The sequence below is a fragment of the Dryobates pubescens genome, chromosome 30, assembly GCF_014839835.1.
Source record: "Dryobates pubescens isolate bDryPub1 chromosome 30, bDryPub1.pri, whole genome shotgun sequence".
Lineage (NCBI taxonomy): Eukaryota > Metazoa > Chordata > Aves > Piciformes > Picidae > Dryobates > Dryobates pubescens.
Window position 1 is genome coordinate 2859921 of NC_071641.1, and position 249270 is coordinate 3109190.

The following is a 249270-nucleotide window of genomic DNA, read 5'->3' on the forward strand; positions in this document are numbered from 1 at the left end:
GTTATTATTATGATATCACTGCTTCTTTTGACTGTCTTTAGTAGACTAGGCTTTCATAAAGTCCATGTGAAACCTGCAGGTATGTCTTAATGGCAGTACTGGATTTTCAAAAGCACGTGCTGCATTCCTTTAAATCAAGAGTAAATTTCTGCTGTGTTGTATAGTGCTTTCATCAGCTTAAGGGCACTCTCTGTGACAGACAGCCCAGTAAGAAGTTACTATGAAATATCTGACACCAGCTTTTCTTGCTGTCAGAGCCCTTTGGATGTAAGCCCCTTGGTCAGTCATGGAGAGACAGTGGGACATTAGTTTGCTGACAGTCCAAACACTGAGCAGTCATTTCTACCATTAGTGTACCAGTTCCACACAATCTTCCTGCAGAATCTTCATTAGACCATCTCTTTTTTGTTTTCCCCCCCAATGTGATCTACAGAATATATCAGCTCTCTCTGGATCTGTCTCAGCCCTCTGGTCTGTCCCTTGCAGACATGGCAAAGCAGTCTGTATTTGCCCAGAAGCCAGCACTTTTAGTACAGTCACAACCTGTCACCTGCATATCACTGCCTGTATTTTGAATCGTACTGCAAACTCCTCCTGTTGGTTTAAAAATTAGGCCATGAGATGGATGAGCTGTAAACCAGAAAATTCCTTCTCCTGTAGACACTGGTGGCACTTTGTAACAGCCCAGAATAAGCACAGAGTGCTGTTATATTCTTCTGAAACAATGACAACAAAGGCAAGAGGACATTCAAATGAGCTTTTGTTGCCAGAGACACTGCCACGTGAGGAAGTAGCACAGCTACTCTTGTGGGCAAAGATCCCCAAATCTATCCAGACCCTTTCAGATGATAGATGCTTATCTGAAACACAGGAGAGCAGGTTCTGGTTGCACATGTTAGGGAACACTCCATGGTGGCAGCGATTGCTGACAGAGATTGATAGCTCCTGAAGGAAGCATAATAGTGGCACACTCTGACCTGTGCTTCTTAGGTCTCTCTGTGACTTCATCATCTTGTTCTGATCTGAATGTTCTTCTGTTCTGAATGTTTCTTGACTGGTGTGGCCACAGTGCACAGTTGGATCATTGATAAATTTGCATTTTCCCTAAAAAATTCAGATCAAGTTCTAATGGTTGGATGAGTTAGGAAGAATCACCAGTGCTACAGTACCATTTTACATACTTAGAGCAGAAACTCTCACTGCTTTGATCTCCCCACAGGCACACAAACAGCGGTTGTGAGCAAACTGACTGGAGTTGCTCTCAAAGCAGCTTGGTTTAGTCCAGTTGAACTTAATTAAAATGAGTCATGTCACAAAACAGCTGTCAAAACACATTGCCAGCAAGGTTTTCTTTGTGGAATTGATGCCTCTTTCCTGTCAGTTGCGCTGCTGATATTCATCTTGGTGCAGGTATTTTTCCTTTCTTGGACTGCCTGAGGCTCAGTCTGGTTCCATGTCTATGGCTCTCTGCTGCCTCTGGGTCTTCTGGTCCCACCTCTATCCTCTCTGCTTCCAGCCCAATGAAATGTCAGCAGCTTTCAGTTTTATATTTTTTATTTAAAATGGCATTCCTGCTCAGAACACAATTTTGAGATGTTTCCATCTGTCTTTCATAACTAGCTTCTTTTATAGGTGTCTAACTAATCAGGATGCCCTGTAATACATGTCCCAAAGCTTACTGCTATCTTGCAGCTGTGAACACTATTTCCAGCACTAACCTCTAAAGCCAAAATAAACCTTTGTACATGCATAATTCTGTGCTTAAGGTAGCCTGAATTGGAGAATTTGTTATTCCAAACTAATTAAATAAATAAATGCTATATGCCAGGCACGTGACACTTGTCTATATGTACACTGGGCTGAACTGCAACTATGGCAACCCTGTGTGCACCAGAGAAGTACTGATCTGACCCAGTAACTCCAGGATAGGACACTAATTAAGCCTTACTTCTTCTCAGAGCTCTTTCAAAAAAAAAGAAAGCAAGCCCCCAAAATCCCACAACCCACCAACAAACAAAAACCAAACCAAAACAAAAACACCCAACCAAAAACCACCACCACCAAAAACCCCATGGTAGATCCATGTTGTAAAAAATCTACTGCTTCAGATCTTCAGGTGCTTTTTCTATTTTATGTTCTAAGGCTCTAAAACCCTCCAGTAATGTGCTTTAGATGTCTTCTTCCAGCCATAACCACAGGCTGAACAGTCAGGCTGAACAGTATGATCCCCAAAAGACAGTACAGACTCTTTATATAACTTTGTCTAATAATTGTCTACTGAATAACATTCAACCCATCTTATTTCTCAATTACTGATTCAATACATGCTATTAACAGGACTGTATTCATTTCATCCTAATATCTACAAAACCAAGAATTTCCCACTCATGATAAATCCTACAGGCTTACAATTACAGTTTGGTAATCCTACTGTGGTGTAAGAGCCAACCAGCCATGTACAAAGTTCCATTTTAAGACTCACTCCTTCTGCTTGTAGAAGTACTTTGGGCTTTGACAGACAAGATATGGAGGGAATTAGTCCTCATATAATTTATTCTAGGACACTATGCCTTCTCCTAGAGAAGCTGATGTTCCCTTCTGCCAGCTAGCAAAGACAAAAGGGCATAAATCTGGAGGTCATGATATCTTGAAGAGTTTGAGTGTTTTAGTGCTCAGCAGTCAAAAGCCTCGATTCACTGACTTCTGCAAAGGTAGAAAGAGGACCAACAGTGTTTGCATGGACTCTATGCTGTTATTTGCAAACTAGTGAATGTGAAATTCTCTGATGTTGCTCTATCAAGATGACAGCTCTGGCACATTTGCTGTGTATGCTCTCACTTCGGTGTTCTCTGCAAGTTTTGTCCTTGCACCACCTGCTGCTACAGCGGTCAGTCAGTCTGCCACGGAAAAGGCTCAGACCTTCTGTTCCTCAACGCTGCACCCATAGCTCGCTCTCTGCACAGATTATTCAACGATTTTGCAATTCTAGTATCTAAAACTCTCAAAGTAGAAAAGTTTTGCTTAATTTTTGGATCAGACTGAATAGTCGCTTTGGAGTGTTTAATTTGGCATGTCATGCACAAAGAGCGGTTTCTCAGCTCAGCAAGACTCCATGCACATTTTATAGCAGTTGCAGTTCAGCAGGAGTCCACATGCATCTACAGTTATTTCACCAGACACATCAGACTCTATTTTCATGATTCAGACCTTGTAGCCTACAGATCTACAGATACTGTAATGTCCAAGCCACAGCAGCATGTGGTACAGTATCAACATGCAGATCCTGTCAGCACTGTATGGCTCACATCTACTGTTACAGATATATAAAGAATACATTGAAGCTCTATTCCAGGTATATAATTAGACATCACTCCACCCATAAAATGTCAAACTTGTCCCCAAAAGTGCCCGAGCTGTCCTCAGAAGAAGGGCTGCCTTCACCATATGACTTTTCCATACAAGCTAATGCTCATGAGCTATTCTGACAGTGACAGTTTACAAAAGGAGGGACAAACAAAAGAAAACTGCCTCCAGGGCATCAGGAAATCTTTCTGAAGGACTGCATCCCACAGGAGATGCTTTTCTAGCAAAGGCACTAACTTGAAAAGTTTTGTTTTGAGAGAACTGGGAGAAGGTCAAAAAGCCAGCTAGTGACATCATCAGCTGTGGAAAGGCATATATATCAATCCTCCATAATAAATGCATTTTAGCAGTCTTTTGAAACTGGAACTGTAGTGTTCATTTTTAATCAACAATTAAGCAGCACTTTTGGTAAGCTGAACTGGTTAGAATTATGGATTAGTTTCTGTAGCTGTCTCTACATTTTCCAAGTGATGTAGTAGGTTTAATTACTCAGGTCTTAAGCAGTAGCTCAGATTCACAAAATTAAATTCCATATAGCAGCAGGATTTCTCTGCATACTGCTTAATCTATTTAGAAATTATTCCACATAAGTTTATATTGCAGTTAAGTTTCTTTACCTTTTAAAATTACTTCTTCCCACCAATTTCTTTCTGTGTGATCAGTTACAAGTTCAGAAGTTCTGACTTTTTGAGGATTTGTAGTTACAGGCCATCCTTAAGGACTTCTGCATTGTTGCCCTGTGTTTATTAAGCCAAACGACTCAAAGAAGCCAGGAATATTTTACTATTAAACCATATGTGCCTGCTGAGTTTGCCTTTGGAGTTACAAAACTTGTTCCAAGCTGATGGGTTTCCCAGTGACTGTAACCTTCGAGTTCTGATTAAAACATAAAGACACAGCAATAATCTGTAATTTGGAGAGGCTGAAGTCTCAACCAGCTGAAGAGAGTAACACGGTGCCACTCCAGCACCTCTTGGATGAATCAGCAAAAGCCACCTAAGCATCTATAGGGGCTGTTTCATGAGCGTGGAGAAGGCAGTGGGTGCCCATAGGTGCTGTCAGAGCAGTGGATTCCCTGTCCAATGAGGTGGAATGCTCCGCAGGCACATGGTTTACGCTGCTCAAAATAACTTGGGACCTGCAAACTGACAAATGCTCCGGTGGTGACAGGTTGTCCAGCTTCTCACAGCCATCCTCGTAATATCGAAGGTTAACTTCCTTCACTGTATGGACTCCTAGCTGCTTCTCTTCCTGAGGACTCCAAGAATTCCCTCACTTCCTTAACTTTAATCTCACACTTCTGGACAAGTGTCTTCGCTACTGACTGCCACGGTTGGGCAGCAACATCTGGAGGAATTCAAAAAGGTAATCCCTCAACTTTACATCAGTCTACATTTTGATTTTGCAGCACAGGTGCAGAAGGGTTTGGTGAGCATGGATATTTGCATGCTAAGTACTGCTGGTAAAATGCAGGGAATGAGTAATTTTTAAACAGACTGACTTAAATTATGCTGAGGCATATGTATAGCAGTGGAAGAGAAAGGATGTTCTGCAGCATTCTATAGGGCTTGAATAGTGTTGGTGAGGTTCTTAAAAGCCCTGGGAGCCTGTCTGACTTCTCCAAAGAGTCAACGGAAGATTGCAGTGACTGGAAAAGTTTCTTGCTTCCTCTGCATTCTTCTTTCTGCTTATTTTCTCTCCACATTCTGAAATACTGACAATTCTGGTATTCAGCCTCAAAGCAAGATGCCATCATTTAGATTTCTTTCTTAAGCAAATTCAAAATGAATTTAACGTGACCCCATAGTTAAATGCTTTCTATTTATTTATTTATTTATTCTGTCATGTAAAATGACCCCACTGGCTATATTTAGTGCTGGGAGATCTGCTCTCTGGATTAATGTACACAACAGCTGCAGAAACAGTACTGCTGGAAGGGCATAGCTCTCACCCTTGAGCTCCCACTATCTCCCTTGCTCTCTTTCTCTCAGGAAAGTATTTGACTGTCAGTAGCAAATGTTTGGCCCAATATATTGCAACATTAAGCAGTAATCAGAAGCCCATCTTAAATTTTATGAAATAATATGTCAGCAATTGACAAGAAAACAGCAGCTCTAGACTTTACATCAGCAGAATGTTATACAAATTATGCTAAAGACAGGTGACTTTATCGGGGGTTTTGTTTTGGTCCTAAGGTTTACATTGCTGAAGGTGCTCTAGAATTTAAGGGTGGAAACAAAATCAACAAATGTTAATAGAACAATTTCATAAACCTCACTCTTCTCCCTCACCTACACCTCATGAGCTCAGGATATTTCATTCTTTTTGTCTTCCTCTTTTTCTTTCAGAAGCAGATTACAAAACTAAAGAGCATTAGGAAGTGTGTTATTTCCTGTGGCCGAGCAGAATGGTATTTACCTATCAGAAATTATTTATAGCTATTCAGTAGTTAGTTAGGTTTTGTATTTGACAGACTACCACATACAAAGGAGAACTGTGTGCTCTTCGCTGGTTTGCTATTCCTGTGCATTCTTTAGAGATTTTACAGCAGGTCTTACTGTGGGACTGAAAGAATGTTTCTTATCAACAGCTGCAAAGAATTAGTGGTCTAGGTATATTTGCAAGGAAATACAACACTGAGATTATTTGTTTAAAATTGACACAATACCATAGCAGCAACTGGACAATGCTTTGTAAAATTCTAATCTACCTGTTTTCATATACAGTGATACTCTTCACGGACAGACCAATTCATTCAACCTAAAATCAACCTCATTTAAACATTGCAGTTTCGAAATAGGATTCAAATATAAAGGCTTTTATGTCACAATATTCTTAGGGAGGACTGACAAAAAGAAACAAATACATTGAAAGCGGGGGGGAAAGAAAGGCACAACTGAAAACCCTTGAGGAATAAATGGAAGCCAGATTTCTTTTGTATCTAATTTAAGTCTTGAGTTCCCTTTTTCACTACTAACCAGTATTTGTATGACAACTGAATCTCATTTAAAAAACAAACAAACAAAACAAAACAAAAACCACCACACCAAAACAAAACAACCAGCCCAGAATGTCGAAATTACAAGCCAAAATGATGTGCAAATGACATGTACTTTGCATACCTCTGCTTTTCAGGCTTTTTCTTTCTCCAGTTTGTGCTTGTTCTGTCTGGCTGCACAAGCAGTTGAGTGTCCAGCCTTCTGACACGTGTGTGATTCCCTTAACACTGGTGCCACTTACACTCACAGGCAGAATAGAGACTTTTGCTCAGTGTTTGAAGTTGTGCAAATTCTCATTACAGTAATTTGTCTAGACTGAGTCCATGCAATACTTGGCGACACTGAAGCTAAGATATAGCTTCAGTCCCACCCCATAACTTCACAGTAGTCCTCAACCACATGTGTTTGTGGCATTGTGCGCTGCTCACATGTACTGTTAGCAGGAACAATAGAAATTACCTACTTTAAATCATTTGGAGCATAGTCCATTGTAGTGGGTTTGCAGTTTCAGCCAGGGAGGGCTTGCAGAGTGGTGTACCCACACTTGGACCAGGATAAATGGATTATTGTTGCCTGTTAGTTACATTTTCCATTAAGGACATTTGTATGTATATTTGGCAGCAAATTGTGGACCTCTGATGTATCTTTTAGGCCTTTCCTATAAACTCTTTTTCATATGGCCAGTCCTTGAATGAAACTGACTGATAGATATTGTTTGAATCAATAAAAACTTACATCACAAGCACTTGAAGTACTATGCTTAGAACTTGTCATAACATCTAAACCCTGGCCTTCACAGAAGGGTAGAGAAGCACCCCAGGCAGGCCTCAGAGACAGCCATCACCCATTTTCCTTTTTGATCTCCTAATTTAAAAAATCAGAATACATTTATTTCAGTTTCAATTTGACATTATGTAGAGCGTCTTCAAGATATCTTTTACCTTGCACTTCAAAGAAACTCACTGAGAAAACAAAGAGAACTTGAGACATGGGTAAGAATGGGTCTCAGTTCTCATTTTGAGAACTACTGAGGAATTATATTAATTACAAAGAAAAAAAAAAGACAGACATTTATATGAAAGCAAAGAGCAGCAAGATGTGCAGATGTTTACAAGCACCACCATTTTTCCCATTTCCCACTATTTACAGAAGTAAGTAACAGCAACAAACAGCCTCTTTTATACTTACAGTCAAGGGAGAGTTTTAAGGTCTGGATTTTATGAAACAGAGCTGGAAGAAAATGAACATATACCTGGAACATAAATATAAATCCAAATAAAAATATTATACTGAAAAATATACTTAAAGAAGTAAGATGTTACCTAAACATGAACATAATCTTCAGCCAACTTATTCTTAGAGGGACTTTATTTCTCTTAGAAGTTGTTATATTAATGGGCTCGGAGGCTCTGTGTAGTGCCTCATTTAATTATATTACTTAGAAATGGGAATTTTATTGTCTGACTTTCTTGAGTCACTACAAGGAAAGGAATTTGAGGCTACTAATGTTTTTAAGGCAGGAAGGTAAACTACTATCTGGTACACAGCTTTCTAAATACAGTTATTAAAAATATCTCACAATGACACCCCCAAACACACCGAACTGCTAACCTTAGTCCTTTGCTCCAGCCTAACTCCTCCTATGTCTGGAGTCTCAAGGTCTGCCTTGCAGCAGCTACAGCTTGTCAACAGGCAGTAACAGAAGCTGTGACAATTGCAACTGCTAAGTGAGAATTCCTGCAAGCACCTAAGAATGTGATTGTGCTCATTAAAGGTCTGCAACACAGACTACTGGTGTTATCTCTTAGCTTGTTTGTCATCGCTGTAATTATACAGTTGAAAACCATACAGCTGTTAGTGTTCAACAGAGTATGGCTAAATGCAATCAAGTTAACAGCAAAAGGATATAGGTTCTAATACCTGCTCAACCTTCCAGTTTCCAAACAGAGGTACTGGGCAGAGCACTGCCACAAAGGTGCCACTATGCAGAGGCAGAAGTAGCACTTTTCTGGTTGTTCTGACACTGGGCCTTCATAAACAAGCAGTCCCAATAAAATCAATGGTAACTTGAAAAGCTAGACAGGAACAACTTGCACTGAATTAAGTGACTCAATTTTAACTACAACTGAAGGCCAAAAATGGTTAAATGCTTTTTGCATTGAATCCTCTGTTTGCATATAACCTTTTAATTATGGTACAGAGAATGAGTGTTTGAAAAAAACATCTTTAGGGCATCAAGCACCCAGAGCTGTCTCTCAACACATAAAACAGGGGATCTGCACTCAGATATACCTGGGATTCCCTTCAGCTTTGCTAAGATGTCTCTAGTGCTGTTTTCTTAGAAAAGGTCAGATTCTTTCATTGATGATTCAGCAATGGGTCTAACAAAACTCAAAACAAGAGGCAATGAAAGGTTTCATGGTCACACTGTTCAAACTTCCTGCTGTGTGATTTTCTTGCCTTCCATTTTAGGATTTCCACATCTAGCCACTGCCAAAACAAACTATAAAAACATACTGTACCTTTGTGAATGTTTTATCCCACAGATCACTTGGCTAATAAGAGAACATTGCCTTAAATGTAGGCTCTTGGAAACTCAGAAAGCTTGTTTAATTAGTTGGCTAGTGGAAACTGAATTAGCAAACTGAAGAAGTTCATGCAGTCAGTTTTGTTCATGACATCCTCTGATGTCTCTCAAGATAACAGGTGCCAAAGGTCACTGCTATTAGCATTCCAGGAAATCAAAAAATGTCCTCAGTGCACTCCTTTGGTGCTGTAGTTAATGAACCAGTCAAGAGTGCAGAACTGCTAACTGCTGGAGTCAGTTATCCCATTCCCCATCCTAAGTAACACCAGTTTAGAGCTACTATTTGTAACTAGCATTGCAATTCCTCCCCTTGATACTGGTTCATTATGAGAGAGATACTTCCAGTTTGCAAAAATATTGTCATTTTCATTAACACCACAGATTGCTCTCTCTCTACTGTGTTTTCACTAGAGTTTGTCCTTCTTACTGCTTACTCAGAGTTATCTGTGGAGTTATCTACACTTATCTGCTCAACAGAGATATCTGCAATTACTGTATACATTGGCTAGTTCTGTGATATGGCAGCAGTGTGCCTTGTACTGCCACCATGGGATAGCTGCTGCACAGCCATGAAGACAATTCTCTTCCATAGTCTCAATCAGGAAAACATAAAGAGAATGTGCAAGGCATATTATGGCAAATTCCATATCTCAGTCTGAACAATCCAGAAAGTCAGGCAAAAAGAAATTCTGAATTAAAGGCTAGATCTTAATTTTGAAGCTAGGAATCCACTTTTGGCTGTATAAAGGATAAATCATTATTAATTTCCATTAATCAACCCTGTAATAGCACAATTGTTCCTCTGATGATACATCTTTGCTCACTAGAAGGTGGTTTAATAGATATTTTAGAAAATACACCTATATTGCTTTCTAGGCCAGATACCCTGTCAGGCTGTATGCTTAGTGTCATTTGAACAAAAGCTGTTCTCATTTGATTCTGAAATCTGCATGGCTCAGCCTACCCAGTGCTTCATTTGTTCATCAGTGCTTGGTAGGCCTTGGAGAGGTTATCTTTGGGGGGGGAGGAGGGGAGAGAAAGAAAACAAAAAGCCAAAAAAAAACAAACAAAAGAAACTAAACAGCTCTCAAGGCATAAGCAAAATATAATTGCTGGCTGTAACTGAACTGCCTGGTAGCCTCACAACAACATTTGCTGAACCACAACATTAGAAATAGCACATCCTTCAAAATATCTTCAAACTTCAGTAGCCAAGCACTGCCTCAAAGTGCCACATTTGACAAGTACCCAACTTCTTCCTCACTAAAATTAGAATAAAAAGTTATTTTCTACACAAGTTGAAAATAGAGAAGACTTGGATATAATATTTGGACCCTGGGTGAGCTCTAAAGAAAAGTGATGACTCTCTAAGGATAAAGAATTTTGCATCAAACTCATTCTCATTGATATCCTGCTTCCCAGCACCAGAAAGGGCACTCTGCTCCCTTCTACCTCTTATGCTTTGATGGTCAGAAGGAAGCAGTTTCAGCTCCTTTGCTGGGGAACTGTTGGTTTTCTCTCATTCACAACAGCCAAGTACCCTGGGAGGAGCAGAGAAAGGATTTTCAATGATTTGTCCATTTGCTTCTTATAAGTTCACTCAGGACTGTGACAGACAAGTGGATTTTGCTGTTCCATATACAGCTGTGCTGTCTAGCCTGGTCATCCAAATGAAAGATACTTTATACAGCTGCATTACAGGTAGCCAAAATTAATTATGACTACAAGAAAGTGGTGTTTTTTTTTCTGACTAATTTCTTCTATCATTTTATATTTTCACCAGGTTTTGTTACTTTGCTGTAGTTTGCATGTAGCTCCCCTTCTTTTACTGTCACACTTTGCAAACTACAATTATAAAGCTGTTTAGCCAATCTACACACATCTTCCTGGACAGCATCTCCTCATATTGCAGTAATAGTTCTTAGGAGAATTAGCAGAAGTAATTTCTACCATTGGAACAATTTTTTTTTTTCATGTTTCAATGTTTTGTACAAAAGATGAATAGAAGATGTGTAAGACCCTGGGAAAAAAAAAAGTCTCAAATAACCATGCTGAACAAACAATTGCTTTCCTACAGCAGAAAAGCTGCATTGTGGTTAATAACCTCTGTTGAAACAGACAGAGCATTTAAATGAGGAAATCAAGCAATATCAGTACACAGGATGAAAATGAAACCCTGAAGAGTCACAGTCAGATGACTTTCACATACCCTCTCAACAAAATTATTGCAGTTCTTTAACTTCATTTGACTTGGGCAGGGTTTGATCACCCAGTATTATTTCCCTACTTGAATTTCCTCCTTAGAGCAGCCAGCATTCTCTAACAACATATTTTTTCAGCTCTCATGATCTTTACAGACAAAGAGAGGAGATGTGCCCTTCCAAAACCTTTCAGAGAGTGCTACCAAGAAATATAGCAAGACATGTAAAACACACACTTCTCAACCCATTTAAAATACAGCCTTCTGTTGTGGCATCTAAAGCCCCACATAGATACATACAGGAGGACGTTATCAGTTAGCGCCAGCCACATGAGGGGATGGTAGTGTGGAGTGCATCCCCCCCCCCCCGAGATATTTTGAGACATGGTGCCTTCTCTGACATCCCACTAAAGGCACACACTGCTCTCTTTTTGCAGGCTAAGCCAGCTGCTTGGAGCAGAAAAAAGAGCTGGCTCTGGCTCTGCTTCTGCCCTTCTGTTTTGAAGCCGATACAAGGCAGCACGTGGGGAGGTCTGGAGCAGACTTGCCTTATGTTACAACTACATTCTGGGTCTGCAGTTTGTCTCTGTGTGAGGTTTGTCTTCCAGGTTCTAAGCAACTTGTGTTAGAATGTATTCAGACTCTTCAGAGTTGGAGCTGTAGCTTTAGCTGTGACCTTTACAGCACATAGTATGCTATCAGCACATAAACAAGATAATATAACCCCTTAAGCACGTTTAAGAAGTAAAAATCTGAGCAAGCAGAAGCAGTAAACTCAGAGCAAGAGCTTTAAGTCTCATGGAGGCCTCTTTGTTCTCTTAAGAGGTTAAATTACATACTCTGTCCAGTCATGAAACAGCTTACAACATTATCTCATGCAGGCTTCCCAAGTCAATGTTCTCTTACGTGCCACAGCTTCACTGAAAGCTGTGCCAGATAATTGAATGCCAAGTGTTCAATTAGCATTGCAGGCCCTGGCTCAGTTGCAGAGACTAGATTGGGTGCTCACAAGCATGTAATTTACATGGTAGTTTGATTGTCAATTTTTTTGGTTGGGTGCCTTTGTTGTCTTACTGATTTTGCTTGCTTAATATTACAAAAATAAAACAAAAATGCCAAATATTTACATAGGAAAAAGAATTTCAAAATAAACTGTGCAAAAAAGCAGAGGGATTAAGGTCTCCAAAAGCAGATCAGATCAGCAGATCAGATAGTTTTATGTTCATTCACTGAAGAAGAATAGAAACAGTTTCAATTTCCTTTTTGTAAATAAGGAAGAAGGGCTGTCACTCACATTCCAGGAAGAAATACTAAAGCAGTACAAGTCATTACCACCTTACTTGCTTTCTACGAGCCCTTTTCCAAGGACAGCTGTCCCACTAGCAGAGCAGAAAGCCTTTCACAGCAGATACTTTTTTTGCTTCTCCTCTCTTTCTCTGGAAACTTAAGCTGTTGCATACAGCCATGAATGGAAATGGGTCAGACAAGGACATGTATATTCCCTTCTTTTGATGCCATGACAGGAACAGAACCTTCTGCTGTGCTACAATATGGAATATTATTAATACTATTCATATTATTAGTAATGTTATTCTTAATAATTTGTAATTCTATATATAAATATATAATAATATATAATATTTTAAGCCATCACAGCAAGGCTTGCTTGGTCATAAATGAAGTAGGAGATACTGTGCCTTCCACATTCTGAGACAGATCCAGTAACTAGTCATGCACCAGTTTCAGTATCTGTGAGGTATCAGCTCTCTGAAAGCTTATGAAGAGCTTTTGTCTTGCCTTCATATTTAAGCCACTTCAGGATGAGTGTGTTAATAGGATCTCTGCTTCCCTCTACATTCATAATGGCTCTTGGGTAAATAGAAGGGAAAATCTTGCGCAGAAGTTCTTAGGCATCCAAAGGGATACTTCAGCTTTGCTCATGAGGCAGGCAGATGAAGTACAGGCTTTCTGATACTGTCTTCTCATCTGTAGTATGTTTTCTCAGAAGTGGGATGACCTAAGATAATGATTTTAAAAGGCCTGTAGTACAAATGATGTTTGGATCAAATAATGACATAATTCTCTACTTCCTGTAAATACCTTAAATAGCTTACTAGAAATAATGCCTAACTATAAAAAGTATAGAACACTTAGCACCATTATTGCTTCTTATAATGCAATAGCTTTACACATTTAAAATTAAAATGTCATTACAGAATATTTTTGTTCTTCTGTCCCCTCCTGCTTTCTGCTCACATCCTTCAAATCCTTTTGAGGGTTCTTTCACTTGTACTTCAGAGTCTTTCAGGCCAAATTTACTTAATTTAAAGGCACAGCTATTCTCTTGCATCTTTCAGTCCTTGAAAGACACAGTTATCTGATGAAGTTCTTTCGTAGCTAAGATATTCAGTTAATAGCTCTGTAGCTGAAGTTTTGCCTGGAGCAATGTCTAAAGTAGCATGCTTGCAGTTGCTTTAGCTAGGTAGGGTTACCAATGATAGAAAGTGATAAAATATGACTTTTAATGGGTAAAGGCAATAGCATGGGCACTTGTGTACAGAAGCAGGCCTTTAAAGCAATGCCTTACTCATTATTTAATATTCAGCACACAGATGCACTTGGAAAATATTGTGTTCTGTGTTTCAGAAGCCTGTGATTGTGCAGTCAAAAAAATGGTATTGATAAGGTGTGATCCTGTTTGTCCTCTTTGTTGGCAGCATGCAAGACGACAGTTTAGAAACTTCAACTTCAATATCTCAACTTCTGAGAGAAAGTTATTTAGCTGAAACTAAACACCAAGGGAAGAGCGAAAGAAGCCGATCAGAACCAGCTTCTCATAACTTCCATTATGGCAATGCTTCTGGTGATTCAGATGAGGTAGTTGCCCAAGATGACCTTCCAGATCTCTCTGCCTTTTTGAGCCAAGAAGAGCTAGATGAAAGTGTGAACCTGGCAAGACAAGCTATTGATCAGAATCCACTGGAAACTAAACAAGATGACCTTCACTTACATTCACAGCATCCAACAGATGAACTGAAAACCAAAGGAAAATACAAACAAATGGCCCAGTCCACATCTTTCAAAACATCAGACAATGGCCTGCACTCAAACTTTTGTCAGGACCATGTCAAAAATACAAAGAGCTCCAAAGGGAGCTCTCAAGACCTAAAGAAACACCTCCCTTCTGAATCAGAATCAAAGAAGGAATTCCTAAATAAGGCGGCAGATTTTATTGAGGAGCTGTCCTCACTTTTCAAAGCTCACAACTCTGAAAGAATAAGACCCCGAACATGCAAAAACTACAGGAGCAGAATGGATTCCAAGAATAAGCTGGCTCAAAGAGTTAGCTCTAGCCTATCTGGCACATCAGAAACCAGAGAACGGCTCTCCATTCCAGTACCTCAAGGCTTGGAAAATGCAGCAGAGAAAACATTTGAACAAACAGATGATCAACAGGCAGCAAATTTGGAATCGATCAATCAATTAACAAGAGCAGAGCTAAAATCAGAGTCAGAATCTGCTTCTGTAAGTTCTGATGAACCTCTTGGACAACCACCACGCTTTACTCAAAAACTGAAGAGCAGGGAAGTTCCTGAAGGAACCAAAGTGCAATTGGACTGCATTGTGGTAGGAATCCCAGCACCTGAAGTCAGGTAAACATATTCTTCACTTGTCATTTTGTATTTCTGTAACAGTTACTGTATGCCTTACACCTTTCAGATGTCTTCACCTATATGTTTCATTAATCTATAGTTGAAGTCTCTTGATCTTTATCATTAAAACTGATATAGAAAAAAAACTTCTTTCTTTAAATCACAGAAAAGGTTACTTACATTTTAAGACAACATGTTTTGGGACACATTACTTTCTTCACACTTTAAAGAACTGGTTTCAAATGCTGTACTTCCATAACTAAAAGAAAGTGCTAAATCCTTAGTGAGAAATGGTAGTTACCTTTATGGAAATCAAGCCGGATTGTGTAAATCAGCAATGGCTGTGATACCTCATGCTTGAAGGTATTTGAAGTGAGTAAGCACAGAGTTCTATAAACCAAAAATGTCCATACATAAACAGAGAGGAAAAGAGTCCACTGAAGTTATTACAGAGACAACCAGGAGCATCTCAGTTCTCATTCAGATTCTGTCAACGATTTTGCTATGACCTTAGAAGAAACACTTCTGCTTTATCAGGTATAATGCACCCTGATTAACTGATACTAATGTTGTGTGACTAGCCTGCTAATCTCAGTGCTTCAGCTTTCACCTATATTGAGGAGGATTCTGAAAGTTAAATGAGTAACATTTGCAAAGATCACTGGAGATGAAAGGAAATGAGAAAAGCTACACTCCATTCATCAATGACATCAGTGGAATGAGAAACAGTTTATCGTAACTTCTAAATTTGTCTTGAAAATTCTTAGATCTCATCAGCATTTCTGAATCTAAATTTGCTCATATAGAGCTTGTTAGTCAAATTTACCTCTCACTTACAGGGGTGGAATTATATTTCCTTTGCTGGGACTGTACCAGTCCAAAAGAACAGAAAACTCTTATCTGTCTTTTACACATACTACACATATTTGCCTCCTAGCTTGTGCAGTATCATAAATAGATACCCTTAGTCTAGACAGCTGCCTATCCTTTTATAGGCATTTTAGAAATCTGTTGCTTTTCTAAATACTGAAAAGAGCTATTTGCATCTTCAGCATCCAATTAGAGGACTCTGAGCTTCACAGATGGTTCCCTTTTTCAAATTGTCAGCTCATTGTTTCCTTAGATATGTTGCCAGTGCTGAGTACAGCACTCCCACCGCTTCTGCTGCAGCCAACACCTTTTATCATCGCTCCTGCTGAACCAATAGGCACAGTTACATAAAAGCCATCTCAACGTCCAAAGATTTTTGTGGTAAAGAATCTTTGTCTTCCACAAACTTGGATTTCTGGCACACCTTTCAAAAGGAAGAAGCTTTTATGACTCACTATTCCATACATGGGATCACAGATCTACAAATGAATTCTCTTGTTATGGACAGCCTTGTGCCAAAGACAAGAAGCTAATTTACTCTGTTTATAGGATCCCTGAACGGTGACTGCCAGACCCTTCACTAGTGTCTTGGGGCACAACCTACACTAGTAATGTGTAGGTTGTCAGTCCCTTGACTCATGGTGCCACGCAGCCTCTTGTGCATGATGGGAATGTGACCTTCCAAAGGACTACATGATTTGCTTGTAAAAGAGGCACCTGTTCTAAACCTGAGGGAAACACCTTGTTTAGGAAGAACATGCTTTCTACTGAGCTTCATGTCTAAAAAGTCAGTGCTTTTGAGGCATGCCATTGGTGGAGCTGATGTCATTATGAATGTTGTATTATATTCAGCACTTAAATTCATGGAGAAGCATGATTAAAAGAGAAGACACTGCTAGAAATTTGGGGGGGGTTGACAGAAAACAGCCAGGAAATATCTTCATCATCTGTTAGATATTAGCAACACTCTCTGAAGATTGCTTTTCTTTTAAAGACATTGAGATGTTTCTCCAGGCACTTGCCTTGATAGATCTTTTTTTGTATTAAAAATGCCAGGAGGATCCCAGCACATGAGAATTATGGGATTTTTCTCTCATCATTCATAGTTTATAATACAAAGAAAATAACTGAAACAATCTTCTCTTCTCTGTATAGACCTGTACACAAATTCAATCTGGCTTTCTTTGCAATCAGGAAAGATGACCAGAGAATTGCTTCTTTACAGACACAGTCCAGTGCACAACATTTTAGGTATTTCTCAAGAAGGGCACACCTCCATCCTTGCAACACACATGCCCATGCTGTTGACACATACATAAACTTGACAAAGTGCTCAGCCATCCAAGTGTAGACTTTTAAGAACTATCTGATCTAGAAGCTGACACTATGAAGTCACTGAAGTATTGGAAAGGCAGATTGGAGAACTTGGGAACAATGACTCATGTTGTGGAGTATCATTGGATGGCCAAGATGCCTATGTACCCAGTTCAGGGAATGCTTGGTTCCACAGAACTGGATGATGTATATCTTTGTAACTCAGGTCTGTTTTTCAACATTTTGTTCATCTAAAATAGTAAAATAAGCTACTTATGTGAACAACAGTTGATACAGGAGCTGATTTTATACACTTTTATAGAAGAAGTATTCATCAGACTTTCCCAGTGATAATACACTGCTGCCAAGCAATGTACTATTCCAAACACAAATGCACACTTGGTTTACTGACTCGTGCTGCTGCCCAGATCAGTGTCTGGCAGGAGCCTACACAAGTCCAGGGCTCACAGGCTGATGCCCAAAGGCCAAGGGAAGTAGGGACAGGGCATAAGAAGTCTTATGCAGAATACCAGTCTGAAGTTCAAAGAAAAAAATCAGGCTCTGTTTCAGTTTCACTATTTAACAAGCAACAGATAACTCACAAGGGAGTGAGTTTGAACTCTCTTTCCCTTTGTATTTGTGTATGTCTGTATGTATGTGCTGTATTAAGGAGAAAGCTGGGAATGTTAGTGATTCAAGTGCTTCCAGTGATTGTGGCTTTTGTATTCACTGCTATCATAACAGAGCCAGAAAACAGAATGTACTTCATAATAGATGTTCCACTAACCATGGGGACAGGAGGTTGCAGGATTTTTCACTACAAATAATGCTTGCCTTTGATCTGTTGTGCAAAGCTTCCAAAACAGTAAAGGAAGTATCTTGATGGCCACAGTTGTGGAATTGTGTCCAGAACTGGCATTTGTCTTGCTTTGAGGGTAGCAGATTCTCAAGGTTTGTGGTGAATTAGTTCAGGAATTGTGGCACTGAGCAAGGAGAGAAGAATTCTAATAGATAAGCAAGAAAGATACAAAAATCAGTAGTCCTAGGAAAGGACTGACTGGCAAGGTGGCAACCGATAAAAGAAAGCTTAATGTTGACTTGCTTTAAGGCATGATTTCTTCTTCCTTCAACTCAGCTGAGAAAACAGGCATCCTTTGGATACACATGTGCTAATGCATGCTTGCCTGTATCTTCTGCCTTGAAATGTACTTCCTATCCACAGAAAGGAATCCCAAATTTGTTACACTGCCTATAATATATACACTAACAATGTAGACATGGTACTGTGGGAATCCAGAGCATTGTGAAATTTCAAGACTCAACAAGCACTGTAATGTAGTTTCCCAGTCAACACTAGGTACAATCTGGTGTTTAAAATTATGTGATGGGGATTCTAAAACAGAAATTTTAAGACAGGTTTACAAAGAAGCTGATCACAGGAATAGAAAGGACTGATGGACAGATACCCTCTTTGAAAGCAAGACAGTACAAACCAAAACTGATGGTGTAAAAAATGGTGTAAATTACATTCATGATGGATCAGGGACATCAGGCAGTGATAAAGCAGTGTAACTGACAGGCTGGATGGGTCTGGCATAAACAAGGGTTCACTGAAAGACAGAAAATTGGATGGTGGAGCAAGAGAAGGACCTGGGAAGTGATATGAAGTATCAGTGCATGGAAAGCTAAGCCCTGCTTGTCTGAATACAGGTAGACCTGGCCAGCTGCTTTTTTTAGGAGAACTGAGCCTTAATGCAAGAAACTCACATGTTAGAGGAAGCTTGCTAAGCCTACCAAGCTAGAAAGAAGTTTCAATGAAATGTTACCCATCTTTTCAGTATCACCAGCTGAAAGCAGTGTCAGAGGAGGCAAAGACTGATACAATAGTATAGGGGGCTCTACCTAGCTCAAACATTAGCTCAAAATTGAAGAGCACCACTGCAATTATTCATTGATTGCTGTACTCTGAATATACTGCAGTTAGACAGAAGCATTTAAGTGAAGTGTGTAGCATATTTCCAAAGTGTTAAAGGTTTCAATGACCTCCTTCTCATGATTCCTTCTCCAGCTCTGTTTCTGTATGAGTAAGGCTAGGTGTGACATTCATTCTTCTCCCTGAGATGAGCACTCCTTATTCCAGGTTCAGAGGTGCCTACATTTTTCCAAACCAGCACATCACTCCTAGGTTAATTTTACTTATGAATCACATTGCATGGTTTGTCATACACAGCTACCCTGGAAGAGTCATGAGGATTTGATGTTCTAAAAACAGGCTGTATGTCATAAGGTTTCCATGAACACATTCTTTAACACAGGCATACAGAGCTTAAGAAGTGCATTTTAGTGCTGCTTGGTTTGAAATTAATTACAATGTTTTGGAGACTCTGAAGCCATATCAAACTGATTAAGGATTTTATCTTTCTGGCTGCCAAATGAGAACATTTATCTGTTTCAGCGTTCAAAGTCTAGAAGTCAAATCAGTGGTTTAAGACCTAGGATGAATTTGGCAGTGGGTGAAACTGCTTGTGCTTAATGTGAACCTGCCTTGTATGATGAAGCTATCATTACAATTCATGGCAGGAATGAAATGCCAGTGACAGAGAGTATTGCTACTTCAGTCATGCCACGTATCTCAATGTCAGAACTCTTCCTGGAACTGACATTTCACTGCTACCACGTACAGCATTTTGATGTTAAGAATAAAATACAATGTTAGTAAGCAAGGATTAGATATGGCCAGAGCAGAGATTTACATAAAGCTTGATTTCACAAAACAGAACTGCTTTTCATCTTGAAGAGGTAACACAAATGAAGCATGCTCTTTTTCTTGACTTAATCTCAAAACCTCACCATTATGGTGAAAATGGTGACTAAAAAATACCATGCATAAGAGAACTAAACACAGGTTTGAAGCAGAAGTTTATTCCTGAATTTTAAATCACTTATGCTGCAAATTTTGGACTAAAAATAACAGCAAATAAAAGAATTAACTCAATTCTGCTTCAGTGTCTAAGGAATATACTACTCACACACTACTAAAATAATGGAGAGAAATGGTGGTTTAAATTTTGCTCACAGGAAATTACAATCGTGCCTCCCAAGGCATGCAATACAGACTCACCTCTGCACTACCCCCATGGATTAACTGGAAAAACTGATCAATAGTAACACAAAGAGGTCTTGTATATTACTGGTGATTATATTGTAGCATTTTGTGTAATGTGTTTTGCTTTGTGTGTCACTTGAGTGGGGAGCCACATTTAAGTGGATACAAAAATATAACACCACTGTACTGTAGAGGTAATTTTAATGTTCTGAAAAGATGCTGCTGAAAATGAGATCAAATTCTTTAATAGCTTTCCATATCTGCTAACTGTAACATGCTAAAACAAGGCTTCATGATAGGGAAGAGGCATGAGGTAGGTATATAAAAAGACCTGAGTAAGTGTCATGACTCACCTCCCAAAGCACACAGATGCCTACATGTGTTACACACCTAAAGGGCAACTTGTACATTCATATACCAAATTTGTGCTTGCAGTCATACAACTGTGCATTGTCTCCTGTCAATTACCAGCAACTGCAAATCTTGGAAACAAGAGAAGAATAAATCATAGAATCATAGAATAGAATCATAGAATGGTCTAGGTTGGAAGGGACCTCCAAAGGTCAGCTAGTCCAACCCTATCTGCAGTAAGCAGGGACATCCTCAACTAGATCAAGTTGCCCAGAGCCCTTTTGAGCCTGACCTTAAATATCTCCAGGGATGGGGTCCCAACCACCTCCCTGGGCAACCTGTTCCAGTGTTCCACTACCCTTATGGTAAAGCTATTTGTTCCTAACATCCAATCTAAATCTACTCTTCTCTAGATTGAAGTCACTGCCCCTTGTGCTATCACTACAGACCTTTATAAACAGCTTCTCTCCATCCTTGTAGGCCCTCTTCAGGTACTGGAAGACCGCCATTAGGTCTCCCTGGGGCCTCCTCTTCTCCAAGCTGAACAACCCCAGCTCCCTCATCCTGTCTTCATAGGAGAGGTGGTCCAACCCCCTGATCATTTTTGTGGCCCTCCTCTGGACTGGCTCCATCAGGTCCATGTTCTTCCTGTATTGAGGGCTCCAGACCTGTACACAGCAGTCCAGGTGAGGCCTCACTAGAGCAAAGTGGCAGTATCACTTCACTCGATCTGTTGGCCACACATCTTTTGATGCAGCCCGGGATGCAATTGGCCTTCTGGGCTGCAAGTGCACATTGTCTGCTCATGTCCAGCTTCTCACCCATTAGCACCCTCAAGTCCTTTTCAACAGGGCTGCTTTCTATCACCTCGTCCCCCAGTCTGTATTGATAGTGTGGATTCTTCTGGCCCAGGTTCAGAACCTTGCGCTTGCTATTGTCGAACATCAAGAGGTTCACCTGGGCCCACCTCTCCAGCTTGTTCAGGTCCCTCTGGATGACATCCCCTCCCTCTGGTGTATTGACAACACCACTCAACTTGGTGTCATCTGCAAACTTGCTGATGGTGCACTCAATCCCACTGTCTGTATCATTGACGAAAACATTAAACAGTACAGGTCCCAGTTTGGTGTCCTTGAGGGACACCACTTGTCACTGTTCTCCATCTGGACTTCAAGCCATTGAGCACTACCCTCTGGATGTGACCATCCAGCTAATTCCTTATCCACTGTGGATGTATTTCAGTGAAGCAAAGCTGCATGTCAGCTGTGAGATGTCAGGGAAGAGAGCTGGGACTGGTACATGATGATATTTACTACAGGATTGTCCACTGCAAACAAAAATATCAAATTCATAAAACTCCTTTTCATAGACCCATTTTCAATTCTTATTACAGTGGAAACTTGTAACTACAGGATAAGCAAGCAGATGTAGACATGAAGCTAAGACTTTTCAGTTGTAGCTCTCTAGCTACAAAGGTTTGCCTTTCTAAAAGGGGAAGTTGTATTAAGCAATGTGATTCACTCTGCAGTGCAGGAGCTCCTCTCTGTAACAGGCAGCCCTGTACGCTTTCCAAGCTGTACTCTCAAGGCAGTTGACTGCACAGCTACAGATTACACTAATATGCAGCTCCAAGGGGAGCGGGGAACACCCTGTCTACTTTAGGAAAGCCACGTTGGACGGCTAGGATGATGGTGCACAAATAGTGTGTGGTTTACTTCTTAGCTATGTAATCAGCATTTAAGCTCCAGATCTGTAGTCTGTCCTACCTCACAGCCCCTTTGGGACTCCTTTTTCAATTCTACATTATACTGCTTTATTTATTAACGTTTTTCTAAGTGATATGAGATGGAAATGTATCAAAGTACCTTACAGCATGAGCCAGGAAATATGAACTGTTACCATTTATTACTCAAAACTCTAGCCTTATCCTTTCCAGAGCTAAGGTCATTTGCTGTTAAATACTATTGCTTTGTTAGCATTTGTGTGCACTCAGAAGCTGGCAGGTACTTTTACCAAGTTACCACATACAGATGGGTAAAACAAGTACTAATTTTCAAAGAGCATTTGAATCAAAAATGTTAGCAACGTGCTAGCCCACACCACCCCCAGGCCAGAAAGCCACAGTGCACAGAAAACGCAAATGCTTTTGTGAAGTTTGATATCTGTCTACATTTGTAAGAAAAGTTACAATGAAGATGAATGCACACTGGCTTAGCTATGTACATTTAGCTAGCTATCTAAAAATACAGTTATTTCTAAGTATTACCTGGATTCCTATCCACAGTACTGTACCTTCTCTATAAAACTTTGATTGTCTTATTAAATTTTGAATGGGGTTCTGCAAACCTATTTGCTTTTTCTCTCTCTGTTCTGCCTTTTCCATATTAACCAGCAGTAGCAATCAGGCCTGCTTTTCCCTCCTGCTAGTTCTGAGGTTGAGCTGATGGTTACCCTCACCAACATATTCTATGGAGCTTTCTTTTCAGGTGTTGCTTTCACTTTTGCTTGGATTCCTGCATTTTCTACGGAAATAATCCTTCTGAACACTAAGTGACTTAGAAATGCCGTAGATGATACTGTGGAGTCTCTAAAGGGCCCAATATATTCTTGAATGTGTAGCAGGGTTGAAAAGAATACAGAATACAGAATTAACCAGGTTGGAAAATACCTTTGCAATCATCAAGTCCAACCTATCACCCAACACCATCTAATCACCTAAACCATGGCACTAAGTGCCCCATCCTCCAGGGATGGTGACTCCACCACCTCCCTGGGCAGCACATTCCAATGGCCAACAACTCTTTCTAGGAAGAATTTCTTCCTAACATCCAGCCTAAACCTCCCCTGGAGCAGCTTGAGACTCTGTCCTCTTGTTCTGGTGCTGGTTGCCTGGGAGAAGAGACCAACCCCCACCTGGCTACAACCTCCCTTCAGGTAGCTGTAGAAGGCAATAAGGTCTCCCCTGAGCCTCCTCTTCTCCAGACTAAGCAACCCCAGCTCCCTCAGCCTCTCCTCATAGAGCTTGTGCTCCAAACCCCTCCCCAGCTTTGTTGCCCTTCTCTGGACACATTCCAGCAACTCAACATCTTTCCTAAACTGAGGGGCCCAGAACTGGACACAGGACTCAAGTGCTGAGTACAGGGACAGAATGACCTCCCTGCTCCTGCTGGCCACACTATTCCTGATATAGGCCAGGATGTCATTGGCCTTCTTGGCTACCTGGGCACACAGCTGGCTCATGTTCAGGACTCTACCACCTCCCTGGTCAGGCTGACAGGCCTATAATTCCCTGGCTCATCCAACTGGCCCTTCTTGTGGATGGGCACCACGTTGGCCAGCTTCCAGTCTTCTGGGACCTCTCCAGTGAGCCAGGATTGCTGAAAAATGACGGAGAGTGGCCCAGCCAGCTCATCTGCCAGCTCTCTCAGCAACCTAGGATGGATCCCATCCGGTCCCATGGACTTGTGGGGATCCAAGTGGCTCTCTAACTACTTCCTCCTGGATTACAGGGGAACTATACTGCTCCCTGGCTCCATCTGCCAGCTCAGGAGGCCAGTTGTCTGGAAGACAACCTATCTTGCTATTAAAAATTGAGGCAAAGAAGGTGTTAAGTACCTCTGCCTTTTCCTCATCTTCAGTTACAATATTCCCCTCCATGTCCACTAAGGTTGTACTTGCCCCTCCTTTTGCCATTAATACATTTATAAAATACAGCAACATGATGCATAAAAGAATTCAAGGTTCAGCTGCCTCAGTGGCTATGTCCTGTATGGAAGTGCCTCTATACTGCTAATAGATCACTTCTCTCCTTGTGATGCACGTCTGCCATCTCTTACAAAAAGCTGATTGTCTTAAATATATGATAAAACAAAGAGTAACATTATAACAAATTACAGTCACATCCTGAATCACCATGAACTTGGCATCACAGCTTTGAAGGTAATTTATTTACTTAGGGTTTGGGCTGGGTTTTTTTACTATAATTTCAGACACAACACAGATGTGAATACAGCTCAAGAGGAATTCAGAGCTGAGGTCATAGCACTCCAAATTCAGAGCTCTTCTACTCTACTACTGAAATCTGTACATCAAGAAAATACGTGCTAGAGTCACTTACATGAACTAGTTTGTTAGTATGTGTAAATAATGCAAAGAATGGAGCTCTATTATTTTCTGCAATTGAATATTATGAAAATCATAAATATTTGATTCTAATGGCTGTTGATTCAACACTAACCTGCAGTACTCCGTCAGGATCTTCAGGCTAAAATCCACCAATTTTATCATCAGAAAGACATCAAACATTGCCATTCTACCTGTCAAGTTCTTTGCATTGATAAACAGTATTTTTTGCCTTGCAGGTGGTACTGTGAAGGGAAGGAGCTTGAAAACTCACCAGACATTCAAATTATCCAGACAGGTGATCAACACTCACTGGTTATTGTTGAAGCTTTTGAGGAGGATACAGGACGTTACTCGTGCTTCGCTTCAAACATCTATGGAACAGACTCCACTTCTGCAGAGATTTACATAGAAGGTAATGTTAGGATTGTGGCAGCTGGCTGTTGTCATTGGTCATAAAAGGTTAAAATAGAACTATGTACTGTGTATGTTAACTGGGTAATAAGATTTGACACAAAAAATAAATAGCAAGAAGTCAACACTTTTTGTCATTATAAACATATGTTTCTCTGTAAAATAGTCTTCAGACAAGTGATTACCATTTATATGTAATTTTAGTGTGTGGCTTCCCAAAGATTTTATATATCTTACTGCCAGATTAAAGTCTAGAAATACTCTGATTCTGATGCCACCTTATATTTTTTGTCTGAGGTATTCTGCAGAAATACCCAAGCCCGAATTCTGTGTCTAATTCTTATTAACCCCTTTTACCTACACTCTTTATTACAAATTGAATATAGGATAGCTTCATCCCAACCCATTATTTGGACCTCATAATCAGAATAAATATGCCAGCCATTTGTTATTTTCCCTGCACAACAGTTGCTGTAAATAGAAAATACATCTGCAGATACAAGTCTCCCTTCTCTTTAGGCTTTTTAATATATCTTACTTTAATATATTCTACTTGAGAGAGGTCTATTTATTATATTTCTTTTTAATGCTTTTTGGGGTAAGGTTTCAGATTGTGTCTACCATTGTGCTAGCAAGATTACAAATTGAAAATAAACACATAGAATCTTTTTTTCCCCTTTTTTCAGGAAAGAAATATACTATGAGCACCACCACTGACAACAGTGGGTCCATTCATAAATTAAAGCACCTACCCTACTTAGTACAAAGTTAATTTTGCTCTGCTGCTACTCTCCTTTCATGTCCCTAATTTGACAGTGAAAGGACAAATCCTTTTTCAGTATCTGCACTGCCCCTGGCATTAATGGGAAATGTCTGTACTTGGCAGGGATTTACTAGTTCTCAAGACTGGGGCCAAGGTCTGCTTTTACTTACTCAGTGGCTGTTGGATGGAAGCCATGGCTGAGGGAGATGCTCACTGACAGGAACTGCAGAGAAAATGCAAATTCCACATGCAGTGAAGGCTGAATCAGAACTGGAAAATGTCTCAATAAGACAGTTGTCAATAAACTGAGCCAGGATCTTCTCCAAACTATGCTGCAAGGCACTAGTTGAAGAATAATAGTTATGATTCCAGTTCTCTCTCTTTTTTCCCCTTGAAACCAAACCAGAAGAAACAGATAGCATTAGATGTCTGACAGAAAACAACAAAACCAAAACCTCACGCTTTTACTTGGTTCACAACAATTACAGACTAAATCATACCAGTGTCATTTCAAAGAGATGAACCTGAGGAAGACTCAGGTATGTGTTCATTCTAGGATGGTTTCCTCACTTCATCCCCAATGTGCCTTATACCAGTAGCAGTTCTGTATCTTACACAATATGTACAGCATTGGTTAATTTCCACTGTAATGGGAGTGTTTCTTTTGGCATAGCGTTATAATATAGAATCATAGAATCACAGAATTGTTAGGGTTGGAAGGGACCTCCAGGATCATCCAGTTCCAACCCCGCTGCCAAGGGCAGGGACCTGTCACACTAGATCAGGTTGCCCAGAGCCACATCCAGTCTGGCCTTAAAAATCTTCAGGGATGGGGCTTCCACTATCTCCCTGAGCAACCTGTTCCAGTATCTCACTACCCTCATGGTGAAGAACTTCTTCCTAACATCCAATCTGAATCTACTCACTTCTAGTTTTGCTCCATTTCCCCTAGTCCTATCACTACCTGACACCCTAAGAAGTCCCTCACCAGGTTTCTTGTAGGTCCCCTTCAGATACTGGAAGGCCACAATTAGGTCTCATCAGAGCCTTCTCTTCTCCAGACTGAACAGCCCCAACTCAGTCTGTCCTCATAGGAGAGGTGCTCCAGCCCTCTAATTATCCTCGTGGCCCTTCTCCGGACACGTACCAGCACCTCCAGATCCTTCCTGTAATAGGGGCTCCAGAACTGGACACAGTACTCCAGGTGGGGTCTCACCAGAGCAGAGTAGAGGGGGAGAATCACCTCCCTCAACCTCCTGGCTATGCTTCTCTTGATGCAGCCCAGGATGTGATTTGCTTTCTGGGCTGCAAGTACACACTGCTGGCTCATGTTGAGCTTCTCATCCACCAGCATCCCCAGGTCCTTTTCTTCCGGGCTGCTCTCAAGCCAGTCGCTGCCCAGCCTATATCGGTGCCTGGGATTGCGCCGACCCAGATGCAGGACCTTGCACTTGGTCTTGTTGAACCTCATGAGGTTGTCATGGACCCACCTCTCCAGCCTGCCAAGGTCCCTCTGGATGGCATCCCTTCACTCCAGCGTGTCTGCTGCACCACACAGCTTGGTGTCATCAGCAAACTTGCTGAGGGTGCTCTCAATGCCACGGTCCACATCGCCAGCAAAGATGTTAAACAAGAGTGGTCCCAGTACTGATCCCTGAGGGACTCCACTTGTCACTGCCCTCCACTTGGACATGGACCCATTGACAGCCACCCTTTGGGTGCAGCCGTCAAGCCAGTTCTTTATCCACTGAGTGGTCCATCCATCAAACCCTTACTGCACCAGCTTGGAGACCAGGATGTCATGCAGGACAGTCAAAGGCTTTGCTCAGGTCCAGGTAAATGGTGTCAGTTGCTCAACCTTCATCTATTAATGTTGTGATTTGTATATATAGATCCTTAGAGTGCTTGAGAGGAAATTTAAACAAAGGTTTATATAATTCATAGATAAACTTCTCAAAAAATCCCTCTAAGTTTTTCTGGTTGGTTGGTTGGTTTTTTTTACTTCTTTGTAGGAGTCTCTTCTTCTGACTCTGAAGGTGAAATCATCAAAGACGAAATGGATCAGTAAGTTTACAAACCATTACATCTGTCATATTTCTTACAGTGAAAAAACCTACAACTGCAGACACTTCAGTTTCCATTCATATTTTGCAACTTCTGTGCATTAGGCTTTTGTTTGGGATTAGCAGGATTGTTTGGCTATACAAATAGCATAGACCAAATACAAATCTGATTGTGCAGCTTTAGCTTAAGAATTGAAACTTTAATATCAAATATAAACACAAGTAGAAATATGCTACCTTAAAGATTAAACTACTAAAACTGATTTGCTAAAACAAATGACATTTGTCCAGATGCAACTTAAATGCTGATTTAAGCATCTGACATGGAAAAATAGCATAGTAAAGCTTCCCACATGGTATGTTGTGAAGTTTTAGGCAGAAGATGGTTATCCATTGATAATTCAGATTTAAGGAAAGGAAATTAATAAATATGGTCTAGAGTAAACACCAATGATTAGTATAAGAGACTACTTCAACATAAAAAGAAAGAGGTGGCAGATGCTATGTAAAACTTTGGAAATAATTTTATTTTTCCTAAAAGAAATCCCATAAGAGAATCCCATAAGCAACTAGTCCTCTTTAAAGAGATGTTAATCAGATTGATTTATGCATCCTAGATTTGTTTCCATTATCAAGGAGGGTTACACTCATTACAACTGTCATTTTCTTTTAATGTGCAAATACTAAATACTGCAGTGTGTTTGACTGAAGACCTCAGCCTGACAGCAAATCCTGGTTTAAGTGATTTTGATTTCAAAGTCATAAAATACTCCAGATCAGATTGGTTGATGGACTTGGAGAAATGTAAGGGTTTAATAGAAAACTTCAAATCACAAAGATCTGACGGGTTTGGGGATTAATTGTTAAATTGTTCATAGTTCCTGCTCAGACTTTTCCAAATGTTTCAGGCATAACATTTTTCCTTATCCGTCCTATTATGTGTTAATGTAGTGTTGACCATGGTCCTGATCGCTTGATGGCATCTCCAAATTGCTTTTCTCATTAAATTGTGAAGTACTGCATTCCATGTTTCTTAAGGGTAAAAAAAATACAATAGTGCTGCTCTGACACTGTGAATGGATGCCCTCAGATCATTATGAAAGATCAGTTTTGGGTATAATCAGAGTGGCCTTATTATGCTTAGGTTTCAGCTGCTGTCACATGAATCTAAATGCCTATAATTAAAAAGAATTTCTATTGGAACAAGTGAAAAAAGGAAATAAGAGTTCCCAATTTCAAAAGCTACAGCAGTGATGACAACAACTGCAAGTCCACCCTGAGCAGGGCTTCCTCTGGTTTGAAGGCTGGCTTTCCTGGGGGACCTGTGGTACATTCCAGAGCAGCCTGTGCATACCTCAAACTAAATAGGATTGTCTCTTCATTGTCTGCATTATTTTACTTAGCAATATAAACAAATAGGGTCAACTCCTTTAATTCTGTATAGAAAAAAAACTAAATTAAGAGCTGCCAACCCATACACTACCAAAATTGCATGCTCTGTTGTCAGAAAGCACACTGCCCTTTTTTTTTCCTCTTTCAGTAGTAAATTACTGAATCTGTATCCAAGCAGACCATGGTGATTTTCAGTACCATATATGCCCACATCTTCATACAAGCTCAGAGGACAGTGAAAAAGAAACTAGCATCACAGTCATGCTGTTCAGAGCTGGTGACAGCAGCTTTCAAGGCACAACTGGGTTAATCCAGGCAATTTATTACATTTGGTGTAACCAAACTAAGTAGGAGAAATTAGACTGGCAAGATACACAGCCTGATATTTTATGAAGTACGTATCAGTTTAGATCATTTGGAATTCAACCCCAGAAGGGAGGCTGGGGTTGAGGTGTAACTGGGACAGCCACGAATCATGTAGCTCTAACTTCCAATTAGAGCACTTGTTTTTGGTTAACATTTTGCAGCAAACCAAAGCCAGCTGACACCGCCTTGAATGCAGCATCTCCTGCTGTTAAAAGTGCAGCCAAGCATCAAGAAACATCCAAGGCACCATCTGCCATGGTTCAGCCTGTGACTGTACCTGTCCAGCCTGTGTCAATGCCATTTAATCAGGTAGGGGAGATAATATAGTGAATTTCAAAGTGCAGATATAAGCTCTTAAAAAGGTGTTTCTTCCACAGCTTGTGACCAGAACCCCTTTTCCTGGTTTTTACTTTGCTGTTGAACTTTAGCTTTGAACCTTACAGCCACATGATAATTTGCATACACAGTGGAAATGTCCTGACTACTAGCAATCTTTAGTATCCAGCAAAGGGAAGGGGATCTTTCATCCCCAGGTTAGAGGCATCTGTGTGGCAGTGAGCAGAAGGAGCAGCTGCTGCTAGCTCAGCCAGCAGTGGAAATCTGTGTGTACCCCAGCAGATCAGAGACTGCATGCCAGGAAGGGCACTTGGTGTGTAAGGCAGCTCACTGACCTCTTCACATTGCAGACCGACTCAATCACTTCCAATAGCAGCAGCCCATAATTTCCCTCTCTCTCTCTCTCTCTCTCCAGAGCTCACTTGAAATAAATGTCTTTCAATGCAACTTATTTTAAGCTAGATAATTTCATTTATAGGTAGATATACTTATTTACCACTTAACATTTGAATACCTATATTGAAGAGTTTCTAGTTAATGTTAGCATTCACAGTATCGCCAAGGTTGGAAGAGACCTCGAGGATCATCAAGTCCAACCTGACACCACAAACCCCATGACTAGACCATGGCACCAAGTGCCACGTCCAATTTCCTCTTGAAGACCTCGAGGGATGGTGACTCCACCACCTCCCTGGGCAGCCCATTCCAGTGACTAATGACTTTCTCAGTGAAGAACTTTCTCCTCACCTCGAGCCTAAACTTCCCCTGACACAGCTTGAGACTGTGTCCCCTTGTTCTGGTGCTGGTGGCCTGGGAGAAGAGACCAACCCCTTCCTGGCTACAACCTCCTTTCAGGTAGTTGTAGAGGGCAATGAGGTCACCCCTGAGCCTCCTCTTCTCCAGGCTAAACAATCCCAGCTCTCAAGTTCGTTTTGTCTCAAACTATCAGAATATTGATAACTGTGAATTCTTTCCTAATAGGAGAGATGAGCCATATTGACTTAAAATAAAGCTGAAAAGTTAATGAGAAGCTTGCTTTATGCTGCCTTGTCAATGTTTACAGCCTAGAATTAGGTGGTAACCAATAACCATATACTGAACAAGTTAAGTAATCCATGGTTAGTTTTGACTACCAAGAGAACAGATTTAAGCCTTTTGACATTTTGACAGGATTAGCTAAGTCAAAAGTGATAGTTACCTCAAAAATTGCCACTTTTAGCCTTCTTGGCTTAGAAGACTATAAAATCTGGCTGTTTCCCGAGATGCTGAATTGCTAGTTTTGATGTTCTGGGGCTGCTTCTCTTTCACTAAAATGAAAAACTTGATTAATCAAGTTATACAAGAAAGCTTTCCAGGAGGAGAATAATTTCATTCTGTTTTCGCTCAGCAGGAGTTTGGTTTTGTTGGTTTTGGCAAAGGAGAAGAGTTACAGTAGCAGCCTCAAACATTTGGACTTAACTTTTCCTTATTAACATCCATAAGTATCTTGTAAGAAAGACATTATAAAGGGAGGCTACCACCAAGCAACCTACCTAGATTTGCCTTAGTGAAGTATTAATGAAAGATGTTATAATACACTGCAGTGAAGTTTTTCTTGCCACGATGAACTCAACCAGGCAATTACAGCATTTTTGTTACTCAGTACCCAGCAGTCATCTACAGCAGAGCAACATTTATTCATTAAACATCATCATGTGATGTTTTGCAATCCACAGGCTCAAAGCCCCACTAATTATTTGCAAGGACTGGATGGAAGACCCATAATTGCTGCTCCTGTATTTACAAAGGTAATCTATTCTACAACATTTGGAAACTAAAGAGGTTGATTAATTGTATAGAGAGATAATTTAAATGTTCAACTTATCAAATCTTTAAAAAAAAAGAAATTATGCATTTCTTCAGCCATTCAAGCACTTGTGTGGCTCCCTGAAACCTTAACTGAAATCAGTATTCCTTCCAGAGCAATAAGACATTCACTGACTGTGTATTCATTTTTTCTGTTAGATGTTACAGGATATTTCAGCTTCTGAGGGGCAGCTTGTTGTCTTTGAATGTCGGGTGAAAGGAGCTCCTTCCCCAAAGGTTGAATGGTACAGAGAAGGAACACTGATAGAAGATTCACCAGATTTTAGGATATTACAGAAAAGTATGTGTCTTGCATGGAAAGCTTGTTTCTAATAAAAGTCAGGCAAGCACTGATTGCTAACATAGCAAAACTTTTAATTTACAATGGTAAGACCTACATACGCCAAAACCATGGACGAATTGAACAACATACTCACAGGTAGTGTTTTCTGAGATTCTGCAAACTATTGGATTGTTTTGCCTTCTGCTTTGATCCCTTTTTCACTTCACTGCCCTTTTCTAACATAGTTTTACTGCTATTGTTTGGCTTTGGGTCTGCACTATTTACGTAGAGTTCCACTGCCCACAAATCCCTCACCTTGTAGTTAAGTGCCTCAATAACAGTGCTCATGGGCAGTGGATTCCTTATTTATCCACCAAAGTAACTCCATGTACATGTTAGAATGCTCACACATACATGTCTGTGCACATGACATATGCTAGGCTGTAAACACATCCTCCTTTTATTTTCAAATGCAGTGCAAACACCTGCAATTTCCTCATAAGTCATTGGAATGCTGAAACTGTTAAAACTCAATTGAAATTCATTAAATATCACACTAAACAAAATCTAAATGAAACTTGGATTTATGTGTGTAATAGGTTCAGAAACTGTCTTCAAGACAAAATAAAGTTGCATTAAGACTGAAAATAAATACTTCTTGCAAAATTAATTTTCTTAACTTATTCATAAGTTCTCAAAAGTGTTCATAGTATTCAGTGGACCTGACATACCATTGAGTACAAGGTCTGGCTGTCTCCATCATCCCTTGAACTGAAAACTGGATCAAAAGGAGTATTCTCTCATACTGAGAAAATTAAGCTTCGTATTTAGTGTAGAAGAAAAAACCCACACTAATGGCAAAAATAAGTCTATTCAATCTACTAACTCTGTTCTTCTTCCCTTTAGAACCACGATCTATGGCTGAACCAGGTGAGGAGCATCCAAAAGGCTCATACTTTTTTAGTTATACAAATGGATGCCTTAACTTCACAAAATGTTACGTTACAGAATTTAAATAATATAATTTCTTCTTTTTCTGCTGCTAGTGAGATGCATTTCGCTGCAGACTTTGCCACAAAATGTAATTTGAATTAATTCTATCACTTTTGAAGAAATTACTGTTTCCATTCTGCTTTGACCCAGTTCTACTTCAGGACCTAAGTGTTACCACCTTATGACCTAAAGATTAATAAGATTAAATATATGAGGGTCCCCTGTATATCTGAGGTTCAGAATTACAGCAGATGATGTAGAACAGAGCTATTTTTATCTAGTTGACCAGTTAGGGAACATTGCATCAGATCTTTAGCCATGTCAGCCATTCCCTTTGCTCCCTACCAGCGTAATATGAGAGTACCACATCAGGTGTTCCACCCCTGATATCAGCAAATCCTATGAAAGTGGCTGAATTTGATAATTGCAAGGGGCAGAGGAGAATTTAGGCTACTCTGCATGAGTTGAGCAAAGAAGCCTCATAGATTTTGATTACTTCTCTGTAAGACAATCACTTACAGAGCTATAAATAATAATACATACACTGTAACTCTTCTCCTTGCCCTTTAACATTTTTTACCCCAAAACACATCCTGAAAGAAATTCCCTCTGTCTGCAATGTCTTTTGCTGAGATATAAGAATGAGTAAATGGAGCTTCCACCAGAACACACTGATGGTGTTCCTTTACTGTCCAGTGGCATCACTGCTGAGTAATGTGAAGCAATTTTTAGAGGGTAATCAGTTGGGTGCAGTTGTCACTGCCTCATCACCTGCTGCTCATTCAGAAGGAATCTGGATTTCCATGCCTGCAGTCGTTGGTAAATCCAAGTACTACAAACTAGATAGTATAATGCCTTAAAACTAGTTCTATAATCCACAGTACTATAATAAACTATTACTCTCTTATAGTTGTTAGCAAATAATCTCTTTGTTGCTACTAGATTTTCCTCAGTGATGACATGAAACAACCAGAAATACTCATAAAATAGTGATCCATTAGGGTTCTAGTAAAGTTTCTTGTGAGATGGTAACAAACTAGCCATTGAATAGTCAAAGAAATGCTCTGAGACCACGTTTCAATACACTTTAGACCTTACTCTCCATTTCATCCCAGCTACCCAGCCAAATAGAAGATTTAAAATCCCATCACTGTAAGTATTTGTTAGCTGGCACTGCTGCCCAAACATGTCAGGTACTGGTCAGACAGGAATGTTATAACCCTAGATAGACTTTTCAAGATGGAATACAGTTTTGTTAGCACATTTTTGTTGCCCATTAGTCTTCTTCACAAAGAAGTGAAAAAGCAACTTTCTAACAAGCACAACCCTCTCTGTCTGCAGATCTGCACTGGCACTTTGGGAAACTGCCAGCCTATGTGTCTGTGTCTTGTATTTCTTCTCCTTACAGAGTGACTCCACTTGAATTGTTTCCAGTTAATTATAACTAAGCTTGCAATTTTCAGAGATTAAAATACCTGTATTTTTACAAGTTGTGAGTACACAGTACACTCTATTTCCCCAAATTAGGTTTTAAGTGCTTCAGGGATGAAGTCTGTACTTCACACGATTAGGAAACATTTTATAATGTTTTCCAACCACTGCTGACACCTGTTCTTTAGTTTTATTGGGCATGCTGGAGCACAGAGGGTACCAGTTGCTGCAGACAATGCTGATAACAGCTGCTGCACACAAAGGCTGCCAAAACTGATAATACTGATGAAATTAAAATCATACTGAGCGAGGTAGAAAGCCTTAAGGAAATGTTCCCAAGGGTAGTTAGGGCTTTGTGTGCTTGTTCAGTGCCTGCAATAACACTGCTCTGATACTTTGCAGAGGAAATTTGTACTCTTGTTATCGCTGAAGTGTTTTCAGAAGATTCTGGCACTTTCACCTGTACTGCGAGCAATAAATATGGCACCGTGTCCAGTATAGCTCATCTGACTGTCAAAGGTAAGAGCTTGCTTTAGTCCTTTGACTGATGTTAAGTGCAGGCAGAGAAGCTCCTGCACTGTGCAGTCCAGGCTGCTTACCAGGCTGCTCTTGCTGACCTCAAGATCTGAGCAAGTAGCCATTTTTGGAATCTCAATGGACTGCCTAGTTTGCTGTTTCAATAACCCTTTGGTGCAGAGCCCAAAGGAGGAAACCTTTGATACTGCCTACATGCTTTATGCTGCCAAGGCATCGAGCAGTCGGGTGAGCAAAGAGTAGTATGTAAAAGCACAGTGCACTGGTGACTCCAATTCTACCCAGGTTCTGCCAGTGTTCTTCACAACTGAAAAAGTTAGAGAATTCTCTGAAAAGAAAGTTTGCATTTCAAAGATGCTATTGGAATTTTACAGGGGACATGGCTAAGACCACTGCTGGATCTTTCCAAACGAGAACTGTGTCCTTTTTGTCCCCACATTTACAATATTCCTTTGTAAAGGGAATTTGTTTTTAAGTAAATTTCATTTCATTATAATTTATGGTATTTACACATCCCCTAAAGTTTGAAATTTGCTATTCCAGCATCTGAAGACAGTAACAATGCTGCTAGCCTTCACAGAAGCAGTTCAATCAACTTAACTGCTGCTGAACAGCAACCTCCCCAGCATACTCCTTCCAATCGTGTAGTAAATCAAATCCCTAAACCTAAACTTGAAGGTGTTCTTGTGAACCACAATGAGCCCAGATCAAGTTCCAAGATAGGTCTCCGTGTCCACTTCAAGCTGCCTGAAGATGACAAGGGAAGTGAATCATCATCAGAGGATCGACCTGGCATTACAAACCAAAACAGACCAAACTATTTCCAAGAGAGGATAAATGGACAGCCAATGAAAATACAAGAGCCAACATCGCCATCCAAGGAACCACCCCCAGTACTGGCTAAACCAAAGCTGTAAGTAAAAAGGATTCTAAATTGCAGGAGCACCATTGATATTATTTAGCATCCACAGACCAGGACACTTGCACTAGAGGGAAAAACAAAAAGGCAGAACAAAAAGACAGTTGGTACCATGTGGTGCTAGCCTAATTAACCATACTCTGAGAAAAATAATTCTACAGAGCTAGGGTTTTTTTCCCCCTATATATCCCTCTTAGGAAAAGTATTCTCCAATTTTAAAAGGAAAATGTTTTCCCTTTGAAATTACATTTAATTCCACAATGTTTTCTGCTGCAAACAGAAGGTGAACAACACTGCTCTTAGGCAGGCAAAATAAAAGCAGGTTCACAGAATTCCAGAATCCCAATAAGGTAAGGGTTGGAAGGGACCAACCTTACTAATGCAGGGGCACCCAGAGCAGGTTGCTCAGCATCATGTCCAGGCACGTTTGGAATCTCTCCAAAGAAAGGAGAGGCTAGGCTGTCTGGTTCAGTACTCCAGCACCCTCCCAGGAAAAAAAGGTTTTCCTTACATTCTTCAAATGTATATCATATATATGTTCTTCAAATATATCTCACTCAATCCCGAGGATGTAATTTTGTCAAAACCAGACATATTCAGCCTTATACACATAGTGTGGGCTAGCAACTGTAGTCCCAAGGGCCTTGTTTCACAATTTTTATGTCTCATAAACATAAACTTCTCCTAAACCAGATTAAATACTTGGCAATGTTTGATAATGTGAAAGCACTTGAACTAAAATGCACCTGAATGATGAGTGGGCTGTGAGCTCAAGAGGAAATTTTAAGATGTAACAGTTTTCTTAGAGGCCAAATTTATGTCATTCACAGTGTAGCTTATTAAGAGATACTTTTTCAGCATCTTTGAAATCTCTCAAATCTAGTTTAACAAAAAGCAGGCAGAGTCCTTCATTTAATTTCTTAAATATGCAGGACCTTTAACTAGAGGCTGAGGAAGGAATTTCTAAAGTAATCCACTGGTACTCTTCATTAGGGATGTAATTTCACAGGATGGACATAACAAGCGAGCAGACAGAACTCACATACATGTAGCAGAGGAAGAACCTGGAGCAGTGTTGTTGGGTTTTTTAATTTGTTAATCTCACATTTACAGCTTTATTTACTCATGGAGTTATAGTGTGTTCAGGAGGGGAGTATAAACAGTATTTATAATTGCCCAGTGCTTGCATAAAGCAGAATTTCTGCCACTACCTCCAATCCCTAAAAAAAAATGTAACTAGGATACAAAACCAGGATTGCAGAACTTCTAACTCTTTAACATTCTACTTTTTGGAAGCTTGCAATTGTTACCTTTTTATCCACCTTGAGTATGATTTTTGTTTAGTATATCATAAAACCAAAAATTCTTTAAACTAAAGTTCTGTGGACTTTATGTATTTTGTTTGTCAGTACCAACTGAGGTTGCTTCCACATTGTTCACTTTTTAACACTAGTCATTTAATACTTGATAATTTATTTCATAATCATTTTCCATGTACTCTATGTACTTTTGGGTTTTTTTCTGGAAGGGGAAAAATTAGCCTGTTTCCCATATGCTGCATTTTCATATACATAATAACTGAATAAACCACTTGAAAAGGCAAAATAATTTTCCTTAATGACAAAGCCCTGAAGACATACACATTAGGTAGCACCTAGGAAACAAGCAGTGCATGAAAGGCAAATTACACACTCCTGCCTGGCCCTGCAAGTCAACACCAACTACATTGGAAGGATCTCTTTTGGTGGACTCTCACAAACTTTTATTAGCTGAAATGCTGGATTCAGAACCCACTTGAACAGGAGCTAAATAACTGCAACCTGGCTTACAAACACTCATTTAAAATCTGTTAAATGAAATCCTACTCTTAGTTACACAAGCAGAGAGGTACCATGGTGACATAGAGTAGCGTTTGACAATGCTATCCCTCCAATAACTTCAAGTAAGATTTATCTTCATATTTCATGTGTTAAAATGTAAGACTCCTCTTCAGTCAAATAATTCTGAGACAAATAGGTTTTGTGCCTCTGGCAAAAAAAGGCAGAGGAAGGAAAAGTTTATTTTAGTAGCAAACTATTATTATGATCTTTTCATAATGTTAGAGTATGTCATGTAGCAGATTTCCCTACCTCTTACGGTATCACGGGACACAGAATTTTTCTTTCCCAGCACATTCAAGGCTCATGACCAATTCTTCCTCATCTTTGTTTTATATGCAGTGATCAGACCCAATTAAAACAGCTCCACAACCAAGTCTTGCTTGAACAACAGCAGGTATATCAGATGTCTACAAGAGAGTTGTCATTCAACACAGCTTTATTGAATACTGCTGCTTCACTCCATCAACAGTCCACCTCAACCATGTACCAGCAAAACCAAGCCTCTGCATCCCAAGCATTCAGCTACAGCCGCCCTAAGCAGTTCCTGCCATCACAAACCACTGCACCCACCAGCTCCTCCTCTAGCTCCTCTGTTACAGCATTCAACAACACCCCTCAAGGAAATCAAAGAACAAATAACAAGGAAAATTTCACAGGAAATCCTCCACCTGCCCAATCAAGGTCTTTGGGAAGTTTTACAAGCAAAAGTGAACAGTCTCTATCAAGCCCCAAAGAATCCATGGTGCCTCCATTAACATTTTCCACATCCACTGCAAAACAGTTTCAGCCACAGACTGTGACTCCCGCTCCCATCTCCCCAACTGGCCGCATTCAGAATCCAGTAGCTTTCCTTAGTGCTGTTCTTCCTTCGCTTCCTGCTGTGCCATCAACCAATGCGATGGGACTGCCCAGAAGCACACCAGCCACGTAAGTAGCTTAAACCATGTGAGCAGAAGCAGGGACGAAAATACTCCTGAAGGAAACTCAGATGTATTTCTGTTCAAGGGTTCAGTGGGGAGTTTCTGAAAGTGCAGGTCACTCTTAACATAGTTAAGAGTTAAGGTCAGTTCACCTAACCTTTACCATTTGCATAAGATAAGAATGGACAGTAGCTTCCAAATTAAGATACATCCAAGATAAGAAAAATTCAGGATAGAGAAATGCAAACTTATAAACAGATGTACACAAGAATATGAGGGCTCAGAGATTCCTACGACTGTACTAGCAGGAGAAAAGAGATTTCTTAAGGTTGCAGGATAAGCCCCATTTGACTTTAGGAGCTATATAAACATTCTTACTTATAGTAAGCAATGAGTAAATTGTTAAAAGGAACTTCACAGTGTAAATTATATCTTAGTCAGGTAAATCTCAGAAATTACTACTGTGAAGGTATTTTTCTGCTTGCAGTACTTTAAACATACAAAGTCCCACACTGAATCTCAGGAGAGTTACTGGTTTGCACATAAATGCTTTAACCAACAGCCAGCATGATTTCTATGACTATACAAGAAAATAAGGATGATGATGTAGGTTATACCTTGAGAGTTCCTTCTTTACCTATAGTTGAAATTAATATCCTTTTTGTGGACTGTGAGAACTATGTGTGAACACAGCTAGTACCAGTAGATTAATACAACTATTCATCCATAGAACTCCAAATTCTGCACAAAGTAAGGGATAAAGATTCTTGGGATATGGTTTAGTGGTCATGGTAGTGCTGGGTTGATGGTTGGACTTGATGATCTTAGAGGTCTCTTCCAACCTTAACGGTTCTACGATTCTATAGTAATTCTGGTTACAAAAACAATGCAGATCACCATGTCTGCAGAGCCACAAAAGGAAGATATCATGCACAATGATCATCAGTTATGCCTTTTACTGAGACCCCTTGTTGCTCAGGTCCTGGTAAACTACTAGAATGTTTCACACTATTAGTGTGTCTTGCTACTTTCCTGTGGCAGTGCACTCCCACAGTGTCCCAGAAGTCTTATTTAAGAATCTAACTGTTTTCAAACCTTATTAAAATAAACCAGATTACATCTATAAAATACAAATAAAAAGATCTGTTGCTGCTGGATGTGATACAGGAGTGAGAGAAATGAGAGAAGTAAAAGTTCATGGAAAGAGTAAATGATCAATAAAGATGTGAGATAAAGATCCGTGAAAAACTATTCACTTCTAAATTATTGCCTGATACAGTAAAATGTACAAATTGCATGGCTATGGTAACACCTCTACACACTTCTTTAGCATTCATTGAGACATCATTATTCCAGGATCAACGTAAATTGAACTTAGATGCTTATCATACTATTCTAATACTTACTCTAAGATGTGCATCCTTAATTCCTACTGGCATGGGAATGGGATGCACCATTAAAATAGTACTCCCAAAAATCCATTCCCATATTGTGCTCTGTCTTCTATATAAATAAAGAATAGGTTCCTCCAGACAACTGACTCATAATGTATCATGTCCCACAGGTGACAAAAAATAAAAATAAAACTAGATATATAGAGATAGATAGATATAGATATACTGGCTGCTGCATGTTAGTGTCAGAATTTTCTTTTAATAGCCCGACCCAGGGATTACCAAAGAAAAATCTGAAGCCTCTGCCATTAGCAACACAGGATTCTATTCGGGAAAACAGAGCTGCACTTGTAAAGGACTTGGAAAGAAAACTGCAGTTCAGAGAGGATGTTAATCCACAAAGTAGTCAGCAGGTAAGAAAATGGAATGTGATTACAATAAATTTCACTCATGTATTACAGTTTGTAGAAGGTGTTTGTGCGATTGAGCTGCTATGCTACTTCGCAGGGTGAGCTTTTCTGGTAAGTACTGGTTTGGAATAGCAAACTGGAACTTTAAATAGGAAGTATGAGAGGATGCAGCTGTAGAGGGTTGGCTTTGTGACTGAGCAGCATTTTTAATTTCTGATCATCTCCAGTACAGACTGGTAGGCATACAAAGCTTCCTTCTTTTCATGGAAATTTCTGCATGTTGGATTTCACTTTTTCACTTTACTCATTTCACACATACATGTTCTTTTAACACAAACTGGGGAGTACAGAAACCAAACTGTTTAAGAAAAGGTTTCTGGTTTTACTTTGGTTGAACTAAAATATGGCATTTAATTTTTAGCATTAAACCTATTTTCCCACATCTCCCAACTTAGATGAATTAATAGAGGGCTGTTAAGAACTTCGAACAACATTTTTTTGTAGCTGTTACTGGCATAGCCCAAACTTCAGGCCTATCACTATTAGAGTTTAGCAAAATAGCAAGCCTTTGACAAAGTTCAGGGAAATAAATATATGTTCATTCTTAACTGCAATCAATAAATTTACTGGATCTGGCAGTGCCTAGGACATTAAAGAAGAAATAAAAAATGAAAGAATATTTTGAGGTTTAATTCACTGAGAATAAGTTCACCCTCAATAACAGTAGGACACACCAAGGGCTGCTAGATAGCTGTTCTGTCTGAAGGTGATGCTGCTGCTCTCACCTTGGCCATGGAGCCCTCTAAAGCTGCCCCACCAGCTCAGGCTTCATGCAGCAAATAATGCTATACCCTTCTCTGTCGTCAACAAGGTAACTTTTCAAAAGGTCTGTTAGCCCTTCTGACAGAGAACCTGCAAAGATAAGCAAAAAGCCACGGAGTCTTTGGAGCAAACTACCCTCTGTGGACAACTGCAGTGTAATCCCTATTTTTTTAATTCTGCTGTTGACCTTTCATTCTGACAGATCCTGCTGCCAAAGCACTTTGAGTAAAACAACTGGCAAGCGGTGTGTTTTGCAGATGAATCACAAGTGTTACAATTTGTACTTGCTGTGGTAGTAAGACCAATTATTCAGAGAGCTACTGTGAAATACCAATCAGTCCTTCAAGTTAACTGCATGATAACCCCTTTAGAAACAATGATCACTGCTAAAGTTATCTGCTGACAGCAGAAGTTATTTATACACTTATTTGATATTCTGCATGAGACCAAACCAAAATCTTGATTCCTAAATCCCCCAAACCTGGAAAAATTTCAAAGCTGCCACTTTTGTAATTGTTACAGTAATTAGAATGCCAAATGTAATGAACCAGAAAACAACTTTAGGGTCATGAAAAAAAGTTCCTTCATTTTCCCCTCAGTTCCCACCTTTAATCACATTGATTTTGTTCTTCCACATCCACCGCCCAGACTGACTCAAACAAATTCAAGTCTGAGTTTTCTCCTCAGAGAATGCAGTGATTATTTAAAGAGATGAGAAGATGCATTTTCCCAAAATTCCTATTACTTGCCATTTATAGAACAATTAACGCTGTGAGAGTAAGATGTTGGAGTGCTGGATTCACATAGATTTTGTCCTGCATTTTCCTCTTGTAGTTTGGAGAGAATTTAAAACCAGACATTTTCATCTTGTATACAGCATATCTGCATCCAATTTATTATAACAGTAGGGAATGGCTTCCTACTTCCTCACAAATAAAAAGGCAGCTCTCCTCTGTGTGAGAAATCACTGCGTAACAGCATCCAGTAAGAAGCTCAATGCGTTGCTTTCTTTGCATTTTCTATATGATATCTTTAAAATTCCTTCTCATAAATGTGTTCTCCAGTGTATTTTTATTTGGAGAACTGTGTTGTAACACCATGTTTCAATAGCAGCATTTGGTCACATTTACAGTATCTGCAGAGCATGTAGGGATCATCCAAAATGAAAGTGGCAGACGACAAGTCTGTGCTTTAAAGTACTGCTCTTTTTTCATATTGCTATGTAAAGTGCAGTGATGAACATGAGTGATTTATATTCTGGTGCTCTATTTATTATCTATCATTGAATTCCATATGAAAAGTGCATATCTTACAAGTCAAGATTTTCCTAAGTGTCAGCATTATGCACTCAGCATGGTCCCTAATAACCCAGCTGTACTCCTTCTGTTTCACCCAGTACATCATTCATCACCACAAAAAAAGAACCCCAGAATCAGAACATAGTTGGTAATTTTGCTGATGTCTCATGAGATAGAACCGATTAGTCTCTGGTCTTCTGCAGCTATGATAATCATACAGTGCTGAGAGAAACACAAATCTGATTTTGCTCATATTCTAGCTGCAACTTCGATCAAGAACATGCAATAACAAGCTGTCATTCTCACAAAAGAAAAATACCATAGCTGTCATTTCTGCAGATGGTAGTGTGCCATACTGCCAGGTGCAATGTCAGCACAATTAGGAGTGTTGGAAAAGACATGACTCAGTTACCCCAAACAAGTTCAGCCAGATTTGCTCAGTTCTTTCAAATAGGAGATACACTAGATGAGGATTAGCTTTACACAGCTACAGGAAGAGGTTAGGACAAGTCCCAGGATAAAGGAGACTTAAGTCAGTTTCTTCATTGTCCTGAAGACTGGAAATCATGTAAGATAAAGCATCCAAGTCTAACCTCAGTGAGTATTTGGGCTACTGCACCATTTGCTGGAAGGAGAGTACAGCCAGTGTCTTCTCACTTTCCAAAATCTGTCAGTGTAGTCCATTGAGCCTTTCATCTTCCTTACAAGTAAAATGTCTCAGAAGTGTTCAGTTAGAATATGTCCTTTAGAAACAAAAAGAAATGTAAGGGGAAAAGGGCAGATGGAGGATTGGAGGGGATTTTGGCAAATGGAAAAAAAAACTGTGTAGTGCAAACAGATTCTCTTACCCAGATATTTGAAAACATTTACAGACTTCACCAATGGGACTGAAAATAATGGAAATTCAGATTTACAAGCAAAACTAAGAAATTAATTATATTATTGCCTCAAAACTTTGCTATACAAAGAAGATAAAATAAAAAAGTCAGGTAACCTCCGAACCCTGCACATTAGTAAAAATGATAGCATTAACTGTGCAATAGTAAAGGAAAGGAGAGTTATGTACCTGGGCCTGGTTTATACCTTTTGCTTATACAAACTGCAAACTGCGCTCACGTATCTGTGTCATTTACTGTGAAGAAGATCATGTGGCAATGTTGGTTGGTTCTTATGTAAGACCCAGATAGCAGCGTGGTCACCACCTTATTTTTAGGACAAAGAGTAAACCCACAGCTATCTAGAAAATTATGTGCAGCCCTCAGATGAATATTGCCTACTTTTGCTAGGGAATAATTTAGAAGAAATGTCACCACAGAAAATGTCGGGTTTGTCCAAAAGCTTTTAGCTCATTAAAAGCTACAGCCTGTAAAGCCATATGCAGACCCCAGCTGATCACACAGACCACGTCACCACTGAATTATTTTGCTGCTACAAGTTCCTACTAATTGTTAGCATGAGATCTGCTAAAGTCAACAGCAAGATAGGCTTTAACTTCAAAAGATCCAGGATTTGAGAACTCATAGCCACACACAAAGGTGCTCAGAAACTTACAGTAATTGCTACAGTTTATGCAATTCCCCTTTTGCCAAAATAGTTCACATGTAGCAGAATGGCCCAGGAACTAGATTACTTGACTCAAGATGTAGGAGACCATGATCCAACTCTGCACTGTCACAGACTTTCTATGTTGCCTTTAGCTTCTTCAGGCCACAATTTCCCCTGTGTAAAATGCAGGTAACAGTCTGCCCTGCTGTCAGATGCTCAAAAAATGATGACAATCAATCACAGCAACAAAACTATGAATCAGTAACTTCAGCCATGGCAGTGCAACAACAACTCACCCCCAGAAGAGAAGCTGCATTTCAATTCTCTTTCTGTCCCAAATTTCTATTACAACTGTTTGAACCACATACTCACCAGCAACTTGATGGCTTTGCTCTCCCCAGTTTTAAGCCTTTCACCCTTCCAGCTATACCTTGACCATACTAATGCAACCACCACTGCCTACTCCCCTTTTGCTAATGCATTTAAGTGAAATATCCAGGTTTCAAAAGTTGTAGTCTCCTCAGAGTATATAACTATATACATTTGTGTTATATACATATTCTATTGGGGTGCTTGGTGCCATGGGTTAGTTGTTTAGGTGGTGTTGGATTAGTTGATGGGTTGGACGCGATGATCTTGAAGGTCTCTTCCAACCTGGTTTATTCTATGTATTCTATATATTCTAATTTGTACAAAACATTTACACCTATAGACTGGACCTGAAGTTTTCCAGTTTTCTAGCTGGGAGACAGCATTATTTTAAATATCTGGCTACTATATTAAACAAGTGTGAGTAGCTGGAACCCTACATTTTTGACCCAAAACCAGAGCTTGAACCTTTGTACTCTTTCCCTTAGAATCCCTCAGTATGCTGAAGTGCAGGCTAATTTTAACATTGTACTCAGGGATTACATTTGACTTGTTCTTTGTGTGATGTTTTATGAAATACTTGTCTGAACCACAAACACTAACACTTTGCCCTACTCCACTTAGGTAATCACATTCAGAAATAGTTTTATGGCTTGTGTAATCATTCAGAAAGCCATATTAACAATTATTTGCTGTTCTTGCTAATCCTAGAAGAAAATCTACCAAGCAAGCAAAAAACCCCAAGATAATATTCTCTATGCAACTGTTTATTTCCTCTTATTTCACTGAGTCCTGTTATTTATAAGAAGTTTGGTAAAATACTTTCAGTCTTTGTATGCTGGCATTAAAATGTTCACAGCAAAGTTAACTCAAGCCTTTCCTGTTGGTTTGTAATTTCTCTAAGCATATGTATGCACAATAAACAACACACTTAGAAAGACAAAGACTGAAGTATGAGCACAACTCACAGGCAATGCTTTGGGACTTTGGGAACCCAAACTTCAATATTTGCTAATGCAAAATGTGCTTTTGAATAGAACTCCTTACAATGGCCAGTCCAAACCCATGCATTCAGCCCATGGTGCCTAGCCAGAGACTGCTGCCTCTTCATGGAAACAGAGAGACTCCTGGAACTTCTAAGTGCAGGGAAGCAGCTACCAGCAATGACAGCCCAATGCTGATAGTGCAGCAATATCCATTTGTTCTGGCAAACTGCTGCTCTTATTTTATACCTTCTTTGCATGGGCACATAGATCCAGAGTCACATGCACTAAATGTGAGAGAAAACCTACCCATGATTAACTTCACAGTGACCCCATGAAATGGCTTCTTTCCTCTATTAGATTTTCTCTGCAAGTAGAAATATAAAAAGGAAGAACTGCCCACATGTCTTCATGAAGTAAAGGTGGTAAGAAGTTAGTATCTTCACCACATCAATCAGGAAAACAAACTTTTCTGTGACCCCAGTGTATACTTTTTCATTTCTAAAACAGAGGCAAGAAACATTAGTTAATTACAGTTTGAAAATAATTGTTTAAATTTTTTTTTATATTAGTTGGCTAGACAACTTAAGACAAACCTGTACCTTTAGAGCAGGGGAAATAAAAGAAGTTAATTGTCTCTATCAGCTTTGTTTGGTTTCATCTGTAGACCATCATGGCTACAGCAACCCTACACTATTGATATCATATTACCTAACAAGACAGCAAGGAATCTTAAAAACAAACAAACACACCCCACCCCCAAACAACAAACAAACAAAAAACCAACCACCAACCCTGGACTCTCCCCTTAGCTTGAAGTATTTCATTGCCTTTTAACTCCACTCTGTAGCATTGTATGCAGGAGTCAAAACCTTATCCGTTAACATCATGCCTTGAAAGTGTAATGGTAATGGCTCCATTGCCCCATTACTTCTCTCTGCTAGAGAACACTGTATGATTAAAAAACTCACTTCAGGGCCTAAGCAATGGTTCCCCAATCTTCAACTATACAGCTGACAATGTATTAGAAGTAGAATACTGGACTAATTCTAGACTAATGCTTTTGGATTGCTATCTGACACTGAGAAGTCTGAACACTTTTCATCCCCACTCATTTCATGCTAATCTGAGCTCAGTGTTACCCTCTTTGAATAGAAATTCTTCACAGATTTACTGTGTCTATTTACTGTGCTTATCTTTGCAAAACAAGGACATGATAAATGAGAAACATGTCTGCAAAACAGAGTATTTACCTTTAGAATTATGCTGTCATATAACCAATATCCAGAAATAGTTACATAATTTTTGAGAGGTTCATTACACAATAAACAATAAAAGGCAGAAATAGGACCCTGTGTTCCATACATGCTGTATTACCCTGACCTTTATTCATGTGACAAATCATTAGATGATGAAAAGAGGAGGAAAAGAGATTACAGCTACCTTAATTAATCCCTAATTAGGTTCCACATTATCAAAGGCCACACAGCATGTGAAATCCCTGAAAATAATTTCACTCTTGGAAGAATAGTAGTGGCTCTGAGCAACCTGATCTAGTGTAAGGTGTTCCTGCCATGGCAGGGGGAGTTGGAACTAGATGATCCTTGAGGTCCCTTCCAACCCTAACAATTCTATGATTCTGATCCTACTTGAAAATTCAAACACTTAAGGTAATTGTTTCTCAGTAGATAATTTTTTTTTGCCACAGATTTTGCTCTCTGCTGCCAAGAACTACCTAAACAACAGGAGGGAAACTATGGAAAGATCTCAAAGTAGTAGAAGGAAAACAAAGCTCCAGATATGTTATTCAATACATTGCTTGCAACAAAGTATTTAGGTTTGAATTAATTTATGGGAGACTCTAGAAACAAATTATGACTGCAGTACATTTTGGTGACATGGCTAATTCTCAGAAGATAGTCATCCCTCCCCGATTTTGATTGAATCCTTCCTCCCTGAAAACACACAGGCATTTTCTCAATATCATGGGTAAAAGACTGATTGCTTAACTTTCCCTTGGAATACTAAAACTAGCTCTCAACATCTAAGTGGAAAAATGATACCTTTGGTTGTCAGAAATCTGCCTTAGCTGAGATTAGAATATGATCTATTAAAGTGATTTCTTGAGACATGCTGTGTGAAAGAGAAAATAAAAAGAAAAGCTCAACAAAGTGAAACTTTATAAGGCTGTTTGCTGATCACCAGCTGTTGGCCAGCCCACAGAGCAAACAAAGCCAACTAAGAGAGTGGATGATACCATCTAGTGGCTCCCACCCTGTGGCGCATGTCTCGCACACCTCTACAGACCTGCAAGCTCCAAAACTCCTGCTTGGCAAAGCTGTACTTTGAAGAAAGTATCAGAGAGCAGACTGTCCCTGTCAGAGAGGAGGGACAGTGTTAAAGGTAAGGAAGGTATCTTGAAGGGGAGACGCAGAAATCTAAGCTCCCTGGGAACACTCCTCTTACCTTGTAATGATGGGCACTGCTCCAGAGCTATGTGGAAGAAAGGTCTGAAGCATTAGAGAAGGGAGGAATGGAAGGAGGATATAGTTTCCAGAAAAGAGAGACCATTCATCAATGTCTCTCCCTCCCTACTCTAAGCTGTCTGCCTTTTTCCAACCATAGCTAATCCATACTAAAGCTGAATTTACAGCAATCCCTCCAAAAAAGACTTAAAGATGAAGAGACTGATAATCACTATCTACCATGACAATACTCAAATCATAGATTACCAGGGTGTTTACTCCACTAAGGCAATTTCCAACTTCTCTTACTTTGTGGCTGCCACATTTTAATCCTTTCACCCCCAAGCCTCACAGATCCCTGTTTCCTCAAAGCTCCCCTGTAACCTTTCAAACTTTGGTCACTTGTGTCTCCTTGGTCTCCTGAAGAAATCAGGAAACTTTTGTCATCTAAAATTTGGTGCTGTCTCTCCATATTTGTTACTTACTATTAGGAAACTACTGGTCAAGAGCATAATCAGCAGTGTGATGGAATGGTTAAATGATCAGGGATGTCAGTCCCAATGATTTGGGATCTTTGCTGATTCTTAATTAACTTGTTCTAAGATTTCAGACAAGATGCATTTCCTGAACCTTGTTTTTTCAGCAAATGGAATACATCTAAGGATAGGCTACATTGTTATTTATTGTTCACCAGTGCCTAAAATTCTGTTTTAAAAACTGCACTTTTGGAATTGCTCAAGGATTTCTCTTCCAAGCCACAGAAATTTCTCTCCTGTAATAATAAAGCCACAAACCCCATCATAACAGAATTGACAGATTAAAGTAAGGTTCTGAAGATCCAAACTTGCCACAGAAATAGAATAAAACAAAAACCTGCTCTCAGAGATGCCAGCGCCCTTCAACAGAAGCAGGAGTGCAAGCTCTGGACTTAGAACTGCATGAACTCAGGTCTGAGCAAACATTTGGTTACTGCTACAGACCTGCATATGGTACTACAAGCTTCCCCACAAGGTAGTTTGTGATGACTTAAGCCAAATACTCTTGCAGCTGCCTCTTTCAGTGTAGTGAGGCAGCCTCTCTTACAAGAAAAGTCCATTCAGGTGGATCTGTAGTGCTCCATCATGCCCAGAAGAAACATTGGTTTGGTGTCAAAAACTGAAGCTGGCTTTTGGACTGAAGCTTCACTTGTCACAGAAAGAGACATCTCTTGGTCCAGTCCTCATGCAAAACAACTAAGGAAAGAGAAGTTCTGATTGACTTTGGGGGATTAGGAGAAGGCTCATAATCACATCAAATTATTTGCAGACGATCAGTTATGTAGGAATATGATGGGTTCCTTGCATTGTTTATTACAAGGATTTACATGTGATATATTTTGCTTTCCTCATTACATCAGCTAATCTGGTTGAATTTTAACCTGAATATAAATTACTGTGAAAAGATCTTAACTTTCTTCCTTGCTTTCCCTTTTAGTAGGTATCATTTTCCTTATTTCATTCTGAATTGATCTGGCAGTATTCATTTCTATAAATACAGGGGACTAGTATTTGAACACAAAATCCTCAAAAATTTGCTATATGTTAGTGATCTTTTCTGATTAGCAGTGTGAGAAAGTGTGGGGTTTTTTCATAGCAACATAGAAAGATTAAAATCTTAGCTGCACCTAACATAACCCAGTTTCATTACTTACATTCTGCAAACATTCTGCAGTAAGAATCTGTGTCTGCAGACCAATTCAGACTGTTTCATTATGGTCTAGTTTCCATAGACTTTGTAATTTTCACTGATCTTAGAATTAGCCTAAGAGCACAAATGACTGCAAGCACCACAGAACCTGACTCACTCAGGTCAGTGTCTCTCTCCCTCTGCAGGAGTACAGGATTTCCAGCTTTGAGCAGAGGCTGATGAATGAAATAGAGTTTCGCCTTGAACGTACCCCAGTGGATGAATCAGACGACGAGGTCCAACATGAGGAAGTCCCTACAGGCAAATACATAGCACCAATCTTTGATAAGAGACTCAAGCATTTTCGGGTAATGGAAGGATCTCCTATTACATTCACTTGCAAAATAGTTGGAATACCTGTTCCTAAGGTAGGTCACTGTCAGTGGCAAAGGAATAAAAATCAGCTACCCACTATTTCGTATACATCCCTCTGGGAAGTCTCAGTGATGTGTCTATAGCCAAGAAAAGAGGACCTAACATGCCCAGCTATGTCAAGGAGATAGGCAGCTTTCTGACTTCACCTTGAAATCATCCTATTTCACTTTGTAACTAATCTGCAAATTTGATAATATTCTAAATCTTTTACTTGCTCAATGTATGTCCTGTTCTTACCTACATTTTTTCTAGTCACTCTTCTACTACAGAGCAAGTGTCAATTCACTGGGGGGGTTCTGATCACTGCAGGTATACTGGTTCAAGGATGGCAAGCAAATTTCAAAGAAAAACCCACATTTCAAAATGAACAGAGAAGAAGATGGAACATGTTCTTTGCATATTGAAACTTCTACTAATGATGATGATGGCAACTACACAATTATGGCTGCAAACCCACAAGTAAGATGTCTTATTTTCCTCTACTGAAATGCTTGTTTCATCTTTTTCTAATATATGTTAATAGGAACACAGACTGGGCCACCTAGTTTAACACTGGGTGCTGAGTGTATCAAAAATCAGATGCTTCAGAGGACTGGAGAGGAAACTACGTAATGAAGAATGGTAAAACTACTCCCCTATTCTTACACAGCCCAGTCACAATCATTGAGGATATTTTTTTGCATTCAAAATTCCTGCTCTATCTCCTGATCCCTACTCCATTGATGACAGACACCTTTTGAGATGTGGTGACAAGACAGACATGGTATTTCAGGCAGAAAGAATATAGCAAAAGGGGCAACAAAATGGCATATCCGAGTTGGACATGTTACCAAACACAATCACTTTTTAAGATGCAAATGTGTAGATCTGCAAAGAGTCTCATCCCCTGATACCATTCTCCTTCACCCTATGTGCAAGCTTAGCTGTTTATTTAGCAGCACTCTCAGGCATATCAGGCAACTTTTTCCAGATTAAATGTTTCATTTTTCTTGAATTGTATTTCAGCCCAACTACTTTTGAGTTGCTGTGGGGCTGCAGAAACACAGTAGGACCTTTTTACTAGCAGTCAGTACCTGTGAGGCCACGGCAGCAGGAATGGACAAGTGGGGACAGCCAGTGCTTAAGCTGCTGTACACAGCACCACTGCCAAATGCATTACCACAGCCTTGCAGAGTCTGAGAAACTCATTGCTTTAGACACACAGAGACTCCCCCACCACAACTGCACTCCACAGCATGCCAACAACATTTGCATTGAAAAAAATTGTTTACACTATAGTTCAGTTAATTTATAAACAAACCCTAATGTTTTATAGATGTTAAATAGAATCATAGAATCATTACATCTGGAAAAGATCTCTAAGATCATCAAATTCAACCATCAGCCCAACACTGCCATGACCACTAAGCCATGTCCTGAGATATTTATACATCAAATTTTACCAACTATTAATTCTGTTTCCATTGTAATTTGCAGGGGAGAATCAGTTGTTCAGGCCACCTGATGGTTCAGAGCATCCCCGTTCGGGGTCGAATATCAACAACTCAGCCTCACAGGTAAGAGAAAAGAAAGGTACTTTAGTCCCTCCTTATGCTTCTAAGTGAAGACATTCAAAATAACTATCTGCTGTACTTGAGTGCGCTCTGTACTTCACTTCTCAACCACCAAATGGAAATAACAGCAGGACATCCCTTCAACAGGTCACTTCTAGAATGTGATATTTTGGAAGGTCATCTTCAAATACAGGGAGGATTAAGTGTAAAGTATCATTTCATTTACCTGTTGCAGTGGATTTCAAAGGCAAGGGAAGGCCTAGCAAAAAAAAAGTAGAGAGAAGCAAAGGACATGTTGGAGATCCAGCAATACTACATGATACAGTTAATGTGATAATCTTTCTAAATGGAAAATATGCAAGTATTAAATTGCAATCAGTCCATTCCTTTCTACCTTGTAACTCAAGCCATCCATTCATCCTTTTCCACAACGTCTTCCTTTTTTAAGCATTAGGGGGGAAAAGTTTGACCTCCAAACACACACATGCAATATTTTGTGTTTCAGAACACGACCCCGAGTGCCAGAAGGAGATAAAGAGGCAGTTCAAGAACGTTTTTTCAAGCCATACTTTCTACAGGCTCCAGGTGACATGGTAGCACATGAAGGGCGACTTTGTAGGTTGGATTGCAAGGTACTAACTGTTTCCTCTGTTCATTCTCACTTTCCCCCCTTCAGCACATGTATTGCTAGGTGTTTTCATGCTCTTTATTGCATCCATGAACACTTGCTGTGGCAGTTTTAATGATTTATTTTTTAAAATTACTTTTATTGCCATTGGCTCTGGGCTTATTCCAGGGATTTCTTTCCAACACATGCTGCATGGAATGAAGAACACAGAAAACATAATCCCAGAAACAGAAGGCTCACTTACAAGGTTCTTCAAATTATTTGACGTGTTCACCGAGTCCTTTACCAGTCCTAACTCCAGAAGTTCATCTGGGAATGACAGAACTTTCTGCTTCATTATCTAATTCTTGAATTTAATTCAGAATAGCAGAAAACCATGAGAAAGAGAGGAGTCAGCATGTTGTATTCTGTTCAAACAAATGTTCCCATTGTATCAGGCTGAATTACTGAAGATTAATACTTCCTGAAAAGCCCAGTTCATTTTATGCTTCCCCAGCATGCACAGATGCAGGAACATCCCCATTCACAGAGAGAGGTGTCAGAGTACATCCAGTGAACAGCCTCTTAATGAAAATCTTTAGGAAACTCATCTGCTCCAATGCATTTTGGTTGTACATCTACGTCCCAGTCGAACAGCACAGATAGTAGTGCTGACACTGACCTCTTCCATGCTCCAGAATATGTCCTACCCTGAAGAGGGTGGAAGCTCTGAAGCAGAAGTTAATGCCCTGAAGAGGAACAAGATTCATTACTACTTAATTTACGATGTCAAGTTACTAGGGATCATGCCAAGGAATTTGGTTATTCTTAGCTCTGCTATCCTGGCAGAGCTTGCAAAGCCTTAAAGCATGTTTGGTATTGCACAAATCTGAAGGACAGCAGTCCTTGTTCAGGCAAGTTCCACTTCCCTTTTGCTCTGGTTTGTAGAGTATTGCTTTGAAAGCAATGTTTTAGACATGGGTAAGTAAGTCTATTTATTGTAAAGACAGTCCTCAAGACAGTCTAAATAATCTTTCTTAAAATACTTAATCTACAGTGTCAGTTTAACAGCTACAAGGAACGATAGAATTTCTCATCAGATTCTACAAAAGACAACGTATAGAACTCTTTTTCACCTCTATTCAACTGTTTAGTGGTTTAGGTACAGGGGTTTGATTTATACTCAGCACTAAAAATAAGCCAACAAACTAGCAGATTACTTGAAGAGTTTTGTGAATCTGAGATATAACCAGGCTTGTTCCTTTCTAAGAAAAAAGTAGGCATTTCATATATTTGTTTCTGTTGGGACATTGTTTGTTTGTTTTCTGGGTTTTCTCCCTTTTGGAACTCATCAGCAAAAGCATGGCATTCTGATGGTATCTGAAAGAAGGCCCACCTATGAATATACTACAATCTCTTTATTGGTTTGACACATGTCTCTAGCTGTTTCACTGTTTGGTAGGTGAGTGGGTTACCAACTCCAGACCTGACGTGGCTTCTGAATGGCAAACCTGTGCTACCAGATGGCACCCACAAGATGCTGGTCAGAGAGACAGGAGTTCACTCTCTACTTATTGATCCTCTCTCACAAAATGATGCTGGAACTTACACCTGCCTTGCCACTAATAAAACAGGACAAAATTCATTTAGTCTGGAGCTCACTGTTGTAGGTAAGAAAAACTAGTCACGGTGAAGTAATTTGTACACACTTCTTCAAATTTACCTACCTTACTTTCCCTACAGACAAGTATAAATAAAGAGTTCATCCACTGACAGCAGGTGAGTTCAACAGCTGTAAAACTCACCTCATGGAGGGAAAAGGGCCTGGTGCTCAGCTGGTAGGCTGTTAACAGTAGACTGGAAGAATTCTGTCTCAACATAACTTTACCTCTTGTCTTTGCAAAATTACATTCTCAATTTGCTTCCCAGAAAATGCCTAGGGTTTTAATTCACATGTTGAGATCTCATAGATTTCAGCCCAAATGTATTAGTTCACAATGTTTTAAAATGTTTTACAAATCTGAATACTGTTCTTTAATAAAGCCTCACAAGATGTGAGATGTTGAAATTGATAGATCTGGCATTAATTTCCTGCATACATTCTTCATGTTCCCTTAGAGAGGCAGTGGCATAGCACTGCCCTTTCCTTCCAGTATCTCGTTAGAAATTCAAACTCACTGTATTATCACAAGATTATTTATTATCACAAGATTAATTTTTGGTCATGAATAAAATACCTGTTGTTCATAATACTTTTTCCAGCAAAGGAAGTGAAAAAAGCCCCCATGTTTTTGGAGAAACTTCAGAACTGTGGTGTTCCTGAAGGGTACCCCGTCAGACTAGAGTGCAGAGTTGTGGGAATGCCACCCCCTATCTTTTACTGGAAGAAGGATAATGAGACCATCCCATCAAACACAGAGCGGATGAGGTACTGTACCGTCATATCCATGCTCGGGAGTTTCTTGTGGCTGGACCAGTTGTTTCCTTGAAAACCTGCGAGATCAATACAGGAAATGTTCTGAAAACAACTTCTTTCAGCTATGGGAAGTTTTTAAAAGCTGGCTTCCCTGAGAGGAGAACAGTAACTATATCCTTGGCTCAGAATAAAGGCACAGAGTGTAATAATGCCACTGCTTCAGTGAGTGGTGACAGACCTTTTGGCCACAGGCCTGATACAGCAAAGTATCAAAGATACTGTGGGTTTGTATTTTAATGTGTTCTAGCACCTAATTCTTGCCCTAAACAATTTTTTTCCCCAGTTTAGTTCTAACTATGGACCAGTTCAAACTCAGAGCAGATTGACCATGGTTTTGAATACCCCAGAGCATGACATAATGGAATTTAGCATATCAGATACAGAGGCCAATAACAAGGTTTCGTCACAAACAGAGGCAAAGATTTTGATCCCACACTTAGAAAATAAAACAATTCAGATCCAGCTCTTGCATTCAAATGCCTCACTGGTTTTAGATTCTGCAAACGAAAAGCTGATGAAACACGTTCCTGGCTGTAATTAATGATAAATTAATGGCTGCCATTTATTTTTTAAATATTCCCACTTCAGCTTAAATCTGATTTTTAATATTTTATTTCACTCAGCTCCAGCTAGTGATTTGATGCAGTCATTGGATCTCTGAGATCATGAAGTGTTACATTCTCACATGAGTACTGTGCAGGCTATCCACAAAGAAGCTGGCTCCACAGCAGCCTTTGTTGTGAACACAGCTATCATGAGGGAAAGCTCACTTGAAAAATCTCTCCCCACTCACACTGCTGTCCTTCTCTGAAAAGCTCACCAGCCTCTGGTCTTCTATAGCCTATTGTCCTTGCTGCTCAAGGATTTAGTTCAAGTATTGATACTCTTGCAGATGTTATGGCTATACACCTGCAAACACTGTAGTTAATGTAAAATGAACAGCCATCCAACACTGTCTCATTTGCCAGCTTTTTCACCATTTTTGCTTCCTCTCATCAGAGCAATGACTAAGGGAAACCTCCCACACCTCACAGTGTCAGGACTGCTGGCTCTGAGGCTTTGAATGGCTCTGCACAGATCCACTGGAGCAATGAGTGGCATTGTCCCTGTTTGTCTCCCTCTTGCCTCACTATTATTGTTCTGCCTGAAACCCTTTTTTGTACCATGACATGCATAATCTTCTATACTACTGCACCTCCAGCATAAGGCAAGTTATGTACTGCAGAGAGCAATATGGAAACTGAACGTTTCCTTTTATACTGGGGCTATCAGAAACACAAATGTCCTCTTGATCTGAAATTCTGTGGTTTGCTGTTTCATTCCAGTTCACAAGGAAACAAAATCTCAAATTTTAAAACTTCCTGAAATTTCAAGTATTCTGATGTGCTCATCTCCCACCTCTTCTTTTATCACAAGGGAAACACTTGGGTTGATAAAAGGCACAAAATGCTCCCTAGAGAGTAGAGAAGCTTCAGTTCTTTGATACTCTAGTGAATAGTTTGTCCTAGAAATTGCAGCTAGAAAGATTTGGATCACTGAAGAGCAAAGAGGAGGGAATAATGAAGAAGCTTTCGCTTTGAATGGAGGCCAAACAAATCTGTAAAATTATGCCAGGCAGTCATTTTCTCATGGAGAGAGTGCTGTAAGAAAATTTCTGACTGACTCTGGTTACTGCTGTGAGAAATGTCACAACTTTGTACAAGTGTTCTTGTTATTCTGTTATGTTACTGAGTAGGAAAAAATACAGTATGCTATCCAGCAGCTTTGAATGGGTTTAATTCGCTTAATTCAATAAGCAATTCCAGTATGAACACATACAGAGCAACACTTAGGCTCACACTGTCACACCATGGCTTTGCACAACTAAGAGGAGCAAGAACAGATTTCAGCTACTCTGATCATTGGTTGAGGCCATCCTGAAAGCAAATCTATTGACAACAAGTATCTTGGATTGCTACCTCTTTGAGAATAGAAGCTACAACTTATTCTTTTATAATTAATGTAGATACTGTAAAATCTCAAAGTTGATATGCTCTTGTGAAATACTAATTCCCAAACACTTGTTTTTCCAGCATGCATCAAGACACAACAGGGTATGTCTGCCTCCTCATCCAGCCTGCCAAGAAATCAGATGCAGGCTGGTACACCTTGTCGGCAAAAAATGAAGCTGGTATTGTCTCCTGTACTGCTCGACTTGACATATATGGTAGGTCCTGGCTAGTAAGAAAAACACAGCAGAATGTATTCTCTCTGACTCATCCCAGGCCTTACCTAGTTCCTTATCTGTAAATTGCCAGTTTTGATATAAATTAGAAAGGAGTGTCCCAGCACGACCGCAGCTTAATATGGCCACCAGGAGGAGGCAAATGGTATTTGTAAAGGGCCAGAGCAGCTCTCCTGCATGGGTTTAAAGAGAAAAACTAGGGAAGTTCTGCACAATATTCTCTGTTCCCATTTTCCACCTTCCAAATTCCCTAGACCCATAAGCATATAATAAACATGCATTCAAGTTGAGCCTTAAGTCTGCTTCCTCTGACACATGCCTGTGATACAGCCCTGACCTGAGATGGAACAATAAATTGCACACAAGCAAGAACACATCTTCTATGGAATATGTTTGATGGAAGCTATGCCTAATTACTGGAGCCTAGTTTGAATCTAATACATTTTTCTAGGACTTGGAAAGCTCCAGCCCAGCTCAAGAACTATGGGACATGATTTAATTACTCTGTATCTATGGAAGACATAATAGCTAAGACAATTTAACTAGAGCAAGAGAGTACTTTGATCACTTCAGCAGCATAATAAACCAGGAAACATTCCACAAATTGTTGGCTTATAGCCATACCCTCAAAAGGAAAACCAAAACAAAACCCACAACATATTTTCAAGTGTGTCATTCTCAATTATCAGGCATAGCCACAAGTCACCAGTGCATCTCTGTCAGTTTTCTGCCACCTTGTGGGGATGGAGACAGCAGTAATGTGATGTTCAGGAGAGGACTAGTGAGAGGCAAATTCAAAAAGGGTCACATAAAACAAAAAATAGGTCCATAAGTATCTAAATGTTTCAAGAGAAATTAAGTTTTCATAGGAAGGATTCAAGGTACAAACAGGAAAAAGGCAGAAAGTAAGAAATGTTTCCTGATTCCACCCATCTTTTTTAAAGTCTCTACAAGTCTTACACAACAAAGGGAGTAACAGAAAATAATTTCTCTTTGTGCTGTTTTGAATGGATGGAGCTAGGGGACTGAAAGTGTGGTCTGGTATTTGCATATGAAAATAAAAAAATTACAGCAAATAATGAGTGTATTATTCAAATATAAACAAATTGGGGGCCACAAGAAAAAAGGAGTCTGTTTTCCAACTCTATCCAGATAGACAGGGTTAAAATCCAGCATTGAAAGGTTCAGCATAGAAAGACATTTCCCATCAGTGCTAAACATGTAGACTGTAGGACTGTTCTCAGCGTACTGTAGCCTGAAATTTTACCCTTCATTTTAATTGCTAGCAGATATGCTTGTCCAGTTTGGGTGCAGATCTGGAGGGTTTGTCTGGATAGACAATAGCAATTTCCCCCTTTTGAAGTGTTCTACGAATTATAACCGCTAAGTATTTTATGGTAGCTGAATATTCTTACCAAATTGTGACTGTATTTGTTGAAGTGGGAACACGGTAAATGTTACTTTTAAATGACTGTGTATGTGTCTTTGGATTACATTTCTTTAGTAGCTTTAAAAAAAATAAAAATCTAGGAAACATGTTGCTAGTTGAAAGTAGCAAAGGGGCATACAAATTGTAATCACTTCTTTTAAAAAATGTCCTTATTACTTTGAAATTAAAGACCACAAAATAGTATCAGGAAGAAAAGTCTGCCAGATGATGGGGTAGTACAAAATCAGAGCTGTGTCCTCTTTGTTCATCTCTGTTCATGCTGTGGTATGGTTTTAGTGTTGGTTGTAAGAGCTTTGGAGGAGGTTCCAAAGCTTAAATGATGAAATCTTGGACTTGGTGAAATCCAGTCTTGCCATTGAACTGAACAGGGATGGAATTCCATCTGTAGACTTCAATAGAAATACTCAACACAAACTGAATTACAATATTTGCAGGGACAGTCCCTAAACCAGGGAACAACAATGCTGTGCTCTTTTCAAGGATAATGTGTGTATTGACTTTTGTTGTTTCACTGATTTAGCTAGCAGTTTACATAGCCTGTTCTGTTTCTGTTGCTTCAGCTCAGTGGCACCGTCAAATTCCACAGCCAATAAAGTTTCGACCTGGTGGCAGCTGGTATGCAAACCTCACTGGTCAAGGACTCGACATTCTTTCTGCCTTCCCAACTACAGAAAGCCCCATACTATTTTCATCCCCAAGCCAAAGGGTGGTGGAGAGTGAAGAACTTTGAAAAACAAACATTTATTCTGGTGACACCTGCAGAGATACTAGAACTGGGGGATGAAATAAATAAAAAAATAATAAAAACCAGGTACAAGTCAAGATGCTCAAGGTTTACAAGCAACTTGTTTGTAATTAAGTGTATTGCTCCTGCAAACGTTGCAAATAACATAGCATACGAGACTTTTGTGTTATTTTACTGCAGGATAATAATTGTGGTATGGAGTGTTGTGCAATAAATTCAGTACTGTGTAGTTTGCTAAGAATTACATAGTAAGCATAGTTTTCAGCACCTAAAAGCCAATAGCACTTCTACTGCTTGGATTAAAGCTCCTGTACTGTAGCAAGCCATACTAAGGATGGATGATGTTTAGCTGGACCACTGCCAGTGAAAACATTAATATTACAATAACCACAATCCTGAATGAGGGTAAACAACAAGACCTTGAATGTAATTCTTAAAACACACATCAGATAATCACAAGCACAAGTGGAAAAGAAAAGATGTAACTCATTTTTATATATTATTATGCCAGATAATCTTGGACTTTTGAACTCAAGACTAGATAATCTAGCATTTTGTTTAGATGTATACTCCCTATATTTATATGTGTGTGTGTGTGTGTGAGTATTCCATGAACTGTGTACTCATGGTGTAAGAATTCATAAAGTAAGGCACAGGGCACATGCATAGGATGCTAATACAGGAAACCAACAGCCCTGCTATCTGAAGCATGTTCTCTACAGCCTCTAGCTGAAACTTTTCCACATTTGCTTCATATTTTTTTCTCCTTAGTGATCCTTTGTCTTTAAACACAATGATACTAAGCTTGTAACTTTACAGTTTTTAAATCCCACTCTCTTTTTCCTAATGTTTAATGTGACTACAAGAAAAGTACCTCTACCATCTAGCTCATTTTTTACAGAAAAAGAATTATGACCTGGTGGAATTTACATTTTGCCATCATTTAGGAAATAATAACAGGTGTGGTGTTTAATATAAAGACAGAGAATGTGCCTTCAATCAACAAAATTTGTGAAGTTAAGCAGCAATTATGTGCAAACAACTAAAAACCCTACTGCAACTAATAGTAATAAATAAGGCATTCTAATGGAAGTGCCACGGAAGGTGTAAAGTGACAACACTTACTGCTGACTGAAGTACATTTAACATCTCTGTAATTATATTAATACCTCACAGCACTTAGAATCTGTGAATATCTAAGATGGCTTTCTTCATCCTTAAATTACTGCTGTCTTTGGACATTATTTTCTAGCAGTTCTTACCACTTTCAGCATGGCCAGACAATGCAATGAAGTCCTGATCCAAGTCAGAGATGAAAAGAAAAAAATAGCAGTTACCCTTTTTTTAGACTTTGTTTTTTTCTGATTTAAAAATCTAACTTAGAAAAATGACATATGCAAAGAAAACACTAGCCCACACATTCCCGCCAAAATACGTTAACTAGGTCCAGACCAATGCTCGTGGAAGTTTCTCTATACAGTAGGGCACTGCAGATCCAGCACAGAGGACTCATTTTTTCAATCTTTACCTGTGTATCCAGCACTGAACAAGTGAAAATTGGGTGATGGCAAATCAAACATACAAACCACAAGTAATTTCACTTTTACACTAGTCTTCAGCTTGAATGATTTAGCATATTCTTTATATAAGGGTCCATCGGCAGATTCAGGAACTCATTTTAAATGAGCAGCAGATGCAAACCCAGCACTTGAAGGAAGTTGGATCTTTATAGCTCAGATACAGAAGAGAGGAAAAAAAGGCTATGCCTCATTACACTGCATCAAGAGGAGTGTGGCCAGCAGATCAAGAGAGGTGATTCTTCCCTTGTGAAACCACTCCTCAAATACTGCGTCCTGTTCTGGTGTCCCCATCATAAGAAGGACACAGAGCTGTTGGAGCAAGTCCAGAGGAGGGCCACAAAGATGATCCAAGGGCTCAAACAACTCTGCTATTAGGATAGGCTGAGGGAGCTGGGGTTGTTCAGCCTGGAGAAGACTCTGGGGGGACCTTAGAGCTGCCTTCCAATACCTGAATGGGTCCTCTACGAAGGCTAGAGAGGGACTTTTCAGAAGGGTGTCTAGTGACAGGACAAGAGGGAATGGTTTGAAGCTGAGGGAGAGTAGGTTTAGACTGGATCTTAGGAAGAAGTTTTTCAGTACAAGGATGGTGAGACTCTGGAACTGGCTGCCCAGGGAGGATTCCTCCTCTGCGGGGGTGTTCAAGATGACGTTGGAAGGGGCCTTGAGCAGCCAAGTCTAGTTGAGAGGCATCCCTGCCCATGGCAGGGAGGTTAGAGGAGATGACCTCTAAGGTCCCTTCCAACCTAACCTATTCTAGGATTCTATGATGACTTTATGATTACATTCACTGTACTGACTTCGCTTGCCCATGTAACCATGTTTCTCCATTTCCACCTGGTTTGGTATCTATGTACTTCTGTGCCTGCTGGGTCAAAGACAATGTTTTAGCTCAGCTATGGCTCCATGACCTAAAGCAGTTCTTTATGATTTCCTCTGAGTGACACAAGCTGCTTTTATTAATTTCTTTATACTTCAAGTTCACTACAGATATGAAGAACCATTTATTGCATAATAAAAAGAAATCTTGGGCCATATGTCCTGTGAATTTAAGTGGAATTCTCCATTTATATGTGTGGGAAATTGCATTCAAAAATTGCCCAACCGATAGGATCACACAATCCACTAGTAGCAGGCAACACAGCTTTGTAAAGAAATGGAAAAATACTGAAGATGTTCTGAAATTTAAAAACAAATATAAAGACTGTGCACTCCAGGCTGCAGAAAGCCACCCAAAATGAACTTCTCATTCCTTCCAGTTACACAGACAGGCATTTAAAGCAAATGCCATATAAGACACATTTTACATAACAATTTCTAAGCAAGTTAGAAAGAAAATAGACAATATTGAAATGTACTCTTTGGTAGAAAACATATTTAAATATTCTACCTGGGGTTTCTTTGGGGCTTTTAAAGCTACATTTTCTTGACATGTAACTAAAGTTTAAAACGTAAAGCACCATTTTAAAACTGCCCAAATACCAGAAGAAATGCATGTTTGTTCAGAGATATCTGTAGAGAAAACACTGGGCTGCTTCTTCAATGAATAAATATGTCTTCATTCTCAGTGCACTTGGGGTTTCCCTGGTTATTTTGTAGAGAGAGAACAGCTGAACATATTTAGAGACAAAAAGAAGTAGTTCTGTAAATTCTCATTGAATGTTTACAATATAGATACATTTCACTCCTAACCTACAGAAAGCTGCATCTACGTTGCTTGGCTTAAACAGCTGGAAACCTAGGTATAAGCAGGCTCATCTTAAGACAAAAGCTTAGCTTGGAAAATCAACATTTTGACTGGGAAATCGTGGGATTTTTTCAATTTGTGCCTAGTGAATCACATCACAGTAGGGACTAGCACGAAGAATTCACCAGGAAAGTTCTTAACAAGGTATAGGAAATGTAGCTAAATACTGAAATATTCAATGATTCTCGTGCTTCCCCACATGAAGAGGTTGTACTATCTTTAACTTTACAAGGTGATAACAAAGCTTAGCAACATTTTTATTTTTCAGAATTTGTACTTTAGCACCATTTAGGGATTCCAGTCAACAACTGAGCTTTGCCCTGGCTATGTGTATAACACAAGATGGACTGTGACCTAAATACCTTATAAATGGTGAGATAGAAAGTAGAAGCCTAAAAAATTGGAATGAATTGAAGATGTAAAACATGCCAGTGCCTACTCACTGATGACCTCAATACTTAGACAGGAAGAAACCACTGACTTTTAATTACTAACATGTATTTGTGGAACATGCCACCCTAGATCTTCTTTCAGCCACTGAACAGTGAATGTAATGACTTAAAATTTCACTTCAGTAATGAGTTCAGAAATAATTCTTGTTACCTTGTCAAAGCAGGGTAATATGATTCAAAGAATCATAGAAGCAGAGTGTCTGAAGCTACTTTGAAAAAAAAACCCTGCAGCCTAATCCTTTTAGAAGAATAAGGTTAATCTCCCACAAGCAGTTCATTAGCATTTCACACTGAATTTCAATAGTGAAGCAAGTATGTGTGTAGCATGCAATAAATATTTAAAGCTGCCAGCACTTCTCATCCCCAATGTCTCTACAATAGTGTAGTTCTAAAATTACAATGTACTGATACTACCAATAGAAGGATTTCAGGTTTGAACTGCTGTTCAGTGGGACAAATAGTTTAGGAAGAGACAAAACTCAGTCACTAAGAACACACTAAGCTCTGAGCATCTAAGGTTCTGCTTCCAGTGGAAGGCCCACTGAAAGTGGTAATTATTTACAACATTTCAAAACCCCATAGCAGTAAAGTCTAGTGCAGAAGAAGGGTCACAGCCATTACCTGACAAGCACCAAGAAGCCAACAGGAAAAAAATATTTGGTAGCAGTAATCAAACTTGAGTTAAACGATCAAGTTTACGTGTCACAAAGTGTCAATAAAATACTTGTAAAGAAAAGCAATAAGAATAAGCCAATGACTTCCTGAATAACTGAGTGTGAGATAATGGATAACACCTACTTTTCAGACTGCCTTCAGAAACAATTTTTAATTATTAAACTTCCCCTTATCCAAGTTTGCTCCCTGAAATGCTTTGACAGATCATCAATACACAGACAGCTGTCAACACACTACAAAGAACTTACTCTGCCGCCTTCAGTACAATAGGGAAATGGAAATCCCAACTTCCAGCCCAACGCTGCACTCTCCCAAGAAACAAAAATATTACAGCATTATATAACAACAGTAAAACACTCACCTCCCACTAGCATGACCAAATACAAGACAAGGGGGATTATAAATCTCATCATATTATTCAGCAGCAGAGATTGATGCAATGACCTGATTTACAAAGTGTTCACAAGTTACGTCCTGCATTCAAGTACTTTTTAGCACTTCAGTTTCAATTCTTAGTAATTTTTGGTAACATGACCATAGATACTTTGTGTTCTGTTGGTTTGTTCCTCTTTCTGGGAGCTTACAATCATCTAATAATTCACTGCATACTAATCCATTATTTTTACAATTATATGTATTATCATATGCAGCAGACTATAAATTACAATGCTACATGAAAGAAACAAAATCAGAAGAGGAATGGATGTTAAGTACTTTTATGTAAATTATTTATGAACTGCAATATCATGTCCAAAAAAAAATTCTGCCAGTAGTGCAGAAACACATCAGTTCCTGGACACTGCTCTAACATTTATGCTTTTGGTTTAGAAAGTTATCTTTCACAGACAGGTTGGAAGGAACCTTAAAGATCATCTAATTCCAACTTCTCTGCCATAGGCAGAGACGCCTCCCACTAGACCAGGTTGCTCAAGGCCTCATCCAACCTGGCCTTGAACACCTCCAGGGAAGAGGCATCCACAACCTGCCTGGGCAAACTGTTCCAGTGTCTCACCACCCTCATGGGGAAGAATTTCTTCCTAATCTCCAGTCTAAATCTCCTTTCCTCAAGATCAATGCCATTGCCCCTCATCCTGTCACTACAAGCCCTTGTAAAAAGTTGTTCCCCAGCTTTCTTGTAGCGCCCTTCAAGTACTGGAAGGCTGCCCCAGCTCTCTCAGCCTGTCCCCACAAAGGAGATTCTCCAGCCTTCTGAACATTTTTGTGACCTCCTCTGCACCCACTCCAGCAGTTCCTTGTCCCTCTTATGCGGGGGGCACTAGACTGGACACAGTGGTCCAGCTGGGGTCTCACTGAGCCAAGTCTTCCCCAGCATATAATCACACAATTTATTTGCATCATATTCCCATTTCAGAATGGAAAACCCACTACTCTGGTGGCAGAGCAGGTGAGGCAATGTCTGCCTCAGGTTCACAGTGAAGAAATTGGCATAAGATAGCACATAGAATCATAGCATCGCTATTTAAGGACTGTATTAATTGTTAGTACATACGCAAACTTGCCACTTAATGATGAGTAATATTCAGTGTTAAGTCAGCTATAGGATGGACAACAATAAACTTCTTTGTAGAAATTGGTGAGTACCATGAGTTCATATTCCCAGAAGGGTGAATCCATTTTCTGTTTTCTGACAAAGATCTAATGTAATTCATAAGGAAAGCACACATTTTAATAATGAACACCGATTTCTTTAGTGAGGCTAAAATATACATTCAAAAGCATTCCCAAATGCCAGTATTTAAATGAGAGAATTGGTCAGATTATCTCTATGTACTTAACCTAGCCTGAGAGTCTATCCCAGTCCAACAGTCCAGTTCCTACCTTGGGAAACATACTAGTCTGCACAAGGATAACTGAGGGCAAAACATCAGCAAGGGGTCGCAGGGAAGGCAGACAGTGAAGTCAGATCTTTGTATGAATTCATACTGCTGCAGGGTCCCTCTACCCCTAAACAGGGCTTAGTTCCTACTGATGCTTTTGTTTTGCACTGAAAGCTGCTCAGTTGTTGAAAATAACTCCTATCAAAGCTACTCATTTGTCATTTGAAAGAACTCTAAAATATAAGACATGGCAGCAGCCAGCAGGGAACCCACTAGCCTTCCCTGCTGGAAACCCACCAGCAGCTGTTTTGAGACAGCAGCTCCTTTTCTCCTTTTATCTTTCTCCCTCAGCTAATGTTAGCAAGGGCTTGTTTCTGGTAAGTCGCCACAGCAGCACTAGCAGAAGTACCCCTCAGCTTCATAGGCTGCCACCATCACAACAGACAGAGGCAATCGAACTCTTGCAGACTCTACATCCTGCTAAAAGAACATCTGCTTCTCCAGCTGTCCTGCTTTTACTCATTTTCTGACCTTCCCAATCTTGCTGTTCTACCCAGATTGCTCTACCCTCCACAAATGAAAGAACCTAACAAGAGCCCATTCGGGGCATCATCAGGGCTGAAAGGTACTCATCTGCTTTGCAAGAATGCTCTGTAACTTTTAACCAAACTCTCGCCTTTAAAGGCAGGTTTTCAGAGGGTACATCAAACACTTCTTACTCTAACTGGGAAGCAAGCATCATTTGCTAGCTGATTCTTCTGCACACAAAACTGCTAGGATTACAATGGAAGTGGTGTAACATTTGGGGCGGGAAAGCCACTAGTAATTCCTACAACAGGAATTTGAGGTAGTTGGTGAGGATGTATCATAGAAAACATTTTATTTATGATTAACAAAACCTGTTGTTTCCAGATAACATAAAAAATAAAATCCAAACATTTAAAGTCTACAAAAAAGCTTAGATTGTTTTCACACAAGCATTTTCATTTATGGTAGATAATCACAGCCATTGAAAATAAAAACATTCTTTTTATGACTTGAAACCAGCTCTTTTTCGAGCATACAAGAGACACCATAAATTGGATTAAAGCAAACCTACACAACCTTGCAATCCATACATCAAACTTACAAAGTTTAAGAAAGTTAGTTCTCTGAGGACTAGAACTCCAATACATTAGAAAACTTTTTCCGTGGTAGCCATTTAGTTTAAAGCAAACCAAAGAATCACTTTAAAGCTGACATAAAAATAAAACCATGTAATGAAGTTCACTTCTGGTGTTAGTCCCTTCAGGTACACCATAGGTCAGTTTCGCCCATCATCTGCAGAAAATTTTGTCATGATTCACTGCAGTGACAAAAACCCCAAACCGCCCAAACTTAGGTATCAGAAGAATCAAATGAACTAGATGAACTAGGAAGCAATTAGCAGACAGATTTCAAATTAATAATATGCTTTCCATCAGCATTAAATAAATTAAATCTTGTTAAATGCATTTTGATTTAAAGTTCTCAAAGCAAATTTTTTTGGTAAAATTAGTGTAAAATGCAAACAAGAATGAGCTGTTATAATGCAAATATTACCTTATTCAAGCAGATTAATATTCTTGCTAATTATTAAATAACACATCTGGCCTGCTGCATATTCTCAGTTGGCAAAAAGTTCTAATTAGCTATTTGAAAATGTTCAGGGTGATAGCTGAATATTCGCTGGGCGTAAGCATCACTGTCTGCTGACATTTTTTGTCCCGTGTAATGGTGGTAGCTCTCTGGATGGAAGTGTTCACAGTGAAGGGTAAGCCATTCTCTTTCACTACTGTATCTTTCAGCTTCGGCAAGTATTCTAGTGAGAGCCATGATGTAACTCAAAGCCATCTGCAGGGTTTCATACTTGGACAGCTTCTTATCTTGGCCCCACTGTGGAACCACCTTCCTCAACCGATCAAAGGCTGTGTTCAGCCCTTGCATCCGTCTCCTCTCCCTGGCATTGGCAGCCAGTCTTCTCTTGGCAGCATTCTCCATCCTCTCTGAACTGCACTTCACGATGCAGTCTGTCCCGCTTCTGCACTGGATGTCTGGTTCTATGCCTGAATCCAAGCGACTGGATTTACAGGTTTTCATGTTTGATGCAGCTTCACTTTCACAAAAACTAAAGATGACCTTTTAGAAATCAGGTACCTAAAAAGTGGCAGGGCAAGCACTCATGTGAGTAGCCTGTGTAGCTTTTCAACCTGTTTCCAGATATCAACAATAGGATATTTTTCTTAGCATCAAAAATTTAAAAAAAAAAAAAAAATCTTCTGTTTTTTAATATCTGAAGATTGCTTCTTATGGCTTAAAGAAAGACTAAAGAATTTTTAATGTCTTATTCTTTCATTCTTTTAATGTCTTTAAACTCAAAGACATAGAAATCAACGAAACCTCCATTCTCAAAATGTGTGTCATTGAAGAAAATGGTCCATTTAATCCAAAAAAGATCTTAACAGATTAAAGAGGCATCAGCTCCAGATGACCATTTCAAGTAAGAGAAGCTGTGATCCAGCTCAGGAGAGAATTCTGAACTGACAAACTGTTGTGATCTGCAGACGCAGCTTGGTAACAGCAATCTCTCCTTGCTTGGCTCCTGCCGGCACGCAATGCCTGTGTCTTGCAGACAACGGGAGCCTTTATAGAAACTGCAAAAGCTAAACAGGTGGTAGCAGGTGGGCGGGCAGCACTCTGCTTCCATCCCAGCACCTTCCCACCATGGGAACTACAGGGGGAAAAAAACCCAAACAAAACAGTAAAATCTGAACATTACAGCCTTCATCTGTTAAGAAGTCTTCCAAAGCCATTCTGTCCGGCCCTAACAACTTGCCATCTGGAGTAGTGTCTGGCTGGCCCCACAAGACTCTGGGCAGTTAAGCAAAAGATCCTTTCAATAGATAATCTGTTGCAACTCAGTGGGAAAAAAAATCTCTGTGCATTGTAATATTTGTACATTAGAACGTGCAAAGTCTGCTTACATGGTAAGGATGAACTGTTCTAATGAAACAGAGGAGGATTAGCTGAATGCTATATGGCCACGAACACTACAGGTTTGCTCTATATGGTACCAAAATAAGTAGATTCAAATTATTGAAAATCCATCAGCACTCACAATTTTAATACTGTGTAAAGTACACAACATTGCAGAGAAAAGTGCTTGAGAAAAGTGGGGATTGTGTATTCAACCTGTCAGTAAATCCAATGTCATTAAAATAACTTTAGTCTACTTAAACAGTTTAAATATATCTATGGATTTCTCTAATAATGACTAATAAAATGTTTTGACAGGTTGTGATTCAGACACAAAAACATGCAAATACACAAACTTCCTGAAGACTGCCCTTTGTAACACACCACATTAAAGTATATGCATGTATTTCATCTGAATGTTTTTTAGAAGTGTGTCTTTTTAGTAATACCTCCAAATAAAAAAAAAAAATAAAAGAAGATGTGAAGAAAACCTGACAACTGCTTGCTGGATTAAGAGATCATTTCTACTACTGGTTGTAATGATAGAGGAGCCACTATACACACCCCCACACCCCACAATCAAAACGTCTTTCTTTTACTGTACTGGTATTAGCAAAACAATTATCTACATAAACTTAGAAGGAAATATCATACAGTAATACAAAAGGTAAAAAACAAAACAGATGCTCTGCCACAATGATTTATTATCCGTATTGATTTCAAACTTAATTAAATTGTTACCAGCATTCATAAATTAGTAACTTTTTTCATTAGAGAGTGAATACTGTATATTTATTTAGAACTATAGCTCAATTGTTTTCATGATGACTCCAAAACTTGCTGGAGTTGTAAACAGCTGATTAATCCCTAGCAGAAGCAATGACAATGAAATGAGGTTGAATAATCCAAAAACAATAGAATGCAATTGAACACTAATGGCTTCCAGCACGACAGATGTTGAATGTAGGCTGTTACGCCCAGTTGCTCTGCTCTAAATATTCTGAACCCTAATGGCCTTAAACAGAGCTGATAGTTGAGGTGGGGAGTCTCCATTATTCCATTATCAAAATGTATGCTGGATCTTCAATTTTTAAAGAAGTACAACTCCATCACATGTCACTGGAAACGTTCAGCACTCCTAGCTGTGTGCATTGACCTGTTCTCCCCAACATAAAGAACTACTACCACACATTAAAATGCTACTTTCTGAGCGACAATTCCTGACTATGTGTGAGAGAGACAGCTGAGAACAGCACCACTCAGAAAACCCAAACAGCCATATGTCTTTCACAGAAAGATCAGCAGATATTTCTCCTGAAGATGCTTCATGGATTTATTACATGTCCAGTAGAAACAAAAATACACCCCTGATCTTCATGCTACTGCTACAGTATATTTCAGTGTTACCATCTTCTATGCCCAAATATATTTGTTACTAAAATCCATTGTCTCTTAAAACAAATCTCAAAGGATTTTTTTAAAGAACACAATAAAGTTAAGGTATTTTGTAGGTTAATAAATACTGTGCATTCTCATGAGATAGATATTACTCAAAAGAGAGGATTAATCACTCTTAAGAGTGCTGTTAACTTCATAGCAGAAACATGAAAAGCACCCCTTAACAATACCATATGGTATAATAACATATTTTGTCACTTGTCAGCTTTCCTATTGTTAACTTATCATGACCTAACAGTATAAATTACAGTGAAGACTTCAAATGTCTTGAAAATCACAGCACTTAAAACCTTCATATTTCACTCCACTAATGCACAGTATCATAGTATATGATAGTGCTGTTAATTCCCCCCCCCTTCTTAATTGATTCACCACCATTATTATTATGCTTTGACCAACACGCTGGTACAATCTCAAGAGAGAAGCTGTGATTTATCTCTCTTACTGAACAAACTGCAACTTTACCTTAAATGATTTACTATCAAATCACAGGACAGGAGCCCAAGTCCATCTGGATTAATAACAAGCCTCTAACAGGATTTTATAGCTTACAGGCAAGGCTAAAAACTTTTTCATGGCACATCAAAATGCCTGCTTTTCACCACCTACAATTTTCTTAAGTTTCTGTTTTACAAAGGTGAAATAAGAAAAGTTAGTATTAAGGTCTTATTCACACCAATTAATTCAGCTTAGTCCACCAGCCATATAAAAACACATTATTTCCAGCTAGAAAAAAAATTGCCTTATTGCTCAGTCAGTAACAGAAAGGGCATCAGTTTTCCCAATTTTTCTTCACTTGGTTTGACTTTCTCTCTATTTCAGCTTGTCTCAGTAACTGCTTGTGTAACTCTCTTCCCCACTCCATTTATTTTTATTCATTTCTAAGAAATCGTATTCTTTGAAATAAGTTTTCAATTGATTTTGAAGATTTTTATGCTATAAGTTTCCAAAAGCTGTTAATATATTCTGATGTGATATACTGCTGTGGTGCTAAAAAGTTCTATATCCCAACTCATATTGGTCTCATCTTTATTGTACATCCATGATTTCTGAATAATTTATCTTTCACTCTAATTTTATTGTCATAACATAATCTGAAGCAAGAAGAACATGAGAATCATCAGAAAGAAGTTCTGTGCCTACTCAGTTACTCAGATGAGAACCTTTGAATCGCTAACGATGCAGGTACGAATTTAATGCTATGCCATGACCCTAGCAGCAGCATCCTTGATTCCCATTTTAATTCTAAACCAGTATCTTTAAATTATAATAATCTGTTTTTCTCAGAACAAGAGAGAGAGAGGTAAGAATTTCAGTCATAAATCATCTTAGCATCAAGTCACCATTGATATTAGGAAAATAAGGGATAGTTTCAGTCTGTTAAAGAAATCAACTAGTTTTACGATGACTACATACAGAAATGCATTAGACACTGTCTGCCAGATCTCCAGGTTAATAACTCCAATGCAATTATCACAGCGCCCACTAAGAAGAGCTGGGTATCTTTCACTGTGCTACTATGGGAAACACAATCCGATTATTTTTATTACTTGCTCTCCTTTCCTCTTCACTAAAAATAACATATAGAAGCAATACATCCAAGCGAGAACCTTACCTCTTCTTTCTAGCCAGAAGTCACTATTTCCTTTCAGGTAGATCCTTTCTAAAAGCCTCATCAAGATTTCTTACCACAGTAGTTTGTACTGAGCAAAGCTTAAGTACTGGCACACCGTATGCTGCCTAATTAAGGGCAGATGGGTAACTACCAAAATATGACCATCCTTAAGGGCCCAGTTTCTAGTAATATTTGACTCAGCTCATAAGACAGGCTAGAAGTCCATGGTCTGCAGAATAATGTATGTTCCTTCCTTGGTTATTTACATTGTTTTCCCTACCACAGCTGTAGGACAATCAGAAAACAGAATAAATGAGCACTGTGTGTCCCAAAGGGAAATTCAGGCACTAACTCACACTGGGAAGCTGAATGCAATCTGCGGCAGTAAGGTTAGTTTACAATCATCTCACCAAGAGCTTCCCAACCTCATACCCACCACTTTTCTACTGAGTATTTAGAACACTTCATTTTCCTTTTAAGTCTCTCTGGGGTGAGCCTTACTTTCTAATATTTCAGCAAGTCTTCAGGCCACACTAAAGGCTCTACTTGCCACACTACCCTCCAGCTTTCACCTCTTCTCAGTTTACCCATTTCTCCTTGCCCATCATCCTTTCCTGCTTCATGATATCTTCCTGCAGTAGCTTCCGTCCTGGTGAGGCTCAAAAAAATCTTCTAAACCCCAAAAAATTAGAAACAGTTTATTTCATCATGGTAATAGAGGAACATATTTTGAATGTTTTAACCTAAACTGTTTCTCAGCTCTATTACATATTCACTATGATTACTGTGGCATACATATATACATACATACACACAAGATAGCTCATGAAAAAGCAGCCTCATGAAAAGAAGTTTCTGCTTAGAATGGCATTGCAGCCCACTGCACCACTAAAGCCAGGGGGGGCGGGGGGCTGGGGGAAGAGTTGATGTATCATTACAAAGCCAGCAAATCTACCAAGGTCAGCTCCACCTGTGCACACTCGGCCATCTGCAAAACCTAGTAAGAAACATATCACAGCAGGACCTATAGGCAACACACAATAGGGGACACAGTTACCTGCACAGTGTTTACTGTTAACGGTTCAATCAGTGTTGTGGAAGGAAGCCTGGATACTGAAGTAGCACAGCTCTGTAAGCTTTGCTCTGTCCACCAGCACTCCAAGGTCTTTTTCCATGGAGCTGCTTTCCAGCAGGGCAGCCCCTAATCTGTACTGATGCATGTTGTTATTCCTCCCCAGATGTAGGACCCTGCACTTGTCCATACTAAACTTCATGAGGTTTGCCTGCACAGAGCTCTCCAGCCTTTTACTGTTTCAGCCTTTGCTGAAACTGGTGGTCTGACTCCTTTCCTGTCTTCAGCTGCTTGCAAGCCCTAGCAAGGCAGGCAGTAAGGCAGCCATAGTGTGGAACAAAAAACCCAAACCATTCTCTTCCACTGTGGTGACTAACTATTAAACTACCTATTTGCTGTGCCATCTGAAGCACATTAACACAATATTATTGCAAATAGTCACTGTTTCAATTAACGCCATCATTTGTCTTGCATTCAAAAACACCTTTTTTTTTTTCCTAAGACAAAAAGTACCAACATTGTTTGCAAGTTAGCCTTTGGAATTCAGAACCCACAGAAATTCATAAACACAGAAGCTAAACAGTTAACTGTGATGAGATGCAGTTCAGAAATTTCATCCTAGAACAAAATCACTTTCCTAGAAGTATCCTTTCCCCCCACCTTTTTTTTTTCAGCACCAAAATTCCTCCTATGTCTAATCCTACACCTGAAATGGCAAACACTATCATTTTCAGATCAATCATGCCTGTATCCAACCTACTTACTAATCAGTAACTCTGTGTTTTGCTTGGACTTTGCTGAGAGCAGTGTTTCCAACTTTCACAATGGTAGGGGAAACCGTTAACTCTCTGTTGCAGATGTCATAGCAGCTTCTTAATCTTGTGGTGTGTTAGTGCTCTCTCCAGCTAGATGTTGAAGATCATTAATTAGCCATGTGTGAAAAGACAACGGCTTTTTATTTCCTCATACACTTTTTTCTCTTAATATGTAGGGACTGTCTGACAGGCAAAAACATAAGTGGGTCATACAATAGTACAGACTCTTTGCATTGGCAGTAAAAGTATCTTACCACAAGCCAGGGAATAAATTGCTTTCTGTTTTCTGCTGAGGGGACACAGCAGAGTAGAGAAGGGGAGATATAAAAGGCATTTCATGGTATCAAACAAGAGTAATATAAGAATGCAAGCCACATCATTTAAAAAAATGCTTATTAAAAAACCAAATTAACAAAACAGCTTGCATATGCAGATTTTGGTCAAGCAAGCAGCTCCACACACTTCAGAAGTAAATCCAAAACAGAAAGGAGGGGGGGGGAAAGGACATTTTATTTATTGTATCACAACTTGTTTGGTATGTTTTTAAGTCAAAACACTGCACTGACTAAAAGCACTAACAGCTAGTCCATTTCACTTTAGTGAATTCTTCTTCCTCATATGGCAACCTCTCCACCCATGGGACAGGACCAATAATGGACATTTTGCTTTCTATTCCTTCAACCAAAGTGCTGGAAATTTAATTTTATCCATTTTTTTCCTACCAAGAAAAGTCACTCTCTGCAGTCTACCCTTTTCTCTGTCAAGAGGCATGAAAACCCTCAGACTGAAGCTGACCTCTTCCCAGTACCTACAACCACAGAAAGCCATGGAGACAAGCGCTGCAAGATTCAATCTATTTATGAAACACTATTGCTTATGTAGAATTCTATACCATAAAGACTTTACTATCTCCAACCTGCTTCACTCAAAGTACAAAAAGGAACTAATGTGCAGGAAAATATAACACAGTTTAAGTATAGAAATGAGCATTGAAACTGATGAAAACAGAAATACTTCTTGACAAGCACACAAAACTTAGAACCACAGAGCGGTCTCTGTTTTGAGAAGCAGAAAACTGCATTAGAAAACTCTGTGAGGGATATAATATGGTGTCCAAAGCCACGAACCTACGAAGGTAAGCCCTGAATTTAATCGCAGCCTGCATACAACACTTAAAAAAAACACCAGCACATGGGATTTCAGGGAGAAGAAAAAAGGTAAAGAAAGACAGTGGAGAAAAACAAGAGCCATAAGGTTAAGATAGAAGCTGAAACACAGGCAGGAACAGAAAATGAGAATAAAAGGAAGATATAAAAGAAGAGAAGATTTCAAGTGGGCTGAACCACAACTGTTTACAGTGTCTGGAATCTACAATCTCTAATATTAAGAACTTTTGTTCTTGCTCATGGCTGCAACTTGAAGAATAAAATGTAACACACTTTGGAAGTGAACCACAGTTATGTCTGGCTCCTAACCAATTAGGAAGAAGACTCTAAAAACTCGTCTCCCAAAACCATAATCAATGCTACAATTCATGTTGCTTGCCCAAAACATTGTGCCAAAAAGTTTATTGACTGAAATAAAAATATATGAAGCAGCAATGGAGGGATGGCAAAGCATGCTGTCAGCTTTTTATGAAATAAATTTTCAGTTCAAAGAGTTATTTTCTTGTTCAAACAGCCATAAAATTACTAGCCACTGCCCTGCCTCTCATCGATCTCTACTTGGCACAGTTTGCCAGATGCTGTTTAGTCTAAGTGTTGCCTTGACCTCCACTGGTGACACTGGCCCCTTTTTGCTTTGTTGCACAGTATTTTCCCAGCAGGGAGGTCCCACCCCTCTAATAGTTCAGTTGCAACTTTTGCTAAAGGCTTCTAGGTTACCCATATGTTGTATTGGAGGGGCCAGCCTGACTAGAATTAACTCAGAAGTGGCATCCAGCATTGTGGCTGGAGCTGGCCCAGAGGAGATTATAAATGCCCCAAAACTAATTAAATATTTTGTCTCCTGCTGGTAAACAAAAGCAAATGAGGGCAAAAATATGAAATGCCTGATTTAACTAGGATCTGTAAGTAGCTTGACAACGGCAACCCCAAAGCCAGTGATGCATGATTTAAAAGCCCCTAATGGGTCAAAGCTATAACACAAACGAGACTTTTGTCAATTATCCTTCACTTTATACACTTGCAAAACTGTTACAGAAATAAATGTACTGGCTACCATTTTTCAGAGTATTTCACAAATGCAGTTCTGGGGTAAGAGCTGTGCAGTCCAGAGATATATTTGGAATCAGCCTTAACTTTCATTTTTGCACCCAAATGACACAGAAAATAAACCTGACCACCCAAAGAAATATGGACAAATAAGAAGTGACAGTATCTTCAGTAACATTTTCATGGATCTAAATTGCCAAATGGTGCTTCCTGAAAGTGAGACACAATTCTTTTTTAATAGCATATTTAGTAACTTTTTAAAAAAATCTAATTTAAGTGCCTTTATCAATGCACTTCTTTTAAAAATAAATATATAGAATACATATAGAAGAATACATATAATGAAATCGGTTATGTTATTTGCATACAGAATAATCTATCTTTAAAGAAACCCACTAAATTATTTATATAATGAATCCAGTGATTTTATATATATCATTCAGATTTAATGTATTCATTTTCATCAATTACAAATCCTCTCTCATGGCATTTTAAATACTGTATGTCCCTTAGGGTATATTTTGTATTTAAAAAACACTACAGGAGATTACATTTTAGATGGTGTTGGGTGATAGGTTGGACTTGATGATCTCGAAGGTCTTTTCCAACCTGATTAATTCTATTCTATTCTAAATTTCTTTTCCTTTTATTAATGCATAATAGTTATCACTTAAAGATTCCATGAATTTGTTTTCGGAATGCTAAGTGATGAAAAGTCCTACAAAAATCCCATTAGTAAAGAAAATGAGAATTCAAAGTAGATGTTCTCTACATTCATTTTACACACATGCTTAATTTCATATGTTTATCTCATCCTACTGCAGTTTCACAGGACTAATCCAATGTCCAAAGTTAAAGCCAAGCCGTGCATTTTGATCATGCAGACCCTCAGTTCATCATGCTGTTAGTGCCAAGTAGAAAATGACTGGGTTAACAGAAGTGTAGCATTCACCTTTTCTGGGAGGACATCTGTGCTTCGCATTTTCCCCTAGCATGTTTTTAGGAAACATGCTTTACAGTGAGATTATCTTTATTTGTTGAAATTTAAAACTTACTAACAAATGGCAAAGACCAAATCTATAAGTAAAAGAAAAGGAAATCTCATAACAATTCATAGCTACAGATATATACCATACATGTATCTCTCACTTCATTTATGGTATTTTACCATTGGATTTTAACTTTATAATTAAACTGTTATGCAAATTAGGCAATTTTCACACTGTTTTTTAGACTGTTCACCATAAGGGCTGCTGTAATTAATGCTTTCCAACTTAACTAGGAACTTTTGTAGCCATACTGGTCTGTACCCTGCCACAGACAGATGAGCACACACGCACACATCCATAGACCACATCTGCTCTTTTGTCCAAATGGACAGCAGGACGCCACAGAGGTTTATCCATCAAAAGAAATGCAGCTCTAAAAGAGTAAGATGTTCTAGTTAGGCACATGGTAAAGTTTGTTGTTTCAAATCTCCCAAGTGTCACATTTCCAAACTACAATGAATTAGATGTGACAGGTATATTCTAAAAGCTACTAGCAAAACTGGCTGTGAAGAAAGAAACACTTACTGTAATGATTGCCAATTTATAATGCTAGGTTTAGAATGGCCAAAGGACAATATTTCCCATTAGGTTCATGAAAATAAAAAGTCATGAACCATAGCTAGAAGAGAAAAAAAATCGTTTTATCCACCGTGCACAGAAAAAGTACCATAAAGCTTATGGTTTGTTTTTTCTCCCAAGAACTTAGTTGCTTCTCTTTCCTTATTATTTCAGAAACTTCATAACTTCAAGATTCTTGAATGACAGCATTCTCTCAGATTTTTGTGGAGTTTTCTCTTGAATTAACCAAACTCAAGGATGGGGAAGTTTCTCAATGGAAATTTGAAATGAGAAGTGTTATATTCAGCCACTTTCATTGAACAGGTTTCCTTTTAGATATGCAAAATAAATGCTTATTTAATTGCATACATTGTGGTTTATGCCAACAACTACTCAGGCACCTGAGCTCCTAAGGAAAAAGATGCAGTAAGACAGCAGTAATACATATTTCTGTCACAGCTGGTCGTCTTCATATACAACTGAGATGCAAGAAGGAATGTAAGACTTTGGTTTTCCTGATAGCTTAAAAAAAATAAAAAGGTACCTGAGCATAATAAGAACAACTATTTTCATAATTCAGACTCACTGAAAAATGGGCATCGAACAAAAGTGCTATCAGTTTAAAGAATTATCTATGCTTTTATAGTCAAACACCAGGAAAAGTTCCAGCTTAGGTTCTGCAGCATCAACAAGTCAAGCACACAAGCTGTACAGCAAGGACTATGTAATCTAACAGACAAGCCTATGAAAAGACCCAGTAGCTGGAGGACAAAGTTTGCAACCCACAAACTTGAAATGTGTAATGTATTTGCAACAAAAAATCCCTAGATATTTAAGCAAGCAATACGGCAGATTCTTTGTAAGCTTACATTGTTATATTATATTTAGGTGTCTTTCTGCTACACCTGAATCATCAAGTACTGCCTTCAGTGCAGAGATTCTTTATGGAACACTACTGTGATATGCATACAGGCCATCAGCTAGCCTGATGGCCTTACATGCGCATCTATGAAGCACAGAAAAGCCTGCCAAAATTACCTAATAACCCAAGACAGTGATCCAGTAAGTCTGAAACTACAAAGAATTTGGGCAAACAGCACACACCTCGATTTCCCTTACATTTTTTCATTAGTGAATGTATCTTTAAGGGGAATGCAAGCCATTTAACATATGCCAGTGAAGAAGCAGTAAAACTCAAAAAACTCAGTGAAGAGGATATAAACCTAACTGCTGAAGTCCAAAATGCACCACTGCATCACTCGTTTGCCTCTGAATTTTGAGGAATATAGGTAACAAAACAGGAATGTTTGCCTGGACATACAACATGTGCTTTTATCTTTTTCAGATTTTTTTTTCCTAGAAAGCATGTTAATATATTCTTCCACAAAGGATCTATTGATGAGAAAAGGCTCAATACATTCTATAAAGCCTTTCCATGCACCATTGAAAGAGGTACGTCACTAAATTTGTCCTAGTTCAGAAAAGACCAGCATAATAATCTGTTTCAATAAGAGAAGTAGGATACCTGAAAACAGGTAAGGAGGAAAAATGAACATGCAGAACCTATGATGTCTCTCTTGGGTTTTCTTGCCTGGTAGGGAGGGCAAACTAAAGTGATGAATCCATATGATACCATTTTAAGGATCAAAATTCCACCTTCTTTTTGTCCATCTCAAAATCCTAGGGCACACCACAACTTAATCCAGCACAATTCCCAGACAGCCAGGAAATCTAGCAAAGATTATGCCTCTTGAAGAACAATTCCCTTTGGAGCTCCTCCTGGAACTGCCTAACTGTACCACCTTTCAGTCAGTGATAGCACTTGAAGAGACAATTGAATCCTTTGTTAAGAGCTTCCAAAAGTACCGATTAATTGGTATTCTGACTGACACTAATTCAAAGGTGTCTCCTAGTACCTTGGGATATGGTGTGTTCTACTTTGGAGAGAATCAATCAGTCAGAGATTGATGAAGAGGTGGTGAGGTCAGGTTTGCAAATACAGAACCATCTGCAGAGTCTCCTGGGTTGGTACCTGCAGCACAGCAATTTACAGGAGCAGGTGTTTCCCTTTAATTTTTTTTTTTTTCCTGCTGAAATTGTAACTTTATTCAGAAAGTGCCTGCAATTTATTAAGAGGGTACTTTGTTTATTGTTGCTATTAACTGCTGAAATGCTTCTGAGGGTTGTAGTAACCACACTCCTTAAAAACACAAGAATAGAAGCTGTGATGTTAAATATCCATGTCAATTAGATATGTCTTCAGAAAGCAGCTATGCAAAAACATGGAAGTCTGAAAGGTTTATTGGAATTGTTTTGTTCAGAGAGGAAACATTTCTTTATGCATATAGATGACTGAAATTATCTAGTCATTAAAATTACAATTTATTTTTGTTTACAGCCATATTTATAGTAAAAGGAAGCTTTCTAAAACAAAATTCAAGAATTCCAGCTGAAATTTCCCACCTGAACTGAGCTGGATGGACACTCTGGTAAGTCCCTTTGGTTTGCATCCAAAGCTTTGAAAAAGGCCAGTAGAGAACATATTTTAATTGAAATTCAGGTGCTTTGCTGCAGCTCATACTCTGCATAATCTGTTCTCTAGCCTAAACATCCCTCAGCTTAACTCCTAGGCCATATGAACTGTCTTTGCCTCATTACCTTCAAAGAGGGCATGAAGGCATTTCACCTCCTCTTCCCACCTACTTCGTTTCCCTCAAACTACTTCCTCTTCACAATTTTAGGAACATTCTTGAAAATTTTTCTTCAGTTTCCTTCATGTATTTTATCTACCCTGTAATTCTTCACAGGACAAAAATTACATACAGGAGAGTGGTTTCCTGATTTGGGTGCATCAACAGAAGGCACAGACCATTGGACAGTGGATAAAACTTAGGCTTATATGATTCATGACATTAAAACCCAGGGAACCCCCTCCTCTGCAAAAGCACAAGTCTGTCACTAAATGAACAACAGTTATAAAAGTTTCTTTTTGGCATTTGCTTTAGCTATTAAGTCTAATCTAAAGGTCTCAGTCTAAAACAGACCTGAAGGAAAAATCATTCCACACTCTCGACTATCTAGTAATAAATTGGGACTTGTTATTCCACTTTACCATTCTTCTGAAAGATTTAAGTTAAGATTTATAGTAAACTTTAGGAAATAAAAGGACAGTGACTTGTCAGTAGAGAAAAATTCCTTGTGCTGTTTTTATGCCTGACAATTCTTTTAAAGGCAGATCTACTCCTCCGAACAAATAGTACATACAGAAGTCAAAACCAAACCTCTTCAGCAGATTTTTCCATTTCAATTGAACTGATTTAATTTTTACCTCATTTGGCATCATCCTTAGTTTCCATTTCATTTCCTTTTTTGATTTCTGGGAAGGTATCCCCTGTTCCTGGCATATTTCCAAGCCATTCTGATGAATACTGAGACAAAGAATTTATCTTTCCTTTCCCAGAAAGAATCACTTCATCCATTGCTAATTTCCCTTCCTATCCCTTATGGAACACAGGACTCCCTTCTGTGACCTCCTAGGAAAGATTTCATGAATGTGTACACACTTTCTGGCTTTTGCAAACTTTCCCAATTTTTGTAACAACTTTGCAGTGTATGTTTTCTGTCTATTTTCACCTAGATAACATGGAAGAAAAGCAAAGTATTTTTGTGAATCCTTTAAGCAGATCTGTTCAGTAAGTAACTTACTGAATTTTAAAATGGCTTCCTAACTTCTCTCCAGGCCTTTTAGCTGTACACTCATGTCCACAGGAATACACTTTTTTTTTTTTCATTTTGCTTCCTTCCTCATGGTTGTGTACTTTCTCCTTGAACCCCTACATAAGCTATGTATCTGCAGAGGCACACACCAAAGAAGCAAAATGAGTAAACATGCTTTTCCATTTTCATATCTTGGCTGCTGGATCTAGACACAGATTTGCTCAAAACCTCCCAGTGGCCTGGAACTTAACAACCTTTTGTTGGACACTCTCATGATAAATAGCTTCTAAGCACACATAAATTTTTGAACTTGCAATTTCCCTTCACATAATTTGCTCTTGATTCAATACATCTCTATGCTACAGTCTTATTTAGGAGAGCAGCACTACACAGTTCTGCAAATCCTCTGTACCAGAAACACTACACAGAGACGCCACATTTTTCCAACCTTCCACTTAGCACCCTCACTTAAGTTTTGATTTGACATTTCTGTGATTTTAATCAAAACAATGCAAGTTCACTATTTTCTTAGAGAAACATTACATTCCAAATTCCTATGGTAATAACTGTAACATTATACAGGCAGTTCCAGAAAATTCTCTCTTAAACCAAGTTTTATTTAATGAGAAAGGCCATTAAGAGTCCCTGGAAAGCCCACAACAATAAAGTCTGCATGAAACCTGACAGCACTCAAAGTTTGTATTTAGTATTGTAAGGGCCTGAAAATTGTGCTGCACAGGTTGAAGATTTAAATTATAGTAATTTATTTGAATTATAGACATTTAAATTATAGTAGCCTCTTCAAAGAAATCTGCCCTTAAGCACTGTTTCCTTTCTGCATTTTCCAGACAGATTTGGCTTTCAGAAATTAACTTGGATAAAAATCTTTATACTCCTTTTTTTCTTGATGTGAAATTCATGTGATTGAGTCTGAATTCTCGTTTCAACTGCATTTGGACATTTGGTGCCAAGGTAACTTAGTGTTCAGGATCTTGCTCAAAATTAAGATAGTTGTTACACTGACTATATACAGCTAAGAAGACCAAGAGGTAAACCTTTGCATAAGAATGGGAAACAAGGCTATGCAAATTCTGAATTTTATTTGAAGTTTGCACCACCTATTTTTTCACCTATTTTTTGCACTAGGAAAGACCAACAGAATTTGTTACAACTAATTTCCTTCACTATTGACTGAAAATGTGCAAGGTATTAAAACATGCCTTAGCAAGTAATCAGGATCAGCAGGTCAACTGCACAATGTTGCATGAGAAAAAAGTTGCTACTTGGAAAATGAATGCTCTTTTTCTTGCCACTCTCAGCAGCCTTGCTTGTTTTGCATATGGTTGCATGTTTAATTAGCAATCCTTCTGTAAGTGTCTGCAATTAGTACAATGATGATTAATAAAATAACTCCTTTAAAGCTCCATTTATGCAGCAGAACTGCACAATCAGGAATAATTAATTCATCATTAATAAATCATGGCTGATTAACTAATCTGTTGATTACACACACATTACTGCATCGTCTCCCACCTGAGCTCTGGTGATTTTCCTATTCTGAATGGAAACAGAGATGAAGCAGTAGTAAATGATTAAAAAAATGCATTAAGCAGTAAAGCCACTGCGTTAGTCAGGAAAATGAAGAGCACCCATGTCTAAAATTTACAGGGCTTTGCATTATTAGTTCCCTTTGGTAAAAAAACCAAAACAAACAAAACCAACAACCAACCAACCAACAACCAAAAAAACCCACCTTGTACTCTCTATTAGTCAAATGTGAATGGGTGAACAATTATTGCTTCTTTAGTTCACTTATATTCTTAGAGAAGGTTGAAATTTTTTTCCAGTAAGAAGTAGCAAATGAAGCAGCAGAAGCTTGCAATGTTGCTCCTCAAGAAGATCCAGGTCACCAGCCAACCCAATCTGCTTTGTGAGAAGGCAAGGTCAAGGTGGCTGTTAAATACGCCATTGCAACACTGCTCCCTTCACAGTCATGTCTTGCTGCTGACAGCCAGTCTGAGTTTATAGACCACATTTCAGGACCCTGAACTTCAGCAAAGGTTGAATACAGAAGAACATGTCTTTCCATCTGGAGTATCCTTTTGCTTCCCACCCAGTTCTTAAGCTTTGCAGTGCATTTAAAACATTTTCAATATGCTTTGTGTAGCAGCAGGAGCTAGAAACTACTATTTCAAATGAAATCTAGGATTCTCTCACTGTTCCTTGCCTCTACCCTTGCCTCGGACTTAAGTAACATCTAAACTGCAAGTTTGACTTCAAACTACTTCATTCTAAAATACTGCAAAGAAAAATAACCAACGCGAAGTGCAGCACAAAAGTGATTTGAAAGGGAAAAGAGACTTCTAGTTAGAGTAACCAAAATAGTCCAGTATGCCTAATAAACACAGAGAAAGAAGAGAACACTGAAGGGAAAAAGTGAAAAATCTGAAGCAGTATACTTCATGAAGAAAATTACAGAAGAAACTTTTAACTTCAGAGCAGATCTTCAGTCTTTGAAAAACAAAAGACACTGCTGTAACCAACAGTCTTCTTCTGGATTTCTAACAGTTTTATGTGCATCACTATGTCAATTGCCTCCATCTATCTGCTAGAACTTTAATCACAAATATTAAGAACAGGACTACAAGCCACCGCAATACCAGTCATCTGTGAAAAATGTTCATACAAGAGAACCATAAAACACATTTCTAATCCTTTTATATTTTTTTTACATTGTCATTCAAGTAAATTAATGAACATATGAGCAGCATTTCAATATAAGGCAGAGAAAAGATACATATTTTTAAATTACTGTAGTGAGATTCCATATCAAATGACTGAGCATGGGAAAAAGTTTATCAATCAAAAAGTTTACAGTTGAGCCTGGGAATCAAGAATAGCTTTTAACATGGAACTTGGAAATAAATCATTTAAAAGCAGGAAAACAAGACAGATGTCCCCAGACATTTTCTAAGGTCTATGAAGCAGCAAGATGAGTGTGATGAAAACAATACCAAGGATCTTGATGATTAGAAGTGAACAATTTCAAGCAATTTTCTCAAAGGGATAGTAAGTCAAAGACTTCTGAGGACAGTGGTGATTCACTGTCTACAGCCAAGATATAAGCAGCATAATATGAATAATTTGAAGGTGTGAGAGATTAGTGTCAATTCCTTCAGAAAGTCAGGTTTCCTTTTAATACAACAGCAGTTTGCCCCGCAATGTCAACTCTTCCATCATTACGCAGGGAAATCTTCAATTCTCCTCCACGGCGAGAACATTGAAAAGCTAAATGGAAACAAGAATCTACAGTTAAAAACTAGCATCCATCACCAATTATTTAAAAATCCATGAACGCTGGGAATTGAAGCCTGTCTCTGGAAAGCAAGCAGCAACAGGGCAAGCACTGCACCAGGAACACCCTGCATGAACTAGCTTTACGGATGAAGGTTAGCTGACAGTGTATCCCAGACTTGTCAATTTGCTGTGATGTAACCAAGTAAATTTCCTTTGTATATCTAAAGAAGTCTGGAAATCTACCATTCATGGAATAGACACTTTCTCTAGGCTAAGAAGGAAGAACATCAAGTATTATCTACATGAGAATGAAGAATTACTTTACTGGTATTGAACATCTGAAGTAGATACTACGTTCAAAGAAAGTGTTTGGCTACAGGATAAATAAAGATCAAATAGGCAATGGAAAAAGCCTACAAGGAAACATGGATGCTGCTTCAGTTGTCCCATTGGTGTCCCACATTTGGTTGAATTCCTAAACCCTATAAAACAATAGTTGAATGAAGCACCTATTCTTTAACTTAAATGAAGTTAAGATCTATTTTTGTTCTAAGAAGGCAACACCTCTTCTTTGGCAGAAATGTTACACTTGTATATAAATCTGATGTGATCGACCTGCACGTTGAGATTATTTGGCAAAGATGAAAGCTGCAATTACCACTCCGCAAACTCTTCTCTTCCTAAGAATTCTATTCAGCTAAAACTTAAATACCAGTAGATTTATTCTACCTGAATAAAGCAATTTCCTCACAAAGAGAGAAGGAGAAAAAGACAAAAAAGCAAGCGGGTGGGACCAAAAATATGAGACACTGTATTGAAAGAGATCCTGGCAAAATTTGTGAAAGTATGATCTTCCAGTTATCAAAGTAAGGTCTGGGGGCTGTTTTGTTGATTTTTTTTTACACCCCCAAACCTGTCAGTTGCTATAAACCTGTTGTGTACCGGAAAGGAAATAGAGACAGGAATTGGTCAGACTCAATTGGCAGTAACAAGAACCAAAATTTCCCCACAAGTTAACATACTTGTATGATGTAAACCGATATAAAAAGATTCCTCTGGCTTCACCCAAGATGAAAATTTTACTGGATAAAGCCCCTTTTTTTCCACAATTATTTGGAAAGTCCTCTGTAATCTATCTGAATATGCCAAATTGCTTAAGCAAGTTCATAAATGTTATCTCAGAAATTTGAAAGCTGTGTAAAGAGCTGGATACAGCAACAGCTGCCAAATACTGCGTTCGTTGGCAATTATAGAAGCCCATACATCTGACACGAAAGATTAGAACTTGTCAATATTGCAGGACTCTTGAAATGGGGGGGGGGGAGGTGGAAGTCAAGGACCCACACTGATTTAATGTTGGCTGAAATTCAAGGATATAGAGAGCGTTTGTAAAGTATTTCACCTTGTAAAAAGACTGGAAAATTCTCCTTGTAGTTTGTGGGAAACTGTGATGAATCTGCAGACCCTTTGCTGGGCCAGGAAGAGATTGACCTTGAAAACATCACTGTATACCCATGAGAGAGTATTGTGCCCTTGAGTCTCTAGAGAAAGTCCCTGGGCTGAATATGTAGTTTGAGGATGAGAAACTGCAAGACTGAGATAGAGGAGCCACCTGGGCTAGCTTTACAAGTAACTATAGCAATGCTATCACTAACCAGTAACAATCTTGAGAAAAAGTTTGTTAACCACACGCAGTCACACTAACATAACATACACACAAATATGTGTTGCTTGCTGGACTAAACTTGGTCTTTGTACTCTGCTTGCCACGAGTGTTTTTGTTGCTTTGGCCATCACCCATTACAGTGACAGTAGTTGAGGGAGTGGATGTTATTTGGCAGTTTGGTTTAATAAAGCAGGAAGAGAACACAAATACAGGAAATTATGTCTAATACTTCAGAAGAGATATAGCTGACCTCCTCCTAGAGGTCTCCAATTTCTTCTTTAAAAGACTGAAGATAAAACTACAAACAAAATTTGCCAGTGCCCATGTATCTTGTCCCCATTCTTACACATTTAAGGTTAGTCACACTCTTTCTGTTCTTGTAACAGAAGTAACTATTCTTTCTTATATCTTTCCTGGCTACCATGTAAAAGCTCACTATCCTAAGGAAAACTGATCTTCACACCTAGATACAGAGATATATCAGAAAACAGAAAAAAGTGTACCATAAAGCACATTCTGTACTTCGAATCTGAATGTTAAAAATACCTCACCTCTTCTCATCTAGCTATCAAGCTTCTATCTAGCTCTTCTAAACCCTAAGATGCCTGAGGAAGAAGTGACTGAAGGGAATTACAAAATGAGGCACAAACCATGTGATTTTTTTTTTTTTTAAGTCTCATCTTCATATATGAATGGAAAGGAAAAAGTCTAAATTGTACTGAAAAGTATACAACATGAATGCATACACCAATACCTCTTCCAAATACCCAAAATGCAAGCCATAAAGACAAATAAGTACAGTAAAATTCAATCAAAACACAAACCCATCATCTGAAGTTCACCAAGCCTGTTAAAATGAAAAGTCATGAAAACTACAATGGAAAAGCTGAGACCAAAAACTCACTGCAGAAAGTTACTACCCACAAACAGACACTTCCAACTCTCTGCAGGCATGATGTGTCATATTGGTGGGTAGGAAACAAAGCAAGTTGTTAAAGGTTACCTCACATGCAAAATATTACATTTTATTCTGTTCATATTGAGAAAATGAATAGCACATTATTGCTACTGTTTGGTTTGTAGTAATAATAGGTTTTCTTTTTCAGTGAGTAGTTTTTAAGCAACTGGGCAGCTGTGCAAGAAGACAGTTTCTCTTACCAAGCATTTCCTTCTTCCCCAGCTGCTCTGACCAGTAGCTGCTTAAAACAGCATGGGCAGATCCTTGAAAGAAATTAGAAAGGAAAGTACAGAATTAAATTAGAAGCCCTGTGAAGTGCACTGTAAAGACAGAGCAAAGCGCATTCCAAATGTAAATGCCATAAACAAATCAAGTGCCACGTGTGTGTTTAGGGCAAAACCACCTCAGTTTCCACAAGGACAGAACTTAAGGCTTTGTAATTTCATTTATTTCCAATAAAGAGCTATTACTTTCCTATCCTCTGGCTTCAATGAAGTTTTGGCTAGGCAAGGGCTTCATGGTAGGAACAACAAACAATGCCAATTACAATGCTTAAGCCAAAGCACTCCTTTGTTCAACAGAAGTAAAGCTTCCTAACAACAAAATTTCAGATTGCTGAACATGATGTTACTCAATGAAACATGAACAAACACCCATCTGAAAATCTGGATAGGCTTTTTAAAATTTTTTGAGAATAGGAACAGGTGGATCTTTAAGGCCTCACCATAGCTTCTGAAAACCTACAGAAAAAAAACCACATTTCCTGCAGATGGCAAGAGAACTTAGGATGACTTCCAGGATTCACAGCTAGACAAGCTGCTTCAGGCCACACTAGCAGCCAGCCGCAAAGTCACTCTGCTGCAAAACCTACTGTTAAGTTAACTATCAGAGCTCAAGGACACCAAACCATGTAGCTTTATTAAGAAATCAGTACAAAAGTAATATAATACAAAGCCATAGCACTGTTAAAGTATACTTTTATACAATAAAAACATTTGCTTCTACAAAATGCAGGTCAGGCCACTTAAAGATGGAAGGCAACAACAGTGACCTATAATGAGATTCAGGAAGCTTCCAGTTTTTCCTACATATTGATACTACTCTTCCCAGAAGTCTTAAGGAATGAGCTCTCAGATTAGATCATTCTACAGGACTCTGCCCCCAGCTTTATCAGAAAAGCAGGAGTGAAAGCTTTAAAAAATAAATACATGGCTCATATTTCTTTACAAGCCTTTCTTTCTAAAAGCAGTGCCGAATCAGAGTGGTAGAGATTGGAAGGGACTTCCTGTTGATTAATTAGCAGTATTCCAGCAAAGACAGTTTTTTCTTTATTTAGCAAAACATTCAATGAGGATTTTTTACCAAGATCTCAGCTGACTAATAGTTAAACAGTGGTTAAGTGGTACCAAGGCATCACTCTGCAGCAATCGTCATCGCACCTGCTAAGCAGAATATCAAAGCAGCACGCACAGAACTACCTTCTGGCCCCTAAATATAGCACTAGCTGAGTTCTTGGTATTCAAAGGCCTGAGAACATCTACAATAAGCATCAGTTGAAGTGTAAAACAAAGAGACACTAAGAGAAATAGATGTGAACTCCTATTACAATATTCATTCAATACCAAACTAGTTTCTCACCACTCTCTAACTGGAATACTTGAGGGAAAAGACCTGATAATGACACAGGAATTAACTGGCCTGATGACACCACGGTGCTATTTTTTTCTCAATGGTATCAGTCAAAGTTTCCAGTTTAATAAGCACATTGTTCATATAAAACAGTAATTTATAAGACATACTTCAAAGTATAAAACCAGACTAATTAAGTTTACTAAGAACCTTTTATTGAACTGAAACACGAGTAAGAGCCACTTACCTGTAACAGGGTCTTCCAGCACTCCATACCAAGGTGCAAAATATCTGGAGTAAAAATCATGGCCTTTCTGTTTTCCACTGGATTTTCCCTTAAGAGTGAGTATAAGCCCTTTCACCTTTCCTGTCTTTTCAGCTGACAAAAAATGTTGTGCACTCACTTGCAGTTCTTCCAACACAGACCTTGAATATAATTATAGAACATTAACAGCCCGTAATCTTAACTTTACATGAATTTAAGTATTGAAAAGAAACATAAAACTACAAATTAATCTTCTCTACAATCCCTAAACAGCCATGATAAAGTGTTAGAGGATTCAAAATTCTTCACATTGCCCTCCCAATGTCATTTGACAGAAGACTACCCTGAATATAGACAAAAAACATACAGAAAAAATATAGAGGAAAAAAGTTCAAGACACACATTTCCTGTTTATTTCTGAAAGCAGAGCATCCTAGAATATGAGCTACAGAAAAGCACTTGTTTCAGTATTTTAATCATTGAAATAAGTATTTCATCATTATAGAATGCAAAAAGTATTCTACCTCCTTCAGAGCAAGCAAATAACTAACATTTGGATCTTCGTGGGATTCTAAAGCACCCTACCACCATCTCAAGTCTGTAAAATTACAGACTCTACCCTATAAAATAAAGTCAGAAAGAGTAAAAATAATAAGTACTCAGCTAAGGATATTTCTATCTCCCCACTACCTCAGTCTTTAAGCAGTATAGTTACACCAAACTGTGAAAATAAGGTGACAATAACAGTAAGGCAGCCTGATCAATCATACTTGACTTAGTAATGGAATTGTTCTCCAGGATTAACAAATGCTTTCAAATAATTTGAATTGGAATTTCCTTAGTAAAGCTACTTACATGCTGCTAAGTATGTGTAAATACATTGCAGTCAAATGGTAATAAGAATCCATGGCATTCTGTCAATGTGTCCTGCCTCATTAAGTGGGCCTCTATACAAACAACTAGCACTTCTTCTCACGTTAGAAAATAAAATAACTATTTAACACAGGAATTTAAATTATAGTTTTTAATCTATACCTGGTTTAAAACAAGTATATAAGGAATAGACATTGAACAAGCAAACTCAACTTCTGCACACTTGAGTTAAAGAAAAATAAGTGTAAGACACCTTTCGTAAGTATCACTGAGGCGAACTAAGAGGTTCTTTGTATCAGGAGAGTAACGGACATCTTGAACTACCATGTCAGCAACAGCTACCTAGTGGAAAAGTTCAAGGAGACAAAAACATTGTCACATGAATATGAAATATTTCTTTAATATTTTCATAGAACAAATTCCCTGATAAAAATGGGCTTATGCAAGGTCTTTGTGCAACACTCAATTACATGCAAGCAAACTAAGTAAAGGTACTAAGAGCATGAATGAATATGGCTAGGTGCCAAGAGCTGCGTATATGTCAACTTGGAAAAAACTCCAGGGACCAAGAAGAGGGCAAGGACACTTGATTGCTGTCGCATGACTCAGAGACCCTTCAAAGTTTTGTGTTTCAAGCAGAGAAGCACAACAAGCAACACTCTGTTGCCACTTTTTAGCCATTTCAGTATATAAAAATAAGTACATTATAAATGTGTTTCTAAGAGCATATATCATTTTTTACCTTTATTAAGGCTTCTACTTCCTGAAGCACCTGAAGAAAAAAAAACAAACAAGCAATACAAAAACCATTGTAAAAAAGTAGAACATATATCTTTATGTATCTATTAAACTATAGACAGACAGATATACATACATACACATACAGACATAAATACAGACTTTTCTTGAAAGCTTTTAATGAATTAAATTTTGACTGACCTGTGGATAGGCTAAGTAAAGTGGTAAATCCAGGACAATATGATCTCCCACTTGCCTGGCTTTTAATTCTCCACTCATCGTCATAAATGTCAGAACTGAATTTGTGTTTTCTAGAAAGAGAACACCGCAGCATTGTCAAACATAAGAATCCAAATGTAAGTTACAATAATTCATAGAGTAGCTTGGTATATTCAGAAAATGTTAGGCAGCTAAAATAGGACTACAGCTTTACAATCACAAATCACTTGTAAAAGACAATACCCAAGGTATCACCATATGTGTTCTTTAAATTTTTTGAATATTTAATTGCCTTTGATGCAGAAAATAGAGATCTTTTTAACTAGAAGTAACTTTTCTAAATAGGTTTTATTAATAAATAGCTTGTAAACATACTCTGTATGTGAAACAACACAGCAGCTGATGCAAGTGTAGCATGACCGCAGAGAGGAATTTCATTGGCTGGAGTGAACCATCTGAGTCCAAAGCAGGAACCTTGAAAATAAAGTTTATTTGGCATTATTAAGTGGAAGATGCCTATTTCTTCACTTTATCTCCACACATGACACAGAGCAATGACAATCCAGTCAACCAAAATGCATGTTATAATCAGTATTGGTCTTAAAGACACGCTCGGGAACCTCGTTGTACTGATTTTTTGAAAAGCTATTGGTTTTGAGACAGGTCAACAACAGGATTCCACTAATAACAGAGGAAAGATATTTTGTTGAAAGACCAAACAAGTGACATAGTGGAAATGCCTGCAGGCTGGGAACCACAAGCATTCTTGAAAAGCCCAGCTGGCACCCTTTAAGTGCTGCTGGGCAGCTAAAACCTGGAGACACACGAAGATACCATCCGTAAGCACAAAACCAAGAAACTGTAACAGGACCTTATCACCTGAAATGATGAAGAATAGTCTGGAAAAAGGGGAAAACTTCCCCAAAAAAGTATGAATTGCAACTGCCACTAGCTGTCTGGCTGTTTCAAGTGAAAAACAGAAATAAACAGCATCTATTGGCTTCTTGAAGTGATGGTGCCTATGTGCTCTTAAGTTGTTACCCAAAATTAAGTTCTCCATAAGAACTTTTTGTGGTGCCCATATTTTTCCCTTTCCTAAACAAGTCTGATCAAACTTTCTATAAGAACACGGACCCTTGCCAGAGACATGTCTGACTTGAAACTCCAGGACACAGATCATCTTTGAAGAGAGACTTTGTTATTTTACTGGTCTCGCTCTAGGCCCGCATCTGGGCTCGGATTGAGTTCTTTCTCAGATCCTTCTGGATTTGCTTGTCTTCCTCTCTGGAATCTATTTAATATGCTTGGTACTATATTTATACATATCAGTAATTTATCATATCTCCTGTTATATTATTAAGCAGTTTGTAGTAACCTGTAATATTATGTATATATTTCTTGTTGCTATTATTCCTTCTATACTGTTGATCACTGACAGTAATTTGTAATAGCTTTATGTATATATATATACACACACACTCATTTTGTTAACTATAACTATTCTTGCTAGCAGTGATTTTCTTTGTGTGTGTGTGTGTGTGTTAATGTGCAATAAAGCAGAGAATTTAGAAGACAAAACCTGTGTGTACCTGCACTTTATGGAATCATACGAAGTCATGGTCACAATCCCAGCACAATCTGTAGGTTCATTAAGAATTATTTTGCTTGAAACACCAGTCATGTCTGGTCAAAGCCTCTAATCTACACTAACTTTGCATTTCACTAGAAATCTTATTTCTCTTCACTGTTAAAAAAAAATGGAAGTCAAGTGCACTATATTTGGTTGCAACTTCTGTGGAATTCCTGTACCACAGTATTTAAGATAATGCTTGTGACAACATATTTTATGTCATAATTACTGTGCAAACACAACTAGAAGGTGCCAAAGAAACAAGCATTAAAAAAAAACAAAAAAAGGTCTTGTCATTGCCCCTGTGAAAAATAAGTTCACCCCCTACCCAATGAAAACAAACAGAATCCAAATAAAACCTAGTGAGTGAAACCAAAGGCTATGGCAGAGAAGTGCTTTGAGGCAGGGCAGAGACAGAACCCAGCTGTAAGTCTGCCCTGAGGTGTTATGCACTCCCCTAAGTGGAAATTGTGGCTGAAAGCAAGAGGAAATGGAGTCAGCCACGACCGACTGGAGACATGCAAGCTCTGTGACCCATACCAGCTGCCTGGATGCTTCAGACACACAGCTGTACTCTCATACTATATCTCTAATTTATTTTTTTTAATTAAAATTAAATGCATGACCACAAATGCTACAAAAACATACCCTTTGTCCTTACTACACCTTACAGAAGTAAATAATTGTCTTACAAATGACATGCTGATGTTCAGCATCTCCTCATGCTCTCACCACCCCTTGATTCACACATTCTCAGGTGTACCTCAGTGACTAAATTCCTCTGAACAAAATCTTGCAATCCTTTGGCAGCTGGGTCTGACCTCACAAACTCTGGTGCTATTGATATCAAAAGCATTTTAACAAGACAGGAGCTGGCATTTTATATGCTACTGGGTAACTTGAAAATAAATAAATTTACTCAACCTATTGGCAGGTGTTAAGATGAAAAATGAAAAGCACCTCTTCTTAAGTCAAGCAATTAGTCTAACCCTAAAACAAATTACAGTTTATTAACAGGTATAAGAGATGACAGTTAACCACCTTAAGAAAACCATCTTTAATTACATATGATAAAGACCAGTTTCTTTGCATACCGTTCTAGGGCCTGTCTCAGACAGATGAAAATGCCAAAGCTGTTTATCTCTTCCACTATGTCGTACCAAAGCAAGGGCATGCCAAATTACTCTCTTAACCTTGAATATAACTCCAGGCTGGTGGGATTCCAATCCCTTGGCTCACATCATCATGCAACTGCAAAATCAGCAGACTCAGCCATCTGATTCAGTTCAAAACTAATACACAAAGCAATTCTGAATGGACTGCATCTCTCTGGTATTTTCCACCTCGTCTAGTGTCTCTCCATTTCCTCTCCTATCACATATATTTGCCCTACCAAGAACACCAGTGAAGTCCCTTATTCAGTGATATGAGCAGCTTAATGTGTTTGTTTGGGGCAACTTCAGACTTCAGAGCTTTGTCATAAAACTGTATTTGTCCAGCACTGAGTCCACAGAGAGCTTATGTGATTTCATGAGAAACTCAAATAGTTACAATTATCCCAGTGATTATTTTCTGAACAGCCAAGCCACATTCTACTCGCACTGTGGTCTGCTGCATATAGAATAAGCATGTTACATCTCTATTCTTCTGCTTGTGTAAGAAGAAACTATCTCAGGAGATTATTAGTACTAATGGAGAGATTAATTGAAGAATCACTGCACAGCATTTTTAGGAATTTTCTGTATACAACCTGCTTATTTAGAAAAAGGCACTAAAACAAGTGGTCTAATTTATGAATTACAAGTGTTTGTATACTGTGAAATGAATTGTATTTAGAGCATGAATGCTATTAAGACTCTATGTGCAAAAGGCTTATCCTTATCTTTAATAAGGCACATCACAACTCAAAGTTTTTGCTTTGGCTGTCTTACAAATATAAGCACCATTTCTTATAAACTCACACCCAGTGTCCTCCCACTCCCCTGTAAGAGATTGTGGCGGGCAAACAGAATCACTCACTTTTGGTGAAGTCATCTCCAGGCTGCAGTTTTCTAATGAAAGCAGTTTCTGAGAGGTTCATTTCTGTCGCAATTTTTTGGTGCAATTCTTCATCCAAGTCCTAACAATGAAACAACAAATCCAATTAAAAAGCAGGCCAAAATACATAGAATCAAACTTTCTCTCATAAACACAGCCATCGAGCTACTTACTAGAACAAAATATAGATTTGGGTTTTGTTCAAAATACTTTGAGGGTAAAAAAAAACCAAAACACCACAAAACCATTTTGTGCTTAAGAGATAACTAGTTCAATTATGGTGATACATGGGCATTTCTTATATTTGTCCTACTAGTTTACAAGTTCTTGGAATAGATGGAAAATAAAATCACCAAAAAGCTAAACTCCGTGTTTCCATGAATGCAAACATGGGCTTTCTAAAGTTCTGACTGAAGTCACACTGAGAAGTAATCATTTACATAATATAAAAAAATAACTATCACTCTGGCTTTGGTAACTCTAGAAAATCCATGTCAGGAAGAGGTATGTGACAGTGGCTAGGGCCATGGCGAAGACGGCTGATCAGCGCTTAGGGCTATACCCTCAACACGACTCTTTAACAATACACCAAGTCAGAAGCAGCTAAGAGGAGATAAAGTGGAAAAAAAATAAAAATGCACTGGAGCTCACCACATTCTGCTCTAACTGCCTGCAGATCTGAACCAGTGAACATTGATCCCAGGATACATGAGCTGTAGTGATTGTATAACATTCTATTTCACCCTTGCTCCATTCATCTTTCCCCACAATTATGCTGACTGAATAAAATACAGAGGAAAAAGTACTGAGAAGCCCTGGTCAGGTTCAACCTTTGAATGATAAAAATTTGCCGTTAATAGCTTCAATCCTTGCCAGGCAATGATCCCGTACTATAGATATGAAACAACTACCGATGTGCGTCACAGATCTGTATTCTATACAGTGAAACAATATTCTAACTTCGAACAGCAACAAGCACCAGGAAAACAGTTGCAACTGTCAAATACTTTAAAGATACTAAACCAGAACAAAGACCAGCCAAAACATCATTCCAAACAATACATCTGTATTGAAACACTGCCATCCTGTGGCACTTCGGAAACACAGAAGCAGCCCCTTTGGGCACTCTTGCAAGCCCTCAATGGATTTTGTAAAGCACCTGCTAGAATTCTGACGGGAACACAGAAGAGAAGTACTGCTGCTAGCTGCTTCCTCGGAGCTTAGAATCAGGTTATGACTCTCATCTTTAACTGAATCTTAGTTTTAACTTTGACACTAAAGCCTCTGGTCTGTCTCAGGTATTGCAGAAAAACCTTAGAAACCTCAATACTCCAAAGGCAACATACAAACAAGTTGCCCACAATATGCAATGAAGTAAAATTTACATAAAAATGCGAAGTTCATCGTTTCAAAGCTCGTTCTGAGATGAAGTATTTAGATTTTAGGAAATTAAAAATACATCAGAAGTCAGAGATTCTCAATTATAACTTCAGCTGATCTGGTAAGTAGACTGCATTTCATGAGGTCCCAAGAGGCTTAGGAACATCTAAGAAAGGATTCATTTTGTCAGTATAAGCTATTGCCACTGACTGCTCCACATATAATGTCACATTTAAAATTTCCATCAAGTGTTCCTACACAATAATACCTAGACATATCTAATCCAGTTTAATAATTGCTTTTTGGCAGAAATTGCCAAGTGTACCAGTTAGTACTGATTGCTCAGAATGCCTTGAGGAGGAGGATGACTACTGCCAATTGCACAACTACCATGCAAATAAAAACTGGCTGTTTATTCGTCTAAAGCTGAATTACGAAGTCCCTTATAAAAGAGTAACTTACATTTTCAAGCAGACAGACTGCAGCAGGATTTCCAGCAAATGGCCGGTTTGTAAATGCATCGACCGTAAAAACTGGAATGTCCATGGTCATTTGCGCCTATTTAGTCTTTAAACACTTTCTGCAAGGTGCTTTGTAACCTGTTTCACCCCCAAACAGTAAAACTCCACGATAATGTTTCCCTAACGGAGGAGGAGCCAAGCGGTCCCTATCCCGTCACTTCCGACTGCGCACTTGGGGTGCAGCCTCCCTCCACGCTCCCGCGCTCAGCACTAATTGTTTTTAACTCTTTTATCCTGCATCTTGCACCGCTTGCTACCAGCTCCAGCGCGCTCTCACATAGGCTCTTCTACCGTAACGGCTGACCTGACCTTCAGTCCTGAGGCACTTACGAGGGCTGTAGAATGTTCTCCCTGGCACCAGCCAGGGAGACAAGACCACCCACTGCAGGCATCTGTATCGGACAACCTTCCCCCTCTTCTCTTCCAAGCCTACACCGAGGAAGCCCTGCAAGACACCCTAAGGGACAAAGACTAAAGGGCAAAACCAACCCCGGACACTAGCTTCAAGGGTTGTCTGTGCAAGGCTACTCGTATCCCCGCTCGGCGCCAAGCCCCGCCAAACGCCCGCGCCCCAAGCGCGCACGCGCCTCGTCACAGAAGCCGGTGAGGCGAATAGGCGGGAAGTCACTCGCAGCCGCACAGCGCATGCGCTGTCACCGCCCAGCTGGGGCTGAGAAGCGCGGTGCGGCTATCGCGATACCTGCGCAGTCGAGACGCCATCCTGTCCATCGTTGCGTAGGTTTCGAGCTTGCCGGCTGGTTGGAAGTGAGGAAGAGCCTTCTTGCTGGCAGAAGCTCCCACTGGGACACGTCGAGGGGTGTCCAAGTGTCTCCTGGTGAGTAGAGAGGGAGAACGAACTGAGCTGAGTCCTGGTCGGGCCCTCATGGGGTGCTTGTGGGCAGGACTTTTCATAGCCATGAGGACTCAGGCCTTGAGGGGGACGGCCCCTTTCGTCCCTTAGCGTGGAGATTAGGCGAGCGCACGTCTGTAGGAGCCGGGAGCAGCCGCGCTCCCGAAGTAAGATATGGGGGAGGGGCGACGTCGGGCCGCTAAGCCTCGTTCTCGTGCGCCGCCGCCATTTTAAGTGGTGTAGCAGAGGGTGGTGACGGCCTCAAGAGAACGGCGGGCTGCGGCGGTGGGGCCTGAGAGGGCTGAGGTTACGCTAGCGGAGGCCAGATAGCTCCCGAGTCGGAGAGGTAGCAGTGGGGAGCGGAGCGGGAGCGGGAGAGGCGGGAGGGGGCGGCTCCAGGGAGACTCTGTAAATGGCGCCGGGGCGCGGGCGGTGGATCAGGGCCGCAATTTCGGCGGTAGTCGGCGCCACGCGGAGGGAGGCGGGGGAGGGGTGTTGCTCCACTCCTGCCAAGGGAGGCGACGGCCGCGCGGCCCATTATGGGGCGCTACCGGTACCCCCACACCCCCCTGCTGAAGGCGTTGCGCGCGCACGTGCGCCGCGCAGTGACTGAGGCGCGGGCGCGAGCCGCCCCCGCCGCGCGGGCCCGACCTTTCCTTTCCCTGGCAGGGCCTAGGCTCGCGGAGCCCGCCTGCCGTCCTGCGGGGTGACCCCGCGGCTCCTTCTGGTCTGGGGCCCTGCCCTGCTGAGCCCGGGTAACCCATCGCCGGAGTGCTTGGAAAGCGGAGGAGAAACACAAAGGGGAGCGTGGCCCGTGGCGCTTTGTTTGCAGACAAAGGAAGGCCTTGTCTTCCCATGCAGGAACCGTTGAGTGGTTCCTATTTCTTTTGCTTGTCGTGCTTGAAAAAAACTCGCCCAAAAATAACAAAAAGCCCCGCACAAAGCCTCATAGGGCGGATGCTCGGCGTACCCTGAGTAAATAATGAGCTTTATGTGCTTTGCCTGCCCACGTGCTGCTCCCCCTACACGCAGTGTTCCCTGGCAGAGTGGAGTTGAGTGGTGCGTGCCATGGATGTGATAAAGTAGAGTTTGAAGTACCGAGCAGAAATAAAGCTTGTTAGCCATAACACTAGTTATCTAAAGAAAAACGTTTAGATTTCTTTTTTTGGACCATAGGTATATGCAGAATCTCTTATTTTTTTCTTTCCCCATCTTTCTCTTTAGGGTTTAATTTTAAGTAAAAGATGGACTGGACTGGGAAACATAATGGACCAAATGATACAACTAATGATGGAACAGTGGTACGACTTCGAGGCCTGCCATTTGGTTGCAGCAAAGAAGAGATTGTTCAGTTTTTCCAAGGTACCTCTAGTATAGTCGAAGTATAGTGATTGGAGTTTTTTTGCATTTTGACCAGAATGTTTTGCACATTTTTGTTTGTAATGGCTGTTAATGGGGTGGGTGGGAGGGACTGTGCTTAAATTGGCTTATCTTAAATGAGAATTATGCCCTGTGAATGAAATAGAAATAACCATAGATGTAGTAAAACATAGTATATATCTAATTTTCTGTAGGAGTAAACATGTTATGCATATTGGGGTGACCTGAATGTTAGCATTTAGATCAGTTAAATTGCTTGATTGGTAGCTATGTTTTCTTCATGTAACTTAGGTGGTTGTATTTTTCGTAGTTTAAACAGAAAAGAAGTATGGCTAAATCCATAAATGTTTAATGAAAGATGATTGGCTTGTATTGTTGGGTGATGGGGGAAAGAAGGTGGTGTTCTTTTTCCTTGTTGTTGTTTAGATATGCTTTAAGTATTTGCTACAGATGGGAATGTTTCAGCCTTTAACACTGTTCCCCTTGATGGGGTTATTTGTCCTTGGGTTAAAGGGTTGGAAATCGTGCCAAATGGGATAACATTGACGCTGGACTACCAGGGGAGAAGCACAGGGGAGGCCTTCGTGCAGTTTGCTTCAAAGGAGATAGCAGAAAATGCTCTGGGGAAACACAAGGAAAGAATAGGGCACAGGTGGGGATGGAGAGTTTGGGATGGTGTTAAATCTTTATTTTTGGGGGTTGTGGGTCAGTAATGCTTTTGGGGGGGTTGGGGAGCATTATATGGAACTGGTTGTCTTTAAGAATTTTTATAACTGATCCTAAATTAACTTGGGGAAATATGGTAGATTTGGGGGGTGGGGGAGACAGTATTGCTCTGGGTAGTTTGTTAAACTCAGAAAATTTTGAATCGTTCTTGTGTAGGGTAATTTGTGATAAATTCTACTTTAGCTAGACACTGTTTTTCAACAGTGTGTTTCTCGTACTGGAAAGACATGTTTTATGCTTAATCTGTACAGCTAGACTTTGCACATAGTAATTGTTGCCACTGCAAAGTGGGCTTTTTTTCCCTATACACTTAAGATTCTTACGGTTTTGAGGAGAAACTTAAGTTGTATGGTATCTCTAGTCACTTCTGTTGGATTGTATGTGTAGTTGTAGAAAACATAGTATGGCATTTGGTAATAGTCAGACACCTTTGCCTGTGATCTTACTGGTACTCTGAAAATCCTCTCTTACTAGATACATTGAGATCTTCAAAAGTAGTAAGAGCGAAATCAGAGGATTCAGTGACATGCCAAGAAGAATGATGGGACAACAACGACCTGGACCATATGATAGACCATTAGGAGGAAGAGGGGGTTATTATGGAGCTGGGCGTGGAAGTATGTATGACAGAATGCGTCGAGGAGGTGGTGGATATGACGGTGGTATGTCTATCTAATGAACAGAGGTTCTGTTGTCAGTGTCATGTTTCTGACATCTTGGTCAAGAAGTAAAGAAATGGCAGTAGCTGCAATGCCCGTTAGGTTTGACATGCTTCTCAAGGAATTTTTACTTCTATTGTACCAAAAAAAACATGACTTAGTATTTAAGATTAGTGGCAATAGTAAGAAAAGAGTATTTTGCTGAAAATTTAATCTTGTTCTTGCATGTTTCAGTATTTCTGTTGTGTAAAAGGAAATTCACGTTTGTGTTCTGTTCAGAAACCCATATTTAACAGTCTGTAGAGACTGCTAACTTCTCGGTGCCCTGAGACTGAGAAACTGACTTGTGCATTGACATGTGAGTTTGGGGTGACAATGTAATCGTTCCTTTCTTTCTCTCCCTTGCACAGGATATGGTGGCTTTGATGATTATGGTGGCTATAATAACTATGGCTATGGAAACGATGGCTATGATGACAGAATGAGGGATGGGAGAGGTAAAAACTACATTTTGTAATAATTTCTTTAGAAATATTTTTATGTCATTTGAGTTGTGAGACATAACACTTCCAAGACAGAAATAATTGCTTGTTTCATTGTAAAGAAGGTAGGTTGAAAAATGTGAGGAACTGGGGAATCTTGGGAAGAGGTCAGTACTTTGCTTAGGGTGTCTTCTGGTTAAGTGTGAAGTATAAACAAACACCTTATTCAGTGCTTTCAGAAAAACAGTGACTTCTGGCTTCTCGTGCAATCTTACAGGCGTGTGGTTTTGTTTGTTGTGGGTTCTTTTGTAGGCATGGGAGGACATGGCTATGGAGCTGCAGATGCTGGGTCTGGTTTCCATGGTGGTGGTCATTTTGTTCATATGAGAGGACTTCCTTTTCGAGCAACAGAAAATGATATTGCTAATGTAAGTGCAGTGGGGAAAAGGCTTTACAATGTCAAGAGTTTGTATGTTCTTGTCTTGCCTGTTCCAAACATAAGTAAAGTTGTCTAGCAAGTGATCGGTAAGATGCCTAACGCACCTGCCAACTAAAGCGTTTGCCTGTTCCAGGATGGCTTAAAGCAGTGCCCGTGGGCAGGAACTTAATATTTGTACCACGGCTTTTAAAGAAAGCTGCAACTTGAGCTCTGTGTCATAAGAGACTATAAATGTAGGCTTAACTTAACGTTGAAAGCCCACTAACACGTTGGAAATTAGTAATTACATTTGTGGTAGGATGAGATTAATGGTGTGCTCCACTAATGGGTGGGGTGGGAAGAAAAAGGACCTGGCTTGAATTCTACATTAATATGACTGTTCACTTTGTTCCCATTCTTAGTTTTTCTCACCATTGAACCCCATAAGAGTTCACATTGATATTGGAGCAGATGGAAGAGCCACGGGAGAGGCAGATGTGGAATTTGTTACGCATGAGGATGCAGTAGCTGCCATGTCCAAGGATAAAAATCACATGCGTGAGTGTCATACACCTGAAGCTTTCATTGACCCAGGGGCTAGCAGGATGTATAAGGATAAATGGAACACGGGTTTAAAGTGTATTTAAGTTGCAGTTCAGTAAACATAAAACTCTCAAGAGTTTGTCATTTATGACCTTTCAAACTGGCCTTTTGTAGGCTTCTCACTGTAAGCTGGGGTGGTTTTTTTGCTGTATGTCTCTGTGCTGCTGGTTTCTGACACAAAATAGAAAGCAAGGTTGGTTTTGTTTCTTGCAGAGCATCGATATATTGAGCTATTCTTGAATTCAACTGCTGGAGGCGGTTCTGGAATGGGAGGCTATGGCAGAGATGGAATGGGTATGCATCACTTCAGACTTAGCTGACACTTTGCCGAGTCCTAAGGTGTCCCAGGCTTGTAACAATACGCTTTCTGCCTTGCAGATCAAGGTTACAGCTCTGTTGGGAGAGTGGGGATGGGCGGTGGTGGATATGGAATGCCCGATGGCTTGGGCGGATACAGTAAGTAAAGTTTCCTTTCTGTTATGTGTACTGGGGGGAAGTGCTGCTACATCCAGCCTCTGATGGACTGTGGGAAAGGGTGGTGGGCTCTGCATGCTGTGCAGTGCTTGTGTTGGGAGAACGGGAAGGAGGGGAGTGGTCACTTGCTGGTGCAGCAAGTGCTTGGAAAAGCAGTGCTGAAGTGTATGTTTTAGTGTAAATGAAGTCATCTTTTACCAGTTCTGTATTACCCATCACATTTTTTCTTTTTTTAAGGTATGTATGCGTGACCTTGTGTCAATTGTTTGCAGGTCGTGGAAATACTGGAGCATACTATGGGCAAGGCAACATGGGTGGAGGAGGATGGCGTGGAATGTATTGAAGGATAGCCTTGCTTCTGCAAAACATCCTGGAAGAAAGAGTCTCTGGTCTACTAGACTTTCTTACAAAATTTAATTTCTTTTGTATTTTAAGAACTTTATAATGACTGAAGGAATGTGTTTTCACAATATTATTTGGTAAGCAACAGATTGTGATGGGAAAATCTGTTTTCTGTAGGTTTTATTTGTTGCATACTCTGACTTTAAATAAATTTTTATATTCAAACCACTGATGTTGATACTTTTTATACTAGTTACTCCTAAGGATGTATTACATATTCAAGACTACAGTCGGTTTCAGATGTTGTACTATGGTTCAATAAAGGTGGTTGTACTGTAACTCCTATGAACATTGATTCAGTTCTATGTAATCTTGGTGTAGTGAATGAGGTTGGAAAATACACTTAGGGGGGAAAAGGTAGAAAACTAGGTTAGCTTATTTGGTAATGACCTTTCCTAACCCCTTTTGATAAGTTGTATGTAGTAATTCCTCATTGTGGAGGCTCAAAGTCATTGGTTGGCTTTCTTTCCTGTACTACCACAATCCACCATCGTCAAATCCATGGCCTTGTGCCTCCACATTTATTTCCAGGCTTTGCTCTAGGACAGTAGAGGCTGCATTTCACAGGTGTAACTTGCCAGGCACACCAGCACTAGCAGGGCTGTGGGCTAACAGGAAGCAAGTCCAATACTGGTTTATTTGAAGCTGGCTACTTAGTGATTTTTTTTTTCTTTCTGCAAACTGCTTTTGGGAAGAAGGGGGGAGTGGAAGCAAGTTAAGATTTTTCTTTCATGAAATTGTATTGAAACAGTTCAGCTTTCTTTGCCTGCACAGAGCTAATGTGTCTATTTGTTCACAACTTGACAAGCCATTCTATTGATGAGCTCATGAGAGGCAAGGTAGCTAAAGTAACTATAAGCCCAGTTCTTGTTAAATAACACAACCCAAACACGCTGATATTTGTGCGTTTGTGACATGTAAGATATGTAAGAAACTATTGTTTGAAGACACTTCACATACCTGATGTGTAATGAAAAAAGGTATTTATTCTTCTGAGCCAGTGTGATCTCCCAAATTAACTGCTTTGTCCTCAATGCCTCCCTTAACATGTCAAATGTGATCTTGGCTATTGCAAGTCTGTCACCTGTTTTGCTAGTACTGTGTTATCTATGTAATAAACGTCTTCTTGTGGGAAGGAGAATGGAGTTTATTTCACCATAAGAGTGTGTTCTCGTGTCACAGTGACTGCAAATGAGAGCTGGAAGGGTACAAGTGGCAGAGGAGGCTTTCCCAGCACTGGAGTATTCTGGCTAGGAAGGGGAGGGAAGGTGAGAGCAGTGATCTTGCAGAGCTTTGCACTTGGTGCTCTTAAACCAGCAGCTTCATGGTCTGAACTGCAGCAAGGCACCACCTTTCTATGGGCACAGATGTCTAATGCCCAGCACTTCCTCCCTTACTGCTTTGCCTCCTATTCTCTGGGAAGGAGCACTAACACACACCTATGAGATAAGGCAGAACTTGGCTTTGAGCCACTTTCTTCAACCAGGCCATCTGCACAGGTACACTGTACAGAGCAGTAAATCCCTGCCACAGCCATGTTTACCCTGTAATGAACAGTATTAAAGCACTGGCTGTTGCAGGTCACAGCAGGAGCCTTTAAGCTATGGAGGAAGGGTTGTGAGAAGAAAACCTGGAAAAAAAAGGGTGAGGCAAGCAAAGTTTCAGTCTCTACAAAGCTACATGGGGGGTTTGGTGTGAAGAGCTTATTTGCCTATGGAGAATGGCTGATACATATAGTGGTGTGATGAACCTAGAGCTCAGCTGGCCTTTCACTTTGCTCCTGGAGGAGGGAGGTGCACGTATGGTCAATGAAACTTCTCTGTGGCTCAGGTGGACACTGCAGGGAAGAGGAGCAGGCTCAGTACAGCAGAAGCCATTTCCCAAGCATACAAATGAGGGCGCTCTGACAGTTACTGCTTCTGATGAATGAAGCAAACCCAACAAACCTTCCTATGGTTACTGTGAATCACAATCTGTCAGAAGAAGGGATTTTAGAAAGAACTAACAGCGTGGCCCAATAAGCTGCTAAAAGCAGGCCAGGTGCGTGGCTTAATGCTAAGGGAAATAAACCCACATGGAATGTGAACCATTCCCTGTTCAAGGCAGAGTAAGAAGCAGCCATCTGAATAATGATGCACTGCTTGAGTGACATCTGCCCATGCAAAGAGTAGAGAGGACACGACTGCAGCTAATAGAAATTAATTGACTGCATGTTATGGAAAACTCTTCATTGTAAAAGAATGCCTAACTTAAACTTTGTTTAATTGCACACTGTTTGAAAAGTTACTTATTGAAGACAGGAGAGATTAGCATCATCTACACCCTAAATCAAACACTGCTGCCTCCATACTTGCCCCACTCTAAAGCCCCTAGGAAATGCCCTTAGGTTACTTTCAGGAGGCATGCGAGGAGCATGTGGCTTGTGAGGTCACTGGCAGGGTAGCTCCCCACTCCCCAACATATGCCAAGGCTTTCTAAGAGCCCTGAACAAACCCTAATGAAATACAACACTTCTACAAACTTTAATAAAGTGACATTATTCCCACAGTTAAGTTGCAGATCAATAAATTTATTTTTTTCCTAAAGCTATTTACAGATTTACAAATTGTTTTGTTTTTTACAAAAAGATACATCAGGTCATTTTCAAATACTTTTTCTTTACAAAAGCTACATAAGCAACTACAGTGAGGTGTTAGAAAGAACAGCTGGATGAGCTCTCAGAATATTAACTGCATACCTACCCTCAGAAGCCAAAGCTAAGAACAAAGTGCAAGCAAAGATCTGTTTCAAAGCCTCCCTTTTCCTGTTGGTAAGAAATCTGCAAGCCTGTAACTGAAGGAACTACGGGGCCATTAATTCTGCTGAGGGCTCACTAGTGCTGCCCAGGGTGTGGAGATTGCATGTCTGGAGCCCATCACACCAGCAGCTAAAGGGAGGGGGGCAGATCGGTGAGAGTGTAGTGACATGAGAGTGAGTGAGGGCAACTGGTCAGAGGATGCATTTGTGCTGCCTACAGGAAGGATGAAGATTTACACTCCAGCAGAAGGTTACCACCAGCATGAAGAGAGGTCAGAACTAGGTGTTCTCAAAAGTGCTCTGGAAAAACATGAAGTTTAGGAACAAACTCTGGAAGCTTTAGAGAGATGATGACAAAATAAGGAAAACCCTTCCTATCCAACACAGAAAGGACAGGAGTAATCGTGGTATTTCTTGGTGGCAGCTTCATCCTGCTTCTAGAGCTACACAGTGAGTACGTGTACAAGCCTGAAAGCATGACGCACATGAAGATAATGCAAAGATAGTTGTTCAAGGTTACAATTATCATTCACTAGTGATGGACACTTCTCTTTTAATGGAAAAATAGATATGTCAAATTAATAGTTAATTATAAAAAAATAATCCAGCAAAATGCACCTTCCTTCCTCAAGTGCCTACAGGCACTGCTTGCTCCTGTCTGACAGAGCCTCCCCTTACACCTGTGACTACAAAGGGCAACTGTCAGTGCAATATTCTTGGATGTAACATTGATAACTGAGGGAAGAAAATAAAGACAGTATTTGGCAGCAACGTCTTGGACCACTGCATAAAATAGAGTTTCAGACTAGCTATTGGGCAGTTTTGCTTCACAACGGCCTATCACAGGCACATTCTCCAGCAGCGTTCAGCTGGCCTTGTTGCAGGCTAGCCTGTGAAAGCAGGTAAATCTGTCACCTTCTTCGAGGTTGTCATAAGATATTCATCAAATACAAACTGCCCAGCTTCCTCCAAAGAACTTCAGAGCCATCTGTAAGACTACCACTGTCACCTGGATTTTTAATGCTGGCATCTTCTGTGTTTGGGTCCCATTTTCTCTACTTGTTTCCACAGAAAGTAAACAAGTTCTCCACAGATGAAAATGCCACTGTCAATTGCTTACCTGAAATCCTAGAAATCCTGAAGTGTATTCTTGGTTGGTTGGTTGTTTTTTTTACAGGATTAGCTAAAAAGTAATAAATATCTTGTACAATAATCTCATGGCACGTTAGAAGAGCACCTCTGTATAAGTATTGCATGGCAGGAATCACAGACACGAACAGGCTTTGGTGAAGAAGGCAGAGGCAGTTCATTATCAGAGCAGGCATTACAGAAGATCTCCCCACAGTTCCTGCAATGATGCTAAATATTGAGGAGAAGATTAAAAATTAGCATTTACAACGGAAATATACTTGCTAGCTGAATACCAAGAAACTATACACACACAGCAATCCAAAAATGTGGCTGCTTCCACTACTTGGTTTGAACACAGAATCAGCTTTCAAGATAATTCATGCAATTCTCAATCTGTGATGCAATCCTAGGTAGCCCATGGTCTGCCCAGAATTACATCAGCTGCAGATAGACAGAGACTTGGTTTGTCTAGAGCCATATTTGGTTAATCCATGTGAATATCAGATTTGCAGATTTCATTCAGTCTCTGGATTAGGAATACTCTGCTATACAAAAACTATTTAATATAAAAAATGATCTTCAAGAGAGCAGAGGATTCTGTCAGGTAGCTAATTAACACAAAAAGGTAAAGTAAAAATTTCCTGCACACATTAACAAAGCATGGAAATTAACATTGTGTTTTACATTAACATGACAACAAACTCATCATCTCTTAGTCTATTGCCAACAAAAAAAGGCCATGAGAAGACTTCCACACCTGTCAAATTGTATCAGTGCCAGAGCTGACAAGAGTTTGAGATGATTCTACAAAGTTGGATGAATAATTCTTAAGTGTGTTCCTTTGTGGAACTTCACAGAGAGGCAGTGTTTCTTTTTCAGATCGAGCCCAGCTGCATTGTACAGATCAAAGAACTAGAAACACACCTCAAAAAGGACTCTGCAATGACCTAGACTGACACTCCCTGGCTCACCTCTAAGGCAAAGAGCATCTTTCTCAGAACACATTTAAACAAGTCGGAAGCAATTCCATTCAAGAGTTACCTTCCTTTTGGAAAGAGAAAATTCCTTTTCACATAACTTGCAATGTGTAGCCTCTTTGTCCTTCAACCAAACCTGGCCCTGGAGGAAAGAAATTCTCATAAGCTGTATGTATCTGTTTAACTTAAACTTTGCACTGCAGGGAACATCACAAACTAACAGCAGTACATTTGCTGCCTGAACCACCTAATGTTCTGAGAGTGATGTAACATCACCAAGACACTCCAAAGCAGTGCAAGGCTGCTCCAAAACGCTGCAAGAACAGGTGCAAAGAGAACATGCTCAGTGTAGTAAAGCTGCTCAGTGGCTGGGCTGGAAAAGCAGAAAGGTATTCCAGTCTCAAAGCTGAAGCCTACTGGGCAGGGGCCCATCATGCAGGAACAGTCCCCAAGATGCAGGGAAGCAAAAAAAAAAACCCCAGGACAGCATCAGCAAATAGTCAGAAAAAAAGGTTTCACTTTCCCCCAAGTACTACTGACCTGCAATGCTTTATTTGCTTCTTTTATATCTTCTATTTTCAGCTTTGATCTGAAGAATAAGAGAATGCTGTTTCAAACTTCTGTATTTTCAGTAGTGGTCTAACAACTCTAAAAGCTGTAGGTACTTCAAAAATTCTAAGCTGAGTACTCTGAAGGTGGAGCTAGTATTCTGTACTCCAGCAGGTATCAGCCTTGCTGTACTCAGCATGATACAAAGACAAGCTTGCTCCAGAGAGCGCAGAATCCTTTGCACGGCTGTAGAATTCTCTCGGGGTTATGTGGCTTAGGGACATTTTTCTGTGCACAGCTCTGTGCAAACACTGAAAGGCAGCACACAGCACTGCTACAAAACCTGGACTTGTACAAGACCACTTGATGTCATTATGGAGAAACCAGCCTTTCCACAGCCAGCCAGTGCCAACCCACTCAAAACTGAGTCACAGAATATAAATGAAGTTATTCTATAAGGCAAGAAAGTCCACATGGTGAAAGAAGAAGATAGAGATGATGAAATAAAACTTTAACAAGGTTGAACAGAAAGGAGAGCTGCGCTCAGAGCTCATTGCTCACTGTAGTCAGAGGGGTTTGGCAAGGTAAATAAGCCCTTGCGTACTCTGCAGACTTAGCAGCAATGGCCTGTGACTGTCCTCTAGTCTCCATCTCTCAAAGAGGAATCCAAGAACATGCATCCTCACAAAAGGGTAAGCACTCTCCTGCTGGAGCCAGGGCTGTTATCTTCACCTTGGGTTCTTCTCTGGGAATGTCACAATACGCATACTGGCCAACCACAACCCCTAATGCCCCCAGGCCCTTTTAGCCTAGGATTTTCTTTTCAGAGAATTGAATTACACAGGAGCCCACCAGCCAAAACTAAAACTAACCAGACCTGACCCAACCAGACATTTCTTGTTAGCTGGCAAGGGGACATTGCCATATACAGTCTAATTCACACAAACACCATCCCATTATTTTTCTTAATTCCATTTTGTGTGACATAAATAATCATCATGAATAATGAAATTACTCGCTCAGCTTGGATGCCAGTTCTTCCAGAGCAGCCTCCTGGTCCTGACATGTCCTCTTCAATTGCTCATTCTTTTCCTGAAGTTTGAGGAACTCCTTCAAATGAAACAAACATAACACACAACATCTCAGATCATTCTCAAAGTTGTATTTTCCTACTGACCAGAAAATTACCACTACCCAGAGCCGATCTTACTGAGAAGCCAAATAAATGAATGATCCACCATACAAATCAAACACAACCCAGGATCAAAACGTCTCTTAGACTCCAAGAGATGACGTGCTTTTGCTTCTGCAGTCTTCTCCAGGAGAAAAATAAAAACAACTGACTGCAGAGACCAGCAGCACTATACAGCCACCTACACCAAGTCAGAGAGGAGCACCTTCTGGCTTACAATGAGAAGACAGAATCTTCCACACAATTGAGAAAGAAACCCCAGGATTTCATTTTCCTTTGTTCAGTGCACTGACTTCTGAACTGAGCACTAAATAGGGAGTTAAAAAATGTCATTTTCTTCCCTTCAACTGTTTGTGAAAAGACCTTAATCTCATCTCATTCATCTACTTGCAGGAATTCTTTAAAAATACCAGGTGTGTAATTAACTTTGCAGTCAATTTCTAAATGACTAGTCAAGTTTCACAGCAGAATTTACTTTTTTAAGGTTAACTATTTCTTGGGTCTCTGTTCTCAGATGAGACACAGTTTCCTTTTCCTTTTGGAGATCATCCTCTAAGGTTTGCCGCCACTCTTTTTCGATCTTCAAATCGGTTTCCAGCTGGAGCCTAGAATATGCAGAATAAAACAAACAAACACAACAGTGCATGAGAGAGTATCATTTTAAAACACAGTCCCAAGGTTCTTCCTGGGTGCCATCTACCATTGTCATCATAAACAAATGATCCACTCACACCTTTTCTAAATGAGAAAGCGTGCATCAAAATACCGCAGGTATTGATGTAACAAGCCCCAGCGCTGCCACTTGCAAAATGCTACTATAAAGAGGAGTATGGAAAACACCAAGACTATGGCAGGATTTTGAAGAGCTGACCTTTGTAACAAATGGGCAAAGGAAGATTCACCACAAAATTCTGAAGTGGTGTAAAACATGCACAAGGCAAAGCCTCCTTAACCTTATACAGCTTTTCCAAAACAAGACCAACCAAGCAGGCACACTGCCACTGGTGATGCAGACAATGACCACAGGTATCTCTGGTGATCATAAAGGTTATTTAGTAGAATAGAATAGAACAGAACAGAACAGAATAAACCAGGGTGGAAGAGACCTTCAGGGGGAAGTTAAAACACTTCCACCTTATTCACAAGGCTGATCAATTAAACTATTCCTATGCCCTTTCTGTTTGTTTATACTACTACATACTTGTGGGCTTCATTAGAAGTGTGTATTACTACTACTACACTACTTACTTTCCCCCATTGATGATTTAAGCTGGCACTTTCAGACAAAAAACAAGGCAATTTTTCCCACTCCGTTCAGCTGCACACCATTTTTGAGACAACCAAAGGTAGTTTGACTCTCTTTAACAGCATAATTTCCTCCACCTTGCCAGTCCCCAACATGAAGATCCTTAGTGTTTACATTCTGTTCAAAACCATTGATAAACAACCAGCCTGCACTAAGACACAGGGCACACTGCAATGGAGCATGATTACTGCTGTGTGTACTTCTAAAGCCATACTTATTGATAAACAACCAGCCTGCACTAAGACACAGGGCACACTGCAATGGAGCATGATTACTGCTGTGTGTACTTCTAAAGCCATACTTATTGATAAACAACCAGCCTGCACTAAGACACAGGGCATACTGCAATGGAGCATGATTACTGCTGTGTGTACTTCTAAAGCCATACTTACAGCTGCTTCTCCTTCTGGGAAAATTCTTTCTGCAGACTTTCAGACTTATTCACATATTCCTGTGTAAGTTTCTCATCCTCGGCCTCAGCCTCCATTTGAGCCTTCTCTGTTTGCTGCAATCTGGTGTAATTCAAATCAACTTTGGGTAAAACTGAAGCTAGAACTAGGGTGTAGAGGGTGAAGAAGACAAATAAAAGAAAAATGGGGAAATAGAAACATTTCTAAATAAAAACAAAGTTTGGGGAAACTCACAAACTCAAACGAGAAATCCATACAATGCCTAGAGAAACTAGCTCCTGGGTTCTGATACAGCGAGAGAGTAACCACTGTAAGTAATCACTGGTTTATTTGGTGCTCATCAATAACAGATGCCAAAGCATGGTGATACATAGTTTAGAACTGAAGCATACACCTTAATGGGTTTTTTTTTTGGGGGGGTTGCCTTTAGCATATGTTCCTGTGGGGTTTTTAGAAGCTTTTTTTTTTTTTATTTCTTTCTTTTTTCTTTTTTTTTTTTTTCTTTGTTTTTGTGTTGTTTTTTTTAAAGCCTGTAAAAGTACTTGACCTGTGCTAACCACCCAGCATGTGTTGTGCAAAAGCAGCTCAAAACGATTCAGGCATAAGGCTGAACACAGAGCACTGCAATCAGACAGCAAAAAAACTTAACCTAATACAAGACAACACACCCTGACAGGTCCCATTACAGTCATAGAACTATCTCAACTACACCATATTAACTAATGCAAATAATCAGTATTAAAAATAATGCATTCTTACACTGCTTAAAATAGCTCCATACTATAAACAGAATAAAACTGATTAATCAAGAAATGAGGAATTGGATTTATTTACTCTTTCCTTTCTGAATTCCAGGAGTGTGCTTCTGCTTCAGCTAGTATTCCCTTTGGAATCCATTTAGTTCACTGTGGTTCCTCTCTGCTTGGCCACCTCTTCAGTCAAAAAAGAAAGATGGATGTAATATAACAAAATAACGGTACCAAAATGGGACTTATGCTGCAGCATAGCTACACCTGTCTAGGTGAAGAGGCAGGAGAGTGAAAGACCACTGAATGTCCCCACCTGCTGCATTGTGTCTAACACAAATGTGTCAAGAGCCTTTCAGGTAAGCGAAGGAGCCACCTGTGATACTGTCTCTGTGCTTGATTCCTCACATCCCAGCAGCTAACTGAATGAAGAGTAACCCAAGACTCTCGCTGTCAGCTGAAAAAAACATGAGGTCAGCAGCTTGTCTACATTTGTGCTTCTGCTGGCCAAGTTTCGCCAGCAGGAGTTTCCAAAAGCTGCCAGTAAATCAGTGAAAAAAAAAGACTGGAATTAAAACTACCTTACAAAGTCTGTACTATTTCATTTGACTGTATCAGTTGTTTTAAGGATGTTCCCAGTCACATTTGCAGTGGCCACAGATGGCCAAAACATGTATGGACAGCAGAATTTTGGGAAAAGTCAAGGTCAATTCACTGGGCAGAAGCAGCTGAAAGAAGCTTCACAGGACAATTAATAGCAAAACCAAGCTTAAACCCTCCCTAATTCACAAATGAAACTGCAGTGTGGCTCCCACAACCAAGGCAGAGTTGGAGCTTGCTACTTTCTTAACATGCCAGGCAACCCATCCCATGGCATTGCCTTCTAGACTAGCACCAAGGCTAACTGCACCCCTGCAACTCAGATGTGGAGCTGACTGAGTTCACAGCAGGATCTGTGATTCAAACGACACTGAGGCAGAGGCTAGCCTGCACAGACAGCCATGAGATGGTTAACACTCCCATTTCTGCTATGGTCTACCTGTTTTGTTCAGTATTTCTGGTTTGGGTTTTCTTTGATGGGAGACACTTCATTATTTTTTTGGTAGCCAGCCCATGGTAAAGGCTTTGTCATATTCCATACCAAGGAATAAGGTAATATATAATCATGGAGCAGAATCCTTTCCTGTATTAGGGCATCCTGCCTCCACTTTTGGAAGCATATCCCCTTCTGCTGAAAGACCCTAAGATTCTTTTTCCAAATTCCCCTCCACACTTCAGAGCAAAAATTCAGATGTGCAGCTAAAACACTCCCCTTTCTGCAGTGCAGGTGAACAGCAACCCAAAGCAGAAATAGGATTTGTGAAGACTGCTTGACAATGGTGGAGGGAGGGAGGGGGAGTTGGGCAAACCAACACATTGTGATTACAGCACAGACAGAGCTGCAGACAGGCGAGATCTTTGGCTGGCCAACAAGTTAAGACAAATTCAGGATCTGGGCCCTAAATGTAAATCCCCTTTATTGCTGCAGCTTCCACTGCAGCTATGATGGTGCAGCTATTGAAGCCAGGAGTCACAGCTACAAGATTTCTTGGAACATGCTGTCCTTCCCTCCTGGAGCCTCATCCAAGGCCAGGCTCCAAGCTTATTTTAACTACATGAAAATATTTTACCCTATGTCACATCAGTAATCTGGAATGGTACTTTTGCTGTTTTATCCTCTAACCCTGTGATTCTTCCACCGCACATACTGAACATCTTCCTTAACTTCCTTTTTAGCCTGTTTTTAAGGACACCCACTTGTAAAGAAATGTATCATTCTGATATAGCACTCAACTCCCCTTTCCCCAGACTCCTGTCAGTCTGTTTAAGAAAGCAGTGCTAGTTAGAACCAAAAACACAACAGAGAGGACATTTTGGGGATAACTACAGCCAAAGCCAGTGAAAGAAATACACAGGGGAGAAGGGTAATGATGTCAGAAGGGCTAGCTTTAAAATCTGTTAGTACCATAAAGAAGAGGAAAAATCACTAATTAGAAACAAATCTCACCAAAATGTACAGTCAATGTCAAAACAGGTAACTGTTTAAAATAAAATTTGTTTGACAATGCAAAGTGATTTCAAGAGCATTAGAAAACTAGCTTACAATTGCTTAATAATAGTGCAGTAGTGTACTTTTCTTTTTTGGGGGAGGGGTAAAGTGAGATCAGAGATGATGTTCCTTCAGAAAACAACCTAGAACCCAGCTACCGTCAGCTACAGTGCAAGATTCCTAATACCACTTTACATTTAAAGTTCTAATCTTTAAAATCTGAAGTTCTGTTTTCTCAGTAAGTATTTTAAACATAGTGGATCTGGAGGAGCTTTCAGAATGATATATCTTTGACAAGTTTGTATTGGTGCTGAGCTTCATTGCCGGCACACTTGACGAATGACATTGCAATAGTCCTAGTTTGAGTTAACAGATCTTTGTCACTTCATGAATGCAGTGGACAAAAATCAAAGACAGATGAAGGCAGCAAAATAGTAAAAACAAAAATTGGGATAAAGGATGAAAAGAAAAAGAAAAAAGAGGAAAAGGATGTCAATAAAAGAATATTCATGTCACTAATTTTTTTAATACATAACCATGTTTTTCATAATCAGATTTAAACGAGGAAAAAAAAAAAGACATGTCAAACACCAACATGACAGGGCTGATGGGTATGTCTTACTTCACAATTTAAAAGATCAATGTTGCATTCAGGGCACTAAATTGAAACAACAGATGAATCACATTGTCTCAGTATGTAAAGCATGCAGCCTAATGGCACTGTAAATTTATAGACTGGAATGTTAAGTCTTTCACTTTTCAACCTTTCAGTGTAAAAATCTCACTATGTCATTGACAACAGTGGCACTTGCAAAGCAGTGGAGAATAGTTCTCATAGCTTCAACAAACACAGCAAGGCTCCATCAAGGCATTCAATGTTTATACTAAGCACAAGCTTAAGTATAAGCAAGGTTAATGCCTTGGTTTCTATTGCATTTCATTCAGGTGGGGGAAAAGATCAATTAAAAAGAAATAATAGTGAATCAGAATTTTGAAACAGCTGAACAAACAAGTTCTGACATCAGCACAAAATCCTAGGACCAGAAGATAAATGGTGGAGGAAGAAAACTGCAAGATTTATTCTGTGTTTAAAATAAGTGTGTTTGTTAACAAAGGGTGGGGGGAGGGAAGGGGCAGGAATCAAACAGTAAAGCACCAGTTGAAATTTCAGAAAGGGTCTTTACAAATTTTCCAGTTAAAAATTACGTTTCAGTGGCAACTGTGAGGGAATGCAGTAAAATGACAGGGGATGGAGACATGAATGAAGAAAGCCAAAGATGGGCCTATACCTTTGTTCTAGTTGCTTCATAGTTGCATTAATTTGATTGGTCTTATCCTCTAATCGACCAATTATTTCATTCTTTTCTTTCATTGCGTCTTCAGAAACCTGTGTTACAAAAAGGGTTAAAACTGCAGTAGGTACATACTACACTGTTACCTCAAGGGATTCTGTCTTCAGTATCTGAAGAGAAAAATATTAAAATGGCTTCTCAGCTTGATTATTTTGAAACACACCCATCTAAAAAATGTAGTTGACAGGGCTGAAACTGTAATGCCCAGCAAATTTGTAGCTCTGAACTTTTCAAGCGCAGATGTTACTAAATAAGTACACATTTTGCATTTTAGTTTCTTTTCTTAGTTGAGCATTTTGCAAGTCACCTTAAATTCATTGATCATCTTTTTGAGGAGCCCATTAGAAGCTTTCCAAAAAGAACTAAGATACTTAGACATGCAAATCAATAAGGTTTTCCAACTCTTATCAAACTACCACATGCACCTAAAAATCTGTAGAGAATTTTACTAACATATTTCACAGGTTTGACTGCTTGTAAAGATGTCAAAACCACAGATAGAAGACGTAAATAAAATACTGAGCATTATGCTTGCAGTACAGATCAACACTACTGATGGGTCCCTGTGTAACAGAGACTAAACTGTTTTACTCTGCCCAGGAAGTGGGTCTGAAGGTCATTAAGTGCAATCAGTGTTACCCACAGTACCCAGCAATAGCTTCAAAAGAAAACTAAACTCCTACAGATCCCAACACACTGAAAACCATTCTCTTGTTTTAATTTCCAACTGTTTACATTTTACTTCCTCTGGTTCAGTTTCCTCACAGCTGCAGGTAGAGAAGTAGCATCCTTTGTTCATCATCTTAATTATCTCTCTGCAGCATCCTATTTTTTTCCCCTCATTCTGCCACAGATTTGACTGTTTTCTCATGCCTTTTTTTTTCCTGTTAGTTTACTTCATCAATCAAACTTGTGTTCTGGATAATTCACTGCTAAACTTCCCTGGTGTATGGGGATTTGTTAACTGCACGCTGACTCTCTGAGATCCATATTCTCCTGCAAAATCTCTGCACTGTGACAAATTTTCTTACTTTGTTAACTGATTATTAAAAACAACCAAAAAATACCTAATTAGCTTTTTCCATTGAACACAACCTTGTCTCCCAAATGCCTTTCTTTGCTTTGAAAGCTCAGATCTTGCCTTTAACTCCTCACTGTGTGGCAATATTCTCTTGGGGTTTTATACAATGCAGGCCAAAAAGTATCATTATCACTAGAGATACTATTACTCTCTCTATTCCATGCAGCATGTTATTAGGCCATGATCTTCTCTTCCATAAAGCCACCAAAATTAAGTGGTTGCCTTAAGAACTTCTTTGTATGAAATCCTGCTTGTAACAGCCATGTTCTACCATGACAAGCTGACCTAAGAAGTGGAAACACACCAAAAATTAAGGAAGCAACAGTACTTAACAAAAGCTAATTCATCTTTCTTCAGTCAAAGTCTGTTCATCAGTTTTATGGCAGATTGCTCCTTTACCTGCAGCTTTTGGTACATTTCCATGTTAATTGCTTTAACTTCATCAAGCTGCTGTCGAAGGCCTATGAGGGTATCCTGTTTCTCATGGATATCCTTCTCCAGCAACTTCATGGCAAGTTCTATCTCATGTTTCATACTAACTTGAACCACTAGCTCATTCTCCATATCCTAGGAAACACAAACACAATGCAACATAGAATACTTCAATAATTATGCCACATTCTATCTCTGCTTTGAAAAGGACAAAAGTTAATTCTACTGGAGCTGCAGCATCACTTATTTCACCACTTCAGAAATCCTGCTTCTCTTTAACTTTGCAAATTATCCACTACATGAACATTACACTTTCATGTGCTTAGTGATTGATGGGGTTTTAACTTTGGGAGAAGAAAACTCAAAATACAAGGAATAACTCTGCCAGCGTTGCTTAGAATTGGCTAAATGCTGATTACAAAACCAGAATTAATGATTTCCATTTTCACAGGACTTAGCATGCATACATCATTGTGTCAAATGTAGCTGATAGTTCTCAAAGAAATTGTGTTTTATTTATTGTACTTTTGCAAAATTGCTAAAGAAATCCCAGTGTATTCATTGCTCCATTAGAAACCCCTTGTTATTACAGCTAGTTAGAGAAAAGGCAATTCAAGTCAATTAAAGGCAGCATCCAAGCTCAGCAAAAGTAAAACCAGCAGTGTTTAGGTGGTGACTCTTCTCAAGCACAAGTTTTCCAGCAGTGCTGTGCAGCTCCAGCAAGAACACTTACTTGTCGAAGCTGCGATTCTTCTCGAAGCTGTCTACGTGCTTCATTGTACATGTCGTCTAAACCTTGCCTGGAGTGTTTGTATGTCTGAAGCTCTGCTTCAACATCCACTTTAGTTGCCTACAAAGATACAAAGAATCTATCCTCATCACAAGTTGATGCATCAATTGTAGCACCAATTTAACGCTTTTTCAATTGTAGCATCAATTAAACACTTGAGGGCAAAAGAAACCCAAAGCAAAACACTTCTCCAAGCACAGCACAAACAGGGACAGAGCTGTCTCAGCTCCACAGTCATCAGATTTTCAGTAAGAATTGAGTAAAGCTAGCACAACAAACAGTTACACTGCAGTACAGTGCTCCTTCAGTAAATCAATCCATTACACAACTGTTCCAGTACAGAGTAATCCAAACATCTGCTTAACCTGTGCTTGCAACCAGTTATCTTGTAAAACATGTACCAGAAGTTATGTAAGGAGCCACAGATCACAGCTTAAAACCAGGTCAGTAACCATAGACATGATTGCTCCAAATGACATTCCACATAGTAAGACAGGGCAGAATAGAGAGTTTGTCAACTACAATACACGATTTGGACAAGAATTTAAGCTAACATTGCCTTAAATGCTCTTAGATACTGCTTAGAGTCTAAAGACAAAGAGGAAGAAGGGAAGAAAACCAGAAAACACAAGGAAAAATGCAACAAAATTTATACATGGTTATAAAACAATCCAGTGTCCTATAATTTCAATATATTCATGTCATGATAAAACTGGCCAGATTTAACAGGCCCTTTCCCCAGTAAAAGCTGCTTTAGATTTGGCCCAGCTCCTGCTCAATTCAAGTTGCTTTGAAAACTACATCAAACATGATAAAACATACCTCTAGATGATGCTGTGTTTTCATTAAAATGAGAGTATTTTCACTCCTCAGTTGATGGTTTTCTTCCTGGAGTTTAATTATATTGTTTTTGGCTATTGCTAACTGAAAAGAAAAAAGACCCAAAAAAAGAAAAGCAGTGTGACCACTTTTGCAAGTGGAAATAAAGAAAGAGATGTTCTGATGAACACAAGGGCACAATTTTCTCTGCCTTTTTCTTGCAGACTCCCAAACATAAATTTAATTGCTTTTAAAGAAGACATAAAGCTCCTGGGTTTACTAATGAGTTGCTTTCATTATACAACAGCATACTTGATTCTTTCATGTCTGTAAAGAATATGCTTTCTTTTCACTGCTTCATTATGACTAAATGACCCTCAATTCCTTTTCCTCATCCTAAACTGTTCCTTTATGTTTGGATTAAAATATATCCACTTTTGCTCTTTTTTGGACATCTTGCCACACCATATGGAGAGATTTGTATAAGAAAACCTCTCTCCCACAAAAAGAACTGGGCCTTACACTATATACCTTCATGTCAGTTGTAAAGCAGGTGGACAGTTGGGCTGAAGCCTAGTAAAGGAACTAGAATACTCTTGAGAAGCAGCACTCAGAAAAAATGTTTTCCCTCCAAGAAGTGAATATGAATATTCCATTTTTCCAGTTCATTAACTATTTCTCAAACAACTTAAAAAAACAATCTTAAAAAAAGATTGTACTCTCTACTGAAAGCTAAAAATACTGGAATCTAGTCAAGCATCAAAGATAACAGGAAATATAGGGCACATACAAAAACTGAGCTAGACAAATATAAAAAGTGACTATAAACATACGATGACTAAGCAAGAAACAACATTTGGGCTAAAGAAATGGTGGAAACAGAAATCACTCAGTGAACTACTTTCGGTCTTTGCAGCAGCTGGGGTCATCCATTATGGACCAGTCATCTGCACAGAATCAGACTGACAGCTGGCATTAAGAACAGCTTCTCTTCTGGTTTTGTCCAAAGTGAGAAACTGTGGTGTCCTACAAAATTAATTTACTGATGCTACAGGTTACCTAGGTAAGCTGACTTCAAATCCCTGCATCTACTCCTTAAGCCAAAACAAAGTGATTGAAACACATTATACAAAACTTATGTAGATCAAAATAAGGCAAGAATACTTAGAAAAACTATTTGAGAAAAAGTAGTATCTACCATACATTGCTAAAAGAATACCTCTTCGATCAGTTTCGTGTTTGATTTCTCTAGTGAATCCACTCTTGCATGAAGACTGCTAACTGTGCTACTGAAAGAGGAAAAGAAAATACGTGATTCAAAATGACATGGAAGCTCATTCAACCAAACTGAAAAGCTTTAACATCAGATAGAAGGCCAAGAGCTAAAAGGGCTGCTCCCACAATTGAAGATTTTCCTAAATGTAAGAAATTGTCTCCTTTCCTGAACATTTATAGGCTTCCTTCCAACTCCCAATGTCATCCCTGTTATTTAACCTTCTGGTTGGATGTGACTTTCATTGTATTCTTCCCCTCCTTTATACTCACAACTACACTGTACCCAAATGTTTAATGAGTTCCCTTAAAAGGCAGTTTACAATATTCTTGGAGGTTTTTTCCTCCCCCCATATGATAAAACCATTCTTCATTTTATATGTAATTCTTTGCTTCTCCACATTTTTTGAGCTATCTTGAGGCTGCCCCTTTCCTGATACTTCTAGACTTCATTTGTAAACCTAATGAGGATTTTATTTATTCCCTTTTATTACTCTGAGGTTTTTTCATATTAAACTCCATCCAGGACTTCTCCATTGCCCAGCTGCCTACTTCTGCTGTAAGTGCATTTTCTAGGTTGCATTTCACATGCAGAAAAAACCCTATTCTGTAACACCATTTAGGTTTGCTCCACGCAGCAAAGTAAGGGGGGAAGGCTGCCTTCCTGAAAACTTTCTACAGGAACCACAACCTACACAATACAGAAGCAGTTTCAAGCAAGCAATGAACTTATTCACTTTTGGCCCTACACATTAAAGCTAAAAAAGAAAGCATTAGGAAAGGCAAAGAAACAAAATCATATAGATACACCCACACCACTGAGTAACACTTTCTGCAAATTGTTAAATAGCCTGGGCTTAAAATCCAGATCAAGCTTTTTCATTCCTGTGAAGCTATGAGTCACGAGGACCTTGAACAGTTTTGGCCTGCTGTTCTTCATTTTTTTGAAAAAGAAAGGTTCTGACTGTCAAAACCAAAAGCATGAAGACAAAGACTTCCTGAGTCTCTCCAGAAGAGTATATCCTTTCCAGCTTCAGTAGATCCTCAGTCTAAACATGAAGGATTTGCACCCCTTTCTCTGAAGTTCTCTCACAAAGCTGTGGTACAAAAGCAATCACACATGTTTTACCTGTAAGCCTGGCCTGACAAGCACACTTCAAAGGAATACTTACTTCAGTTGCCTGTTCAGTTCTTCAACATAATTCTTTTGGTCCAAAATGGCAGCAATCTGTACATTTCTAAAGCAAGCACAAAATAAAAAGAGCTGTATTAAAATGGTGTCGTGAACGACGTACTGAAAACACACAGATCTACCACATGCAAATACCAATCTCAGGTGTGTGTTTTTAAAAAGGAAACAACTTCACCTCACAATCATGAAATCAGTAATATGTTGTGACATCAGTGAGAGGAAAAAAAAATTCTTTAACTGTAAACAATTTCTCTACGTGAAACGTAAGAACAGCCTCAAGAGAAAAAGGATGTTTATTTACTCTGCCATAACTCTAGTTATTTGGAACACTGACTAAAACCCAAGATGAGGGCTTAAAGGTTAAGCAGGGTCTTTTTCATTGGCACCCTGCAAGCTTCCAATACTGTCCACTGGACAGTGAAGGAAGTAGGTGATGTTGAGGCGACGTTGAGGCTTGCTTCGGAGTGCAAATACTCCCGCAGCTAACTAGTAATACGTATCAGTGCAGTGTCCCCTTCTTCTTAAGACTGCAAGATCAGAAGACTTAATTTTTAGGGAACCTGATTTCTACAAAGAAAAGATCACTAGTCAAGAAATCATTTGCTAATGTGCATAATCCCAAGCATTTGGTGAGTACATACCTTTCCTTACTCCCAATGTCTTCCTCACTCTTCAAATACATAGAGAAATCAATCACCCCAACCTAGAAGAAAGCAAATGTACACACTTCCATACCACACAAATAACTGCTGTTGCCAGTCAGAGTCTTAAATGTAGCGTCACAGATTTGATACCTTTCAACTAAATTAACAATGTGCCACACACCAAATTCCAAATAAAAGATGACATCTTCCCTCTGACTGAACTGAACTTAGCCAAGAGCTTACAGGAAGACTTTCATTTGGGGAATTATCAGATACTATTCAACCCTCTCACTGATCAAATAAACTTGTGGCACTTTGGCTGTAGTGTTTCACATGACTGCCTATCAAAGTGCATCTCCCAAAATGTTTACTGTTTCAGTATTCCTTGCCAAACCAAGTACTACCTCTCCCACTTGCTGATTTTTAAGTGTGACAGCTCAACTGTATTCATTTATCTGAATCTAATTAAGTTATTTTTTGTTCAATTATTTAATCATACTATAAATAACATTACCATGAGTTCTGCTCCCAACTGTACTCACAAACCTCTAAGGTAAGTATTTAAGCACATTTGTTTACCAAAAGCCTTCCTTTTTTGCCTGTAGCAACCTCTTCACAAAAGTATTTCAATTTGTCTAATACATTGCTTCCTTCTGGAGCTCACTTTAGCTTTAGAATACAAGTAACATTTCCTTAGTTTACATAAAGCTCTCCTGTCAGTTTCCTATGATGGTCTTCTACTCGGTCTCTCCACATCTATTCTAAAAAGTCTCTTTTCCACATGGTTAAAAAAAAACAAACACCACATTTTGCTTATTAAAGTAAAATACTCTCTATATAGAAGTCAAATGTTATCTCTATAAGAGTTCCTTTGTTTCAATTCTCCATCTGTGCATACACACAATTCACCATTGAATAGCACTCTTCTAACATAACAAAACAACTTCCATCATCCTTCAGAAGTTTCTCTTTCTGCTCAATACAACTTGCTGCTGGCTTCTCTGAGAAGGTACCTTACTTACACCACCCTCCACAAACAGAATTACTCCAAAAATCTCATCTGAACAGCCACTACTACCTTCTCAAATCAAGTTTTCTCTCATACAGCAAAAGCCACTGAGTGATCCAGATGAAAAAGGTGTAGCTAGCAATAAATGTTGTGGTTTAGAATACAAACAGGTAGTTCTCACTACTAAGAAGAGGACAGAACATTGATATGTTTGCTAGAATTACAAGCCTTTCGATGCCATGTCTTCTAGAAGACAAGACCAGTGCCTAAAACATTAGAGAGTAACTTTGTTCATTCTAAGTTAACCCTACGATTCAACAATACACATACCAAATTAGCTAAAGATTTGCCAAAGAGATTGGTTTTTTTCCTCAAGTACATGCTGAAATACAGCAATAATCACTCAACAATACAATAATCATCACTTCAGCTATTACAATTCTTTTCACAAAGAAGCTGAAAAAAAACCCCAAACAATTAGGGCCAAGCACAGCCTACATTTATTTGTAACTACTTGTGCATCTGCCTTTAGAAGGAATCCACCAGTTCAAAGTCAAAGCACATTGCAGAGGAGGAAGAATTCTAAGTATTGGTTCACAGACTGAAAGCAGTCACCCACTTCTAAGGTCTATGAGAAGCAAGGTTCTGTTTCAGTCCTTGAAACATTTCTATTATGATCCAGAGCAATAAATGAACCACATGGGATAAACTGATCATGAGACTACACTTCTCTTGCAGAGGAATAGGATAGCTTATGCAATTAAAATTGAAAGAACTCTGCATCGCTACTATTGCATCCATTTGATGACAAAGCATAAAACTTTACACCCTTTGTCACCATCCAAAGGTCTGACCCACCTGATGTTGAGGTTAACGCACAGCTCTCACTGATCCAGGAGCTGTATCATGCCCCAGTCTCTAGTAAGCCTTCTAACAAGTCACAACTCCATAGTAACAAAATTGCCTGCATATAAAGATCTTATGGATTGCATGTATATTGCTTTACCTGTAATGACTTACTTGTGAATCCAGGTCTTCTCCTTTCACACACAGGTTAGCATCTATCACATTCAACCCAACTAAAAGCCCAACAATAACTGCTCCTTCTTCCTCCATCATTAGTGCATGATACTCATAAAATTCACTGTTAAAGAAGAAAATGTAATCTTACCACTATATTCAGAACAATTACACCCAATAAATTAATAATGAGTAGCAACTAAATCTGAATGGTTCCTCTTATTTTAGCCTTACTCCAACATCCTTAAAGATGAACTGGGTCAGCCTGTACTTTCACCTCATAAATATTTAAAAATATAAAGTGCATGTTTGTCTTAGAGGCTATTAAAAACAAAGATACTATCTCTGGCACCAGAAATTTGAGCCACAAGCTGCTGCAGAGCTGGAAATCTGTGGGGGTAAAACTTACTTTGCCTTTAGAAAAAGAAAGGCTCTTCCCTATACACTTGCTATTAGCCACTTTTGAATAGGATACTGTAACAGATGTGTGCTGTACTGAGTCAATTCTTATGTTGTCAAGAAACACTAGGGAGAGTAAAAGAATGGTACAAAATTACCTTATGGATTTTAATGAGAAGATGGCTTGAAATTAAAGAGGCCAAACAAGAGACTAAATGGTTAAGAGAAGATAAATGGAAAGGATGGAAATGCTAAACAGGTTTCCAAAAGAAAAAACAGATGACTAAGCAATAGAATACCAACATTTGCATTTTTTAGATCACGTTTTAGACTTTATGAAACAAACTCTGCTTTCATTGAAAGTCCACAGGCTGTTGAACATCAGTGTCATCCTGACATACCAGCATTATCCAAGCATACAAGAAAAGCCTTAGAAATATGTACAGAATGTAGAACTAAAATTAGGAAGACAAGTTTTTTTCTCCTTTGTGCTTCAGCTACCCCATCAGAAAAGATAAGTCACGCTAGAAGAAAGCAATACTAGTTTTAGAACTGTGATGGGAAAATTCAAGGCAATAGTCCTCCATGCTACGGTAGCTCAGTAGGAAACCACACATCAGGTAGGGGTGAATTCATCCCCTCTCCAGAGCTTTCTGGTCCATATTCTGCATGGTGGAGGAATGCAGCAGGAGCCCCTCCCCATAGGCCTCATCGATGAAAGAACAGTTACAACCTTCACCTGTCTGCTGGCCCTCAATCTCCACATTTCAGTATTTTTCAGTATCACCAAGGTTGGAAGAGACCTCAAAGATCATCGAGTCCAACCTGTCACCACAGACCCCATGACTAGAGTAGGGAGGACAATAGTGCCCACTGCAGGCTTGAACTCTTGAGGCACCGTTTGATCTCTGCCCTGAAGACAGGAAGAAATCAGCCCACAGGCCAGAAACTATGTTGTCCTACACTAAGGGTATGTGAAAAGTAGCAAACAGAAAATAATACTTTTTTCTTTTTTTTTTTTTCAGGAAACTAAATCTCTAAGAATAAAGTAGAAACAAAATCTACTTCATTGTTTACCTGAGAAGATCTCTCTGAATGATTAAACACCGAAGATAGTCAGCCATTTTCTTCTGCATTAGTGCTAACCGTAACCAGGCCCGGGCACGGCCCAGCGGTGTTCTAGGAAAAAAGGGCATCAAGAGTCCCAAATCAACAATATATCAATTAACTTGCTGTTTGAAACATTTTACCAGCCTATTGGTAGAGCAACTGGTATTTCTGACAGGGCATTTGAAACTATTAGTTGAGCAATGCAGCCTATTTTGCTCAGAGAGTGAAAACATGCAACCCTTTATGTATTTCAGTGTGCTTTGTTCTCATACAATCAAGTCTAGTAGTATAGAAAGAATTTTTTTAAGTGGTGCTGTTTCTCTTCAAGCACATTCTTCTTAACCTAACAGTGCCAGTAAAGATAATCTGCAAGTCCTGGTTCCAGCTGATGTGAAACATCTGCAACAGTTCAGACTCCATTCTGCAACTTGCTTATAAACTCTTCAGAGGAACTGTGAAAGAAGTAACTGACTGTCCATTACAACTCATCATGCAAGCTTGCCTTACCAGTCTTGTTCTCTGGACCTATATAATACACATTGAATTTAAGCTTTAGCTCATACTTGTTTACAAATTCAGTGATATCTTAGAAAGACAATTCAAAAAACCATGAAAATGTATGCAACTAGCAAACATTAATACCTAACACGTTAAACCCTCTTCTGTGAATCTCTAAATCAGTGAATTGCAATCCTTATGCTACAGTATACCACAGGATCACAGGACATTAAGGGGTTGGAAGGGATGTCTGAAAATCATCTAGTCCAACACCTCCCACCACAGCAGGACCATACAATCTAGCACAGGTCACACAGGAATGCATCCAGATGCGTCTTGAAAGTCTCCAGAGAAGGAGACTCCACAACCTCTCTGGGGAGCCAGTTCCAGTGCTCTGCGACCCTCACAGTGAAGAAGTTCTTCCTCATGTTGAGGTGGAACCTCCCGTGCTGTACTTTATATCCACTGCCCCTTGTCCTATCACAGGGTGCAACTGAGAGGAGCCTGTTCCCTCCCTCTTGACACCCAACCCTCAGATATTTGTAAACATTTATTAAATTCCCTTTCAATCTTCTCTTCTTCAGACTAAAAAGCCTCAGGTCTCTCAGCCTCTCCTCATAGGGCAGTGCTCCAGCCCCCCCTCAGAGCCCTCCATTGGACTCTCTTGAGTAGATCCCTGTCCCTCTTGAACTGGGGAGGCCAAAACTGGACCCAATATTCCAGGTGAGGTCTCACCAGGGCAGAGTAGAGGGGGAGGAGAACCTCCCTCGATCTGCTGGACACACTCCTCTTAATGCACCCCAGGATACCATTGGCCACAAGGCCACATTGCTGACCCATGGATAACTTGTTATCCACTGGGACTCCCAGGTCCTTCTCCACAGGGCTGCTCTCTAGCAGATCACCTCCTAACCTGTACTGGTGCAGTTTATTATTCCTTCCCAGATGCAGGACTCCTCACTTACCCTTGTGGAACCTCATTAGGTTTCTCTTTGCCCAGCTCTCCAGTCTGTCCAGATCTCGCTGAATGGCCGCACAGCCTTCAGGCCTATCAGCCAAGCCCCCAGTTTGGTATAGCCACCAGGTTTGCTGAGCAGACACTCTGTCCCCTCATCAGTGTCACTGATGAAGATGTTGAACAAGACTGGACCCAGCACTGATCCCAGGGGGACCCCACCAGTTCCAGCTCTCCAGCTGAACTTGGCACCACTGACTACCACTCTTTGGACTCCATTTTGTAACCAGTTCCTAATCCATCTCACTGCCTGTTCTTCTATCCCACACTTCCTGAGCTTGCTCACAAGGATGTTATGGGAGACAGTGTCAAAAGTCTTGCCGGTTCATTGTCCCTTCCTGGATGGAGGACTCTGAATTTATCCTTCTTGAACCTCATTAGGTTTCTATATGCCCAGCTCTCCAGTCTGTCCAGGTCTTGCAAGGTAACCAAATCTATTATGGAATTTAATGTACAGCTAATTACAAAACTAAACACAAAGCAGAGTTCAGAGGAATGGGAGGCAATTGTAGTTCACAGCAGAAATTTACATTTAAGAAGGACCCTACACACAAGAATCTGAAAAGTTGCCTAATACTTTCCTCTTCAGTATGTTCCCCTTTGTTTTTATACAGCCTTTGCTGCCTAGACTCAGGAAGCTCTGGACTGCAGTTCTGGACATACAACCTGTCCCTTTTTGCATCCTTTATGTCCACCATTCGGCAAAATTTCCTCCCAGGAACATAAGAAAAGAAGACCAAAATACTTCTTTAGCTGTTTTGTACAGAACACGAAAAGTTAGCAAGATTCATCTGTGCTTTCCCCCACTACCATGTGCTAGTTGTTCAAAGGCTTGATTAATGCCAAATGAAATCATGAGACCTCTCTAGATTCTCAACCAGGTCCTTCATTTTCTTGCTGTATTTTACCAATATTACTTACTTAAGGCCAGGCAAATCTCTGACACTTGCTGCTATTTCCTCAGCTTCTGGATATAATTTCTCCACAAGTTCCAGAGGACCCCAGATAGTTTTATTGTAGCTTAGAAAGGATTTTCTCACTGGGAGGAGAAAAAACAAGTAACTGATTTAGTTTAAATGACTGGAGTAAATTCCTTCAAAATAGCTGGAGTAACAAAAGGCTTAACTGCTGAGTCTGGACTTAGAGATAACAGGACACTAGTCACTTCACCAGTATCCAAAGCCACTGTCTGAATTACTTTGCTGTAAACATAAAACTACTGTGATAGAGCAAAATAATATTAAAAGGATGACCATCTAAAAATAAACTACATACAGACATGCAGTTATGCTAATCCCTGGAACACTCACAACAGATGGCACACAAAATAAGAAGTGCATGTTGTGAAGTAGTAATAACAGCACCATTACTTATAAAAGGTGACAAATTACATAGTTTCTTGACTTCTTAAAGCAACATCACAAGCTTAGATTTCAAGAAAGGAAGGAATAAAAATGGCATGTTTGGGATGAGAAAAACCAGGTAGAGTAATTGCCATACCTTTAAGGCCATGCTTCAGGCAGTGTTCCATGACAACAAAGAACTGCTGCAAAGGTGGGTAGTCAGAATCCAGAGTGCGGCCAAAGCTCAAAGCTGATTCAATCAGTCCTTTGATACTCAATTTAGCCATGTTCAGTAAATTTGCTCTTTCTACAGCTGTAGGGTCCTTCACAGCTAAGATAGTAAAGAAAAAAAAAAGGTACAGTTTGAGTTTTAGAAGAGACATAAAATAATAAACTGCTTGGTAGTTGCCTTGCTCTAAGAAAAACGCATAAGAAATAATGTATTAAGTGCTGTGAACGACCACATTATCCTCTCCAACAAGCCCCCTAACAGTTCTTACATTGTTTCAACAGGTGGATAAGAAAACAGTGATGGAAACATCAGGTACTGTATTGTCTCAGTCAGCAAATTAACACAGCTCTGCTATCAAACAGCAATCAGCACCCTTACCATGATGTCAAAGCAGCACTCCTGTTAATGCCAAGTATTTATTTGGTGTACAACGGTCTGCCTACAGAAACAGACTTCATATATATAATCACTTTCTGATGTAGTCTCAATTTCACAGCGATGTAAACATATTTTCCCTCTTAGGCTCTACAGTCTCAGCCAGTAAACCAGAAGGAGTTTCCAGAAAATATTAGATACTGAAATTTCAGTTTCTCATATAGCTATGAAGAATTTTCTGCACAGGAAAGCGTCAGAAACTTTTGCTTTAACTTAAACATGGTTTTGGTAAACATCACAAAAGGTACACTACAAAAAACAAATAATTTGGGGATTCAACCTAGTCAGTACAAAACCCCAGCATTTGAAAATCATCATAATCTGACAGAATAGACAAGGTTCCTCTTCTCAGAGCTCCAGCTACGGAAACCAGGGTCATCAAAAGATTCTCAATGCATTTTAATTCCTAATGAAGCAGTTCAAACATTCAGGCCACACTCTCTTTTGCCAAACTGAAAGAGACAAAACAAGCCTCTGTTTATTCATCACGATCAAAGTAGCTTAGAAAGAAACTAAAAAAGTTGATAATTTACCTCTTTCTGCTATTTTTCAATTAAATACAACAAAATAAACAAACCCCCCCCCCACCAACAGAGATTTTCCTTTTTATGGCATTGAGACAGATATCAAGACATCTATACAGAACTCTATGGATGAAACTAAGATGTTAAAAACCCTGATGCATTCTAACAGATCAACACTTTCTGGATTCCTCAAACAGCAAATAATTATTTGTTTCATTTATTGTACACCACAGCTTTAGGAATTTAGGCATTAGATGTTAAAAACTTAGAAAAATATTAATTTTTTGCATTCCTAACTGCCTGACAAATATCAAATTACCCTGTTACCATATAGCAAAACCTACCTGTTTTCTAGAAAAAAAAAAATTGAGATGATGTGTCTGAAATAACTTCAAAACCTGCTCAGATAGTCTTACTATTTCCTAGTACAGATAGTCTTACAACTTCCTAGTACTTCAAGCACTAAAAGATTTTATTAGACACAGCAGATATTAGCAACAGTGCTCTGGCAAAAATTCACCCAGCTACCAGTCACGGCTCACTAGTTTGTCCAGTGCTCTGGACTTCCTGCCTGCTCAGCCATCAAGGACCAAACCAACCCCACTATGAGAAGCACCAGTACTCCTGTCTGGAACAGAAACAGGCTTGCAACAGGAGCATTTCTTTTAATAAACCTTTTTTTTTTTTTTAATTAGGTTTGCTACTGACAGTACTAGATGCAAGTATTGCTGTAAGAAAAGCCTGGTTCAATTCAGGCATCAGGATAGCTCTCCCTCACTAAGTGTTCAGCTCGTTTCCCAAAGGAATGTCAAAATTTCCTTTTTTCAGGTGACCTCATTTGGACTTTTGGAGCTAATCCCCCCCAGCCCTCACAGACACGACTTTCAGTCTCTCGTCCTTTTATCTGCCAACCCACCTGGTCTAGTATTTCTGAGGCAAAAATGTATTTTACGTGTGTTTAAAGCAGGGGCTCCCCTCACCCAAGCAGCAGGCCCCAAAGGGGCTATTTGCGGGTGACACTGATGTCACCAGCCTCACCTGAGTCTGACCAGGAAAGCTTGGCCCAGGAGACAATATTCCTCTCCCTATTTCGATGAGCAGCCAAACCTCTAATACAAACAGGATTTGTGCAAAAAAAAGCCCCAAACCCCAATGCGTGTAGTCGCTACGGCTACAGATGAACAAGCTCTCCCCGTGCCACCCGACGGCTGAACGAAAACAAGTATTTTCCGTCATTAAAGCCTCCTCATCGGCAAAATCCCTCATCCTCCCGCATCATGTTCTCCCACACATCTCCCGGGTCACATCAGCGGCGACCGTACCTCCCGGATAAAGGGAGAGGAAGGGCTGAAGAGGAAAAGGAGGAAGGGAGACCCGGCGGCCCCCCGCCCGCACAGCCCGATAGAGCACGGGGCCGGCACAGCCGCACCCCTCTCCCCTTCTCCCTCCAGCCATCCCTAGCCGCGCTCCCGCCGCAGCGGACATTTTCTGTCTGTGTGTGCAGGGCCGCGGCGCGGCTGGCAGCCGTGTAACCCCCGGCTTCTAAAAGGCCGCAGACTCCGTTCTCCCCGCTGCCCCCCAAACCAGCCTGGCCCCGCAGCTGCCGCTCACCCATGGCTAGAGAAGAGGAGGAGGAGCCGCAGCCGCTCCCTGCGGGCCCTGCGGCTCCTCCCGTCCCGCCGCTGCCGGCGCCCAGCACCTGCGCCCAGGCCGAATGGCGCCCCCGGCGGCGGGAGGACCCTGCCCGGGACGCGGCCGTTGGCTGCGGCGTTTCCTGCGGTGACAGTCCCGCAACCGCGAAGCACGCCGAAAGGCTCGCTGCTGCTGCAGTGTGCCTGTATCTCCTGCCCTGAGCAAGGAGGGCAGCGAGCTCCCTGCCCGGGATGGGACCTGTCATGTCACAGAACAATGAGCAAGGGCCTGGTCTTAAGTCTTTCATGTAAGTCAAGCGCGGTCAAGCAGCATAAACACAACACTGACCTACCCTACCGTTCTCTTGTGACTAAAAACAGTTCTTGAAGGTTGGATAACGTGTACAAACAAATACTATTGGTCTAGAAAAACCTTTCTGTACAGGGAATAAAAATCAGGCTTTTAAAATACAGATATCTCAAGTACCATCTGAGTTTTGGCTTAAAAAACACTGACATTTCAAACTCACCAGGAAACCAAAACACACTGTAACCCCAGAAGTCTGAGGTGTTTACAACAGCATTTCTGCCACACAGAGGTCTCAGTTTAGGCTTGCTGCACCCTAAGCCCTAGAATTTGATCTTCTTAATAATTATTCTAAATCAAATGCTATCCTCCCCTCTTCCCAGATCACCCTAAACCACACATATAGTTCACCCTGCTCCATTCCAATGGCTACAGACAACAGCACAGAGAAAATGTCATCATGGTCTGGCAAAGACAGGCAGAACACTGCCCCTGAGGACAGGGATGCTTCTTACATCCATGATCCCTACTTCTTAATAAAAAGGAACCTCTATTCGTAAGTGGTCTTGAGTCAGGCTCTGATCGTGCTAGCCTCACAACACACCCTGGCTAAGGCAGGGCTGCATCAGTGACTGTTTCTGCCTGAGCAGGCTGTCCTCAGGGCAGCTAAATGACTTTTCATTTTACAAAATACCCCTTTGAGATACACGTACTCCTTAGGGTCTATGAGCATTTTAGAGATTCACACCTCAGTTTTCTTTGAGAGTACCAGACCAAAACATTGTTTAATCTGATTTTTCCCATGAACAAGGGCATATTTTAGAAATAGATATAGAAATATGGGATTGTTCTTGTGGCTGTGTCTCATTGCCACTCCTCTGGAGAGCTGCATATCTTCAATTCAGTTATTTATTAGCTTTTTAATAGCATGTGAATCACATCCTAGAAAAGCACAGTTTAGTGAAAGAAAAGAGATAAAGTTTAAGGCTTTTGTACACTTCTCTATACATGGATACATTACTCTGAAATCACTGTAATGAGTGTTTTACCCTAATGTTTCTGATCTTTAGAAAGAACTAGAGGATATACACTGACAAAGCAGCAGCATGCATTTTGACCTGAAAAAAAAAGGATATCCTGTCAACTATATGAATCATTTTTGTACTCTTCAAAAGATCTATATTATATAAAGAAAATTATTAACAACAGAAACAAAACCAACATCAAATCTTTATTATTCCAAACATCACAGAAGTTCAGGAGCAGTTTAAAAGAGTGAAAATGCCCACATGTTAACAGCTAGGAGTTAAGCTGTGGCTAAGACTGCACACAGTTTGACATCAATCCAAGAGAAAACAAAAAATATGCTTATGAAGAATTAAAAAAATTGGTGTTTCCACAAGCAAGCTTGGAAAGAAGCTTCTCCATAAAAGAGTATGAGGTAGTGCAACAAAATTAAAACATATCTGTCAAGTAAAGGATGTTTTGGTATTGTGTGTTGTACAGATGTTATTTTTAAAATGATAGAACCTGGGTAAACTTCTTAGTCACCAAGCTGTACCTCTAGTTTTGTTTCTTGGGAATTTTGGGGTTTGATTTTGGTTTTAAGACAAGACTACAGACCAGATGAACTGAAATCAGAGTTGTACTGTGATCGTCAAATGAGCAGCATTTCACTTCAGATTCATCTGCTAAATAGGTTAATTCATACAAGGGAATTAAGTGACTCAACATCGTATTGCTCCCTGATATTTGCAAAAATCAAGGCATTAGAAAAATCATCCAGGGATCTTCCTGTGAGAAATTGTTTACATTATGTACAGAAATATAAGAGACTTCAGTGTTTAAAAAGACAGAAGCACACATTAAAGAGGAATGTGTGAACCTGAAGAAGTAAGTTTTTCCTGTTGTGGGTTGGGTTTTTTTTCCAAACAGTACAACACAGCATCTTATTTAGGAATTCTAATAAATTTAATTGCTGTATGTAAACTACATTAAGTCTTTAAAACTAAACTGAGCCCAGAAAACTATGTCTCAGTTGGGGAGCACTGGTTTACTCCCCACTCTTCCTCCACTGTTTCCCCACTAACTTATCCTGATAATCATTTATTGAGATAAAAGTAAACACAGAAGTAGCTATCCAGTATCTGAAGGAACAGGAAGCTTCATGTTTCTGGTTTGTTACAACAGTATTAAAACCAGCTTAAAGAAAGAACTGAGTGTTTTTATTTTACTGAAGGGAAACCTTTAGAATAATTGCCTGTGATTTCTATATTGGCTTCATTCATATTGAACAGCACACATCAGCACTCATACCCCACTAACCAGTTATTTACATTCAGCAGCATCAAAAGGAAGTACAGAAATGCCTGCAAGACTCTCCATCCTCACAATCACAAAATGTTACACTTGTGGATACTTTCATGAGCCCCTGTTGGAAGATTGAAGATGTATAAAGTTAAGGAAACATTTTGGTAACATCATGCTTTCACAAAAAAACAGAACCTGTTTGGATAGCTATTGGTGTCTGCAAAGAAAGCAGCTAACAAGGTCCTTCCTGTTCAAATGGAGATGAAAGCAGCTGTAGATTGAACAAACTCAGGACAGTGGCAGAGAGGAGGAAAAAAAAAAATTAACAAATCTGAAAGTTACACCACCACCTGTTCTAGCAACAGTATTCATGAGCTGTTCTCTCACCAGACATGTTTAGATGCATGGGACTCCTGAGGAAAACACCCTGACAGATGCCCAGAAACTGGGATCAAACCAAAAATTGCAAAAACATTAACAACTAAAAACTCAGGCTTCAAAATTAATTATGTCAAAGTTGACTTGCAAATATCATGGATTTATTTCTGCTTTTGAAGAATGGAAGGTTCTAGATAGAACCATTAGCTTGATCAGAAGGGTATTTTTGGCTTACTTAACTGGCACATTTTGTACTGTGTTGCAAATCAGTGCATCACAAGAATAACCTAAATAATTTCAGATCTTCCCATTCTGATCTCACATCTCAAGAACCTAATCTTACTTTTCTCCCGTCACAGAACAGCACAGAGAAAAAAGGATATCATTGCCTCAGACTGCAAGTGGCAGAGCAGTTTCTCCAAAGGAGGATAGCGGCAGAGGGAGGGAACACAGCCCAGCATGATGAGTTTGTGCTTGGCTCTTGTGATAGCAACGTTAAGGCGTCGCCAATCCTTCAGGAGGGCACCAAGCTGCAAGATAAGCGTAATTTGGTGTTCTTTATCCTACCTAATCTTCAGAACTTATTGTAGAGAGATGCATTTTGAAAAGAAGGGGTTTAACTACTAAAATTGACTGAAAGTTAGTATTACCAACTTACATTTTCATCATTGCTGTTTCTAACAAAAGATACAATTATGATACTTTTGTCTCTCCCTTGGTATTTGTCTACTGTGTTGACTTCCACTCCGCTCTCCTTCAATTTTGCCATCAAGTCAGTGATTGTTTTTAATTGATGTCTGTATGGCGATATAATGCCAATGTCTGAAGGCTTACAGCCAGCCTGAAGAAAGAAGAAAAAAGGGGTCATTACGATTGACTTGGGATACTCATTATTGTCAGAAGACCCTCAAGGATTCACACTAAACTTTCAACAGAATTCTGGTAATAACTGGTATTAGCTAAAGAACATAGAAAATATTCATTACTGCAAGCTCCCAAGCTTTGTCCTAACTTAGCACAAGACATGCATGCTTGAAATACTCTGTTTTTATTCCTCAGCTGAACATTCAGAACTACTCTGTACTACTCCTAAGGCCAACTTGATGAAATAAGGAAGAACTGCAAATCCTCTCCCATCCCTCACAAGAAGATCCTCATCTCTTAAAAGAATATGGCATCCAGCTATTTTTGCATCTCAGATACAACCAGGCAAGGGACAGGGAACTGAATGCAGACTTCAAGCTGCTCACTCATCTGGGGTCAAGTAACAAACGTCTTCATGTGAAACCAGTCTAAAAGCTGAGCATATACTAAATCGGCCTCTGCTTTCCAGATCTGAATCCCATTTCCCACCTTCTTAATTTTCTGTCATTTACATGTAGCCAATGTTTATTTTAACCCCCAAAGAACAGACACATATGGAGTACATATAGTTACCATTACTATAGCAGTGTAAAAATGATTAATAATAAACTTGTCCCTCCAACAATGTAATAAAATAAAAGATACCTTAATAAACAAGGATGTGAGGAAGAGCACTAGTTTAGCTTCTGTCATGTTACTTACACCACCTTTTTCTGCATGTTCTGGTGCTGGGACCTTCAACAATACAAACAGAAAATAACCACTCTTGCTGTGTACACTGGCATGCTACATTCTGATCCCTAACTCCTGCCCTTTGTGTTTTTATAGCAACAGTTTATTAAAACTAAATGCTAAATTTTACAGAGTATAAGAACTTATACTGCAACTGCATTTGCAAAGCAAGTTGAAATAATCTGACAAAAAGAGTTTCTAATACTAGCAAGTCACCCTAAGAAACTGACAAAGCTTCATACAACTTTGGAGTTCACACAGTATATGTCACGTAAAACAAGTGGGCATCTCCCTCCCCAGCCTGGCAAGGCAAAAGAGCAAACTACATTTTATATGGGACTTCTGTTTTAAGGCTTCCCACAACAAAGATTTTCAGTGAGCTTTCCCCATTTCTCAGACAGAAGGAGTTCCTTCATTCTTTAAATGCTTGAAAGCCTACATTTAAAACTACATGAAGAGCTACCCAAAACAATAGTATGAAATTTAAGTTCCAATTTTTTCTTTTTTTTCATTTATTCACTGAATTTACTATTTCTTAACTATTAACTCCCTTTCCCCACACCATGTATCAATGAGCCCAGAAAGACAGAAAACAAGCCTAGAAAGCAAACTTGGCAGACAGGCAAGGCACCAGAGGACTGGAGGAAAGCCAATGTCACTCCAGGTTCCACAAGGGTAAGTGAGGAGTCCTGCATCTGGGAAGGAATAATAAACTGCACCAGTACAGGTTAGGAGGTGATCTGCTAGAGAGCAGCCCTGTGGAGAAGGACCTGGGAGTCCCAGTGGATAACAAGGTTTCCATGGGTCAGCATGGGTCCCCCTCTACTCTGCCCTGGTGAGACCTCACCTGGAATATTGCATCCAGTTTTGGCCTCCCCAGTTCAAGAGGGACAGGGATCTACTCCAGAGAGTCCAATGGAGGGCTCTGAGGATGATTAGGGGGCTGGAGCACTGCCCTATGAGGAAAGGCTGAGAGACCTGAGGCTTTTCAGTCTGGAGAGATGATTGAGAGGAGATTTAATAGATGTATATAAATATCTGAGAGCTGGGTGTCAAGAGGAAGGGGACAGGCTCTTCTCAGTTGCAGTTCTCCTGTGAACTTGAGTCATTTCAGCATCACAGCTTTACATTTTTTCCCCTCTTAGTTCAGCCCTTGGCTTCTTTAAAGTTTAAGTAGTATCATTAGCAACAGATGTGTCCCTGATGATGTCCTTCTTGTAAACTAGCATTAGGCTAACTATCTGGGGTCAAGTAACAAACCTCTTTATTTAAAAAGTCTAAAACTGAGCATACACTAAATCAGCCTCTGTTTTCCAACTCTGAATCCCATTTACTACCTCATATCATTCATTTACTGCCATTTATTACTTAACCCATTCCACTATTTGCCTCTTGTTATTAGTGACATACATTTTGTTTTCTTAGATGCCACTTTGTTCAATTTTCCTTCTAATTTTTTTATGACAGCCAACAACCAGCAAAATTTTTTTAAACAACCAACCACCCAACAAAACCACCTTTGGACTAGAAATCCTCAGAAGACTAAGTCAAGAACATTCAAAACAAGCTGTCAGAGGAATTGCAAACTGACACAGGGTTTGGCAGAAAACAAACAAAGAGATTTCCAACTACTGTCACAAACACTTCACATTATTAATTCCAAAAACAGTAGAGGGGTTTTCGTTGTCTTAAGAAGTAAGCACAGTAAACACAAGATTCATGATGGCATCATGATGTTTTTCACTCTCCCTGCTTCCCTATTGTATCTCCTCACAAATATGTTCATAGTGTAACCAAGAAAAGCTGAAGGAACAACAGTATACAGGGGAAAAAACCTATAAAAATCAAAGACAACAAATAGGTACTGGCCTTGTGTTTAGTGGGGGGTTTGGGGATGGAATTTTTTTTCATCACTGTTTTTTTTTTCTAACAATATATAGAGTTATGATAGGAATCCAATGTGGACAGAGCCAGAGCAGACAGAGCCACACTTTGTACAAGAGAACAAAGCTTATAGCACATTCACTGTGTTCCCAAGTATTCTCTGAACTGAAACTTTCAGCTGCTCTTAGATGTGCTGTTTCCAGCACTAGTTGCACCACCCCAGTTCATCAGCTATACAAACAACATTTTTGCATGTTGCATATTTCACATGTAACTAGAAATCCATTTTTTAAAGGTATTTAACCCTACCTAAGCTGTATGAAGTTTGATATGTTGACTACCTTGAGAATTTGTACTCAAAAATACAATTTTTAGAGGAAAACACAATGAACTTTACCTTCTCTGTGTTCAGAAAGCACACAGGTGTGTCTGGATCGAGTACTTCTTTCAGCCAGGTTTTTGAAACATCTGCAAGCTCCAGTTTCAGGTTTTTTAGGTTGGGCAAGTTAACAGTGGCATTTGACACCTTCTCTGAGCCGCATTCCAGTTTGCCTTCATACACTAACACGTTACTCAGCGACATAATTTTGCTGAAGATTTAAGAAACAAGGAAAGGCATTAAACCTTGCAGTTTCCATCCCACATTATATTCCTGTGTAATAAATAAAAGTTTTAAATACCTATTCATTCTGTATTGCACAGTTAACTGGACAACAGCATTCTGGTTTTTTTCCAGCCTTTTAAATAAACTTTCACTCATGCCAAGATCTCTATTAGAAGAGAGAAAAATAATATCAGCCAAAACACTGCAAGAGCCTTCCCAGAATTCACATTACTAACAACTGTCCAGCTGCATTTTATCTTACCTGGCTTCGGCATTCAGCACAAGTGGAGGCAGCTGCTGGTGATCTCCTACCAGTACAAACCTTTTGGAGCAGAATAGTGGGCCCAGACAGGTGAGCTGGCTTATCTGGGAAGCTTCATCAACTATACAGAAATCAAATTGCTTCCGATGAAAGATGGGGTGATTTACTCCCATGCAAGATGTTGCTACCACTGGCTGAAAATTGAGACACACTTTAAGGGTAAGATACATCTGACATCCCTTAGCACTACACTTCCCAGGTTAAAAGAAAAAGGAATTGTCTCAAATGAAACTGAAGTATAAAATCAAAGAAATCAAAGCATTAGTCCTTGAAATCAGATGAGCACACCTTGCAAACATATTGGCCTCACAGATTCTTGCATTGATTACAAGTGACAAAACAAAACCCAGCTTTCGAGCAGAATGTAGTAAACTTCCTGGCTACATGTTTAGAGTGGCCTCAGGTTCTATGCATATAGAATTCATGGAGCATGCTAAAATGACTGCTGTATGAAATTATGCATTTTGGGGTGTTTTTTTCAGACTTCCAAAGAGAAGATAAAACAGCAGCAACAACAGAGTCCTTCCCACAACTGTGCTTCCAACTGCAATAACTAAAATATGAAATGTTTAGTGATTTTCTTTATGACTTCTCCCCTGCAATGCCTCTCAAAAAAAAAAAGTAAACGGCAGCCTTTGGAAAGTTAACTCCAGCTGCCCTGAAGCTTCATTCTTCTAACAAATGTAAAGCTGCCACTGACTCAGTTTGCTCAGCATCCAGTACAAATAGTCATAGAGGTGGCACTAATCCTTCCATCAAAAATCAGAGCTTGGCCAGGTCAGCTCCACAAAACACCACTTTCTCTTTCCGCATCTGCTGACTGCACAAATGGCACCACCAACACATGTGAGAGGAGAAATAAGACAAACAGCAGAAAGATGTGACTGAAGTTAGGGGACACTGCAAAAGTTAATCATCACCCTCCCACATAAGATCTAGGACAAAAACACTGAAGTTTTCCGAATTTATCACTTACAGATACATTGTGTGGACATAAACAATACTTTTGGACTTTCAGACTGCTAATTTCACTCATTATTGCCTATGACAAAATTATAGCCAGAGACTGAGTATCTTTTTTCATCTCGAATTTCCTGCAGCAGCAAGAAGAGTCCAGGGGATGGGCTCTTTTTCAGCAATATCCAAACCAACCAGAACACTAGCAAAATTAGCCTTAACAAATTTGCAGGGCTAGCAAACCCCACTTTTCTTACCTGACTGTTATAGACCTCTTCCAAGTCTGTTACACATTTAATTGATTTGGACCTGCAAATTTCTTCCTCTGTGTATTTCTGTATGTCTGGATGAACCTTCTGAGCTCGCCCCAAGCGCAAGAAACCAACTTTGAATTTGGCTAGCTTTAGCAGGATATTGTCCACAGCAGTGTGTGTAAAACTAGTCAGAAGAACGCTGAAGCCGCAAGCAGAAAGAATTCTCACCTAATGAGTAGCAAAGGGAAAGAAAAGTAGTTGTTAGTTCGTATTCAAGAATCAGCAATCCCATGTTTGACTGGGTAGACAAGAAGTTTTGGAGGAAGCCAATAATAAGTATGACTTCATTTCTATCAGTCTTTCTAGCAGATCTGCCAATTAGCCATTGTCAAAGCAACATGGGCTGTAGACTTGATGGCTTTCATAAACAACAGGCTTACCACGCACACAAGCTGCATGACCTAGAGACACTCATGCACACTCAAACTGCACAGAAAAGAAGGAACTGCACCCTAAAGATCCCCACTGTAAGAACAAGTCTTGCAGCTCACTCCCATAAACTGCTCTCCATGGCAATTTAGTTACACCATATTCAGTAGAACACACTGATCTGATAACAGCAGCAGCTACTGGCACTCCAGCCTCCTCTTTTCCCGTGAGCAGATGACAACTGGAGGCAAGGTGACACTGCTATTTCAAGAAAAACTCATCTTGGCCCACAGCGTGAATCCAGAATGCTTCCTGCAGCCCCTTCCTGGGGAGAGGACCATCAGCTACAGCAGATAACTAGCAGGCTGTGCACAGTTCAGCACCATGCATTTATACAATTTACAATGGACAAGTTATTGACTTCCCCAAGGAGTCCCTTTGTTTGAGCTGTGACTTTGGACTTGAGGATGTGCTGACACTTGGGGGCAATTTTATCACTCAAGTATCACAGAAGTAATTAAATATCACATTTCAATCTTCTCCCTCCCACATATATTCCTACCCAAGCAAAAGAAAATCCTACTCCCCAAAATACATTTTTAGTTCCACCAAATATAAAGCTCTTCAGTACAAAGACATGCATTTTCTTCTTTGAAATTATGCAGCTAACAGTAGACCAAGTCATGACAATTGATGTTGGACAGCTTGTTTGATGCTATCCTCTAAATCTCACCAAAACCATTTAAACATCACAGTTCATGAACTTACTAGAGCACATATTGTAGTCGTTTTTCCTGTTCCAGGCATACCCACAATAAGTGTGTAGTCTCTTGAAAGCAGCACTTGCTTCATGGCTTGTTTCTGAGGCTTGTTTAGACCTTTAAGAAGAAAACTCAAAATTAAATACCCACACTTCATAATCATTGTAATAATTGCAGGTTAAGGAAACAAAATTACAGCTTCCTCCTCCACCAAAGTCCTTAAGGAACTGAACAAAGTCCATAGGTTCTAATCAAGTACTGATATTAAACATAATACACAAGACATAGTACAGGGTCTGCACTACAGTCCTGAAGACCTTTTTATTCTTAAACCTTTTATGACTTTTTTTTCTAATATCCTAAATGATCACCTCCACATTGTATAATTGAAAACATGTCTCACAGTGAAGAGAAATGAGTTGTACATGCATCATCATCTTGTTTTCTAGTAAACATCATACCAGAGCTGTTGCTGCTCAGCCAGGTGTCAATAAGCAACAGGTTCCAGCTATTTGGACTAGGCAAAGCTCAAACCAAAAAAGTCCTCAGACTGCATTTTTATGAAAAGTTCTATTTGCTCTAAGAAAGTTTAAATTTCCATTTTCACAGACAACTATTAGAGAACAATGAATTCTCAAATACAAGACTGCCACATGCCTAAACAAAATTGCTTTTTAAGAAGGGTTTAAAAAAAAAAAGGCATCACACACTAGAGAGCAGCCAAGCCATCAAGGGCAATCAATGCTCACACCAAAGCTCATCTCCTACTCCCTCAAGGTTTGCATTGTTCAGTTGCTGCAGCTTGCAGTTTCAACAGAAGATTATTTAAAAAAAAACTGAAAAAAGTAAAACAAGTATCTGGCCAGGTCTTCCAACTAGTTTAAAACTAATATAGTCACAGGAAGACATACAAGGCAGGAACCTAATTTTAATTTTTAAGCAGAAAAACTTACCACTGGACCCCAAAGCAGGGAAAAAACCCTTATATTTCATGTGCTAAGTACTTTGGATGTAGACATACTATCAAGCAGATGATTTGGGGAAAGATTTTGTACCTTTTAAAATGTTTGCAACAGTTTCCTTTGCTTCTGGAGGAAGAACAGAGCTTAAATGTTGAATAAAACGTGGTTTGTCAAAATCAATTATCAAGTTGCGGAGCCTTTCACTGGGGATTGAAAAAGAAAAATCAAATCAAAAAACCAAGAGCAGCTACCAGCTGAGAAACTTGATCTGAAAATACTGAATTTGTGAAATTTGTTAGATTTTTTCCATACCTGACTGGGGAATCTTTCATCAGTTTAGAAAGGTTTTCAAAAGGGACTCCAATGCCAAAATTTCCTTCTTCATGATCCAACCTAAAGACGGTGTTCTTGGGGAGCTTTGACAGACTCCTGGAAAGTAACAGTAACATGGACAAAATCATCCTGTTTACAAGCAGTATGATGATTAAAGACATTAATAAGTGTTAAGTGATATCTTCCAGAGGTCCCAGAGTGAAGCAACAGCTATTACCTGATGCAAGTAAAACAACTGAAAAAATAAAATAGTCTGAATACTGAAAGTGACTATTATAAAGTAATCACTGTACCCATGCATCTCTTATCTTAGAGGCTGAGAGAGCTAGGGGTGTTTAGCTTGGAGAAAAGGAGGCTCAGGGGAGACCTTATTGCTATCTACAACTACCTGAAGGGAGGTTGTAGCCAGGTGGGAGTTGGTCTCTTCTCCCAGGCACCCAGCACCAGAACAAGAGGACACAGTCTCAAGCTGTGCCAGGGGAAGTTTAGGCTGGAGGTGAGGAGAAAGTTCCTCCCAGAAAGAGGCCATTGGAATGTGCTGCTCAGGGAGGTGGTGGAGTCACCGTCCCTGGAGGTGTTCAAAAAAGGATTGGATGTGGCACTTGGAGCCATAGTTTAGTTGTCAGGAGGTATTAGGTAATAGGTTGGACTTGATCTCTGAGGTCTTTTCCAACCTTATTGATTCTATGCAAGTCACTGGTGTTCACAAGCCTGCTTTTATCCAGACAACTTAGTTCAAAAGACAGTTACATACAGTGACCAAGTATTGATATTTTGAATGGCTGAAAGATACTTCCCCAAGCCCAGAAAGAAGAGACAGAACATGTCAGCACTTTTTGGACACCTAGAAGTACTAAAGACCAGATCATAGAGTCTTCAGACAAGTATTTTTCTTTTTGGTCTATTACCTGCCCAATAAACAGGAGACCTCTGTCACAGTGACTCCTGTCACATAGCCAGTAGCCAAACCAAGCAAACCATTTTCCTCTCCACTCACAACCACTCGATCACCAACCAATAGGTTTGTTCCAGGCACAGCACCATTTCTACGCTGGAAAAAATGTAGATATTGTCCCTCGGAAATTTCCTGCACTTCATGAACTCTGATCATGTCTCCAACACAATCTCCAGCCTTCTCTCTGAAGATGTTAGAAAAATAAATATGTTTTAATATTAATATCCTCTCAGTAAGTGAAATATTTAAAACACACTCGAGTGAAAAGAATTAAAAAACCCAATACACACACACACCCCCATAACAAACCACCAAAATGGAAATACAAAGGACAAAACAACAAATATCCCCAAATCAACAAAACCAGCCACAAACCACACACAAGGAGAATGAGGATGATTGAACCGTCACTTCACAAAAGCCACTTTGACCAAAAAAAGGACTGTAAAAGTAGGTCAAAGTATTGTACTTGTTCCAAGAACAGACTAATATGTAGGCTAAAGTCATCTACAGCCTACAAACTGCCACTTTTCACACAGCTGCTGGACTAGGTAATGTCTATCAACATGCTACTTCAGCCAACAGTAGCTCTTAGTCTGCTCATATCCACATTCTTAGCTACATCTAGGAATATGGTCCAAAAAACACATCACTGTCAAGCAAATCCTCAGGAAAGCAGCAGAGTGAGCTCAGCTCACAATCAGTACCCAGCCTCAGCTCCCAGAAACATGAGTGAAACATAATTATGCCACGTTTGCTCCTGAAGACTGAGACTGCACTTTGCTCCTTCCTGTGTGTGACTTAAAAAACCCTCAGCATCCTACTGCAAACACAAAACCAACAAATCTATGAGGCTAATGTCTTCATCAGGTCACATCTCACACACACAAAAAAGAAACAAACCTGCCTATGCAAGTAGCATATATAGCTATTTCTACAAGCAGCAGAAAATATCTAGTTTTCCTTGTAGTGAAAACACAAGTTTCATTTGTGCCTCACTTTCAGTTACTGAAGGGAGCATTATTTATACCAGGGTAGAAAGTATGTCTTACCTTTCCACAGAAGGCAGCATCCATATATTTTTATATCCCTTTTTACCCTCTTCACTTTGCAGCTCCAACGTTAACATTAGACACCACAGGCTGAAATACTCTAAGTGGGAGGGTTTCAGGTGCTGGGTTTCTCTTTCAATAATAGGTGCCATACCAGGAGGCAAAGACACACTATCCATCCTTTGTTCTACAGCTCTAGGAGCAGAGCCAAACATAGGAAAGATTTACCTTGTGTCTTTTCTCTTGCAAGTCAGTATATACATAATGCAAATCTAAATATATACTGTAACATACCGGACAGATTAATCTATCATCACAGACAAAGTTGAATCCATATCCTTTTTTCATAAGAACCATCTCATATTAGTAAGTTCACATCTCTATCATTTTGGATTAAGGACAATAAGCCACATTAAAGGAATTTCCAAGACTGTACTGTATACGTTCAGATGATTGATCTTTTATTCCTCTTTTTGTAACGCAGGAATTCTATATTGAGATTTAGCTAAGAAGACGACTTTAGTTACTAGACAAGCAGATTTCAGATCAGTTCAACTCAAAGCCAAATATCAAGACATCATACCTAATCACATATGCAAAATGCAACCAAAGAAAACACTTAGTTCAGCAGTTAATAGCCACCCAGTTAGCAACAATCCTGACGATGCAGCAAGTGAATATTGGAAGTAATTTTTCACACACAAACTGGTTCACATAAACATAACGTGTGCCCATAAAGCTACTTCCCCAGCATACACTTTTACCTCTATAATTTTTAAAACAATTGGGCATTACATTCACACAAGATCACCCCAAAGCTCTCCTTTGATCTCTTCAGTACACAATTCTGATTGTTTGGGGTTTTTTGGGCAGCAATAGACTCAAATTGACAAGTTTTAAAAATAATTCACTAACTTTGGGATGCAGCAACACCTCAGCAGAGTAATATCAATGTACCATTACTTGTATGATACTCTACAGGGAAAGAGTATGAAAGTGGAAGAGCTCTCCAGCCATAATGCAACCTCAAAAGGCTGCCGTTTTCTGCGAGTTGCAAGAATATCACTTTGAAAAATTGTAATTATGGTTAACTTAGACCTAACAGAAATCTGATATCATCAGCAAGTATTTTGTTGAGATTTGTCTCAGATCTTGTCTTGCAGAAAGTGTGCCTGAGCAAACACATTAAGTCTGTGCCTCACAAGAATGCAAGAGCTCTTGAACAGAAACAAGAAATAAAAATGAAATCACAGTACCAAAAGCTACAATTATTCAAGGTTATTTAAAAACACAAATCAAGCTTTTATTTACCTGCTGTAAAGAAAGCAATTGTGCATTTGGGAACAAAATTTACAGGCTTGATTGTCATCAACTACAGGGGGCAAAGCAGCAGGCTGCGAATGCTGTCTTCCCACAGCAGCTTTGTATGTACTGTGCATTAAGTAGAAGGCCACATGGTTTCTTAGCTTTATTAATTCTGTCAAGAAAACAAAAAATTAAGATGACATTGTGGGCTTCATTTGTAATAACTTCTAATTCAAAAGTAACTACACATCAGTTCTGTAGTCAGTCAAAAAGTGAGAATTCATACAGCAAAGTCTGAGTGGAGTATTATTAAAAACTAAGTTTATAACATAAGCTTACTGAAATTAGTAATATTATAACATGATACATGTCCAAATACAGGTATGTCCATGTAAGCAAACCTTGTGCTATTGCTAAAATTCCATTTCAATGATGATGATTATGGTTTCTGGGAAAGGGAATCAACTTCACCTCTTCGGTCCATGCGAGCTCCAGAAACAGGGTACATAGTACCAGTTTTAAGATAAAGAAGAAATCCAGCTTCAGGATCTACTCTCCGTTCTAAATTCAACAATGTATAGAGAATAACCTGCAAACATTACAGATAAGCTTATTACAATGCATTAAAACCAAAATACACTAGAACCTGTATTTAGTTTTTCCACCATTATCTGGTTGAGCAGCCATTACTATCACAAGTAGTCTAGAGGCCGTGAATAGCAAACACCTAACAAAGGACTTCCATTAAAAGGACCTTCCTTAACAAAAGTTTACAGCAAGACTACTTGCTCTAGATCAGGCCATCTCTCTGGACAGATGTCCAACAGTAACTCCTGAAGCAGTCTGTCTCATCCTAATACTTCAGTGTACTATGAGGAGACTAAAGAACACATATTCCAACATAACAACTGTAAACATGTTTGAAAGTGGTAGATGCATGTTTTTCTCACTCCTCAGTTCATTTGCATTTTATATTAGTAGCTATGGGCATGCCAGTATCAGCAATCCATAAATCCAGACCGTACCACATACAAAGGGTTTCACAGTCATCAGACAAAATAGCTCATCTAGTATATTAAGTATAAATAACCACTGATTGTGAAAATTGACATTTGGGTTTCATACCTGACTTCTGTGCTCTATGGAGTTGGATTCCTTGCCAGACTTGAGCTCTAAGGGCATTATCCTAGACTGTACTCCAGACTGGCGGTGGATTTTCACCCTGGCTGTAACATCAATCTTCCCCTTCAACCCAAACCTGGGAGACCAGATATTCTCTTCAACATCCAAGATATCTACAAACTCTATCTTGGAAGAGAGATCATCTCTTTTTCCATCACTTGGCCTAGGAAGAAAATTAAGTCAGAAGTTAACAATTTTCCTTCATTCTTAATAGTTAAATATTGAAATTTATGTTGGTTTTTTTTCTGCATTATCGGTGCTCTTTAGGTACTAACTAAAGTATATCTTCCCATTAACAGAAGAAGCATCACATCAGAAAGTTACTTCAGTTACCTATTGGCATGTAGTTTTGCTTTTCACCTACACTGCAAAGTTTAAAAAAAAAAAAATAACCTTAAACTGTTTTTAATAGCTTTTGGTCTTCTCTGACTAACCACACTCTAAACCAATTTGTTTCTTCAAAAAGTTTACTGATACACTCTGGAAAGTAGCACACAGATTTTACTCAGACTTGCCATTTCATTGGCACTTTAATACCCTATAGCTATCACGACTAACAGCTCTATAACAAAAGAATAAAATCCCCATTTCACTGATAAAATTGTTATGTTAGTGAAGAATTACATTTGATTACTACAGCTTCAACTTCTGATCTGCAATCTTGCATATATTTACAGTATCTTCTAGTCTAGTCAGCAGACCAAGTATGCTTGCTTTTCTGATTAATAAAATTTCTACTTTGCATCACACTGTTTACAGGGATTTTAAGAACAATAAGTTATTTATGTCACTTCACCCTCAGAATTAATGTCTTCCCCACTACTCACAACAGCAGCTAAACATGAAATGTTATGATAAGCTATTTTGGCAGCAAGGCCATTAATTAGCTCCATACAACTGAGAAGGTTTGCATTACAAATGTTCTAAAAGTGAGAAGTAAAAAGAACAAGATCTGACACAAAACAGTTTTAGCTTAGAATTCTGGCTTCTTACAGTTTTAGTTGCATTTTGTTTTGGTTAGCTGGATTGTGCATGAAGTCTTCTACCCATTTGAAAAACGACGGCAAATATTCTTGCACCTCCTGCATTATTTCTGATTGCTTCAGATTTAAATGATACCTAAAAAATAAAGCCATGCACATGGAGACAGAAAGATTACATCTGCTGCTGGCACTAGCAACATTTTTCCTCAAGTAGCAACAGGACTAAGAGAAATAATAATTTTTTAAATAACTATCTATAAATTGTTGATAATGAGAGATTCACTAAGGTTTGTCTTGATTAATCCTTGAAACTGTAACTGAGCATCTATTACAAGAGAAAATTGCACTAGGTTAATTTCTGATGTACCTCTGGAAATGACAGATGAAGCACAATGAAAGCATCAGCATGGTAGATGTGATGAAACAAAACCAATAGCTCCATTGCAAGAAAGGAACGCAGGACTACTGCATTTAAAATCATTTGTTCCTATGCTTTATGCAAAATTGAAATTCAATATTTTAAAAGACTCTGCTTTTAGCTCAATACACTGATCTACTGCTTCTTCATGTACATTTTGAGAGGTTTCAGACTATTTTAATGGACAGGAATTATGATCCTCTGCAGCTGCTACAGTTACAAATATCTAAGAAAGCAGAAGTGTCATTAAACAGAATCTGATCATGAGGCATTAGATAATTTGGTGCTGCCGTTCACTAGAAATAATGTAATTATTCTACAGCAACAGAAATACAAGTGGGGTTTGCCCCAAAAAGGTTCATACAAGTTCAAATGACCACAGCCAGTAGACTTGTGTAACTTACTTTTCAAACCCAACAAATAGTAGCCTACATGTGCAAACCAACAGTTGCAGAGATGCGTAGGGTGACACACAGAAGCCTCGGAGTAACCTCAGTAGTTACAACTCAAAATATCTAAGAGAACTAGAGTAATTAATCTTGCTACAATGTTCCAACTCCTCTGGGACTGCCATTTCCCAACATGTATTTTAGAATACCCTATAGACACAGTAATCTTTTACATGATTGAATTAGATTTAATCAGGTCTAGGGTAAAATATTACAACTGTCAGCCATTCATCTTAGCATTTTCTGATAGAAATAGGAAGATTATTGACTAGCATTTCTATCTACTTTGCAGAGAAAACAAGTTAAAGGTCCTCTGACAGTTGAGCCATTAAGTAACCATATTTAAGCATATGAAAATATCAGACACCTCCTTGGCTTGGTCAGTTACAAGTTTCTTGCTCATCTCCTGAAGATCAAAATTAATTACCTTTGCAACATTTAACTCAGCTTTGGAAAGTGCCTGAAAATCTAATGTTACAGCCACAAACATTCCAATCTGCCACCAAACCTCCACACACAGTTACTCCAGAAACACTGTTCAGATATATAGAAGTAGCCCAGCAGGGAAGGTAATTAAATTTCATTATAAATTCATTTCCTATCTTAGTAAAAGATATCCAAGTTTCATTAAGCAAGGTCATTTGGCAGAAATCTCCCCTACTGCTGCAATTTTTCAAGTACAAGTTGATCTGCTAGTTCAAGTGTTCCTATCAAGTCTTCCAAGAATAATAGACACATACTTACATTTCTTTGAGATACTTCTTTCCATACACTACTTTATTTGCTAACACTTCAACTTTTTCTTGTGCCAAGTTATTAGTTACTGATTGCTGGAAAATGTCATGAAGAATTGTACCAATGAGTGTTTGGCGTGAGCCAAACTCTGAGCCCTGCAACAGAGGTTAGAGAACACATATAACACAAATATTTATGCCTACTTCATGCCAACTTTTCTGTGAAGTTATGGGTTTTATTTCCTGCATATGATGGACCTTTAGAGCCTTCACCTCACTAATGTCTATTCAAATCTGGCTGTGAAAACAGTCAGATGTAAAAGGGTCTCTCGTACAGCTTTATCTCTCAGTTTTAATGTTATGATACAATCCCTGTGTGGTTGACAGGCACGAAAAAGGTACAGATTAAAAACCATTTTGATCCCATTTTGCCTATGGGCAGTATTAACAGCAGTATTTCCTAATGCAAGTGTTATCATTACTTTTTCTTTGTTTTTTTTCCCCCTGTATGAAGCAGTTACCAATTCATGCAAAATTATTCCAAGTGCCAATGGATAAGGAATTGGCTGGCTGGTCGCATCCAGAGGGTGATGCTCAGTGGCTTGAAATCCAGATGGAGAGCAGTGACAAGTGATGTATCTCAGGGGTCTGTACCTGTAGTGTTTAATATTTTTATCAATGAGACAGTGGGATTGAGTGCACCATCAGCAAGTTTATAGATGACACTAAGCTTAGTGGTGTTGCCAATACACCAAAGGGACAGGATGTCATCCAGAGGGACCTGGACAAGCTGGAAAGGTGGGCCCAAGTGAACCTCATGAAGTTCAACAAGAGCAACTGCAAGGTTCTCTACCTGGGCTGGAACAATCCTCACTATCAATATAGACTAGGGAAGGAGGTGATAGAAAGCAACCCTGTGGAAAAAGATTTCTGGGTGCTGATGGATGAGAAGCTGGACACGAGCAGACAGTGCACATGCATCCCAGAAGGCAAATCCCATCCTGGGTTGCATTAAAAGATGCATTGCCAGCAGATCCAGAGAAGTCATTCCAGCACTTTCCTCTGCTCTGCTGAGACCTCACCTGAAGTACTGTGCACAGGCCTGAAGTCCACAATATAGAAGGACATGAACCTGATGGAGAGGGTCCAGAGGAGGGCCACAAAAATGATCTGGAGGTTGGAGCACCACTGCTTATGAGGACAGGCTAGGGGAATTGGGGTTGTTCAGCCTGGAGAAGGCTCCAGGGAGACCTAGTAGCAGCCTTCCAGTATCTGAAGGGGGCCTATAGGAAGGATGGAGAAAGGTTGTTTGCAAGAGTCCGCAGTGACAGAATGAGGGGCAATGGCTTCAAAGTGGAGAAGGGCAGGTTTAAACTGGGTATCAGGAAGAAGTGGTGGAACACTGGAACAGGTTGCCCAGGGAGATGGTTGAGGCCCCTTCCCTGGAGATATCCAAGGTGAGGCTTCACAAGGCCCTGGGGAACCCAGTCTAGTTGAGGATGTCCCTGCTGACTGTGGGGAGGTCAGACTAGATGACCTTTGGAGGTCCCTTCCAGCCTGGACCTTTCTATAATCACCAAAATGGCCCAGACACCCATCCTACCATCATCACCAGGACTGGGCCCTGTAGACTCATAAGAACTGTCAGTGGAAGTTAGTTAAGACTTCTACATGAGCTAGTACTACAAACAACAGGAAACCTAACCACTGTGGTTTAGGTACTTACTGGTACATATTACAGGCCTGGTACTTGTGTTAGAAGCCTCTGCATAGTCCCTTCCAAACAATTTGTTTACTCCCATTACTCCTCCAATGAAGGGCTCACACTACTTCATAGTCTTGATCTCCTGTATTAACTTTCTTGCTTCAATCACAGACCTATTTACAACTCCCTTGCCCATTTGGATTTATATTCCTGCCACAGCCACAAGTTGTCATCAGCTGTAGATGGAAGCTGCTGTTTCTCTACTATCCACTTATCAGCAAGGACACTACCACAAGAAACTTTTCCTCTTCTGTAGTTCCAGCAGCTGGATTCAGATTCCAGAGTTAGCCTACACCAATTCTGAACTGAATTTGCCAATGTTTTCAGGGGCTTTTAGCTTGGCCAAGTGCAGTTATGTTTTCATAAGGTGAAAAACAGGCCCATCCCTCACAAAGTATTCATATCCACACAAAATGTGGCAAGAGATTATCAAACAAAGTTGCCAGAATTTAAAGTGGAATGACCATTTCTTTGCCCAATTACCTGTATTAAGTATACAGGATTATCTCAGCTGCAATTCTCAAAAAACACATGCAGGAGCATCTGAGGAAACTTGAGTTGTTTAGCCTGGAGAAAACAAGGCTGAGAAGAGACTTTCTAGCTCTCTACAACTCCCTGAAAAGAGGTTGGAGCAAGATGAGAGTCCATCTCTTCTCCCAGGTAACAAGTGATAAGTCAAGAAGACATTACTTCAAACTGCACCAGGGAAGGCTTAGGATGGACACAAAGAACAACTCCTTCACTAAAAGGGTTATCAAGCCCTGGAACAGGGCTGCCCAGGGAAGTGGTGAGTTACCAACCCTGGAGGGATCCAAAAGACATGGAGATGTAGTGTTGAGGGGCATGGTTTAGTGGTGGACTTGGCAGAGCTGGGTTAATTATTGGACCTGACAATTCTAAAGGTTTCTTGCAACCAAAACAATTTCATGTTTCTAAGTCAAACCAGACTGTTTTCATTCTAAATTATTCTATGCTACAAACATTATGAATAGGTAATAATAACATTTTTGATATTGAGCTAACCCACCCTTCTCAATGGAACAGTAACCCATTAATACACTCAATGCTCTGGAATTAACACTTACCCTAAACTTTTCACTCAGCACTGCTCTTCTCACACATCGAATACTATTTGATATTGTAGTGCCAGAAAGCAGCAAATCTGGGTAAAGAACCAAGTAGCCAGACTGTTCATTTATGACCCAGGTACGAGAGCTACACTCCCCTTCTAAATGAATGATGTCTCCTGGAACAACTGGAACAGACTCCCTGCAATGCAACACATTTGAACAACCATTTGCAGGCCAGGAACACCATATATTAATCTATCATTTATAATGCATCAGATCTGACATGCTTGGAAACAGAAGGTAATTGTGATTCTTTTTAAAGAAATTAACCAAAAAAAAAAATCTGAATGTGGAAAAAAGGAATTTTTCCTGAGAAAGCATTGATAATTTTGAGTATTGGATCAAGACAGCCTGAATGTAGGCAAATCCTCCTGGCTTCAAGTCATTCTAGAGCTGCGAATTCAGCCATTTCAGCATCATTATGTTTTATATTGGCATACTGCTTTTTCATTACATGAGATTTAACTTTTTACTTCACAATTCTTGTTGTTTCAGAAGCTCAGCAAAATACTTTAACTGATTTATAAATGTCAAAGTTTAAGATATTTCACATACTTTCCTTTAAGAAATGAGAGCCTTACACTTCTCTCCTATCTTTCAGGCTTCAACAGAACATGAAGCAGTTCCAAACAGTATGTGCACACCCAGGTGTTTCAAAAAACTAAGCTAGTCTTTTCTTCTGTAATAAGCCATGCAATGAACAAACACCTAGAATTACAACCCTACCCTTACTTGAAAATCTTTTGCAGTAGAGCTCAAACTAAGGTGACTGTAATAGACTGTATAAAACCTCACATTTTACAGGCATAGCGTTGTGCATTATTATGTATGAGGGCACATAATTTAGAAGAACACTTCCAACTGTTGCAAGACAATACTCTAAATGACCTGCTTGGAGCTTATTGAAGTTTGTTAGCACAAACTAAAACTTTAAGGTAGCAATATCCACTCAACACAAGTTGTATAACATCAATTCTCCCAAGGTAAACAGTCATTACACGAATATACTCATATTACATTAAATAAAGGTTGCTTCAGGACATGTTATCATTTTGATACAGTAAATCTCATGTTAAAGGTAACACCAAGAAAACTGAATTAATGATCCAATATTTCATCCTCTTTTCAGACATCTACATTTCTGCATCCATTACCAGCCATTCTTAAGAATGCACAGTTCCGTGTCTTCCAGGGACTGAGATGCTGTAATTGTCAGGTGCTTCTCGGGGTCACTTCCATTTCTCTGTATCACATTGACTTCCAACACACGGTATCTGTTGTTCAACCCATTCCTAAGTGTTGTGTCAGAGGAGTCAGTCCCTTTCTTCTGGAAACTGAAGTAACAATTCATTAGTGCAAAGACATGCCACTATCTGAAAAGAGAACAGCCAACCCATATATACAAGAAAGGGGAAAGATTCAAGTGTAAATCCAACTTGACCCCTCTTCAATTTATATATACCTGTAGAGCTGTTTTTTAGTTCTACCCAGGTAGACTGTAGGAAATCTTATCTTTGGTAATGCCTTTTTAGATGATGGAGATAAAAACCAAGTATTTTGGCATTTAAGACATAAAAGGAGATGCAGGTATTAGGAATTTGTTATTTTTGCAGCAAGTACTTCCTTTTGGTGTCCAAATACTTGTACTCATCTAGGAGTTAATTAGAACTGCACTGCAACAAAGTGCTTGTGAGAAAGCTTGTATCTCCCCGAACACTGTAAGGCACATAAGAACTCCCACGATCACCCAAGTGCATCAGACACAGAGAGCTCTTTCTTCCCTTAACCTCAAGATAACCATAGAACTGATATTCAGGGTCCCGTTTTCTTCTGGACAATGGCACAAAATTTCGTATAGAACAGCCAAGCCAACCACTCTCTTGACTCCGAACACCACCTGCTAGAGCTCCGGGCAAGACCAGCGGCTCACACTAACTGCCTGCACCCTGCCCTAGCCAACCGCTCACCGCAAACATCGCCAAGAACCGGCGGGTTCCTCTCACCATCCGATCCAGGCAATCTCGAGCGCTTCCCAACTTTCCCCCATCCCCGACAAAGGCCTGTGCAGACCCGTCTCCGCTCTGACAACCCTGAGATCACCTTTGCGCCTTCCCGCGCCCGGAACCGGAGGGGCCGAGAAAGACCAATGAAGAAGGCGACATTACATTTCAAACCCCGCGCGCTCACGGCCGTCTCCACCCGTTTGTCCCTCTCAGTCTGCCGCTACCTCTCAGCCATGAGCAGCTCCTCCTCTGCCGCGCACGGCTCGGAACGGCTCAGTTCCACGGTCCAGCCCCAACGTGTACTAAGAATTAGATGCGACCCCCTTCAGACCCGCGCTGCATAAGATACCATAACGCAGGCGCACTACAGGCTCACTCCTCCTACAGGCTCGGCCACTGGCGGACTGAAGGCAGGCACAGCCAATGGGAGGGGGGGAAGAGGGGTCCTCCGCCACAGAGGCGGGTGGCGCGCGCGTTTCCCGCGCGGGCAGAGGACTTTAAGGCGCGAAGCGGCGCGCGGCTCTTCCTCTGGTGCTGTGAGGGAGCCTGAGGGGCATCCTGCTGCAGGCCAGTGCTCAGTCCTGCTCGTCGCTTTACTTCCCTTGTGGCCCGTCTTCTGATACCAGTGCAGCTGGGTGAGGCACAATGAGACGAAGCTTTTGCTCCCAGCTGCTTATGGGTGAACCTCAGCCCGAGAGTCAAACTCTTTCTCTAGTAAAATGAATTGTCACATTCGGGGATGGTCAATGACAGGATTTCTGAGGTGTTAAGTTCCAGACAGATTTCATCACTTTTAGTTGTTGCTGCTGTTGGTTTTGGCCACAAGATCACTACTTAAAGTATGCTGAAGCTGAGGCCATCACTTACAGCAAAGATTGAAGGACACAAGTATTAAACCTGTTTAAACTACTGGTTTGCAGTTTAAATGTCAGGAAAATTATATACTGAGAGTTTGGTCTTGTAGCGCTTTAACAGACTCAAACATTACAAAACAGTATGAGGCTCTAGAGCTGCAAAGATGAGCTTTGGCCAATGGTTATACATCTGAACAGTGATCAGATCAAAGCTTCAATTTTAAAAAGTGAGAACACACTTAAAAGTTGCTTCTTTAGTTTTATTTGGGATAGTCCCGAGAAACGCAGCAAACTACATTAATTTTGTTTTCCATTTCAGAACCACTAAGCTTTTGTGTCAATACTATTAAATGCAGTTAACAGAAGAAAAAAGGATTACATAAATACTTCAATTTCATACACTTGGTAACCTTGTGTTCTCTAGTCTTTCATGTTGCCTCTGCATTTCTTCTTTTTTTTTTCCAATATGGTTAGAAGATTACAAAACATACTTTAAATACTTTCAGCTAACTTAAAATCCAAGCAGTCTGTAAAATCTGGAAAAACAGCAAGCCTTCCTTTAGTACCAAAAAATGCTAAAGTGTTTAGACCATGGGCATTTTTAACTTTCTGGCACCAGTGGTTGAGAAAAACATTCTTACAATTTTAAGAATACATCAGTGTTCTCCATCAAGTTTGATGTATAAGCTCAGGAATTGTAAAAAACATTTGCATTGGAAAATAAAATTTGTTCCTTCCAATCCTGTGACAAACAGGGAGTTAACTGATTGTTAAGTGTAGGCAGGTAAAGTGCTCACTTTTTTTCCCCACAGATTTACCCAGGGAGATCTACAAAAGGAACTTAGAGTTGTGTTTTCTCCAGCAACCGACTCAGTAATATATACATGTCTGCTGCCATGACGGGTAAGTTTATTCTCACAGGTAAATTTGGTTCAGTAAGGTGACACCAATAAAATCCATCCATTTCTTTTGGTGGGTTAGCCTTTCATCAGATCACTGGAGACACCATATCAAGCCCATCTATCCTTGATGAGGCAAAATATCAAACAGCACCCAAAGGTGCAAAGATGGTGGGGCAGGGGGAGAAGGCACATATCTCTTTTTAATAGTGAGTTTAGCTCTGCTGCAAGGACTTCAAAAGATAAAAGTTTACTGGGATATTGGGTAATTTTCATTCACTGAAACTAGAGATCAGATGAAAAATCTTATTTGTTGTCTCTTAATTAAGAATTACAGTATTATGCATAGATAATTCCAGAAACACAAATTATTTCCAGCTGCAGCACATCACAAATCACACAAGTAAGTTAGTTCAAAAACTTTTAATAAAATAAATTCAAATACAATTCATTCTCTGTCCATAGCTACATTGTTATATATCGAAGAAATACACTTTTAAGAAACTGGAAGGGAAAATGAAACTGAGCCACAAAAGTTGTTGTAACTCAAAATCCAGTTTGTCAAATCTGTCAAAATTAAGCAAACTGCTCTCACTATCCACCACTTAGCCATTACCAATTCTTAAAAGACACTGCTGAGATATTAATAATAAATAAATAACTTACATCAAGGTAAATGCTTTACAGGTTTCCTGAACCAAGTGATTAAAATCAAGAGTGCCAATGCAAATCATGTATAAACAAGTCCGGAAAATAATTCCCTTTGCAAAGAGAACCGTAATAGTCTATTGCATACCATACTTCAGAAACAGTACATATACGGACTCTGATACAATCTTCACTTTCTCCTCTGGCATGAGATGTTGAATACAGTCCATATGCTTAAATAAGTAAACGCAGCAGCATGCAGTCTTATTTGTCACTGTTTTAAGGTAGGCACAAACCTGTTCACATGAGCTAGTTCTGTAAAGTACATAAAACACACAGCCTTCAATAAACTGGGTTGAGAACATTCAGCCCCACAGAATAAGGTACAGAAGTACCTTGTAAGACTAGGCCCATATTAATTTCCTTAAGGAGACCTCTTTTAGCACTTGTCCCTGGAGAAGTTTCCCCTATTTTATTTGTGTAATTCCATTTTAGAATAGAATGTATCCCAAGCCAGTTTCCAGATTGCAAGACTTCTAATGAAGTTAAATGGGTATTGTCATTTCATATTGAAATGGCTAAAGAGACTTTCATGTGTACCAATCTGAAGATATAGGCACTGCTCTTATAAACAGCAAACTTGTAAAAGAAAAAAAATAATGAAAAGATGCTTAAGCTGTGGTCTGCTGGGTTTAGCTTCTACAGAGCTGGCATGTATTTGAATATGAAAATAATTGCATTTTGTTCAAATCCATTTATTCAATTTAATTTTTAAAGAAAAACAGATGTCTAACTACTACCTTAAAAAGCAATAGAGCCTTCTGTGTAACTCCTGTCATGGTGATAAGCTGAGTAACTAACAGCTTGAAACCCGTATAAAATGTGAGTGTGATTTTAAAACTGTGCCATTCTTAACATTAACCCAATGAAGCCTATGAGATAAAGTACAAAAGTGTTTATAGCTTGTAATGTTTATTTTGATCTGTCTCTTGGTATGACTTGAGGGAATTAACCTCATTTTGGCAAATAAAAATGTAAGACAGCAGCAGTTCCACAGTAACAGATAGCTTTTTTCTTAAACTTCAAGTAATTAACTCACCAATATAATCTGAGGACTGATAGTGTATTTTACAGGAAAGGCCTTAAATAAAAAAGAAAATTAGTTGAGGTGCAAGAATTGTTTCATAAGTTCATATGTGGTAAAAGCCACAGCCTGGGAAGGTATACAGCGAATGTAATTCAGAGATAAACCACGGTATAATCCTCTTCGTATTCCATGTTGCTGATACACATATTTCAGTGTCTGCACCATTGTACTGGAAAAATAAGAACTCAAATCATTATTGGATACACATACTCAATAATTAAAATAACTTTATTTACAAACAAGACACTTGTTTTACTTCATTCTTAAGAAAACCCCATGGGACTCCACACAGCAAAACATTACAGCCCTTCCCCAAGAAATTTGGGCACAAGGGGTTAGAATTGCGAAATGGACAGTGCAATCCTAACTAACAAAGTTTCACTCTGGAAATATCTGCCCTAGAACACATATTAAAACATTTTACACCAGAACAGTTATGCATATTTTTACCTATCTGACAGGAAGGAGTTGAGAAGCATCAATTCTTCTTACAAATGTAATAGAGCAACAGAAACAACTCAACATAGCACACACAGTTCTTGTTGGCTTGTATTCTGTTCTTTCTTTGAGCGCTCGATCATTAAAGACACAGACCTTTGAAAACATCTTGTATGTGCCCCAAACCTTCAAGATTTCCTACTCATTTTATCCTCTCATCCTCTAAAGACAAATGTCTACTCTCCATCAAGATACAGCTGCCTCCAAACACAATCACAGTAACATTGCTAAATTGGGAAGCCTAATGTAAAAGTATTTCCCACAAATGCAGGAAGTAAAACTTCAAGAAGAATTAATACATTTTTATTTTAGATGTACTTGGAGTGGAAGATAAGCAAGAAAAAACACATACCAGAACAAAAAATTAAGGATGCTAAGGAAAAATAGCAGCAATCTTCACAGTAAACATTCTAAGTGGCTTTTGAAAGGTCATCAAGACAGACTACTGTTAGTAAGATACAATTCACTATACAGGAGGTTCATGCTGAATTCAGACATACAGAACCCCACATGTTAACTAACCATGATAAAACTGTCCTGGTTCTGAATATGATTCAGACAATTTGAAATTAAGTAAGTTTTTCAAGATGAGAGCTGATTTAACACCATGACTTCAATGATATTCTAATACTTCCACTCCTAGTGGAGGAATCCCAACTAGCGGTGTGGGACACTACACAAGAACAGTCAATTAAGGCAGTATTATGCAGAGGAATTTTATGGAACACATTCTACACAATTAAAAAGCTCTTTGAAACATTACATTTCAATAGAAACATGCAGTCTCACAGGTCCTGCTGATATTGAAGACAGACATCATAAGCTGAGTCAAAATACAAAAATCCCCATGTTACTAATACAGTATTAGTAACCAAAGTGACATTTTGGTTGAAATTAGTTTTTTTAAACCCAAGTGATAGTGGCAGCTTTTGACTTTGTGGAAACTTACTTATTAAAAGAATGAAGAAATCATCAACATAGTAGTTTGAGGTCGGTTTTTTTTGGTTGGTTGGTTTGGGTTTGTTGACATTTTTTGTTTTGGTGGTGGTGGTTGGTTGGGTTTGCTTACTTTAAGAGTTTAACTTTGCTCAAATATCTAAGAACTCAGTTACCACAGATGAAAAGAAAAATACTTACAGGCACTTTTCAGAGTCTGGGAGAACTGCTCCTAACTGCATTCGCCTACGAGTTACATCAAGGGGATATCTACAGGGGAGATATTTGAACAGCAGTTCAACCAGATGTGTGATGACTATATGAATATTGCTTACAAAAGAGTACAAAGAAGTCCATGTCCACCCAAGCTCCTTTTTCAGTGAGTCCAGAATCCAGCTCAGGAGGGCTGAAAGCCCGCCAAAACAGGGAGATTCACTCTATACAACTAAAACCAGCATATCTTAATAGATGTTCCATTTGTAACAACTAAGGAAGATACAGAAGATCAGATGAGAGTATAAGACTGTCTGTAAAGCACTGGAGGGAGAAGACACCTGAATCAAAAATAAAATTAACAGTTTAAGGATTAGTAAAAAATTATATTTGCAACACAATGATTTGGTGGGGGGAAAACAAAAAAAATCAATGCTGTAAGTTCATTAATGTATTTTGTGGACAGAAAAAATATGACAAAGGTACTATGAGAACAGAGAAAGTAGGCAAAGTAATAATTAACACCAAATACAATATCATAGAATGATCTGGGTTGGAAGGAACCTCCAAAGGTCATCTAGCCCAGACCCACCTGCAGTAAGCAGGGGCATCCTCAACTTTTGATCAGGTTGTGCTATCTAAGACTTGGGTTTTTTTCCCCCTTACCCCCCTTTTTTTTTTTTTAATATGGCTTCACAGGTTACTTTGTTTTAAAGATAAATTGAGTAAAATTCTGCAAATTATGTTCAAAATCAAAATTTCAAAGCTTGCCAAACAAGATTCCAACTGATTTTAGCAGATTTGTCAAAATTTAATTGACTCAATGAATATATCTTTAAAAGACTCTGAAGATTAAATAGATATTTAGTAAATGAAACAATAGATGACTGAATTCCAGTCTGATTAACCTGATATAAAAACCTTACTGAAAACTAGACTTACAGAAAATCATATTCTCAGATAGAAGTTTCTTTAGAACGAAGCTACATGGAAAAGAAACAAAACACAAACAATACCCAAAACTTACGATATCGTCTGAGCTATTGCTCCAGCTATGCCACCACACAGCAGATTGACATGTGTTTTCAAAACTAAGACATCAGGATTATCTAATGAAGGCCGTCCAAGTAAGTTAGGTGCTTGAGCAAGTCCAATGCTCTTTAAGGTACCAAAGGTAAAAAATGAAAAACCTAAAAGGAAATTTAATTTTATGTACTTTCACAAAAAAACAATTTGTCAAAGCATCATCATCATAAACAAAAAGATGTCACTACAAAATGAAATTACTTTCCAATTCTTTTAGAAGGTTGTCTTAAGGAGAAAGACAAGTTGTATTTGAACTTCTACAGTAACTTCTGTCCAATCTATTAGCCTTTATAATTAACATTAAAAGAATGCTTTAAGTGGGATTGCTGTTTAGAGTAACTTCTACAATCTTTTTAACTGGAGAACATCTTTTAAATAAATGTAGGTTAGCTGAGTAATCCAGATGTTCTTCCATCCCACATCACCACTACTTTAGCCTGTGTAATTATTTACATAAATTACCAGGAGATGAAGCCAATACAGAGGCTTTAAGTCTCCATCTAAAGTGGCCTCTGCTCTCTCATGGATCTACCTCTTTTGAGAGAAACATCCTTCAGGCTTTTTTGTGAGAAAGCTGAGAAGCAAAATAGAAAGCACCACTACTTTACATCTCTTCCTCTCAGCTCCAAGGTTCAGAAAAGCTAGGCTTTGCCTGTTGAAATGCTTTTGCACACTGATCAATTCTAGATTGAGTAAAGAACTGCAATTGCTCCTGCTGACTTCCCCTCTCCATTCAGTAAAAAAATTAATCCATGATTTTAACAGAAGCTAACTAGTTGTGCAAATATATTATGTAAATTTAGTAGTGCACATTAACTGCTGAAGTACTACCGTGTTCTGTTTTTAACTTACCTGCATATGGTGCCATTCCTACAACAGTTGGCATCAACCCTCTGTAGAACCCACTAAAACCACCTTCCTTTGAAAGAAAAACACAAGTATGTTAGTGGCAAGAAATATAACAAATGTTACAGGACTGTTCATACAGATTCACATGACAACGATCTGACTAGCATAATTTAGCACCAAGGACCAAACATCTAGCTCCATTTGTTGTGCCTGAAGAATTGAGGGGACAACTGTCTGGCTCCATGTGAGAGAAATTAAAACAAAGGAGAAAAATCTACATCTAATATCATAATCTAGGAGACATTATGCATATCCCTCCTCCCCAAATGTTTTTTATTCTTGAAAAGCAACAACACTCTGATAGTTTTGTCTTTCCACTCATGAGTCTTAGCTACATCATAGCAGCCTAAGCAGAAAGAAGCATCCAGATAATTTTTTTTACACTAAAAAATTTCCTGTGCACACAATGAAGTCCTGTTGTTTTCCACCAAGCCACTATTTTCAATGCAGTGCAACATTCTTTAAAGAGCATATTTTGCTTTGGCATGACTGAAGATTAAAAGAAAAAATACCTTTGTGTAAATCATCTTGAATGCATGGATAATTCCCATGTACTTGTGTTCCCCTTTTACTTGGAACGCCAGACGAACTCTAACCATATCAAGAGGGTAAGTACAAATCACTGCTGTAATACCTTTATTGAAAACAAAAACAAAACAAGCAAAACAAAACTCACCTACACCTTACCTGACTTTAGAATTCTGAAAGTTAGATTTTCCTTTTGTGGCAGTGAATATAATAGCATATACAAATTATTTTGTTAGAGAAACACTTAAAATCATTTATAATCAGCAAATAGGAACACTACCTTCAGCAACACACAAAGGATTTATGTTTATACTTGGTGTTCACTGAAGCTGCACACCTAGGCTTTGGTTTTCCAGAGATTTATGGGTCTAACTGGCTTCATATGAACTATCTTAGTTAAGTCCATGGCTCATAAGCATCAGGCTAGTCAAGCGCAACAGCTTTACTGGATTGCAACCATGAAACCTATCCTAATATATCTTGAAAAATAAAAATCAAACCACCAAATTCATCTGTGTAGTATCAAAAAGTTTGTGTCAGATTCTGATGTGATTACTGGATATACATAGAAGTATCTATCTAGGGCATTTGAAAATGCTGCACACATTCTAATTACATGTAAAACAAAGTCAGGATCATACCAAAAAACATTACTTCACTGCATTGCACTACTGCATTTTAATAGTTCATTTTATACCAGCACTTCTGATTGAAAACTCCATGAAAATATTTGCCCCCTAAAAAACTAAAATAAAATAAATCAGTATTCATTCAGTTATGAACTGCTTCAAAACTGATTAGATGCTGACCAACTTTGGAAACAGACCACCACAGAAAACAACTCCTGTAACAGTTATCTGAAAAAACAATTCCTTCCTACTACTAGTTTTTGAGGCAAACAACTCAACTGCTGACAAATTATTTGGAGGAAATAGTTAAAACTCTTTGCTAAAAACACAAACAATTTTCTGGTGGTATGCGACTATCACAAAAAAATACACACACTGGGAAAAGGAGAAAAAGAAAGCAAATATATTGGTGATTGATATTGTTTTCTAGCAGCTGCTATGATTTAGCTAAAGATCACCCTTAAACATGGGTCCTATAAAAGATGAGCACACTCCTTATGCTGTTAGGAAATAGCTATTTCCTCTAATGTTTTAATAGTCTCTTAATGATATCTCCTTTTGTAGGTGTATGATCCCCCTCCATTCCACAAGGGTAAAAGAAAAATCACAAAGGGAAAAAACCCAACCAAATGAAAGACAAAGCTAAAACAAAACTCCTCTAGCAAACAGCCTCTTCATAACTTCTATGTCTAGAGTGGAAAAAAACATCAACTTTAGTAAACTGAATAATCTGACAAAAGGTATCAGGATTAGATGGGGGTTAAAAGAAAAAACACACCAGAAAAAACCAAAAAAAACACCCTATGTGAGCTAGCAAAAAAGCTAATGCTAGTCAACTATCAAATGAGAGTAAAGTTTGTGGTTTTCTGGGCTATTGACCAGCAATTTCTTTCAGAAGACGAAAACATCTCAGGTTTTTGGACGATTCCTCTGAACAAAAAGCAGACATCTGCAGTTCATTTCTCTTGTTTCACCCATAGGGTTCAAAAGTTGGGAGCTGCAAAACACCAAAGTAATTTTAAGATAGTTTCCACTGTTAATGGCAATCCCTCAGACTACAGCCTTTTTCTAATGGACTGCCTGAGATGTCCAGAAAGATTGTAAGATGGAGGAATTCAAGGAATTTAAAAAAAAAAATAAAAAGACCAAAAAAGGTTTTTATAGCAATTAAGAGTTCACAGGAAAGTCATCCTACTTCAGAAAACAGACAACTTTATCCTCCCCCTTCTCTTTCCAGTCATGCACTGGTATGTATCCAAGAATATCCTCTGAACAAAACCTAGCATGCAGACCAGCCGAGAGCTTGAATGCACCATCTAGCAAACACAGTCCAGAAATACTACAGGTGGGGAAAAAAAGAAAAAGAAAAAACCCCAAAAGCACAATAATAAAACCCACCACCAGTAATAAGGATTTAAATAGGAACTGCTTTGGGGGGGTTGTTTGGTTGGGGTTTTTCGCATTCTTATTGTCAACATCCATTAGCCATGAATTCAAAATAAAAACGCTGTTTCTAACATCAGCCACAAAAAACACTTTTCTTGAAGCAACTGAGAGGCATGCTAGTGCTTATTATGAATATAATGAAATGTATCTACGAGGGATCAAGATTTCTTTGGGGGCTCAGACTGTCCTGTCTGGGAGGAATGTTGGCCAGCTTTGGGTCACAGTCATTGCAGTGAAGTCTACAAAACTGCACATCTCATCTCTACTTGACATGAGTTACCAGAATTCAGACCATGGCATCTTAAGGCTGATTCCCAGTTTTGAGGAAGCAATGTCTCTCCCACGGCTGGTTAAACAGGAACAATTTCTAGTGTCTGATCTGAAATAATCGTAGTAGGGCAAGGTAGCTCCTCCTTTCTTTATGGAACCACTTCTTCAAATACAGCAGACTTTCATTGCAAATTCTGGCTCATAAGTCAAGAAAGTCAGGGAAAGACCATTCTTCACTTACCACATTGTCCTCAAGCACCTTTGACCACTTTTCTGGACAAGATACTGGGTTACACAGACCTTCACTAAGATTTAGTGTCAATGAAGCAGGAATTAGACTGCCCTTGACTTGCTTCCTAGGCTTTGGGATTTAACAATAAGGATTTCTCTCTGTCTCCCAATTTCACTACTATTCCCCCATTCTTAGTAATTGTCTTAGAAAATAAAAATTTTCAAAAATCTGTAGCAAGAGTGAAGTGAAATACATTTACAAAGATCCTGCATACTGCAACCATCTGATAAGCATTTTTATGTCTGCATCATGGTCTTTGTACTTTACCCATAACTACATAGACCATATTATGTATTACCACAATTCAGAGATAAGAGTTCAAAAAATTACAAGCACAAGTCACAGCCTTGAACTGTAGAAGATATGCTCATTAACTAGTATGAAAACTAATGTATCAAGGAAGCACCTTCTGAACAAAACAAAACTTCAGGAACTACAGAGAAATAGTTAATGATTAAGCATATTTATCAGTCAGACTAAAGAACTAATTTACAAGTCCTAATATTGCTAGGCCTCCAATATAGAATTGTTTATTTCTTTAGACCATCCAGAAAGAAACAGCACAGATTCTTTTAATACCTTGACTCAAATAGCTGTTATTGACACACTATTTAAAACAGTACTAGTTTCCAATTGCTTTGACTGAAAGTTAAAAGATGGGGGGGGGAACACAACAACAAAACATGTTTTCTGTATTAGCTGCATGGAATTTGAGTTTATTCTAGATAACATTTTGGTTTTAAATTAAGTGCAGGGAAAGAAATACACATTTCTGCAGTGTACTTCAGATTTTTCAGATGGAAAACTAGAATATTGGATATAAGTGTTATTTGATCATTTTGTTTCCTAAATCCTACTAAACTAAGGTTTCTCTATCTTCTCCCCAGCAATGGCTTAGCTTACAAAGTTAGATGCCATTTATCTGTTAATGAGGTGTTACAGCTGAAATTTGAATCACACAAGACTCAGGAAATTCAGAGTTAAAGTTTCCACAATAACTTCAACTTGGCCTCCTTAAATATATGCATTACAATAGTTTTTTCTCTTCTCTCACTTCACTACCCCCCATCCTCATAGCCTTTTTCTTCCCTATAGATGTACTTTCAATCTTGTTTATCAGTTACAATGTCTGCCACCACCTTGAAGGTGACTCAGGTCTGTTGACTAACCACACAAAACCCATCCAACCAGTAAGGTGCATAAAACAATGTCAGATGCTATTAATTTATCTGTACAAGGAATTCCAGCGTGGTCAACACTGTCAGTTAAGCCGACTATTCAGTGTTTTCACAGTGCCTCAAGTCAGTTTCCAGGTCTCTGACAAGGCTCCTGAAAAAGCCAATAATAAGCCTTTGGGGGAAAATATAATTAAAAAAACAAACAAACAAACTGTTCTTTAGGACAGTTAAAACCAGGGGGAGGAAAAGAAAAGCAACACACACACGATGGGGGGAAACACCACCAAAAAACATGATCTCTTATTTTTTTTCCCCAAAAAATTTTTCACTTAGCAAGCCAGCCAAGTTCTGGAATGTGCCTTGCCAAATAAGCTTTGTGGGTTTTTTAGGATCTTGATTTTTTTCCATTTAATTCTTTCTCTTTTCTCTCTGATGACATGCAAAGCAAAAATACTTCCATGAGGTCCTCCTAGTTTAACTAAAGGTAGCATTTACACAGATCCCAGTATTTTTATTCCAAAAGAAGTTACATACATTCATGTCATAACTATAAGGACTGCCACTACACAGTATTAAGCCTGGTTTACAAAGAAAGAACACATGAAGAACCACCTCAAATTCAGTCCACTATTACTTACCTTTCCCTGTTTTTTCTTAGCTACTTTTGGCTGAATGACTAGCAAGAGGAAAATAAAAATGTATAATCATATTATATACAGGCAGTTAACAATTTTTTTTTTCCCCACTGCTATTGCACTAATAAATTATGGTTTTAACATTTACACATATGATGTAAAGAGTATCATAACAATCCTGCATTAGCTGTTGACAAGTATAGGCATTTCTTGCAAATCCAAAGAATCCATCAGTTTCAGGAGGTGCAGTTCTCTTCCTACAGGTTTATATTCAACCTAGTAGCAATGGCAGACACGCTGAGGAGCAAACCACACTAAAAACTGCATCTGTATACTTCATCTTGATGAGATTGGACTTTTTTCATTTATTAACATATATAACAAACACTAAAAGCTGTCCTTTAGAGCACACCGAATTCAGTGCCTGAAAAAATACATTTTATAGAATACCGTTTTCAGCTAGGCAACTGTTTATCACATTAACTACTGGTGTTTCTTCCTAATACAAATTTGCAACAGTTTGACCTGAAAATACGTCAAATCATCCTCTAAATAAATACTAACTTTTCAGCAAAAGGAATGTCTACAATTGGAGTACAAGAACATACCTGCCATAGATCCAGCCATTAACCGATGCACGTGCCCTGAAATCCCAAGTTGCTTCTTTATCACCTACAAAATACGGAACATTTGCAAGAGTGTATTAGCAAACACAGGGCAGTACCTCACGGGTCTATTAGTGCATTCCTGCAAACTCTGTAGCTGCTTCCAAGAAGTTTACCATGCTACAAATTCAAAACAGAGCACTTCTTTGCTGTTAAAGGAGTTTTCTGAACATTGCTGCTGCTACAGATTTCGTGCTAAAATTCCACAAGGCAGAACAATTAGTTGAATGTACTTGTACAATTAGTTGAAAGCATTTGTACTGTTCACTCCAGAAACTAGATCTTTATTTAGTTATCTTTAATGTGTGCCAAACAAAGCAAACTGAATACTATCCTTGTTGCATGATAGAGAGCAAAGGACACTGGGCAAAGTTGAAAAGTGGTATCTGAGTAGATTTTTCGTTCCATGTTTAATATTCTAGGTGGATTTAAAAAAAATAATAAAAATCTGACAAGCACTTGAGAGCAAATACTTCTTAAGTTACATTATGTCCTGAAAGGAAGTTAGAAATTTGTTTCCAGGCTTTATGAAATATCTAAGACTAGTTAAGAAGCAGTTTATTCTGTAAAGATGATATTTAATTATATTCCTTAAGAATGTTTTGTCCTTTGTACACTCCTGCAAAACCTCTGCTGTGTTTATTCTCAATTCATGGGTTGAAAAACCTGCTGTGACAACAAATACTTTCTTGAAACCTGCAGATTGATAATTTATTATAAAGCATGGCATGCAGTCTTTTATTAAACACAGCATAAACCAAGCACAGGTCAATGGCATTTATGATTGTCAATAGCATTTATGATTACAGCACAAAAAGAACATATGAAACTCATTACAGATAATTCTTTGTATCGGCCTTCTGAAACGTGCTCTTTAGGGGAGGGAATCACAACTTCAGTCTCACTGTCTCCTGTAAAGATCATGCAATTTACTTCACTGGGCACTAACTCTGACCTTTCAAACACGAGATTCCCCATTGCTAGCAGCAAAATAGTACTTTTCACCACATAAGCAACGTGTAAAATCATGTTGATGCTAAAAACTGACCTCCCATGGACATTGCAGGGATTTATTGTGAAAGAGTAAATGCATGAGAACAGAAGGGAATCCACCAGTCCTATGTGACACTGAAATGAGCATTTTCTCTGCCAGGTCATTTTTTATCTAGAGCCTGAAACAGTCAGATCAAGTAACAATCATATCTAGATAGACTTTAAGTTATTCCATCCATCAAGTACTGAGAATCACAGCAAAATACAATAAAGAGGTTTCATTTTACATTATTCACAAAAGGCTACCCTAAAGCATTACAAATAGCAGCAGGTTTTAGATTACCTTTTCCTTTCATTATTCACAACAAAGATACAAAAATCAGTGGGAATTTTTCTTAAGGAACCTTGTAAATAGTTTCACTGTTGCCCTGACATTTTTAAATTAGTAGATTCAGACAAAACTAAACAACCTTCAAAAAAGACAGGCAGCTTAATTAACAACAGAGGTTTCAGTGTTAAGTTTTGCTCATTTAAAGAATGTGTAGTCATTGGAGGCAGAAAAAAATAAAAATAAGAAAGGAAAACAAAATAAATGTAACTACCTTTTTATACTGGTCAAATGCCATAAACTGAATTGCGCCATATGGAAAGATTCTAATCATCATTGCCCCATTTCCTTTATATAGGCCAAGGTAACCTTCTTTTCTGGGGACAGCACACAATGTAGAAAAGACTCCTGCCAGCAACACAAAAAGAAGTGTTCAAAAATTACACTGAGGAGAGGAAAAAGGAAAAAAAATCAAACAAATATTACTGACAATAAGAAAGAATGCACAGAACTAAGGCCAGATCATGTTGGTCATGAAGGCACAGAGAGTGGAAAATCCACTTTCAATGCACAAACATTACTAAGAAGGAGGAGGTTTAAGGTTGAGTTTTATCAGCTTTCTCACTTCCCAGATCTGAACTTCTTTCTGAATTCACACCTTCAGGCCCCAGAACTTGCCCAGGCTGCAGGTAAGCCTATTGCAAGTGATACTATCCACCCACAGAAGCTAATACCAGCAATGGAAGGAAGGAGAACAGCTGAGTTGCAATTCAGTCCATTAAAAAGTCAATACTTAAACCATGAGAGAACAATCTAATATTGCTGCATGCTAAATTACGGAGTAAATGCTGTCACTGGGAAAGTGCAGCAAACAAGACTAAGACTCTCATTCCTTACAACTTAAACATCTCACACTTCCTGTCCCACAGGTATTGCAACAAGAAGCAATCCTATTCCTTTTAAATAGATAGGAAACAATGCAGGGTCACACAATTTGGGCAAAACCTACGGCTCTATTATAAACATATTAGTTATGCACAATTGCTATCAAATCACCTTTTTTAAAGGAATAAACTCTAAGAGTTAAACAGCTTTCATGCACAAGCAACTCCTTAATGGCTGAACATGAAAAAGGCTTAGACATTTATCTTATTTTCAGACAGAAAAAAAAAGTAGTTGGCAAACATTCATTTGAAGTTTAAATAAAAAAAAATGTGTTCCAGGGTTCTAAGAATTCAATATTCTATGCATTTTTTAGATGTCTTGCTTGTCACAAGTCTTAGAAAACACTTATGCCATGATCAGACTTTCTCTCAACACTGCTGACTTACTGTTCGTATTTCTTAAAACACAGGGTCTGAGAACCAAGGAGCACCAACTCCACAGAGCAGTGGCAGTAAAACCATTTAGTGAGGACTTCAACAAATTAATCCACCTTGTCTCTGCACCTACAGGTATCTCATTCACATTACTTTCTTTTTTGCCTACATGTAACAAGGACATGAGTTCAAGTCAGGCATTTCACATAGCATCACATCTAACACCTAAATAGCAAAGAATGTAAGATTTTACTTGTGAATTATGGCACAGGGCAAAGCAAACTGGTTAGGCCACACCTTGAGTACTGTGTCCAGTTCTGGGCCCCTCAGCTTAGGAAAGATGTTGACTTGCTGGAATGTGTCCAGAGAAGGGTAACAAAGCTGGTGGGGGGGTTTGAGCACAAGCCCTATGAGGGAGCTGGGATTGCTTAGCCTGGAGGAGGCTCAGAGGAGACCTTCTTGCTCTCTACAACTACCTGAAGGGTGGCTGTAGCCAGGAGGGGGTTGGTGTCTTCTCCCAGGCAACCAGCACCAGAACAAGAGGACACAGTCTCAAGCTGCATCAGGGGAGGTTTAGACTGGATGGTAGGAAGCAGTTCTTCATAGAAAGAGTGACTGGCCATTGGAATGGGCTGCCCAGGGAGGTGGTGGAGTCACCATCACTCAAAGTGTTTAAGAGGAGACTGGATGAGGCACTTGGTGCCATGGTTTAGTTGATAAGATGGTGTTGGGTGATAAGTTGGACTTGATGATCTCAATTTAGAGGACACACTCTCAAGCTGCGCCAGGAGAAGTTTAGGCCCAAGGTGAGGAGAAAGTTCTCCACTGAGAAAGTTGTTAGCCTTTGGAATGGGCTGCCCAGGGACGTGGTAAAGTCACCATCCCTGGAGGTGTTCAAGAGGGGACTGGACATGGCACTTAGTGCCATGGTCTAGTGGGGATGAGGTCTTGGGTGACAGATTGGACTTGATGATCTTTGAGGTCTTTTCCAACCTGGTTAATTCTATTCTAAACAGAAAATAAGGATTTAAAATATCAGTCAAACCAATTACTTCAGTATAAATTTCATAGACTACAGGTTTGAATGCACACTTACGTGACTGCTACTGAAACACCACATTACTTGTGTTTCCCTTTTTGGTACAGTGAAGTGAATGCATAGTCATTTAATATTGTTTCACAATTTATTTTCCAGCCTTTAACAAAAAAATTAGTGCCTACACTGCATGTAAAATTAACCAACTCTTTTCATTCTTGACAACTGTAAGACACCTAGATTACAGAACATAAGTTATGATGTATATCAAGGACACATGACACAGAATACTTTCGGTACTATGCACAAGAGGGCACTGTTACAGCCCACACAGAAAGGTTCTGAACATGCTGACAACTGAGTTTATTCTCTCACCATGATGCAACACGAGAGCCGAATGCAGATCACCTGCACCTCACACCATTCACAAATCCACTTCTATCTTCAACTCACATCAGCCTCTTTGCTGCTTGCAAGCATAAGCGCACCTGAATCTTGCAGGATTTGGTGGTCACTGTCATGCAACCACTAGTCCCTGTGAGGGCTACCGAGCTCTGAAATGGATGGGTGTCCCACAGCCCCCAGGAGCTGGCAATTGCTGTTGCAAGCTGCAGCAGTTACCAGCAGCGACAGTTTTGACAAAAATCATCCAAACTTTGGACCTGTAATTACCAATCTCCTGTTGGCTTCAGAGAGGGGGAAGACCAAGCCTGGATGTTACAGGCATTACTGAGGATTATTCTGACATCTCAATCTCCAACACATCAATCAGTAACCAGAACTTACTTGCACAGTGCTTTTTTGAATGCTAACTGCAACTGACCAGACAGATCCAACCCTATCTGATTAGCATCCTTTTTTTTCATCAACCACATGGCTGATTAAACATACCCAAACCACACACACTGCACAGAAACCCAAACATTAGAATGCAGCAGCCATCTTACCTAGATGTTTGTAATGGTGGTTATGAGCTTGCAGCAAAATCTTTACTCGATCCAGTGGTGCAGTAGTTGTTTTGGCACAACATCCTGCAACACCTTTCCAAGGGGGGAAACAGAAAATTGACGGGAAACAAAAATTCTTTATGTCAGCACATAAACAAGTATTTTTAAATGGAATAGGGAAGGAGAAACTCAGGAAGTGGAAGAAGCCCCGATGACAAGTAAACAGCCGCTGTAAGAAGTGTGTCTCAACCCTCTTAAAGAAAAGCATAAGCTACTTCTCCCGATTACAAAAACCCGGGTCATCATCTCCCAGCTGCGAAGTCGCAGCAGAAGCACTCAAAGGGATTCAAGGGTTTTCCGCCCGGCTCCTTCCTTCCCCCCTGCGGAAAACAGCCCTGGCTGCTCTCCCCAAAGGAACGGGCTACGTGTGCGCTGTGTACCCTGCGCTACCCCAAAGCCAGACTCAACAGTGAGCACAGCCTGACATGAAAACTTTAAATACACGTCTTCTGCCGCCGTGCAGGCAGGCAGTCGGGATAGCTCCCTATAGGAAGAACAGACAGGCTTTTTCTCTGGAAGGTCAGTAACGAGGGTTCATGCTTGCCAGGCTGACCTCCGCTTCGCACCACCTGGCTCCTCACACCAGCAGCCGCCAGCGTTTCTGGACACGAATGTCTCCCAGTCCCCTAACAGAGGTTTGGATTCTGAACAGGCACCAACCCGGGCTCTTCACTAGGTCAGGCACACGTGCGAGCCGCTCGCGTGTACCGAGTGACCCGCGTTAGCACACGGGGGGGAAAAGGAAAAGAGAGCTGCCTGCTTCCCTAGATGACGGTACTCTAGATAGCCATTCTAGAAGGCTATTGACATGGAAGTCACCTCCGCCACCCTGGCTCGCTCGCCCGCCCGCCCCTCGCAGCCCGCGACAGGCCCGCAGAGACGGGGCAAAGGCCCGTCGAGGGCACCCACCTCCGGCAATGAAGGAGCGCAACCAGTAGAAATCTCGGCGCGCCGCGGCCGGGGGCAGCGCGGCGCCGGGCCCCGCCGCCGCTGGAGAAGCCATAGGGCAGAGCCGAGGACAGGGCGTGGGCAGCAGCGGCTCCCTCAGGCGGCCAGCGCGTAGCGGCGGCCAGCGCGCAGCGCCGTCCGGCTCCCCCGCCGCGGCGCAGGGGCGGAGCTCGGGGCGGCCCCCGCTGTCACTGCAAGGCCCCACCGCCCCTAGCCATAGCCAGGGCCAAGGCCGCTGATCAGCGCCGCGGCGCCTGACGATCGCGTCAGCGGCGGAGGGTGCGCAGTGGACCGCCCCGGCCCTCTATCCCCACTTCATCTCTGCAGTAGCTGGGAGGTAGCCGCTCTTCGTGCGCTTGGTCCGAAGCGGCGCGGATGGCTGGTCAAAGCGTTAATGCCCCTGGGGGTCGCTTGCTGCTGGCTGCATAAAAATGGTAATTGGTGGCCTGTTCCACGTATTCAGAGTTATAGTTGTATGCAACCAAAGCCTAAATAGCTTTAACTAGGCTGTACAAGAAATCGATTATTTTTAAAAGGCATTTAAGTAGCTACTTAAACCTCTTACTATAAGATCAATACTTGCCTGTAGTTACAGTTTCATCTCGAGAAACAATACTCTCTCAGGGAAGTAGGTACTGCCAAAACCGAAAAAAGTTGAATTTTATTTTAGAGTCGGCAAGGTCAAACCAAGTACGGTCTCTGCAGCTGTGCACGGTTTTGGAGTTGATACAGGTTTTCTGCGGTGTCCCCGCTGAATACACTGTATAAAGCCTTTCAAGTGGTATTTAGCTAAACTTTTCCCTGCAATTCTTGAGGAGAAAAAAAAAAAATCCAAAACGCACTCTCTGAGTGCTGGTGCATGGTATAAGGAAGGAGAGAATGCCTGATGCCAGGAACTGGTGAGAAAGGTAATGTCAGCTTTTCTGTGTTTTCTCCAGTTACTCATACATTTCTCATATACTTTTTTCCCACACTGACCTGAGTTTCAGGTATTTTACATGCCAAAAATTCTTTTTTTATAAGTCAGGCTTTAACATGGGGGGAAAAAAAACAACAACAACAACCACATCAAAAAAAACCTAAACCACCACACCAAAAACCAGTCAAACCAATCTCAGTGCATGCCCAAGCAAAATGAACCCATTTACAAACAAATTTGCTAGATCAATTTTATATGTTTTTAACTTCTTTTTTTTTTTTTTTGAGGAGGGGGGCTGGTGATGTTTGTGTCAAATTGTCTTCAGCAGAAATTCTTCATTTTTTCCTTTAATAAGTTACATTCCTTAAAATTACATTTTCTTCAGCACAAGGAAAAGTGTTGCTATTTGATCATTATGTCATTTATGTGCTTGGGGAATGGCTGTTAGGACATGATTTTTTTTTTTTTTCTGTAATTAAAAAAAAAATACACTGCAAAGATGGGTAAATTTCTTCCAGAAAATACAAATCTTTTTGAGGAGAAAACTCTCAAACCTTTTAACAGTTTTTAATGTACCTGGGAAATTCATAGTATTTGTTCAAGCCACTCTGGTGTGTCAGTGTCTAATGGAAAACCAATTGTTCTGTGGGTTATTGAAGCAAGTCTTATAGTCATTGTTGATGTGGTTTTCCCCAGCCAATTTGCATTCTTTTGGGATTCTGCTCAGGAAAAACCTCCCCACACACATACCACGGCAATCATATTGCTTTAACAGCTCCAGCTGCAGTAACTGAATTTACTGATTTCACACAGAAAAGTGTTTCAGCTACACTGACAGCTGAAAGTCATGTAGTTTCTAGAGTTTCACCAGCGACTAGAAAAATCAGGTAACTGCCTAAATGGGCTGTTACTTCTTTTGGATACATGCAAGATACATGAGGAAGGTGTTTCAGCAACCCTTGTAATTTAAGGAAGTGTGCTGCATGAGTGCATACTACTTAGGAAAAAAATAAGAAACTTGTATTGCAAAATTAAACAGAACATCTCATGGAGGTCTACTAGCACACAAAAGAACTCAGGAATAAGCTTTATGAATATAGCACTTACTGAAATTCTTTAGTATTACTTGTTACAAAATGCTCTGAGCTTCTGTTTTCTTTATTAGCCCCAGCAGAAGTTCACTGTTTGCACCTTCCAATCTTAACATTGTTGTCACTTAATCCTAGAAATGTTTTTTGCCCTTTACTGAATTTCTCTGGTGATTTCTCTTTTGGAAGCCTTTCTTAAAAGTCATCAGCATTTAGAATGTCACTCAGGTTACACTCCTGCCTGATACTATACCATACTTCCATGGCAGATTGATAATTAAAGACATTAAAGGTACTTCAGAATAGAGCTACTAAGCTGAAGAAAACAATCAAGGAAGTAGGTGGTTTTATTGATAGATATAATTCAGGTTTTCATTTTCTCTTAAGGTTGTTTGGTTTTGTAGAAATAATTAAAGTGTTTATAAATTGAAATAAATTTTTGAGGCTGAATTCAGCTAAGCTATTTTCATAGTGGCTGCTGCTGCTAAGCTTATTTTCAGTGCTTTTAAAATGCTGATGTATATCAAGTTATGTTTTAAGACAGTTGTATAGATTATACTCAAGTGTCAAGAATTACAGCCTGCAAAGTAGAAATTGTCAAGCAAATCTCAATTCCTGTCATCTTGAGCTCTCTATCAGCAGAGAGAACAGGGCTGATTCCTGAGGTGAAATGTGCTAGGAGCCAAGGACGACCACAGCATGGCTAGTATCCTTACCAAAAGGGTGCAGTCCTGCAGCAGGATAGAGACAGGTGCTGGGAAAAGGCTCCATCAACAGTCATAGCAAGCGCACAAAGCAGGTCCAGTGTCCATCCAGAGACACAGAGCAATAGGAAATAAGGCCCACAACAAGGCTGGAAACTAGTCTGAAATTCATTTAGCAGTCAATTACCAGAAAAAAACAAACAAACCAAAAAACCACCAACACACAACAGAGGCATAACTCAAGGCAAGAACACCTATAATATAACTTAGACAAGAAGTGACTGGTTAGGCCTGAGCTTAAATAGATCTCTAGGTACATAGATGGAAGCTCCAGGTGAGGCTGGTCAGGGCCACTAACAGGGCCTCTAGCACCCTCAGAACCCTGACAATCTCTACCCATAGCTGTCAGTGAGGTCTCCAAGGAACAGAAATAGTTGACTCTCCAAAGTCATTGAGTCTGCACATACAACAGTGCCAAATTTCTTTGGCTTAGCAGACCTTTTACCTTCTTCATACCTCAACCCTCTGATACCATGTGGCTTACTGAAAAAGTACAATAGACTTGAAGCATCCAAAAATGTGTACCACTCAGCACTGCAGTAGCTTTATGGGTTGCATGTTGTCTGGGAGCAGGCTGGTCACTTTGTCATGCTGGAGTCCAACCTCATGTATGTGAGGGAGACTTTGCAGGGCAGGTACTTTAATCCAGGCTTTGTAATTGCATGAGGAGACAGCTCTAATATCTCAACATCATGTTTCCACTACAAGGATAGGAGGGATAGACAAGATAAGCCTGGTTAAATCCAATCTCCTTTACAAAGCAGCAGAGGTGTCTTTGCAGTGCAATTCTTAGAGCTTGTGGTTTGTGGAGGGCTTAGGTTCAGCATCAGTGATGTGTTTAATCTTCCCTACTTAGACTGATGCCATGCCTGTTGCAGAGATCTGATTCAGATGAGTCTGCAGGCCTGATTCAAGGACAACATACCTGAATAGTTCTGTTTCCAAGGTCAGGGCTCTGAGGGCACAAACAGGCCCTAATGGACCTGACCAACTGCACCTGGTGTCGCCAACCCTATCCTCTGCCCATGGGCCCAGGAGCTCTATTTAAGATCAGCCTTGGGTGAATTGTGGGCTCCATTGAGCTATACTCTGGCTTTGGTTCTGTTTAGTCATTATGGATTCTGCTCAATATCTGCTGGGATAGTGTCTAGCTTTACACTGTGTCACCAGACCTGTTTCTAACCTACAAACTGACTTTTTAGTTCAACCTCAGACCTGCTTCATCTCCTGGGAGTATCCCTGCCCGACTGTGGATCCTATACCTGTTTGCCCTATTTGTGTACAGTAGGGCTGGGCACTGGCTAGCAAGATTCTTATCCTGCTGGCTGTTGTGTGGGGCTCCTTCTCTCTCAGGGAACATCTACCCCTCACAGCTTCTTGGGGCTCACTGAAGACTCATATTTGCCAGAGCTGCTTGCAATGCAGAACTCTTACAGGTGCATGCACTGTATTTCTTGGTACTATGTTATCCAGTTTTATTAATTCTGCAGGTGTGTACCTAGCCCTTTGCATGTTATTTTGGATAAAAACACAGGGGTGGTAGTACTGTGTTGATCCAAAGGTCCAGTGATTTAAAACTGTACTCATGATGGTAGATAAATAAAGATGGCATAGTGATTTTACTGTTCTGTTCTACCTTTCTGTAATGATTCCTAGCACCTCATTCGAGTACATAACACAGTTTCACAGTTTCTCTGTCACAGTATCAGGATCTCTATTTTTGAATGATAGTATCTAATTCACACTTCCATGTTCCTCCAATGTGCCTCACTTTGTATTTTAGTACAAGTTCATCCACTGTTTTGTTGCCCAGCCACATATTGGTGTGAGTTTTCTCCAAACGTTTCTACCCTGCTTGTCTTGGTAGGCTGAGTATCTTAGTGTTGCTGGGAAAGATTGTCACCTGGTGCTACTTGCTTCTCAAGATATTTATTAGTGTTGAAAAAGACCTTAAACATCTGTGTCTGTGTCTGTGAAAATAAACAGTTGTTACTTCTTCTTTGTTTCCTAGCCTTTAGCATGTTTTTAATGGAGCTGTTATTGTAGGTGTAGGTGCTGCATATTCCAATGAAGTCATCCCTCCTCACTTGTTGTTTTTCCCCAAGTTACTAACTTCTTGCTCTATGTTTTGTTCAAGCCCACAACTTGTGACTTATTACCATCTTCCCAAGAAACATACTTAGCTTATGTGGGGCTTTACCTAGTTCCAGTTCCTTCTCTTTACTTGTGGTTTGCAGCACTTGGAAAACAATAGTTCTGTTACTTCTCAAATCATCCATTATTTTATCTTATGAAAATAGTTTGTGTTACCTCTTCTTTTAGTGGGGCAGATCTTTGGAATAGCAGAAGTCTTCATCCCCAGACTCTAGAAAAGCAGTGTTTTCAGCAAAGGGTCAGACTGGGGAAACTGGGTTTGCAGTCTTTAAGGGATATGAGACAGGCAAGGAACAGAGTCAGGATTTTAAACGTTAGGACTTCCATCTCCTTAGGGAGTTAATCAGTAGGGCCCCATGGGAAAAGATCAACAGGGATAGGGGAGCAGAGCTGAGGTGGCAGGTCGTTAAGGACACTCCCCTCAGAGCACAAGAAATCTCAGCTTGTATGTGTAAGAAATCAGGTAATGGAGGGAAGGGACTGGCGTGGCTGAGTACAGACCTGCTAGTAAAATAAAGAGCAAGAGAGAACTGCACAAACAGTGCCAGGAGGGACAGGTAAACTGGGAGGAGCATAGGAACACGATCCAATTGTGTAGACATGAGGTCAGGAAGGCCAAGGCAGCTGCTGCTCTCTGCCAGCATCTTCCTCATGCTTCTGGATGTATTTGCTCCACTCGTGGCACGACTGGGCCGGCATGAACTTCGATGTTTGGGGGGTTCTCCTGGATGGCACATGTAAAGGGGATTCCTCACCCATCACTGCTGATCAGGCTTTTCCTCTCCTAGCCTTGAAAAAAGGGATAATTTCAGAGGGTGTCACCTCCGCTGCTGATCGGGAGGTACGTGGCGTCAAACCGCAGTCTCTGCAGCAACAGAATTAATTTGCGTCTTCTCTTATTAGCGTCATTTTGTTTATTTTAATTGTTGTTGTTAAATAATCCCCGGTGTTAGTAGCCTGGCACGCCGGCTGCGGCTCTCGGGTGGCAGCAGGGGACGGGACCGCCGCCCCCCCCTGCTTTCCCCGGAATCGTGCCGGGAGAGCACCTCCGCTGCTGGTCGGTGGGTGGGTGAGGGGGCGGCGGCGAATCCCGCTCCAACCGCGGGGATCCAGGGCGCGTTTTGCCGCCTGCCGGGAGGGCTCGGTGCGGCGAGCGCCCCGCCGAGCCGCCCCCTCCCCGCTCCCTCCCGGAGGGTCCGGCCAGGGGCGAAGAGCGCCGCCGCAGCCAAGAGCACGTTTCGCGGCCCGGGGCTCCCTCTCCCGCGCCTGAACTCGTCGCGCTATGGGAGCCGTCCGCTCCCGGGGGGCCGGGCCGTGACCGCGCCTCGCCCCGCTCCCAGCGCGGACCGCCAAGGCATGCCAGCATCGCCCCTTCCCGAGAGCTTTGGGCCGGCCGCGCCGCAGCCCTGGTATGTGTGTGGGACGGGTCCCGGGGCTGATGCAGGGGGGCGGCAGAAACCTCCGCTTTCGTACCCCCTCTCTTTTTTTTTCCCAGACACCTTCTGTTTCTCCCCGCTTCCCGTCTCACTTAGTCGCTTGGTTCCTTGCAAAGTTGAGCTAGGGTAGAGTGGTGGAACGGGCACAACTGCGGCCGGGCTGGAAACCCCGCTAGTCGGGCCCTTTCGAAGCGAGAAGGAGGGCAAACTGGGTTTTATTGAAATGCAAAATGCAGGTTGTTGGCCGAAAGAGCGAAAAGTCCGGTCTCCCTGGCTGGGCTGGAGAGTGTTTGCGCTGCAGCAGCCAGAGGCTGCCTGGAAAAACCCGCCAGGCGAGAGAAACTGCCTGCAGCGTCCGCTGAGGGCAGGGAACAATTAAAGGGACCTTGCCCAGCAGCCTGGGCCTCCGGCCAGCCGGAAAAACTCTGCGGCTAGCACACCCCACACACCCCCCCCAAGACAAAAAACACAAACCAAACCCACCCACCCACAAAAATCCAAAAACCCTAAAACCAGCCAACCAAAACCAACCAACCCAAACAACCTCAAATAAAACCCCCAAGAAAACCAAAACCAAAACCAAAGACCCCAGCCCCCCTCCCCCCCGGAAAACCAACAAATAAGCAAGCAGGGGCAGCATTCCCCTTGGGAGGTGCCGCTGGTGTGCGAGGCCGGGGGGAGCATCCCTGGGGGCAGGTCCCCGCTTTTGCCGCGGGAGCAACTAAATGAGCGTTAGGGTTGTCTCCATTGTCTGCAGCCCCGGGGAGGGCTCCTGGGCGTTGCGGGGGTGTACGGCCGGCGGCAGGGCCGGGCCACGAGGAGCTGTTGCCTCCCCCCGAGGCGGGCCCTGCCTGCCCCTTCCCTTCTCCCTTCCCCGCTTGCCTGCAGTACAGGAATAGGAGCCCGGTGAGGCTGCAGTCCCGAGGTGCTCCCGAGAGCCAAGTGTCTATTTAGCTGCTGCTGGAGCTGGCGGGGAGAAGAGGTGGTGGCCCTTTCGCATCTGGAGGTTTGGTGCTAGCAGAGATGGTCCCTGCCGCGCTCGTGATGGAGCCACGGGAGAAGGATGCGGTTCGCCGAAGGGGATGGGTAAGGAGGAGGAAGCAGGCAGCCTGCTGGAAGGCAGGAGTAGTTAACCTTACAAAGGTACATCTGGCAGCGCCTGCGGAGGGAGCGGAGGAGCATGATGGACTTGAGAAGGGACCGGGCACCGCGGCACTCAAAGGAGTCGCACCAATCTTGTGCCTAGCCTGTCCTACACCCAGCCAGCCTATCCTGCTGCACCCCAAAGATATTTAAAGAGCCACGTAGACCGAATCACTTGCATCTTGGCCTATGTAGCAGCAGCCCAGCGTGGTGAGATTCACCTCCTTTAAGGAGGAAAAAGGAGTGTGCAAGTAGGCATGAGCGCAGTGATGTTACTGCACAGCCTCGAGTGAGAGTCGGCCCCTGTAAAGAGGCTGGCTAGGGGCAGCCTTATCAGCCCGGATCCGGGCAGAGAGCTCTCTTTCTGGGAGTGTTGATACAGTAAAGGCAAAAGTAGGCAAGGATACATTAGCAGTTAGATAGTTAAACGTGATTGGGTAAGGCATGTTCTGGGGCAAAGGTGTGTCTTTAAATTGTAAAGGTAATGGAGAAAACTGTGAAAATAACGAAACAAATCTTGCAAATAGTAGCACTTCCTAGCTATGCTCAGTACTGGTTTTAAGATACTCTTGTGGAGATTGTTGAAAGTGGTTCTGTGCAGTAATTGCCTTGCTTGCACTAATGCCAACACAAATTGGGAGTACAGATTGAATCCAGAAAACTTTGCATTTATTCTTTGTTGGGGCAAAATTGGGCAGGTAGCCTGGTCGACCCTGGCTGTAAAGGAAAAGGCTTGTTTATGCTTTTCGTAAGCAGGTTTTCCAGCACCACAAGGGTGGGTGGTGGTTGTTCTTGGTATGAGGCTCAGCCCTGGACAAGAGGGGTTGGTTGTGCTTGGAGGAGACAAGGATGGGCTGGGTTGCACGAAGCAGGTAATGAGAATTCAGTGAGATATACCAAGGAACTTTCTGATATTTATGGTTTCTCTAAGAGCTTCATCCTCACCGTGCAATAATTCAGAATCCCCACTGATAGTGTTTTACTGCAGCTGTGTGATACCTCTGGTTGTTAAAGGTAGCCTAAACATTCCCAGCTTTCTGGTTTCAGTTACTTTAAAAACACCTTTCAGGCTTACATTTTTGAGGCTTAATCTTTGCCTGAAGGTTCTTCCCTCCACCTTCTCCTTTTAACTGAGCTCGAGATAAAGTGATTTAGTTATCTTTTTTTGTTGGTGGTGGGTTTTTTCCTAAGAAATGGCAACCCCCCTAAAGAATGGAGTCCAACATTAGCAAGAAGAAATGCAGTATTTGATACAGAATAAATGCAGAATTCAAAGGCTGTATGATTACCTGAGGGGTTTTGCTTGCTTTTTCTATATTCAAAGATATCTGGTGTGTTCTAGTGCAATGGGCTTTCATTTAGGAACCCTTTGTGTCTTTACTTTTTAGCATTGCCCCTGCTAAGGTCAGTGTTTGGCTGCACAGATGAGAGCTTAAAGCAAGCCTGTGCTCCTGCCTGAGCTGGAGGGAGAGTGCTTGCATGTGTGGGGTGAGTTTTCACAATGGGTTTTTCGTGCCAGTTGTTTGTCTGAGGCTTAATTTGGTTTTGTGGCTTAAGTATGTGTAGTTCCTTGCCACACTCTTATAAAATACAATTTTAATAGAGTTTTTTCTACAGCAGGAAGGTTTTTTATTTTTGTGGTATTTTTGTATCTATTTCACTCACTGTGCAAGCTCCCAGGTGCATGAAGTCATGATGCTGCAAAATGCTAAGCATTGACGTCTCTTGCTGAATTCATAAGGAGTGTGTATTTCACAGCAGCCCTCTGCTCTCCCCACACAGAAGAGGGAAGTAGGATGTGGTGGCAGTCAAGCTTCATTCAGACTCATCCTTCAAGCACAGAGGTGGCCTTCTGGGTCCAGTGAGGACAAACATTTAGGATGAAGGTCTAGATGTGTTTGGTCTGTTCAACATCATCTGCTGCTACTCATGTCAGTAAGAAAAGGGTTATACTCTGAGTGTGAGAAACAGAGGTGGCACCCTGCAGTGCCTGTCCCAGATCTGCAATTATGCTACTGGAAAGTATAAACTTGAGTCAAGGTTTAATATATGTGGATAAAATATATCTGATTGCCTTAAGAGTGCCATTATCTACTGTAAAATAAATCAGAAAAATTATACATAGCAAAATAGAAAACTATTCTTGAATGGCATATGAAATTATAGAAACACCACCTGAAAAACACTGTGGGAGGAGAGTATAGGGAGCTGCAGGATGGTGAATGAGGGGGGACCTTGGTGCATCTGTGGAAGGAGGAGCTTGGGGAAATCCCACTCTCTGGCCTGGGATGGGGAGAAGCTTCTTCATGAGACTGTGGATGAAACAACTCATCATACTGAGAAGTTTTAATTTTTTTTCTTAACCAAAGCCAAATGGGTATTCAAGGATTAAAGAAGGGGGAAAAGGAAAATCAAAGCTAATTCCCTTCTCCTAACCCATTTCCCTTCTTTTCATATACAAAGTGTTGTGCAGAGCGATCAGTAGATGCAAGGGATCAGACAAGGCTGAAAAGCAGGTCAACATTGATGCACCTGGGAAGAATATGCAGATGATATATAACATAATACTGAAAAAATGTGAAAAGCTTTTGCAGCTAACATGAGGGTCAATTTTTCTAGTATCTGTTTTCTCTGCTGTCTCTTGCATCTTCCTCTAGAGTATCTGCTGCTGGAGGATGAGATACTTTTCAGTTTAAAAGTGTAGATCTGAGCTTGTGTGACAACTAAGTCAAACTATATCCCTTATTGGTCAGGACCTGTGTATTATTGAAAGGATATCATGCTTCTCCACCAGGCCTATCTCTTGTGACTTCAAAAAAGATACCTAATCAGTGAAACAAAATGTATTTAATCAGTGCCTCTGACTGGAGTGAAACCAGGCTCAACTAGTCCTACCTGTGTCATTTTTTTCCTCAGGCAGCTCTGTTAGTTCAGGGGTCACTTGATCTCTTTCATGATGCTGTAAAAATCTTAATACCATTTTATGAGAATCTATCTTTTAATATCTATTTTTTTTCCTCTCTATCTTCTATTAAGAAAAAAGTTATGGAACAGAATATTGATGCATACTACCTCTAAAAAGAAAATTTCCTTTATGTATTTGTCCTTTTGTGTAAGGGGAAAATAAATAAGAAAAGTGTGGGGGTGGTTGGGGATGACTTTTTTTCTTTTTTTCCCTGGAGGCATTCCAGCAGTATGAGGTTAAATTCCCCAATCACCTTGTAGGCAGAATTCTCATTATAATTGTTTGGAATTTTGGTCAAGAGGAGGCTAAAAGATTTAGCCCTTGATTAGCTTTTTAGCAGTCTTTGCTGTGAATTATAGTAGTCAGTGGGACTGCACCAGATTCATTACTGTGAATGAAAATTAAGGAACAGGCTTTAAAATCAGCTTTCAGCTTTTCATATGATGTAGAAGAAGGGATAAGACAGCTCAATGAACAGTTTCAGGATGTGCTATAATTACCTAGGGTAGTTCCCTGCAAACCCTCCTGTAGGTATTGCTGGGTTTACTTAACAGAGATGCTTGTCCTCTGTTCTCCTAGAAAGTATGGTCGGTCCCACCTGGCTTTTGGAAGAGAGCATTGAGTAAGTTTGTTTCTCTCCAGGATAATAGAAAACTGCAAAGTTATTCTGTTGCCCTATGAGGTTTATATTTGGTAATCCTGCTAAGTCCACATAAATATTTTGGAAATATAATTAATTTATTGCTATGGAATGTGGCTAATGTGGTACAGCTGTTGGCTGTCCTTAAGAAGTGACAGGAGGACAAATACTAGGAGCCTTTGCCATCTTCATTAAGGCAGCATGTGAATGACAGTTTGTTTCCTACAAATATTAGCATTCTTTGTTTGCCAAGAAAAAGGGAAGTCTTCAGCCACTAGATGTTCATAGCCTCTCATTTTAACCCTGAAAAGAAGCAAGACTTGGGCTTTGCTACTTTTTCTACGTTCTTGGCAGACCAGTATGTTTTTCTGCATTAAAAAACAACCAACCAATCAAAAAACCCCAAACAAACAAAAAAGCCTACCACCACCAAAAAACAAGTGCAAGCCTGGGATGGTCTTGCTTCCTCAATCCTGAAGAAGCCATGTTGCAACTTGCAAGTGCAGTTAAAAACATATCCTGTAATTATAATGACAATTTATGTATATATAATTGTTACAAATGAAGCTTGTAATAAATAATTTTGATGATCATACTTCCCAAACTTCTGCAATAGCAGTGGCTTGTGTAAACTGAGCAAAGAATCATGCACATTCAGTATCTTGAAAAATCCAGTCCTTTCCCACTCCAGATCTTCTGTATTCTCTCATCATTCTGCTTCTGTTTCAGGGCTGATAAAGAAAAAAACCTTTATCTCTTCAGTGCCCCCTTCGGGCTTCTCACATTCCCATGTTGCCTGGCCCTTGTTTGCTTGCTTTCTTCCTTGCTCTCCTGGCTGTAGTCTGTGGAAGTACTTGCATTTCCTCTCCTGCCACTGTTATGTAGCATCTGCCACTAATGACTGCAGATACACTGCCTGCTGCTTGCTTCCTACTGGTTTGCAGCCCTCCAGGCTATCCCTTGAAATGAGGAGCCCAACCTCTGTCAAAACCAAACCCGCAAGAATGGGGAAGCTTCTTTGCAAGCTGACAACTGTTTTATGGACCTGCTGATGCTGCGATGCCTATGTTTAATTTGATTCATAGGGTGACTGGTAATGGCCATGTCCCACTTCTCCCATGCATCTTCAGAGAAGGGCAGAAGGAGAAAAATACTCAGATTACCTCCATTTCAGTTTTCTATTTCTTTTGCTATTTCAGTATCTGACCCAACTTTTACAGAGTGTTTCTGCAGGATCTGTTAGGCTCTATTCTGTGGTATTTGAAGCGTTACTTGTAATTACAAACAACTGAACATGTCTACTTGGGCTTTCCAGGATTGATGTTTTGCCAAGATGGAAGAGGGATGATGTTAGCCTGTTTATTTTGTGTCTGGTGGGCATTATTTTCTGATTTAACCTTAGAAGTGTGTTTAGCCTAGTCTCGTACAGCAGTTCAGGCTCTGAAATGGTATTTGTGTGGAAGATCTGCTCTTGGTAGTAATGTTCATTGATAGGAAGATATGATACAGAATAATCACACCATGTTTAGGTCAGATAATTGGTTTATATGTTGTAGAACACAGGAGCTTAGTGCTGCTGAATGGACAAGAGCTGGGTTTCAAAATGTTTTAAATGAGCTATTCAAAAAGAGTTTGGGAGTTAACTGCTAGCATTGGTAGGTACTGTGGCCACTGGGCAGCCTGGTCAGGGCCAAGACAGAAACAAGCTTCCTGCCAGCATGCTGGCTGGGGGAGCAGCAGGAGCTGGTGGTCCTGCACAGAGGCCATGTGTGTTTTGGCTGTGTTAGACCATCCTCTTGGCAGGTTAATGTGTCTTTGCTGCAGATCATTGTAAGCTTTCTGCACCTATTGTGCTTTAGATATAATTTTATGATATGTGGGTCTGTTCTGCTTGTGAAGCCTGCTCAAGTGCCCTCGCCTTTTTGTTTGCCATTGTTAAACATTTCTGGGGTGTCGAGCAGACTGGGCTGTGCCAGCGTAGCTCTGCACAGCTTCAGCCAAGTTCAGAGCAAGCTGTAGGTAAATGCTGCTTCTGTAAGCTCTCTCTCTTGGCTTCAAGGTAGGGTTGAGGTCAATGCGAAGCCAAGTGCACTCTGCCTCACCAGCCTTTTAAGGTGATGGTGGTGCCAGGAGCTTGGTAGCACCTTTATTCCATTTCCTACTTCCTTCAGAAACCAGGATTCCTTTTGTAAACGTCCTTTAGAGGCCAGGATTTTTGTTCTTCCTTTTCTTTCCCTCTTCCTGTCAGTGAAGTGAGGGTGGCTTATAGGTGACTTTATTTGGGTTTGTGGAATTCAGAAGAATAATGACAACAGGAAGGTACCCTCCTGCCTGACACTATGGAGTCTCTTGCTCTGCACACTCCCATTTTTAGGCTGCACTTGTCTACCCATCTGATTATTCAAATAGCTAAATAAAGCTATAAAAGCACCATGTACTTAAACTATGTGCTTATGAGAATTAAGTTACATTTAAAGAACTACATTCCACCTTGAAGAAAACTCATTTGGAGAATGAAGAAGCTATTGTATCTTCTGAAGTGACTGAATAGTATTTGTGGAGTAGGGGGGCTTCTTCATAGTGGTTGTATTTGGGAGCAAGTTTAGGGCAGATGTGTGGTATTTTGCCAATGGCACGTACACTAGTAGTCATAATGATGAAGCTGAGATGGCTGTCTCCATAATACATTTTGATATAGCTAGACAGGACAGAACCAAGGCTTGCAATGTAATACAGTGTGCTGATATGTTATCCTGGAAGATAACACTGGGAAAGACAGTTCTTCCCTGGTTCAGTTCCCCTGTGCCTAACACCACAAATTAGCTCCCTGTCTTCAGGGAGCTAGTAACTTCTGCCACTTTTGCATCATAGAGGGCATCTGTCTTGGTATATAAGTGCACAGGCACAATAAACTGGCTTTGTTCTTTTTCCTTGGTTGTCCTTACAATAATAGGTAAGATGTTGAACATAAATCTATGGACATAAAATTTACCCATTCTTATTCAAGGGAAGGGATGATTAATGAACTGTTAATAAGGCTAAGATGAGTCAAAGTTCTTAAAACTGACGTAAACCAGTAAATAAGTGATTTTTGCCTCAAACAACAGCTCTGTTTGCTTCTTCATTTGTGTTAGAAGCACTTCAACAATCCTTCTGTTTTGCAATATACCAATATTTTCCAAAGCTTTTATATGAATTCAATATAAGGTTCAATACCAATATTTCTAATATTTTTAAATGGCCAGTTTAATATATGTGCACCCTTCATGGATTGAAATTCTTTTAATCCTGTTTTCTGTCTTCTGTTTCAGAGTTAACGCTGGATCACCACAGAAGGCAGCTACGGGAGCATGCAGTTTTCTATTGAAACAAGAGCTCGTGACTTTTTTCCATCTCTCCTTTTAACATTTCTACTACGCAGACATGGCTCACCACACAAGGCCTCCCAGATTAGTCAAAAAGGAAGAGTTAGGCAAAAGGAAAACTAACCAGGGCAAAAAGAAATGCAGCCAAGTGAGAAAGAAAACCACAAAGACCTCCACGAAAGCTTTTAGTTCTGCAAAAAGCAAAAAGCCGGCACAAGAAAAAGATGCTAAGAAAAAACAGCAAGAAAAGAAAACAATCATGAGCTCTTCAGGTAGGCTTCTCAGGAGCAGTGTAACCAGAACCTTGTCCGGAGCATCTTGGGTGACTTTGGAGAAAGCTGACAATATCCTCTTTCATAGCCAGGATTCTTTCAACATCAATGGCTTTACAATGTCTCTCCGCAACCGATCGCTCTCCCATAGTTTGTCTCAAACTCCAACAATTGCAAAACACAAGAAAGCTGCAGCACAAAAAAGACTAGAAACAAAGGAAAAGCATGAGCAAGAAGCCCTAACAGTAGTAGAAGGAAAAAATGTTGAAACAGGCAAAAATGGTTTGAAACAAGATTCAGCACAAAACGAATTAACTCCTCTGCCTGTAGAAGATGCTGCATGTAGTGAAGAGCCTGCTATCACCTGTGCCAGTCAAGACAAAGAAGTAGAAATCCCTGAAACAAATTACTCTGTTCCAAGTACTCAGCTAACTGATGACTATACAGAAGAATCAGAGGTGAAGTGCATGCACAAAGACCTGCCTTGTGAGCAGACACCCAGTGACCTCAATATGGGTAGTTCAGTTGAAGCAGTTGTTGAAGGTGCTGCACTTCTGCTACTGTCTTCGCCTTCTGACTCCATAATCTCCTCTGAATCAAACTCGAAGGTGTGTGTGGAGAATCCCTTCCATCTAGTGCCTAACAGTATAGAACATGACTCCAGTGCTGTTGATACCTCAAACCTCAGCTCAGCGGTACTGTTAGAAGAGTCGGTTCCATTTGCCAAATCCCACATCGAAGCAGAGTCAGACCTGGTGCTACCTAGTGAAGAACAAGACTCAAATTCTGCACCTATAGTTACCTCTGAGTTTTACTCTCAAGAACATTTATTAGCAGATGCAGACTCAGTTGCAGAGTCCTGCCTGAAGGCAGGCTGGGATTTAGAGTCTGAGAATGGAGACATTGGTTCAAATTCCAGCTCCGTAGCTGCCACTGAATCAAATTCACTTTTACATTTTGAAGGTGAAAGCTCACTTGCAGAACCTCATGTGAAACTGGTTGTGGATTTTATCCCCATTCACAAAGAACTTGACTCAAGTTTGGATTTGAGCTGTACAAGAGCAAAATCAGAATCTGACTCAAAAAACATACTTGCAGTATGTGAACCAATTTCTGATACCTCTTTAAACAATATTGAAGTGGAGGACATTGAACAACTTGCTAAATGTATCGATGTAGAGACATTAATTTTTAATTCAGGATATGTCCCCACTTTATCTCCAGATTTAGAAAAAAGCACAGTTGAGAAAATCTCTGGTGAAAGTTCTGGACAATTCTCTGGAGGTTTTGTTTCAGAATTGCCTTTAGGCATGGAAATCTCTGATCTCGCCTCAGAAAAAGCCATAAATGCAGATTTGCCAGCTGACTCAAGACTGCAGCATAATGATTATTCATCACAGCTGGGAAGTGTTGGAGTAAGCTTGAATTTGGTTCAGCATGTGAGCAACAGCACTGAAGCAGTTGAGGCCTCGGGGCCATCCTCTCTCAAAAATCCAGCTGGTGATTACCCTATTCCATATTCATATCTTCTCCCTATGCTAGAAAAAAAGAAACGAAGGCGTTGTGGAGTCTGCGAGCCCTGTCTGCGGAAAACAAATTGTGAAGAATGCAGCTGCTGCAGGAAACGCAAAACTAGTCACCGGATATGTAAAAAGAGAAAATGTGAAGAGCTGAAAAAGCCACCACCACCACCAGTCATGCTACCTTTTGAGGTAAGCCAGTGAAGGTGCAAATTAAATAGCTCTTCTGAGGCTTGAGGTGCATCTTAAAAAATCTGCACAGGGAAATGCTGGTCACTGTACAGCTTTAGAGAGCTTAGGATTCCTGCCAGAGCTAGTAGGTTGTACAGTAACTTTCTCTCGTCATCAGTAGAGGTGTAGATTAAAGTGAGCCCGAGTTACTCTTGTTCCTGCTATAGATGAATAAAAGAAGAGGTAGGTAGAGCTTTAACTCTTGTGTTCCACATACTGGTATGTGCCAAAAGAATGAATTAATTGAGGGCATGCAGAGAGGCAAACTAATCAAGTGCCAAATGTGGGAAGGAGGAAGAATGAGAATAGTCTTAGGAGACTGAGTTACTAGGCAGTGTCTGTATTTCCAAGAATTTAAGGTTAAAAAGAAAAGGCAGGCAGGCTCTTAAATTCCAGTAGCTTGCTTATGATTTGGTGGAAATGTATGAACTGCAGAACCAAATCGTAGCTGCATTTTCCCCTTTCACATCTCTCTGCCTTTCTAATTGTCTGTTCTTCTGTTTCTCTTATTTCACTCCTCCTCCCTGTCTCCCTTTGTCTGTTATTACATCCCTTATACATACTTTTTCTGTTTCTTACTCATTTTTCTGACCCATCAGCCTTTTATAACTCAGGTCATTACTTTTGGAACAAAGAGGAGGGGAAAAGACAGTCTGTATGCCCCTGTGATAACAGCACTGACCTTCTGAGAGATTTCAGTTCAAGAACAGGCTTTAAATCAGGTAAGTAGGGAGTTGAACATAGATTTCCCACATCCCAACTGAATTCTCTGACCTCTGAGCTGCAGAGTTCTGCTTTGTATGTTCCTGTAGTACCTGGGCCACAGAGAGGGAGACACTGTCTCAGTAGTTATGTCACTGGGACATTTGCCTTGGGATGTGGGAAACTGAAGTTCAAGTCTCTGCACTGGTGTGTACTCTAAGTGCAGAAGCTCACCCTGAGGAGAATGCAGCTGCAAAACCTTTCTTGATAGCAGTTTCATTCGAGTGGCATGTTCTTACAGCAGGTAGAAATTCCTGGCAATGGCAGAGATCTCAGGAGGAGGTTTTCACTGCTCTGTCCTGTACTTACCAAGAGTTGCACATAAGTCCATTCTGTTTTTCAGGTAGGCAAGCACAAAGAAAAGCTCTGTAGCAGTGAGGGGATATGATACATTCCCCTTTGTGGGGGGAAGTTTATTTTAAGTTACTGCGTTTGGGAAAGTGGGTTTAAACAGCTTGGCTCACAGTTCATTCAAAAACCTCTTTGTCTCAACTGCTCCTAAATGTTCTTGGGGAGAAAAAAAAAAAAAAGGAGAGGGACAGCTATCATGTGGCTGAAGACATTAAAACAATAAAAGTGATGGAGACTGATCCTGACTTTTTACAGGGAAAAAGTAGTGACCCTGCATTCTTTTGTATATTTAGCCAGAGGGATTGAGGAAGCTCATGGGAGAGAATTGGTGGAGCTGAGGTAGGAAGTGATCTAAAAGCCATGTTTTAAAAAGGATTTTGACAAGGTGGGTGAAAGGAATTACTCCAGCTTTGCTGTCAACTTTTGTGTTCCAGGATAAACATACTTCTTTTCTTGTTCCTTAGGCTGACCTTCTCCTTGCAGATTAGCTTTGCCCCTTCACCTTTGTCCTCTCTGGGTGCTCCTTTTGCTTTCTTTATGAGAGATTCCTTGGTTTTATTCTTTTCTTTGGCAGCTGCTTTTTGGTGTGCTTTTATTGAACCAGATGCATTTTGTACAATGCATTTAGAGCTGCACTAGCAGCCTCCTTCATTTCTCATTAAATTCCATTTGAAATTTCAGAGTACTGCATGGAGGAAATGAAGTATTGCTGACATTTAAGAACATGTCATGTATTTTCTTATGAAATTGTATTTGAATGAAAGATGGTGCCTTTTCAGCTGTACCTAGAAGCAAACCCTGCCTCCCTTCAGAAAGAGTGCTCTGAGAAAATGAAAGAGGAAAGTATTTCTACAATATAGATATGTGACAAGAGGTCTTTAAAGATGTGGAGATGCAGGGGGAGGTGTTAGAGGATGGGAAACACTGCATCACTGTTCAGCAGCTATCCTTTAGATAGGATTGTAGCACTCTGGAAGGGAAGCGCATTGTGAGTTCTCAAACTGGTAGGACTGGGTCTGCAACAGCTGGGACTTCTATGACAGTAATGTGCTTCAAATAGAGGGCAGCTGGGGAAAACCCCAAACTGTAGGTCTCTGTCCATGGTATAGAAAGATAATGTAATAATTTAGAGAAATGAGCTTGGCATCAGTACATTCCTTGTTCAGAAAAGTCATTCATCTCCCTTTCATGTTGGTGGAATGTGAGCACTTTTTGGAGGTGATTCACTAGAAAGGAGAGTGCAGGCAATAAACACACTCTGCATGAGCATAATGTAAACATTGGTGTTTCACCTTAACAGGAATTATCTCTTCTTATTCTAGCTACAGAAAGCACAAGTCACAGTGAATCAGTGAGAGCTCTGTACATTAAATGGCTATAGGATAGGCACCCCAAGGGAATCAGGAGGGATTCACCTGAGAGGGTGGCACAGCCAGCCCAGCTGAACTGCCTCTATACAAATGCATGCGGCTTGGGCAACAAACAGGATGAATTAAGGGCTACTGTGCTGCTAGAATGATATGACATAGTGGCTATTGCTGAAACTTGGTGGGATGATTCCCACAACTGGAATGCAGGGATAGATTGGTACAAGCTCTTTTAAGAAGGACCGGCAGAGTAGGAGGGGAGGAGGTGTTGCTCTCTATATCAGTGACCAACTGGAATCAATGGAGCTCCACCTGGGCCACTATGATGAGCTGGTTGAGACCATATGAGCGAAGATCGAGGGGAAGACAGGGGAAGGTGATGTTACTGTAGGGGTCTGCTACAGGCCACCTATCAGCAGAACCAAGCAGATGAGGCACTCCACAGGCAAATAGAAGTGGCTTCACATTAACAGGCCCTGGTCATCATGGGGGATTTCAACCACCATGACATCTGCTGGAGGGAGAGCACATATTTTGTTCCAAGAGGTGGTCTGCTTTGCTGCCACTACATCCTCACATGTGTCAAGGATGGCTGGACACATTGCAGCATATGGGCAAGAATTTCTCAGGCTTCAAAACCATTATACAGGTAGGGAAGGTGATCCATTATTTTTTTCATTTTTTCCTTGGAAAAAAAATTTCTGTTTTGCACAGGTAGCTGTTTCAGATATAGCTGCACATGCTGTGATGAAAATACTGTTTTCTGGGTGTTTGCAGTCATTGATGGAGCTGTCTGTGGTACATGGTGTACTGGGTTCTGGCAGGGAAGGCAGTCTCGGCTTTCATCTGGTTTCCAGCTGGGCTGTGCTCCCCTATGTGTAGCCATCACCCTGGCCCAAGAGTGTGCCAAGCTGAGCAGCTCCAGTTACTGAGGTGAACTTGCAGAATTTCCTAACATGCTGCTGGAGCTCCTCTTGCCCAAAAGTCTGTGAACATAGAGGGCTGCTGCAGAGCGGCCACAAAACCAGCGGCTGTGGACAGCCCGTGTCTCCTAAAGGCTGCTTTCTGCAAAGCTTGCCGATGTTTCAGAGCCTTATCAGGGCAGGGACCCCTACGGTCCTGAAAGCACCTCCCAAGGTGGGCTTTGGCTTGTATTAGGTAATGAACCAAGTTAGATTTAGTGGGTCCTGGAGTTGACAAACTGAGGAAAAAAAATGCAATCACTGAGTGCAAGTTCAGTGGGTTGACCGAGGTGTGTGGAGTCAGCTTATTTGATAGCTGTAATCTGAGTAACACGAGAATATTTAACAACAATAAGAGCCTGCTTGCTTGTGGGTTTTAACATGTTGCCAAAAACCCAGATGTATTTAGAGAGGATGCTGCAATTAGAATTGGTTGTGAACTTCCCAGTAAGGCATTCCTTGAATAGAAAATGGTGGTTTAAGAGGAAGCTTTCACAGCTACTCTCTGTCTTGGTGCAACTATTCATTTATTTAGTTTCTCAAGATTCCGTATGAAATCTCTGCTTAAAACTGGAAAAGGGGGAAAGAATTATTAGAACAGCTTGGTGCTTAAGTTTTTTTTCTGATATGGACCAGGGGCTTAAACTTTGGTCTCTGACCTCCCATCTGCCTCCTCTTGAATTTTTGAAAGGTTTGGTCTGCTTTGGAACACAGCCAAGTGGCAAAATCTTTCAAAAAGCAAGATGGAATTCTTGATTTGTAGCCAGACCTAGTTATAATAATGAAATTTAGATGCTGTGCTATTTATTTTACAATGGGCTCCAGAAATATGTAAGCCAGTTAAATTTTAAAATAACTACTCATTAAAACACTCCTCTTGAATGTGATATTGGAGAGCTTTGTAAGAGGATAACATGTGGGCTTAGAGGAGTCAGGTAACATATGTGGCAAAGATGAGCAAAGATGTGTACAGCCTACCCTAAGGATACCGTGCGGGAACTGGAGTAGAGCAGTTTACTCTTATTTTACACACAGATGCTCTGTGGGTGTGTAAAACAATTACAACTCTCACTTCTCTGCCATTCTCTGTGATCCTGGGCATGGACTTCAATGCAGCCTAAACTGAAGGCAAACGGGTTAGTCTGAGGTCTAGTTATTTTCAGAGGATGTGATTAAAAAGGTGTCTCTTCCATGCTCCTTATTTTATGTGCTGTTTCTTGCAGCTTTTACAGAGCTTTTTTTATTTGAAGAAGTTTCTTTCCTTCCCTGTGTAGCACCCATCCTAACAGGAGGGGAAACTGCCTAACAAGTAAACCTGAAACTCCTGCCTACGTGCTGTCCAATGTGCACAATGACTTGGGGACTAAATCACAACACTGGCTCTTAGGTTTCTAAGTGAACAAACGACTTTTTAAAATTTCTCCCCCTCACCCCCATCCCCTGGGCAGTAAAGCATCTTAAATAGCCAAAACTTTAAAGCCAATCAGCTCACCAAGTATATGTACCTCTCTTTGTTTTATTATGCTTAAAGACCTGTGCAAACTTGTATCTTGGAAAACACTGCAAACCAATTCTTTTATCTTACCTCATCCTAAATCCCATTTCATACAGTGCCCTAGTGCAACAAAGATCTTACATGTGAGGTAGCATCAGACTACACAAAAGGGCAAGGACTTTCTCTGACTGAGCTGGTATGTCTGAGCATTTGCACTACTTAACTGATTGGCACCAATAACTGGACAGGAATTACGCTTGTAATTTAGCAGTAGATAAAGAAAGCAGTTTTAAATTGCAGTCCATAGCTGCTGAAAAGATTTTTTAACACTGTTTTCATGTGTAGTGCATAAATCTGTGGCAAATTTCTGGTTAGATGTCAACTGGAAATGGTTTCAGTCAAGCCTGCAGTGATTGATGGTGTGTTAGAGATCTTATTTGTTGTCTGTGGTTAACAAGCGTTTGTCTGATGCACTAGGGTGTGGTGGGAAAACTTGGAGTGGCGACCTCTCCATCCTTCTTCCAATGGGATGAATGTTTTAAGCGGGTAGAAATATGGGAACCTAATTGTATATTATGTTTATATGCTGGCATGTTCCCATCGTAATCTGTTTGCAGCAGGTAGGTTGTTAGATGTGACAGTATTAGGTGAGGACAAAGCCTTATCTTTCAGCTGGGACGTGTGCGTTGTATGCAGCAGGATATGGTGCACAGGCAAGGTCTGAGTGAGCATGGTGGTGGTGGAGTCTAGTGAGTGCTGCATTCCCACACCTAGGCAGAGGTTTTGGAGCGGACTGGTGCCTTGCAGCTGATCCCTCAGCTTGGACAGCTGTCCAAGCCTTCGGCTGCGGGTTCCTTCAGGTGACCACTGGTTCTCAGTCCCTCCAGGACCAGCTGAGGTGGGTTGGAGACCTTTATCGGTAGAGTCTCCCTGGCCATTTAGTCCTGTGTACGTACCACTGGGGCCCGGGGGAACCCCGTTGTGCCTGTCCCTGTCCGAGGCTTAGCGCGCACACGTGCATCCCTGCGTGTGCATGGAGGCGGCACGCGTGCGGCTGCACAGGCGCCGTGTGTCCTCGTCTGACCCCGCATGCAGCAGCACTTGCCCAGCCCGGAGACCCCGGGACCGTTGCCCAGGTGGCTGCCCTGCACACCACACTGCACCGCACACCACCCCCGCCGCGGGCCGGCTCCGCATCCACAGGCGCGGTGAGTCCGTACCGCCTCTTGCGGGCGGCTGCTGCGGCGCCCGCACAGGAGACCCTTTGTTTGGGCAGGGTCGGCACGAGCGCGGCAGGAGGCGTGCGGGAGGCGGCCCGCGGCGGGGGGGGAAGAGGGGGGCTGCGCCCCGCAGCCGCCCCCACCATTGGCTGGCAAGCAGCTCGTAGCTCCTAGCGACGACGGCATGCCCGCGGCGCCGGGAGCGCGCACGGGGAGGAGGGGGCGGGGCAGCAGCGCGCGCGCGCCCGCCTGGCCGACCGCGGCGTCTCCGCACGAGGCTCGCGCCCGCGACGCCGCCTGGAGGAAGGCGGCGCTGCGGCAGGAAGCAAGATGGCCGCCCCGCGGGCGCCACTGTGAGGAATGCGGGGCACCAGCGAGGCCGGCTCCAGGGGGGCGGCGGCGGCGGGGCCTCTGCCCTCGGCCGTCTCCGGCGTCGCCGTGTGTCGGGGTGGCGGCGGCAAAGCCGCGTAGAGCCGCCGCCAGTCCTCTGAAGTACTGCATGTAAAGCATTCTGGGTATTTTAATTAAGAAATAATTGCAGTTCGATAATAAAACCGGAGGTGACTGCTTTTGTGACCACAACTTATTCTGCAATTTGATGTTTTTTTAGGTCCCAACTGAAAACAAAAGACCTCAGAGGAGGAAGCAAAGAATTTTAAAGGTAATCGTTGATTGCGTTCATATTTATCCCTTCCCATTTTAAGCAGCGTTTCCTTGTCATCAGGATCAGGAAGCCAAAGGGTTAACTGCTGGGAAGGGGCACTTTTCAGCTATTCAGGAGATTAGCTAATTTTAAAAGCACAGAACATGTTCTTTTCATCCCCCCTCCCCTTTCTCTCCAGTATGTTGTGTACATATTTGAATCTTTCAAAAGCACAAGTCTGCTGACAAAAAGTTTGCTTTCCACTGCATTGAAGATTCACTTATAATTTCCTCTAGTTTCATACTTCCAAAGGTAATAGCTAAATGCTTTTTGGTGCGTTTGTTAGTGTACAGATTTTCTGGCATCTGAAATTTAACGTGAAAAGTCAATGCTGTAATGCAAACCAAATGAACAAAAGTGGAATTTTCATGTTTACTGTAGTTTTGATTTCCATGACTATAGTTGTGATTTCCTTTTTTTCTTTAAACTTTAGTGCACATCAAGTGAAACTGAAAATTCTGGGAACTTAAAACGGCCTTCAGTTTCACGTGGTATAAGGTTTCTTTTATGATTTTTAAGATGGCTATCTTTGATGGTAACAAAAGATTGGTGTTTCAGATGGAAATGTTTTAGCTTCTGTAACAAAATTCAGACTTGCTACACTCAGCTAATTTTAATTAATTTATTTTTTAAAGTAATGGGTAAGCATATGGATATTGCAATTTTTTTTTAGTTAGTCTTTAGGATATTTTGAATAGAAACAAGTCATTAATTCTGTTGTTGTAAACTAACATGTTGGGGGATGGATGGTGCAAGCAAAATGGGTAGGATGTGCAAGATGAAGCTAAGCAAAATAAGGAAAAATAGTTGTTAAACTTACTTTGAGGGACGATTTTCTTGTAACAGCTACATGTAATATAGTTTAGTATTGTTTTAGTACATTAACATTTCAGAAGTTATTGGACAGTGGAATTGATAAATGCTGAATGTCTGTGGTGTGATTTTCATTTGAAAAAATCTTGACTTTTTGTTTCAAATGTCTGTTTTGTGTTCGTTGTTGCACATTACAGAAACTTCCTTAAAGGAGTTAAGATTTCATAAGACAAAGCAACGTTAAAAAATTAAGCAAGGAGAAAATATCCTTATTTGACTTGCAAGTGTGTCCAACCTCAAAGGTGTCTGTCTTTCTATGTGGGAGTAGTTGTGCAAGCCACCTCCCTGTGTAATGACAGTTACTGTAATTGCACAATGCTAATAAGTGCTTGTCCTCCCTTGCACTAATTAAATGAATCCATTAAAACAATAGCACTTTTCATTAAGTAATGGATATGCTTTTAACGATTCATTTGAAGTACTGCTGCTCTTGTGGCACACAGGTGTAGTTAAACTTCACCATTTGTTCATTCTGGGTTTTTTGTTGTTGATAGCACTGTGCAAAATAAGGACTGTTTGTAAATATGCCCTTCAGCTTTGTGAGGTGTAATTGGTATGACAGCTGTTCTGTCAGAAGTGTGAAAGACCTCACTTATTGTGGTGATAGCAGATACCTTGTGTGAGGTGTCTGTCTACAGTAGGACGTCATAGCAGGTCTGCAGATTTGTCTCTTGTGTTCATTTTGCCACAGTTTCTGATTTGGTGGCAGGCCAGGTTGGTCTGTAATAAGATGCGGTCATTCCTCTCCTTTCCAAGAGCCTTCTGAAGAGTTTGGTTCTTGGTTTGGTTCTTTTTTAGTATTTTTTTCCCCCCTTGGCTTTCAAATGGAAAGTTTTGTCTGGTTTTGTGTGTGCGCGTAGTGGTCTATGTTAGTCATTCGACTTGTATTTATTTCTGGTTTGACTTTGCTGAATTGAGTCTGCAGTGTTTGCTTTTGGGGTTTCGGTACAGTTCTTTGTGTTTTCCAGTATTTTCCTTTGTTTTGTGGTGCTCAAGTGTGTTTTGTAAATGTTTGCTCACTTGCATCTACCAAGTAAGTCATGGTACCTCTGAAGGCATCTCATGAAACATCTAGGTTTGGAGTGTTTTCTTTTGTTTTTGGAAGGGTAGTTGGTCATCCTAAGTTGGGTTGCAGCACTCTGTCAGCTGCAGTAAACTTGTAAAGGACTCTGCAAATTATGCCAATTTTTCTAAGGGTATGTTTAGAAATACAGCTCTAACATGGCCTTTGCTGTTGGTGAGACTGCCATGTAAAGTGGCATTGTATTGATTGAATTATAACTTCAGCATCTGATTTAATGATCAGTAGTGCTTGAGGACATCTGACCTTCAAAAAACTTTAATTAATTCTTCCCCCTTTGTGTTTTGCTTCAAATATTGGTGTAAACTTTCTTGCAGGAGGATTTGTAGTACTTTCTTTCAGAAATGCATGGAATTAGTATTTCTCCAATCCTACTAAATTTTACAGATTTCCTTGGAGGGCTAGTGCTCTTTCTAATCGATAGTGATACATGGTATTATACTGTGCCCTTTGTTGGATCTTGGTAATTTTCCACACTTGTTTTACTGTTCTGTTCTGGTTGTTGTAGGAGGGGTCACTTAGGAAATTTTTCTGTATGATAAATACTGTATTAGGTTCTTCATGTTTATTTTGAAAGAACATTTAAAATACTCATCTCTTCTAGCAAGCAAATGCTCATTAAAGAAAGAGTCTTTGTGAGTCCCATAGTAATGGATATAAAGGAAGGAATATACTCAGCAGTTTTCTTAGTGTTTATATTGCGTGTTTTCCCCAGGTAAGCAGACACTTTAATTCCTGATAAAATCCATATAGATAGGATTCATACTTAAAAATTAATTTACCTGCATTTCAGGAGGCATATTATATACCCATCCTCACTTGCTAGCTCTTTAACCACTTGCAGTGTTCTTTCTTACTTAGGGCAGTGCACTGCACCTCTCCCTAACAGTGGGGAAATGCTTGCAGTCATGTGCAAATTTATTAACAGAGAGCTCAGAGAAATAGACCATGGCATTGTGTTGTCAGGGAGATCTGCACTTAGCAAGTAGAGATGGCAGTGGCACCAATCCCACAGATAAGGGTGCAGCTGATGAACAAGTACAGTTTGTGGGTTTTCTGCTGGCTTCTAGGGAGTCGAGGCTACCATTTGGATGCTTCCAGATGTTTGTTGCCTTAAAGGAGGCTTAAAATTTTAAAAGAAAAGATCACTGCAGAAGGAAAAAAAAAAAAAAAGAAGAGAGAGATCCAGAAAAATATATGCAGTGCTAAGTGAGCATTGTAAGTGCATGCACATTCTTTGTTCTCTGACTGATTCTGTTTGCATATTTATGCATAAACACTGTAATGGCATTCCTGTATGCCAGAAAAGTGCAAATGATGCCTGCTAAACTGTAAAATCCCTTCAGCCTGAGCCAGAGACAACTCAGTGTCTCGAACTTCTGGGTTGTTTATAAACATCATGTTAGGAACCAGTAAAAGTTTAATTTCCATCAAAGCTACAAATATATGCACATAAACCCCACAGTCTTTTCTTATCAAAAACAACTTCATATTTTGAAGTTGGTTGGGCAGACGTGCTATTGCCCTTTTTATGATGCAGTTTCAGTTTTGCTGCCTAAAGAAATTAAAAACACACTTTTTTGTCAAGGTCATAAGAGCTATTAAGAGTAAAGGAAAGTAGCTGCTAATGTTCGTGATAAAGCTTTGAGCATGGATTGAACTGATTTTGAACATTTATTGTAGATCATGGTGTATGTTTTAAATGCAAAATAGCTGCCAGAATATTCAGCTGGAAGAAATTCAATTTTATTTTAAAAGGGGGAAAATAGTAATAAGATATGAGTAAGTCATTGGATGGAATTGCATTGAAGTGGAATTTTACAGAGGAAGAAAACAAAATGATGTAATATCAGCTGGAAAAGATGTGGTCCAGAAAATATTTATCTTATTTTCTGTGGTTTTTAAAGGGATGTTATCACCTTAAAATGTGTTCCTTCAGTAAATACTGATTTAAGTTACTTTGAGAATGTGTTAGCCTATTTCTTGTGTGCCTTTTTTGTTCTCTTTTTTGATAGGGATGTGAGTGACCTACACAAATGAGTTAGTTTTCATTTTAAAAATAAATAATATTGCATTTGTTTAAAAAAACCCAGGTACTGTATTTTTTGGTGATATGCTCTGATTCTGACCTTTTCCAACCTGGATGTGTGTCTGTCTAAATGACACTTTCTTTGGTGCTTTGTAGGCTCATGCACCTCGCTTGGTGAACACACTTGATTACGACTGCAATTTAGTAGCACACTTCCACGTGCAGCTTTCCCAGTGCTCCCCATGAATGCATTCCTGTGAACACAGGCAGCCCTTCCATTTTTAGTTTGTATGGTACTGATAAGAATCTTGCATTTGTAGACATTTTTTGAATGGAGTCTTGACAAAGAAGGCTTTTGTAAATGGTCTGTAAATTATTAATCATACTCTAGTAGTTTTCTAATTGTTAATTTTTCCAGCCAGCTTCTGGGCCAGTTGAAGTTGTCCCTTGTGGTCTTTTTCTTGTGGTGCAGAGTGAGCAGCACAGGATACAGAGATGCTCTCCTTGCCTTGCACCCTGTTGCTGCAGAGCTCCCTTAGTGCTGCTCTCTCCCCCATTCGCCTCCTTGGGACCCCTGCACTGCTCACTCAGCAGCACTATCATGCTACTGTGCTCCCACATGAAGGGGACACTATCCATTGAGAGTAGGCTAGGGAGAAGTAGGATTTTTCTGTTTTAACATTTGTTGCTGTAGCAGAGCAGTTGGGAGGGTAGTGCTGTTCCTCGTGGAATGGTGGAAGCAGAGGTGTAATGAGCCAGGGAAGCATTGAGTAAGGGCAGGCTGAACCTAGTGATTAGTGTGGTTTTGAAGGACTTTTGCATGGTTTGAATAGCTCTTTATTTGTACATCCTGACTGTCACTGTTTTGGTGTAGTGCTGGAACTTCCACTTTGGTGGATTTGTTTGTAATCAACAATGCCATAAAATCAGTAAAAGTTACACTGGCTGTGGTAAGGAAGGAAAATGTACACGTGTTAGTGAAGCTACAGCATTACAAAGTAAACACTGGTTTCTTATTAGAGGTACCTTGGTCTTTTGGTGTGATTTGCATTCACTACCAAATTAAAAGCTTTATTGAGAATTGTACTTGCTGGAAGTAATGTAGGCATTGAAATAATGCTTTGCAAACAAAAATAATCTCTTGTCAGGTTGCTGTTTGTTTGTCCATGCATCTATAGATAGTAATACCTAAAAGGAAGCCAATACTGTATTGCTAAACAAGTTTTTTCATTGCTTTTAGTAACCCATGCATGAGAAACCCTGTGAAAAGCCCCCAAATTACTCAGCAGCACATTTTTCACTTTTGTGATTTTTTTTTCCCCCTATCTGCAGTGTTGTACTAATACTTTTAGTGTTATTGAGTATGAGAAAGTTAATTCAGCAGATATTACCACAGCAGCCTTTGACATTGGTATGAGCCTTGCCTGTGTCAAGACCAAAAAGTTTAATTCTTACTAAAATTAATGATAGGATTTCATTTGGAAGAACCCATGCATTCTTATAGTGGTGTTTCCTTTTAAAATGTCAAATATATGAAACCTAACCAATATCAGGAAAAGAAACCCCAGGAATTGCATACAAGGAACTAACAAAAATCACTTTTCATTAACTTGTCTAAAATTAGTATATAGTTGACTGTCCTTGTTGTTCTGGCAGCTTTAATCTTAAGCTTTTTAGAATGTTAGGATCTTTTCAGGCTGACTTAAAATTGGGTGGTTTGTGTCCTGACACCTGACTGTGCATTCCTTTCTCAGTTGGTGTTTTGTTAGCGTTGTCTCTATTGTATTATGTTTATGCTCTGTAGTAAAGTTTGGCTTTAAGTTTAATTTTCCAAAAATAAAGGTTTTGCTGAACTTGTGAATAAGAGGAACAATTTCTGTGTATTTTAAAATGGAAAGCGTTTGCTTTTGGGACAGATGATCAGTGTCTGAATGCTGCAGCGCAAACACCACTTCTGCAGTGCCACTCCAGAACAATGTTGTGTGTTCTGGTATGTGAGTGAAAGATGGTACTCCTTTAAACTGAAAACATGAGTTACATATGCTGTGAATTCTATTTTAAGCTTTATTTAAACCATAGGTGTGCTTGCTGTGATTGAGAAAGAAGATACATATCATTTGTCTTTTTTTTTAGGCTTTTTCCTTACATCAATAAGCAAAATACAGTGCTGCAACCTTGTAGCCTTGGTAACTGAAGTGACCAGTATGACTTGACTTCTTTCTGTTATCTTCATTGCTTGTCAATAACTTTTCTGTTTCTGGAGAGTATTAGTTACTCCTTTCAGTCTTGTGGCCCCTCATCAGATTTAAAACGAGGCTAACACATACACATAACAGAGATGTGTAAATTTGGACAAGACTTGTTGCAGTGTGTGCTTGGGACCTGCACTGGTATTTCAGAGTGAGGGGGAAATGGGATGTATATGAAGGCTGTTAGCACTGTTAACTTAGCAGATCTGCTCTGAGAGCAGCTGCTGGCCTGTAGCAATTTGTAAGTAATACAATTGGCTGTACAGCAGATGGTCAGGCACTTAAACTGGGTCCTAAATTAAGGAGCTGAGTATTTTTGTTTGTTAGATTGTAGCAACTGGAAGATGGTGTTATCTTAGCTGTTCTGATCTTTACTGAGCTAAAAGGGAAGGAAAATTACGAGCTTGTATCAGTTTGTTTCACGTGTGATCACTTGGGCGGAGAGGTTGTAAGACTGTGTCAGCTTATTTGTATTAAACATGGTTCAAAAATACCTCAACTCCAGTTTAAAAATCCCCGTGGATGGAAAGCGCATCAAATCACCTAACAACATGCTTAAAAGACTCTTTACTCTTTCTCTGTTCCTCTGCAAAAATGTGCTGCACTGTCACTCACTGGCCTTAATTTAGTCATTGAGCCTCGTTATACTCTTGTCTGCTAGAACAAGGAGCCTTTTGTTATCAGCCTTCATTTCCACAGAGCCTTAGCAGCAGTTTGTGGCTTTTGCAATTTTCTTTTTCTTTGGTAAATAGCAAAGACTGAACTTGAGGCTTTCACTTCAAGATGTTTCAGTGCTTTGTCATTCTTGTGGTCCTTCAAGCCCTCTCCAGCATATCAATGCCTTGTTTGAATTGGGTATGCCAGAATTGGACACTTTATTCCACTATCAGGTGCAAAAGTGCCAAGTACAGGGTAGAAAGTAACCCGTTCATTCCTAATTATATTGTTATTTATGCACCCAAGAATCCCACTGACTCTTTGGGCCATAAAGTTGCAACAGAAGTTTCTATAGTTACTGTGTGGTTGACTATTGACCATGTTAATGTCCTCCCTAAAGGCCTTGCTTTCTAAGACAGAAAACTATTTTTGTAAATCCAGTCCCACGTCATTGCTGCTAGATACAGAACTTCACCTTTGGTGATATTGAAATGTGTGCTTGCAGCTGGCTTCCCAGTTAATTTAGGGACCATCACGCCTGATCTTTTAGTTATTAATTATTTTTCTATCAGTATTTTCACCATTCTTTCAGATCACTGCTAAAAATGTCCTGCCTAGCTGTGACCTGTTCCGTGAAGATCCTGTTAGGAACACTGTGATGATTCTCCATCTACAGTTACGTGTCAGGCAGTGCTTTCTTAATGCAGTGGTGATGGTTTCATAAATGAGTAGACCACAAGAGACATTAGCTAGGATGCATAAATTCAAAAACTGAATTTCTTTCATCTCTGCTCTTGAGTTAAAGCACATTGGGAATGGGTTGTATTAAGGAATACGTATTGCTGCTGATAGTATCATTTTTCTTTTGTGGCTTAATTGAGTTGCCAGTGTTTCTTTGACTGCTTGGTTTCAATGTTGAAGACAAATGATTGAGTAATTCAAAACACCAGTGAAAAACAAACCAAACCCAAACCCCAAACAAAACAAAAACCACCAAGCAAGATGTTTGTTTATATTTGCTTCTGTGGCAGAAAAAGTACTGTAATATTTGGTTTGTTGTTTTGTTGGTTTTTTTCCCCTTCTTTCTTAATACATCCTCTTCTTGGGTGCCTGTGTAGGAGAATGGGGCGTCCTTCATTCTGCGTTTTTTCCTTGCTCCTGTTCATAGCTTTCACAACCTAGAGCTCAGGGCCGATGGAAACAATATGAGCTTGTGAATGAGAGAGCCTATTTCCTAGTAGTAGTCCAATAAATCCACCTCTCTGGGGGTCACCATTTGAAGCTTTTAGAGCTAGAATTAGTATCCTGTAGTTTTTCATTTTATTAGTAAGTGTATCCTTTAAAATCTGATACTGTAGCTCTTCGTGATTCATCTCACTGAAGCTGTTACACGAGGTGGTCAGGAGGACTGTAGTAATGGTGTAAGAAGAGGAAGACAGCAAAGATGTAGTGACTTTAAGGCCATAATGTACTTAATTCTTTGTTGAAAGACAAGATAAGGAACTTTCCTGGTGGGAAGGCTGCCTAGTGTTTGAAGAACATAGTAAAGAGCATAAAATGGAGATGAAATGGAGGAGAGGGCTAAGTTGTTTGCTGTTGTGGCTATGGATCTAAAAAAAGCAAAACCATTTTCAACTGTATCAGACTTTCCAGCTGTTGTAAGATCCAGTGTGAAATGGTACCTGCTGTGATACTTAAGTTGGTGGGTTTGGATGCATTTGATACTGCAGGACAGAGGAGCTGGTAGTGAGTTCTCCAGAGTTTCCTTTTAGCCTCTGCTAAAAATATTCTACCTCATTTTGCCAAGAATAGAGGCTATTTGTTTTGATTGCAATAGCTTCTAAACTGCAGAATTATTGCCTCTGCTGTCTCTCAGCGCTGTCTGTGAACACTGCTCTCTTGAGGAAGAAAAAACCTTTCACGTGCAGGCTGTGTTACATTAATAAAGGGCCCCAACCTGTTTCCCTGTGCTAAGACCTACGGCAAGTGTGCTTTACCTGAGCTGATGTGGAAGTGCATTGTGCTAGGAGACTTTCACACCCATGGTAGTAAAGCAAGCATGGTGGTAATTGTTCTGTGCTTCTGGTGAGTTTCATTGCAATATCCTATTCCCAGCTTGCAGCCGCACAGAAGATGTGGAAATGCCTTTAGGGTAGTTTTAGCACTGTATTTTGATTGTGAATTGGTGAACTCCTTGCATTAACTCAAAGGCATCTTGTGTCAAAAGACAAGTTGAGGTCTGACCCTGTTCAGTGGCATGATTTGCTGTAACTGGCTTTTGATGTGTACTGGAAGCATTAGCTCACCAGGTGAATTTTTGTGTGTATAAGAGGTAATGTCTGGTTGGAGTGTAAATAACAGAGCAATAGCTATGGCAGACTGTACTCTGGTTCCTGTCCTAATAGCATGAACTACTGTAGAGGATAAGCCTGACCATGATGTCTCCAGATAAAGCAGTGCCCTCTTTAATGAGAAAAAGAGGAAATTACTTTTATTGATCCAGTTTATGCTTCAGCTTTTCATTACACTTGTGTAAAAGATTTAGAAATCAATCAGATCAGACTCATGTGCTTAACTTCCATGAATTTTAAGACTGTTGCTTGGAATTGTGTTATCCTTCTCTGCAGTTCTCACTATGGGTTTTTTTGACTCCTGATTAAAGACTTGAGGATCGATTCTCATAGGTTGTTCATCTGCAAAAGGTTTTTGCCACGCCATTACTTTTGCTCCACCAGACTTACATGGGGGAGAAGAATCAAATGAGCTCAGTCCCTGCTAGTATGTCTGCATTTCTTTTTATGTTAGAAAGCAATAACCTTCCATATTAAACAGAAAAGACCACTGGGAAGTCTGGAGAGAGAGGAAAGAAAAAGATGTAATTGTTTATAGGATTCGTTGTAGTTCAGCAGCAGAAGAGAGAAAGCAACACAGTGCTCGAAAGGAAGAGTTTGATTTAAAAAAACCCCAAACTGATTTATTTTTGCACACAGAAATCTTTATTAAAATGTGAACCAAATCATGCCAATGATATGATTCATCTGGTTCTTTTTTTTTTTTTCTTCCTCATTGCATGTGGGCAACTTCTAGTAATAGTAGTGGAAATCATGATGCATGAGGAATAATTTTATTTTAAAAGAATTTTCCCTTACTGCTGGGCTCACTGGGGTCTGGGGGGGATGCAGAAGTAGACCTGAGCACTGCTAGCAGTGCTTTTTTTTCCTCAGATGGCAGTATTTTATTGTTGAATAGCATAGTTAAAAGGGAGGTGTGATGCCATTTTTGCATTTGGAGTCCTGTCAGTGGACTCTGTGTCAGATGTTCTCATCTCTGCTGGTCACAGATGAACCTTCCTTTTTACCCCTGCGTCTCATTGCTCTAAATTTACCAAACTTAGATTATTTTTTTATGAATGCAGTGAGTAACACTCTCTAAAAATTAGGAGAATATAAAAAATGTTATGTTGAAAAATATACAAATGCTGACGATTAAAATAAATCTATTTGCTTCCATCTCCTCAGCCTCTTAATTACCTGATTGCATACTTTTAATAACAGTTTTACATGGCTGAGAGAACTTTTGGACTGATAGAGATTTTAGATATACTTGCTATATAGAGAGCAGTGTTATATCCTAGGGTTTTTTAAAGTCAAATTAAGGTAACTGAAATTCACTGGCATAAAATTATGGGGGTTTACTTTTCCATGGTGGACCCTTAAAATATTTTCTGGTGCTGCTGCAGAGGCCTGTGCATTGCATTTCCCTCAGCTAACAACAGAGACTGCTCAGTGATCCCCCGGGGCTGTGGATCATTGATTGATAATCACCAGGATCCGGAGGAGTTCAGGCTCACGGACTGTTAGGTGTCTGTGTGTAGTGAAACATTAAATAAGGTATCTTTCTTTCCTATTGTAATTTCCATAGGCTCAACTTAGCTGCATAGGTGCTGCACGTTTTTCCATGGCATTTCCATGAGATTTTAGGATGCTTTTCTTCATATCCAGGGCATGCTGTGGATGCTTGGCTTTGTTTTTTATCAACTGGGGATTGGCTGGGAGGTGAGCACTGGGCTCCAGATGGAGCTGGGTCTGTATGCCTTATTTTGCTGGAGGGTTTCTGGCATTTCCATCTTGATGGTTATGATTAATCATAAATCTAATTTGCATTTGTTCTTCTGAGTTATTTTCTCAGAGAAGTCCCTGTGCTGTAGTTAGTATGGCCACAAAACCATGTCTGATTTAACCAAAGGTTTTGTATTGAAGTGGGTGCTGTTGTCTGGGAATCATTAAGATGCACCATGCCAACACATGATTAATTAAGCAGCTGTATTGCTTATGTCTGATTTGAAAAGCAGTACTGGTTTTCTTTAGTGGGGCTTAGGGCTACAGATATTTAAATTGCTTTTAGATGGTACTGTAAGATTAAGAACCAGCACTGTCTATTGTGAATTAAAATTATTTTGTAAATCTACTATAAATAGAAATCAAATGTTACTAATGTAATAAAAGTTGGATCCCTGCCTTTATTGCAGTTTCTGCCTGAGTTCTTGCACTCATTTTTTATTTTAAGTGCAATTGCCTCATTCCTTAATTCGTATCTATAGCGCTCTCTTAAGGTCCGGATTCTTTCCAGGACACAGTATTCTGACTCTCTCTAGATTCTGACATTCCTTCAATGACATGAACTGTACAATACCATGGAAGATGAAGAGTACATTTAACCAAATCTGAGAATTTCAAGTTTATGATGTTGTTAAGGATAGCTCACATGAGAGATGGTTCAGAAAGCTGGAGGTTCCCATCTAAATACTGAAGCTAAATGCAGTGTTTAGAGGGTAACTTTCAGGTGAGCTGATGCTGATACTGTCACTGGCCATTTCAGCTTAGGTTTTGTCCTTTGTAAGGGCTTACAGCAAAGCCTGAAAACCGGTCATTCTTGATGGTGAGTCTAACCAGGTGTTTCATCAGCTAATAGGGCAGGCCAAATGGGTATAACTACACCAAATTACTATTACACTTTCTGTGGTACAAGCCTTTAGATTTCAGTCCTACTCTGAACTGAAAGGAGGGTTTCATCTGCTTATGCAAATTCATTAAAAACTGACTCCTTAGATCTGATTCAAAATGGTAACATTCTTACCTGTTCATTTGGTTTAGTCTCCCACCACCACGTGCATGTGCTTGCTGCTTCTGTTCCCTAACAGTAGGGAAAAATAGCCATAACTATAGGTAAGGCCTTTAGGCTTCAGCGGGGTTTTACGACTTCCTGGGCTGCTTTTCCAATGTCTGTGCCTCTGATTAATCAGGATATTCCTCATATCTGCCAAAGTAGGGTTTAATTGCTGTAAATCTTATGCTTCTTATTTTTAGTTGCTTTGAACAGCTTTAACAAGTTTTTTTTCATTATTATTTTACAGGCTAATTTAGAAAACAAACCAGTAAATGGCCGCAGACCAGAACTCATGGAATGCAGTATATGTGGTCATGGTGAAAAATACAGGGCAAAACCAAACCAAGCAGTACCCATTGAAAATGTGCAGTCTAAGGAGAAAGGAAGAATGACAGGCTTAGAGGCAGAGAAGTGGGCACATAACGAGAAGCCATCTTTTGGTGTCCACGTCAACGGAGATAACCATGCAGCTGTGGTGGGCACCGAACACTTGAAAAACATTGAGGATAGCGAAAGCACAGTCTCTCCCAGTCAGTTAGCTGAGCCAAAAAAATCATTTGCACAGACTATCAAAAATGGCATCAAACCTCTACATTATCCACCACCAGAAGCAGTTGCTTCGCTGAAAGAAGTATCCCTCGAGGAAAGGACAGATTTGACAAGCAGCTCCCGTATGCAGTGGATGAAAGGTACCAATGTGAATAGTGTAGTAAACAGTCTGACCACAGGCGTGAGCTGCGTGCACCCAGAGAAAGAAGGACATCCTTTAATGAAAGCAGAAAACTGCACTTGCAGCATCTTTGGGGATTCTGAGAGGTCAGTTTTGCAGACGAGTTCCGTTTTGGATCTGCAGGAAAGCTTGTGTTGTCCTTCACTGCCTGAAGAGGAAGTGCATGTAGGGAAGGATGCCTCTGAGGTACCTAACACACAGACACAGCATGAGGATATTTCACTCCAGCCAACTTTCCTGTCCCTGATTAAAAACAGAAATTTAACCATAGAGCAGCTTGTAGCTATTGAAGCTTTAACACAGTTATCTGAGGCCCCTTTAGAAACCTCACCAGCTAAACCAGAAAGTACTGAATGTACAAAAGAATCGACTTCCAACTTGCTCCATAGTTATAAAAGGGACATCTCATCTTCCTTCACATCTTCTGCATTGAAAGAAATCAAAGACACTTACTTACAGAATGAGCAACAGCTCTTGGCTCACTGTGTTCCCTCACAGAAGCAGCTCCCTAATAAGGCTGTGTTATACAATGGCCAAAGTTCAGCTTCTGAATTGTGTGAGAAACCTGCCTACCCAACTGGTGAGATGTATAAATTACAGTTACTCTCAGGAGATACTGAAACTTTATCTGACTTAACATCTGATTCAAAGTCAATTTCAGGATATACCAACAAGAAAAATGACACTTGTGATCCAGTCACTCTCACACAGCATTGCAGTGCCTCACATAACATCCAGCAAACAAGTAACAGCTTCGAAGCTCTTGGTCAGTTAGAGCAAAAGCCAGTCTGTAATGATTTGAAGTTAGAAGCTAGTTCTTTATGTAAGGAAGGTGGACTTCACAGCCAGGATGAAGAGGATGTAGCTGCACAACTCACTCAACTCGCAGCGCTAATTGAATCAAACCAGACAAATTCAGAGCAGAAGAATGACATAAAGGCATCGCTGCTTAATCTAATATCACATGAGAAGCAGCCAAAATATAACCAAGATGTGCTGCAGAAAAAAGAATCTGTGTTTTTTAGGAATAATTATAGTTCCTTACTGTTAAAGCAAAAACAACCAACAAATAAAAAAGGAAATGTAGTGCCATGGAAACCAAGGCCCAAAAAGAAGCCTCAAGAAGCACGCTCTCAACAAAATAACCAAAACCAGCTAGAACTGTTGTCATGCCAGCATAATGAGTTGCAGGACGTTTGGGTATCATCAAAGCTGCACAAGCTTGGTCAAACCATGCCACAGGATTCGAGAATAGCTCCATCTGAAAAAAAATCTCCAAGAACCAAAGTCCAGAGGGTACTGCATCAAAATACTTCAGCATCACAAGAAAAAACTAGATTGTTTCTCCCACAAACGCAGATAAAATTCCATAGATGTTTACCCGAGGTACCGCAAGAGAGGAAAAAAGACAGATTGTTTGGCTGCGACGTGGTGAATGAGCAAATCAAAGCTGCAGGCTCCAGTGACCCACTGGGCACTGATCCACTGACAAATGACGTCATTGCACGTAACCAGCATAGCAGCCTGTCCTCCCGTAGTCCTCTGTCTGTGTCACAGTTGAAACCAGCTTCCTTGTTGAACAGACCAAGTGCAAACCTACGGATGTTTACAGGAAAACACAATTCTCAGGTACAACAAACAGCAAACGTCAGTCAGACACATCCCTTGCCTCAAACTTTTAATCAGTCTAACCTGAGAACTAGTGAAACATGTAGTGAAGACAAAGCCTATATTCAGCAGGGTGCTGTCAGACAAGTAGAGCCCAAGTCGCAAGTGCTGCCTCTTCCCTGTGATGGGGCCCAGGTACCAGGTGCTGTTGAAGCTCTCAGGAATATGGAGCATACAAGTGAAGTGACCGCTCTGACATCAGCCAGTTTGGGTACTGAGCACCCACAGAGCACAGGCAACTCAGGGTGTTCTCCAGCAAAAAACACGCTCAGCAGTTTCCTTGAGTCACCTATGAAGTTTCTTGATACACCCACAAAAAATTTAATAGATACACCTACAAAAAAAGGACAGCCTGAATTGCCAACTTGTGACTGTGTTGGTAAGTCTTTTCACGAATCTTTGGCTGTACCCTTCAGGTAGAAGTGTGCTCATGGCAGTGTTCTGCCATTAGGAAATGGGAGGAAATTATTTTTTCCTTTCCTGTAACTTTTGCTTGGAGTACTTTGGGCCTGCAGAGCACAGCAGAACTGAGTATTTTTGCCATTGCAACTGGCAGGTTTAAATTCTTTGCTTACATTTCAACCCAGGAGGAAAGGGTGGGGGTTGTTTTGTCATTGCACCAACTAGTGCTCTGTGTGAATTTATTTGTAGTATATAAGCTTCTCATTTTCGTAGTCTGGAACTAGTTTTTACCAAGATAGGCTGTGTAAAACTTTCCCAGTATATTGAGATAGTTGCCTAAATGCTGTTAGGTAAGTGGCAGGGCATAGCTGTGTGTGGTTTATGTATTGTCTCTTGGTTGGTCCTGATGGCTGTTGTCATTTTGCCTTGAAGAGCCCATGCAGAGGGGAGAGGTAAGGTGTGGCTCAGGTGAGGCCACCCATAATTAATGTTGCAAGATGATAGGTCAGATTGAGCTCAGTATTAGGGTTTTACAAATACAGCTTCATGGAAGGCATTAGACATGCTGTGTTTTCAGACTAGCAAAGCACACAGCTGGAAAAAACAGGCAAGAGACTTACCAAAAAGTTGTTCACAGGCAGATTGTTTCAACTTTAATGTTCTGGATTGTCAGAGTGCTACTTAAGAGGCCTGGATAACGTTTTCTGTTTTGTAATATATAACTAACACTTAATACTTCCCCCCCCCCCAATTCTCCTTTGTCTACAACATTTTCCTCCTAACAAAGATATTGGGAAGCTTACTTAGACAATGCATGCCAGCTTTTGTAATGAAAATTGGTAAAGAATGCCAGATTACTATCATGTTGATTACCCCATAATATAAATCAAAAATACTGGCAGATTGATAGGAGGAAACAAGTAGAGAATAATTTTGATGCCTCTGAGGAGAAAACTCTGTCATTCTTTTTATTCATGTCACTTTAGGAACAAATTTGATGTATTGTAATTTAACTTGTAAGAAGTTTCTGTAAACCATTTCTAAGTACACTGGTAATGGTGTAAATATATTTTGCTTACAGAGCAAATAATAGAGAAAGATGAAGGCCCGTATTACACACACCTTGGGACAGGACCAAGTGTTGCTGCTGTGAGAGAAATAATGGAGAACAGGTGAGGAAAATCCAGCATTTAAAGCTCTCAGTATTTTTGACTGTTTAAACAGGAAAGAAGGGCTATGTTTAGCTTTGTTTTTCCAAACTTTCTGCAGTACTCATTTTTAAAGTGTTTTCCTGTTCAGACGTGCATGAAGTGTGAGCACTGGCGTTGCAGTTCCAAACTTGTGTGTCTGCTCTGAGCTCTTGCAACTTCAGGGTTGAATTTCAAGTGCAGTGTGTTCTTAACTGCTGTTGAAGTTAGCTGAAGTGACAGAGGTCAGCAGCTGGCAGAATTAGGTTTTCAGGAGTCCTGCATTCAGAATGCAGGAGTGCTGCGGCAGAATGGACAGAAGGGTCACCTAGTGCACTAGGATTTACATGCAGATAACTTTTTCTACCCCAGATAATTTTTCCTTGGTATAACCTTGTTTTCAGGAGAGATATGTCAAAAATTACTCTTTGCAAATAGGATTTTGAATGCAAAACTAACTTTTTTTTTTTTGCATTATAAATATTTTTGGTTTCTTCTGTTCTCAGCAGGGTAAAACCAAAATTGTTATTCTTCTTTTATTGAAAACGTTTCCTGTTTTACAGTCATCTGCAGCAATTTGTTCTACTCAAGAACATTTTTCTTAATTGCAGGTATGGAGCAAAAGGAAGTGCTGTAAGAATAGAGGTAGTGGTTTATACAGGAAAGGAAGGAAAAAGCTCTCAGGGCTGTCCAATTGCCAAGTGGGTAAGTTCTTATGTTACGGCAGTAAAATTGTTGCGTGTTTTAAGTAGCAAACAGTGTGTAATCATTGATATTAAATATAGTCTGATCTTTAACAAGGATCTGGGTTTTAATTTAATTGTACAAATCTGTCTGAATGGTGACACGAAGGAAAAAGCTATTGATTTATTTTAATTTGTTGTGCCATGTTAATCTGTGGTTTGAATGAGTGTGAAAGAGAGGTGCTTAAGAAAGTTAGCAGAGGTAACCAAAGATGTCAGGGTAAGAAGACCCTGACAATGTGCAAAAGTTGGGGTGTCTAGTGAAAGATGTTATTGGGAAGTGTGAAAGGGAGAAAAGAAGGGATGGCTGCTTAGGAGAGCTGGAAAGCTCAGGCTAAGTTTTTAAAACCTTTCTCAGTTGTATGAACAACTGAAGAAAAGAGTATGATGGATGAGGAAGTTCCGTCTCATATGCCATGGACTTCGCTGCTACTTTTGAGAAGCTGAACTCAGCATTTGGAAATTTTCATGTTGTGGTGATCTTTTTCACCAAGGTCTTGTCTCACAATGCTTCATAGGAGCTACAAAATGAGGTAACAGACACAAGCTCCAGGAGTGAGCTTGGAAAGAACTGCTTCTCCGTAATCATAGAACCAGTAAGGTTGGAGAAGACCTCAAAGATCGAGTCCAACCTGTCACCCAACACCTTATGACTACTAAACCATGGCACCAAGTGCCACATCCAATCCCTTTTTGAACACCTCCAGGGATGGGGACTCCACCACCTCCCTGGGCAGCCCATTCCAATGGCTAACAACTCTCTCTGTGAAGAACTTTCTCCTCACCTCAAGCCTAAACTTCCGCTGGTGCAGTTTGAGACTGTGTCCTCTTGTTCTGGTGCTGGTTGCCTGGGAGAAGAGACCAACCCCCTCCTGGCTACAACCTCCCTTCAGGTAGTTGTAGAGAGCAATAAGGTCTCCCCTGAGCCTCCTCTTCTCCAGGTTAAACAATCTCAGCTCCCCCAGCCTCTCCTCGTAGGGCTTGTGCTCAAGGCCTCTCCCCAGCCTCATTGCCCTTCTCTGGACACATTCAAGAGTCTCAATGTCCTTCTTAAATTGAGGATCCCAGAACTGGACACAGGACTCAAGGTGTGGCCTAACCAGTGCTGAGTACAGGGGCAGAATGACTTCCCTGCTCCTGCTGGCCACACTATTTCTGATGCAGGCCTGGATGCCATTGGCCTTCTTGGCAACCTGGGCACACTGCTGGCTCATGTTCAGCCAGCTTCAACCAGTACTCCTAGGTTCCTTTCTGTCTGGCTGCTCTCCAGCCCCTCTGACCCCAGCCTGTAGCACTGCATGGGGTTGTTGTGACCAAAATGCAGCACCTGGCACTTGGATTTGTTGAATGCCATCATGTTGGACTCTGCCCATCTGCCCAGTCAGTTGAGGTCCCTCTGCAGAGCCCTTCTGCCCTCTAACAGATCAACACCTGCTCCCAGCTTGGTGTCATCTGCAGATTTACTGATGATGGACTCAATCCCCTCATCCAGATCATGAATAACGATACTGAACAGGATGGGGCCCAGAACTGATCCCTGGGGGACACCACTAGTGACTGGTTGCCAGCTGGATGTGGCACCATTCACCACCACTCTCTGGGCACGGCCCTCCAGCCCGTTCCTAACCCAGCACAGAGTGCTGCTGTCCAAGCCACAGGCTGACAGCTTGGCCAGGAGTTTGCTGTGGGGAATGGTGTCAAAGGCCTTGCTGAAGTCCAGGCAGACTACATCCACCAGGTGGGTCACCTGATCATAGAAGGAGATCAGGTTGGTGAGGCAGGACCTGCCCTTCCTAAATCCACGTTGGCTGGGCCTGATTCCTTGGCCATCCTTCAGGTGTGCAGTGATTACACCCAAGATGATCTGCTCCATAAGTTTTCCTGGCACTGAGGCCAGGCTGACAGGCCTGTAGTTTGCAGGTTCATCCAGCCAGCCCTTCTTGTGGGCCAGTTTCCAGTCATCTGGGACCTCTCCGGTGAGCCAGGACTGGTGGAAAATGACGGAGAGCGGCTTGGCCAGCTCATCTGCCAGCTCTCTCAGCACCCTAGGATGGATCCCATCTGGTCCCCTGGACTTGTGAGTATCCAAGTGGCTCAGCAAGTCCCTAACTACTTCCTCATGGATTTCAGGGGGACTACACTGCCCTCTGACCCCATCTACCAGTTCAGGAGGCCAGTTATCCTGAAGTCCCCCTGCCTTACTGTTAAATCTTTGCTGAAACCACTGAGGGAGGTGAAAAGTAGACTGGAAAACTTGTAAACTTCGGAAAATATTAAAATCACTTAGTTGGTAAAAGAAAGAACATGTATTGCTGTATTGAGGAATTTCAGACTTGACTGAAAAAAACGATGAGGATAACTCTACAGTTGTTAGAGTGCATTTGGAACTGCATGACCAAAACAATGCTGTTACATGGTGTACATGAATGGTATCGCATGCTAAACACTTACTGCTGCTGTGCAGAACAGTCAGAAGCGTGTCATACTCGATACATAAAGTGCTCTTCAGAAGGGATTTCCATATGTGTGTGTTGCTTCAGATAACTTTTAATAACAAAACGGCACCCAAGGGAAAAACGGTGGCAAAACTAACAACTAACCGAAACAGAACGGAATGGTTTTTCTCAGGGTTTTAACTAAACAAAGCCCTCTCTTTTAACAGAGGGCAGGAGGTAAAATTCTTACTTTAGGAACACTTGTGAGCATTTGAATGGGAGAAGGTATTGAAAAGTAACTTCTAACCTTGGTTTTTGTGTTGCCAGTATCAACATACTGTCTTTGATGTCAAACAGGAATGATAGATTTTATTGTATAGCTTCATGGCTGTAGGTGTCCTACACGTCTACTATATGACAACCCTTGGATGCATACAGCAAAGACTGGTTTAAGGTATGGGGACCTGCCTTCTGGTTAGTTAGACTTTTCACATTTCTATATGTCCATTGTGTGCAAGAGTAAGCTTTGAGGTTCACTTAACTTCCACTCTTGTTTTAAGCAGCAGTGAGGTTTTTTGAGTGCACATTCGGAGTTAAAGAGGATGAATACTTGATCAAGTCTGCTGTTAATGGATGACTGATCAATATCAGAGAGGAAAGGAAATCACTGACATGTCCTGTGTAGAACTGTTTCATCCTGTACAAAATACACATTGTGGGGTTGGTATTCTTAATGTGCTGCATTAACTTTTCATCGGCAGTGCTGATTTTAATCCTTGTAACGGAGCATATTCAGGTTTGGGCTATGACCAAAGAACTGTAATTGTGACATTTGTTTGAAAGTATATGGAAAGAGTTTGCTATGCTCTCTGATAATTGCAGTCACAAGGTTCTGTCAGCTGCATGGACACTTTCACTTCTTTGTGGGGTATTTTGGGACAGGGTCACTTCAGTTTTGCAGATGGACAAGTCATTGCTCTTAGGACTCCCAAGAGACTTGCCATGAGAGCACTATGATGAAGTTCTGCTGAAACAAATATGAAAAGAAAAACACTGAATGTATCTGTTGGTCATAGTGAAATCTTTTTCCCAATTAATTTTCCCTATTTCTACCAGATAATTTTGTCTTACTGGTTCCTTAGAAACACTTGAAGATTAAAGGAGGCTTTCTGAAATAACTGTGTCCATACATTCTCCTGTTTGCATTTCATAATACTGATTCACTCTTAAATCGTTTTTGCTTAAGGGGCTTCAAACATGTGTTAAACATTTACTAAGACAGCCTCCTTTTCCCAACAGAATCTGATGTTTTCTGCCTTAGACTTAAGGTTCTCATGAACTTGCAGAATCTTGTATCTTTCAGTCTTCTTTTGAGAAGAAATAAACATCTGTATTTTTTGATGTCGTCTGGGTTTGGGCGATACATTGTTCTGATGGTTGTCGGTAAGAATGTTCCTATCAGCTGAACTTAAATATTATCAGTAAATATTGCCTTGGGTGTGAAGCATTATGGTAGCTGTACATGTAAGCATTAGACTGACACCCACATGAGCCAAACTGTGCAGTGAAGATAAGCTTGCTGTTGTTTTCATTACACACAGTGGCAAGGAGACTGCTTGGCCTCAGATTTCTTTCTTTCATTTTTACATCAGAAATTCTATTTGGACATAAAAATGAGACAATACTGTTAGTAGAATTTAGCCGGAGATTCCAAGTGTGTGGATAGCTCTGTAGGTAGTAACTGTATGATTAGAAAATACCATGCCATTCTATGACATATGCCAGGGTAAATACACTCTTTTCTGTTTACATTTCTTCTGCTTTTTAGCTTTGCCCAACTCCATCATGGTTCTTCGTACGCCGGAAGCTCTCTGAAGTACTGAAATCGCTGGCTTCACGTTCCGTGCACTGTCCATGACACTCAAATGGTGTCAGTCTTGTTGTTTGGTCTGTGCTTTGGCTGCTAACAGATCTGTTGTGGGGTTTCTTCTGCTCTCCCTGTGTCTGATGGTAAATTAAAATTCATGTGAAATAGCTCTTGAGTTTGTTAGCTGTTCATGAGTAACTCTCTGTAGGCATTATCCCTCTGCCTGACCTTGGAGGAGGTCAGCTTCTGGTCTTCATGTTTTCTGCATTAGCCTCATTTCCTTCTGGTTCTGTCTCCTGGTTTCAGTAGATGCTGGCTTAGATCAGCTAAGCTATCACTGCTGTGTGGTGTCTTTACGCAGAGTTGCAATGTAAGTTTTACAGCTCCAGCTCTGGGTAAAGACGTGAGATAAGTGCAAGCCAGAGGTCCTTGCCAGTACCCTGCTTCCAGCATGGACCCAGAACAGAAAGGTGTTAAGAGCAGGGCAGTTGCCTCCCAGGAAGCCTGCTCATAGTTCTGTGGTTCCCTGAATTGGAAGCTGTGTCTTTGTGTTCAGTTGTCTTGCATAAATGAAGTCATCTTTATTTCTTCTTTTCTTTCCTGTTAAGAGTTAAAATGCTGCAAAATGTTTTCAGCTTTGTGCTCTGCTTCCAGTAATTCCTAGCAAAAGTCTTTTCTCTGCTGGAGAGCAGTGATTCGGCAGTTTCACAGCACTTTATCATTATGCCAGATTCACATTCCTGCATGCTAATGGCCAAGCTGGAGTGTATCTCCATCTAAAAATAGAATTGCTTCCTCCATGTGCATTAAATATGCATATCCACGGTGAATTTTATCTGCCATTTTACAACCCACTCAGCAGAATGAACTCCTTCATTTGTTTGCAAACTGTGCTTGTCTTTGCTACTCCGAATTGCTTCGTGTCATCCACAATGTTGTCATCCTTTTATCTACCCTTAGCAAACATGTTGAAAAGCACAAGCTTGAACACAGCTCTGCAGAGCTCCTATTGGAGCCCTACCAGCCTTTGTTTCCTGTCTCTTCACCAATTATTCATGTGTGGGTTTTTGATTTGTCCCAAGACACATTAGGGGTTTCTAAGAGCCTTCACTAAGAGACCTTACTGAGTCATGCTTGGATATGTGGAGAGACCTGCAGTATGACTGAGCTGTGACTTCAGCTTCAGAAGAGTTTGGCTTCTCCCTGTGCATCACACTTCTTTCCTGTGTGCTTTGCCCCACACAAATATCAGGTTAATCAACATCTTTCATCAAGGGTTGTTTTCAAAGTGGTGTACTCTTGGTAATCCTCAGGCCCTCTGATGTTAATGTATTATAAATCAAGACAGTGCATGTCACATTTAATACTTCATCTGTTTCATGCTTGAGTTTCTTTACTGGATATAATCTGACCTTTACAAAGAGGGGGAATTGTTCAATTTTGTGTTGCTGTTGTGGGTTGGTGTTTTTTTGTTTGTCACTATGGTCCTTTAACTACTTCTGGGAGGGGGAAAAATCCTTTGCTGTTCCTCATGAAGAAGGTTTCTGACCTAGGAGTCTTCCCAAACTACTTGTTGTTGAACAGAGCAGAAGCGACTTTTGTATCTTGAGCATTATCTTGAGTGCCTTTTTTTTCATTCCTTTAATCACTTGGATGATCTGTTGACCCTTCAGATTCTCTTAGCCTGCTGGTGCCCTAATTAGTATTGTGGAGCTTTTATGGCTTTTGCCAATGGTATCCAAACCTTATCACCTCCGAACTGCCTGCCTTTTTAGAGTTCAGATTTGTAACTTGACAGATCTTTATTATCTCTTCTGAAGCACTGGTTATATGTTTGTAAGATACAAAAATAGTAATAATAAAAATGATGGATTAAAAAGGGATAAAGAAACTGATTAGAAATACATCTAAAATGTAGTAGAAGTTGACATTTCAATCCTGCACAAACCTGAAAGTAACATTAGCCACTGAAATCAATCAGTTTTTGAAAGTAATGCCTAGATAACTCACTGTTGTATTGGAGATCTTGTAGATCATTGAACTGACAGGAAATTGTAGATAAATGCAATTTGCTGAGTGCTGAATGAGTCCTAATAGCAATAATTCTGCAGATACAGAAAAGAGGATTTATTCTTTTTTCAGTTTGCTAGTTTAGCTTGAGAAAGTGAATGAAATTTGGAACTGAAAAAGCAAGAAAATTGAGAAGTCACTGCAGCTCGTAGGCTCTCTAGCACAAAGTTATTGTTAGAAGAGATGTGTATTGTATTAAAGAACATGAGCTGCCAAGTGAGCAAGGTATTTTGCTCTGCAGTGGATGATCATAACTAAACACCACTTTATCAGGAGCTCAGGCACCTGTAAGCAGGCTCCCTGATGCTCAGTTTCTGTATCCCACTCGGTAGTGAAGTCGTCAGGGGGGCTGGAGTGGCACTGCTAGCCGGTGGACAGCGCAGCCGTCATGCTGTTTGGAACACAATAGTGGCTAGGTTTTGAAAATGGCTTTATAGTAAGTTCTCTTGCACTGACTGTCCCCTGACCACAGGTATAAGTAGAACGTGCAGCTCCATTCTGCTTTGAACAATTTACTGTACTGCAGGCTTTTCTTTCCTTTATTAAAGTGTCATTTTGGCACATGGTGGGGGGTATTCACCTTTTCGGACAGTGTTGTACTAGAGCAGTGCTTTCTTGCCACACTGCTGCAGTATTTTATGTTAATGTGTGTGGCAGGTACTGTAGCTGTGCAGGCATTATTTTCACAGTTTTGTGGGAGCCATACCTGCTAAATACAGAGTGGGGAGAGTTGATTTTTTGGATGAAAACATTTGGAATGTTATCCAAAGTATAGCCATTCTTTAAGTGCTGCAATGCTTTGAGATTCAAATGTATAGTAAATTTTCACGTGGTTTCTGAAGCAAAGGTGTTTGACTATTGTTTGATACGAAGAACTACTCAGTTTAATAAACATGAAACTAAAAAGCTATTATTATAAAAGACCAAAGATTTAAGTTGCTGTTATCACTACTGTAATTAAAAGAAAAAGGCTATCTCAACAGAGAGCAGAGTCTTGCTGTTATCCCTACGATACAAAGTGCAGTTGAACCATTGCCTGCAATATAATGGAAAGGGAGGTTTGACAGAATGAGGAGGATAAGTGGGCACTGGGAGCTGAGTCTTTACTTTTGCCTCATTTCTGCAGTATTGGTTGCTTAATTAGAGAAGAATCACTTAACTATGTATAGTGCAGCCTGCTCATTTGTGAGCAACTCTGCTTCCAAAAGCAACCTGAAACCAGGTGTTTGCAGATAACTGCAGACACCACCCTTCAGGGATACCCTGTAAAAAGAACCAAGTCACTTCAGAGTGTTGAGAATGACAGTAACTGTTCTGTGCTGATACTTTCAATGTAGTCTGCAGGTTCTCAAGAAGAATTTAGGGAGGTGGAACTTACATCCTTTTTTAGTACCAATCAGACATTCTGAGAATAAAAGGATATAACATTTTCTAGTAAGAATAGAGTTTAATGTGGCTTAATATGTGTGTAGGTGTGAAGCAGTGGAAAAGAGGGCAGGCCGATTTTGGTGGCGAGCAAGAACATTTCTGCTGCTGTCTATTACACAGGATCACCTGCCAGAACAGCACCAGGATTGAACAGATTCAACTCGCTTTGTGCTGGGGGAGATGATTATGAAATTACAGATTAGCAGGGAATCTTGTCCAGTGTTGAGGACTCCACAGAAGACAAAATCCAGAGAAAACCTGGAGCCAAACTGGAGCTGTGTTCTTACTTTAAAATCAGTTCCTCATACCCTGCATGGGAGAATTAGCTATTTCACCGAGGAAATAGAGTGAGGTGGAGGGAGAATTGCGGTGCAACCACCTGAAGATGAAATAAACCCAAAAAGCCTGCCTTTGTTGGTCCCATTATTTGGCTCATCCAGTAACTTACGGCAGTGTATTAAACTTGCACCTACAAATCTGGGCTAGTGGTGTCAGGTTTAGATCAAGTTAACACAACTGTTCTGGTGAGCCTAAACTGGAAGGTAATTTCTCATGCATGTGGTGGTAATTCAGCACCTGGTGTGCTGAGCTTCTGCTGTCTTGACTCTGAGCTACTTACATAAATCATGCACATGCCAATTTAGGCTGGCTTATGTTTAATGATATCAAGTGATTTATATTCACAGTGTACTTATTCCTTGTTCTAGAGCTCCTTCCAAGGGTTGAGACAATTGCTTCAGCAATCTGTAAGAAATAACTCAAGTAAGTAGAACTCAAGCATTTGGAGAGCCAGAGCAGGTCTTTCTGACAACACAGCTTTACTGACGCTGGTCAGTATGTTCAAATGTTACTTGAAACAAGTGGAAGATGCTGAAGTGACTAACCAGTGATGATACAAATTTGCTCAGGATGATGATGAGGAGAGACGGATACCATGAACAGGAGGAAGGACTTGTGACCCAAAACAAATGGCCACTAAAATGGCAGAGAGCACCCCCTTGATAAACATAAAGCTACACAAAAAGCAGTGTTGTAGTTTCATGTACAGTGATGGATTCTAACTAGCAGGTTACTGCCTGGGACTTGAGTCCATTAGACATCAGCTTCACTGTTCAGTAGTAATGGAAACAGGAAAAGAAGCTGGTGAGAATTACTGGGGAGCAGTACAGAAAACATGAAACATGCCGCTTGCACAAAGAGTGTGTTTGCTAAAATGAGCTCACGGATCATCTGGCCCTACACGCCTGCAAAAAGATGCCCATATGATATTCAAATCTTATATAATACTTTGCAAACTTACTACAGGTTTGTTTTGTTGATCATCTTGGTTTTTAATTTGTATGGCACTAAGGCATCACAGTTATTTTGTGTGGAAAAGTAATTGCAGGGGGAAAGCTCCATGTTAAGCAAAACTAGCTTTAAAGTTCCACCACTTACCGAATGTTTACTTTCTCATTCCTCTTAAATTCATCAAGTACCAAAATTAAACAAAGTGAAGTATTAAGTTATTTACTGTATCACTGCTGTTAACTGCAGCACAGAAATTGAGAGCCAGAGCAATAGCTTTTGGACACAGAATCTGCCAGCTGATTTGTGCATTGCTCACAGCCTGAGGAAACACTCAGGAACTTGCTCTGTTTGTTGTATATTTAACTTACTATATTTAACTAACATTTCAGTGTTTCATAGGTGAACAATAAATGCAATGGGAATTACATGTACAAACTTTCAATACAAATAAATACATATTTTCAATTATTGCATGAAGAACTGATTAATCAAATTGCTTTGTTAGCATATTGTCTGCGATTGTGACAGTACATTAATTCCCTTTGCCTTGCAGAGAGGACACTGTGTCAAATACATGCTGAAAAGAACAGTGACCTAAAGTGTAGGCTGAGGTTTTATATATTCTATTCTCCTGATGACATTATTAAGACAATGCTGCTGTTGTATGAATTTAACAAGCTTGAGGTTTCTCTAAAGTAAATGGCAGGGCAAGTGGTTAAAACACTGTATAGTTTGGGGATGTTGAAGGGTGAAAAGGTCTTGGAGCCATCCTCAGTAATTTCAGACTGGAATAGAAGTAAAGACATAAACTGCAGACAGCTAAGGTGTGATTCAGAAATGCACTAAAGCATCCCTAGGTCCATGACTTCTAGAAGCAGTGAGAAATCTGTGAGCACATCAGGCAAATCTTGATCAGTGGTACACAGCTTGTAGTTGTGTGTTGGATTGTGCTCATGACTCGGGTAACCACAAGTTGAGTTAACAAAAGCAAGTGCAGGCAGTTTTGCTTAATATGCTTACTCACAATACAACATACATCTTGTGGAGTTAAAACACTTACTTGATGTAGTCAGGCACTGGAGAACAGCAAGCTTGGAAATTAATGGAGTTACGTCACTGTTGATGCCACTAAGAAGTCACCTGGACTTATGCCATGGTTTTCAGTCGCCCTGCTCACACACTGCTCTGTGTACCGAGCATGGCGTTGCTGTGGGGTGTGATGACTGCAGAAGAGAGGTCTCGTCTGAGTGCTCTGCCAGTGTCAGCCACAGCATGCCCAGGGGCAGCATCAGTTACGTGAGAAAAGCCATACAGCTCCAGCTCTGTCTGCACTGGCCTTGGCTGTGGGCCCAGAGGAGCCATGACTTCCAGTGCAAGCAAGAACAGTGCCTGGCCCCTGCTAGCATAAAGAGGGGAGTGCTCCAGCAGCAGTCAGCTGAGCACACAATCTAACTTCTTAAGAGCTGTGGAAATCAAATTCAGGCACTTAACAAATCTGTTAGCTACCTCAGTGGGCTGAAAGATGATGGATCCTAAAATGGTTTTGGGTGCAGTAAATATTGCATTCTCTTCTGCATGCGTGATGAATCAAATTCCAGGTATATTTACCTCCTGGGAGGTATGGTGTTAGTTTAGAGGAAACTATAAATTTCTTTCCTGTCTGTTTGCTATTTTGTCTGGACTGTGAAGTTCCAAGTTAGAACTAGATGAGAACTCAAAAAAGGCAGCCTGATGTTGTAGCAAGAAACTAAGAGGTACCAGATTCCTTCACTGAAGTTACAAAGTCTAGAAACAAAATAGAAAAAAAGCCTAAAAGCATCACCCTGCATGCTGAGGAACACAACTAAATTCCTCTCCTGACCTGAAGGAACTGTGCTGTCTGAGGAAAGTGAAATTGTACTGCCATGAATACCCTGCACTGTGTATCAACTGAGATTGATTCTCTGTAACCCTCAGATATAAATGAGTTGTGTTATTTTTCTTTATAAACAATCCTGTGCTGGCTGGTCTGTCATAACCAAGGCTCCTGTGGAGGAATGGTATCTTGGATGCATTGCTGCTTTTCTCACTAAGTGCAAGGCTGGTTGTCAGACTGTATCATTAACCTTTCTTCCTCCTGCTAAACCTGCAGAGATCTCCCTCTGAAATTTTTCACTTATCGAAAACCTTTTCATGTGCAGAGTAATTGCACCTGTACTTCAGTTCCCACTTTTCATGATCTCAAATAAGATAGTTACAGCTGATCAGGCTGGAAGTCACATACGAACGACAGCTGCACTTCTGGCAACAAAGCAGCTTTTACATCAAAGAGGGGAATGTGCCTGAAAACTCAGATACTTGGAGGTATTCAAATAGTAAGGGAAACCACTGCCTTCCTGCTTTTGTAGTGCATGACATGACGGTGGGAGTTCTGGTGGAGAGGGAGGGGATGTTGGGTGGGAAGCCAGGGTGACTGCAGCCATCCATGGCCTTGGAACCAGCAGACGTTATCTGCAGTGTAAGGGCTCACCATCTGCGTACTGTGAGGAAGACTTGCTAGCCCCCCATATATGCATGACAGAGCTGAGGAAGAGGATTTAGCATCTAGAACATGAGAGGTCCAGGCCTAATAAAATCGAAGCTTAACGCTGAGGTCCTGGCACCTGTACGTGGAGCATACAGGTGATGCAATAGAGAACCATCTTTTCAGAGATTAAGTTCTTTCCTAGCTTTAATGCATTCTTTTTACACAGCTCCGGTTCAGATTATGATAAAACCCTAAATATATGCAACCTGGACTGGTTTGCTTTTTCTTGCTTTTTCCCCCCTCCTGTTCAGTGGTATATTGTGCTGTTCCATTTCGTGTTACTCTTTGTGGTTATGGCTACAAAGACTGCTAGTATATCACAGAGTTCAGCACGCTGTTAAGAACTTTATTGTAGGTCACCTAGGGACATGTTCTAAAAACCTACTTTGCAAGGTGGGAACTGTGTTTTGTGCTGACAGGTAACTCTGGTGACCATTCTAACCCGTGTGTGCACTGACCCATCTTCATTCTGAGTTTTGGCCATGTGCTTTCAGTATTGCTTTCGAGGTAGCGCTTAGGCTTGCGATGGATCTGTTGTCTCAGGATAATTATTTCTTTCTAATCCATCTTCCTCTTGATCCATCTTCTTTACTGTGTGTGTAGAACACCTAACATGCTGCTCATGCTGTAAAAAGTACTGCTCTTGCTTCTGTGGGTTAAAAGGCACCTGAGATCAGTGTGCAGTGCTGTCCCAGTCCTGCTTGCTGATGGCCACTCTCCGGGCAGCAGTTTCTTAGTCTCTCAGGCCTTGTGTGCCCCAGTGCAGAGTAACACTTTGTGTTTCCCACGCTTTTATAACGATAAACAAAATTATTCTTCCAGGTGATACGAAGAAGTAGCGACGAGGAAAAATTGCTGTGCTTGGTACGTCAGCGTGCAGGACACCACTGTCAGACTGCTGTCATTGTGATTCTCATCCTGGCCTGGGAAGGGATCCCTCACCTCCTGGCTGATACACTCTACAAAGAGCTGACGCAGAGCCTCAGGAAATACGGCTGTCCCACCAGCCGTAGGTGTGCGTTAAATGAAGAGTAAGTCACTTAGAGAACAGCATGATTGTTGTCTTGCCTCTGGAAGGTTCTGCAGTAACTTGAGAGCTCAGTAGCTGCACTAATGAAATAACTACCCAAAAGCTCATTTAAAGCTGCAAACTACTAGGTGTCATTTCACTGTAAAATGTAGTTCCTGGCTTTTTCTAGACAGCAGGCTCTCTGCCATAGTTGTACAACTGCATCCAGAGAAAGGGGGTGCCAAAGAACTTCTTTCCTGGCTTTGTGCAGGCTGCCCGAGACAGGCAGTGTGCCCTCTGCACACATGACCATGTGACAGAGCTGCTAGGAGTTGATATGTGAATAAAAAACAGATTGAACTCTTAAAATTAGGGTCTTCCTCTCCATGCCCCCAAGAGCAGTGTAGTTTAATTGACTAGATAATGTGTTGCACCTGAGACTCTGGAGCCTTTGTGCTGATTCTTTGTGTAGCTCACATTTAACAGAATGCAGTAGCCGCACAGTGGCCTGAATCTAAACTAAAGCTTGTCTGGTGTGGGCTGAGCAGAGTTGTTCCACTTCGAAATTCAGATTAGTCTGGAACTAATGGTACTGCCACACAGAACAAAGTAGTAACTGGATTATGGGGTAACTTGTAGTAGCAGTGGTATTTTCTTGGGTAAAGGTTTATCTAACTGGAGAGGTCAAAATTGAAGTGACCTGGAATGGGTACATGGATAGAGCTGTAAGATAGCATTGTGCATTCCCTGGCAGCGGGACTTCTGGGAGTTAAGATTGTCTTATGGGGGAAAATGTCAGTCCTCTACACATGAATATTTCCTTACCAGAAAAGATCTAGTTAAACTGTCTATTTTACAAATTCCTGTGGTGGTTATGCCATGTATTAGAAAAGAAACAGTGAATAGCATTGACCTAAAAAAAAAAAGAGCAGCTGCATTGTCAGCTGACTTCTGTGTCATTTCCTTTCCTAGTCGTACTTGTGCATGTCAAGGACTTGATCCAGAAACTTGTGGAGCATCATTCTCGTTTGGCTGTTCATGGAGTATGTATTTCAATGGCTGTAAATTTGCCAGAAGCAAAAACCCCAGGAAATTCAGGCTTCTCACAGATGACCCTAAACAAGTAAGATTTATTTGATTTATTGAGATTTTTTTCTGTCCTCCAAATACTTAATTCTGATGATTTTCATCACTAGAAATCTATGGACATCCACCCTTTCTCTCACTCACATATAGCTAATCTCATGAGTAGTTTATCACACGGGCATCCAACTAAATGCAATTTTAGCTGCAATTTGTAGTTGTAGTATTTCCTCTTTATATGGAAGGTTTTTTAAGCCCCTTCAGATTCTGGAGCTGAGCAGAGGGGAGGAGGGTTGCACAGTACGTAGGTGTGTGTTGAGGGCAGCATATTCACCTGTGGCCTGCCACTGGGCAGCAGTGGTGCCTGGGCAGCTGCAGCATGCGTGCAGCTTATCACTTCATTTGGCTTTATCGTTATTTTTTTTCTAGCAGCTACTTCTTACAGCTAAATATTAGATATTGATGATTTTGCAGATGGCATAAAGCTAGGAGGTACAGCAAATTACGAAGATGATTCGAAGTCCAGAAAGATTTGAATCTCTTGAGGCACTGGATGGAGTGAGATGAGGTTAAGGGTGTAATATCCCTAGGTAAGAATAGACCATAGGATAGATAATACGGATGTAGTTCAGAAAAACCTCTGCTAATGATCAGCTGGGTGTAGTGCCAGTTAAAAATATGGTATCATTTTGTAATGGAGCATCACACTCAACAATGTGAAAGCATCCCTCTGTGTGCAGACACATTGGTGATCACAACAGATGGTGAGCAGTGGGGTTGTTTGGGGTTTTAACCCAAACCAGAGAAGCTGTTGTTTTTTGCCACTACACAACATGCACACCTGAAGCTGCAGTTGTCCATCCCAGTGGGTTGGTGATTTTCCTAGAAAAGCAAAACTACAGGAAAATTTAGGGATCATTTCTATAAACAAGAGCTTTAATATTGCACTGCCACAGAAGCCTACCTAGTTAGTTCCATGCTTAGATGGCTTACCCCAAGGGAAGGAATTTTACTTCCTAATCTAGCAGGTATTTCCATGAAGCCCTGAGTTCTGCAACCTCCAAAGAACAGAATAGTTATCAAATGTTTCTAATGAGTCTGCAGCGATGTCAGAGGTGTACCTTTTCCTCAGGAACTCAAATGAATGCTAAATTCTACTGGGAGTTACTGATAGGATCCAAAAACGAAGGAGGAGCCTAGGGTCCTTTAGCAGAGCTGGATGGACATAAATCAAGGCCCCCAAAAAAACTGAAAGAAGAGCTGGGATTCAATCAGCACGTGGTGTAACCTTTCTCTTCCAGGTGTTACCGGTCTATTTTGCATGGGACATACCTCATTCCTTGACTGTGTATCAGAAGAGGGGAATGATGCAGGAATTGGTTCCGTGTTTAGTGGAGCGGGTTTCTTTGCCCTAACAGATGTCCTTCATTGTTATTTGGCTGATTAACAATTTCAGTAAATATAGGCTTATTTATAGTTGGTGGCAAAAGGCAGCAAAACAGAAGTCAGATTAATAAAATACAAGGTAGTGCTGGACTTTGTTAGCTTCGCTGACTTGTCAGGCGTCTCTAAACCGGGTTAGGTTATTTTACAGCAGTTGCAGCGCTCTGAATGTTGCCTTTTTCTGCAGGAGGAACTTCTTGAAAATAATTTGCAAACTTTAGCTACTGATGTGGCTCCGGTTTATAAAAAGCTTGCTCCTGAAGCTTTCCAGAACCAGGTAGGTCTGTGACATTCATCTAGTGTAGCTGTAGCTCTGAACAGGCAGCATTAGCTAGAGTGATGAACACCCTCCCCTGCCTGCTGTCTGTTCAAGGGCAGAAGCCATAGCCCTCAGAGAAGTGCATTTTAACATACCTCACCCTCCTTATTTCAGATGATGGTAAAGTCATGCCCTAATTAGTGCATGTGTCAAAGGGGTCGAGATAGTACTGTAAATAAAATGTTTTTATTACTTAAAGACATTGACTCTGGCTGAGCTGATTGTCTTGGGGACATCCATGTTGCATCAGAAACACTTTTCTGCTTTCTGCCCTCTGCTACTGGCTGTTTTTTCAGTCAGCTGTGGCTGCCAGGGCTCTGGGGCGCTCCTTTGCAGTCCCAAGTACCGGCAGTTGTTGTACTTTCAGGTAGAAAACGAACACATGGGCCCTGATTGCCGGCTGGGATCCAAGGACGGGCGGCCTTTCTCTGGTGTAACAGCGTGCATAGATTTCTGTGCCCATGCCCACAAGGACACGCACAACATGCACAACGGAAGCACCGTGGTACGTACGCAGCATTTTCTCATCTCTGATGCTCTGATTGTTGTGTGCCTTAAAATGCTGTTCCATTTAGTGGGTGTGTTTGCAGGAAGTTTTTGAAGGTATGAAATTAACTGCATGTTGCCATTTATAATCCCCCACATTATTTGCATAGATTTAGTACTGACCTGCAGAGAACAGAAGTTGATCTTATCACAGGATAGATCAACAGAGGTATGGGAGTGATCCCTCCTACAAAATACCTGAATTCCTTCAAGACACTCAAGCCCTCTGGAGAGGACTGGCCATATAACAGCTGAGCTATTCACAGCAGAGTTTTGATGTTCAAAGGCAAATAATGATCTAACCAAGGAGTTATAGAGACTTTAGTAGAGAAAGAGCTAAAGCAAACTGATTCATTATTAATTTACCTTCTCCAGGCTCAATTCTCATCAAATTAACTTTTTCTTGCACTGTGCACTTACCAAGCTTCCTGTTAGTACAGTTACTTGTCAGAAAGTAGAACACAGTATCATGGTGTTGAAAGGAAAATCCACAAATGTGGAGGGCTTTTTGGTGTGGTGGTAGTACTGAATACCTTGCTGGATTGCTAGTGAGAAAACCAGTAGGGAATCACAAGCAACCTTTTAGAAACTGCAACCATAGCCTTGAAGAAAGACAAGCTCCCAGCAGAAAGGTTAAAATAAGACTGGCCATCCGTTTATTCAGTAGTTCGAGCGCTGCAGTGATGTGACTACCTGGGGTAACCTCTTGTGCATCACTGGAGGTTACACTCAAGAACAATTTATCAAAGGATGCATATCTGGGGGGAAAAAATCTCAAATCTCTGCCTGTGCTAGCAACAGACTTTTAATATTTAGACATGACAACTGAATTCTGTTGCTGTGAGTCAATAAACTGTTGCATATACTAAGGAAATTACTGGTACAGCTGCTGAAGATTTAACTGTGTGCTGGGATGTTGGGGAAATGTCCCTTACTTTAGTGTGGAAGCAGGTCTGGAAATTTGCCAGCAACAGCAGTCCTGAACAGACTGGGATTTTGCTGAACACTGAGATGCCACTTACATGCAGTTGTTCTGTAAGAAAATGCTGAGAGCACACTGTGCAGAATATTAGTAAGATGCTATGAGGAAACTCACATTTAAGTACAGTCACTAGTTCTCTAGCATGTAGAGGAGTAGTTCCCATCCTATGGGGCATGTTGTCCTTTTTCTGGAGTTGGGAAAGGAGCTATGTGCAGCTATGTGTAATGTTTGGCATCACACAGTCTGTAGCAGGCACTGTGGAAGAGGGGAAGTGGGATCACAGGATGTTAGGGGTTGGAAGGGACCTCTAGAGATCATCTAGTCCAAACCCCGCTGCCAGAGCAGGACCATAGAATCTAGCACAGGTCACACAGGAATGCATCCAGATGCGTCTTGAAAGTCTCCAGAGAAGGAGACTCCACAACCTCTCTGGGGAGCCTGTTCCAGTGCTCTGTGACCCTCACAGTGAAGAAGTTCTTCCTCATGTTGAGGTGGAACCTCCCGTGCTGTACTTTATATCCACTGCCCCTTGTCCTATCACAGGGTGCAACTGAGAGGAGCCTGTCCCCTCCCTCTTGACACCCAACCCTCAGATATTTGTAAACATTTATTAAATTCCCTTTCAATCTTCTCTTCTCCAGACTAAAAAGCCTCAGGTCTCTCAGCCTCTCCTCATAGGGCATGTGTTTCAGTCCCTTAATCATCCTCAGAGCCCTCCATTGGACTCTCTGGAGTAGATCCCTGTCCCTCTTGAACTGGGGAGGCCAAAACTGGACCCAATATTCCAGGTGAGGTCTCACCAGGGCAGAGTAGAGGGGGAGGAGAACCTCCCTCGATCTGCTGGACACACTCCTCTTAATGCATCCCAGGATACCATTGGCCACAAGGCCACATTGCTGACCCATGGGTAACTTGTTATCCACTGGGACTCCCAGGTCCTTCTCCACAGGGCTGCTCTCTAGCAGATCACCTCCTAACCTGTACTGGTGCAGTTTATTATTCCTTCCCAGATGCAGGACTCCTCACTTACCCTTGTGGAACCTCATTAGGTTTCTCTTTGCCCAGCTCTCCAGTCTGTCCAGATCTCGCTGAATGGCCGCACAGCCTTCAGGCCTATCAGCCAAGCCTCCCAGTTTGGTATAGCCACCAAGTTTGCTGAGCAGACACTCTGTCCCCTCATCAGTGTCACTGATGAAGATGTTGAATGGGACCGGACCCAGCACTGATCCCAGGGGGACCCCACCAGTTCCAGCTCTCCAGCTGAACTTGGCACCACTGACTACCACTCTTTGGACTCCATTTTGTAACCAGTTCCTAATCCATCTCACTGTCTGTTCTTCTATCCCACACTTCCTGAGCTTGCTCACAAGGATGTTATGGGAGACAGTGTCAAAAGCCTTGCTAAGATCAAGGTAGACTACATCCACTGGTCTCCCTGCATCTACCCACTCACTCACAACATCACAGAATGCTATCAGTCAGGCACGATTTCTCCTTGGTAAATCTATGCTGACTACTCCTGATCGTCATCTTCTCTTCCAAGTGCCTAGAGATGACCTCCAGGATGAGCTGCTCCATCATTTTTCCTGCTTCAAGAGCAGCTGCAATGTAACAGTGTTGGCAGCAGAACTGGAAAAGTTCTCTGCTTCTACTGACTTTCTGTAGCTGCAGCTCAAGTCATGGCCTATAGGTGCAAGCCTCTGCACATGTCTGCGAATGGACTTTTCTGGACCACACTCACAGCTTGCTTTGTGAGCAACAGAAGTACTAGATGCCTAAAGGGTGGTTCAGATTAGAACAAAAAAGGAGGAAAGCTGAACCCCACAGGGCTGTGAAGGAGTATTTTAGTTTTCTTCCAGCTGTGACATAGGAGGAACATTAGAAATTCTCTCTGCTGACCTGCAAGCTGTCTAGTGGTCAGAAGTAATTGAACACGTTTGGAGCTCCTCTATGACACGAAATCAAAGACAGTTTGCCTCAGCTGTAAAGGAAAAAGCAACATTGTTGGCATTCAAAGTGGGAAGCACTGAGACAGTCCCACCTGACATCCACCCTGCTTTCCAGCTGCAAAGTGCAGATGAGCACAGGAAACTTGATTCCACCTTTCAGGTTTACAAAGGCTGTTTGACTGCTTTGCTGAAACTTGAAATTAAAGTATCTGTTCTTAGGACAGAGTGAAAAAGACTACATCATGTCTGCATGTGAAAGTTCAGAAGGACAAAGGCAGATCAAAGAGTCCCATAATAACATGGTGGGAGCTGTGTGGCTACAGGTGTTTCTCTGGAGATCTATGAAGGCAACTCAGTTGAGCTCATGGGTGCATTTTCAGTTTAAAAGAAAAATAAAGTTGTACACATGTGCAAGTTTTACCATGACATCACTGAACCCAGAATAGGTAATGGGTTTGGTCACCAAGCATAGTGGAAACCTAAACAAAGCCCTGGGCCAACATTTTCTTTGGCTTTTGAGCATCCTGGATGATGTAGCTACATGTTCTGGAAAAAGTATTTAGAGTAGCAGGATGTGCAGCTTCCCTGTGTGCAGGGGCTTTGACAGAGCCCATCATATCCTCATGTTTGGGTTTTCATTTTGGTCAGTTTGCAGTTGGTGCCAGTGGAAAATGCTGGTTTTACCTTCTCAGTGAGGGCTTCTTTTTTTCTTACTGCACTATTTTGCACAGATTTGAATATTAGAGTGGGTTTTGAAATAGACATTTCTCTGTTCTACTTCAGATGTAGATTGCTGGCTTATCTGCAGGGCCTTAAGTTGCAGCTGTTTTCTTTGTAACATTAACTTCTCATGTAGCAATGTTATTGTGTCCTTCCTTTTCTGTTAAAATATATCATGGGGGACACTGACCTTGAAATGTTAGCTGTAAGCTAACCTACCTTTGCCTAATTGTAAAGCAGATGAAAGATGATAACTGTGTTTTTGAAGAGCATATGTAGTAAGTGTGCAAGACCAGTTTTTCATTAAAGTCTCTGATGAAAATTTGGGACTAAATGGGATGAGGGGCTGAGTTTTCAGAATAAGCAAGATTGTGGATTGAACTGTGAAGATTTGAACATGTTTCAGACTAGTGTCTGGGTCCAACACGGGTTGGAGAGAGTATGCCAAAAGACAAGTAAGAATCCTGGAGTTCCTGAGGAGTACAAGTGGGAGCAAGGCCCCCATGTTCATTTTATTATTGCTTTTGTTTTCAGTTCAGAAGGGGAGGACATGCTGGGCTTTCCAAGAACCAGTCATGTGCAATTGTGTGCTCTCTGCGTCCTGCCCTCTCTCACCCTTCCTGAATCCACAGGCAACTTTCAGCCAGATTTCACTGAATTTAGCAGAAATTGAATTGTCTTAGGAGATTTTTAATCTCTGGCTCCAAGTTGTACAGTTTCTCTGCTAACTGGGGCGAGGTAGATGGAAGACTGCTCCTCTCCTGAGGAGGTGGCAGGGTCCTTATGGCAGAAGCCAGGAGGCACCGGTAGCTTCAGCCAGGCTCTGCTTCTGATTGCTGGTGCCCAGCAGAGGTGGGAGCACAGATAAGGGTACCAGGTTGGGTGTGGGGGAGTGCGGGGATGGAGGAGTCCACAGGGAACAAGGTGTCATTTGCTGCTCATGGAACAACTTGTTTTTTCTAAATCTTCCTCGTAGTCCAAAGGCTGCCCAGTGGAGGTAAGTATGCATGGAGCAAGCACATCAGTAAGCACTGCTCATCAGCTTCTAATTGCCCCTTCACTTTGCCTTCTTAAGAGCCCTTCTCTCCAGCCTTTCAAAATGCCACCCAAAAAGCTCTTCTCCTTTGTCTGTCCCTCAGATTTTCTCCTCCTGCTGCTCTGCAACTGTCAAGCTTTGCACATAGCTATTTATAAAGCCCTGATCACCTCTTTATCAATCTAGGATTTTTTGTTTGTGACTCTGTGATTTTATTATTCTGGAAGTAATTGTGCGATGCCTTTATGTGAAAACTGTGTTATAAAATAGATCCTGTTTGTGGTTTTGCCCTCTAAACAATAACAATATGCTCCCCTGGAATGTTAGGCATGGTGACAGGATTCTGGGAAACTGGATGAACTGTTTATGGTAGGCACCATGTTCAGCCTACACAGTGATGGAATGATAATGTTTCCATCTAAGGGAGTGTCTTCTCATCCTTGCATGGTGCTCAGATTCCTGTGCAATGTCTGTAGTTAGTAACTCCCTGTGCAACAGACTGAAGCCGAGACATGGAACTGATGTGTGGCTTTCTAGGGATGCAGAATGTTGTTGTGAAAGCCATGGGTCTGTTGTGAGTATTGTCAGTAGAGCTGTAAGTGACATAAATATCTGTATGCTTGCTCATGCCTCTACTACTGCTGCCGTCCCTCAGAAAGCACAGAATGAAGCCAGGAAGCACAGTGCTGGGTTTAGTGCCATTGTGATGGCAAAAGTTTGGCACTGATAATGGCCCAAACTCTGCAGCTGCTGAAAATTTCGAGTACTGCAAATGTTCAGCAGTGATTTGGAAAAACTGGAACATGCAAGCTGTTGCAGTAAGTTTGAATATTTGTCCACGTTTTTGATGCAGCCCTATCAAACTGGATGTAAAAAGCACTTGCCATGGCTCTAGTATCTAGTAACACACAGCAATAGGTCAGTGGCCTGAGAGTATCCAGGTGTCTGTTGGGTCTCGCAGCTTCATTATGGCAGACAGGCAGAGCCAGGAAGAGTGGTAATTAAAGAAAAGGTGAGGGGGATAGAGCTGTGACTTGCTACACACCCAGAGCAGTATGACTAAACATCAAAAATGCCAAATGCTTGGGAATTTCCAGTGTATTTACAGCTCAGATTATTTACCAAGGTGACGTGGTTGTGGATAGTGTGATCTGAGACAGAATTTCATCTTTCCTGTCCCAAGACATATGCCTCGATCCTATTCTTCAAGTGCCAATAATTTTCCTGCATCATCACAAATCAAAGCAAGGATTTGTCAGATGTTTGCTTTTGGAAGACCCATAGGATTGAGGTCAGAAACCCATGAGAAAACAGTCAAGTTAGGATGACTGCTTAAATATTTTAGTAACTTTGTATTTCATGTATGTGGCTGTATTTGTAAATGTCTCTCTTCTTGCCAGGTGTGTACACTGACCAAGGAAGACAACCGGAGAGTGGGGGTGATTCCAAGCGATGAACAGCTCCATGTGTTACCTCTGTACAAAATTTCACAAACAGATGAATTTGGCACTGAAGAGGGACTGGAAGCTAAAATAAAAGCCGGAGCCATACAGGTGCTCACAGCTTTCCCCAGAGAGGTCCGAATGTTAGCTGAGCCTCTCAGAGCTACAAAGAAAAAGAAACCAGACACAAGGAGGACCTCGAGTGAAAAGCAGCCATTAACAGACAGAAAGTATTCCACACCAGTAAAGCTGAAAACTGAAGCCCCAGAAAATCTTGGCAACACCTTGCAGTGTTTAGGTGAGTGGTGCTTATTACTTGCTGCCAGTCTCTTCTGCTACTGTGTTGCCTTCTACCCATCCAAGGGGAAGGAAAAGCTCCTGAATACTCGGTTATGAAATGCTTGTATATTCTGCATTTTAGGGGCTAATGAGCAAGTCATTTGCAGATTATTGCCCCAAAATTAGTTTGTGATGGTGTGTGATCACCAATGAAACATGTCCAGGTTCCCTTATTCTAGTAAATAGTGGCAGTAAGATCATATTGAAATACCATTGTAGGACGGTCATCCAAATAATGTGACTTTCTGTCCCTTGAAAGACGGGACAATGGTCTTATCCATTGACCCATGACAGCCAGTGGCTTTCCCAGTCTGAGCTACTCCTCATTTCTTGACAATGATATGGAGACTGTTGCAAAGCAAGAGATTTGCCATAGAAGAAAGTTAAAAAAGGGCTTTATCAAATCAGACAGTGTATCCAAAATTGAACTGGAGAGGTGGGCTGTCTCAGCAGCGAGGCAAGAGGCACGCAAGAGGCATGCCGTATTTCTTCTTTCACAAAATCATTGTTGCCAGAGCCTTCTGCCACCAGACATGTTTGTGCAATGCACTCAGGAATTGGTTGAACTGTGTGGAGGTGCGTCTGATCTTGGGTCCGGTTTTGGACCAGCACTTCAGAGGATAGAGCTATGATAGAGCTAGACTGGACAGTAATAAGTAGAAAAGAAGGAAGAGGTGGAGCAAGCCTTGGACATTGCTTCTGTAATTAGAGGGGGAAACAATACTAAGAGTTAAAGCATAGCCTGTCTGCCTTTCAGGAGAAAGAGCAAAATTAGCCAACCTGCTGTCATTTGGATTTTATTTCATAAGAGACATCCTGATCTATGTAGTAGATTTAAGGGGAAGAAAAATAGCTACATGTGTTTAGAATAAAGTTTGTGTTTGGGGAGTAAAACACTAAAATACACCAAACCTCCGTTTGATGCAATTCTGTAACTTGCACTCAGCACCCTGATTTGTCTGAGTAAAGGCAGGTGATAAATACTGCATAGAGCACAGCAGAGTAAGAGGAGAAGCCCCTATGAAATTAGGCAGACACTGCTGATTTATGTGCAAGTTTGGGAGAGACAGTGAAGCCTTTGAAGCAGATATAAATGGACTTCTCGGGCTGAGGATGGTGTCCAGCAATAACTCCAAAGCAATGATTAAAAACTTCCATCATGCTTGGGGTGGACTGGAAGTCCTGGAAACATTGGAGGACTCTGATTTGGGAGGAAACTCTGAAATTGTCAGATCTCACTGGAAGGTTGTTTTTAAATAGGGTTCTGAACCGCCTAACCACACAACATTGTGGTTACAAATGGGCTTGGCTTCACTCTCTGAAAACCATGCCCTGAACAAATGGTGCCATCGCCAGGTGTTTAGCAGATGCTTTGGGAGCACAGAACTTTATTCCTTGGATGTGCACAAATAGCTGTGTAAACAAGCCAAACTGCATAATTTGTTTGGACTTGAAATGTTTTGGTAAATTAATTTATAGGGACTACTGAAAAAAAGTAAGAGACTAAGGAAGAAATACTTGTGAGTGAGAAAGTTGCTTGGAGATGGAAAAGGAAGAATGTAAATAAAACTTTCTTCTTTTTTAGTTTAATGAAGGAACCACATGACTGGCTATCCTGTGTTGCCTATTACATAGACGTAGTAAGTTCTTTTAGAAGAGACCTGACTGTCAGTATCCTTCAGCTGGAAAGTTTGAGACTGAATAGATCAAATTGTACTGGATAAAACAGGAGATGAATCACCAACTTCGTTTCTCAGCTGGCCACAGCAGAGTAGTGGCCACTTCAGACAGTGGCTCCCAGTACTCTCTTTGAACAGGAGGTACTCCTGGGGAGCAATGCCACCTTACCTGAACCCGCAATAACTTCCCTCTACCCATACATTCTAATTAACTTTTCTTAATCTCTGCTACTTTGCCCTGCAGAGCAAGGAGCTTCTGGCAAGAGCTGGAAATCTGCTGGAGCCACAGGCATTATGAGAGTGCTGGGGGCTGTTACAGCTTTTGTGCAGAGAATGTAGGTCTGTTTTCAGAGATGATGGGAAGTGTGATTCCCAAATGCTGTGTTTCCTCTTTTGCAGGAAGACCTTGGTCTGGGGGAATGTATGTTCTTAAATGCTTTAATAGAAAAAAGGGTTTTTGAAGACTTGATGAGGTTCCCTTATATCCCTCCACAACTTCAGTATTTGCATGCTAACTGTTGTTGCCATTTTTGCATCCCCAATGAATGTTTTTTTTAATCCATCACAACCTGCAAATTATTTGAAGACAGAATAGAAGAAAGAATAGTTCTGTGTCTGGTGCAGCAATTAAACATTCTGCGTATTGATGGAGCCAAGAAACAACACTGACAGGGATGGTCTTTATGGGGATATGCAAGAGCTGCCTGTGGGGTTCCGGTCTGCCAGCAAAACACACTTAAACAATTACAGGGCACAATGCAAATCCCATCAAAGTCAATGGAATTCCTTCCCAATATTCCAGTGGACTCTGGACCGAACTTACACATGATGAGAATGAGTCATCCAAGGCAACAGTTCTGCAAATAAGCACAACTGCAGGGTGCCCAGACTGGAAATTGATTAGGGAGATGACATAAATTGACACATGTCTCCACAAAGGTCTGAATTCATGTGTGGCAATTAGGTGGAAAACAGCCAAAGCACATGATGCAGCTTCCTAAGGATGGATTCACCTGCAGTATGTTGCCGTGTACTTTGTTGGGGACTTTTTAAAGGAAGATTGGAGTAGTTACTTGCCAATGCAGGAATCGGTGTAATTCAGTAACTTTTGGTGTGATAGACAAGACCCACAAATACACATTTTTCTTTTATTATAGTAAGGGTCTATGCAGCCACCACTTTGATTTGTTTTCATTTCAGACAGACTGAATTTCATCAGTTATGTGAAAACTCTAACCTGGTGCTTCCTGCTAGCCTGGGCAGAGTTGGCTGCTGGGAAGCACTTGTGTAGAACTGGGTTGCATGAACCAGAACTGAGTGGTTATTCCATTTTATCTATTTCATTCATCCCTTTCCATTTTCTATAGCAGCAGCAGTCTGACTGGAAACAGTTAATGTGCTAGTTAAGCAAGGTTTATGATGGTCATAGAAGTACTCCTAAAAAGCTAAAAACAACCCCATGATGTGTCTGTTCTATATGAGCAAGCAAGTATTAAAATACTATAGAAGGTGTATTTTATTAATTAAGCAAGGTAAAGTACTTACTTTGGTGTGCATTGCTTTTTAGGGAACAAAGCAGATGCTTTAAAACCTGGAATAAAAATGGAGGCTTCCGATCACCTCTGTGCCATTAAACATACTTCAAACACTACTAAAAATTGCTCCTTGTTGAAACAGTACACGGCTTCCTCCCCTTTCAAGGTGGATAGTTTACACCCCTATTCATCTTTAGCACACAAGCCTGGCATCACAGCAGTGACCAATATTCAACAAGATTTTTCAGTTCCCTACGGGTATTTTGAATGCAGCAGTAAGCAACCTCACGTGACACCTTACATTAATTGTAAGAACTTTGATGTGTCGGTCAAAGATTATACTGGAATTTTGCTGAATGAGAAGATGAATGGTGTGCCACCAATTCTTCCAGAGGTCACTGTGCCAGGCCCCCCAGCCCACAGAGCCCCCCTGCCCACTATACTTGAACATCAGCCAGACAAGCAGAATTGTCAGCTTCAGTCAGACAGCACCACCTCTTCACAGCCCATCAGCTCCTGTGACCTGTCAGTACCACTGAGCTCTCCAGCAAAGGACACCGTGGGAAGTGAAGCTGAGTGTTCCCATGGATGTCCAGTGGAAAGGGGCAGCTCCCACGAAGAGCAGCTGTGCCATTTTGACTGTGCTGATGTAAAGCAGAGCACTGCACTGGGACAGCCATCTGATTTGGAAGAAAAAGCTGAGGAAATATGGTCAGACAGTGAGCACAATTTTTTGGATGATGAGATTGGCGGGGTTGCTGTGGCACCCTCTCACGGTTCTATCCTAATTGAATGTGCAAGACGTGAACTCCATGCTACCACGCCTATAAAAAAGCCCAACCGCAATCATCCCACCAGGATTTCTTTGGTTTTCTACCAACACAAAAATTTAAATGAGCCAAAGCATGGTTTAGCCATGTGGGAAGCAAAGATGGCTGAGAGGGCGAAAGAAAAAGAAAAGGAAGCAGAAAGATTAGGAACAGAGAACACTGAACTAAACTCTAGCGGCAGGAAAACAAAGCAAACAAGTGAAACCAGAGATATTTTTTATGAAGATAATGAGTTCAACCAAATTCCATCCCGCAGAGCATTGACAGTAACTAAGGATAACGTGATAACAGTATCTTCTTACGCCCTCACACGCGTTGCGGGGCCTTACAACCATTGGGCATAGGTTTCGGTGTCGAATGCCTCCTCTTGGTGCAGTGTTACACAGTGTTTAAGGTGCTGTTAAAGAACAAGTCTTGTGTAGTTTACTATTTGCTCATCTCAACCATTTTAAGGCTGAGGTAAAAAGAAAGGGGGGGGATTTCTTCTTAAACTGTGACTTTAACATTTGGTGGTGCTCAAGCACAATTTAAGCAAAAAAAAAAAATTGTATAGTTTTAATACATTCTAAAAAAGATTCTGTTTAGGTTCTTAACCTTGATTGAATCATTCAGTTTATTACCTTTAGGAATTTATATTTTGGTGCTTTAAATCAAGTCTGTTTACTACAAGAATCATTTATAAGGATTTTAACAGGTTCACATTTTATGGTGTTAAATCAAGTTATACAGTAATAGCTCTACACAGCTCTTGGTGCTTAACCACGTTGAACAGTTATAAATAAGCTGAATTATTACTTCATGGTGCCATTGCTTTAACAACTTCCAACCACTGATGTATAGTCCAAACTGCAGATAAATCTTTTAGAAAACCAATGATTTTTTTTTTTCCCCCTCTAGAGATGCCATTATGTAAGAAATGAAGTTATTGGCAGTGATGGCTGGAAGTTGTTTTTAAGCTGTAAATATATATTTTAAAAGCACTTTCTATTTTTAAAACTAACTTGAAATAGTATAGTATAAGGATCATATTGTCTAAGACTTGTGCATACTCTACAGAAGAGATCATTTTATTCTTGCTGTGTAGAGTTCCATATTGTTACAGCTGCAGTATGTATGCTAACAGCATATGTGATTGTTTTTAGACTTGCCCTTTTTCATCGAAGATTTTATGTTGCATTTAAAGCACAGTTATCAGATACAGAAACATCTATTATTTTCATGAGTGTGCAAACAATGAGTTAGGAGATGTCTTGTCAGTACGTGTGTTGTTGGGAGCTAGGAATATTGTTTGGGGTTTTTTAAAGGCAGCATTTGTTATGATTTCTTTGAGCAATAAGTGCATAAGTCTCATTCATTTGGAGCATTTCAACTTGACAACCAAATGTTCCTAATGCCTCAGGGGTAGGATTGTTTTGGAATAAAAAAATAACCCCTAGAGTTGCCATATTCTATTCTGGAAAAAAAATAATTTGGGGAAAATACAACATAAGTGTTGGAAAACATAAACCTTGTAATAGCTAACAGCAATTTTTTCACTAAGAATAACCTATCTGTGCTATTCACCAGCTCTCTACATTCAGTTTTTGTACAAAATCTTCTGTACATTTTTTAAGTGATTCACACATTTCACATAAAAATGGTTTTATTCTTGCTTCCAAACAGAGGAAAGTCATCATCTCCATTTCCATTGTAAAAATGACTATTTGCTAGACCATGGGAAAAACAGACACTCCATTGCTTTTAAACACTGTAGCATCCCACTCTTCTTTCTGATTCTCCTCTCCTATGTGTTTCATTTTTAAACTTATTTAAACAGATTACCAAATGGCAACATTAGCTAAGGACTGACCTCATCCTGCAGCTTCTCCCATGATAACAGCTCTGAGTAGCCATAGCTGCCTGGTCAGAGCCAGCAGGAGCGCTCAAGTCAGGACTCCTTTTGTGACTGAGAGCTGCAGGGTCGAAGCCCCAGAGGTGAAGCTGTACCTTACTTCTGCCTCGGAGTCCTCTCCACTGAGGTACCCTGTAGGTGTAAAGAGGTCAGAAAATGTACTGTTAATATGCTTGATAATGTTCTAGCATAGTGGTGCTGTGACAGAGGAGTACGAACTATCTAGATCTGCTCTATTTCAGACCCAGACAAGGTGCTTTTTCCTTGGGAAGCTGAACTGTAAGCGCCGTTTACAGTTTTGGTACGAAAAATAAATGCACCACCTGTGTTCTTAACACAGTGCCAGGTAGGACTTTGGTGCTACAAATGTTGAAACGTGACTGTAGACCCCTGAGACTGTTCTGTACAGATGTGCACACCTGCAGGTCTGAAGTAGCAATGTGAGGACCTTGGGTTCAGTTCTGTAGCTTCCTGTCATTAGAATTAACAGAACTGTTGATGGCAGAGGATGGCCCAACTGAATCCTTCTTGGTATCTTACCTATTTTAAGTAAGTTTGTAAAAACCGGGTATGCTGCAAATCTTAGTTCAAAGCTTAATATTAGTTCAAATAGAGGATATGAAGGGATTGTAAATAGTAATAAAATAAAACCAATATTATGCCATCATTTTGTACCAGCAGTTTTATGCTTCTTGACTACGTAATATACAGTATACATCAAGTCATTATCGTATTTTGTGTGCCTTAGATTTCCATTTGAAAACTTGTATATTTTTGGTGAGCCGAAGATTAGTAAGAGTTCCAGCAGTCCCTACAGTAAGCAGTACTGTGCCTCTCATGTGATTGCTACCTGAAAACCCTTGTCCCATCCCACAGCTGATCATGTAAAGGAAAGATTAGTTTACTGGTTCTACTGATAGTGCTGATAGCTTTAGTTTGTATCCATGCAGACTGAAAAACTTCATTCTTGGTCAGCACTCTCATGTGAATAAGTTTTTCTACACAAAATCAGTAAATTATAGAGCCATCTCCTAACATTTTTAAGGGTTTGGATTGTTAAAGTGGATCACTTTTACTTGAATCTTCCCCTATAAATGCCCTTGTTTAACTTATACATGATTGGAAACTTCAAGATTAAAATGTTCCATTGGAAAACCTGCAGCTTCCCTCAGAGAAGGGAGAAACAAGTGGATCTGAAAGGATACCTCCAAACATAGGCCCTGGCAAGTCTCTGCACAGGTCAGTCCAGGTCTTTTTAGAAATGGCCCTTTTAACAGAGAAAGAGCTTAACATAATCGTTAATGCTTTAATGGATAGGTGCTAAAACTCATAGTTAACTATTTTAAGCTTACTTACATGAGAAGAATGTTTGGTATATAGAATAAAATGCCACTGGTGGTGCTCTTTCCTTGGCTGCCTGTCACACAGCTACTTTTCCAGGCAGGCCAGCCACTTCCAGTTCCTGCTGTGGCACACAGCAGGCTGTCATCTGAGAAGCTGGTATTTTCCATTGCTGTACTGCAGTATAGAGAATGCAACTGCTCACTCTTTTCACAACTGTATGCTATTTATTGTAACATCTCAGAACAGTTATCAGTCTTATACACCTGTTACGTTGTTTTGTGTAAGGTTATCACTATACAACAGTATTTGTCTCTTAAAATTTGCTCATCTGTGAGTCTGTTGCTTTCTTTGCAGCCCACACAACCACTTGAATTCGCTCTTGGCCCTTAACACGGTCCTTTCAGGATGGCCAACTCAAAAGCTGGGTCTAAAATGAAGGTAGCTGGCCAAGTCAGACCTACCTATTTTAATTGGTTTCCAGCAGCTGGCACTATGCTCTGGGTGAAAAACCAGAACACGGACTCAGGTGTGGGCTGGTGATGGGGTGTGGTTGTGCGTTGATCCTTCTTCACAGTATGCTAACAAAAACACCATCCAACATGGGACAACTCTGACTTCCCAGAAGAAATGTCTCCCATGTCTTTCTCCACTAGGTGCAGCACTGCCACTCTACCCTCGCTCTGGAGTGGAGGAGCAGTGCTTTCTGCAGGAGCTGGCTCTGACTCCCTCAGTCCCTGTTAGAGTTACTGCAGTTGTGCCCAATTCAGTAGTGAATTATACTCACGCAGTTTCTCTGTGCTTACTGATTTGTAATGTGCTGTTATATTACAGAAAATGGAAACAATTTACTATAAATATTTTGGTCATAAGATCCAAACAGCTTTTTAAGAACTCAGAAGTTCCTGTAACTTTCTAGCTGTAACAGTTGTATTCATATTTATTTCAAGGACTTTTTAAGCTAACTTAGGAGTAACTGCTGTTGTAAGTCCTTATCTTACCTGTGACAGCGCTTCTCTATGCTTAGAACAAGAAATAACTGTAGTATCTTAAGCAATGTTTTATGTTAAGCATGGGTGAATAGCAACTTCTTTAGTACTTAAGATTATTTGTAACATAAAACTGTTTGGGGTTTTTTAATGACCTTTTTAATATCATTGCAGTATTATGTTAAATTTGGGTCCTGCTTATGTTGCTGCCGCCCCCCTGACTGCAATGTATTCATTCATCACGCTTTCACACCATTTTCATGTGTAGCTGGATGGAACTGAATAGTAACAGTGCCAATTGAACAGGCCAATGCCGAGTCGAACCCTCACAACCCTACAGTTAATAGGTTTTGCAAGGACAGATGCAGAGAGATTTGGAGTAAATGTTGTACTTCTGGTTAAACACAGAGGTGACTGTAGAGAGACATCATACCTTCACCTCAAGTTTCAAGTAGGCAGGTCTATTTCAGGCCACCTTCAGGCTTATGCTCTTAACAGCTTGAGCAGCAAAAAGGCAGGAACTACTTCACTGTTATTAAATGGTATAGGGGTGTCATCATCACCGTTTTCCACTTTCTGATAATAAAGACCTTAAGATTCTTCTTTTCAATCCATTTCCCCAGATCATCATCCCAACAGAGTTTGCAGTGTTCAACCACATATTTTAACTTCAGTTTTAAAAGACAGGAGACGATTATTCATGCTGTATTTGTCATTCTTCCCACAACAGTATATTTTTCTCTTTTCTTCTACTAGACCATTATATACGTAATTTTTCCACACGGACATATACTGAAGTGCTAGAAGGGTGCTTAACAACTTAATGTGAAGACAATGTGGTTCTGTTTCAAACACCTTGCACACCCTCCCATCTTTCCTCATAAAGTCAGAGAATGCAGGTGTAGACCCCAAAAAGCTACACATGTAGGGAGGAAGGCAGATGAGGCAGTTAATCTACAGCAAGTTACCAGTTAGAGCAGATATGCTGCATTCCAAAGTGCTGTTGCGGTCGAGCAAGGCAACCGCTAGCTTGATGTTCAGTGTTGCAATTGTTGCTGCAGAACACTTTAATACTGATGCGGAAAGTTTTGTGATCTGATCAATATTTTACATGTATATCTGTATTTTTATTATTGTAATGGAAAAAAGTCTAAGGTTTGGGAGTCATCTTAAAAGTGAGAATAAAGGCCCTGATTATCATTTATACTACTGTCCTTTGCATCCCATTAAAAAGATAAGGGGCCTGAAATGGATGATTCAGCTTACATGCTTTGGAGTATCCCACTGCACTGACAATGGTATGGAAAATCAGCAGTATAAATCAAAATCATTACCAAATGACTGATTTGTACCATCATCTGAAATCAATTTCATGATATCCCTACTGTGTACTTACTGGCCAGTAACATCCAGATTGTTCTCAGTTTAGAAATACAGGCTGGAAAGGAACTGGCTTGTTTTTTATCAGGTTTTAAGTATTCACTTACATTGGCTGTCCTTTTCCAACACTATGTACAAAGAGAATGTGGTAAAAGGTTTTTCTGCATCTAGGTAATGGCCTGGCTAGAGATCTCTCAGAACTGTCAACACTCTGAGCTTCGGTAGTTTTTCTTAACATACTTGCTTCCCTTTACCGTAAATTGATCCCTTTTAGTTGATTATATAAATTGGGGTTGTGACTATCAATTTAACTCTATGCTTTTCTGGCTGAAGACCCAACAGGGTGTGCAGTATTGTATGTTCTTGTCACACTGCAGTCAGTTTTGGGACACAAAGCTAAAAGCCAGTGTTTTCTGACTGCCTGAATTGTGATACTCGACATGAAACCATTAGCACTGCCCTGCAAGCCTGAGTCATACAGAGCTTCCCTTGCTGCCAATGGAAGCCTTATGTAAGCATCCAGCCCCACTACAGTGCAGTTACAGAATGCAACACAGTGCAAACTTCTCTTTCAATACAAGTTTAAGGAAAAGGAGACATATTTTCCTCCTTAATTTCTAAACTGCAGTGACACTCCAAAGCCTAATGAGGACAGATTTTGTGCTAACTCTGTGAATGCCAGTCTAATCCATGTAACTCTAAAGGCAGCATCTGGACTTCATGAATCTCTTGTTCTCAGAATGAAAAAAATAACTGTAGGCAAGAAAAACAAATGCGATATCCCAACGCCACTAAAATAAAGCCAGTTCTAACCAATATAATCATCCAGACATTTCAGTCCCTACCAACCATTCTACAATTCTTTGCTCAGTTTGAGACAGCTCTTCATAATATGACAACGTCAGAGCAGGTCAAAAATACTGCTCAGACATTACTGTCATAAGGAAGAACATTAATATGTAAGGACACACTGTACTGACGTGCTATGGTTAATGGAATTCTTTCCTGCTTTGTAAAGTGAAAAGATTAACAGTATGCTGAAGTGAAAAAAAGAAAGTCAGCCTTGCCTTTCTTTCCTTCTCTATTTTCTTTTCTCTATATTTCTTTCTTTCTTTGGGATGCATTGGATATTTATTTTTCAAATTTGGATTTGGGTTATTTCCAGTTACCAACCCACAGTATTTTGATCTGGAACTTACAAATAGTTTTCTGAAACAAAAGATTATGTACAGGGAGGAAAAAAATCACAAAGAAAAAGCAGTTCATTATGTCACACTATTTACAGGAGAAAGTACAAAATTTACCTTTTTTCTCACAAAACATTTGGGCCTGATTCTTTCCTAATAAAACTGAGCACAGCTTCATGAGGCTGGTGGAGCTGTGCAGAGTTTTGCTAGCTTAGGAACCGAACCTTAAAATCTTCTTTGCAGACAAGGGAACCCTTACCAGCAGTACTTGAAGACTTGTGAGTTGTGACTGCATGTTACTTGAAAGATCTAATTAAGCTATGTTTTTTGGTGCAAGCAGTTGTTGTACATGATTTCATGTTTATGTAGCAAGATGCATTGAAATGTCGATACTAGTATTGAAACATACATGTAAAAAATTGTTGTGGAAATTGTCTGTTCTGTTCTATTTTTCTTGTGTGTCTCATCTTGTTTAGAGCGTAAACTTGCCTTTTTTTTTTTCCCCCCCTATTTTTTATTGTCCTAACTGAATAAGGCTAAATGAATACTGTAATTGAAAATATATTTTAAATCTTGTCATGAGTTTTTAAAAAGACTATTACAAATTGTACCATTCCTGATTACACAGAACTTTGTGGGTGGTTTTAAATAAATTTTATACTTCTATTTTGCACTTAGTTGTCTAATTTTTCTTTCCTGTGTTTTCCATGCATTTCTTGTAAAATGCGTTGAGAAATGAAAAAGTGATTCCCCCCCACACCCCAGTACCAACCAAAGCATTCTCATGCTGAAGTACACAAAGACTAAAAATATAGGCCAGGAGAGCCTGTACCACACAATTAACAGCAAAGTTAATGCTCTGCTGCATAACATTATGTCTCTGCCCCCTCTAAAACCATTCCGTGGCTTGACATTTTAGACAAGGAAGTAAAGGATTTCTGATTCTGAGCTAGAAAGAGTCTGGTCCTGCAGCATATCTAGGGTTGCTGAGAACATCATCAAACGTGTTCTGGTAATAGCAAGGAGTTACTCTAATAAATAGTCTAGGTTCTGTATGATTATATAATTTACCTTACAGTCTGTAAAACAGCTTTTTAAGGGAGGAGTAAGAGAATAACTGTTAATGAAAGGCTTTCCGGTTTATGAGGCATTTTCCTTGCAGAAAATTTTCCCTCAACACTAATAAGCATTGTTACATGCAGAAATGCATTTCTGAATTAACTCAGCCCTGCAGGACTGCAGTGGTTCACCCAAGTCTCTGTACTGGAAAGGAATGGGCATCAATCCGGTCCCTGTTGTCAGTCTGCTGGTGCTCCGTGCAGGCAGAGCTGTGCAGCAAGAGAAGCAGCCAGAAAATCCTGACTAGAAAGGACAAAATTGGTGGTGAACACATCTACACAGTGTCTCTTTTCCCTACCAGCCCTGTCTGAGTTGTGGGAATCATTTACTATGGCTTTTAATTCCCATCCAGGGGAAACAGTCCAGGTTTTGTTTTCTTCAAATCAGGGTATGGTAGTTTTCCTCTCAAGACAAAACTGACCTCAGCACTGCTCTGCTTTACTACTTCTGCTTTTACATTCTAGTGCAGAACAGCACTACTGACAGAATTCCTCTTGCTTAGATCTGAATAAGGAATATAATTCTCAATGTTCAGATTTGCTTCTTTTTCTTCTACAGCAAGTGCAGGAGCAAAAGCTGTTGTTACAGTAATCGCCCAGATAACTGGAATCGTATGGATTGCATAAAAACACTGCTATCATCAGGCTTCAGTCATTCCCTAGAAATAAACTGCATTATGTGGTACAATTCATCTAGCTCCTGGAAGTAATACACTAATCCAAAGGGAAGCCTTTACCTTCCTCTGTAATCTGCTGCTCTTTTAGAGGATAATCATTACTGAGGTTTTATAGCAACATCTCACAGCTTGCCCTAGGCTTTCTCTAAATGGTGCTATCAAATCTTTCAACAGTGTTTTGGATTCCACACTTTGGAATTGCAGTCTGGAGCCTACAGCACAGGTGTCTTTTGAATGGCACTTGCAGTTCTGGAAGCAGACCCAAGAACATCATTTTGGAGGAAAAGATGTTGATGAGAATGTTTTTCTGTCTCCCTTTCAGGTCCTGCCAGTGAGCTGTACATTGCCTCCCCTAGCATTCCCACTGCCTAGCGTTGTTCCCAGTCAGGGCTGCATTTCACCATAAACTGTGCAGCATATTGCATGCCAGAGTTTGTGGGAACAAACCTGACCCAAATCTACCTGCACTGGCAGCCCTGAAAGGTTGCCAAACAGGAGTTTATCTTGTAGAGCTCAACACCTGGGGGTGGCAGCAGTGCTTTCTCAGATCTTTGACTACTTACACAAATCACACAGGTTAACAGAATATTGATATAGTACAGTTGGTTGATGTTACATTCTTAAGAAGTTACAGCCTTAAACTACTACTATTAAACTGGTATTAATTGTGAACAATAGTTTAAACTGCAAGATGGACTTTTTGGCTACAGTTACTGTTTTCTGCAATATTCTAGTACCCAATAAAGACCACTGAACAGCAGGGTTTGACTACTGTTGCATAATGCTAAAGCTGATTACTGTTGGCAAATATTATTACATTAGTTCATCAAAACATACATAGTATCAGTTCATCCAAACACCGGCTTTTGGTGAATTCTCTGCATCCAAACAAGCAACCTGTTCAAACATAAAGACAAGTAGGACAGTGCTTCCATCAGCAGTGTTTTGGTTCAATAAATATCCTGGATAGTCTAAAATTACATCATTACTAGCAATGCCCATCTGTGGAAATCAAAATCCAGCTATTTCAATAACCACTGGCTGAAGCACAATTCCTAAGAGCCTCCAATTCCCTATTCAGTCAGCTCACTTCTGGATACTCTTTTACTTTTGTGATACACATCACCTACACAAAATTCTTACAGCAGCTGAATTCTTGAAAATATCTTTTCACAAAAGGCCAAAGATTACCTAAAATCACAGAATGGTTTGAGTTGTAAGGGACCTTAAAGATCACCTAGTTCCAAGCCCCTGTGCCATGGGTAGGGACACCGGCCAACAGATCAGCTTGCTCAAGCCCTCAACCAACACCTCTAGGGACAAGGCTTTTCTTTTTTTGTTAATGTAAATACAGAGGCTGTGCAAGATTTTATGCCAGAACTGCAGCCAGCAACTAGAATTCAGGTAACAACAAGGCTACATTTAATATTGTGCCTCTTTTTTTGTACTGCCACTACCGCCGGCTGCAACAAAGCCGTAAGAAAAGGTCTTGGTCGCTGCCATCTGAAGAGCCCTCTCCAGTCCAGCTGCCACTGCAGGTGGTACTGTCCTATTGACAAACTTATTTTTGTATGTATTTTCTAGGCAATCTAAAATCCTTTTCTAAAAATGCTACTGTTTCCATAAATATTTTTTATTTTGTTCAAAAATCAGCTTTGGACATGACTGCATGAGCATGGGAGGTGCTTCGGTTCTCTTGTCAGCACCCTTCAGAACTAAGCCAGCCTTGTTATATAGCCCATGTCATATCCCCCTTATCCATCACAGTTAATCCTTCTATGAAACATAGGGGGATACTATTTGTATGAACTGTATCATACACAATGCAGCCATGTAGTGAAAAGTGTGGTTTACCTTTTAAGTCATTCCATAATCCTCTACAGACCTCTAAAGCTTATCTGAACAATAATTTGTGGTATTTCCAATGGAGCTCATTGGGGTTCCTCAGTGCAAGTTCACCTCAGCTCCCCTGCACTACCCATCACCACCAGTAACACCAGACATTCAAGTAAGGCTGAATTATGGCTGTGAACAGCTATCAGCCTTAATGAGGAGGGAGTTTTCTATGCCTGAGAAAGACATTCATTCCATTTGCCTTCTAAATTCAGTGTAAGTAAACACTGTACCACTCACTGAGATCACAGCAGGATTAGAGGCTGTGTTTAATCTGCATAAAGTACAGCAAAATGCAGAAATCCTTATCCCTGGTTTAGAGATGTGAGTGGCATGAATATGACAAGTAATAAAATGAGCTGTATCAAGACCAAGTCCCTAATAATTTCATGGGGTCAACCTCTGCATGTAATTCCAATGC

The 249270-nt window shown here is 40.4% G+C and overlaps 8 protein-coding genes across 17 annotated transcripts; 3 read left to right on the forward strand and 5 right to left on the reverse strand.

The window, feature by feature from the left end:
• The first annotated feature begins 4363 nt into the window (after positions 1–4363).
• MYPN (myopalladin) lies at positions 4364–59200 on the forward strand. Its single transcript, XM_009907128.2, has 20 exons — positions 4364–4728; positions 13867–14802; positions 24805–24980; positions 27755–27806; positions 29725–29872; positions 31615–31686; positions 31904–32045; positions 32934–32957; positions 34854–34970; positions 35529–35898; positions 38124–38711; positions 40364–40511; positions 49862–50083; positions 50400–50549; positions 51567–51646; positions 52149–52275; positions 53713–53920; positions 54513–54678; positions 56799–56932; positions 58961–59200. The coding sequence occupies exons 2-20, from the start codon at positions 13868–13870 to the stop codon at positions 59128–59130; spliced, it is 4029 nt and encodes a 1342-aa protein (XP_009905430.2). The 5' UTR covers positions 4364–4728; position 13867; the 3' UTR covers positions 59131–59200.
• A 6904-nt stretch (positions 59201–66104) lies between these two features.
• On the reverse strand, positions 66105–67666 carry ATOH7 (atonal bHLH transcription factor 7). The gene has a single exon (XM_054174718.1). It carries the CDS (start codon positions 67550–67552, stop codon positions 67097–67099), a length of 456 nt encoding a protein of 151 aa, XP_054030693.1. The 5' UTR covers positions 67553–67666; the 3' UTR covers positions 66105–67096.
• Positions 67667–83610: 15944 nt separating this feature from the next.
• Positions 83611–96187, reverse strand: PBLD (phenazine biosynthesis like protein domain containing). 2 transcript variants are annotated; one of them, XM_009907126.2, is made up of 9 exons: positions 96080–96187; positions 94220–94319; positions 90946–91044; positions 90553–90662; positions 90356–90385; positions 89867–89955; positions 88723–88901; positions 87047–87109; positions 83611–84213 (listed from the first exon to the last, which is right to left on the reverse strand). In XM_009907126.2, the coding sequence occupies exons 1-9, from the start codon at positions 96167–96169 to the stop codon at positions 84101–84103; spliced, it is 873 nt and encodes a 290-aa protein (XP_009905428.1). In that variant the 5' UTR covers positions 96170–96187; the 3' UTR covers positions 83611–84100. The 2 variants fall into 2 exon arrangements, with proteins under 2 accessions (XP_009905428.1, XP_054030632.1); XM_054174657.1 differs by lacking the exon at positions 87047–87109.
• Positions 96188–96796: 609 nt separating this feature from the next.
• HNRNPH3 (heterogeneous nuclear ribonucleoprotein H3) lies at positions 96797–102411 on the forward strand. 4 transcript variants are annotated; one of them, XM_009907123.2, is made up of 10 exons: positions 96797–96973; positions 98213–98350; positions 98882–99020; positions 99569–99756; positions 100164–100250; positions 100548–100663; positions 101076–101211; positions 101470–101550; positions 101635–101712; positions 102003–102411. In XM_009907123.2, exons 2-10 carry the CDS (start codon positions 98233–98235, stop codon positions 102071–102073), a joined length of 1014 nt encoding a protein of 337 aa, XP_009905425.1. In that variant the 5' UTR covers positions 96797–96973; positions 98213–98232; the 3' UTR covers positions 102074–102411. The 4 variants fall into 4 exon arrangements, with proteins under 4 accessions (XP_009905425.1, XP_054030630.1, XP_054030629.1 ...); XM_054174655.1 differs by having other exon boundaries at positions 99569–99711; positions 101968–102411; XM_054174654.1 differs by having other exon boundaries at positions 96798–96973; positions 101968–102411.
• Positions 102412–105346: 2935 nt separating this feature from the next.
• RUFY2 (RUN and FYVE domain containing 2) lies at positions 105347–130182 on the reverse strand. 3 transcript variants are annotated; one of them, XM_054174661.1, is made up of 18 exons: positions 130107–130182; positions 127462–127635; positions 126883–127000; positions 124416–124517; positions 122940–123063; positions 120908–120969; positions 120247–120312; positions 119022–119088; positions 117806–117907; positions 116927–117043; positions 116161–116328; positions 114618–114715; positions 110476–110595; positions 109253–109382; positions 108601–108695; positions 107577–107625; positions 107101–107178; positions 105347–106287 (listed from the first exon to the last, which is right to left on the reverse strand). In XM_054174661.1, exons 1-18 carry the CDS (start codon positions 130108–130110, stop codon positions 106144–106146), a joined length of 1818 nt encoding a protein of 605 aa, XP_054030636.1. In that variant the 5' UTR covers positions 130111–130182; the 3' UTR covers positions 105347–106143. The 3 variants fall into 3 exon arrangements, with proteins under 3 accessions (XP_054030636.1, XP_054030635.1, XP_054030637.1); XM_054174660.1 differs by having other exon boundaries at positions 119022–119091; XM_054174662.1 differs by lacking the exons at positions 105347–106287; positions 107101–107178; positions 107577–107625; ... (1 more) ...; positions 109253–109382; positions 110476–110595 and adding an exon at positions 113432–113711 and having other exon boundaries at positions 119022–119091.
• Positions 130183–132719: 2537 nt separating this feature from the next.
• DNA2 (DNA replication helicase/nuclease 2) lies at positions 132720–152547 on the reverse strand. Its single transcript, XM_009907121.2, has 20 exons — positions 152351–152547; positions 151152–151335; positions 148312–148457; positions 146711–146836; positions 145661–145880; positions 145007–145124; positions 144542–144707; positions 143231–143425; positions 142132–142362; positions 141203–141319; positions 140984–141093; positions 139936–140045; positions 138742–138966; positions 137468–137661; positions 137282–137371; positions 136999–137191; positions 134631–134720; positions 133780–133962; positions 133505–133651; positions 132720–132883 (listed from the first exon to the last, which is right to left on the reverse strand). The coding sequence occupies exons 1-20, from the start codon at positions 152545–152547 to the stop codon at positions 132827–132829; spliced, it is 3099 nt and encodes a 1032-aa protein (XP_009905423.2). The 3' UTR covers positions 132720–132826.
• Positions 152548–155400: 2853 nt separating this feature from the next.
• SLC25A16 (solute carrier family 25 member 16) lies at positions 155401–171724 on the reverse strand. Of its 2 annotated transcripts, XM_054174658.1 has the most exons (9): positions 171625–171724; positions 170656–170748; positions 167628–167761; positions 165976–166039; positions 160902–161023; positions 160333–160399; positions 159422–159584; positions 158383–158451; positions 155401–156916 (listed from the first exon to the last, which is right to left on the reverse strand). In XM_054174658.1, the coding sequence occupies exons 1-9, from the start codon at positions 171716–171718 to the stop codon at positions 156760–156762; spliced, it is 963 nt and encodes a 320-aa protein (XP_054030633.1). In that variant the 5' UTR covers positions 171719–171724; the 3' UTR covers positions 155401–156759. The 2 variants fall into 2 exon arrangements, 1 of the variants encoding a protein (XP_054030633.1); XR_008462951.1 differs by lacking the exons at positions 167628–167761; positions 170656–170748; positions 171625–171724 and having other exon boundaries at positions 155401–155915; positions 156700–156916; positions 165976–166035.
• A 14371-nt stretch (positions 171725–186095) lies between these two features.
• On the forward strand, positions 186096–245798 carry TET1 (tet methylcytosine dioxygenase 1). 3 transcript variants are annotated; one of them, XM_009907120.2, is made up of 11 exons: positions 186096–188121; positions 194928–194978; positions 207323–209852; positions 210957–211047; positions 211674–211767; positions 224284–224492; positions 225443–225593; positions 227184–227273; positions 227683–227820; positions 233949–234288; positions 237576–245798. In XM_009907120.2, the coding sequence occupies exons 1-11, from the start codon at positions 186196–186198 to the stop codon at positions 238715–238717; spliced, it is 6762 nt and encodes a 2253-aa protein (XP_009905422.2). In that variant the 5' UTR covers positions 186096–186195; the 3' UTR covers positions 238718–245798. The 3 variants fall into 3 exon arrangements, with proteins under 3 accessions (XP_009905422.2, XP_054030759.1, XP_054030760.1); XM_054174784.1 differs by lacking the exon at positions 237576–245798 and adding an exon at positions 236253–236456; XM_054174785.1 differs by lacking the exons at positions 233949–234288; positions 237576–245798 and adding an exon at positions 232489–232832.
• The last annotated feature ends 3472 nt before the right edge of the window (positions 245799–249270 follow it).

What these genes read in the sequence shown, in the direction of transcription:
- SLC25A16 (XM_054174658.1), bottom strand. Translation starts at nt 171,718, where the DNA reads ATGGCTTCTCCAGCGGCGGCGGGGCCCGGCGCCGCGCTGCCCCCGGCC. An exon ending in CCACCATTACAAACATCTAG is followed by an intron (nt 167,762 to 170,655) that starts GTAAGATGGCTG and finishes TGTTGCTGGCAG; the next exon opens with GAGTCTTTTCTACATTGTGT. An exon ending in TCAAGATGATTTACACAAAG is followed by an intron (nt 160,400 to 160,901) that starts GTATTTTTTCTT and finishes TTTCTTTCAAAG; the next exon opens with GAAGGTGGTTTTAGTGGGTT.
- ATOH7 (XM_054174718.1), bottom strand. Translation starts at nt 67,552, where the DNA reads ATGAAAACCTGTAAATCCAGTCGCTTGGATTCAGGCATAGAACCAGAC.
- TET1 (XM_009907120.2), top strand. Translation starts at nt 186,196, where the DNA reads ATGGCTCACCACACAAGGCCTCCCAGATTAGTCAAAAAGGAAGAGTTA. An exon ending in GCCAACTTGTGACTGTGTTG is followed by an intron (nt 209,853 to 210,956) that starts GTAAGTCTTTTC and finishes TTTTGCTTACAG; the next exon opens with AGCAAATAATAGAGAAAGAT. An exon ending in AGGTGTGCGTTAAATGAAGA is followed by an intron (nt 224,493 to 225,442) that starts GTAAGTCACTTA and finishes TTCCTTTCCTAG; the next exon opens with TCGTACTTGTGCATGTCAAG.
- DNA2 (XM_009907121.2), bottom strand. Translation starts at nt 152,547, where the DNA reads ATGAATTGTTACTTCAGTTTCCAGAAGAAAGGGACTGACTCCTCTGAC. An exon ending in ATGCTGCCTTCTGTGGAAAG is followed by an intron (nt 142,363 to 143,230) that starts GTAAGACATACT and finishes TAACATCTTCAG; the next exon opens with AGAGAAGGCTGGAGATTGTG. An exon ending in GCTTTCTGAACACAGAGAAG is followed by an intron (nt 134,721 to 136,998) that starts GTAAAGTTCATT and finishes GTATTGTTGAAG; the next exon opens with GTCCCAGCACCAGAACATGC.
- RUFY2 (XM_054174660.1), bottom strand. An exon ending in ATTCAGAGAGATCTTCTCAG is followed by an intron (nt 123,064 to 124,415) that starts GTAAACAATGAA and finishes CTTCTTTAACAG; the next exon opens with TGAATTTTATGAGTATCATG. An exon ending in GAGAAGACCTGGATTCACAA is followed by an intron (nt 120,970 to 122,939) that starts GTAAGTCATTAC and finishes GCTTTCTTCTAG; the next exon opens with GTTGGGGTGATTGATTTCTC.
- PBLD (XM_009907126.2), bottom strand. Translation starts at nt 96,169, where the DNA reads ATGACCATGGACATTCCAGTTTTTACGGTCGATGCATTTACAAACCGG. An exon ending in TGGAGATGACTTCACCAAAA is followed by an intron (nt 91,045 to 94,219) that starts GTGAGTGATTCT and finishes TTTATTTTCAAG; the next exon opens with GTTCCTGCTTTGGACTCAGA. An exon ending in TGTGTTGTTTCACATACAGA is followed by an intron (nt 90,663 to 90,945) that starts GTATGTTTACAA and finishes TTCTCTTTCTAG; the next exon opens with AAAACACAAATTCAGTTCTG.
- HNRNPH3 (XM_009907123.2), top strand. Translation starts at nt 98,233, where the DNA reads ATGGACTGGACTGGGAAACATAATGGACCAAATGATACAACTAATGAT. An exon ending in AAGGAAAGAATAGGGCACAG is followed by an intron (nt 99,021 to 99,568) that starts GTGGGGATGGAG and finishes CTCTCTTACTAG; the next exon opens with ATACATTGAGATCTTCAAAA. An exon ending in CGATGGCTTGGGCGGATACA is followed by an intron (nt 101,713 to 102,002) that starts GTAAGTAAAGTT and finishes AATTGTTTGCAG; the next exon opens with GTCGTGGAAATACTGGAGCA.
- MYPN (XM_009907128.2), top strand. Translation starts at nt 13,868, where the DNA reads ATGCAAGACGACAGTTTAGAAACTTCAACTTCAATATCTCAACTTCTG. An exon ending in ATCCACAAAGTAGTCAGCAG is followed by an intron (nt 40,512 to 49,861) that starts GTAAGAAAATGG and finishes CTCCCTCTGCAG; the next exon opens with GAGTACAGGATTTCCAGCTT. An exon ending in TCTGGAGCTCACTGTTGTAG is followed by an intron (nt 53,921 to 54,512) that starts GTAAGAAAAACT and finishes TACTTTTTCCAG; the next exon opens with CAAAGGAAGTGAAAAAAGCC.